Genomic DNA, 249,951 nt, shown 5'->3' on the forward strand with positions numbered 1-249,951 from the left:
GTTTCTACAGCACCAAGCAAAGGGGCCGGGAAGCCCGGGGCTGGCCCGGCTCCGAAGTCTCTGGACTCGGGGAGGATGGGGTGTCCCGACAAATTCACCTCCCAGATTTCGCTCTTTCGAACAAGACAGGCCCGTGCAACTTAGCTCTTGCTGTGTGGCCGCAGGCCGGCTACATCGCCACTCTGTGCCTTGGCTGCCTCCTGACGCCCCTGCACAGGTTGGTCGGGATGTTAGTGATGACGTGAGGGGCTGGGCCCGTGAGACCAGCCTGCTCCTCAGTCTCCTCAGGTCAGCTGGGCCTCCTGAGGCGGGGTGGCCCGAGGGGAGACTGGAAGAAGCTGAAAACTTCAGTCCTGACTTCATCTGCTTTCCTCCCAGATCCAGCTGTGGGATGGCAGAAGGGCTTGGGGGCCAGCTGGCCCAGTCCAGGCCCTTAAGGTGGGCTGACCTCAGTACCCAGAAGGACAGGAAGACCCAGAGAGTTCTAAGGATCCAACTTACCCAAAGTCACACAGCTACTCAGGCACAGCAACAGCTTGGGCCCCAGGGCTATCTGGCTCCAAACTTGGTGCTTGTCCCTGGGAGCAGCCAGGATGGGGCCATGAGAAAGAGGCAGACTGTGCATTAAACCTGAGCCAGGTTGCTCCGGATAACAGGCTGGGGCAGGGTCCCAGAAGGCAGCTTGGCTGGGGAGAGGGCTGGAGACAACCCTAGGCCCTGTGGATTGGAAAAGAGCTAAATGGCAGGGGAGGGATTCCAATGAAGTGGATTGAAATAAACCAGAACAGGTATCTGAAAATGAAAAAACAGTGAGCTCCCTGTCCCTGGAGGTATGCAAGCAGAGAAAGGTACCCTTGGTGGAGGGCAGCCAAGGAGACTTATGAGAGTTCTGGAACCCCAGTCCCTCTTTGCCCCTGACCTCAGTGAGTCATGTCATCCCAAATACTGTCTTGCTCAGATTCTAGATTTAGCCTGTCTGGCCACATCCTCTGATGGAGTAAAATTAGTGGCATACTTTAGAAGGGGGTGCCCCCGGCCAGGAGAGGCCTTGAAGACCCAAGTTTGTGAGGCTCAGCCTGGATACCCAGCTCTCTTTGTTCCCCTTCCGGAGGTGGCTACTGTGGAAAATTACCCTGAATGGGTGGCCAGGAGCCATGGGGGACTCCAAGCCACACCTCCCCTCCTGAAGTGGCCCTGCCCAGGAACCCACCCAGCGCCTGGCCCTCCAAGAGGCTTTTGCCATCTGGTGACTTCCCTGAAAATTCTAGCAGCCCTTCCCAGGGAGAGGAATGGGGAGAGGAAGTGCTGCCGAGTGAGCCTAAAGACCACTTTCTTCAAAGTCAGGAAGCTAGTGGTTTTTCACTTACTTACTTTGTGACCTGGAACCACTTCATCTTTCTGGATCTCAGCTAAAATGAGAATAATCCCTCCTACAGTCACTCTGCAGAGGCAGGTAGGGTGTGTTGTAGTCACTATCACAACAGACCTGCCTCACTGTTCTTTAAATGAGTTTACCACATATGTAAAGAGCACAGCTCGATAAATATGCATGCCCTAACTGCAAGAGTTAGGGGAAAGAGGGTAAGGCAAGGTCAACAGACCTGAAGCCAGACAAGAAACACCAGCTGAAACTGAAGCCTGGCGGAAGACTCTTTGCATATGTGGCATATTCAGGGGGTGGGCAGGGAAATGTTAAATCTTTGCCACCAAAAATACAAAACTTCACTCCACAGCCGGAGGTTACCAGGGCAGTCCTCAAGGTGAAAGCCAGGGCTGGGAGCTGCTGTTCTTGGGGGAAGCATGCTTCCCTTTGAGGTAGCTCCTCCCCTTCAAAGTTCCTGAGACGCCCCCAAGCAAGCGCCCCAGGCCCTTCTTGTCTGGGAAAGCTGAGCTCATACAAGTAATGGGTGCCAGGGCACTGAGTGGCACAAGCCATAGTGGTGGACCCCTGTCCTGGCGTGCCTCAAAGGGCTACCACTGTCTGCAGTGGCTACAGTCACTGAGTGCTTACCCATATTAACCCACTCAGTCCTCCCAGCAGTCATAGGAGGGCTGGGCTGTTATCCTTCCCAACTTCACAGCCCTGTTGCCCTTGAGCATGTCAGAGTCTGACTTGTCACCCAGTAGGCTGGGGCAGGGCAGCCACTGGAGACCCAGGGGGAGTTGGGGCACAGAGCCAGACAAGCCTCGCCCGGAAGGCCCTGGCACAGCCAATGGGCTCCCTGCCCGGAGTGGGGTGACATGGCGTCAGCAAGAAACTCCTAGGAGCCAGGCCCTGGGTCATGTGCCTTTCTTCTATTCCACCTGGGGGTTGGGGAGGGGCCATGGTGCTGGCTCACAGGGTCTGGGGCCAGTTGGGCCTGCTTTCTCAGCAGGGCCTCCAGGCTTGACACCTGGCGGGGATTGCCGCCAGCCAGGTGTGTCCAGGACACCAGAGCAGGACTCACCCAGGCAGCCCCAACCCCTGCCCCAAGGCCTCCAGCCCTCCAGACTGTAGTCAAAAAGCCTGGCCCCTCCCTGCATGACCTCGGTTTTGCTGTGAAATAGGGGGTCACATCTTCCCCCTTTCTTCCCCAGGCATCTCTGAGCATCTTAGAAACAGAGGCATCTTCTGTGGGTTTCAAACCATTTGGGGCAGGTGTCCAGAACAGAGCCTCTGCTAAGGCCACTCGTTCCAAGCCATGGCCACTATGGGTGGAGGGGCAGGCAGTGCACAAGAAGGCTTGGCTTGGCCACCCTGGGCATTACCCAAGAGGCTACTGAGACTCCTCTGTACTCCTGGAGGCCCCTGCCACCCTGCCTGCCCCTGTTTATACTTCACTTCTGCAGTAGCTAAGCAGGCCTGCCCAGGTTACAGCTGAGGGGACCATGCAGCACCGGGTCAGCACAGAGCCCTGGGTTTCCACGCCCATCCCTTTTCCATCTGAACAACGTGGCTGTTGACATGGCTGATTCTGGTCCTAGGTGACCCTATTCTCACTCCAGATTGGCCTTGTCGGGCACTGGGCAGGTTACTCCTAGCTCTCTCTGCCTTTTTTGGTCATTGTCAGGCAAATCATGAGTCACTCAATAGACCCTCCACAAAGAGCTGGTTGAACCCTGAAGTCTTCAGAGGAGCAAGGCTCACAGACATGATGAATGAAGGGAGACATCTGTCCCCGAGGGGGCTGACTACTTGGGGAGAGGCCAGCCTGTACACTGAGGGTGTCACAGAATGGGGTGGGTTGATTTGGTGGCAGGGAGAGTGAATGAGGACCCCAGGCATCATCGAACCCCTGCAGGCCAAATCCAACTGTACATGGGTCCTAATTTTGACTTAATTGTCCAATGTAGATTTCACCAGAAGGCTAGATTCTGGCTAGTCTTTAAAAATGGGACTGCTGAGCAACACTGGACTCCATAACTGGGTGCCCCTTTAGCCAACCAGGACTGTGAGCTTTCCCATAGCCCCTCAGTCCCTGTGTCTCACACCCAGCCACTTCTCTCATTATAAATAAGTGTAATAAAAAGGCCCCTGTAGGGCATGGATTTAGCACCCATGATCCCCTTTCACAGATCAGGAGAGTAAAGATCTGAGAGGGGCACTGACTTGTTCAGTGAAAGCTGCATCCCGGGCAGGGTGCTCGTAGAGTGGGCATGGGGGTGGAGAGGTGACGGCCACAGAAAGAGGAGTCCACTTACTTTCCAAAAACATCCACTGACTCCCTAGTGCAGAGAGCAGAGGTTTTCCTCCCTGGGATGCTGAGGACTGGGGCTTGGAGGGCCTGGCCAGAGCCCTCTAAGGACCACCCAGCAAGAACCGGCAGGAGCCCCTCTGAAATAAACTGGAATTACTGGGTCACTCATGCCTATTTAAGGCCTCTGGTTCCCCCACTCCACCCCCTCAGGATTCAGAGATCCTTACGTGTGCCACTCCTGGCCCTCTCCACCCACAGTGGGATGACCGTGTATTGTCAGTGCCTCCCCAGACTTCACCCTCTCTCTGCTCAGTCTGGGTTTCAGGCTGGGTTCTGGGACTTCTGCTGAAACTACTGGGAAAGTCACCCTCTCCTGACCAGTAGAAGATCAGGCTGGAACTGCAGCAGCCTCAGTCCACCATAGGGAAGAGCCCACCCGGAGGAAGCAGAGCCAAACACAGAGGCAGATTCCTGCCAAATCCCCAAGCACCCATATCCAGCTGTACCTGAAGCTGAACTACCTGACCTTTTCAGTTACATATGCCAGTAAATTCCTTTCTGATTAAATCAAACCTCTTTTTGCCACAAGCAAAAGAAGTTCCAATATGCGACATCTAAAGGGTTTGGGCTACAAATTACTCTTATCTTGGACAGAGAGGTCCTGACACTGCTTTAACTTTACTACAGCATTTCCTAAACTTTTTCTCCACAGAACCTCTCCTTTTAAGGAACAGCTGTTAATGTATTGGGAAAATGCATCTTGGCAAGTGCCCACTAGGGCTCTTGCAGTCATCCCAGGAACCTGGTCAGTTGGGTCAGAGTTGCATGATTTCCCTCCCTCACCCGTGGCTGGCTGCCTACTGCAACAGCAACAGCTGGGCTGCTTGCCCAGAGCCTCCCTTCCCGCAGGCCCCAGAGGGGCTCCAGGGCTTCCTGGCTGCAGTACCCTCGATTCTGGGAACTGAGCCAAGCTGCCAGCTCCCCAAGAGCCAGAGCCCAGCAGCCCCTTTCCTCCAGCACTGACCTGGCCCACAACAGGCTCTCAGGAACAGGGGCTGGAAGCACAAGTGGACCAGACGTCCTGGCAAGTCCATGGGGGTTTCTCAGGGCCACCCCCTCTCCATATGACAGAGACACAGCTCAGGCCTCTCTTGGCGTCTGCAGTATATCATGCAGGGCAGAGAATGGGCTCAGGGTCCACGCCTTCTGTTTGCAGGGACGGGATGGCTGGCCTCCACTTTTGAGTCCCGCTCCCATACTCCCCCGGCATGGGGGCCTCCGTCCCACTCTGACTGGCTAGAAATAGGTAGGGTCTCTGCAATCCCCTTGAGCCCAGGGAGGCAACTGGCTGAAGGGAGCTGGGTGCTGCCACTTCTGGCCTGGGATGTTGGCTGTCTCACTGTGGCCCCATCACAGCCCCCTCCTGCTGCCCTCCCAGAAGGGCTGGCATTCGGGGGAGGGGGGGAGGCCTCCCCTGCTGTTCATGAAGATGGTATCTTCCCTGGGAGGCCTAAAGCCTGGGCTTGAGTGTTGGTTCTGCTGATGATCCCTGTGTGGCCATAGGCAAGTGTATGGCTTTTTCCAGACATTTCTTTACCTGCACACGAGAGGTTGAGCAGATGTCTCTGCATTTATTCCAGGTTTACCTGGCTATTTGATGAGTCTACCCCATTTGAGGTCCATCTTTGAACCCCTGGAGGTGAAGGGATTAAAGGGCTCCCAGCTTCCCAAGGCCACTCAGAGAAGGGGCAGGCACCACACGGCTTCCATAGCCCACCCCTCAAGGGCCTGCTGAGAGACCTGCTTCCTGGAAGACCACCACCTGGTGCCCAGCTCCCAGCACAGGAGAGAAGCATTTTTAAAAGGGAGAGAGGGATGGAGGTGGGGGAGGTAGGAGTGACTGCTAGAGTAGGGAGTGATTAAAGTTGATTGTGGTGATGGTTGCGCAGCTCTGTGAACATACTGGAATGCACTGAACTGTGTCCCTTAAACGATTGAACTGTGCTGTAAATGACATCTCAGTGGAGCTACTGAAGGGGATGCTTGGAGCAGCAGCTCTCAAACTGCGCACCTGGCATGTAGAAGGTTTGAAGGCCCTGCCAAGTTTGGGAAGCCCAGCGGAGGGGCGCTGAGGTGGCTCTTGGGCCTGTTTGCTCAAGGTGTCGGATACTCTGGGTGGGAATGAGTGCCGCCCAACACTGGGACCCAGGGTGAGGCAGGACAACAGCCCCAGTATAGAGCTCTCAGGCAGGCTGTGGTGGGTGGCTTACAGCTGCCACCACCGGTGCTCCCGCCACCAGGGCCCTGTGGCAGCCCCTGCTTAAAGAACACAGGTGGTCAGATCCTGCCAGCCCTTGGGCAGTCACAGCCAACTTCACAGAGATCATATGGGAACCATTTACTTGTTTATTGTGGAATATTTTACATGCAAGAACCCGAAGTTGAGAGACACTATCTGGAAGGAGAGCCAGGGTGGGTGGATGCGCTGGTGACACCTGAGCCTTGAGAGCACTGCCCTGCCCTCCAGACCCGGCTCTGCTGCAGAAATGCACAACACTGACAGGACACCAGACTTCTGGGACGACTGGACAGCAAACTCAACACACTCCTTTTCTCAACAGTCTCCAGTAATCCTGAGAACCCTCACACATGAATTGCAAACTTTAGGAAATAAATATCCATTCCCCTTTCTCCAGGACAGCCTGACGGTATAGAGAGAAGCAGTGACATGCCGCCGCCTGAGTGTCAGAGCAGGCGTGGCACTCAGGGAAGACTGGCTTAGACCTCCATGGAAAGAAAGGCTGCAGACGGGCACAGGGAGAGGCAGGCACCAGAGGGAGTATCTTCTGGCTGTTCCCCATTTGGGTGGACAGGAGAGAAGCCAAGTTCTAACAGGAGGTGGTGGCAAGGCTCGCAGTGGGCAGGCTTGAGCCCAGACAGAGCACAGCCTCCTCCCCCACAGTGCTTTCCCCCAGCTGGCCCACAGCACCCTGGAATCATCCAGAAGGCTGGGCTGGACTGAGAAGCATTGTTTGTGTGGAGGCTAACTGGGGGATGTTGGCAGGAAGGAAGAGGAGGAACGGGAGTGTGGGTGCCTTAGTGATGCTGGAGGAGCCCGAGCGCCTGCCCCTATCGGGCCACCCAGAACCCTTGTGCAGCCTTTGGGGGTGGGGGTGTGGAGGTGAGTGATGGCACAGGCCCCCCACCTCCCAGGCCTCTTGCTTTGGACCCCTGGGTGAGGAAGGGAAGGGCGGTGAGCAGAGGCAGGTCCAGGACAGGCAGCACATCGCTGCCACAGAGGAAGGTGAAGGGCCGCCTTCCCTCTGGCCCAGGCATGCTGATAAGACCTGGCGTCTGCTCGGAGCCTGGGGAGCCCAGCAGGAACTGCTCTGGGGCAGGGCCCTGGCCACACTGCCACCCACTGCCAAGGAGGTAGGCAGGAGGGATGGTTCCTCTTCACATCTCAGCGCAATGAACACAGAAAAGGTTATACACACCCCCAAGAAAATGTTTTGACAAAATAAATATTTTAACCTATAATCAGGTATAATTAGTGCTTATAAGGACTCCCAGAAATAATTTAGTGTAATTAAGTACATACTGTCTGATTTCTAACACTTGTGATGAGGCTGGTGGCTCACCAGGGTCTCCCTCTCCAGGGGGCAGGCTCTGGGCAGCTCTCCTACCAGGGCTCTGCTGCCATGGAAGGGTGCCTGTGGCCTCAGGACAGGAAGGGCTGAGCTGCACCCCCTCAAGGGCACGGGACCTATACTTGCTTCCTGTGCAGGCCTCAAGCGTCACCTCAGCCTCAAGCTAGGGGCAGCTGCCTCTGCACGTGCTATGTGAACAGGAGGGTGGCTCCAGGTGGGAAGGCAGGTGATACTTCTCTCCATGGCCAATGCCTTCCTGCCAGCTGGCAGGATCCACCACCACCTGCTGCCTAGCTGGAGCTGGGGGCAGCTCTGGACCATGGGGATGAGAGGCGGCTTTGCTGGGGTCCCTGGGGCAGGTGCACTTCAGCTTCACTTGCCACCAGCAACCTGCTCTCCTTTCAGGCCCTCAGACCCCTGGTCTTGTGGGGACTTCCTCTCACAGGATGGGGAGGCTGGCTCTGCCCTCAGAGGATGCAGGACAGCAGCCGTGGTGCTCCTGCAGGGTTGGCCACCTGAGGCCAGCTGCCCACCACCACGGGCTGGCAAACTGGCAAATGAGAGCCCCTGGCTTTAACAGACAATCCTTTAGACTGCACCAAAGGGCAAGGGACACTAGCTGGGGCTGCTGGGTACAATGGCCACCCCAGCCACCTTCTCTGCAGCTCACGTCAATCCAGTAAACATCAGCTGTCTTAGCATCCAGGCTAGCCTTAAGGGCTCTGCCCTCAGGAAGTGTTGAGAGAGGTGAGTGCTGGCTGGGCTGTTCAGGGGGAGCAGAGGCGTTGCCTGTGCTGCCAGAGATGGCAGGGCAGGAATCAGTCTGGCCAAGCTCCGAGGAGCTTCCTGGGTGTCCTCTGAGGAACTGGAGTATGACATCTCCAGCTGGTCCTGCCAGATGGGCCCCCCCAGCCAGATCCCAAAGCCTCCTTTCTGGAGGAAGCTGAGGTGGTGCTAGACGGGGCATGGGCTCCAGGGTGCATGCCGTGCTCTCCACCAGAACTGTTCCTGCTGGTGCTCAGCGTGGCCCCTGGCTGGTTAGAGCCTGCAGCACAGTCTCCACCTGTGTCAGCCCAGCCTCTCCACTCAGTGCAGGTGGGAAAGGTGGACCCTAACACCTGGCAGTGCCTGCTGACACAGACCTCGCCCCAGGGATAAGGGATGGTACAAAGCCATTTTCTGGGTGACAGCAGCACAGGCGTGGGTGAGGCTGCACCTGGCTTGGGCTGAGCCCTGAGTACGTGCTCCACAGCCAGGAAGACACACAGAGAGGACTCAGGATGGGAGCAGGTGTTGCCCCTCCACCCCACACCCCTCTGCTGCTCAGCCCCAGGCTCTGTCAGCCTTCTTGGTTAGCTTGGAGAATACAAATCTGTGGCCTGGGGGTCTAGGGTGGGGGGAGGTCAGGATGTCGGAACAGTCTGTGAAGGTCAAGGCCTTGCCCAGGAGCAGTGCAGGGACCTCAGCGTTGCTCTGGCCATCAGGCATTGGGGTCTGGGAGACCAAAAAGCTGTCTGTGCTGGGCCCTGGGGTCAGAGGCACAGAGGCTGCCATAGGCCAGGCCATGGCCCCAAGCATAGCATGCTCCAAACCCGCAAGCTTGCCCAAGCAAGCCAGAGCAACACCTCCATGCAGGCCCCTCCACAGAGGGCCACTGTGTGAGGAAAAGTGAGGCACATGTGGGGGCTGCCACTTGGTTTCGGGTAGTGTCGTCTGCAGCAGCTGCCAGCATGCCCGTGGCCACTGTCCGTTGGCTGCGTGCTGCCCTCCCAGCACCCCTGGCTCTCTCCCCCCCAGTGTGTGGTTCCATGAGGGGCCCTTTGGTCCCAGGCTCCCCTGCTGAGTGATGAAGGTGACCAGAGAGACAACCCAAGTGTCTGCTCAGGAAACGGTCCCAAGGGGACTGCCTTGCCTGAGGCTGGGCCCTACTGCCCGATCCTCCTGAGAGGAAACATGGGCAGAGGGAGCCTGTGGTGGGCGGGGCGGGGTGAGGGTGAGGGTGAGGGGCCTCTGGCTGCAGCGACACTGTCCCACCACCCAGAGAGAAGGTGGCCAAAGCTGTCCTGACTAGTGGGAGGCCTGGGAACAGACACAGTGGCATTTCCATGGAGACACAGCAGCACAGGACTGAGGACTGAGGACTGAGGACTGAGTGGGGGCTGGGGATGGGAGGAGAGGCCACTGCCTGGTAGGGAGGGGGTGGAGTCTAGAAGTGACTTGCCATCTGGGGAGCCAAACCACATAACAGCTCACAGGGCGAAGAGGGCATCGTCTGAGCGCTCTGGCTTCTTCCGGCCGGAGGGGTTTGAGATTGGGGTGGGGGTCTCTGCTGGGGGTGAGGGGAGGCTGGGAACCATTTCAGCAGCTCTGGCTCTTTCTTCAAGGAATTTATCAAACTCTGCAATACAAAACCAGGGCAGAAGCCAGGATTGGTGGGGGGCCAGGCCCACATTAAGGCTCAAACAGCCATGTCCTACCTGCACCCCACTCACTTGTGCCCACAGGGTCACCCCAGCATGAGTTCTCACCCTGGCTACACTGGCCTGGGCCACCTGCCAGCGAAAGAGCAGAGTGACAAGGGGCACACAAGCCAGAGCCAGGGGTGCATCTGGTGTTCTGTTGCTTGGGGACCTGTCCTCAATCCCTCCTCTGCTGCCTCCAGGACAAGCAGGAAGCCTGGGGGGCGGGAGGGGTGATGTTGACAGTCGTAATTCTGTCCCATCCAACCTGCAGCTGCCCCCCTCCTGACCAGCACTGGAAGCAGGGCAGGGAGAGAGGAGGGGCAGTCCTGCTGAACCTTGGCAGTGAGCACCCCACCTCCCCAGAGCAAGGTTCTATGCCTGAGGGGGTCTGACCAGATGGTCTGGCTGAGGGAGGAGGCTGTGCAGAGTAAAGGCTGGTAGACCAGAGGGGAGGTCCAGGAGGCAGGATGGAAGGGGAAGGGGGGTGAGAGAGGGAGAGGGGTGAGGGGACCATGCTGGGAACTTCCCCATAGGACCTGTATAGCTAGTCCCCCAGAAGTGAGGTCACAGGGCACCAGGCCTGGAGAGGCCCCTGTGTACCCTGTAGACTGCATGCCCATGCCCTGCCTGTGCTGGACTGAGCATCTGAAGTGGGCAGACTGGTTAAGAGCACCAGCTTGGGCTCATGCTGACCTGAAAGGCAGTATGAACCTACCACTCATGAGCTCCGTGACCCTCTAATAGTCATGTGCTCTTTCTGAGGTCCCTCATCAGCATGAGGCCTAGGTGGAAGGGAGGCAAGGAGCCCCGGCCCAGGGGCCCAGCCTAGGCCAGGTACAGAAGGTGCTCCAGCAGCAGAGGCTCCAAGGTGGTAAGGGTGCCAGCCCCTGTGCACCCCCAGAGCCCGGGGAGAGAGCAGCAAACGGGGGCGGGGGATGCTGTAAAGCCACAGGCCAGGCCATACCTTCACTTGTGACGCCCTCCTCCAGGTCATCGCCCTTCTGTGGGAGGAGCAGAGAACAGCATTAGGGCTCTACCAGCCTTGCCACCTCACCCACCAGCAGCCACCCCGGGACATCACTGCCCATGACAGTCCAAGCAAAACTTCCCACTTCTCCTTCCCAGAGTTCTGCAATAGCAAAATACTGTTTATCTCAATTGTTTTTAAAAAGCAAAAATTAACCCGCTTGAATAGGTTCTAGGTTTTGACCCTCCAGGAGCGCCCAAAGGAAGAATCCAAAAACAGATGCAAGCTGGCTCTCTGGGCTGAGCCTGCCCATCTCTCCTGGAGGGGCCACAGGAGTGGGAGCCCGAGGCGCACCCAGGGACCCTTAGGAGCTCTTCCACTCAGCGTTCCTTCTTAGCCAGCTGCAGGTTGGTTCTGGGGAGTCGCTGTCCATGCCAACAGCTGGGAACCATCTGAGGCCTGGGACAGTCAGAGCCATGAAGCCCACGGCGCAGAGCCTGGCACCAGGCAGTACTTGGCAAGGGAGCCCTGTCCGGCTGGAGGCTGCCTAGGAGCTGCGCCAGCCTTCTCCTGTGGGCCGGATTCCATCACCTGCTGCCGGTCCTGAGGAGCCCTGGAGGCTGTGTGACCTCTTAATATGAGAGTGGATCAGACCTGCTTTTGTTTGGAGAACTCGGCAGTCACACGGAACTCACTACACAGACAGTGCCAAGGAGGAGAGTGGGATGGGAAGTGGAGGAGGCCCTGGGCTGAGCCAGGAGACCAGCTTCTTTCTTGGCTCTGCCTTGACCTGCTCTGCAGTCTCTTGCTCCCCTTTCTGGACCTTGGGGTCCCCTTTGTGAGGCATGGCACCTGGGTGGCCAGGGGTGTCTTTGGGAAGCCTGGCCTCCCAAGGAGGTGGCCCAGAGCAGTGGGAAGCCCTATTTCAGGTCTGCTATCCCCTTGTGGGAGGGGCCACATCGGTAGCCCACACCCAGCGAGGCTGACCCTGTTAAAGAACTTCCACACTCCACCAGCAAGGCCCCTGAGGAGGAGACAGCGAGGAGCAAGAGATGAGGTGTCTCCAGGTCTGGGGAAGAATCCAACCAGCCTCAGCCAATGACCTTGGCTAAGCCTCTTCCCCTCCCAGAGTCCATTTCTTCATCCATCTCTAGCCAACAACCTCCACCCTGCCTCTAGGACAGGCTACTGAGGTAAAGATGCTTTGTAAGGAATAGAGGGAGGGCTGGCCACTGACGCCTCCTTCCTCAGGACCTGCCGCCACTGGCAGATGCATAATGTCTCATCTTTCTGCCCTGTCTCTGGGATGGAGACAATGGTCTCTGGGGCAGGTGTTCTCTTGGATCCAAGATACCAGAAGATACTGGGGAAGGGAGGTATAGTGGATTTTTCCTTTTTTAAATCCTCACCCAAGATTATGTTTCACTGATTTTAGAGAAAGGGGAAGGGGGAGAGGGGGAGAGAGAAACATCAAGCAGTTGCCCCTCCTACATACCCCCTCCAGGGACTGAACCCACAACCAAGGTATGTGCCCTGACTGGGAATCGAACCAGCAATCTTTCGGTGCATGGGTCGATGCTCCAACCAGCCAAGCCACCTGGCCAGGGTGACAGTGGATTTAAAATAAAAATCAACTGGCCCTGGCTGGTGTGGCTCAGTGGTTAGAGTGTCGACCTACACACCGAAGGGTCGTGGGTTTGATTCCCAGTGAAGGGCACATGCCTGGGTTGCAGATTCGATCCCTGGCCCCTGAGGTCAGGGCACATGTGGGAGGCAACCAACGATGTGTCTCTCTCACATCAATGTTTCTCTCTCCCCCCCTCCCTCCCTCCTTTCCACTCTCTCTAAAAATCAATGGAAAAAATATCTTCAGGTGAGGTTTAAAAAAACAAACAAAAAACTACCCCAAACAAACAAACAGAAAAACCAAACACTCTATTAATCTCTGTGTATATGTCACAGTTAAAGAAAATGAAAACAAAAGAACAAAAACCCCTCAAAAACAGAAAACCCCACAAAGAAAAACCAAAAAAAAAACCCCAGAAAACAAACGAACCCAAGCACACACACACCTGAACTGAAACGTAACGGGGGTGGGGGTGGGGGGTGTGCTGGAGCCGGCTAGAGCTAGCTGAGTCCCAGCTCTGCCTCGGAGGCCAGGGCCGAGGGGCTGTGCTCAGCACTGGCGTCAGCACAGCCGGCTCCACAGCCTCCGTGTCAGAGGTGTCGCCAGCTGTGAGGATCTGGTGGCTGCAGGAGCCACATTTGCCCCTGCTTCCCTCCTCCACCCCCACCCCCCAGGGGCATCCTGTGGGTCGTCCCTGAAGCCTGTCCTTGCCACACCCCACACTTGAAAGAGAAAAGTCGAGTCTCACCAGGTCCGTCCTGAGCCACACCTCAATGTCGTCCATGACAGAGGGCTGCGCAACGGGGATCTATGGAGGGGCAAGCAGTGGGCCAGGCAGCCGCACAGCCAGGCAAGGGAAGACAGAACACCAAACAAAGTAAATCATCACAAGCAACCCCCAAATGAAACCAGAACGTACAGAGAGCAAAAAACAAACAAACAAACAAAAACCCCACGTGGGCACAGCAGGTGTGGGCAGCCACACGAATGACAGGCGCGGAAGCGATGCGGCGGCCAGTTCTAAGCAGCGGGACTGACCAGCGGGGCGGGGCGCCAGTACACATTCTTGAAATGGAGAACTTTTTGCCCGTGGTGTCAGTCCTCCCGTCATGGGTCTCAGCCTAAGCTGCAAAGCACCTTGCAGTCTCAGGAATGCGCTGCCCTGCAGGATGACCTTGAACACACTGGTGATGAGAACTGGAGGACTGCCTACTTGCTGTTGAGCCCAGTCTCTGGGGGGTGACTTGATGAGCCACTAGTCGTCCCTGATGCCACTGGGGAGGCCAAGTGGCAGTATGTCCAGAGCAGGAGTCCCGCGGTCAGGCAGGTTGCAGCCAGCCTTGGGAGCCCGCTGGGCTCTGTTGCTCACTGCAGGTATTTCCTGGTGTCCTGGTCCATCCCTAAGTGGGGGAGAGCACAGGCCAGTGTGGCCTGGCCTGCAGGCGGCGGGCACCTTTCGCCACCAACAGAAACAAAGGCTTTGAGGACCAAAGGGACTGTGAGGCTTCAGTCACCTCTGTGTCGCTTTAGGAGACTGAGTAGGTCTGAGTGCAATGGCTTCCTCTGTTACGTCCTTTCTTCCTAGCTCTCAGTAGTTGTCTGTGCTTTAGCAGACAAACAAGAAGTTCACTGAGATCTGGGGAGCAGTTTTCGGGGGTGACTGGGATCCCGAGTAAACGAAGATGCATCTCATGGGTGCCTGAGCAGTGCTCACTCAGGGATACCAGCCAAGGGCCTTGGGGGCACTGTTCTGAAAAATACATTTGGCTAGAACTATTTAAGTTGCTGTCAGATATAACATCCTAAGAAGTAAAGATAAACTTCAACCCTCTAGAAGTCACGTTAATGAAACGCTGGTTCCCAGCCTAGACAAATGAGATGACTGACCCAGTGGCTCACTCACAAGCCCATTTCTAGAAAAAATGCAGCACTGAGTCCATAGCTGGCTTCACCCCACTGTGACAAACTAGGTTAAGAATAAAGTTAAAACAAGCAGTAAGAGGCCTGTCTCAGTGTTTGCAAATCTATGAAATGACATGACCTTAACAAAGGAGAAAAAAGACTTCCTATCGCCAGCCCAGCCCCAACGTGACAGCCACGCCTCGCGGCAGCAGCCTGCCACCGGTGCAGTTTGGGCGCAGTAGAACGAGGGCGTTGCAGGCCCGGAGCACACTGAGCAGGCATCTGCTTGGCCGAGTCCCGCGCACTCTCATTGGCGAGGATCAGACCCCTCACTCTGGTGAACTGGAGCGCCTTACATGCGTGCGCCCAACCCCAGGCCCGGCATGGGCAGTCCACACACATTCCCACAGAGGCTCAAGCCAACTTTGTTCAGATTAGTGAGACTGTTTCCATTGTATTTCTTTGACTTACTAAGGATTTAAGAATGTTGGAATGAAAAGATATCAAGGAGTTCAAATCACCCTGAAATGGCTCCTAGGGGCAAAGAACATGTGTTTCTCACTCTGGAGGACCAATGCCCAGTGGATGTGCTGACAGCACTGAGGGCAGCGCCCACCTTCCCCACTGAGAAGCAAGCAGGGGGCACGCAGGTGTCACCTGCTGATCCCAGGCTTGCCGGCAGGACTTCCCTCCGACAGAACAGGGCAATGGTCATCGTCTTGGTGCTCCTAAGTCAGAACGCCAGGCCTCTGGGAAGGTGCGCCAGGTTCTCAGAACTAAAGCTTGAAGTCAGCCGCTTCTCTGAAAACACCCAGCGGCAGCTGCTGCAGCGAATGCTGGGCTCTTCTCTACCCTCCTCACCCCCTAAAAAAATTCCCCTAAAGCTGGATCACGGGAACACTTTTCTGCCTTCTCCTAGACTTCTCCAAATACGCAGTGTGCACGTGGAGGCAGCCTCCAGGCGGGACCCAGAGCCAAGCTGAGAAAGCCCTGGGCGAGCCCAATGGCCTAGCTGGGCTGGCGAGCTCTGCTGTGGCTGGGCCAGGCCCCTGACCCTGGAATCACTTTCTCACTCAGCAGCTTCAGATCCTCTGCTTTCCTAAGAAGCCTGAGCTTGCAGTGGGGGGCAGGGGCTTGGACAATTCTGGCCTCAGTTTCCTCAATCTGTGAAAGAGGGTAAGCTAGGTGGTATTTAGCTTTCACCATTCATGACTCCGAATCCCTTCACTTCCAGGTTGGCAAGTCTGTTTTCACGTTTAGAAACCCAGGGACGGCGCCGAGGAGGCAAGGGGCAGTGGCAGCGGAGCTCAGTCAGGAGGCTGCACTGCAGCCAGGCTGGTAAAAGGACAGGAAAGACACCCATGGAACCCAGAGGTGGTGATTCACCAAATCAGAATGACTTGAACCAGCGCAGCATGAAGTCCTGGAGAAGGCATGCTGATCTGACCAGAGATGCAAAGGGAAAGAATGTCAAGGCGAAAGCACCAGTCTGCACACCAGGCTGGGAATCACACAAGGAAACTCAGGGGCCAGGTGCTCCAAGGCTCGGATGGGCTTAGGGCGAGGATCCATGACTCACTGACGTGCACAGCCCTCTGAGGTTGTTAAGCAGTTTGCTTCCACCAGTATGGAGCTAGGAGCTGAGGCAAAGTCACCATTGCAGATGCGTAAATCAACTTTTAATAAATTAACTACCAGTTGTTAAAGACAGACAGAAAGAAAGAAACCCAAGGATGTCAGAAATGACTGGAACTGACCCCTCAGTGTGAGAGGCACTCGGCCTCAAGGCGTGAATGACTGTGGCACTAGGTGTGGGCTGACAGGAAAGTTTCTGTAGCTATGTCACTCCTGCCCTCCCAAATCAATGGAGTAAGGATCCCAGCAAGGTCAAGCCCCTTCCAATCCTGTAGGCGCTGCCAGGCAGGGCTGGAGAGACTGCGAGGGAGGAGCAGGGAGCTCCACCCAGGCTGACGGAGGACAGGAGGCGCCTGGACTAGCAAAGAGGGCCCTGGACCGTGTCACTGTCACAGGCCCCTGGGAGGCCTCGGTGTTATCCATCCAACGAGGGCTGGCCCAGCTTATCCCTGAGAGACTGGGGGCTCTGTCCCGTCATGGTTTAGCATCTCCTTAGGTAATTATCCATGCCGAAGGCTGGTCCAAGGGGTTTGAAGAAGAGTGTGAGTTGGGGAGGAAGAGAGAAAGGGAAAAGGAGATGTGGAGGAAGAGCGCCCTCCAATAAAGACCAGGGCCTCGGCCTAGCCCCTCTGAGGACAGGCCGGGTGGGGCTGGCATGGCAGAGGCAATGGTGAGATGAGCCCCTGCCCATCTTCAGAATCCAAAGAGAAACTGGCATCTCAGATGCCAGTGGCAGATTCGGAAGATAGTGGTGGGTGAGCTGTCTGCTGTCAGCTGATCCTTACTTGGCTGCAGGCAGGGCAGCTCTGCTTAGGGAGCAGCAGGGTCACCTGTCCAAAGGGAAGAGGTGCTGGTCCTCACTCAGTCACAGCCAGTGCTCTTTATGACTTTGAATTTGCTGTGTCTGGGGTCCTCCCCACCCCAAATCTGGGCTTTAGCAGCAGCAGACTCCTTCTTCTAACCTACTTCTGTTCTTGTGACAATATTCACTCACATCCAGATACTTCCTGGCTGTATCCAGCCATGGGTGACACTCCTCTCTGGTCAGAGCCAGAAAATGGCCCACAAGCTGGAGAGGTTGGGGAGGGTCAGCACACACGCCAGCAGTCTCTGGGCAGGCTTGTCCATGACAGTTCTCAGGGTTTTCTTCAACTGGCAATGAGCCTGGTGTTAACTCGGTGCTGAAGTCCCAGGAGAGCCAGGTCTGCTCCCCACAGCCCCGGCCCACAGGGAGCCTAACTGTCTGGTTTCCAATGCAACAGGAACAATTTCTGTAGCCCAGGCATGCTATTTCCAGAGAAGTGAGGAATCCTCCCTACTGGCTTCCACTACCACCCCAACGTAGGGAGTGGCCTAGGAGCCCTTTGGTCTCACTCAACAGTACAAAAAGTTTCCAAGTAAAGAATTTGTACCTGGGAGGCATGGAAAGACTCAGGGTGCTACACTGCAAGAAATAAGGCAAAGCAATTAATGTACGTCGTTTAAAAGAAAAACACTGCAGTCAGGCAGGTGAGAGACCAGGTTAGCTGTTAGTTGGGCTTGTTTCTGGGAAGTCAAAGACTAGAGCTCTAGGAGGAGACAGGGCAGCTGGGGGTGCCTGTGTGGGCAGAGGCAGGCACCACCACCAGCTGCCAAGGCCACACTCAGGGTAACTTTTGTGGGCAGTATCCTTTTTTTGCAGGATTAAAGGCACAAGGACACATGGCTGGATCCTTCCAATTTGGACAATGAAGGTGACATGGTCTCTAGGAGCCTGCTCGATAGCCACCCACATGTGTGGGACAGAGCCCCAGGCTATCTCTAAAGAAGCAAACAAGAGCTCAGGCAGCCCCTACCTCTAAGAATGGCTGTGGGTCTCATGCAGAAGCAGAGAGCCTGCTGGGCGGACAGGTGGAGGGAGCTGGGTTCCACCTGAGCATGGCAGTGCAAGGGTCACCAGCTCCAAGCCAGGTGGCAGGCAGACACCCTCTGCCCCCTGGTCTGAGGGTCCTGCTTGGCAGCCCACATCCTCGCATGCTGGTCCTGCCTGAACACCCTCCTTGGCCACAGCCTGGCATGGTCTCCGGGGCCAGTGTCCCCCAGCCTCAGTGGCAGGGCCTCTGCACCCCTCCTGCTCCAGCACACCACATGCACCCAAGGCCCTTGGTCTCTATACTAGAGGTGCTTGTTGAGGGCTGTGGCTTCACTGAGGTGAAAGGCTCACTCCGAGGCAAGCAGCCTTTCACTGAGGTGAAAGGCTCACTCTGAGGCCACCCTTTCTCTATGCACCAGGCTCAGGGCCACCTGATCAAGTGAGGCAGGAGAGGCCCACCCAGGTTTCTGGAGAAAAGCTTGACTTCCTAAGAACTAACTGCATGTATGATCTGAAACTCTGCTGGCTTTGTCTTCTTTTCATTCTGTTTGATTGTGTGTTTCTTTAAAAGGTCTCAGACCCTCTGGGGGACATGGTGGGCACAAATACAGATTAAACTGTAGTAGAGTATAGCCCAGCAACCCAGGACTGCCAAGTTCACAGGCTGGAGGGGCTTCACCAACTGGTCAGGTGCTTTGAGTCCATTGTCTTAGAAGCAAAAGCCACAGTAACTTGTGCTCATCCTGGAAAAGGGAATACTGCTGTGCGCTCCAGACGGGAGGAGGAGGGAAGGGCCCTCCCTCCTGAACACACTCCAAACCCCAAAGGCCCCGGGGCACAGACCTCAGCAGAAAACCAAAGGAGGTGTTTCCCGGGGCAAGGAGTCTGCAGCTCAAGGAGGTCGTACAGACAGGAGGAGACAATTTGGCACTGGGTCAGAAGGAGCAAATGGCCTTGTACTGTCTGACTCACAAGGGCTCAGCAGGTGACAGGTAAGCGCTGGGGTGGACAAGGAGCTCTGCTCAGCTAGTGACCTCTCACCATTCCTTGGGTTATGAGCCAGCTGTCTATGGGCTCCAGGCCAGAGTCCCCACCTTTAACTCTCTTCTGGGCGGAGGACAGGAAAGTCCCAGAAAGAAAAGTCACAGCAAGACCCATGATAAAGAAGCAATAGCATATGTCATGGAAACAGAGGAGCCCTGGTTCAGGGTCGGTCATTTGTCATGTGAGGACATGTGACCCAATGTGTGCTCCCCCACCCCCACCAGGCCCCCTTACCTACCTGGAAAAGAGGAGGTTAGTAACCCAGCGTCCCAACAGGGTAACGTGTACTCATACCAACCATTCCGGGACACCTGGAAAATCTCCATGAGCCACAGAGATCGTCCAGGGCCGCTTCTCCCAATTAGGGCTCCCAGGGTTGGCAAAGGGTCCACTTACCAAAGAACCAGCTTTTACAGACCATTTGTATTTTTTTCTAACTTACTTTTGTTTTTTCTTCCCTTTTTCCTCCTTCTCAGTTACCTGTGTGTTCTTTTTCCAAACTCTTAATTTAAACTCTAAATTTGGGTATATTACCTTTTTTTGAAAAGGTAAAAGTATTTAAAGTTAAGAAAATTGATTTGGTTGCACTGTGGATGGCTACCATCTTCCCCTCCCTTATTTCCCCTCCCTTACTGTACTCTTAATTTCTCCCTTGACCCAATTTTCATTTCCAGGCCAGTGTGATTTAGTATATGGAACAATATAACCTGAAGAATTGGCCTGAAGATGCACATGAGCGAGTGTGTGAGTGCAAAGATACAAAGACACACACACATACACACACAGATATACAAACACACAGAAACAGGCACACACACAGATACACACACACACAGATATACAAACACACAGAAACAGGCACACACACAGAGATACACACACACAGACACACAGATATACAAACACACAGAAACAGGCACACACACAGATACACACACACACAGATATACAAACACACAGAAATAGGCACACACACAGATACACACACACACACAGATATACAAACACACAGAAACAGACACACACACAGAAACAGGCACACACACAGAAACAGGCACACACACAGAGATACACACACACACACACACACAGATATACAAACACACTGAAACAGACACACACACAGAAACAGGCACACACACAGAAACAGGCACACACACAGAGATACACACACAGACACAGACAGACACACACAGAGATATACACACAGACCCCCAGAGCTAACAGAGCCCTGCTCCCCTGTACTGCCCCATCGAGCAGTGAACATGAAAAGCAATCTGCCTCCCATCATGTGGAAAACATGCTGGAGTCATCAAGACCTTTGGAAACCGAGACTGTCCAAGGCACACCCCCAAAGGGTGAAGGGCGGAGCTGGCCACATGTGCTAACCTCAGACACAGGCGTGGGCACTGATAATGGCACGGGTGTGGTAGGGCACAAGTTGGCATGGACACGGTGGGCCCTGGAGACAGAGTGGGCAGCCTGGTTGAGGGATGCGGCTGCAGGCCAGCAAGGGCCAGGAGGGGGGTATCCTCGCGTGGCAGTGTGCTGGTGGCCCTCAGCCCAGCTCCCAAGCGCCCTCCCTGAGTTAGGGAGGAGGACATTCTAAATAATGGGAGAAACAGAGCCGTGGCCGCTGCATAGAGGTGGGAGTCTGGTCTCGGGGCTTTGGGTAGCACTGCCGGCCCTGCTGTGGAAAGGCAGGGTGCTGAGAGACCCAGGCAGCTGGGCTGGCTCTTCCGTGCCCCCTGGCGGCCAGTGCCGAGTCCAGGAGGAACGGAGAGCCTTCCCCCGGGGCTAGCTTCACTAGGTGGCCAGGCTGCAGCACGGCTTCTTTCCTGGGTCCATCTGGACGGGGCTACAGGAGGCCAGAAACTGGCCTCCCCATCCGGTGGACAGATGAGCACTGCCCCTTTCTAGCCTAGCTGGGGGAGCTTCCCACCCTTACAAACAAACATTCACTAACACACTGCACACACATTTCTTAGGCAAAAGGGGAACAATCTCGCAAAAAGCATTAAGACATGAATCCTTTCCCCTGTGATGACCTGAAATCTTACAGAAACCAGGGTGCATTTGAGGCTCTGACGAACACCATCCTCCACTTCAAAGTATCTCTCTGCCTTTCACTCTGGTCCTTCCGGACAAGGAGCTTCCCAGAACACTTTCCTAGCCACCGCCCAACTGCTCTCCCACGCCTTCTGCCCCAGCTTCCCAAACAAATCCTGACCACTGGCTGCCTCCTAAGGAGGTTGGTGCTGCTCCTCTAGGCCTGCTACAAACGATCCCCAAACGTGTGACTCAGATCAGCATTTCCCTTCCTCAAGAAGGGTCATTATTCTGTCAGAGCACTGCTCACCCCCAGTGCATTGTAACATTTGGGGAGAGACCCACTCTGGCTACAGGAGACCGGTGCCCAGAGTGCTCAGGGACACCGAGGTGGAAGAGCAGGATCCTAGAGCTGGACCTCCTAGGAGTGGACCCCTGCTTGCTGTCTGCTGGCTGGGTGCCTCGAACATATGGCCACCGCTCTGGGCCTCTTTCCTATTGGGTGTCATGGGAAAGCTGCCCTGGGGATCACCCAAGGGGTGGGGTAAGGACTCAATGAGGTAATATAGCACTCTCGTCCAGGCTTCCCCAGCATGTCCTGCCCTCCACACAAGCCACCTTCTGCTTAGTTACCCAGCCAGCTTTACCAGACAAGCTGGCTTTCCCTCCAGAGGACTTCAGGCAGGAAAACAGGGTTAAAGACCTACCACTTCAGAGATGTGTTTACGACTGTCTAGGGCAGAAGCAAGTCCTCCGACAGCCTGGGGATCCTCGCAGGTTACCCTAGAGACAAGCAGCACAAGCGGAGTTAGTGCCCCCAGGAGTCTCAGGGGTGGTGTGGTGACTGTAGACACTCTCTACCCATGGCACCTCCCTCACATGTACATGGAGGAACGTTTCCCACAGCCTTGGCAACTGGGCAGAGGCCAGGGCTCACTGCTAGTCTGACTGCCACCGAAGAAAGGAGGCTGCCTGGCTTCTAGACTAGCTTGGCCACTCACTTCTTCTGGTGTCGGGACACTGCTCAACGTTACTTTCTTAAGCAACAACACTGGGGCATACCTAAGGCTGGATGACAGGATATGGGAAGTAACCTGAGACTGCTCAGAGGGGAGGGGAGATAATGGTGCAGCCTCAGTGGCATGTGACAAGGAAGGCGTGGGATAGGGGCCTGTCACTGACTCTAAGGGCTGTCTTTCTCTGCTCCCTGACCTCCTTCACTACATCCATTTTAAAAGCAGCTTTTGCTGGTGGGGAGTGCAGGGGGCCTTGGGTTTCTAGCCACCCTGTGGATTCTGGAGCACAGGACTCAGAAAACTGAATGCGTCAAGATGCTGAGCCCCTGGGAAAGGCTGGGAAAAGTGTTCCTCACCTGCCTACAAGCTGAACAGAGAGCTTAGAGCCTGTTCTGGTGCCCCCTGAGATGCAGGGGATTGTCTATTTTGGAATAAACTCCCCCAATCCCATATGGCTCATCCTGGCCAGAGCTGCTGCCAGGGAAGCCTCTGCCCACACGCCTGGGAATCTGTAGTCCCTGCCGGTGGCACCCTCCTGGCTCCCAGCTCCTCCCACAGTGAGGCTTCTGCAGCAGCAGCACCAGAAGCAAAGAGAACAGCAGGACACTCTCTCGACTGACAGGAGAACTCCAACTACAATCGACCCCAAGCAGGGGGGCTGGCATGCATTCAACATCTGTGTCTACTGCCAAGGCCTCACAGCCATATTTCAAAGTTCTTGGCAGTCCTAGACCTGGTGAATAAAAGGCCTCTTTGTGTTGGCCCGTGACCAGGCTTGGATCAATCCTCCCCCAATATCTTCCAAGAGCCACCGAAATGATCCCTACATACGCCTTGTGCTGCTCAGCCAAGGAGTTCCCTCTTGTCTGGGCGAATGTGCCACGAGGATCGCACTGCTGGAGTGAGCTGAGGGCGCCGCTGACACTCTCTGTCCCCAGGTCTGTGGGTCAAAGAAACAAGGGAGGATGAGAGCAAAATGTGGGTCATGGACGTAATGGCAGGGCCCAGAGTTAAGGTGCCAGGCAAGCAGATTAAAGCTCTGGGGTGGACACAGGCTTTCCTCAGCACTCCCAGGCCTCCGTGCGCAGGAGGAGCCACAGGTGCAGTCCAGGTGGAGAACAGCCACTGGGCCCCAGGCTGCGCAAGGCGGGGAAAGTCATCGTGAATGGAAGGGAGAGCGCTGGCAGTGAGGGGGGGCCTGGGCCCCTGCAGATTTCCCATGAAGCCCTTATCTGGGGGCTCCTCACTCAATCATAATGTCTAAGGACCTGGGCCATTTAGTTTTTTGACAAATATTTTGCAGGTACCCACCACATTCAGAACTAGATCCTGAGCAGACCAAACTGCATCTGATGTGGTCTTTGGTATCAAGGAGTGCAGAGTGGATGGGAGGCAGGCAGACAGCAGTACTTAGCTTGGGACATCGGGAAAAGCTCAACATTGACACAACAATGGGTCTTAAGAACAAGTGGGACTCTCCCTGGGGAGAAGGGGTGAAAGACAGGCAGGTACAAAAGCATAGGCCTGGAAGTCAGGGTATACGCAGTGAACAGTGCTTGTGGGGAGAGGAATGGGAGACAAGGCTGGAAAGGCAGGTGGGGGATAGTTGGTGAAAAGCCTCAAATGCCAGGCAAAGGTGTTGACGGCCAAATGCTGGTGGGCTGAAGGGGGAGAAACCTGTTCTGAAAGAGGAACAGGGGCTACAAATATGAGATACTGAAAAGCCAGAAATAAAAGCTCAATTGAAATAAAATGAAGTTATAAGGATAAATATTAAGAAATAAGAAAACAGAAAAGCAGGGTAGAAGAGAGAATTTTGAGCCTGGCTGAGGTGGCTCAGTTGGTTGAGCATCGACCCCATGCACCAGAAGGCTGCTGGTTTGATTCCCCGTCAGAGCACATGCCTGGGTTGAGGGCTCAATCCCCAGTAGGGGGCGTGCAGGAGGCAGCTAATGGATGGCTCTCTCTCACTGATGCCTCCATGTCTCTACCTCTCCCTTCCTCTCTCTCTAAAATCAATTTAAAGAAACGAATTTTGAGAGGCCCATGTTTATTATTTCAATACTATAATTTTGATAAACTGGCATCATACTGTGCATTTGTAGCACTACAGTCCTATTCACTCACACTTTTAAACTGAATGAAGTGGAAAAGTGGTGTTTCTCATTTCAGGCTGCAGACAATAGAATACTTTAGCTGATGTTAGTTCTAAGAGAGCAAATATGTCAGTGCCATCTCTTCCTATTTCCAAGCCAGTGGCAGACATCACCAATCAATCACAGACTCATCCTTCCAAGCCCTGAAGTGGCTTCAGCATCCCCCTAGACCTGTGTTCCAAGCAGCCAGTGAGCTGAAACCTCTTTGCCATCCTTGACCTACCTAGTTGATATTGAGAAGGAAATCGCTTCAACCATAAGGAATATTCCAGATCAAACACAGGCCCACCTTTCTTTCAAAAGCAAACAACTTCCCATTCCTTGGAACTCCCCCAACCCCTGCTTTCCAACGTATGTTAAAACTATAAGTTTAGGGCCCAGCCAGCACAGCTCAGCAGTTGAGCATCAACCTAGGATCCAGAAGATTGCGGTTCGATCCCCAGTCAGGGCACATGCCTGGGTTGCAGGCTCGATCCCTAGTGGGGGGCATGCAAGAGGCAGTTGATCAATGACTCTCTCATCATTGATGTTTCTATCTCTCCCTCTTCCTTCTGCTCTCTGAAATCAATAAAGATATATTTAAAAAAAAAAAAAAGACATATTTTAAATTAAAAAAAACACCTAAAAAAAGCGCCCACTTTTAAGTTTAGGGAAAGAAATTATGAACTGAAGGTGGTACAATTGGCCAGGGCTCAGGAATACACTTTTCCATGGACTACCCAAAAGGCTCTCTTCAGGCCTTCCAACAAAGAGAGAGAAGGTTGGCCTCAGCCCAGACTCACAGCCAGGAAGTGGCCTGCGAAGGAGGTCCTTCACACCCCCAGGGGATACTCACCCAAGCCAGCAAGCTGGGACGAGAGGGAAGATGGGGGTGCCGTGCCCCCCACCATTGGGCTCACCACGGCTGGAGAGCCTGGCCCCAGGTCTATTAAGTTGTCTTCAGTCACTTCATTCAGCACCTGTAGAGCAGGATATGGCAGTGAGCTCTGAACCCTGTGCCAGTATCCAAGATCAAAGCCAGCTGGCACAGTGCAGGTCTCAACGCTGCACCAATACAGGAGCAAGGCAGTTTCCCTCATGCTGATATCAGGGTCCACTGTGGGTCCTGCCCATTAGTGAGCCCCTATCCACTGACCCCCTTAAAGGATGCAGGGCAGAGATAGTCCCCAGGGACAGGATGGGTTTCTTTGCCACCCTTTGCCAGGGATGTGCCTGCTAGCTCTTCCTCAGTGTCCCATCAACCAGAGCTTGCTGTTCAGTTAACCAAATAGTTTAACCCCAGCTTAAAAAACAGGTAAGAACAAACTGAGGCAGCTCTTCCAGTCTTCAGAGTTGAGAGAATTCTGAAGGAATACTTACTCCATTACTGGCATTTGGAACCGATCGGCCTGACCTGTATCGCTCGAACCTAATGGGGGAAGGAGAGCAGAGTGAAGAAAGGGGTTCGTAGGGCACTGTGATGCTCACTGGCCCTGTGAAGAGAGTCTGGGGACCGAGATTCAAGGAAAGGAGACCAACCAAGCCCATTTTAGGGGCTAGGAGAGTGGACCACACATGCATTTCACCACACCTTCCTCTGTGTGGGGCTCCCCTGAGAAGGGTCAGCCTCCTGGCTTCACCCATGGGCACCCTGAGGTGAGGGAGGAGGGTGTGGGTTGGCACCTCCAGTCATCCCCTCATATCCTGGGCCCAGGTGCTTCTCTTGTCACTGGAGGGACAGGATAGACCATCCATTCTACCTGGGGGCAAAGCCAGGCAAAAAGCCCTATTTCACAGAGGGCAGGCACCTAGAGGAGGAGACAGGCCCAGGCCTCTGGCTAGTGAAACCCCTCGAGAGGGGCTGCCGGTCATCTCCACATCCAGCCTGTTGGCTGCATACTGGCCGAGGGTGGGACTTGGCTTAGAGCAGCTGCAGAAACCCTCATCTCTCTTACCTAGGTGGGAAACAGAAGAGCAATTGTGAGGGGTGTGAGGGGCTGCCGTGACATTGAAAAGTTCCCAAATGTCAAGGGCAAAGAGGTAGCTCGGAGACTTCCTCCAGCTGGACCCTGGAGAAATCAGACTTCACAGGGTCTCCCCCCGCCTGCTGGGGTCAGCGCCTGGTGAGCAGGGACCTCCACAGGGAACAATCTGGTTAGGACATGTGTGCTGCTGTTGCTTTAAGAAAGACTCGCTTTCCGAATCATGGCCTATGAAGAGGGCAAGTCCATCTGGAAAGCTTCCTCTCCCACGTTGTCTGTCAGCATGGCACTCAGGGCTAATGGCCTCAGGCTCTGACTGAGTTGTGGTGGCCCTGGGACTGGCAGGCTCAGGTCAAAGTGCCCACACTAGCTCCTGTCATTCTGCTCTATAAGGGGCTGGAATGGGTGTAACAGGTTAAAAGTCAGGCCCATTTAAAAGTCAGGACTACAAAGCAAGACCAAGAGGTCTTGGGCTGGGAGTCAAGACGCTTCAGATTTGCTCCTGTTCTCCAACTGACACATCCCTGGTGGCCTCTCATTCTTTCTGCAGAGGTTTCTTCACCTGTCAGGTGGTCACAGGGCCACCCTTCCCTACTGCCTCAGTTGAAGCAGAGACAAATCCCAGGGTTGTGACAACCACAGCAAAACCTCCCTCTAAGATCCCAGTGCAAATCCCTATCACACTGAACTTCACGGTGCCAGGCCGTCATGCCACGAGTCAGTGAGGGGCCAGGACCCCAGGCTCTAGGGGACTAGGGGCTTCAACTCAGAAGAAGGTTGGCCTGGTCAAGGTACCTTCTGGGGCTGACATTGGGGAGCTCAGGAAGTTCAGAAAGGTCACTCAGGAAAGCCTGAGGTGTACCCACCAGTGTGAAGGCAACTGCTTGCCTTCTATCTCCTATTGAAAACTGCTCCTTAACAAAAGGCTCTGCACTGTTTCTGGAGGGAAGGCTCTAGAAAGGGAAAAGAATCTGCAAGTCTGTTACCTCAAACCCCCAAACGATCTGGCGGCAGAAGAACTGGAATGAATGCCTTTCCCTGCGTGGCAGCATCCCAGCCCTCACACCCTGCCTCCTGCTGAACACGAGACACACTCACATTTGCAAAGGAAGGGAAAAAATCTCCTCTTTTCAAAGATGGGAAAGAGAAAAGTCTTTTTCCTTAGTAGACATTTTTTCCCTTTAATCCTTTTCAAATTCAAAGGATCTTCAAAGCAGCAGGTGCAGAAGCTCGAGGGCCTCCGGGTGCCCCAGCCCTTCCCTCCTGGGGCTGGGGATGGTGAGGAAGGCGAGCAGCCTGAGGCTTACAAAGGCAGAGCCCAGGAGAACAGGAGGCATTTTCCCTGCCATCTGGGGACAAATTAGCATCTCTGATGAGTACTTTCCAAATCTAATCCCTCTCCCTTTGGTCTATGAAAGAAATCCCTCTGTATGACAATAATCTTTCTAAGGGGAAAAGAAGGTGCCTGCTCCCACCTCTCGTATCTGAGGAAGACATTGTTGAGGGCGTCGTTGACGTGTAGCAGCTCCTCCGTGATCTCCTCATTGCACACGCGGGAGATGAGCTCCACGACGCGCTGCTGCATGGCCCGGCAAGTCCTGTTCAGCTCCTGGGGACACACACCTGGCTAGCCTGCTGGCTGTGCCTTTTGCCACATTCTAGTTCCTTTGGGAAAATGTGTACTGCTTCTTAAAGTCACAAAAGGAGTATGTTCTTGTCCATAACACCAGATGCACGTAGGATGTAAAGTAGAAGGCCCTCCCTCACTGCCTCCGCATACTCCAGAGGAAACCCATTCTTTTCAGCAGATAGACACATGTCCATACCTGTGTACTGTTGTGTGTACATAACTACATGTTTGTACAAATAAGTATAAGATATGATTCTCTGCAGCTGGCTTTTTCTCTTCAACAGAATATTCTAGACACTTCACACGGTTTCATCCCTTCGTGTATATGATAATGTACCGCACCACTCTTCTATTTTGGGGCATTTAGGTTGTGGTCTCTCTTTTTTTGGGCAACCCAATTAATGCAGCAACAAACATTTGTGTGCATACATGCTCATGCACTGTGCCAGCACCTCCACGGGGCAAATTCCCAGGTGTGGAATTTCTGGTTGAAAGGGCATGGTCATTTAGAAAATTTATTGGTAATAGTAAAAGACCCTTCAAAAAGATGAGATCGGTTTATTTACACTTCCAGCAACAGCATGAGTATATTTTATGACTCCATTAGGTATTCACTGCGAAGGGTGATGAGTGTCCAAGGCTTGATCCTGCAGGTAAGAGCAAGGTTGGGACCTCAACAGACCAGCTCATCACAGAGTAAGTAGACTGGCCAGCCAGACACAGGCCTGGACACTGTTTCTGTGGCCACTCTTCCAGGGCTGCTCAGCCCCGGGGGGGGGGGGGGGGGGGGATGAGGTCAGGGGAAGCTGAGGAAAGAAGCCTGGCCCATGGGGGTCAGCCCAGAATCACCCCAGTACAGCTGTATTTTTTAAGACAGAAGGTACTAGATTTAGGCAGCTGGGTATAAAAGAGTCTGGTGCTCACCCTAAAGAAGAGCTTCATTTGGAGATGCTCTGGCTTGCTGGGTCCTTGGGCCCTGTCTAGCTGGTTATGAAAACATGGCCCTGTGACTTGGTTCTACCCCGCTGCTAGCCCTCTGCACAGCCAGAATGTTGCTGTCAGTCTCTCTTGGTCAACAGGGACAGCAGCAAGTCTGGTGTCTGGACCTTCTGGGGTTTTCTATGAACAGATTCTCATTCTTGGTTCTCCTAAGACTACCATTCTAGGTTTTGGAGAAGGCAGGATCATCCCTGGAAAGAGGAGGGCTTCAAGCAAATCACTGGATACTCATAACCCCTTTCTCCCTACCAGGCCGTCAGCCCAGGTAGGTCGTCAATCCCAACAGCAGCAGAGGTGCGGAGGAGGGAAGGTCAGCACCAGGCTGGGCTGGAGGGGAAGGAGGAGAACCTTGATCTAAAGTGCTCTGACCCCTTGTTCTGCCCAGACCACCAGTTTCCCATCACTGTCCTCACCCCGTCATCCGCATTAGCTCTCCAAGGCCTCCAGCACTCTATGGGCTTGCTTCTCCCTGGGTATAACCAGGGGGTTGGAGAAATGGTGACCCTCTGCAGAAGGCCACTGAGGTGCCTTCACAGCATGGGGTTTGGGGCACCCCACCCTATGGCAGCCAAGGCAGCTCTGCTTTTATCTATTTTAAATATTCAGTTCTCTGTAAAATTTTATTTGTAGAGAAAAGAGTTCCAATCCTTTACAGAAGTGTTTAGAAAATGATAGATGACTTCTGAGACCTCTGCTAGCTCTAACACTGGAGGAAGAATGAGACCCAAGGACACGGAGTGCAGTGAGGTCATCCTGCTCCAGCCCTGCACTTGTAGCATCTCCCCCTCTGCCTTCTGCTGGGGTGATAGGGAAACACCCTGGCCCCACAGACAGAGAGCCACCCATACTCCGGTCCCAGAGGAGCACCCAGAGAGTCCGGCCTGGGGCTTCTGAGTCAGGGATCTCCAGAGAGGTCTCTGCAGAGAGAAAGTTTTACCATCTCCGTGATTCAACCTTTTGTCACTGTCTTAAAATAAAATTAAACAGGAAGAAAAGAACCAAAGAGATCGAAGGCAAGAGGAGGACTAGAATGTTAAGATTTTTGCCACCACAAACACCAGCTAGCCACCCCCATGGCCTCAAGTGGGGTCATCCACAGCCAGACCATGGCAGGCACAGTTGGGAGACCTTCCTCTGCCTCCCTCCACCTACAGGCCTCCAGACAGAGCAGACCCTGGTCTTTAGACACAGAGAGCTGCGGCTTGGCCAGACAGCCTTTCCCACTGCGACCGCTGGGGCAGGGACTTCTGAAACGTGGACAGTCTCGGCTTTGGCCTCCTTCTGTGGCTGGTTTTCAAAACCGAGGGAGAACAGCAAGTTACTGCTCTTTGTGCAAAAGCCCTTCACCTATCAGAACATCTTATTAATATATCCTTTCTTCTGTAATTACTCCCAATGCCTTTCTCTTTTCTTCAAGGACACTTGCAGCCCCACTTCACAAAGCCACCTTTTGCTCATTGTTAGGGTGCCCTCCAAACCTTCTCCAAGCCCTAAGGAGCATGGAATAAGGCCCAGACCTGCTTCCTAGAGCTGCAAAGGAGAGGGAAGGGAGAAATCCTCTGTGGAAGAGAAGGGTAAATAATGAAACTAAACATGTAGAATAAACTAGATTTCTCCAGAGAAGATGGCCCTGGCCACCCAGTCTTTTGTTGCAATGACATGCAAGAAGAAAGAAGCACGGGGGGACATGCCTGCCCTCTCCTACCTGAAGAAACAGCATGGAAGAAGGCTCCTTCGTTACCTGATGGGTGGCCATGCAGGAATGTCCACTTTTAGCACCACTCAATTAATTAAAAGTTATTATTACTTGAAGACAAAGTTCACGAAGCCAATTTGAAAAAGACAGACGGTACTGAATGACAGCATCAGGATTATTAGTGTCCAAAAAGTTGGACTCACGGCTACAGTTAAGGGCATGAACGTTCGCAGACACAGATGCAAAACCTCACCTTTTAGGCCCATACTCAAGTGCCCACAAACAGGATGGGGAAGATATGGCTTAACAGAAACATGAGAAAGAGGCAGAGGAGGATTTCCAGTTGATGGAAGCTCTCAATTTTTAATGTCTGTGTCCTGCTGATAACTGCCTGGTCATCTGCAAGGTGGGCTGCCAATAGCCACATCTGTAGCACACAGAGACTGGGCCAGGGCAGTCTTCAAGTATTTAGGACCCACCATGTGAAAGAGGAATGTGTTTCCTACTGTTGTTAAAGAAGATAGACCAGGGGAGCAGTCTCAGGGAGACAGGCTTGAGCTCCAGCCGGTGAGTGGCGTGCCTGTGTCTGGCCCTGAGCTGGCACTGTAAACAGATGACTTCCAATCCTTCTCTGGTGACAGGGATTACACCAAGCTTCTAGGGACCGGGGACTCGCCAAGAATCACCCAGCTCATCATTGGTCAGCAGTTGAACCCAGATGCTAATCCAGTGACTCCTGAGCCCTCGCTCTTCCTGCCCTGCTACGCTGCTTCCCGAAGCCTAACCGACATGTGCTCGGGAAACGGCGCTTCCCTGGCTGGCCTGAAGAGCCCGTTGTTGAGGGTGCTGGGAAGGAGGCAGGCAAACTGCTGTCTAGGGAGTTTGAGCACAGGTGTGGACCCGGATGAGCTGCCTAGGTCTCTCCAGACTCAGAGCAAACAGCTCCACACACTGAGGAGCTGCTGTGTGCCCTCAGGGTGTCCTGCCTTATGTTTCCGGGAGCTCCAGCCAGGCTGACAACGCAGGGGCGCAGGGTGACCACAGGTAACCACCCGAGTCCTCAGGCACATAGCACCCCAGAAAGCTGCTCTGCCACTCTGCAGGCCTGCAGCGAGGCTGCACGTGAAAGGGCCTGTGACTCAAAGGAAGGAATAGGGACATAACCCACCCATAATTATGGTCTGTCACACCAGTGCATCCCGGGACAGACACCTCCAATTTCCTCTCTTCCCATTTCTTCCACCTCCTACCCAGCAATTTACACTTGAGACGGGAGCAGTTTTTGTTGGCATGAACATTTGAGTTGGTGACGAAAGTGTTTATTTCCATGGCCCTGGCCAGCACTGTGAGCTCTAAACAGCTTCTACTCTAAGCAATCTGGCTGCCCTCCAACTCGACTGCGGGGTTCTCAGGGCACATTCTGATCCTGGCACTTTCTAAGCAGACTGCATTTTCCCATGTGGAAGGCCCACTGTTTGGTCTGACCCTGACTCTTGGGAGCCCCTGACAGGCTGGCTTCTGATAGATGGGGGAGGAAGAGAGGAAAGATGTCAGGAATGACGAAGAGTGAGGCCCACAGCCGGGGCAGCTGTGTCTGTTCACACAGAGCTGCTCGACTCCTGAAGCTTCCATGCTAAAAGGACAGCCTCCCCCTGGTACCCAGAACCATTCTTTCTCTGTTCGATTTATAAGATAGCAGTGAGGCTGGTAGGCTTAGAGTTGGAACAAAACAGAGGGAGGGAAAACGTCATGGGAAGCAACCTATTTTTGAAAACTGTGAGCTGATGCCAGGAGATTAGGTTCTGTTTGTCTTGGCTGATGGGCTTGTTTTAGAACACACACACACACACACACACACACACACACACACACAGAATAATCCTGCTGCCTGGTCTGCTTGGGCTGTCTGGAAGCAGGCTGGCTTTGCTCAGCTTCCCCCCGCTGCCAAGAGCTCAGTTCTGTCCACTGCAAACCACTTGTCAGCAGGAATTCTGATGCTGACACAGCACAGAGCTGTTTAAGAAGCCCTCTCAGCTTCTGTACTGCCTCCAGACTGACCTCAGATTCCAGCGCATCGGTAACGCCTGAAAAAACCCTCTGACCCAGGCTGGGAATGGAGGCCAGTGACACATTAATGGGATGCTGGGTCCCATGAAGTGTGACATGTGGACAGCTGGACCTGCTCAACTGAGGTAATCCTGGTCTGCTGCAGGTATAAGAAGAAGTCTGGGAACTAGGGAGGGGCCAGTCAGATCTCCTTGTTCAGGCTGGCAGAGGATACTCATTTTGGCTTCAAGAGCAGCCGGATATCATGGTTCTGTGCAGATGAGCTGTTCTCCTGTCTGTCCCTGCACTAAGCTGTGAGCTCCTGCAGAGCAGGGATCTTGGCCCATGCATCTCTGTGCCTCTAGGCTTTGCTCTGTGTTAGGCCCAGAGCAGGTTTCCACCATGCTCACCCCCCAGGAGCTGATGGCTTCGAAGGAGGAGGGGGTGCGACAAGAAACGGCTGTGTGCATTCCTGAAGGACAGGGCCACCCCACTGGGCCCTCACAGGCGGCAGGTGTGTGCCAACAGCATATGGGACATGTGGCACTCAGGGGTCAAGACTGACAACTTGAGCGCAGGCAAGAATAGCAACAGAGGCACGTCATGATGCACGCACGCTGGTTCACCAGGCCAGTCTGGCTCCTGGTTTGTTTACTCAAGCATCTTGCCTCCCACTGAACGATCTGGCACTTTGGAGCTTACAGCATACTCTCTCCACCCATTCAGAAGGTCACTAAAGCAGTGCCACTGCCATTTTCTACACATGTCAGAAGCAACTGGGATGGCAGTGCTGGAGATCTGGTTGCTAGTTCTGGGCCTGGCTGGCCTGGGAAACAGGCCTGAGGCAGGATCTCTGGCTCCAGTATGAGGGCCTCCCTGCAGGCCAGCCATGCCCCTGGACCCTTCCTGCCATGTTTCCAGATCTGCAAGGTGTCCAGGGGAGGAGAGGCCAGCGAACAACAGAGCCTCAGGAACCAGAGTGTGGGCAACCTCAGCCTGGGAATGCTCAGTGTTGGAAAAAGAAAGGGGCTTCCGCTTCACCTGACTCAGGGATATCTGGGGGGTAAGGTATGGCTAGAGGGCTCCTATGTACAGGAAAGGCTGAAGTCCCATTGCAAAGGTTTACGACATTTGATGATGTTGAGGGAGTAAAGCAATACACAAGATCATACACATAATATCATATCATCTCAACTACATTTGAAATAAACATAGAAAAACGTCTGAAAGAAAATATATCAAAGTGTCGACTGGTTATTTTGGATGCTGGCATTAAAGAAAATGACTATTTTCTCCTTTGAATGTCCTTGTTCTTTAGAGGGGTATGTATTCTGCATGTGGCATTTTATAGTCAGGAAAAACGTTATTAAGGAAAATAAAAAGGAGAAAGCCTGGTACTGGCCTCTGACCATTTCTAGGAAGTGTGAGGCTGGGTATGAGCCTACAAGGTCTCGGTCCTTCTATTACTGCTGCGTCCCCAGGCCCAGAGCCCCAGAAGACAAGGTCCCCCTCACCTGCAGCAACTCCAGATCGGATGAATCCTCCTGCCCGGGGACCAGTTCCGTTAACATCTCAGACATTACTTTTGTGTTCCCTCGGACAATATCCAGTTCGCTCCTCAGTCTGGCAATCTGTTGGGGCCGGGAAGAGGAAAGCAGGAAGTAGAGGTGAGTCACCTGTACCTGGCTGGTGACAGTCATATTCAGTGTGACAAGTAGGTCACACTTCTGAATGAGTGCAGCAGAAGCTGCCTAGTCTCACTCTGGTCTGAGAGACTACCCCAGAGTGCCTGGTTACCCAAGTTTGCCACTAGGAACTTTGCCCATGACTGAGGCAGCGCTGGGTAAAGAAAGCATGCTGGGTGCAGATAGACTGAGCTGGTCTGCGGTCTCCACATGCCCACACAGGCCGTGGAGCAGGGAATTACCCTCTCAGGCTGTCTCTGCTCCCCTGGGTGAAAGGTGGAGTGCATGACCTCAAGGTCCCTTCAGCACTGGGATCCTTGTTGAGGAGCCTAATAGTTACAGGTTCTGGCTCCTTGCAGTTTATACTTGAAATACGATGTTCTTCTGAGGGGCTGGCCAGTGTTAATTGCATTTTTCTGGTGTGGCAAGAGTGAGGGAGAGGGACTGAGAGAAGACCACTGGGGAGGCCCACTGCTTACCTAGCTCCCTACCAAGGGGTAACATGACCCCTTGCAAGCTACCAACCCACTCATCCAACAGAGCTCCCCAAAGCCTGGGCATCTCTCCTGCAGCAGGAACACCATAAGGATGGACCTTAAGCTCTCTGAGCCTATTTCCTCACCTGTGAAAAGGAAATAATAGTACCCACATTTTGCAGGGTTGCTGTGAGTAACTATTGTGAAAATGCCCACAGTGTCAGCATACACATACCAATACTGCTAGAATGTGCAGACAGTTATCACTCCTTTTTAAAAAAAAAAAAAAAAATATTTATTGATTTCAGAGAGAGGAAGGGAGAGGGAGAGATAGAAACATCAATGATGAGAGAGTCATTAATTGGCAGCCTCCTGCACGCCCCCGACCAGGGATCGAACCGGCAACCAGGGCATGTGCCCTGACTGAATCGAACCCTGACGGCCTGGATCCTAGGCTGACGCTCAACTGCTGAGCCACACCCAGCCAGGCTCTGCTATCACTTTTAACTGCACTTGACCCCTGTGCCTGGAGAAGCCTTCTCTGACTCTCCCCCACCTTTTCCTGCAGGCCCCTCCCTATCCTGTGCCCAGACCCTGGGGATAGGGCCTCTGCTGCACTGAGGTCTGTACCTCAGCACAGGGACAGGGACAGGAGCCCTCGATGAATGTTTACTGGGTGGACAGATGGGAGGAATGGTCAGCCAGGGTGACAGGCAAGGTCCTGACAGGCTCCCTTCTGCCTCTGGCTCTGCCTGAGGGGTAGACGGCCCATGTCTTGGCTGACAAGAGGTTTCTGGCCAGGGAGGCCCAAGACTGCGACAGGAACCATGTGGGCTCTGAAGCCCTGGGGTCTTCTAGGCCTGGCTGGTCTCCTATGTGTCTCTGCTTTCATTCCCCGTCCCCCAGGCAATTCTCATGCCCTCTCATCCATTCAAAACCCCTCTTGACTGTTCTGGCTGCTGGGAGGGCTCCTCCCCAGTTCCCGCACACTGACTACGGGTCAGCAAAAGGCCTCAGGGGCCATTCAACTTCAAACATGTTTGCCTTCCCTCTGAGAAGAAGGGGGCTACAGTTCTGCCCATGGAGGCAGAGCCTGGAGCCAGAGACCTTCTTTCCCAGGGCTCCCCTTTTGAGGCCAGGTCCTGGTCATCATAGGTAATGAAAAAGGGCAGAGTTCAGCAAGGTGAGGCCGCAGTTAATGTAAATGCCACGTTTGAGCTGTGAGTGTCAATGATCTCTCCTCAGCAGTGCACACAGAACTTGGGTAGGTATAGCCTTCAATGGCCCCTCAGGCCCGTGATTGCCCCGTAGGGTAAGAGGGAAGGATTACTGCCCCATTCCATGGACAGGAGACTGAGGCTAAGTGACGAGCCGAAGCCCAGGCCTGTCCGCTTCCTAGCTCACAGCTTCTTCCTGTCACACTCCCTCCTGGGAGCCAGCACAGCTGAGACATGAGGGCCCTGGACAACATTTCCGCTGAGCAGACTGAGTTGTCTAACCCTCTTTTTTTTTTTTTTAAACATATCTTTATTGATTTAAGAGAGAGGAAAGGAGAGGGAAAGAGATAGAAACATTGATGATGAGAGAGTCATTGATCAAGCCCTCAACTGGGCATGTGCCCTGACTGGGAATCGAACCCCAATCGCCTGGATCCTAGGTTGACGCTCAACCGCTGAGCCACGCCCAGCCGGGCCTGACCCTCTTTTTAAATGAGGTTCCATAATAATGACATTGTCACAGATATTAAATGAAGATTTAAAAAATATAAACATTGGATGGGTTCAAGTCTGACCAATTCTCAAATTTTAACTAATGGAAATTCTAGAGAGTCACCTAAAGACCAGTCTCCACATCTCACCTGAAAAAACAGTTTGGGGTTAAGAAGCTCTTAACTTCTCAGGAAATCTTCCAGGGAGGCAGGCAGTGCTTGGGGTGAAGGAGGAAGAGCACTTCCTAAAGGCCTTCACAGGCAGGTGCGTGCTGGCTGGGTCACTGCCTCTGACAGCCAACTCTTTCCACAGGACAAATCTAAACTCTGTATGACATACAGGCTGCTCACAATTCCACTCCATTCCTATGCTTTGGCCTCACCGTCTGCCAGTGTCCTCCCCACTGTCACTTTGCACCTGCACCAATAGTCCAAACCAGGCCCGCTGTGCCCTGGAGCACTTGGGTACAGCTCCCACCACAGCATGACTACCATCCTCACTGTCTTTGTACCTGTCTCCCCCACTCGACTATGAATCCTCGGGAGAGGGGCTGGGCCCTTCCCTCTGTGTGTCACTAACCCCCAGCACCATGCCTGGTCTAGGCAGTCTCTGTGTTCATCTCCTGGAAGGGTAAACGGGGTCAGCTGGCTGGCTTGCCTATGTCCTAGAAGTATGCAAGTACCTGTTCTGAGCTGGCTGTGATGGGGCCAGTCACATTCAGAGCCGGGGCCTGTGGAGCGGAGAAGGGAGCAGGAGGCGGCGAAGAATAGGAGCCGACACTTGTCCTCTGCTGCAACTGGGACCTGGGCGTGGTGGCAGCTGGATCCACCTCAGGAACACTCTGGCACAGCAACAACAAAGTCCTCTGTTCACTTGGGCTGCCTGTGCAGCTGGACCTGGCACCTACCCCACCCAGGGCAGTACTTCCCACCACAGCACCTGCGAGGAGGTGGGGGCCTAACTATCACAGCTCAAGAAGGTCCCTTGATCCCAGTGTTTCCATCTGAGATGGGGGCTCCCAAGGGCTCCTCCTGCCACTTACCTTCAACAAGCGGCAGCGAGAGCCCTCTGAGAGCTCTACTTGCGGTTCCATTATTAGGACCACCTAGGGATCCTTATTTGGTACCAGAAGATTACGTTTTGGCTTTAACAAGTAGACTAATATAAATAGTAATTATGCAATTTACTGAATGGTCTTCGTAATTACAGGAACAGCAACATAGCTCTGTGTCATTGTTAGAAGAATAAAACAGGTTATGTGCACACCACAAAGCATAGTGGTTTGGAGGGATCAAAGGAAAACACCATTTTAAAAAGTACAGTTCTTTGTGCTTTCCCTTTGGGCATCTCTGATAACCTCTTGGACATGAACCTTGTTCCCACGGCAGACCTGCAAGGGCATGCTGTCCTTGCCCCATCTCAGAGATGGGCTAAGAGGCCAATAAGGCAGAGTGTTCTGAGACAGGTGCCTGTACCAGACCCTGGCACTGATTCCCAGCGCAGAGGTGCGCACTGATTGCCCTGGGGAAGGATGAATTGCTTCACCTGCATGCTTTTAACTCTGAAAAAAGAGCTGCCCCATGTTGTAAGAGCTTCAGCGGGAGGCCTCTAAGTGGGTCTTCCATGGGCTTTGCATCCCAAGGGTGTCTAGGCTGATGCTGAATGCTCATAGCTCATAATAAATTTTAGGTCCATTTGACAATGGATCCATTTAGAGCCATCTGATTAACTTGTACAGATGGAGAAGCCAAAAGCTGCTCTCTGCCCCCTGTTCAGTGGTGCACACTCTGTATTGCTGACACCAAGGTGCTCTGGTGCTCTCAAGGTGGGTGCTGGCCCCACACCAGATTCCTGAGGCCTCTGAAAAGCAGGTGCTAATGACCCTCACAGAACAGCTTCCCCAAGCAGCTATTTCCATGAGAACATCTGGAATGATCCCTCTATCATGTTCTTCCACAGTCAGGAAGAAAACTGGGGAGACGCTGCAGCCACTTAATCACCAGGCAGCCAGCTGTCTCACTCTGTACTCCCTTGTTATTGAAGAGCAATGCCCTCGAGCTTCAGGAAAGCGTGATGACAAACTGAATAATCCAACAGAGCAGCAGCGGGCGGTGGCAGTGGCTCGTGTGTTCTGCAATAGGTCTTTCTAGAAAATGCCAGCTGGAAGCTTACCCGTTGTGGTGTGTGTATTGGAGACAGAGCGTCCAAATCTGCCATAGGAAACTCAACCCCTTTCCTCTTTAGCTCCTCATATATATGCACGACGCCGGTGAGGTCAGGGCTGCTCCGGAAGGCATCCGCCCATGCCTGGGGGAGAAAGCAGGCCTGTTAGGAAGGTCTTTCCAAGGGCTGTCACAGTGCCTGAAACCCAAAGCGGCCCAGCTGCTCTCTCAGTGGCCAATGCTCTCCTGCACCCAAATGCAAACTGCCCTGGCCAAACCTATTCTGCTCCTCTCCTCTTGCCAACGCAGCTACAAAGCAGGTGGCAAAATCTTGGTTTTTTTATGGTGCTGTTGAGCATGAACAAAAACACAAAACTTAATCCAGCATACATAGTATTTCCTTGGAGAAGAGACAGAGAAATAACACCCAAGCTTCATGGTGCATCCTAAAATGCAGACATTTCCTTAATTGCAAGGAAATCCATTCCTGGTGCTATTTAGCTGAAGGGTGTGAAGAGGCCACAGCCAGGCAGCCAGGCTGCTGCGGGCCAGGAGCACTGAGGGCTGAGACCATGCTCATCGACCTGCACTCTGCTCCGCAGCGCTCTCATCCGTGAGGCAGCACCATAGAAAAATTGAGCAGAAAGGAGAAAGTGAGTGGTGTGTGGCTGAAAAAAGGCTAACTCTCTCTAGGTTTCCTCAGCAGATGAGAGAAGCCTGAAGCGGAGACTGCCTCGCCCAGCCCATCCTCTGACAGGTGAGACAACTGGGGCTGGGGCGGGGGAGCCCCATGCTGCCCATTATCACGCACATGTGCCCACATTGAAAAATCCACAGGTTGCCCGGCCGGGCGTGGCTCAGCAGTTGAGCGTTGACCTAGGATCCAGGCGATAAGGGTTCGATTCCTGGTCAGGGCACATGCCCCGGTTGTGGGCTTAATCAATGACTCTCTCATCACTGATGTTTCTCTCTCCCTCTCCTTTCCTCTCTCTGAAATCAATAAAGATATATGAAAAAAAAAAATCCACAGGAAAGCATGAGCACTAGTTTCCCTTACATGAAAACACAACACAGAGAAGGAAGAACACATATTTAAACAGATTGCCACTTAATACCGATTCATGAAACTCTTAAAAATTAAAACAAAACAAAACACAGTTCTGTTCTTTGGAAGTTACAGAATACAATAATAATAATAATAATAATAAAATATGCCCATACAGCTTCCCCCAAATGGGGCCCAGCTCTTCAGAGTCACCTAGCATTTTATAAACCCCCAAGGGAAGGCACAGCCTCTAGGGCACAGGGTTCTGTTGCTAGTTCTGCTGCTGTTTCCAGCATTTAACTGCCTTCCTGGCTCCAGTAGTGTGTTCCAACCAATCCTGAGGAAGCCACAGAAACTCTAACCAGCAGACCCACTTGAAGTTAAAAGGTCAGCTTTCAAAAAGTCTTGTTAATTACAAGTGACGCATCTCACTTAATACAAACATACTGTCAGCCTGGCTTCCTTGATCGACTTATTTAATTTGCACACTCAGGGGTTTAACCCCTGCATCAGGACCACCCCTCTTGGATTGGCGGACACTTCTCTCTGAGCAGGGCTGAAGGTGCCTGCCGATGCCTGTCTGGAACACGTGCTGGGGAGCAGCAATAGCGAAGGTCTGCCCCTGGGGAGTGCCCCTGAGCCTCATCTTCACCAGCTGCTTTGGCCTCAGCCACCTGATTCAAACTCCAGCAGAGTCTTGTGCCTCTAGCTTCTAATGCACTAGCATCTGAGTTTAGGGCCTCAACTTGAGTGCCTAAGGCTGGTTTCACAGCCTACTGTGGAGGCTGGGGAGAAGGCAGCATGGCAGTTTTTCCTGGTGCTGCTTTAGGCCTCTATTTCTATGGGAGGACTAACGGCTCAGGGAGCCCCTTTTAACTTAACTTGCTCTCCATCCCAGCTAAATATGAGACGAGAAGGATGGAGATTAAAGAACCATCACTCCTCTCCAGTCAGTCGATAACTCTTGGGGCATCTGCCCAAACAGCGAGTCGACAGGCCCCTTTCCATGGTACCAAGAAGGGAGGGGAAAGACATCCCAAGTTGGCCAATCAGCTGCTCCTCCTCCCAGGAGTTTGGCCTTGGGCCTGGGGATTGCTGAGCTGCTCTCTGGGAGGTGAACTGTCCTCTGTGGGTGTAGGCCCTGGGGCAGCATGTGAGCCCTGACCTGTGTGCGCGAGGTGCGGCTGGTGTGCTGAGAGGTGAGACATACAAGTGAAGATCTGGAGGGTTTTTATGATCCCGTCTGTCCATTCCCCAGGCCTCATCATACCCCAGGGTTCTAGGCAGCCTTGCCTTTTTGTGACAAATTTTCCTCTTTGCCTAGGCAAGCTGGAGTTGGCACTTGCTGTTTGCAACCAAGCAGTCTTGGCTAATCCTCACCCTTCCCACCTGCTGCCACCGCAACCCTGCAGGGACCCTGAGCAGTTTAGGTGAGGTGGCTGCTAGCAACAGCCTTCTCTACTGAACAAGATGTGGATGTCAGCAGGGGAATGGGGCAGGCAGGGCTCCTTTAAAGGAACGGCCACCTGTGGAAACACAAAAGTGGGAGAAATCCAGAGATGTTCTGTGGCCTCTAGCTTCTTGCTGGGACAATGCCCAAATACCTGTGCTCCTGTGTCGTTCCCCACTAGGTCATGCCTTTGAAGGCACACACTGAGTCTTGCCCCTGTGGAGAAGGCAGTTGGTCCTCACATGTTAAGTTAGACTGAATTCCATCCTCATGGTTACTAAGTATCCTTATTGTCCTCCTTCAGGGAACAGAGGGAGGTGGCCGCTTAGGATGTCAACAGATTGAGGTGACAGTGATAAAGCAGGAGCCCCTCTAGACAGCCACCCAGAGAATGGAGAATCTGTCCTGGGTGGGTGGAAAACCTCAGGAAGTCTGGTTTGCTCTGGGTCCCCAAACTAAAGCCAGGGAACCACAGAGGTTGTGCAGGCAGGCTGCCCTATGAGAAAGCACAGCGACACAGTAGTGTTGGCACCCTCCAAGGGTCCCTGGCTGGTTAACGACCGAGTGGCCACCTCACGGCTCTTTGTAGTTCTTCCTTTTCCTGCCTGTGTGCCTACAGTGAAAGACCAGAGGAAGGTCTAATGAGGGGAAAAAAGAAAGTTATGCTTTTGTCTCCTTTGTTCCTTTGGATTATATGCCAAACTTCAGGCTAAAACTTCATACAAACAAGAGCCATATCCTATTCATTTCTGTATTCCTCAAGTTTTGACAAAGTTTTAAACCATCAAATTTCAGATCAATAAACAATTACTGATTTAAACTATAGGTTCTGTTCTTTGGACAATAGGAAGCTTCTAACTCTCCTATCTTCTGCTTCTGCCCCTGAACCAAACTTCTGTTCCCAGTGGCAGGGTCCTTGGAGAGCTGCCTGTCCACACAGAAATCCAGCCCAAGTCCTGGCCACCGGTTCTCTGACACCTTCCAAGAACACAACGCCTCCAGCTCCTCCTTCCTCCACCCCACCCTCATCAGCTCACTTTCATCAGTGGAAAGAAAACATTCAGTGCAAAGAGAGTACAGTCAAATTTTGGTTCTTGAACGTCTCCCGTCTTGAACAATTTAGTTCTCAACCAAGTTGTTCATGGAAAAAAATGTTGTGGTTGTTGAACAAAACTTCGGTTCTCCATCCAACAACCCTTTCATGCTGATTGATATCTATCTGATCAGTCACATGCCTCTGAGGTGACAAACAAGAGAATTCTTGCGTATGAATCAGTTTACTGCTAAACCTCGTCTTGTTAACATCTCAGGAAATTGTGCTGTGAATATCTTCGTGTTTTTTGCCGATTATTATTAAATATGTCCAGTAAGTCACCATGGGTCCTAACAAGGTTAGTGATAAGGAAGTGAAAAGGAAAGTTGTGAGAACAACAATAGAGCTTAAAAAAGAAATAACTGCAAAGTATGATAGAGGTGTTTGGTGTTTGATCATACGCCACGGAGTACGCCGTGGTAAAATCGACAATTAGGACGATTTTAAAACATAAAGAGGCATCAACATGCTGATGTTGCTAAGGGCGTGACAGTGCTCACGAAACAAGGATCAAGGCAACTGAAGAGGTGGGAAAACTGCTGCTGGTTTGGATAAATGAAAAGCAGTTAGCTGGTGACAGCATTTTGGAGGCAGTGATGTGTGAAAAAGAGAAGATGCCGCATGCTGACCTCCTGAGAGACACCCCTGGGAGGAGTACTCAAAGTGGTCCATTTAAGGCTAGTAGGGGATGGTTGGATAAATTTAAGAAAAGAAGTGGCATTCATAGTGTAGTGAGGCGTGGGGAGGCTGTCAGTTCTAACAAAGTAGCCGCTGGTAATTTCGTGACAGAATTTCAAGAATATGAAGAGGCTGAGGGATTTGTTCCCCAACAAATGTTCAATGTGATGAGACCTCTTCTGGAGGAAAATGCCAAAGGGGACCTACATCACACAGGAAAAGTCAGTGCCAGGACATGAGCCAATGAGGGACGGGCTGGCATTACTGCTGCGTGGGGATGTGAGTGGGGGCTTTAGGTTGCAGCCTCTACTGGTCTACCACTCTGAAAACCCACGTTTCCAGAAAAACAATGTCATGAAAACAAGTTGATTGTGATGTGGAGGCTAACAGCAAAGTTCGGATAACTTGGCAGGTTTTTACTGAGTGGATCCATGAAGTGTTTACCCCGAGTGTGAAGAAATACCTCTGGGAAAAGCAATTGCCACTCAGGGCACTTCTTATCATGGGCAAGGCTCCCGCCCCTCCTCCAGGGGTGGAGGAGCACAGCTCCATCCCTGTGAGATTCCTGCCACCTAACACCACTCCTCTCATCCAGCCCATGGACCAGCAGGTCATTCCTAACTTTAAGGAACTCTACACAAAGCACTGTTTCACAGATGTTTTGAAGTGACCTCTAAAATTACTTTAATCCTCAGGGGGTTCTGGAAGGAACATCTTAATATCCTCACTTCCTTGAGGCTCATAGACAGAGCATGGGGGGAAGTGTCTTTCAGGACCATGCAATCAGCCTGGAAGAAACTGTGGCCTGATCCTGTTGCTGAAAGAGACTTTGAAGGCTCTGAGGATGACCCTGTGTCTTCTCTGGAGGATGTTGTGTCCCTGGGAAAGTCCCTGGGCTTGGAGGTGGATGGTGATTGTGTGGAGGGGTTGGTGGGGGACCACAGCACTGAGCTGACCACCAAGGAACTCCAGGGCCTGCAGAGGGCGCAGCAGCAGACGGCAGCAGAGGAGCTCTCCTCAGAGGAGAGGGGCAGGGAGGATGCTCCTGCTTCACTGATCAAGGGAGTGCTTGGGAAATGGGGAGGAATGCAAAGTTTTTTTGAGAAATAACTGTATCACCCTGACAAAGAAGCAGCAAATGTGCTATAAACTTGTTCAATGACAATACAGTTTCACTTCAGGCAAGTGTTAAAACGCAGGGAAAACAAACACCATGGGATAGGTTTTTAGTGAGGCAGAGGCCCAGGCAGCCAGAAGCAAGTTCTAGTGGAGCAAAGAGACGAAAGAACCCCATCCCTCCTCCCCTCCTCTCCATATTGTCATCAAGAGCTCTCAGCATTAAAGGTAAGCTCTAGGGTGTACGTAAAATTTTCATTTTTAACTGTATGTTTAATTTCCTTTTTGTTAAATTTTCATTCACATTTCATGTCTTTTTCGTTTTTAAAGGGTTTATAGATTAAACAGTACATTAGACATGTACTGTATATAAGAAAGGTTAAAACGGAATCATTTGGGGGTCTGAAACAGGTCAATTCAATTTACAGTATTTCTAATGGGAAAAATGATTCCATTTTTGAACAAATTGCTTCTTGAACAGCCTTCCAGAACAAATTAAGTTTGAGAACCAAGATTCCACTATATTTGCAGACTCTATTGCTGAAGCAAGGTGGGGGCAGGGGGAGAAAAGCAGGAGAGGCATGCCCACAATGAGGCTACTCTACCAGGATGATAGCATTGCTGTTTCTGAAAACAATATCACAGGAAGGCTGAGGGATGGCACAGAGTGGAAGTATCTTTCTTGTCTTCTCAACAAATAGGACTTAATGTGAAACAGAAAGGAATGCAGCCAAAAAAGGCCAGCCATGGGATCATGAGTAGGTGAAAGCTCAAAGTTGCAGGAAGTTCAAAGGCTGGGAGTGACAGAGTCAGCAAGCTGCTCATAAGGGTGCTCTGCCCTCAACATCTTTCTTCCCATGCTCCCAGGGAGATCGGCTTCCTCCTGAAAGGGCAAACTCCCACAGCGGGAGGGTCCACTGAGCGTTCACACCAGGCACTGGTCCAGCTCCACTTCCCAACAGCTGGGCTCAGAGGGGCACCAAGAACTGTGCTGACGGACAGTCTGTCACAGCTCCGCACGCACATTCAGCTGAACCGCTCTTCCATCTACTGTGTTTACATGGTGGCCTGCTGCCACTCAGGCTGGCAAGAGAGCCCGGTCTGTCACCCCTACCCCATTCTTGTCTCACAGTGGGAGCAGCACTTGCTCTCCCAGGGGGAATTACCAGACTCTTTGGGGGGCTTTATTTATATTCAACATGTAAATAAAATCATCTTCTTTTTAGAGGGGTTAAAAATGGTTGACAGGAGCACCTCCGCATACTCATCACCCGAGCTGTAATGAGGAAGACTGCCCCCTGGGAAGGATGTGAAGCCCACAGAAACTTGTGCTGGAGAGGAGAACACGAGACTGCTGGTGGCGCCACAACGCCGGAGCGCGGCATTCCCTACACCCAGCAAGGGCACGCCAAGCTGTTAGGTTGAATCACATGAAATTGCTAATATCCCGCCATTTCGAACAACAAAGATGGCAGTTTTACCTATTCAACTTAATAGATACCCAACAAAAATGAATACGTATGTTCACCAAAAACATGCGCTAGACGCTCATAGCAGCATCTTTCACAACAGCCCCTGGAAACACCAAGTGCCCACAGCAGTGGGAGGGATCAAACACCACGGCACACTCCCAGCAGGCATCATGGCGCAGTGCTGGGCGCAGTGGGAACGGAAGGCCCCCGGTCACCTGGGACGAGGCGAGGCCTGCACATGCAGCACGGCCAGACACACGGACACAACAGACACTGGTGGAGTCTGCACAGGTGGAGCTCAGGAACAGGAATGCCCCACTGCTGTTGTGAGAAGTCAGGTAGGGGTCATCCCGGGGTGGGGCTTTGGGGTGCATCATATTCCACTTCATAGCCTAGGGGATGGTGACGGGTATGTTCAGTTTGTAAAAATGTATCAAGTTGTATATGCTTTTTAAATATGTGATTTCCTATATATATAATTCAGTAAAAAGTAAAAGAAAAGGCTGATCTTTTTTATTCTTCTGCCCACCCCATTGCAGAAGCCAAGCCATCCAGCAGCTCCGCATGCCGCTGGGGCCTCAGGTGCAGCTCCGTCCCTGGTGGCAGGGGCCTGTGCTGCTGCCATGCTAGCAGGGGGCATCCTCGGAACCTGGGCGTGGGCCACCGTGCTGCTCTGGGCTGGTCTCTCAGGCTCGGTCAGGGCTGGCGTGGAAAGGCAGGAATGCCGGCCCAGATTTTACACATAAGGAGGTATTAGCCCAAAGAAGTTAAAATACCTGCTGAGGTTAGACAGCAGAAAGAAGCAGTGCTGGGAGGAGGTGCTGACTCTGATGGGAAAGTTTTGGGGGGCAGGAAAGGGTGTGTTGGCCTGGTGTCTCCAGGGAGAGCCAGGGTCCACAGACAGTGCAGGTGTGCCCTCAACAGGGAATCCCAACACAGTAAACAGAGGAAGCGTGGATCATTACCCTTGTCACGGCCGTACTTGCCAGGGCGCAGCTGACAACCCACTGGGCCTAGTTGCAGGAAGTACTCCTTCTAGGTCTGACTCCAGAGGGACCTCACCTGTGGCCACTGTGGGCTTGCACAGTTTAGGCTGGGATGCCCCATCTTTTTAAAGCAAAAGTCACTATTCATTTTCCTGATATCAAATACTGGGGGTGCTGAGGCAAGGGAGTGTGCTGGGAACATCCCAGAATGAAAGGGTTTTGGGGGGCATAGGTGGGGGTGAGGAGGGTAAGGGGTGAAATGATTTGAGCCTCTATTTGTGTGTGTGTGTGTGTGAGAGAGAGAGAGAAAGAGAGAGAGAGAGATATCTGGTGGGTAGAATGAAGGGGTAGGGACACATAAGGACACGTGATAGGGCTCTGTCACCCACTCCTACCTTCCTTAGAGCTTTAGCAAACTACATTCATTCATTCATTAAAAAAAAATGATGGCCCTGGCCAGTGTGGCTCCGTGGTGAGAGCATCGGCTCAAGCATTGGATGGCCATTTGGTCAATTCCTGGTCAAGGGCACATACCTGGGCTGTAGGTTCGATCCCTGGCTCCAACTGGGGCACATGTGGGAGGAAACTGATCAATGTGTCTCTCACGTTGATGTTTCTCTCTCTCTCCCCGTCTCCCTTCCACTCTCTCTAAAAATCAATGGAAAAAAATCCTCAGTGATATTTTATTAGAAAGAAGGAAGAAATGAAGAAATGAAGGAGGGAGGGAGGGAGGGAGGGAGGGAGGGAGGGAGGGAGGGAAGGAAGGAAGGAAGGAAGGAAGGAAGGAAGGAAGGAAGGAAGGAAGGAAGGAAGGAAGGAAGGAAGGAAGGAAGGAAGGAAGGAAGGAAGGAAGGGAGGAAGGGAGGGAGGGAGGGAGACGTGCTGAACACCTGCTCAACAGAGCCAACTGCTCGAGACCCTGGGATACAGCGTCCCTGGGCCTGCAGGGAGCTGAGTGAGAGAGGTTGGAAAAGGTGGCACAGAAGGGCCTGAAGACCATAGAAAAGGGTGATGGGAGACAGCGTGCTACAAACCTGACAGCAGAGTCCTCTGAGGCCTGTCTGGACGACGGGGAGGAGTTACCTGCCCCAAGTGCGGGGAGATTTTCAGGCACAGGGTGCAGGTAAAAAGGACAGAGCCAGTAGACTCCTTGGTTTAGGCTCCTCTCTTTTTTCAGGTGCCACCACCATCTCCAAAGCCCATCCCCTAGTCACACTGTCCCCTGACTTCTTAGCCGTACTCGCACCCCCTAGGTTGGTACTCCTTTCCTCTTGGCTCCTGCAGGCTCTTATCTTTCCTGTACTATTACTATAGCACTAATCACCCCACATTGGATGTGCTTTTTGACGTATGTGCCTTTCACCCTGTCACCAGGGTGCTCTGTCTAAACTCCAGATCTGACTGTGTACAGCCAGCTCAGAAACATTCAATGGCTCCCCAGTGCCTACAGGATAAAGCATAAAGTCCTCAGCATATATGTGGCCCATTAGCCCTGACCGTCTTTCTGGTCTTATCTCCTGGCCCCACGCATTCTTCATTACCCTCTACTCTCTGTGTGATGGTTTTAAGACACCCTCCTCTCTTTAAGAGGCACAGCTTAATTCCCCAACTTTTGAGGCTGGTCCTGATGACTCCCTTCTAACAAACAGGCCGAACAAGAAGATGCTGTGTGACTTCTGAGACCCAGTCCTGTCAGGCACGACAGCTTCTCCATCATTTTCTCTCGGATCACTTGCTCTAGGGAAAACCAGCTGTCATGTCACAAGGACACTCAAGAGGTCCACATGGCAAGAAACTCAGGCCTCCTACCAACAGTCAGCAAGGTACTGAGGATTTCTGCCCATAGCCCTGTGGGTGAGCCACCACTGAGTCTCCAGATGAGGCAGTTCTGGTCATCATCTTCACTGCCACCTCCTGAGAGCTCTTGAGCCAGAATCCCCTAGCTAAGCTTCTCCTGAATTCCTGACCCATAGAAACTAGGAGATAATAAACATCTATTGTTTTAAGTTGCTAAATCTTGGGATAATCTGTTACAGAGCCATTTATAATGAATGCCTCCCAAATGTGTCAACTGTCCTCTTGGATAGATCCGGGTCTTTGCATATGCTATTCTCTTTGCCTGCGATGCTTCTTGCATTCTGATCTTTCCACCAAGCTCCTCACCATCCTTCAGGGTCAAAGAGAGATGTCATCTCCTCAGTGAATCACTCCAAACACCATTTGCCCCTACTCCCCTGCAGCCCCAGAGCTGGCTCAACCCTGGGACTCAGAAGGCCTGCAAACATCTCTGACACAGCCCTGCCTACTCCACGTTGTCCCTGATGGCTCAGAGTCCTGTCAAGGACCCCCACCTGCCCCTGTGGGCAGTAGAGGCCAAGGCACCCAGAAAACTTCAGTGAAGCCTCTGTCAGCTGGCTGGAGAGCCACCACTGAGGGTTTCATGCCAGTCGATGAGTGTAAAAGGAAGCATTATGCAGCAAATATCTAAACCCAGAAATCCCCACTCTTTCTTCCAAATGATGGGCAAGCATGAGGACCCACTGAGAGGCCTCATCTGACTCTGTACCAACAAACTAGACAAGAGGAGCTGACCTACCTGGATCAAGGCAAGCACCTTGTCCTGTACGATTGTAGGAGGGTTATTCTTGGGAGAGATGATTTTGACCAGAACGCTGTCGATGAAGTCCCGGTTGGCCACGAGGACGTGGAAGCGGTGGCCGCAGTTCTTCACACACGTCTCCAGCACCTGATGTGGAGGGAGAGACAGGTGACCGCCATGGAGCCTGAGGGGCCGCATAGGAAGAGGACAGAGGCTCAGTTTCCACCCCCCTTGCCTTCTCCCAGATCATCTTCCCAGCAATGTCCTTTAGAACCAAACCTAACTGGCCTGGGCATCCTCACACTCAAATCCAGGCTTTCCTCAGGGGTGAGGGCGGCCCCCTGCTGACTGTCCCTGCACAAAAATCAGGCAATTAGTTGTTAAGTTAGGCATCAGTTTCACATGAGAAGGATGATGGTGTTTCAGTGGGATCAAAATGACTGAGCAAACTCTGAAAATGAGCATTTTAAGTCCTCCTCTGGGCTCCTAGATATGAGGCATTAGCCAATGGGACACATGCTCTGTCACAGAGAAGGCTGCTGTGACAGCCTGAGTTGCCCAGTGAGTGACTGGCCCTTGTATGTGAGGAAGCAAACATACACACACACACACACCACAACCCTGCTTCTGCAATTAAAATTGAAAATGACAAAGGAATTTCCATCCTTAATAAATGCTTTGTGGGCCTCAGCTGCCAGTAGGTTTTAAGGTTCATGTACACTTCAAACCCTGTCCACTTCTCTCTCATCTGGAAAAATTAGTTACGCAGGCCTTAGCTATTCAGAAAAGCACAGGTGCACGTGGGCTCTGGCCAGATGGCCAGTGTGGGCTTGAATCTCAGCTCCACCACTTTCTCCCTCAATGGCCCAGGACAAGTCTGTCTTGGCCTCAGCTTCCTCATCTGTAAAGTGGGCACATAAGCACCTCCTTCCAGGACTGTAGTAAGGACCTAGCACGGTGCCCTGCATAGGGGAGGAGCCAGTTAATGGGAACTATGCCAATATGATTACCATTCCAAAGGCTGCAGTACATACTTGAGTAACGGGACAGCTTCTCAGTCCCCTCAGGACCAGGGAGAGGCCCTAGAACTCAGGAGGGTACCAACTGGAGGGTCTCTCCAGCCCTGAGCACAGCTTTCTGAATTAGCTCTCTGGAAATCAACCCGTACAATGGCCTGACCTTTCCCATGTCAGCATCCCCAGTGCCACAGTTGACTAGTGGGGAATGCCTTCTCGGAAGGACATCACCAGCAACAGGACACTTCTAACTGCCTCATTTGCCCAAACTAACCTGACCACTGGTTACCTTATGCAGCCACTCCACTGTGCTTGGTTCACGCAGCAAGGCCATAAAGGAAGTCATAACCCTGACACTACCTAAATGCAGGCCATGTGCCAGGTGCTGCAAAGGATTCTTCCACACACAGAATTTCACTCGATCCTCACAACTCATTCTCTGTAAATGGATGTTGTTATCCCATTTTCTTACTGTTAAGAGGCTTAGAAAGGTGAAGAGACTGGTTTAGGTAAAAGTCTCTGGTCAGTGCCAGACACAGGGTGGGAACTCCAACCAGCCTTCTCTGGAGCCCTCATCTCTGCACCCAAGAGACCACAGGCATCATGCGCCAGATTCCCCGTTCCCTCATTTGGTCCTCAAAATAGCCCTGTAAGCTAGGTACTACACCACTGAGGAGATGAGGAAGCCATGGTGTACAGGTGCCAGTCAGTTCACTGAGAAGGCCAGAGCTGGCAGGTGCCCTGAGCCTGGCAGCTCCGCACCAGTCATAGCTGTTCCTTCTCCACGACTGCCTGCCCCACAGGAGGCTCCCATTCCGCTCAGCCTACCGAGGAAGACCAAGGTCCTCGGCTGCTGAGGTTTTTCTCAGGCAAGGGGGTGTTCTCTTTTTTAGCCTCTGCTCATGCTGGACTCCAGGTGACCACAAGGTACCAGCTTTCTCTCTCACGGTGACCTGCCCTCAAGGAACTTAGTCGCCTTTCATTCTTGGATCCTCTAAAAGCCTCCTCCTAATTTTACTGCACAGGCTGGGCTGCTGGGCGAGGCAGGTGGCAGGAAGAATGGTTTATTTCATGAGGAGGCTGGGGAAGGGCAGGTGTGGTGGGAAGCACACGGAGAGAGAGAGGAGCAGGGTGGTGGAGGTAGCAGGGCTGCTGAGGCTCCGCCTCCACACTCAGGGCAGCAGAGGGCCAGAAGGCACTTTGTCTTCAGGGAGCACATCCTTATATTCTCCTGGACAGTGGACTTTAAAGTCAGATACTCCAGGGCTCTGATACTTAGACTTGGAAATGCCATGGACAGAGGTGGCATGTGCTACAGAGCAGCCCAAGCCTAGCAGAGCAGGAGATGTGGGAGGTTTTCCCTAGCTGGCAAGGACCACCCAGCTCAAGGAGGCCCAACGGCCCACTTCAAGATACTCCACCAAAAAGGCCCCTGGAAAACTCTGTCCCTGTGGGTTGTAGGGCATGAAATACACAGCTGAAATTTTATAGAATGTGCAGAAGGTGCCTCTAAGCAACCAGAAACGTTTCCAGTCCATACACTAACGCCCAAGCAGAGAGTCTCTCAGGACCTCCGACTAACTCCTATTTGGGGTAAATATTAAGTGTTTGTGTGTACATATGTGAAGCAAAGAAAGGTCCACAGAAGCAGGAGAACTGAGAGAGACTAATAGGGTAAGTAAAGACAAAGACAGAGAAGACACAAGAGCCAACATGGGACCATGCAACATGCACCAGGCGAGGGACTTGGTGCAGGGACAAGGGACTTGCACATTTCATCAGTCTCCCAAAGCCATCACCAGATTTACAGCAAAGACCTGATTGCTAAAATTAAAATATAAACAATTTTAAAAATACTTAGAAATAAATTTAATCAAGGAAGTAAAAGATCTATACCCTAAAAATTATAAAATATTGGTGAGAGAAACAGAAGACATCCATAAATGGAAACATGTCCAGTGTTCATGGATTGGAAGAATTAATATTGTTAAAATGTCCAGACTAGCCCTGGATGGTTTTGCTCAGTGGTTAGAGTGTTGGCCCATGGACTGAAGGGTCCTGGGTTTGACTCTGGTCAAGGGCATGTACCTCAGTTACAGGCTCGATCCCCGGCCCCAGTTGGGGTGCGTGCGGGAGGCAACCCATCGATGTGTCTCTCTCACATCCCCCCACTTTCAACTCTCTCTGAAAAGCAATGGAAAAAATATCCTCAGGTGAGAATTTGAAAAATAAATAAATAAAAGGTCCATACCACCCAAATCCATCTATAGATTTCACAGAAATAGAAAAAGCAGTCACAAAATGCGTACAGAACTACGAAAGGCTCTCAATAGCCAAAGCCAGGCTGAGGAGGAGGGAGAAGCTGGCAGCACCACACTGCCCCACTTCAAGCCACTCTGCCAGGCGACAGCCACAGGGACAGCGTGGCACTGGCGTAAAAATCAACATAAGCCAATGAACAGAATCCAGAGCCCGGAAGTAAACCTATACATAGTCAACCGATACCTGACAAGGGAGGCAAGGAGACTCAGTGGGGGAAAGGACAGTCTGATAAACTTGCCGAGAAACTGGACATCCACACACAGAGGAATGAACCCGAGCCCCTAACTCACACCACTCACAAAACTAACTCAAAATGAACTAAACACTTACATGTAAGACCCAAAATCATAAATCTACTAAAAGAAAACAGGGGAAAAGCTCCTGACATTGCTCTTGGCAAAGATTTTTTGGATATGACACTAAAAGCAAAGGCAACAAAACCAAAAATAAACAAGTGGTAGGTGCTACATCAAACTAAAAAGCTTCTTCATAACCAAAGAAACAGTCAGGAAAATCAAAAGGCAGCCCACAGGATGGGAAAGCATGCTTACAAGTGATTAGATGAGGGGTTCATACAAAACAGATGTAAGGAACTTATACAATATAATAGCAACCCCCAAAAAATTCTGTTTAAAAATGGACAAAGGACATAAATAGACATTTTCCCAAAGAAGACACATAAATGGCCAACAGGTACATGAAAAGATGCTTGACATCACTAATCATCAGGGAAATGCAAATCCAAGCCACAGTGAGGTACACAAGCTTGTGTGCACCAGGAGGCTTTGCTGCACCTGCAGCCCTCTAGACTGAACTTACGTCGCACGGTGGTAACATGGTAAACGCAGGGTTATTAAAGTAAGCGAACAGCAAGATACCACCTCACACCTGTTAGGGTGGCGATTATCAAAAAGACAAGGGTCAAGTGTTGTGAGGCTGTGCAGAAAAGGGAACCCTTGTGCACTCTTGGTGGGAACGTACATTGTTGTCACCATTATGGAAAACAATATAGAAATTCCTCAAAAAATTAAAACAGAACTACCATATAATCCAGAGATTCTACTTTTGGGTATTTATCTGAAGAAAACGAAAACATGAACTTGAAAAGTTCATGCACCCCCATGGTCACAGCAGTAGTATTCACAACAGCCAAGACGTGGAAACAACCCACGTGTCCATTGATGAATGAATGCATAAAGAAAACGCGGTGTGTACTATATACAATAAAATATTATTCAGCCATAAAAAGAAAGAAAATCCTGTCTTTTGCGACATGGATGGACATGGAGGTCATTATGCTAAGTGAAATAAGTCAGGTAGAGAAAGACAAATACTGTGTATTCTCACATATATCTACAGATATAAAAGAGCTGAACTTATAGAAAGGGAAAGTAGAACAGTGGTTGCCAGGGGCTGAGGGAAAATGAGAGACGTTCACCAAAGGGCACTAACTCTCAGTCATAACCTGAGTAAGTTCTGGAAATCTCATGTATAGCATGGTGACTAAAATTAATAATACTGTGGTATATATTTGCAAGTTAAGAAAGTAGATCTTAAATGCTATCACCACACACACACACAAAAGGTAATGACGTGAAGTAACGGAGGTATTAACTAACATTGTGGTGATCATTTTGCAATATATATGTGTGTCAAATCATCATACTATACACCTTAAACTTACATGTGTTATATGTCAATAGCATTTCAATAAAGCTGGGAAAAATAATAATTCTAAACGAGACCTGACCATCAGGAAAGGTCAAACGACGCTCAGCCTGCTCTACTATTAGAAAGGAAATACAGGCAGAGACCACTTTGGAAAGAGTTCCATCCAGTAGGTTTCCACAAAGTTGGGCATGTAAAGGACACATCTTGGATGACCGGGAAGTGCCCTGACATGTCAGAATTTATTCCTTGGTGATTTTAGTTACCGCAAACATTCACTTTGAGCAAGCCTGGATTTAACAAATGCCATGGCTCAAATTCCAAGAAAAAACAAACAGAAGTTTTCAACTTCCTGTTTCTCAATGGTCCTTTTCTCCTATGTCATTCAAATCCCAATTCCCTGGCAGAGAATGTTTCTGAAGTCTTGGGTTCTCAGTTGGGCAAAAAATCTAAACAGTTTCTCTGTTTTAGAAGGAAACATATTATAGCAGCTCTGGATAAGTAACAAACTATTCCTGCCCACAGAAAAGCCCAGCGCTGACCTGTTACAGCTTCCACAATAAGAATCCACCATAGACGACCTCCAGTCATGATGGCGGTGTAGGTAAATGCCATACCAGGAATCTCCACAACCACATCAAATTACAACTACAGCACCACCATCGTTCAGAACCACCTGAAACCCAGCGGAACAAAGTCCTATAACTAAGGATATAAAGAAGAAGCCACATTGAGACGCAGGGGGAGAGGAGATGCAGAATGGGAAGGTCTCACACTCTGTTTCAGAGGTGCCCCTGAGGAGCCAGGGGTCCCAGCCCCACACCAGGCCCCCAGCCCAGGGTTCCAGTGCTGGGAAGAGAACTCCCCAAAACTTCTGGCTGTACAAATCAGCAGAGATTGTGGCTGAGTGAGACGGAGGCCCTTACTCAGACTCACTCACTCAGAGCTCCAGTGCAGCGGCAGCAGCTCAAAAGACACCGGGGGCATATGAGTTGGAACTGAATTGTTGGCATCAGGGCAAGAGCTGAAGGGGCAGCTTTCTCCCAGACAGAAGTGCTGGCAGAGGCCATCACTCATGAGCCCTCCCCCCATAGAGATGGCAGATGGGTCCCAATATCTGAGTCTCCATCAACCTGGCTCACACTGTTCACCCCGTCCTGGTGATTCTGAGACCCCGCACCACCCAACTTTCAGGTTCCCCCCCAAATCTTTCCAGTGTACTTTCCATACCAACAGACTGTCTTGGCTCGTGCTGCCATCCTTCCTAAAATCTCTCAAACAAGCAGCATCTGGCCTCAGGAAGCCCCGTACCTCTTGCTAAGTGGCCCCAGGCCTGGCACTAGTGGCAGCCAGCCTTGGTTCACAGCTTGGCCTCTCCCGGGCACCTCTAGCCCAGCACAAGTAGCCGCCAAATGCGGATCACTTTGTAGCTCATGCCAGTGGTCTCGGGCAGGTCACAGGTGGCAGCTGACCTTGGCCTGCACCTCCTAGAAGGCCTCAGAGCCACCGCACCCAGTGGACACCTTCAGATCACATGGAAGCACCACCCAATCACCTCCATGAGCGACGCTCAAGAGGTGGACTTGGCAGGTACCTGAGCTTGCTGAGATGAGATCTACTCCAAGGGGTTGGCCCTTGCACTGCTGATTCTCCACTGTGGTTGAAGCCAGTCCTCATAGCCATAGGCCTGGAGGTCAATCTCTCCCAATGACATGCTAACAGCAATCAAGGCTCAACTACAACAGGAGGGTGCATACAGCCCTCACAGGAGTGCACGTGGAGCACCTTGCTCAGGTGAGTGGGGAGGCTGCCCCCACTGGGCCCTACAGAACACCCGCTATATCATAAGGCCACCCTACCAATTCCTGAGATGTAGCAGCTCTATCTAATATATGGAAACAAACACAGGGAGGCAGTCAAAAGGAGGAGAAAAAGAAACAAGTCCCAAGTGAAAGAACAGGACAAAACTCCAGAAAAGGAACAATAAAATGGAGACAAGCAATAAACCAGATACAGAGTTCAAAACACTTGTTATAAGGATACTCAATGAACTTAGGGAAAAAGTAGAGAAACTTAGTGAGAACTTCAACAAAGAGATAGAAAACTTAAAAATAGAAATAGGAAACAAAAAAGGTTCAGTCAGAAATGAAGAATTACATGACTGAAATGAAGAATATACTACAAGGAATCAACAGTAGATTAGATGAAGCAGAGGACTGAATCAGTGATTTGGAACATAAGGTAGCAGAAAACACCCAATTAGAACAGCAAAAATAAAAATGAATACAAAAAATTAGGATAGTTTAAGGTGCCTCTTGGACAGCATTAGATGTACCAATATTCACATCATGGGGATACCAGAAGGAGAAGAGAGACAAGAAGGAATTGAAAACCTATTTTAAAAAATGACAGAAAATTTTCCTAACATGGTGAAGGAAAAAGATACACAAATCCAGGAAGCACAGAAAGTCCCAAACAAGATGTACCCAAGGAGACCCACACCAAGACACATCATAATTAAAACGTCAAAGGTTACCATACACACAAAACAAACCTCAAAATGGATAAAAGACTTAAATGTAAGTTGAGAAACTATAAAAATCCTGGAAGAAATCATAGGCAGTAAAGTCACAGACATCTCGTGTAGTGAAATTTTCACTGATACATCTCCTAGGGTAAGAGAACCAAAAGAAAAAATAAACATATGGGACTACATCAAACTAAAAAGCTGCTGCACAGCAAAAGAAAACAGCCTCAAAATACAAAGGAACCCCAGGGTCTGGGAAAAAATATTTGCCAAGGATGTATCTGATAAGGGGCTAATTTCCAAAGTGTACAAAGAACTCATACTACTCAGCAAGAGGAAGACAAACAATCCAATTTAAAAATGGGCAAAGGATCTGAATAGACACTTCTCCAAAGAGGACATACAGATGGCCAAGAGACATATAAGAAAATGCTCAACACTGTTAATCAGCAGAGAGATGCAAATTAAAACCACAATGAGGTATCACTTCACATCTGTCAGAATGGCTCCATCAACAGATCAACAAATGACATGTGCTGGCGAGGGTGTGGAGAAAGGGGAACCCTACACTGCTGGTGGGAATGCAGACTGGTGCAACCACTATGGAAAACAGTATGGAGTTTCCTCAAAAAATTAAAAATGGAGCTGCCTTTTGACCCAGTGATTCCACTTCTAGGAAAATATCCTAAGAATCCTGAAACACTAATCAGAAAGAATATATGCACCCCTATGTTCATGGCAGTGCAATTTACAATAGCTAAGATCTGGATACAGCCCAAGCGGCCATCAGTAGATGAGTGGATAGAAAAGCTGTGGGACATTTACACCATGGAATACTATGCAGCTGTAAAGAAGAAGGATATTGTACTTTTTGGGACAGTATGGACGGACCAGGAGAATATTATGCTAAACGAAATAAGCCAGGCAGAGAAAGACAAACATCACATGTTCTTACTTATATGTGGAATCTAAAGACCTTAATAAACTGATAAACAGAAATGATTTAACGACATGGAAGCACGGATCAGACTGACGAATCTCAAAGGGATGGAGGAGGGCGGGTGGGTGGAGGGGGAGAGATTAACCAAAGAACTTATATGCATATATGCACAACCCAAGGTCACAGACAATAGTGTAGAGAGGGACTGGGGAGGGAGGTGGATGTGGAATGGAATGGGTCACTGGGGAGAAAAGGGGACATCTGTAATATTTTGAACAAAGATTTAAAAAATTAAAATTAATTTTTTTTTTTTTTAATGTCAAAGGTTAAAGACAAAGAGAGAATCTTAAAAGCAGTAAGAGAAAAGCGTTAGTAACCTACAAGGGAGTGTCCATACGACTGCCAACTGATTTCTCAACAGAAACCTTGCAGGCCAGAAGGGAGTGGCATGAAATATTCAAAGTGATGAAAAGCAAGAAGCTACAACTAAGATTTCTCTACCCAGCAAAGCTAACATTTAGAACTGAAGGTCAGATAAAAAGCTTCCCAGACAAGAAAAAGCTAAAGGAGTTCATTACCAATGAGCCAGTGTTACATGAAATGTTGAAGGGTCTTCTTTAAGAAGAAGAAGAAAAAAAAGATAAAAAATATGAATCATAAAATGGCAATAAATACATATCTATCAACAATTATTTTAAATGCTCCAATCAAAAGTCATAAGGTGACTGAATGGATAACAAAATAAGACCCTTACATATGCTGTCTCCAAGAGACTCACTTCAGATTGAAAGATGCACAAAACAAATTGAAAGTAAAGAGATGGAAAGAGATATTTCATGAAAATGGAAACAAACAAAAATAAGCTGGGGTAGCAATATTTATACCAGAAAAAATAGACTTTAAAACAAAGGCTACAACACGAGACAAAGAAAGACCCAGCAATTCCACTCCTGGGTATTTGTCTGAAGAAACACAAAACACTAACTCGAAAAGATATATGCATCCATATGTCTACTGCAGCATTATTTACAATAGCCAAGATACGGAAGCAACCTAAGTGTCTGTTAATAGATGAATTCATAAAGAAGATGTGCTGCATAAATATAATGAAGTATGACTCAGACATAAAGGGGAATAAAATCTTGCCATTTGCAGTAATGTGGATGGACCTAGAGGGTATTGTGCTGAGTGAAATAAGTCAGACAGAGAAAGACAAATGTCAGATGATTTCATTTATATGTGGAATCTAAAAAACAAAATAAATGAACAAGCAGAACAGAAACAGACTCATAGATACAGAGAACATTCTGATAGTTGCCAGATGGGAGGGGGTTGGGGAAAAAGGTGAAGAGATTGAGAAGTACAGACTGGTAGTTACAGCACAGTCATGGGGATGTAATGCACAAGCACAGGGAATATAGGTAATAATATTGTAGTAACTACATATGGTGTCAGATGGGTACTAGATTTATCAGGGTGATAACTTTGTAAGTTATATAAATGTCTAATTACAGGGTTGTACACCTGAAACTAAAATAATATTGTATGTCAACTGTAATTTAAAAATTAAAAAAATATTTAAAAAAAGAATTTATTCACTGTGGCCTAGATTTTGTCACATCTGAAAACTGTTAGCTTTTAAGACAGAAGTAACACCTGAAGTTGTCCCTCTGAATTTTCTGACATATTAAGGAAGGGCAAAAATCTGGTCTGCCCCTTCCTGACAGGAGTCCCTTGGCTGACTTTTTCAAGAACCTCCCAGTGATGATCACTTTTTACTCTGAAATCCACAGTTGGGTCCTCACTAGCTGTGAAGTCTGGGCAAACCCCTGGACCTGCCTGAGCCTCAGTTTTTTTAATCCTGGTGAGAGGGATGATGAAACATATTTGGGAAAGTTATTGTAAACATGTGAATTAACATCTGAAAAGCTCAGCAGAGGGCAGGTACTGGGGTGGAAGTTAGCATTTTACAGAGGAAACTGACACCTAGAGAAGAAACTAGCCCAGAGTCTCACAGCAGGCTGGTGGCCAGGAGAGACACCCAGGCTTCTCTGGCTTCTCTGCTTTGAGCTTCTGTACAGTCAGTGTTGCCCATGCCTTATCTTCTGCTGGTATACACCAGACTGAAGTTCATGCCCCATTTCAAAGGAGGTAGGAAAACCCAAGGGTGCTAAGGGAAGGCTCCACTGGACTCTAGTGGCACACACATTAAGCCATGCAATGCCACATGCTAGAGACTGCTGAGTGGACAGAGGGAAGGCCCTGTGAGTGGGCAAGGTCGGGGGCATGGATTTTCCCAGATGCTCTCCCACCCACTGGAGGGCAGCACTCACTGTTAATGCCAGCATCACTTCTCTGTAGTTCCGATTCCCGTTCAGCCGCTTCTTCAGGGCTCGAATGGCATCTTTTGGCCTGGAGAAAGGGACTTAAAAATTACACTTTGGGACACTACCCTACAGATTCACTGTCATTTTTGTGAACTAGCATATCTACAAAGTTGTTTGCTGTAGGATGTTTGTAAATATAAAAGACTGGAAACAAACTAAACGTCCATCAACATGGAACAGGTTAAATTAAGTCATGTTTATGCACATAATGGAATATTATGCAGCTTCAAAAAAGAACAGACACTTCTTACACACCAATATGGAGCAAACTATGTGAATAGTCATCTGCAGAGCAGAACATAAGGTATGCTACTGTTTGAGTTATCCAAGCACATACATATGCACATGCCAGCACAGGGAAGAGAATCTCTGGAAAGAGCCACAAGAAGCCGGTAACTTTGGCTGCCCCTTAGGAGGGAAACTGGGTGACAGAGGGGACAGGGAGGTTTTTCACTGGATTGTCTATTTGCAGTCCTTTTGAATTTTGTACCATGTGCAATTATTTGTCCCAAACAAAAACCAGCCCACTGGTGCATGGGCACACTGAGAAAACCACACACACACACACACACAGAGAGAGAGAGAGAGAGAGAGAGAGAGAGAGACAGAGAGAGAGAGAGACAGAGAGAGAGAATGCCCGGTCCTTGCTTAGGCCTGGGTGTTCAGCTCCTCCCCAGTTCCATGGAATTCCTTTTTCCCTGAGAAAACTTTAGTCTCCTCAAAACCCATAGAATTGTGTGCTTTTAGGTAATGGATCTGCTGTCGATTCCCAGAGAGAATCTCACAAAATCATAGGCAGTCCCAGTTTACAAATGGGCCATGCTCAAAAGCTCACTTATCAGCTGATTATTTGGAACTTGAAACACATTCTTCCTTAAGTCACTGTTAGACCTGGGAGTTAGAGTGCCCAACCAGCCCCTAAATTTACTCTAAGTCAGGATTAAACAAAGGTGTGGACCTAAGAGCCACCTCTGGCATGAAGCCCCTGCCCACTGATGCCCCATCACCTGAACTCTGGGGAGCCCTCAGTCCAGCTACAGGCTTGCCTTTTACTCTCACAAGTGGGCGCCAGCCTTCTACAGATTGACATGTCAACACATCTGGTCTTTCCAAAGTTGAAGGTTGGTAAGTGAGGAATCTCCCATTTCTCCTGCTCTGAAATATTTAGTTAGGATCCACTTGCCAGATGAGAATTCCTTTTAAATGTGTATGAGGAAGTTGTGGGTGGAAACTCTGCTAATCAGCCCAATTTAGACAAAAACACACAGCAGGGCAAGGCTTCAAGAAGAAAATTAAAAATGCCTGAGACCTATTTCCCCCTCCCAACTTGAAAAATGGTTGCCTGCAGGAATTCTTCGCTCTTGGGTCCAAGGGCTGATGGGACACAGCTCTCTGGGGAATGCATCCTTGCCAAGTGTGTTTGCAGTATGGCTGCAGTTTCCAAACAGGAATGCTGATTTCTACAAATATGGGACTTGACAAGCTCTCAGCTTTGAGGACTGTTTGTGGACTTGAGCTGGTGAAGGTCAGCAGCTCCTGGCCAGGAGCATGGATTGATTTCCTCTCAAGGGCTCTGCCAAGCCACTGTTAGCCCTGACCCATGGCTGCCATCCCTCTCAATCTAGACTCAGTCCTCTCCTCTTGAACTTCAGTGGAGCAGAGAAATGGGAACAACCGCCAGGGCTGCGGTCACTGTAACTCACAGAGCCTAGCACACCCAGAGAGCACGGAGTGTGGTGGAAGGAATCAGTCAGCAGGCTCCCGGCAGGAGTTAAAATGAAAATTCATCCTCAGAAAGTTGGGCCTGGGAGTGACTGGGTGAGCACAAAAGCAAGTGTTTATCTCTCCCTGGGGAAGAGATTCAGAGAGGAGATCAAAGGCTGTCGGAGGAACTGCAGCTTCCAGCAGCAGCACAGATTAGCTGGCGAGGAGCTGGACGAAGGAGAGAGGGGAAAGCCAGGAGGCAACAGTGGGCGTGAGATGCCCAGCACCATAGTGGCTTTGGAAGGAAAAGCAGGGCCCCTCGGGGCTGCCCCCAGGGCCTCAGGTCAGGCATCTGGGCCATTTTCAGCCTTCCCAAAGTCACCTTGGACCCAGACTCTTAAGAGATCTTTCCAGTCATGCTGAACTCGCCTTGTCCTTTGGCTCCAGAACTGCCTCCCTCCTTATTCCGGACGGAGGACGTGGCTGCCCCTCCCCCTCCCCCTGAACACTTCCCCTCCCTCCTTCCCAGCCTCACTCAGCTATCATCTGGCTCTACAGCATTCACCCAGCCAGGTTGCTCCTCTGCGCCCCTCCTGCTTAGAGGAACAAAGCATCAGTGAGCTGGGAAGATCCAGAAATGGTCAGGCGATCAGAAGCGGAGAGCACTTGCCAAATCCACGTGCCTATGGCCTAATTAGGTAGGACTGCGTGAGCCTGGCAAATAGGCTCTAAAACATTCCTGGGTAGGCTGCTGAGCCAGGCACTCCTAGCTAATGACCAAGGATTCAGGACACAAGGGGCTACCACACAGGGCCTCAGGCTGGAGGTGACCTCTACCCTGGCATTAGGGAAAACCTGGGGAGGGGCCTGTGGGGCACCCATCAGGACCTCTGCCTCCCAGAGGTAGAGCTCTGAATACATAAGTACAGGCATAGTGCTGATGGCTGGAGCCAGGTATTCCTGGGCTTGCGCCCTGCCCTTCATAACTGTGGTGGGAGACCTTTGGCAAGTGACCAAACCACTCTGGGTCCCAGGTTCCTCCACATTACTATGGACTGTCCCTACCACATAGAGCTGTTTGGGGGGGGGGGGGGCGGTTGCTGCATGAGCTGGTGCAATGGAGGGCTCGGCACGGGGGACGGGCACATGGCAAGTGCTCAGAGAATGGCTGACGAGGGAAGGGCAGTAAACCCACGAGTTAGGTACTACTGATACCCCCATTTGTTGATGAGGAAACTGAGACACAGAGAGATTAAGTAACTCACCCAGGGTCATATGACAAGTGAGTGGAGGACCGAGGATTCCAGCCTAGGCTGTTAGTTCCAGGCTTTATGCCCCTAATCCCACTACACTCCCCTTCCACTACACCGGCCTCCAGCCTGGGGGTCTGTCTACCTGCTTCCCCTGGCATCTACCCCCTCACTTGGCTGACCTAACACTCTACTTGGATGTCACTTCCTTCAAGAACTCTTTGCTGCAATGGCCCCAAGACTAGCTAGTTGCCACTGCTCCAGTCTCCCTTGTTAGCTCTGCAAGCTCCTTTCTCAGAGCACTGTCCCATTGTGTTAGGATTATATTCACATTCCTGCAATTCCTCACAGGGACTTCACTCATTTGTTCACATAGTTAACAAATATCTATCAGAGCCAACTGTGCACACACTACACTAGGTGCTGGGGATGAAACGGTGGTAAAACTGAGTTTCTGGCCCTGGTCAGTGTGGCTCAGTGGTTAGAGTGTCGGCCTGCACACTGAAGGGTCAAGAGTTTGATTCCTGGTCTAGGGCACGTACTTGGGTTGCAGTTTCCATCCCCAGCCCTGGTTGGGGCGTGTGCAGGAGGCAACCAGTTATGTGTCTCTCTCACATCGTTGTTTCTCTTCCCCTCTTCCCTCACTCCCTTCCACTTTCTCTAAAAATCAATGGAAAAAATAACCTCAGGTGAGGATTAACAAAATAAACAAAACCAAACAGTTTCTGCCCACATGGAGTGCACAGTTTGGGAGGCAGTGGGGATGAGACAGATACTCTAACAAACGTCCCACAGGTATGGAAGTGTGAACTGTGAGGAGAGTGAGTACAATGTAGGGCACTGTGAAATCACGTAACTGAGGGAGGGGTGTCAGGGAAACAAGATGCAGTGAATGAAAGAATCAGTCAGTGAAAGGGAGAGGCATGGGGAGGGCACAGAGGAACACTCGGACTGGAGCCCTGAAGCAGGAGGAAGGGGGCAGGGAACCGACCGTTAGCCAGACTTGTGGGGAGAGATCTTGGCAGTCACCTCACAGCAGATGCAAGGACAGGACATCCTGGGAAACACAGGGGGCTGTCTCTGAAACTGCAGGAACAGGAGTGTGGGTCACTTCAGAGGAAAGCACTGTGAGGACTGTAAGGAGCAGCTGACACGGCTGCCAGACCTTGGGAGGAAGTCTCAGTCCCTCTGGAATGAGTAGGCCCCATTCCAACATCTGTGTGTATGTCCCTCACATTTGTGAAATGCAAACAGGGTACAGGGCTATGGAAAGGTCAAGGGGCTGAAAGACCACTGGGGCTGAAAGGTGAGGCCAAGAGGAAAGGACCCCAAATGGAGTGGCAGCAGGGCCAGGTTATCCCACAGAGTCTGTGAAGGATTTTCCCCAGAGAGAAAGCTTGTTAGCAAGGGAGTAGCTCTGTGGGTTTTGCATTTCTAGGAGCCCCTCTGCCGCAGCATAGAGAATAGACAAAGGTAGATGGTCGGCTCACGGGGACAGCCCAACTCCAGAGGATGACACAGGAAGAGGCTCTTACAACCTGACCCACCTTCTCAGACTCTGTTCCAGACAACCCCTCCCCACTTCTTCCCTGCACACCCAGGCCACCTGTACACCCACCATTCTGCTCTTGCCATGCACCCTTAGCTACATGGAATGCTTCTCCTCTTCCTGACATCCCTCACCTTGGCATCTGGGCCTTCACTTGTGGGGCCAACAAATGTGGCTAAGCAGCTAGATAAACAAGTAAATGGGTGGCATCTGAGACAGACGTGAAGAAGAAAGGAGCCCACGTGGGTCTGCAGGAAGATGACCAGTGTGAGCCCAGTGACTATGGCCTTAGACACGTGGAGCCCCCAACAACTCTGATTCCCATCTGTATGCCAGACACCGAGCTGCTCGCCCACATTTAGACTGCAGAAATAGGTTATCTTCACCGAAGACTCCCCAATGCAATCTCCAACCCAGGTCACTGCCCCCAGCTCCAGACCCCTCTGTACCATCCTGTCAGCATCGCCCACTGGGGGCTTCACCAGCTGCTGCACCCCAGTCCGCTCCATCCCTGATATCCTTGACTCTCCTCTTCTCTCACTCCCGTCAGCAAATGTCATTAGTGCCCCCTGGTAATATACTCAGTATGGGATCACTTCTCACCTCCTCCTCTGATCCTAGTCAAAGCTGCCATCATCTCAGCAGGATGACTGTAAGAGCCTCCTGACTGGTGTTTGGTTTTCCCATTTCTGCCCTTGGTCTCTTCCCAGCCAGGCCATTCTGAACATGGTAGTCAGAGTGATTTCTTTAAAATGGAAGTCAGACCATGCCCTTTCTCTGCTCAAATCCTCCAAGGGATGCCCCTGCTGTGTGAAGTCAAGCCCAAAGCCCTGTGGTGCCTGTTACCTGGATCGTGGACATTTCTGACCTCACCTCCTGACATCTTCCTCGCTCACTCTGTTCCATTGGTTTTTAGAGAAAGTGGAAGGGAGGAAGAGAAAATGTGAGAGAAACATTGATGTGAGAGAGTCACATCAATTGGTTGCCTCCCAGACGTGCCCAACTGGGGCCAGGGATTGAACCTGCAACCTAGGTACTGCAACTCAGGTACAGAGAAGCGAATCTGAGACCCCTCGGTGCCCAGGCTGATGCTCTAACCACTGAATCACACCGGTCAGGGCCTCCTCACTATTCTTAAAACACATCAGACACCCCCTGTCCCAGGACTTCTGTGGCCGCTGTCCCCTCTGTTGGAAAGTCCTTCCCTGGTATAATCCTCATACTTCACTTCCTGGTTTCCTTCAAGTCTTAGTTCAATGCAACGTCTGTGAGGCTTTCCCTGATTATTCCATTTTAAATGGCTAATTACCAGCCTTCTCCTTCCCCAGCTTCACTTCTCTCAATAGTCTTACCACCAGCTGCCCATGCCATGAGTTCTAGTTATCTCTAGCTATCTAGTCTGTCTGCCCTGTTCACTGCTGTGTCCTCAGGAGTTACACGAGGGCCCAGCACAAGGTCGTCATTTAGTACATATTTGTTGAATGAAAGCAGGCCCAAACTTAAGAGGCTGGTCCCCAATTTATACATGACAAGGCTATAAGGGACAGCATCACAACACAAGCTCAGGGCTGCCTGAGTCCAGGCTGTTCTCCTATCACTATGGAGATGATTTAAGACGACATAGCGATGATAAATTCCTTTTTTTTGGTGTGGAGAGAGGGCCAAATACACACTACTTTGGAAGAAGTGTAACTAAAATGTAGCTGTGATATAGAAAAGAGGCTATATTGTGCATAAAACAAGAATGGACTCAGTAGCACTGGGATGCGAGAGGGGTGGCCTGTGGATTAAGTCTGTCCACTGCAGAAAAACCAGGCTGCTCTGTGGGCATGCTCTCTGACTTCTACGGCCCCAGCCCAGCAAAGCAGGGCTGAGACAGCCTCACATCTGTGAAGGGAAGGCAGAGGTCAGAAAGGAGAGGTGGGCAGAGGTGATGATCTGGCTATGGAGACCAATGAAGCACTAGGGACCAAGTAACCAAGCAACTTCATTTTCACTTGTGATTAAAAGCAGGTTATTAAAAGAGGTTGCCAGTGCTCTGACTCAGCACTGCCATCTCGGAAGGTGGGGGCGGAGTGGATAGGAAGAGGAAAGGTAATTAAGAGTGTCCGAGTGTTGCCTAGCCAGGGTGGCTCAGCTGGTTGGAGCACCGTCCCATGCACTAGAAGGCTGTGGGTTTGATTCCTGGTCAGGGCACATACCTAGGGTGTGGGTTTGATCCCTGGTTGGGGCACATAGGGAGGCAACCGATCGATGGATTGATGTATCTCTCACATTGATGCTTTTCTCTCTCTCTCCCCCACCCTTCTCTAAAATCAATTAAAAAAGAAAAAGTGTCAGCGTATTAAATGCCAAAGCAAACAGACTAAAAACAAATCAAAAAGTAAAACACCTAACACTCTTAAGCCTTCACAGGCTTTGAGTGACACTCAGGAGCTGATAAGCCTCATAGGAGGGGGTAGAGGGAACACACATACCCTTCCTCTGTCTCATTGATGATGTCACAGATCTCCATGTTCAGTGTCCAGTCCTCGCTTTGCAGAGAGCCATCTGTTGCCTTTTCTGTAAAGTCAGAGAGAAAACTGGTTTACATTTCTCCTGAACAAGGGGGCCCTGGCAGAAAATAGGAAGGGACCAGAGCCACCACATTCTCCCAAACAGATGGTCTGAGCCAACAGAGCAGTTCTGGGGTTCTGCTTTCACAAGAGAACGCCCAGTGAGAGAGACCTGGCCTGGAGGCCAGTGTCATAACACTGTTCTTCATTCACCAAACTCCAGAGTGAAAAGCTCTTGATAGGCCTAAGCTATTAAAAATCATCCAAAGCTCTCTGCTCCTCCTGTTCAACGGACAGCTGCATCTTCCTGTGCAGTGCCAGGTAAAAGCAGCCACAACCCTGAGACACAGTGGTGAAGGTCGGAGTGAACAGATTTGGCCATATTGGGCTCCTGGTCACCAGTGCGGCTTTTAACTCTGGCAAAGTAGATATTGTCTCCATCAATAACCCCTTCATTGATCTCAACTACATAGTCTACATGTTCCAGCATGATTCTACTCATGGCAAGTTCAAAGGCACAGTCAAGGTTGAGAAAAGGAAGCTTGTCATCAATGGAAAGCCCGTCTCCATCTTCCAGAAGTGAGATCCCGCCATCAATTGGGGTGATGCTAGTGCTGTGTATGTTGTGTAGTCTACCAGTGTCTTCACTATCAAGGAGAAAGCCAGGGCTCACTTGAACTGGGGAGCCAAGAGGGTCATCATCTCTGCCCCTTCTGTGGATGCCCCATGTTTGTGATGGGTGTGAACCATGACAAGTATGACAACTCCCTCAAGATTATCAGCAATACCTCCTGCACCACCAACTGCTTGGCTCCCCTAGCCAAGGTCATCCATAACAACTTTAGCATCAAGGAGGGATTCATGACCACAGTCCATGCCATCACTGCCACCCAGAAGACCGTGGATGGCCCCTCTGCGAAGCTGTGGCATGATGGCTGAGGGGCCATCCAGAACATCATCCCTGCTTCTGCTGGCGCTGCCAAGGCTGTGGGCAAGGTCATCCCTGAGCTGAATGGGAAGCTCACTGACATGGCCTTCCGCATCCTCACACCCAATGTGTTGGTTGTGGATTTGACAAAGCTGCCAAATATGATGACATCAAGAAGGCGGTGAAACAGGTGTCAAGAGGGCCCCTTCAAGGGCATCCTGGGCTATACTAAAGACCAGGCCATCTCCTGCGACTTTAACAGTGACACCCACTCTTCAAACTTCAATGCTAGGGCTGGTGTTGCTCAATGACCACTTTGTCAAGCTCATTTCCTGGTATGACAATGAATTTGACTACAACAAGAGGGACCTGGGCCTTATGGTCCACATGGCCTCCATGGAGCCCCCTGGATCACCAGCCATGGGGAGCGAAAGAGAAGTCCTCAGCTTCTGGGGATTCCTTGCCCTAAATCAATCCTCCAACACACTGAGAATCTCCTGACCTCCACAGTTTCCATCCAAGACCCCCTAAGGAGGGGAGGGGCTTAAGGAGCCCTACCTTGCTATGCACCATCAATAAAGTTCACTGCACCCAGCCAAATGAAAAAACCCCAAACAGGGAGATGCTAAGTTTATTAGCCCACAGATTCTGGAGCCAAACTACATGGGTTTGGATACAGGCTCCACCACTTACTAGTTGTGTGACTTGGGCAAATTACTTAACTTCTATGTACCCAATTTCCTCATTTGTACATTAGTGAAAACAACAATACTTACCCCATAGAGTTGTTAGGACAATTCAGTGGGTTAATAATGAAAAGCCCTTGGAATAGAGCCTAACACAGAGTCCGTACTATTAGGTAGTTGCTATTATAACTAATAAAAATCAACTTCAGTAGTTAAAAACTACATCTCAAACAAGGGGGAGAGAGTGGGGCCATTATTTTTTAAGGCACAGGTAGGTATGCTGTCAGGTGCTTCATGTACAGTATTTTATTTATCCACAAAATGACTTCCTGGCCACTCAGTGGGAAAGAATAGTCTTTTCAACAAGTGGTGCTGGGAAAACTATATACCCACATACAAAAGAATGAAATTAGACCCTTATCTTACACCATAGACAAAAATTAACTCCAAATGGATAAAAGATGTAAACCTACAAGCTAAAACTCTTAGCAGAAAACATAAAGGAAAGCTTTGTGACATGGTATTTAACAATGACTTCATGAATGTGACACCAAAAGCACTGGCAACAAAAGAAAAGTAAGTTGGACGACACAAAAATAAAAAACTCTGCATCGAAGGACACACTCCATAGAGTAAAAAGGCAACCCATGGAATGGGAGAAAATAATTGCCAATCACGTATCTGATATGTAGTTAATATCCAGGACATGTAAAGAACTCTTACAAATCAATAATAAAATAAAAAACAAGTTGAAAAATGGGAAAAGAACCAGAACAGACACTTCTCCAAAGAAGATATTTAAATGGCCAACAAGTAGACGAAAAAAAAGAAAAAGCTCAATATCATCAGGGATCAGGGACATGCAGATCAAAACCACAATGAGATACTACCTCACACCCATTAGGATGGTTGCTATAAAAAACAATGAGCCCAGCCAGTATGGCTCAGTGGTTGAGTGTCGACCTATGAACCAGGGGTCACAGTTCGATTTCTAATCAGGGCACATACCCAGGTTGCGGGGTTCCCAGTAGGGGGCGTGCAGGAGGCAGTTGATCAATGACTCTCTCTCATCATTGATGCTTCTCTCTCTCCCTCTCCTTCCTCTCTCTGAAATCAATAAATACATATTTTAAAAAACCACCCAGAATATAACAAGTGCCAGTGAGGATGTAGAGACATTAGAACCTTTGTGCACTGTTGGTGGAAATATAAAATGCAGTAGCTGCAATGGAAAGTAGTATGGCAGTTCCTCAAAAATTTTAAAAAGAATTACCATATGATCCAGCAACTCCAATTCTGGGTATATACCCAAGAGAACTGAAGACAAGGTCTCAAAGAGATATCTGTACATCCAGATTCATACATAGCAGCATCACTCACAATAGCCAAAAGGTGGAAGTAACCCAAGCGTCCATCAATGAACAAAACAATAAAAAAATGTGGTACACCCATACAATGGAATGTGACTCAGCCTTAACAAGGAAGGAAATTCTAACACATGCTACAGCAAGAATGAACCCTGAGGACATAACTCTGAGTGAGAGTAATCAGACAGAAAGAGACAAACACTGTATGGTTCAACTTATGTGAGGTACCTAGAATAGTCAAAATTCATGAGACAGAAAGTAGAATGGTGGTTGCCATGGGATAGGGAGAAGGCAATGGGGAGTTGTTAAATAGGTACAGTTTCAGTTTTGCAAGATGAAAAAGTCCTGGAGATTGAAACACTGAAAAAGGGTTAAGATGGCAGATTTTATGACCAAAAAAAATTAATTAAAAAAAAAAAAAGACCTTCTAGGGTAGGCACTATTCCCTCCACGTTCACTTTATTTATTTATTTATTTATTTATTTATTTATTTATTTGGGGGGGCATCCATCTGGTGTTCCACTCGTTTTGCATCATTGGTTGTTTCTTGCATGTGCCCTGACCGGGGACTGAACCTGCAGCCTGGGTGTACAGAAACGATGTTCTAACCAACTGAACTACTGGGCCAGGGTTGTCCCTCCCATATTTGAAAAGAAGGAAATGAGGTTCAGAAAGGTGGGGTACTTGGCCAGTGTCACATAACTGAATTGAAAACTCAGAATCCCAGTAATTGAATAGAAGGTGTTGATCCTGAGGGTAAGTTGTGGTACCAGTATTCCATCTCTGGTCTGTCTTTTTCTGGAGCCTAGGCATTTGCCTGATGCTGCCCCACCTGCTAGCAAAGGCAGGGTTCAGATACGAAGTTGATATTGTAAATGAATTCTAAGCCTGCCCCATCCTAACTGTACAATTCACGAGAGGGTTACCATCACCACCATTTTAACAAAAGCTTCATATGACCCACACTGATACTCAATAAAACAGATGCCCGCTGCACATGCTGGAAGTGTCCTTGTTTTACTAGATGCACCTATGGAGAAGTGACACTTGTTTTTCACATAACTTATCAGAATTCACACATCCAAACAAAGGCTGTACTTACAAGCAGCAACAGCACACTCCAAAAATATTGCTATTGCTCAAAACATCTGTGCAATAGCCTTCATTCTCCATTAAAAGGCCTCATTGTTTTAATTTTTGTTGTTGTTAATCCTTACTTGAGGATATTTTTTCCATTGATTTTTAGACAGAGTGAAACGGAGGAAGGGAGAGGGAGAGAGAGTGTGAGAGAAACATATCAATTGGTTGCCTCCTACACGCGTCCTGACCAGGGCCAGGGATCGAACCTGCAAACCCAGGTATGTGCCCTTGACCGGGATTTGAACCTATGACCCCTTGTGTGGGGTTGTACCCTCTAACCCAGAGGTGGGGAACCTTTTTTCTGCCAAGGTCCATTTGGGTATTTATAACATCATTAGAGAGCCATACAAAATTATCAATTTAAAAATTAGCTATGGAAAAAGCTCCCAGATTTATTTAATTTCAAGTCCACCTGCAGTTGCTTTGGCAAGGCCAGGCCAAATGATTTCGGCCTGAGTGCCAGCTGCTCCTCACCCCTGCTCTAACCACTGAAACACTGGCCAGGGCTCATTGTTTTAATTTTTACCAAGAAAGATAATCCCCAACTTTTTCACCTTCTTTATTCATTGTTGTTGGCTCCCAAGGACTCTTTACCCCCTGAAGAAGCAAACCCACCCCCAATAGTGAGATCTGCCTCAGAGAAATGCCATGCAAACAGCGGGCAGGGCAGGGTGCCCGGAAGGCCCCGAGACTTGCAGAACCCTTAATCAGAGTCCACAGATGGTGCCAGTCTGGCAGGAACAGAGGCAGTATTTGATGTCTGCCTACAAGAGGAGGAAAGTGCGTGTGCAGAGAGGGAGAGAAAGGATGAAAACCCACAGTAGAGACTATTCAGAGCCAGGCAGGCCCCGGAGATGCTGCTCACCTCTCACCTACTGCGTGCATGTGGGAAAGGCCACATCCCACAGCCCGTAAGTGGCACCCCTGACCTCTAGGGGAAATCAGAGCCAAAGACGTGGGGGCAGCCAGGGTGGGAAGGGGAAGGGGAGGCATAGACACTGAGGAAGAATGGTCCAGAGCACCAGTCTAGTCTAGAGAAAGACAGACTGAGGGCAGAGGCTAAAGGAAGCAGAAGGGTTGGCAGGAGGCAGCCTCTAGCACTGGGCAGCAGCATGCTGCCTAGTAAGTGCTTTGCCCAGAGGCAGGAGAGGCCCCGGCAATCTGGAGGCTACAGCAGGGTTCCTGAGCAGGCAGGTGTGTAGATGAAGTGATCTGTGCCTCCAGCCCCCTACTCTTCTTGCCACACTGGCTCTGAGCAGCCCTGTCCTTCAAGGTGTCCACTCCCAGGAGATGCGACCTGTTCCCACAGCCACATGCGGCAGAGGAGTGCCTGCAGTCCCACACCCAACAGCCTCCTCGAAGAAGGCCAATCCGAATGAAGCAGCTCTGCCTGCGGGCCTGGGCTTGCTGCCCTTAGCCAGCAAGGGGAGAGGCCCGCTGGCTAACGGGCCTCCTGCACTCATCTGTCCCTGTCGCAGCAAGGGCTACAGCACAGGTTCTCACAGAAAAGGCACCGAAGGTACACTTTGATAGGGCCACAGGGACATTGTCTTGGGAGGTTAATAGAGGAAATATTAAATCAACGAAATCTCATTTCCAAGTTCAGTTTGGCAGCAGAATCCACTAACCTTATATTCACCCTCTCTTCCTCTAAGAATAGCGGGAAGTGGTTCACCGGCACGGTAACTTATCCCAGGGCCAGTGCATTCTATTCAATTACTAGGATTTCCAGTATTCAAGCTAAAAGATTTATACTTGTTTTCATTATGAAGAACCAACCCCCAAATAATGCTTCTTTCTTTTCATTTTGCTTCAAATGCCACACAAACATAACTAAAACAGATGAGGGAAGCAAGGAGCGCAAATCAGTTATTTTACTCGCCTCATAAAGACAGTCCCAGCAATGGGGGCAGAGTTGTATCTGATGCCCCTGGAACTGCGGCCACTCAGCGTGGGCTCCCTCAGTCTGTCCGGCCCTAGGTCAGAGGAAGCAAAGTTCAATCTCATTTTTCTGGCCAGGTGAACCATTAAAACCTGAAATAAATCCTGCTGCCACCGCAGAAACACACACTCCAGGATGCAATGAGGCAAGTTATTCCTACCAGCCACCCCTCAGATTGGGTCAAGATCAAAACACCAGTGACCCTGGCTGCAGAGGGCTGACCTCTCAGAGGTCTTCGTGATAAGCTGATGGCCAGGGGCAAGACAAGGCTGAACAGGCTGAGCAGGGTAGGGCTGGGAAAGGCAGAACTGGGCAGCGCTAGGCAGGGCTGGATAGGGCAAGGCAGGGCTGGGCAGGATTGGGCAGAACTGGGCAGGGCTAGGCAGGGTTGGGCAGAACTGGGCAGGGCTAGGCAGGGTTGCACATGGCAGGGTAGGGCAAAGCTGGGCAGGGCTGAGCAGGACAGGGTTTGGTATGATAGGGTAGGGCAGGTCTGGGCAAGACTGGACTAGGCAGGGCAGAGTACGGCAGGGCTGAGCAGGACTGGGCAGGGCTAGACAGAGCTCTGTAGGACAGGACAAGACAGGATTAGGCAGGGCTAAGCAGGGCTAAGCAGGACTGGGCAGGACTGGACAGGGCAGGGTAAAGCAGAGCAGGGCTGAGCAGAGCACTGCTGAGTAGGGTTGGCAGGGCTGGGCAGGGCTGGGCAGGGAGACACACAACTCCCATTAAACATTCAGTGCAAAAGAATATGTCATCCTCATGCTACCTGACTGGCAGATGCCGACCTGACTCACTAGCATACAATAATCCAGAGGTTTGTCTCACAGTTTTGGTGCCCGGTATCAGATGAGCCTCCTGCCCATGCACATGCGGCACAAAGCACAAACATCAGCCATGACATTTTCTCTACTCAGAAAGGCTGCCTCCCGTCTGGAATAGGCTGAGGGCCGGGATGCCCTGAAGCCCTGGCCATGACGGCAATGATAGTGCCTTCTCGACCATGGTTTTCTGCCTCTCATCCCCACCCATCCCATGCAGTCTGAAATCCAAGGCAGTGATGGGAGGAGCCTCACAATACAGTGGCTGGGTTTCTTGGCTGCTGCTTTCTATACTTTGATGTTAAATATAGTGACTTCAGAGGCAGCCAGCACCAGAAGGCAAAAGAGGGCTTGTTTTAGCATTTTGCATTTAGCAACATCCTTTTGCTGAAAATGGAGAAAAATCAGCCAAATTATGTACCTGTCCAGCCATCAGGGATGAGGATAGGAGCCCAGAGGTGCCGGCACAAAGGAATGGCATTCAGCGTTGCTTTGTGCTGCGTGTGGATGGGCAGGAAGCTCATCTGATATCATGCACCAATACTGTGAGACAAACCTCTGGATTACTGTATGCTAGTGAGGCAGGTTGGCATCTACCAGTCAGGTAGAAAGAAAAATCGACCCCGACATTCTACAAAAACCCATTACTGCCTATTGCTTCATATTCCCAACATGCTTCATGAATGTTAACTGCAGCTGCTGTCCTTCCACTGGGGAGACGAGAGAATGAATTCCAAATACGCACCCCTGCTTTATAGGATGTCCTTTCCTATGACAGCTGTCCCTACTCCTCCCTCACCTCTTAAAAGGTCCAGAAGGAGGCACACAAATTACCATTTAACTAGCCTGCAGACAACTGTGAGGGAGTTTTCTCTGTAACTTGAAGGCAAAATAAAACCCTGAGGTCTCCATGCCGTTTGCTCAAGATTGGCAGGACCTGAGATGCGCTGTGTACTGTCCTTGGTGCTGAGGAGCGGGAGCCGGTTAGGACCCTGCCTTGAGAGGTCAGGATAATGGGGGAGGCAGCTAGGGAGGCAGTCCTGATACAGTGCAGCCTGGAACGGAGAACACACAGCACTCTGAGTGGCTTGGATACCTGGGCCCTGGTGCCAAGGAGCTGGGAGGAAACTGACAGCAACTCCACCACACACACTGTGACATGCCTCTTTAAGCAGAGCACACAGGACACAAGAAGCCAGAATAAACCAGCCAAAGACTATGAAGTTCGAGAGGAATCTACTGAGCCTCTGTCCCTCACTCCCAGCTAGACAGAGCACCAGGGAAGGCATGATACAGACCAGTGTTTCCCAAACTTGGCTGTAGTCTAGGATCACCAGAAGCCTTTAAAAAATATTCTCCAAGGAGGTGGGGTGGGGCGAGATTAATCTAAGAACTTACATGCACATATGCATGACCCATGGACACAGAGGAGGGGGGACTGGTGCAGAGTGGAGGGATCAATGGCGGAGGAAAGGGGACACCTGTAATACTTTCAACAATAAAGATAAATTTAAAAGAAAGTGGGGGGGGGGGAATTCTTGCCTGCCTGGCAGGGTGGCTCAATTGTTTGGAGTGTCGCCCCATACACCAAAAAGGTTGTGGGTTTGATTCCCGGTCCGGGCATATAACGGGGCTGCGGGTTCGATCCCCAGCCGAGTGTGCTCGAGGGGCAGCTGGTCAATGTTTCTCTCACACTGACTCTCTCTCTCAAGTCAATAAACGCACCCTCGGACGAGGATTTTAAAGTGAATTCTTGCCTGTGTCCACCCCGAGGCCTCGGCACCGACATGCTCTGCAGGCTCCCCAGGCCATTCAGTGCGCAGCGGGGCCGAGACTCACGCAGGGAGGGACCGCCACAGTCACCCGGCTAACACAAACGGACTACGTGCTACCAAGAGCTGAACTTGGGATGCAGCAGCAGGCAAGAGACCTGGCTCCACCCTCACGGAGCTCACAGGCCAGAGGGGGCTAGGGGTCCAGTGACCTTGGTTCCAGTCCTGGCTTTGCCACTGATGACCCTAAGCTCTTGGGCCTTAGGTTTCCTGTCAAATGAGGTAACAGCCCGAACAATCTCCAGCCCTCGCCCATCCTGTACAGCTCCCCCACTACACTCTGACGGGACATTGGCCTATGTACGCTTTTTCTTCTTTCTGGTGACTTTGGTGGTAACAAAAAATTTTCCATTTTAAGGAAGGGTCCAGCTTCATTCTTTCGCATGTGAATGTCCAGCTTTCCCAGCATCATTTTGTTGAAAAGGCTGTCCTTTCCCCTTGCCTGGTCTTGGCATCCTTGTGGAAAATCAACTGATTGCACATGGGAGGGTCTATTTCCAGGCTCTTTACTCTGTCCCATGCGTGTGTCCTTATGCCAGTGCCACACTGTCCTGGTTACCGAAAGCAGTGACACTGGGAAGCACGAGCCCTCCAAATTTGCCCTCCTTTTTCAAGGTTGTTTGGCTATTTGGAGTCTCTTGAGTTTCCGTATAAATTTCAGGATGGCTTTTTTTATTTCTGCAAAAAATGTTGGGATTTTGATTGGGACTGCACTGAGTCTACAGATCACTTTGTGTAGTAGTGTCATCTTAAAAATATTAAGTCTTCTAATCCATGAGCATGGACTGTCTTTCCATTTACTTATGTCTTCTTCACTTTCTTTCAGCAATGTTTTATAGTTTTCCCATGTACAAGGCTTTGCCTCCTTGATTAATTCCTAGGGATTTTATTCTTTTAGATGCTACTGTAAATGAAATTGTTTTCTTAACTTCCTTTATGGATTGTTCACTGTTAGTGTATAAAAACAGCTGTTTTTTAGTGAGTTTATATTCTTTCCTTTGCTGGATTTATTAGTTCTAACTGGTTTTCTTCGTGTAATGTTTAGGGTTTTCTACATATATGGTCATGTCACCTACAAACAGAGGCAATTTTACCTCTTCCTTTCCCATTTGGATGCCTTCTACTTATTTTTCCTCCCTACCTGCTCTGGCTAGAACTTCCAATACTGTGTCAAACAGAAGTGATAAGAGTGGGCATCCCTGGGCTTATATGCATACTTTTACAAACTCAATCACACACCGCAAAAACAAACAAAGCTGAAGAAAGGTCCAATCTGAGTCCTTGTTCCACAGAAAGCAGGACACCTGCTGGAGGGGAAAGAGGGAACTACATCGGTGTCTGGAAGATTCTGTACGCGGAGGGGCCTCGTGTCTGTTTCCAGTCCTGAGGAAATCAACTCAGACTTCTCTGGCTGGAAAGCCCTCCCTCCAGCCAGCTGCCCAAGCTTTGTTTCAGTCCCATCTCTTCTCCAGAGCCCCCTTCAATGCCTCCCCAAGGGATGCCTTATGGGAAGCTCCATACCTGGAAGCATAGCCCACGCAGGGCCTGAGCTTTCAAGACCCTGCTAATGCTGTTCGGACAGGTACTTCAGTCTTGTTGGCTTAATAAGCCACGAGTATATTCCATACCTAAAGCTGGAGCTGCAGGAAGGCAGGACATCTTCATTTCCTCACGTGGGCCTGACCTTCTGGTGACAAGAGTCTTTTATAAGTGAAATGATAAGTCTCAGTCCTTCTGAGGCCCTGGATGACAGTCACCGGGCAGTCTGGTGAGACAGAAACAGGCTCCTGGCTGCCACTCATTCTCCCTTTGGGCCAGAAGCAGGAAAAATGTGCACCACAATGCAGCATATGAGCAGGAGGTCTAAGCTCAGACTCTGTTAAGTCCTAGTTCTGCCGCTTATTGTGTGACCCCAGAGCAATAACTTGACCTCCCTAAGCCTTTCTGTCATCTACAAAATGTGCTAATAAGAGCACTTTTCTCACATAGTTGTGAGGAGTAAACTAAATAAGACATATAAAGCATCTGACAAAACCTCTAATAGAGTAACCTTCTCCCATGGCGGTCATCACTGTTAATTTATATAGATATATCTTTTTTGATTTCAGAGAGAGGAAGAGAGAGGGAGGGAGAGATAGAAACATTAATGATGAGAAAGTCACTGACTGGCTGCCTCCTGCGTGCCCCCTATTGGGGATCGAGCCCACAACCTGGACATGTGCCCTGACCAGAAATCAAACCGTGACCTCCTGGATCATAGGTCAAAGCTCAACTGCTGAGCCACACCAGCTGGGCTATCACTGTTACTTTTTTTTTAACTTTTCCTTAAGGAAATATTTATTGCATATTACTAGTGATCATATTTTAGGGCAAAATTAAATTAAATGTATATATTTTCACAAACATAAAATGGAAATCAAGGCATCTAGCAAATTTATATGCTGAAACAAAGTCCTGGTTTCCATAATTCAGCAGTCAGTCATGATTCTGGTCCAGGGCCACCAGTCCATGATTTCCAATAGTTGAGAACCTTTTCAGTAATTGGAACGAAATCTTTATATGTGATAATTATTTGCACACAGAACCCTTTCGGGGCTCAGTTCTGTCATCCTTTTGCTCTACTTCACCACGTTGCTCAGGGATTGCATTTGTTGAGACACCGTTTTGTTCTACTCCATCACCTAAATGACTGCTCTTTTTCCGGCCGAAGAAGACCAAGGAGCTCAGCAGGGTCCAGGTGCCCAGTGCATAGAGAGCAGACATGTGCCGGTACCAGGATGAGGCCTGTTACTTTTATTATCATTACAGCTCTTCTCAAAGGGGTTCAAGCAGCACTCCCATCGGGCCTGTGCCTTCAGCATTCCCGTGTCACCACTGCCATCTACAGGTAAACAGCCATCCACCAGCTATGCCCAGCAGATTCAATGCCCTTACATCTTGCAAATGTCTCCAGCCTGATTTCTGGATTTCTGAATCAGGAGAGCTCCATGCCCAGAGGAAGCAAGGAGCTCCCATTGCAGAAGGAAACCCCCAAACAGCTTGGCCCACCTATAAGGTGAAGAAACAGCCAGCGCACAATTTCCTGAAATCCAAAAGTTGAAACTCCAAGAAGTCTCTGAGACCATCTAGTAAAGAAGATTTCCCATGAGTTACTCAAAACAAATGTCACGTTTCCTGGATCTCTGGAAATGGGTATTTAGGGAGAGAGGGGGGCATAGTGTTGCTGCTGGCTCCCCACTGGCAGCTTCTTGACTTGCAAGCTACCACTGAACCACTGATCTCAAGTCTTCAAGGCAATAGCACTCATTTCTTTCACACGAAAGCGGGAAAGCAGAGGGAGAATGAAATCCAGCGTTGGCCAACCATCGCCCTCTGTCCGAGCTGAGTTCCTCACGTACACTATCTTATTTAACCCTCTCGCCCCTGCAGGCAGGTCATCCTCCTCCTAATAGGTGAAAAAAATGAAGTCCAGATTGTTGACCATTGTTGGTAGAAGCACTACCAACCACATGACCCAGGTCTTCCTGGGAGGCCTGGCCTTAGACCCCAAACAGAGGGCACTAGAGGCAAAGGAGACCCTGCCTCAGAGCAGACTGGCTCAGGGTTCCTAGATGCTGCCTCCCTTCTGACCTGGCAGGTGGAGGCTACAAACCCTGGGTAGGAAGTGTAAGGGGAGTGCTGATGAAGGGTCAAGTTAAATTAGCTCCTTGATCAGCCTTTTCACCTTGATCTTTTTTTAATCAATAAACTTTTAATATTAGAATAATTTTAGTTTTGCTGTAAAGTTGCAAAGATTATATAAAGGTTCCCCATGTGCCCTTCTCCCAGTTTCTGTTAATGCCGACATCTTATGTTACCATTGTTCACTTGTCAAAACTGAAAAATGAACACTGGCACAGTACTAACTAACCTCCAGACTTTATTCGGAATTTTCCAGTTTTTCTACTAATGTCCTTTTTTGTCCAGAATACCACACTGCATTTAGTTTTCCCCTCTTTTTAATCTCCTATTTTCTTTAAAGACCAACAAACCCCCAAAACCACTCCTAACTTCTTCTCCTGCCTATAGCACTCAGTTCCAAAGGGCAGCTCTGTGTGAGCCACAGTTCCACACCAGGCCTAATTAGGACACCACATCCTCCCACTCCCCAAACAAAGGAGCCTTTCAGGGGAGCAAACAACAGAGAAAATAGAAGCTTGTTGGCCACACAGGCCTGAGGCTGCCGATCCAAGTTCTTTTTTAACTGGAATTCCCTTGAGGAGGATCCAGATTTAAATGCACTTGGGGAGTGTTCTCCAGAAGCAAAGCCACCGGTTTAATATATTCCCATCTTTGTACTTAATGGAATATTTTACCGTGGAGTAAATGAGAGTGTGAGAGAGGAGTTGGGGGAAGACTCTGACTTAGGGCTGGGTTGACAAAGGCAATGGGGGGGGGGGGGCTGTAGGAGCCAGGCCCAGGCCAGGAGAATGGTGCCAGTCAGTGGGTTGTCTCAGCCCAGCAGTTGCTCTAACAGCCAGGTAGGTGGGCCAGTTGACTGGGAATATAAAAGGTCCCCTGGGAGCTGGTGCTCAGGTTAGAACTGCATTAAAGCACAGCAGATATGCTGCCAATTTCTCCTTTCCCCAGAGTGCCTCTTGGGGGCTGTTCACCTTGCTCTTGTGCAGAGAGGAGATGAGGTGTGCCTGCAAATTTCCTGTGCACTGCCTAGCACCAGCCCTGTTCCAGCTGCTCCTGATTACAGAGACATACATACTCAGAGAAGACCTGAATTTAAAAACTTGAACTGAGAGGTCTCTCCCTGCCAGGCACCGTGCTAGGGTGGGTCAGAAAAATAAGCAAGATGGATCACCTACCCATAAGGAAGTCACCAGACACAAGACCTGCAAACAAGCAGCCGGCACACAGTGGGATGAGTGCCTAATAGGAGTGCATGGAAAAAAGAAAGACTCATGGGCCAACAAATGACAGAAGAATAGTTATAAAAATAGTGAAGAGGGGGAGAGGAAGGGTCTGTGAAAGCTAAGGAAAGGACCTGGTAAAATGGAGGAGCAGGAATCTGGAGGAGGAGGGGAGCCTCCCAGGCAGCAGGAACTGGCTGAGCAGAGATCTGAAGGCCTGCCAGGGCCAGGATGGAAATGCTGGGCTGTGGTGAAGGGAAGCAGCAAGAGGAGGCCAGCTGGAGAGAGTCCTTGCATTTTCTATAAGGAGTCTGGGCTTTCTGCAGGAGCCAACGGAAGGGGCTTTCCAACAGAAATGACAGATCACTCTGGTAGTAGCAAGGGGCTGCACTGGAGTGCAGAGACTGCAGGCAGGAAGCAGGAGCACGCTACCAGAACTGCTCCGTGAGAAGGGGAACAGGATAGCTCTTGGTCAAACGCATGGTTTTGAATCGGATGCATTAGAGGTCAGTCTTGGGCAAATTTCTTCACCTCTCTGAACTTCAGTAGAGTCATCTATAAAATGGGTAAAATAGTTGTACCAATGAATTAGTGATATAAAACTGAAAACGGGAACCTTGCACTCGGTGGGTGTGCAATAAATATGACTTACAATTCTAACATGGGCATTATGTGGGCTGTACCTCAGGAAGGACTGAATTCGCATGGGCAAGGCAAAAGGGAAAGTGACTGCCTCCAAGGCTTTCACAGCAGCCTCCAGGCAGAGGTCCTTCTCGAGCAGGGGCAGACTGGACCACGACAGGGCTATGTTCTTCTGACCAGGCACCAATCGGCCCACGACACCAGCCAGGGACAGCAGGCATCACCATGAGCCAGTCTAAAAAGGAAGGTCTCCTTTTTGCCTCAAATCATGATTACAAAATTCCAAGCCTAGAGAAAAACTCCCAAAAGTTCCCCAGGGCTCACACCTGTTGTGCTCAGCAAAGCCACAGCACTCTAACTCTGGCAAAGAGCTGTCCTCCAGAACTAGGTAAAGAGAAACTCTCCTTGTTACCACCACAGCTTTTGCAGTGTTCAAAGGCATTTGTGGGGAGCAGTCAAAAGCAACCCATTAAAGGAAGGCTCAAATTTAGCTGGTTTTCCCATCTAGAGGTCTGGTCTTAAAAGGAATAGCAACTAATAATAAAAAATACCCATGTTAGAAAACTAGGTTTCTTTCATTCATTCATTCATTCATTCATTCATTCATTCATTCATTCATTCATTCTTTCACTTTTCCATCAGAGCTGTATTTCAGATCCTTTCTTTGGTCATGAAGCTGTGTGGCATGTCTAACACATGGCTTCATGAGCCAACGGACACTTTTACAACAGAGCAAAAGTCACTTGCCAAGACAGTCAGGTGCTTTGTTTCAAAGTCAGATGTCCCCTTCTCGGTGAATGAGACCGTCCCTGTCTGGTCACCCTCAGGCAATCAATCATTCAGTGCCTGCTCCCAGCCCTCCGAAAACATCCCCTGAAAGCTACTGAAGCTGTCTATCAGTTTGACCAGAACAAAGAGAGTGGAAAACATGTAAGGGAGCCCCAAATACTAACCAGTTCTCTTAAAACATATTTCTTTGTAAATTCTTACTTTTAAATTAACTCCTTTAAAATAATAATACCCCCTGCTGGGAAGGTTACAGTGAAACTGTTAGACAGGACAAGGGTCTCAAGGTCTCCCTGGTTCTTACTAAACGCTACTCTTGCTGAATGTTAAAATGTAGAACAGTACTTTGCAGATGCAGCTGTAACTGGATGAGCTTGACCAAAACCTAACCTGACAAGAAGAAATCAACAGTGTAATTGACCAAATAGTGTACATAAGCTAAGCCTCCCTTTATGGAGACAGAGCTTTGGATGTGAACTCTGTCTCCTTTGCTTGCTGCAAGTAAATAAAATTACCTTGTAACAATCAGGTCTCATTCTTGAATGGGATACCCCAAGTGGTGAACCCCCTAAGGTTGGTAATAAATCTGACAACTCAGGTGGAACTCTCCTAAATGGACTCCCTCTTGGCCTGGTGTGGATGCGTGGTGAATCAGTGGGCAGCGGTCGCTTGTCAGGAGATTACTAGACTGTGTCTCCACTGACTGGAGGATCTGCCCTACAGGGAACTCCTATTTGGTGCTAAACTTTAATTATACATGTATTTAAAATAGGTTGTATATTTTTGGTAAAGAAGATATGGGAAATAAAGATATACTGTTGTTGAAGGAAAACAAATAAAATGTGTTTTTAGATAAGGAATGACATAAACAACATGTGCTTTATTGGTAAATAAAGAAAAAGGAATATAATTGTCTTAGAATAAAATGATCATTTCAAAATAAGGAGAGAAATGATAGGACAAAAATGAAAATATATGTAAGTTACAAAAGATCTGTGTGTATTGCAAAAGGTGTGTACACATTGCAGAAGGCTCACAGAGGAAGGATCTTAAGATGCATGTATAATCCAGTCAGAGAAAGACAAGTGCCACATGTTCTCACTTATATGTGGAATCTAATGAACAAAATAAACTGACTAACAAAATAAACCACAGGCACAGATACATGGACAGAGGTCAGAGGAGATGGGGGTGGAGGAGAGACTGGATAAAAGAAGGTGAAGAGAGTAGTGAAAAACATATAATGCATAGTCCATGGACACAGACAACAGAGTGAAGGCCAGGGGAGGGGTGGAAGTGGGCAAAGTGGGGAGTAATAGGAGACAACTGTAATAGGGTCAACAATAAAATAAATAATAATAAAAATTAAAATTAAAAAGATGCATGTATACGAACTCTAACCATTTCTAAGTCTTTTGTCATTTATAGACAATTATTGTTTTACTGCTGCTTCTACAAAAATGTTTCTATAAAGATGTTCCATCTTCAGAGAGGTTCATGGAGAAGACTGACGCTCAGATACAAAATCCATGTGCAACTAAATTTACAGGTATTAACTCTTAGATGCTTAATGTCTTGTGATGTCAGTCCCAATAAAGGCACCAGATTTAGAAGAATACTTTTCCTCGTACAGGTATTACAATGACCACCATAGCAATATTAGACAATAAAATTGCTTTTGAAAACATTCTAGCAAAACAAGGTGGGGCTTGCTCCGTTGCTAATATCTCTTGTACTTGGGTAAAACACCTGATAAAAATATATATATGACGTATCTGTACAATGGAATAGTATTTGGCAATAAAAAGGAATGAAATTCTGATGTGTGCTACAATATGGATGAACTTTGAAAACATGTCGCCTGGCCAACATATGGCTGAGCATCGGCCAGGCGCTCAGTGGCTGAGCATAGACCCATGCATCAAGAGGTTCCTGGTTCGATTCCTGGTCAGGGCACATGCCTGGGTTTCAGGCTCGATCCTGGTGGGTGACATACAGGAGGCAGAAAATCTGATGTTTCTATCTCTCTCTCCCTCTCCCTTCCTCTCTCTCTAAAATCAATAAAAACATATTTAAATAAATAAATAAATAAAGCATTATGTCAAGTGAAAAAAGCCAAACACAAAGAACAAATACTTTATGATTGTACTTATGTTAGGTATATAGAGTAGTCAAATTCACAGTGACAGAAAATAGAGGGTATTAGCAGGGGCTGGGGGAGGGGAATGGGGAGTTTGTGCTGAATGGGTTCGGAGTTGCAGTTTGGGAAGATGAAAGTTTTGGAGGTGGATGGTGATGGTGGTTGCACAACATCTGAATGTACTTAATGCCACTGAGCTATACACTTAAAATGGCTAAAATGGTAAATTTTGTTATGTATATTTTATCACAATATATATTTTAAAATTTTACAATATTTTAAGTGGCAGAAAAAGACCACAGGTTGCATGATTCCATTTATAGGAAATGTCCAGAACAGGCACATCTTTAGGACAAGGTAGGTTAGAGGCTGCCTAGGGCAGGGGAAATGGGAAGTGCTTGCTAATAGGTACAGGGTGATAGAAAGGTTCTAACAAGGATTGTGGCGATGGTCACACAGCTCGGAATATACTAAAAACCATTGAACTGTACACTTTAAATGAGTGAATTGCATGGTATGTGAATTATATCTCAATAAAGCTGCGAAAAAAAGGAGAAAGCTACATACATTTCAATATAGTACTATAGGAACATGTTCAATATAGTATCATTTAAAATTCTTAAAACTTCCCAAACATATTAGAAATATTTTGTAATGGTACAGAAAACAAGACACAAAAGTGTTCTTAAAAAAAGGATGCAGCTGGCTGAGCATCATGCTGTGCACCAAAAGGTTGGGGTTTGATCTCCAATTGGGGCAGGTTTGGGAGGCAACTGATGGGTGTTTCTCACATGGATGTGTGTCTGTCTGTCTCTCTCTCTTCCTCCCTCCCTCCCTCTCTCTAAGCATGTCCTCAGGTAAGGGTTAAGAAATAATAATAATAAAATTTAAAAAGGATGCATATGGATAATGCCTAGAAGAGAAATGTAAAAAATGAAAATAATCAATGTGTTGAAGTATTTGGCTTAGAGGCAAATTTTTTAAAAATTTTGTTATTATTGTTTTATAAAGATGGAAAGGGGATATTGTGTTACAAAAGACTAAGACTAAAATGGCAAACTCAGAACCAACACTAAAATCCAGTTATTTAATTCTTCCATCAAAAACAGGCACAGGGAATAGGCTGTCCTGAACAGAAGGAAGCCTTTTTTACTATAAAGATGATTTTCCTTATGGATAAAAGCCCTCTAACCCCAGTATCTTTGAAAAGGCATTATCATCCTAACCAGGCATCCCTATTAACTACCCCTTGTCCTAGAGTGGGCTACCCATGATCTGTTGTTTTTTTTGCCACCTGGTAGGGTATCCAGCTAGTCAAGGAAGACCAAACTGAGAGCCAGTCTGGGCTGGCAGAGGGGGAGATGCAGACATAATATCCACATGTGATTTGCATTCCAAAGCAAAATACAACAGGTTCTGAACCACCTGGGAAATTGCTCCTATCCCTAAAAGAAAAATCAGGAATATCAACAGTAAGAACAAACAGGGAGATTACATTTAAATTCAAACATATTTAACTAGGAAGAAGAGACCCGACACAAGCATATATTCCTATTTGTACAGTATTCAGAGCTCACAGACATATCACACACAGGTTATATAACTTATTAATGACAATATGACTTTAAACAGTAGTTCTAGCTGGGTCACCTTGAACAATAGCAAACAGAGCTTGCCAAGGGAAACATGCAAATAAGATGATCAAAATCCAGTAGGAATAGGCATTTTTCTAGCATCTTGAAATTTTTATTGTAGAAAAATAAACATAGTATCTATCTAGTTTATTCAGCACCGAAGAAACAGCATCGTATTTCATTCTTCAATGAGGTACAGTCCAAAGGGAGGAGCCTGACGTTTTCCGCACATCGCACCAAGTCAAGCCAGTATGTGGATATAGTGACACAGCCAGGCTTACCAGAGAAAATCTGAGTAATGGATGGAAAATATTTACCACCCCATGCAGCACAAACCACACGGGACAGGTAGCAAGGCCCCAAAGGCCTCCTCTCTGAGACCAGGACTTGCAGACAGCACCCTTCTGGGTAAAGAATTCCTAACCTAGGGATGACGTGTTGAGTGAAACCTTCCCTAGAGAGCCCATGGGTGCAAACCACGAGCCTCCTGAGAATGGCCACAGAAAACATTGGGAAATCTTAAACTTTCAGTTAGATGACTATTTTGTCATATTAAGAATTATGGCTAATTTTTTTAGATGTGATAATGAAGCTGTGATTATACTTTTAAAAAGATTCTTTATCCTTGTAAACCCTGAAAAGGATACCTACTAAGAATGCTCCTGGTGACTGACGAGGCTCAATTTTTTTAAGAAACAGAGCCCAGCAGCCATTTCTGCACAAAGGCCTCTCATGCAAACTGCACTTCAGAGAGAGGCCTGCACTGAATTGTCTGCTTGCACCATGTTCCTGCCACCTGAGCCAGCCCTTATAAAGGAGCCCCTGGAACCCTATTTCAACCAGTAGGACTGAGGTTTTCCCCATCCAATAGGAGCTGTGCAGCTCCAACCAACCAGAGTAACTCTCTTCTGACCAATCAGGACAGTGCCTTTTGTACCAAACTGTGAGGATTTGGAGTCCTCATTTGCATGAGGACAGAACAATCAGGGACCAGGGGCAAGGACTTCTATTCATATAAACCAGCTCCACTCTGGCTAGAGGAGCACACTTTCCCTTTCCACCAAAGAGTGTGTTTCCTGGTCTAGAGCTGAAACACCTAAGATATCTCACCAGAGCAGAGTGGACAGGCACAGAACAGGGCACACAAAGCATAGTGGAACCAACCAGTGCGCACAAAGTAGACTGGCAAGGAGTAGAGCAGACCACTGAGGAGCAGAGCAGAGGGGAGCAGAGCTATGTAGCCTGAGGGGGGCTTGGCCCCCAGGGCTGCCTCACAGCAGACCTGCTATATCACAATGGAGCTGTTTTGCACTGAATAAAGTTTCCTTCTTCACCACACCCCAAATTGAATTGGTGCCAACAACCATCAGTGGACATCCGTTAGAAATACACACATGGGTCTAGATGAAATTACATGACCTCTGCGGTTTACTGAAAAATAACCCAGGATAGAAGAAGTACGTGGGGCTGTAGACGAGCTGAAACAGCCATGAGTTGATCATTGTTGAAATTTGCTGATAATTACATAGGAGTTCACCATAACAGTCTTTCTCTTTTTGTACATGTTTGAAATTTCCCAAAATAATAAAAAAAATCCATAGGAAAGGCACAAAGCCATTCATAACTTTGACCCAGCAATATACCTCTAAGGAAATAAGTCAGGAGGAGGGACAGAGCTGATTCTGCAGATGCCTAATCGAGAGAAACTCTGTTGCTCCCAACAAATGAGAGATGGCTAAGCAACGTGGGGACACCAATAAGGCAAAAAAATGCTACGTGGCTTTTAAAAAAGATAAATACTCTGGCCAAGTTGCTAAGTGGAAATCGGTATAGGAACGCTAAGTGAAAAACAGGCAGCATAGAACACTACGTGCTTACCAATCCCGAGGTAAAAACGCGCACTCACACAACGAAAGGGTCAAAAGAGGGCACAGGCGGGCGGCTCCACTGCCTCTTCTCAGCAAGCCCTGGCGCCCAGTGTGCGAGCACACCCCAGCTGAATTCCCTGAGCTCTCAGTAGCCATTCAGGAGAGAGAGTCCTCTGTGATTACCAGGGAACATGCTTCCATTTCTGATTCATCAAGTGCTTTTGCAACTGTGGGCTTGGGAAGAAAGAGAACAAGGCAAAACAAAATCAAGCGACTTCCAGTCCAGACTACAGAGAAAAATCTCATTTTGTTTTATGAGCTTGTCCTAAGTCTTATTGCTATGGTTCCTAATACCAAGCCTGAAGATATTGCCCACAACTAGCTTGAAGAACGGGCCTTTCCTCTGCCACTTGAGGGGAATGCTGGATGGCTGCTCTCAGTGGCTGGCACAGTGGTGAAGGGCAAGAGCACAGTCTGTAAACCTAAAAGCCTCACCACTCAGCAGCTCCCAGCTGGGAGGACAAGAACTGCCCATTAAGACTGGAGACTGCATTTGAGAATAAAGGGGTTCTGCAGGTGGCTGCACAGCCAGTGCCACTGTCCTCCAGTGCTGGTCTCCCACCCTAGAGTCTGGATATCTCTGCATCCCTTCTGCTTAGAGCTGTTTTGAGCAGCAGGCTTTGGGGGAAGTGGTTTGATATGGATATTCAAGAAGGTCCAGTCCTCGCTGGTTGGGCTTAGTGGTTAAAGCATCAGGCCCCCGGGCTGAAGGGTCCCGGGTTTGATTCTGGCCAAAGGCATGTACCTCAGCTGCAGGCTCAATCCTGGCCCTGGTCAGGGTGCATGCCGGAGGCAACCAATTGACGTACATCGATGTTTCTCTCTCCCTCTCTCCCCCTTCCTCTCTCTCTGAAAAGCAATGGAAAAAATATCCTTGGGTGAGGATTTTAAAAAAAAAGAATGTCCAGAAGAAAGCCACAGAAGGTCACTTTTTCAGGGTGGTGGTTCTTAAAGGCTTATTCGATAAAATGTTAGAGGAAGAAAATATTCCTTTTGAGAATCTGGTGAGTCCTTTCCAGAAAAGGGCACACACAATTGTGCACATACTTTCAATAGGTTCATGAATCCCTAACCCAAGTCAGATACCACTCTTGCCCTACAACCTTTCAGGTGCTTTAACTGTGCTGTTAATAAGAACACTTTAAAAAGCCAAATACACCATGAATTGTCACAGCAGCAAGTTGGTTATGATGTGTGAGGTACCTACAGGAAATGATGTGCAGCAGCTCTCTGAGGAAGGCCCTGGGACTTCATGAAGACCACCAGCAGATACACACAGAGCCCATGCCAGAGCATGCAGAGGGAGGCAAGAGCACCAAGCTAAATCATTCCACTCTGGATCTTCAGAAATGACACCCCCAAGCCTGACGTTCTCAGGCTATCAGACCATATGGGACAGCTCTTCATGTTGATTTGGGCCGCTGGCACTCTACTTGTTATGAACCATTTCACTGAGGGTTTCCTTAAATGCTCCAGGAAAATGGGGTAGAGAGAATTGCTGACACGCGAACTTTAGTCCATTCTCCTGGTAAGAGCCAAAAAACTGGTGGTCCTACGAGAATGGCCAAATCAGAGACTACTGTGCAAATGAAAAGAAAGGTGGTCTGGGCATGCGAAGGACATGACTTCAAACTTGGCAGGGCAAGGAGTACCGCAGAGAGCCCCCATGGCAGACACACACCAGCAGGCCCCTCTAGGTACTCTGCAACTCCAGGGGTTCCCAGAGACTAATTCCATCCTTTGTGCAAGAGAGAAAATGCCCTTCCCAACAGCCTCTTGCAAGCAGTTCATCAATATGTTCAGGAAGTTTTGATCACATCACTGCCCTGTTCCAGCCCCTTTCTGCTTCTCCCTATGACAGTGCAACAGACAGTCTAAACTTCTTCTTACCAAGCATTAAAACATACTTAAGGAACCAAAAAACACCCCGAATAGCCATGGCAATCTTGAGAAAGAAGAACAAAGTTGGAGGGATCACAATACCAGATATCAAATTATACTACAAAGCCGCTGTAATCAAACAGCCTGGTAATGGCACAGGAACAGGCATATAGATCAGTGGACAGAACAGAGAACCCAGAAATTGACCCAAGGAATTATACTCAATATTTGACAAAGGAGGCAAGAACATACAATAAAGACAGTCCCTTCAATAAATGGTGCTGGGAAAATTGGACAGGTACAAGCAAAAAAATGAAACTGGATCACCAACTTACACCATACACAAAAGTAAACTCAAAATGGATAAAAGATTTAAATGTAAGACGTGAGACCGGCCAGGCGTGGCTCAGCGGTTGAACGTCGACCTAGGATCCAGGCAATCGGGGTTCGATTCCCAGTCAGGGCACATGCCCGGGTTGCAGGCTCGAGGCAGCCGATCAATGACTCTCTCATCATTGATGTTTCTATCTCTCTCTTCCTCTCCTTTCCTCTTTCTGAAATTAATAAAGATATATTTTTTAAAAAAAGTAATACGTGAAACCATAAAAATCCTAGAGGAAAACATAGGCAGCAAAATCTCAGACATCTCTTGTAGCAACATGTTTGCTGATACACCTCCCAGGGCAAGAGAAAAGAAGGAGAAAATAAACAAGTGGGATGATATCAAAATAAAAAGCTTCTGCACAGCAAAAGAAACTATCAACAAAACAAATAGGGAGCCCACTGTATGGGAGAACATATTTGCCAATGACACATCTGATAAAGGGTTAATATCCAAAATAGATAAGGAACTCATACAATTTAACAAAAGACAAACAATCCAATTAAAAAATGGGCAAAAGACCTGAATAGACATTTCTCCAAAGAGGACATACGGATGGTCAAGAGACATGAAAAAATGTTCAACGTCGCTAATCATCAGAGAGGAGCAAATTAAAACCACAATGAGGTATCACCTCACACCTGTCAGAACGGCTCCATCAACAAATCAACAAACGACATGTGCTGGCGAGGATGTGGAGAAAGGGTAACCCTGGTACACTGCTGGTGGGAATGCAGACTGGTGCAGCCACTATGGAAAACAGTGTGGAGGTTCCTCAAAAGATTAAAAATTGACCTTCCATTTGACCCAGTGATCCCACTTCTAGGAATATATCCTAAGAAACCCGAAACACCAATCACAAAGATCTTATGCACCCCTATGTTCACAGCAGCACAATTTACAGTAGCTAAGATCTGGAAACAGCCCAAGTGCCCATCAGTAGATGAGTGGATAAAAAAGCTGTGGGACATTTACACCATGGAATACTATGCAGCTGTATAAAAGGATCTTTTATTCTTTGGGACACCATGGATGGACCTGGAGAGTATTATGCTAAGTGAAATAAGCCAGTCAGAGAAAGACAAGTACCACATGATCTCACTCATATGTGGAATATAATAAACAATATAAACTGATGAACAAAATGGATCTAGAGACATAGAAGCATGGAACAGACTGAGAGGTCTCAGAGGGAAGGTGGGGAGGGGGGGAGAGATTAATCAAAGAACTTACATGTTTATAAGCATAACCCATGGACACAGACACTGGTCTGGGGAAGGCCTGGGGGTGGGGTGGATGTGGGGTAGAGGGGATCAATGGGGGTAAAAAGGGGACATCTGTAATACTTTCAACAATAAAGATAAAGAAACTTAAAAAAAAGAGTTTACACAGATGAAAAAAAAATAAAGAGCGTACATAGTGTAAACAAAGATTGGTGGTTGTCACAAATAAGTGGTTCTTTTTTTATGATTGTTTTATTTTGTTTTCTCTCAATATGTTTGAGACGTTCTTGCATAATGTTATTTATAGATATCAGTCATTCACTGCAAAAAAATAAAATAAAATAAACTACAGATTATTTTTCATGACTATTTTTTAATTTGAAAATAATAGCGTCTATGAACTATTTTCAGTCCTAAAAATGAAATGTGGGTTTTTTTAGCTACACTTTGTACAAAGATTATTCTGAATAAACCAAGGTTTTTATTGATATTATTTCAAATTAAACACACACACACACAACAAAACCATACTTAAAATAGATCCTCTACTTTGAAAAGGAAGTTATAAAAGTTATCAATAATTTGTACCCAAGGCAGATAAAATAATAAAATAAAATAAAATAAAATAATAAAATAAAATACTAGAGACCACATGAAATAAAAGGTGAATTCTTTTACCAAGAACCAGGGAGATAAGACAGTACAATTAGTCATTAAATCAAGCCTGATCTTCCTGGTAGGCTTGGCAAAAAGGGAAAGACAATGAGTTCCACAGTCCTCACTTTGTGATTAAGGCAGAATAAAAGACTTTGCACCAGGAGAAGACATTTTTCTTGACACTAAGTTTTCAGGTTAATTTATTGCAGACATTCTTATATTCAGGAGTAATGAACAGCACAAAATATAACATCTTCAAAAACATTTTTACACGCCCAGCCAGGCGTGGCTCAGCAGTTGAGCGTCTACCTAGGATCCAGGTGATCGGGATTCGATTCCCGGTCAGGGCACACGCCAGGTTGCGCTCCCAATCCCCAGTCGGGGGCATGCAGGAGGCAGCCAATCAATGACTCTCTCATCATTGATGTTTCTATCTTTCTATTCCTCTCCTTTCCTTTCTCTGAAATCAATAAAGATATATTTTAAAAATAAAATAAAATAAAAACTTAAAAAAACACACAACAAAACATTTTTATAGAAATACGAAATGTTCTTTCTATGGCCCAGCATTGAGAACCTTTCACAATTTGTCTCAGTTACTTTCCCAGGTTCATTTCCTTCTTCCTCTCCTTCCCCATCCCCACAAGAAAATACACATTTTAATCAAACCAGACTCCTCCTTATTCCCAGAAAATACCCCAACCTTCTCAAATTTAGCTTTAATCACCCTAAACTCTTTCAGTGCTGCCTTTTCTACAAAGATTTCCCCAACTCTCCCAGTGGAAAGAGGTCTCCTTCCACCACACTCCCGGTACTCCTCCAGCACACCAGGGCAGAGCACCTCCGAGCTAAGGCATCAGAGGCACAGGATGTCTGGAGTCAGGCTGACCGGAGCTCAAATTCGATTCTGTTGTTTATTGGCTACATGACCCCAAGCAAGTAACTAAATCTCTCTGCGCCTCAGTTTCTAAATCTATAGAACAGGAATAATAATACCTACACCTCGCAAAGCTTTTGTAAGAATTAAATGAAAAGCCTGGCACAGGACTGGCATATAGCAGCCCTCAGAAGAAGGAGGGGGACAATAGGTGCTACTAAAGAGACTTGGATATCCGTTTCCTCTCCCCACCCGAAAAGAAGCTCCTTGAAAGCAACAGAGTAAAGTATTTCCCAGAAGGCTTGGCAGAGGGGGGCGTCAGTAACAGAGCCCTGTCTGAAAGGCCAACTATCTGGATTTAAGTAAGAGATCCTGAGAGGCAGTGGCTTTATGCCAGACCCAGGTCCGGACCAGGAAGCTCCTAACTCCCAGGCCACACTTTATCTACACAACGCTGCCAGCCCCTCAGGGATCTCAAGTACACCGACCCCGTTTCACACAGGAAAGGTCCTCTTGCCCATCAGAAAATCCTTCCTCCCACACAGGTCTCCAAATACCCATGCGAACCACATTATTATGACCTGAGGTGGCCATATTACCCAAAGAGCCTGTTCCAGGCCAGCCGGTGTGTCTGCTACGAACGCACGGCGCTGCCCGGCGCCTTGAGGAACTGCAGGTGCCATCTGTCCGCCCTTGATGGCTAAGTTGGCATACACGAATGCCGCGAGTTCTGGTAACTCACGGGAGACTGCGCTAGCAATACGTCTTCCACACTCACAAAACCACCATCATTACTTTCAGGGTGAGATGTTCTAGTAATCCTTAAGGGACTTAACCCTAGGAAGTCTATGGAAAAAACTAATTTCAAAGAACTTTTGTTTCAAAAGAAGACAAGACCAATAATTTATGTGGCAACTTTTTAACAAATGTGCCAGAAACCATACATCCCTTCATTTCCTGGGGATACACACATTGCAGTGATGCTGTCCTGGACAGCACTGTAAAACCGTGTCAGAAACAGTTTTGAATCTTCTATTTTAGAGTTCCCTTCAGAAGTACTGTGGCTATGTTATGGCAGGAAAAGCCAGCCCTCTCTGAGGGAAGAGGGTAAGGAGCACACTTTGAAACCAGACAGTACTGGATGCAAATCTCACTTAAAAATATTGGGGCCCAGCCGACATGGCTCAGCAGTTGAGCATCGACCTAGGATCCAGGAGATTGGGGTTCGATTCCCAGTCAGGGCACATGCCCGGGGACTGATCCCCAGCCGGGGGCATGCAGGAGGCAACCGATCAATGACTCTCATCATTGGTATTTCTGTCTCTCCCCCTCTCCCTTCCTCTCTCTGAAATCAATAAAGATTAAATATATATATATATATATATTGGGTAAAGTTCTTTAACCTCCTTGGGCCTCACTGTTCTCATATATACAATAGGGATATAGTATTAACACATATAGAAATGATTCGCATTTGGAGAGTTTATTAAAAATACAGAGACGTGAGTCTCATCCCCCAAAGATTACTTCAGGGAGTCTGATGTGGGGCACAGAAATCTGTGGGGATTTAAATTATTTTTCATTTTTAATTACACAACATGTAAAAACATTTCCCTTGCAAATTAATAAAACATTACCATATCAGTTGTGACTGCACTCAGCTACAAGCAATTTAAAAACTAACAGTCACTGAAACAGATGGGGGGTATTTTTCTCATGAACAAGAAGAAATCGAGGAGCAAGAAGTTTGGAGCTGGAGCAGCCACTCCAGGATCGCATGAAGGACCCAGGATCTCAGTGTCCTCTTCGCTCTGCTATCAGTGGCCTGTGGTTTCTACCCCTCTAACTGCAAGGCAGTGGCTGCTCCAGTAGGCAGGGTCTGTGAAACAGGCAGGCAGACGGCACAAGGGCCAAAGGGTTTTGCTATTCTATTTATGAAAGGGTGCTCTCCCTAGGGGCCTATGTATGCCTCCCTCTCATAGGCCAGAACTGTGTCCTATGGTCATTCCTAGCTGCAAGAGAGACTGCGTGTGAGAATTTCTTAGCTGGGCACACAGCCACGCCAAACAAAATTAAGGAGGAATGAGGCACAGGGATTGAATAGGAAATGAGCAGTCTCTACTACAATTACAAAAAAGATTCATGTCCCCTTGACACTCTCTCCCCTGTAGCCCTGTTAATTCGGACCTCATGGGTATTTTTACCAAGCTCCTCAGCAGATTCTGTTGCCCCCAGCCCCCAAGGTTTGAGGACCACTCCACACTTTCAGTGCTCATGCAGAGATTAAAGCTCTGGCTTTTAATCGTGGAGCAGTCATAGTTGTCCAATCAGTATTCACTCTCATCCTCTTTCCTCCCCCTACAAGTCACCCAGAAAAACCTAATCTCATTTGCTATAGCCACATCTCAAGTTCGGCCTTGCCCAGCATACGGCACTGGGTGGTGAAAAATAATTGGCTGGTTTTAAAAATCAAAGCCATCCTTCAAAAGATGACAATCTGTGACCTCTGACCATAAAGAATGTGATTGGGGCCCCAAACCTGAAGCCACGCTGCCCTGACTGATGACAGCAGCATCTCCCAGGCAGCCTGCTGCCTGGAATGGTTTGCTTGCGCTCTGCAGACACATTCGGCTATGGGTTAGGACAAAAAATGCGATAGTGAGCAAATGTTCCTCACACATTAAGTGGGGGGAAATCAAGATAAAAATAGCACACATAGTTTTATATTAAAAGTGTAAACCTGTGCAAAGAAGAAAGCTGGAAAAGCTAAGCCCAATGTGATAGCACCAGTAAACATCTTAGTGGTGAAAGTAATTCTTATTCTGCTTTGGTTTTGTTGGGAAGGGAAGGGAGCTTTCCAAATTTTTCTACAAGAAATATGTATTTCTTTTAGAATCAATTTATGATTTTTTAAAAACTGTCAACCTATACTATCATCAGGAATCATATAATAATTTTTGGGAGGCCTCTGGTGGGTCAGCCCATCCAACTCTATGCCACATCTCATCATCTTACCTGGTTTTTGTGTAAAACAGAATGGCAACTAAGGAGGACTTCAGCCAAAGCAAGGGCGTGGCCATGTGGGCAGGGCACCACGACGAGCTGCCAGCTACAATGGCAGCCCTTAACAGTCTGAAACCATCCAGATTTAACCGGGAAGAACAAGGTCCCGGTGATTTCCTAACTGAGGAGCTGCAAAAAGAAATGCGGGTTCACCACTCAGTCACCACGCTACACTCAGCTACCCTGCACACAGCAACTGGAGTGAAACTCAGGGTGCCACTTGTACTACACACAAAGCGAGCCACCCACTGGGAGGAGTCAAAATGACGCACAAGACCCTGCAGCACAGCAAGCAGCTAACTATTAAGAACACTTTTTCCAGCCAGGGTACATTTTTGGCAACCCCCCGACTACACTCTTCTGAGGAAGCCTCTGCAGCTATCAAACACGCAAGCTAATAAATACATAAATAGGCAAGATCTACACATTGGATGCTGTTAACTGTAGGGAGGCAGGTAAACTATGAGTCAGGCCTGGAGAGGTAACTTCATACCTAAGACTCTATTCTCTACTCATCTCTTCCTCTCTAGCAAATGCTATGGCCTGCTGGGATAAACAACCTTGGCTGGGCTTCTCCTAAAACAAAGCTTCCCCAGGTCAAGATAGCAGAGGAGGTAAATGCGGTCTATGCTCACCTCCTCCCATGACCACATCGAAACTGCAACTACATTACAGAACCACCATCCTTGAGAATCACCTGAAGACTAGATGAGCAGAACCCTATAACTAAGGGTATACAGAAGAAGCCACAACAAGACTCATAGGAGGGGTAGAGATGCACAGTGTGGCGATTAAGAACCAGAGGGATATCTCGGCTTTGGAGGTCTGAGAGAGAAGACCCAGCCCCACACCAGGCTCCCCCGCCCAGACACTAGTGCGAGGAGTGCCCACAACACCTGGCTGTGAAAATCGGCAGGGAATCAGTCCAGGTGAGACTGAGGGCTGCTGTAGACCCAGGCATCCTCTTGAATGGCCTGAGCCAGACTCACTCACCCACATACACTTGCCCTAAGCTCCAGAGAAGGGACAGCAGCTTGAAAAGTGCCAGGGACATATGGGGAGGAACTGAATTAGAGGGCTGGAGAGGCAGCTCTCTCCTGGGCTAAAGTGCCAGGAGGCACCATTGTTCCTTTGTTGAGCTCTACCGCCCCACAGCCTGACACCAAATCTTAAACTCCAACAACCTGGTTAACACCACTCTCATCCCACCATGATGATTGTCTGAGACTCTACCCTACAAAATTCACACACCCGACCTGAATTTCTTTCAGAGTCTAATCCATACAAGTGTCTGGCTTGGGCCTAAGCTGCAGACTTTCCTAAAATTCTCAAAGGTCCACAAACCCCAAACAAGAAGGGGTTGGCCTCGGTGTACCCTGTACCTCTTGCTAAATGGCCCATGCCTAGCACTAATGGCAGCTGACTTCGGTCACAGCATAACCACTCCCAGGTGCCTCCAAGCACAGGCAGCTACCAACCACAGATCACTTTGTAGCTCCTACCAAGTGACCGTGGGCTGAACACAGGCAGTGGCTGACCTTGGTCTGTACAAAGGACTCTTCCAAGAGGCCCAAACACACCTGTGCTCACAAGGCTACACCCAGTACCACCCAATTACTGCCACAAATAACACACCCAAAGGATGGACTCTGCAGGCATCAGAGTCCCACTAAAGCAAATCCCACTCCGTGGGGTCAGCCTCTGCACAACAGCTTCTCTGCTGTAGTCACAGCCAGTCCTCACAGCCAATCAGCTGAATATCAATCCCACCCACTGATGTGCCAACAGAGATCAAGGCTCAAATATAACAGGAAAGCAAACAAAACCCACACAAGGGACACTCCTGGACCACCTGGCTCAAGTGAACAGGGAGACTGCACCACTGGGCCCCACAGGATACCTACTGCATAAGGCCACTCTGCCAAGACTGGGAGAGGTAGCAGATCTACCCAATATGTAGAAACAAACACAGGGAGGCAGCCAAAGTGAGGAGACAAAAAACATGTCCCAAATGAAAGAACAAGACTCCAGAAAAAGAACTAAACAAATTGGAGACAAGCAGTCTACCAGACATAGAGTTCAAAACACTGATTCTAAGGATGCTCAATGAACTTAGGGGAAGTATAGATGATCTCGGTGAGAACTTCAACAGAGAGATAGGAAGCATAATAAAGAAAATGGGAACCATAAAAAAGAACCAGTCAGAAATGAAGAATACAATAACTGGAATGAAGAATACATTAGATGGAATCAACAGCAAATTAGATGATGCAGAGGATCAAGTCAGTGATTTGAAAGACAAGGTAGCAGAAAATACCCAATCAGAACAGCAAAAAGAAAAAAGAATTTTAAAAAATGAGGATAGTTTAGCCCTGGCCTGTGTAGCTCAGTGGTTGGAGCATTGGCCTGCACACCAAAGGGTCAAGGGTTCAATTCCTTGTCAAGGGCACATATCTGGATTGCAGGTTTGATCGCCAGCCCAAGTCAGAGAGTGTGTGGGAGGCAACCAATCAATATGTCTTTCTCACATTGATGTTTCTCTCTCTTTCCTACTCCCTCTCTCCCTTCCACTCTCTCTAAAAATCAGTAGAAAAAAATATCCTCGGATGCAGAATAACAACAACAAAAAAAGAGGATAAAGAACCTCTGGGACAACATCAAGCCTAACAATATTTGCATCTTAGGGGTATCATAAGGAGAAGAGAGGGAACAAGGGACTGAGAACCTATTTAAAGAAATACTGACAAAAAAATTCCCTAACCTGGTGAAGGAAATAGACATAATACAAGTCCAAGAAGCACAGAGTCCAAAACAAGAAGAACCCAAAGAGGCCCACACCAAGACACATCATAACTAAAATGCCAAAGGTTAAAGGCAAAGAGAGACTCTTAAAAGCAGCTAGTTCCCTACAAAAGTGGGCTCCCATAAGACTGTCAGCTGATTTCTCAATAGCAACTTTGCAGACCAGAAGAGACTGGCACAAAATATTTAAAGTGATGAAAAGCATATAACCCAGATTATTCTACCCAGCAAAGCTATCATTTAGAATCAAAGGAAAGATAAAGAGCCTCCCAGACAAGAAAAAGCTGACGTACTTCATCACTACCAAATGAGTGTTATAAGTTAAAAGGCAAAAGTAGGAAGATCATGTGTAATTATAACAGTAAATTAAGGGATACACACAAACACAGACACACACAAGAAGCAAAAAATAATGACAAAACCACAAACGTGGAGGGGTTAAGTAAAAATGGTAGTGATTTTAGAATGTGTTCAAACTTAAGCGACCACCAACTTAAAATACACTGCTATAAACATAGCTTGGTATATATGAAGCACATGGTAACACAAACCAAAAATTTACAAGAGATATACAAGAAATAAAGGGAAAGGAATCCAAACACAATCAGTTACCAACAATGTCTATGAAAGGCAAGAATTCATCAATTAGTACTAATTCTCACTGGAGTCTTTTTTGTGCCCAGCACTGATATAGGCATCATAAGGAACAGGTCTTCAAGGTAGTTAAAATTCAGTTTGGAAACCGTTCTGCAATCCCTGAAGAATCAATGGATCTAGGCACTGGCCATCAGTGGCTGCAAACATTATGAAGAGAAAGACAATTGGACATCATGTTCCTCTAAGACAGATACATCACCTCTACAGTAATCATGTCAAGAAATTAAATTTGCTGATCAGACCACAAATCCAACTTCCACTTTACATGAAATATGGAGAACAGAGGAACATGTGAACATGTAAACATGTTAATGGTATCACAGAAATACAGTCAGCAAAATCCAGACTATGGGAAACTCTATAGGACAAACCACCTGGTTTCTTCAACAAATAAATGGCAATGAAATAAATATAAAGGAAGAGCCTATAGATTAAAAGAAATAAGAGATATATCAACTGATTTGTAATGTCAGACCTTATTAGATTCTATTCAAACTTAAAAAATATATAACATTATGAGACAACTAGAAATTTGAATACTAACTAAATATACAGTATTAGAGAATTACTGATAATTTTTAAATGATAATAATGGTATTATGGTTGTTTTTTAAAGAGTTTATTTTCTTTTAGAGGTACACAATGAAATACATGGCTGAAATAATATGATTTGGGGAATTTACTTCAAAATAATATAAATCAGGAAAGGGAGTGGGTATAGACATATTGAAAAAATATAATAGGTCATGAGTTGATAATTGTTGAAGTTATATAAAAGGTAAGTAGAGGTTCCTTATAGTATTCTCTCTATTTTTTATATGTTTAAAATTTTCCATAACACAAAGTTTAAAAAATAATCCCAGATTTAAAGATTGATATTTTCAATATTCTCGGAGAAAAGTTAAAGTAAAAACTATAGGGCATGCAACAAACTGACGAATCTCAGAGGGAAGGGGTGGGAGGTTTCAGGAAGAGATTAACCAAATAACTTACATGCATATATGCATAACCCGTGGACACAGACAATAGTGCAGTGAAGGTCTGAGGAGAGGGCAGGAGTAGGGAGGAGAGGGTAAGTGGGGGAAAAAAGAGGACACATCTGTAATACTTTCGACAATAAAGATTAATTTAAAAAAACACACACACAAAAAAAACTAGTTTGTGGTGCTGGTGCTGAGACCTTGAAATCCACATGTCTGCTGTTATAACTGTTTCCTTTTAAAATTCAGCTCCTAGTGGGTGGTAAAGGATGGGAATGGAGATTGCCAAGGTGGAGTCATCCATGTCAGGGGAACTCAAATGCCAGGAGGCCAGGAAAGTGTCTTATGTGTTTCACACAGTACATCTGTCCCTGTGGACAAAAAAGGCAAAAGGGGCTGGATACTAAACCTGACAAGCTCAGGGGAGGCCTGCATGGCAGCCTTACAAACTCAGAGATCAAAAGTAACCACATAGGATGGTCTGAAATTAAAATGTCCTAACTAAAGGCAGGTCTCGGCAGGTAGCCAAGTCTTAGGCCAGTATATTCCCTGGCCTAAGACTGTAAAAGTTGACAAAGGTCAATCTTTACTGTAACAGAGTCTGTCTATTGTCTTTTTGCATCTAGGATAATATACCTTGGGAATGTCAGGATAATTTCCTTTTTTTTCCCTCCACCTCTCAGGGTACCAGAGCAGAGACCACAAATCCACTCATTGTTATCTTGTTAAATGATGACTGTTAACTATCCTATACCCACAAATGTGAATCAAGTCTGTATCTATTCTTTGTACTTCTTATCCAATTTCAGAGATTTCCCCCTGCTTTCTCCCACCTCCCTAACCTCTCACCGATGAACTGCACGTAACCCCCTTACATCTTCCCCTTAGATTCTGATGGATAAAATAAGTGGTAAAACTGCCATTTTCCTGAGCAAAATCTCAACTGTGGTGATTTTGCTTTCCAGCAATTGTGTCTAGTTTGGCTCAAATAAACTCATAAAAATTCTCAAAAAACCCCCAAAAAACACATACACAAAAAAACTGTAGGGCATAGATTATAAACGTAACAGATGTTCAGGTGAGGAAGGTATTCAGATTCAATAAACATTTACTGAATGCCTACTATGCACTAAAGCCTGTAGTAAGGCACTTTATTTACCAGCAGCGTGATCTCTGCACCTCAAGTTCCTCATCTATAAAATGGGGAAATCACCCAGCCCATGTGGCTCAGGGGTTGAATGTCGACCTATGATCCAGGAGATTGCAGTTCAATTCCTGGTCAGGGCACATGCCCGGGTTGCGGGCTCCATTCCCAGTAGGGGGCATGCAGGAGGCAGCCAGTCAATGACTCATCATTGATGTTTCTATCTCTCTCCCTCTCCATTCCTCTCTCTCAAATCAATAAAGACATATTTTTTAAAAAATTAAAAACAAAATGGGGACATTAAGAAGTCTGCTTTGCCCAGCCAATGTGGCTCAGTGGTTGAGCATCAACCTAAGACTCAGGAGATCACAGTTCAATTCCCGGTCAGGGCACAAGCCCGGGTTGCAGGCTCGATCCCCAGTGGGGGGCGTGCAGGAGGCAGCCAATCAATGACTCTCATCATTGATGTTTTTGTCTCTCTCTCCCTCTCCCTTCCTCTCTCTGAAATCAATAAAAACATATTAAAAAAAAAAAAAAAAGAAGTCTGCTTCATCTGGTTGTTACTAAGAGGAGATAAATTAATACATATCAAGCATTTAAAATAGTGTCGGAACAGCCTGGATAAAATCCCAGAGGCATGAAGTATGACATGACTGAGGAACTAGACTTTGAGTTCCTGCACCTGGCAGAGACAAGGTACCTCCAATTCACATCCGAGGCCACCAAAAGCTGCAGAATTAGTAAGGCCCAAGTTGGGGTGGGAACTTAATGGTTCTTCATGCTGGAAGGGAGAGAAGAGTTTGAGTCTGTGGGAAAGATGAAGAGACAAAAGGGTAGAAGAGAGAGGAACTGTCAGAAGAAAAGGTGTCCATGGTGACTGGACACCCAGGAATAGAGAGGCCAGTTAACAACAATAATAGATTGCAAGATGGTATCATCTCGGTGGGAGGCCACAGAGAGCAGTGGTTAAGAAAACAGACTCTGGGAAAGAGAGAACAAGATGGCGGTGCAGGGAACCACGGACCTGCCGCCTCCAGCAACCACATCAGAATCACAGCTAAAATATAGAACCACCATCACGCAGAACCTCCTGAAATCTGGCTGAACAGAAGCCCTACAACCAGGTAGCTGAAGAGGCACCGAGACTGGTAGGAGGGGCGGAAACGCAGGCCGATCGGGGCTGGATCATGGAGACGTGGCCGGGCCCACACCCGGTGCTGCGGGGTAAACCTGGCAGGGACATTTTGGCGGTGGGGGTTTCCCCGAGGAGGGAGGGGTCCCAGCCCCACAGCAGGCCCCAGCCTAGGGCTCCAGGGCGGGAAGAGATGTCTCCAGAACTTCAGGCTGTGAAACCGGGGACTGTCGCTGAGGGTCGTGGAGGCTGCGGGAGCCCCAGCAGCTCCTCTTAAAGGGCTGGCACACGGACTCACTCGCACCTTTGGCCCCACCCCGGTGATTCCCGGAGGCCCCGCCCCTCCCCACCTGCAGGCTCATCCAGGCCATTTCCAGTGGCTTTTCTGTGCAAGTGGCCTCTTGAGCCTCATGCTTAGGACTTTCCTAAAACCTCTCAAACAAGCAGCAGCGGGCACCACACGGCTTGATAAGTGGCCCCAGGCCTGGCACTAGCAGCAGCCTGCACTGGTTCATAGCTTGGCCTCTCCTGGACACCCCAAAGCCCAGCACAAGTAGCAGCCAACTAAGGTTTGCTAAGTAGCTCATGCTGGCTGGCCCTGGGCAAGGCACTGGCAGAGGCTGACTCTGCACCTCCTGGGAGGCCCCAGAGACAGTGCACCTGGTGGTCAGACTCGACCATGCTGGATTACACCCCTACCACATCCATGAGTGACACACTCAAGGGACACACTTGGTGAACACCAAAGCTCCCCTGAAGTAAATCCTGCTCCATAGGGTGTCTCCAGCACAGCAGCTCTTTGGCTGTGGTTGCAGCTGGTCCTCACAGCCAATTGGCCAGGGGATCAATTCTTCCCAGTGACACCGACAGCAACCAAGGCTCAACTACCACAGGACAGTGGACACAGCCCACACAGGGGAGCACCTAGAAGACCCAGCTCAGGTGACTGGGGAGGCTGAGCCACTGGACCCTACAGGACACCTACTACACAAAGCCACTCTACAAATTCCAGGAGACATAGCAGCTCTACCTAATACATAGAAACAAACACCAGGAAACAGCCAAAATGTGGAGGCAAAGAAACATGTCACAAAGGAAAGAACAGAAGAAATCTCCAGAAAAGGAACTAAATGAAATAGAACCAAGCAAGCTACTACGTACAGAGTTCAGAATTATGGTTATAAGGATGCTCAAGGATATTAGTAAGACTATTAAGAAAACAAGTGAGGCCCGGCTGAGCGTGACTCAGCGGTTGAGCATCAACCTAGGATCCAAGCAATCGGGGTTCAATTCCCGGTCAGGGCACATGCCTGGGTTGTGGGCTTGATCAATGACTCTCATCATTGATGTTTCTATCTCTCTCTCTCTCCCTCTCCTTTCCTCTCTCTGAAATCAATAAAGATATATTTTTAAAAAAGAGAAAAAGAAAACAAGTGAGACCACTGATGACATAATAAAGTGCCAATTAGAAATGAAGGCTACATGAACTGAAATGAAGAATAATTTACAGGGAATCAACAGTAGAGTAGAGGACACTGAGAATCAAATCAGCACTTTGGAGTATGAGGAAACAAAAAACACCCAACCAGAAGAGCAAAATGAAAAAAGAATTCAGAAATATGAAGATAGTATAAGGAATCTCTAGGACAACTTCAAGAGGCCCAACATTCATATTACTGGGGTGACAGAAGGGGAAGAAAGAGAGCAAGGAATTGAAAATCTATTTGAAAAAATAATTACAGAAAACTTCCCCTTCCTGGGGAAAGAAATAGACTTACAAGTCCAGGAAGCACAGACAGTCCCAAACAAGAGGAATCCAAAGAGGTCCACAACAAGACACATCATAATTAAAATGCCAAATGTTAAAGACAAAGAGAGAATCTTAAAAGCAGCAAGAGAAAAGCAGTTAGTTACCTACAAGGGAGCTCCCATACGACTGTCAGCTGATTTCTCAACAGCAACTTTGCAGGCCAGAAGGGGGTTTTCAAAGTGATGAAAAACATGGAACTACAACCAAGATTGCTCTACCTAGCAGAGCTATCATTTAGAATAGACGTCAGATAAAAACCTTCACAGATAAGAAAAAGCTAAAGGAGTTTATCACCACCAGACCAGCACTACAGGAAATGTTAAAGGGTCTTCTTTAAGAAGCAGCTAATGAACAAAAGAATCTGATAAACTAAATAGATCCAGAGACATTGATGCATGCAACAGACAATCATATTTCAGAGGGAAGAGTGAAGGGGGCTGGAGGGTGGGGAGAGATTAACCAAGGAAGTTATATGTATATAAGCATTACCCATGGACACAGACAATAACGGGGTGAAGGCCCAGGGAGGGGGTGGGAGCGAGGTGGAGGGGTCAATTGAGGGGGGAAATGGGACACCTGTAATACTCTCAACAATAAAGATAAATTAAAAAATAGTGTCTAACCATGCCAGGGTTGCTCAGTCGTTAGAGCGTTCTCCTGAACACCAAAGGATCATGGATTCGATTTCCAGTCAAGGGCACGTACCTCAGCTGCAGGTTCATCCCTGGCCCCGATTGGGTGCCTGCAGGAGGCAACCAATCAATGTGTCTTTCTCACATTGATGTTTCTGTTTCTCTCTCTCTCTCTCTCTCTTCCCCTCCCTCCCCCACCTCTCTCTTCCCTTCTCCCCCCTCCCTCTCTCCTCCTCCCTTGACTTCCAGTCTCTCTAAAAAATATATATATATATATATATATATAGCAATGGAAAAAATATCCTCAGATGAGGATTAACAACAAGAAAAAAACAGTGTCTGGCCTGAAGCAAAGGTACTCAATAAATGGTAGCTTTGAATAACTCTATGCAATAAATAGTAGACTCATTTTATAGTTGAGAAAACTGACGGTCAGAAAAGTACAATAGTTTGTCCAAAAGGTCATACCACCAGAAGAGGTAGAGCCTGAATTTCAGAAGCAGTCTGCCTACCCTCAGGCCGGGCTCCCCTGAGCATGCCACAGGCAGGAGAGCCCTGTGACTAGAGAGAGTATGAAGAATAAAGTCATTAGGGAAGAAATGAGCTATGACTCTGATTAAAGAAAAGAAATAAGGCAAGGCTGAAAGGAGTAAGGGAGAGCAGCGCCCTGGCCGGGTGGTGCGATTAGTTGGGGGTCATCCCGTGCACCACAGGCTGCCAGTCTGACTCCCAGTCAGGGCACATGCCCCGGTTGCAGTCTCAATCCCCTGCAGGGGGCGTGCAGGAGGCAGCCAATTAATGTTCTGCTCTTCCATGGATCTCTCTCTCTCTCTCTCTTTCTCCCTCTCCCTTTCTCTCTCTCTAAAAATCAATTAAAAACCTTTTTTTTAAAAAAAGGAAGAATAACATACAAGACCCTTAGAAGTGCCATTCTGATGAGGTTCAGGGCAAATTCTTCTTATTAAAGACTGGTCTCCACAGCTGTCACTGGGGTGACCTCGCTTATGCAAATAAATAGCCACAGGGTTTCAGAGGGAACAATTGTAACTGCTTTCCATAATAAGGGTTCTGGATCACAGCCGAAAGCTTTAGTTAGTTAAGTTTGTGGGTCAGTCTCATAAATTTGTTTTCTTGGCTGGACCCCAATGAGGTGATCAGTTCTGCATTCCTACCTAAGGCGGGGGCTTCTTCAGAGCTTGCAAATCATCCCTGTAAGGTCTATAACACTGGGTACTTGACCGTCCCCTAAAATCTGTTCTAGTGTTTTATTTAGGAAAACTACACTGTTGAAGATGGCTATCCAGACATGGCACTCAGAACACATCTATATCCACAGAGGAGACCATTTCTCCAGTAAACAGGTAGACAAAGGCCACCTCTAGATTTGCTGCCACTTCTCCCATCAGAGTGGAGCACCTTGTGGCAGGGGAGCTGTAAGCCCCCAAAATTCCTGTTCTGACCTGGCAGTTCTGCTCACGGATGAAGGCACACTGGTGAGCACCAGAAGCCTTTGTGGTGGTGGAAGAAGAGGACTGGGCGTGGCCTACACTTGCCATTCAAGTCCTCGCTCTGCCCTTTGATGGCCACAGACAATCATTTATCTACTTGGCGTCCTTGTTTACGAAGAAAGGTAACAGAGAACCTCACTGCACCATGAAAATGAAACACATGAAAAGCTAGACAAAAGGCTGACTACTTCATGATCATGTTGAGTCCCCTCAAGGCCGAACTCGATCATCTCTTTCAGAACAGGGATCGCAGAGTCTCCAACCTGTCTGTCCGCAGAGGCAGAATGGAACAAGGCGACACCTGGCAGTTGGTCAGGCCTGGGTTTGGTTTCTGGCTCTGCCACATTATCTTCAAAATTTCCATAGTCTTAGCAAAACAAGACATGCCCACCCCTCACTATGTGGCTACTGGAACACAAAACCCCACAGGTAACCAACGATACTCATTTTGCTTTAGTGTCAGCCTCTTCCCACTGCCATGAAGCACACAGGGGCTGATGTGAGCTTCCTTATTTGAACCTTCTTCCTCGCCCAGTCCTCTTGACCGCTCTCCTCGCGGGTGCTTATAACCACGAACAAGCCCCTGAAAGGAGAAGCAGGAGGAAGGCAGAAACAGGGACACATGAGCCTGGGAAGATCCGAAACCCGATCACCAGCTTCTACAGAAACAGTGCTGGCTTAAAACATCAGCCGAAGCAAAGGACTGCATGGCATGGTCTGCCTGACCCTCGAGGAGCACGTTCTTCTTCTCAAGGCCATAAAGTGAGGTTCAATCAAGAATTGTCACACCTGGCCAGTGTGGCTCAGGGGACTGAGCATCGTCTATGCACCAAACAGTTCTATTCCCGGTCAGGGCACATGCCAGGGTTGCGGGCTAGATCCCCTGTATGGGGCATATAGGAGGCAGCCGATCAATGACTCTCTCATCACTGATGTTTCTCTCTTTCCCTCTCCCTTCCTCTCTGAAATCAATAAAAACATATTTAAAAACAAAACAAAACACCACCCTGTGAGTGAACTATTACTGCCCCCATTTTTAAAGATGAGGACACTGAGGTTCAGACTAAGTAATGTGCCCCTAAAACATAGGTGGTGAGTATTGGCCCTGAGAATGGGGCCTGGGCTTGTCTGCTCCCGAGGTGGTGTTCTTAGTGCCATTATAGTGCTTGGTGCATGGCAGGTTGTAAAGAAAAGGTAGCTACTGGGACCCCGACAAAGGCCTTCAGGAGCCTGACTCACAGCAGCCCTGGGAAGAGGCATCACCATGCCCATTTTATTGGTAAAGAGGTGGGGCTCAGCTAGTTTAGACTCCTAAAGTTCAATAAAAAGCCCCTATCTTTTAGAGACATATACTTCAGTATATTTATGGATAAAATTATATGCTGTCTGGAATCTGCTTCAAAATAATGCAGGGCCGGGCAGGGTGGTGTGGTAATGAGATGAAACAAGCTGGACTGGCCAGATATTGAGAACTGTGGAGCTGAGTCACGGGTGCACAGAAGTTCACTATACTATTTTCCTTACTCTTATTTATGTTTGAAACTTGGCATAATAAAAAGCAAAAGCAAAAAATATCACCTCATCTCCTGGAGACTGTGTAAGGCAGAGGTGGGTCTCAAATTGAGGTGTGTCCTGTGCCCAAATTCTGAGTCCCCTCCAGTCCACTGTAATAGCTGCCTTAAAGCATTCCTCTTCCTTTCCATCCTCACCATATGGTCCAGCCCCACTAGGGGACTGGTATCATTTTAGTGCCCAAAGTTCTGCTAATCTAATCTAAGCAAGGTAGTCTCCACTGAGCATCACAGGGTGGCAGCCCACGCTACTATAGGGGTGCAGCGGACGGGTGAGCCCTGCTGCCTGGAGAGTCTAGGAAAGGCCTTAGAAAGGAAGCAGGACTTGGGTGTGACACGTATTTCAATGATGTGAAGGAAAATGAAGGGACAGAAAGAGAGGAGGAGGGAAGGAACAGTGCGTGCAGGTGCATGGACAGGGGCTGCAAGGCTGGGCTCTGCTTCCTGGGTTCCCTTTGGGTGCTACTGCAGCCCCCAACTGGTGTCCCTTCCAGCAGTCTCCCTTCCTATAAGCCACCCTCCACACTGCCCCAGGATGATATTCCCCTAAAAGAAATCTGATCACATCTTCCCCTGTGCATTAAAAACCTCCCTGAGCTCCCCAATTAACTCCAGATAATGTCTCCAGTCATCAACCTGACACTCAGGGTAACTGTCACTAACCAGCCTCACTGCCGCCTCCCCTCTTGCCAGGTCCCCACATAGATACCCAAAGCCTGCGGTCTAGCTGCCTCACACACCTGGGTACTTTTTCTCTAATGTTCTCTCTTCCTAGCATGCCCTGCCTCCTGATAAACTGTAGGACCAGCTCAGATGTCATCTCCTCACTCCACCCCAGCAAAGCACACCCCCACCCCCTCTGTTATCAGGACACCCTCATACTAAACTTGTTTGTGGGTCTGCCTCCTGATGAGATTGTGGGCTATACAACAGGTGATCAATACCAGGTCTAGATCACTACTGGTGACTTTAAAAATGCAGCCCCTAAGTAGACAGGCAGGGGGCCTGCATGGAGCAGCTACTGGGAGGCTGCCCCATGAGTGGTCAGGTGAGGGCGGCCAGATGCTGAGCAGAGGGTCAGTCCCGACCGTAGCTGAGGCCACCTCACTGCCATGCCCTTCAGGTGTCTGAAAAGCCCACAGCGTCAGGGGGCTTATTTAGTGCCTTAAAATGCTGTAATAGTTTCCTTCCAAAGGTTCCAGACAAATGGAAAATGATAACAACAGCTTGATGCTCCCCTCACCCCCATGGCTACAAACTTGAAGAATATTTATGATCCATGGGATCAGAGATTTGGTGTCTTAGAAGCAAAGACAGGTCACAAGATGAACTGATCCAGACCACCTGCTTTTGGGTGGAAAAGAGGTCCCATATTCAGTTATGCTCCCCAGTGCACCAGGCACCTGCTTCTCTTGCGAAAATCTGAAGCCAACACATGATTTTTCTTTAACTTAGAATAAAACCACCGTCTCCTATAAGGAGGGGCGAAAAGCTGAACACAAGCATGCTGACTCGCAGGGAACTGAGGAACCTTCTGGCAGGGTTACGAGAGACGGTGTACATGCCCGCAGCCCTCTCAGGAAAGGGGCACTTGTGCTCTCCATATTAAATTCTTAGCAACAAGGTAGCAGAGGAAAACAAATGCTCCCAAAGGTTTCCCAGCATTGCCAACAGAGAGCTAGCGCAAGAGGAGCTTCCCTCCTCCTACATTTTTCATGGGCCTGCTGCTCCTGCAACTCCCAGCACCACGCTCTGACATTACAGCAGATGCTGCCCTCCTTCGCTGCCACCGCCACACAATCAATCCTTCATCCTCCAGAGCCAATGGAAATGCAGGGTTTCCCATTAATCACGGCTGAGACACCAAAATAGCTCATCTGACCTTTGCAAATACCAAACAGTGGATTTAAAGCAGAAACTGACAAAAGGCAATGTAGAAGTCTTTAGCTTTCCTTTCAAAGATGATTTTGCCATTAGCCAAGAAACAGACTGCCTATAGGACCAATACTGTTAAAAATTGGGCAGAAACAGTCAAATTGGAAGTGAGGTAGCCACCAATGTTTCAACACACACGCATTCCCTGGTGAATTATTTAACATATATTAAAAATATACATGGCTCAGAAATCTCTTGGCACTGGATTGAAAACAATGTGAAACTGGGAACTACAAGTTTTCTGAGGGAACACACACACACCAACGTAATGCCTGACACCAGCTGGACTCCATCAGACAATAGCGATAAAACTGCCACAAACAACAGAGCTGCTACTGATGAAGGCAGACCCTTTCTTAGGGGCCAAACATTACAGCAGATCAAACTCATTAAGCTATATCACATACGTACCATTTTCTCTCTATTTATAGACCTGTGAATCTTAATCAGTGGTTGATATTTAGGAGCAGAAGGGACCCCTTAGTATTTCCCAGAGATTTTCTTTGCGTGGCTACAATTCAGCACCCCCCACACTGGATCCCAAGTGATCACCACGAAATGCAGGGCTCGGGACTTCTTCTACTTAAAAAAAGTAATTACAGAAAACTTGAGGAACAAAGAAAAAAAGAAAAGCCACTTATATAAGCCTGCCACCAACCTAATTCAATTTTTAATAACTTTATTGAGATATAATTCACATAAAAGTCACTATTTTGAGGTGTACAATTCAGTGGGTTTCAGTATATTCACAGAGTTGTGTAACCATCACTACTATCTAATTCCAGGATATTTAATCATCCCCCAAAGAAACCCTGCATCCAATAGCAGTCACTTCCCATCCCCCTCATCCCAGGCCCCCACAACCAGTAATCTGCTTTCTCAATACATAAATTGGCCCAGCCTGGATATTGCATATAAATGGAGTCATACAATATGTGGCCATTTGTGTTTGGCTTCTTTTACTTACCACAATGATTTCACCTAATTCAATTTTTATTTGCACTTTGTTAGTTTCCTTTCCATCTTGATTCTCACACATCTAGAGAATAATCCTTTGCTAACTTTATAAATTCAAGCCTGAGTTTTGCTGAACAATGAATTATTAACCCTTAGCTGGCATTGTGGGTCCAGGAGCTGAAGGAGGCCTGTTTTGTTCTCTAAATGTGAGCCTTCCACATTAGTATAATTTTAATAGAAAGTACCTGGCAGTTAGAAAGATACTGAACAGCAGCACTACCAGCCTTCAGGATAACCACACAAAGCACCAGACACAATCTGACACAGGAACAGTAAAGAACTCAAGATCACCAAGTTAAACAGGAAGAGGTAGCTGCCATCCATTGAGTTTGCTGTTTTGTAAATGTTATGAGCTAAATTATGTGTGTCCCCAAACCCCCACACCAGCCAAATTCATATGCTGAATGTGACTGTGTTTGGAGACAGACTCCTTAAAGGGGTGACTAAGTTAGAGTGGGCCCGAACCCAGTCTGACTGCTGTCCCTATAGGAGAGGAAATTTGGACAGAACGGAGAGACTCCAGGGAGGCACGTGAACAGTCAGGCCATGCAAGGGCGCAACAAGAAGGTGGCCGCCCGCAAGCCAAGGAGAGGCTCAAGAGACCCCCGGCCCAGCCTCCGGAAGTGTAAGAAAGTAAATCCTGTTGTTTCAGCCCCTAGTTTGTGGTAGTTTGTTATGGCAGCCCCAGCAAACATCTCGTTTAATGTCTCATTTTAGCCCATAAACACCTTTAAAAAGTAAGACTGATCCCCATTTACCATGAGGAAGCTGAGGCTTAAAAAGCTTAATGGAGCTGGGAGTGAAACTGAGGTGAGTGTGACTTCAAAGCTTTTGTTCTCACCTGGCCAGCGTGGCTCAGCCGCTGAGCATCGACCTAGGATCCAGGAGATCGGGGTTCGATTACCGGTCAGGGCACATGCCCGGGTCTCGGGCTCGATCCCCAGCAGGGGGCGTGCAGGAGGCAGCCGATCAATGAGTCTCATCACTGATGTTTCTGTCTCTCTCTCTCCTTCTCCCTTCATCTCTCTGAAATCAATAAACACATATTTAAACAGACCAAAAAAAAACTTTTGCTCTTTCCAGGAAGTACAGGTGTTGAAATTTATTTTTAACTTTTCTGTAGCAGGGGCAGGGGGAGCAGACTATTAAAATACACAAAAATTTTTGTTTTAATTTTAAAAAACCAGTATCTTCCCAGCCTACATCTTCCAAATATATAATTCATTCATTTCAGAAACATTTTTGAGGGAGGGAAAAACATTTAATCAAGTGCTTTACATGCATTATCCAATTTGAGCTAAGAGATATGTAATAGTCATGACTGAGGAAACTGAGGCTCAGAGACATTAAATGCCTTTATCACAGCACTGTATTTGTCTTTCACTAAGTTTCCCAGTCTAACAGTTTCATTTTGAAAGACCAACTGAACTAAATTCTATTCACTGAGCTTTCATGGAGTCCAGCAGTGTTGGGTACTCTGGGTTCCAGATGAATGCACCCCAGTCCCTACTGTGGGGGGATGTGCAGTCCAGCAAGGAAAGGTGACAGCTCTCCAGGAAGCTTCAAGCAAATCAGAAAGAGGTGCCCTTTTAGAGCAGAAGCAGCACCAGAGCACAGCCTGCTCGCAGCCCTGCAGCTCTCCCTCAGTCCACATCCCTTCTTGCTAAAGAGTGGGATCAGCAGAGTGGATGAGAGCAACGGGAGCCCCAGGGAGCATTTGGTTCTCTCACTGGACACCTTACCCTGCTCACACGATCTCCCTGCCATTTCCCCCTGGACCAAAGCCAGCCAGGGCATGAGGTGTGGGCATGCTGACTTGGGTGGGGGGTAGAATACAGACCCAGGCCAATTCACAGCAGGTAGTGGGCAAAGCCAGAAAGTGACATTGCCAAGTGGGGGTCAAAAAACTAGAAAGGGCCACATGAGTAGACTGTCCCAAAGACCAACTGAATGGGGAGTTCGAGCCAGAAAGCCAAAGCAGGTGGAAGCCAAGGGGCATCAGGGCCCTGGGGGAACCTGCAGAGGACTGGGCTTTAACTGTGTTGGGGACCCTCCACAGGGGTTTCATTCCATGCATTTTTTTAAATTGCACTCTTAGAAAGTTATTCTTGACATATAACAATACAGAAGATATTCTTTGCAAAGTTTGGTTAATAACAAAAGGGGGTTTGATCAAATAGCCTGGTGATTATATTACATCAAGCACATGGGATTTTGTGCAGCCATTTAAGTGGCAGTTGTGAAGATCATATAATATGGAAGAGTTTCCAAATAATCAAAGTTAAAAAAGCACAATAAAAAGTTGTATGTATGCATGCAAAAGTATCCAGCACGATGAAAACGGAGGATAACAGCACAGGGGAAATTTTGTGTGCTTTGTTTAAGGCTAGTATAACATTAATGCAATTTTAAATGTTTAATAGTCTAATATATTTTAATCCTAAATCAGTATCAGTCATTATTTCGAATTCATCAGTGATGTCACTTCATGCTCCAGATGAAGTTACCTCCAAGAGCATCTCCTCAGTCTGAGTACAACCGTGATTACAGAGGCTGACAAGTTCCAAGACCTGCAGTTGACAGACTGAAGAGAGACAATGTGTAGTTCTAGTCTGAGTCCAAAGGCCTGAAACCCAAAAAGAGCTGATGCTGCAGTTGCAGTATAATAGGTCATTCTGGCCCTGATGCCATCTCGTGCCGCAGCTGAGCATCCTGCACTTATCCCTCTCACACTCCCTGGATCCTTGGGTCCTGAGAAAAACATGGGAAAGTTCTGCTCTGTGATGAGGATTTTGGGAGCCATTTGGAAACGGATGCTGCCTGGTCTAGGTTGGGGGGGCTTTGCTTTGACACCTAGATATGGGAATGTTGAGATAGGTGATATCTCCAAAGTTTTAGAAACATCTTTGTTCATCATACTGGTGTTTCAGACACCTCAGGTGGCGGAAGGCAGGTTTATTTTCTTCCTGTTAAAACTCTCAACATTCAAAGCAAAAGTTTTTGGCCTGTGTGGTTGGTTCAGTTGTGTGGTAGGTGATAAGCAGGGGTGTCCGGGAGCCATGCCATGCATTTCTCACACAGGTGCCTTCCACCCAAACAGCTGCTCTTCTACCTGCCACTCAGAGACCCACAGCCACCTCTTCACAGTGCCCCATGCTGCTCTGGAGAGGGAAGTGGTAGTTGTCGAATGCCAGACAGGAAGACCCAGTTCCCCAGCAACAATGCCGAGCACCTAACGTGGCAGAACAGAGGGCCTGGTGCAGGAAACAGCACACCCCCAGGCTTCACATCTGATAAGAGTCGCCCCAGCCCCAGGGGCTCCTGACTGACATGAGAATAAACTCTGCAAAGCGCCCCTTGCCACAGCTGAGTCTCACAGGAAAAACATACACACCTACTCTGATCTATGCCAGGATGGATATATGCAAACAGTTCTCAAGCAATAACTGGGACACCTGGGGTGAGGACGACAGTGACTCTGTGACCCGAAGACATATCTCAGTGAGTGTGGCATTTGAGCCTGGCCTCGCAGGAGGAGCAGAATCTCACTACATGAGCAAGAGAAGCAGAGGACAGAGCCATCGTGGTGAAGGCAAGGGCAGAGCAAAGGCCCAGGGGCAGGTAGTATGCCCCAAAAAGGGGTACGACCCAGGGTAGCTAGAAGCTACACGAGCACTCCCCAAAGAGTGGGTCGGGTCCACCAGGGGTGGCTTCCAGTGGGCCAGGAAGTGGTGGTCAGTAACAGTGGGTCAGTTCTCTTGAGGTTCTCCTGTTTCTCCCCTAGCTTGTCCACTCCAACACTATGAGTTTCCCTGTTCTAATGAGGACAGAGGCCTCAGCTAGGGCCCTAGGGAAGGCAGCAGGATTCAGCTAGAATAACCTAGTATTTTTTTGTTGCTTATTTGTTTTTTTAAATATATCTTTATTGATTTCAGAGAGAGGAAGGGAGAGGGGGAGAGAGAGAAACATCAATGATGAGTGAATCATCATTGATCGGCTGCCTCCTGCACGCCCCCCACTGGGGATCGAGCCCACAACCCGGGCATGTGCCCTGACCGGGAATCAAATCATGATCTCCTGGATCCTAGGTCGATGCTCAACCGCTGAGCCATGCCCAGCTGGGCTAGAATAACCTAGTTTTGATTTCACTGCACTTATTATTTTTATGTTACTTTGGATGAATGCTAAGTGAAACTGGTTTTCACTTTACAATAGTGATAAATGTCCTTTCAAAGTAAATTTGCCCAAGTAAAAAAAGTGAATAAAAAAATATTTTATAAATAACAGCACAGGTGGCTCATGGATACTTCAAAACCATGAAGGTGGTGCCCCCATCCCATACCAGTGCAGCCCAGGCCAGGTCAGCCTTCACCATGCCAGTCAAGGGAGGCCTCAGGTGCATCAAATGCCTGCTCTTCAGCTTTAACGTCACCTAATGCTTTGCCAGGATTGCAGTCCTTGCCATTGGACTATGGCTCCGATTCGACTCCAGACCAAGGGCATGTCCAGCTTCTACACAGGAATTTATATTCTGACTGGAGCCGGCAACCCCATGATGCTGGTGGGTGTCCTGGGCTGCTGTGAGGCTGTGCAGGAGTCCAGTACATGCTGGGACTGTCCTCCTCTTGATATTTGCCTTTGAAATAGCTGTGGCCATCTGGGGGTATTCCCACGAAGATGAGGTGATTAAGGAACTCCAGGAATTTTACATGAATACCACCTCAAGCCGAAACCCAAGGATGAGTCCCAGGAGAAATGCTAAAAGCCATTCGCTCTATGTTGTATTGCTGTGGTGTGGCTGGGGGAGCGAAACAATTCATCTTGGGCATCTGCCCCCAAAAGGATATATTCTCAAGCATCACAGTGAAGCCCTGCCATGAGGCCATCAAAGAGGTCTTTCTGGACAAATTCCACATCCTTGCTGTGATGGGCCGCACGGTAGCCATGGCGATGATTTTGGCATGATCCTGTGCTGTGCTACCCGCAGGACCCAGGAGATGGTGCAGAGTCAGCTTGTACTCCTAAGCAGGAAAGTTTACCCCTGAAGACAGTTGGTTGTTTTCCTAGGGTTTTATTCTTTTCTGCCACTAACTTTAGTATTCATTCTGCATTTCTAAACCAAAAAAGTTTTCTGTGTTTGTCTTTTTAATGATTCATTCAATATAGACAGTTGAGAGGTTAGGGGATTTAGTTTATAATTTTTGGCTGTTTTTGCTCCTTATGTTATGTAGAAGTCCTGCAATGAAAGGTAGTATATTTGCTAGACTCTAGATAAAAGATATTGCACATAAGGAGAACTTTTTTGTCTTTAAATAGATTACAAAGGCTATCAAATTTAATCAGATTGTAACTTATGTTGAAGACAATTTGATACATAATAAAAGATTATTACAATTTTTAAAAAATCATGAAATTAGTCCCCAGGAGTGAATGGAAAGGGTGGTATCTGGGAACCCCAGGCCAGAACCTAGGTGTTCAGGGAAGGGAAGGAAGAGAAACTGCAGTTTCTTCTTGCAGGTGGCCAATGGGCCCAGGAGGCCCACCAGGTGTGGCTCTAGTTGAGCTTCATTCCAGGGGGAAGATCTCTGGGACAGCAGTTCAAGGATCAATCTGGAGCCCATCAATGAGCAGGGTGAAACCTGGGTTCAAGTCTTCACTCTGCCACTTACTCCCTGGGAGGTCTCTGGCATGTAACTAGTCTCACTATAAATCAGAGAAGAAACTACTACTACCTGGGGTAGCTGCAAGGGGAATGAGCAAAAACCCTCAATAAATGCAGTTTCCGCCTCACCTACTCTCTTTCTAGCTCTCTGGCAGAGAATGGAATTTAAAATCTAGTCTCTGACCATGTTCATCAGATTGTTCTGACCCTACTAAGAGGATGCACAAAACTCCTGATTTCTGTTTGTTTCACTGGGTTAGAGACAAGGAAGAAGACACTGTGGATTCTCAAGGCTAAGCAGTCACCCAGGAATATGCAGGGAGTGTGAACATGCAGAAAGGTGTGGTTCCCTCACAGCTGGCAGGCAAACGGGAAAAGGAAATGAGGCACTGGGATATTTCATATGAAAGTCAGCCGCGAAATGTGACCAAAAGAGTTCTTAGGGGAAAAGCCCTCAACAAGAAAAGTAAAGGTCCCAGAGGAGCTGGCTCAGGGCGGGTGGCCAGGATACAGGAGGGGCAGTGCATCTCTATGGCTCCACCAGTGGCCATGGTCCACTCTGTGTTTCTACCAGATGGTGCTCAGGAAGGAAGTTAGCCAAAGGCAGTGAGCTTTACTCCACAAGTCTCGGAGACGGTTTCCCATGAGGGAGCATGGACCACAGACAACCAAATGCCCTTTCCCTCCTCAGATGTGCAAAAATGCAAAGATCTCTAGCACTGATGGAGGTGTAGGGAAAACTGCTACTCTTGGGATCTGTGAGAGTCTACTGCAGGACCCCTTTAGAAGGCGATTCAGCAGGCTCTAGAAAAGTTTTAAATGTTCCTATAGTCTGACCCAGGTTTTAACTTCTAGGATTCTAAACTACAGAAATGTATGTGTACCAATATATGTTGCCACAGCATTGTTTATAAAAACAGACAAAACAAACACACACACACAAAACACTGCCTCCCAGCAAGAGAAAGGCTATATAATTGTATATCCACTCTATGAAATGCTTTGCACAATGACGTATATTGAAATATGCTGCCATGAAGGATCTCTAAAATATACAATGGTATGATAAAAGCAAGATATAAAATAAAACCTACAGTAGGATCCCATTATATAAAAGGAACTTCATGGAATAAGGACCACATACTAAACAGCTGCTGGAGATACCTCTGGGGAGTCCAAGGGTGATGGGAAAGTGGGGGCTGGCACTTAATACAAAATATACTTCTGTATTGTCTGTTTCAAACAATGTGTACATTTGTTACTTTCAATTTACATACTTCTTCTTGTCTAATTTTAAAATTAGACAAGGGTCTAATTCATGAGGGCCTGAATGCCGACCCTCTATGGGAAGACCCCTTAGCCACCCCAACCAAGCCAGGTCTAAATCAGGAGATTAACTTTCAAACAGTAAAAAATTATTTACCTTCCATGAATCTGACTCAAGAACTGTCCCTCCAATGAATGGCAGACTCACTACTACTTTGCTTGGCCTCCCTGCCCATATACAAATATCCAAATTACTAGCAAGGGCCCTGAGGTAAGTAGAAAAATGTGGGAGTCATAAACCGAGTCCTTTCCCCAGCTTTACCACTGGTCACTGTGGGACATAATAAGAAATAAAGAGAACATGTGAGATCGTGCTCCCCAGCATATATTGTCAACTTGGCTCAAATAAACTTTTATTAAATAAATAAACGAATAAATAAATAAATATTTGACCTTTGTCCTGGATTCCTGGCACTCAGCTCCAAAAACCCTTAGAATCTCCACAGTGATGAGTCTCTTTGGTGATACTGAGACAGCTGGGGGTGGGGGTTACATAGCTTCTGGGTGGGAGCTGGCTGGCAGAAAGAACGAGGCATTAGAGGGGTGGGAACTTCAGCCCACTGCCCACCCACCTCCTTGAGGGGAAGGGCTACCTGACGGGGTTCTGAGAAGGTCCCAGTTAGCGAACATGTTGAGGTGCTAGGAGAACAGCACCCGGAGAGACATGGAAGCTCAGCGCCCCTTCCTCTCATGTCTTGCCCCATGCATCTCTTCTACTTAGCTGTTTCTGATTTATATCCTTTAAAATAAACCAGTGAATGTAAGAAAAGTGTTTTCCTGTGTTTCCTGAGCCATTGTAGCAAATTGTTGAACCTGAGGAGGAGGTCATAGCAACCCCCAATTTATAGCCAGTTGGTCAGACGTAAAGGTGGCAACCTGGGACTTGCCACTGGTGTCTGGAGTGGAGGCAGTCTGTGAGACTGAGCCCTTAACCTGTGGGGGCTCTGTGATAACTCCAGGTAGTTAGGTAAGATTTGAATTATAGGATATCCAGTTAGTGTCAGAAACTCCCCCCCATTTGATATCAGAAATATTAGGGTAAAATATCCTCTCTGGACCTCAGTTTCTCATCTGTAGAATGAGGGGCTGGACCAAATCCTGCTAAGGACCTTTCAGCTAGAATTTGGTGATTCTTTGAATTGCCGGTTTTAAAATTTACACCAAAGTTAATATGAGGGATTCTCACTCTCTGGAAGCCACTAGCAAATTCCCCTTTCAAACACCAAGCAACATCATTTCTCAGACCTCAGAACTCTGTATGATTTCTCCTTTGAGGAGTGGCAAGAAACTCAACAGTGTCCAATTATAGGGCCCTGTCCTTGTCTCCAGCTCTCAAAGACTTGCAGCCCAATTCTCCAAGATGAAAGAATCAGTCTCTCTATATTACACTCAATTTTAAACCAAAACCCAAAACAGAATTTTTGACGTGCCTCTGAGACTACAAGGCTTGTGCTTCATTAACGATTAAAACAGCAGCTGGTAGGTAATGTCTTAAAAGCAAGGTGGTCAGCTAGAAACTTAGTATCTATTTAAATCCCGTCTTTTTCTCCCTCCAACACTGTACCGTAGTTCCAAAGCAAATTCAAAGAAAAATTAAAAGACATAGTCTTCCATTACCAAGAAGAGTTTCAAGGAGTTGTAAGAAATCAAAGCTTTTAACTGAACTCTCAGAAAACTTGCTGAGATGATGAGGATTCTTGTACCCTGAAGTACACTAGGAGGACTGAAACTGGGTGAATAATTTTTAATACTAAGGCAGATCTGAATTTGAGACAACTATTACCAGATTTTTAGCCACAAAGTTCATTCAGGTATTCATACACACAGTTCTACAAATAGTTACTGAGCTGTCTAGGTTGGTGTGAAGAGCACCAGTTCTGGAGCCCAGTCCCTGCTCTGCTACTTGTTACCCACACAAGCTGGGGAAGGTGCTCACTGAACTTCTAAGGCCCAGCTCCTACTCTGTAAAGCTGAGTGATAGTACCTGCCTCACAGGGCTGGTTGGGAATGAAAGGCAATGATGCATGTAAGATACTTGACCCAGTATCTGGTGAGGAGTAATGCTATTACTATTACCATCATTATTCTTGCTTTTAAGGCATGTATTAGACTCTTCTGAAAAATAAGGGCATGACATTAAAGGCACAGGAAACTAGAAAAGATAGGCAAACTGGATTTCATCAAATGAAAAACTTTTGTGCATCAAAGGACCCAATCAACAATGTAAAAAGACAACTCACAAAATGGCAGAAAATATTTGCAAATGACATATCTAAAAAGGGATTAATATCCAAAATATAGAGAGAACCCCTAAAACTCAACAACAATAGGAACAACCTGATTTAAAAATGGGAGAGAAAGCAACAAAACAAAACAAAAAAGAAAACAGAAAACAAAAAAAGGGCAAAAACAACAAAACAAAATGGGCAAAGAACTTGAACAGACATTTCTCGAAAGATGTACAAGTGGCCAATAAGCACATGAAAAAGATACTCAGTATCACTAGTGACTAGGGAAATGGCGAGGGTGTGGAGAAACTGGGACCCTACGCACTGCTGGTGGGAATGAAAAATGGTACAGCCACTGTGGAAAACAGTATGAAGGTTCTTCCTCAAAACATTACAGACAGAATTACCACACGATCCAGTGATTCTACCTCTGGGTCACAAACGGATATTTGTAGAACATGTTCATAGTGGCATTACTCACAATAGCCAAAAGGTGGAAGCTACCCAAGTGTCCACAGATGAATGAATGGATTAAAAAAATGTGATACATCCATACAATGGAATATTATTCAGGCTTAAAAAGGAAATTCTGACACATACTCCAACATGGGTAAATCCTGTAGACATTATGCCAAATAAAATAAGCCAGCGACAAAAGGACAAATACTATACAATACTGTACGAGGTACTTAGAGTAGTCAAATTCAGAGACAGAAAATAAAATGGTGGTTGTCAGGGGGCTGGGGTAGGGGAACAAGGCATTGTTATTTAATGGGTACAGAGTTTCAGTTTCGCAAGATGAAAAAAGTTCTGGTGATGGTCACAATAATGTGAATGTAGTCAATGTCACGGAACTTAAAAATTATCAGAATGGTAAATGTTGTGTCATGTATATTTTACCACAATTGTAAATAAATACAAATAAAAACAGGTGCCCTCATGGAACATTTAATCTAAATGATGCATGGAAAGAATATAACATAGTAATATATTTTGCTTTTACATACAGTATCCACTGATCATCGTAACAATCCTGTAAGATGTGACAAAACAAGTATTCTTGCACACACAGAGGTCTTCCCCTTTACAGATCAGGAAACTGAGTATTAGGACTGTTAATGGATTCACGCAAGGCAGTCACACACAGAGGCAGAGGCAGAACTGACTCAAATCCAAAACAAAAAGTGCCAAATTGGAAGAGAGCAAAGAGAAGGCAATGGGCATCCACATTGCTCTAGAATTCATTGATGGAACTATGCTATCTTCATGGGATTCCCATGTGGAATCAGTTAAAGTCCCTCTTGTCTAAATGGAAATAGACCATGCTTGCCACCTAAAAGGCAATATGAACAGAAGTTCTGAAACTAGACTCTCTGGGTGTGGAACGTGGCTCAGCCTACATGAGCCACCCGGGGCAATTTCTTAGCTCCTCTAAGCCTCCATTTCTTCATCTGTAAAATGGAGATAATACCACTGACATAATGGAGTTTTCAGAGAAAAAATTTCTTAACGAAATAATGTGTGTAAAGCACTTACAGGGGCCTTGGCACATGGTGAAGGATCAGTAAATAATGATTAATATTTTTAGCTTTGAAAGATGCTAAAAAAATAAGAGTGACAGGAAGGAGCCTTTGGAGTGAATAGCTGTGCAGAGTATACTCTACCCCAGCCGTGAGGGTCACAAGGAAATAGAAAGTATGAATCCTGCCCTGAGGAGCCTCCAGTCTTAATCCAAAGACACAAGATAAATGACGACAGGAAACGGCACAGGCAGGAGAAAAGGAATTAGCAAGTCTGAGCATATTAGTTCAGCACAGGACACTGTGCTAGGGACTTGACACTCATTCTCGCATTTGATTTTTACAAAAGCCTGGGGGGTAAGTAATATTCTATTTTATAAGTAAGAGAGAAGCCAAAGGAATGATACAGAACACACACTGTGAGTTCAGAGAAGAAATTCAGCACCATAAGCAGGGTGGTCTAAGAAAGCAGACTTGAGGAAGAGGCGAGTGCTGACAGACTCCAGGCTTGATGAGGAGGGAGGAAGGCATTCTTCTAGGGCGGGAGGACTACAGGGAACACTAACGCAGGTTCCAACTCTGAGTCTGGTTTTCTAAAGGCCTCTCTTCTAACCACCACAAGCTGGATCAGCAAAAACGCCTGCATGTTATTTATATCTTTTCAGACCACTAGGTTAGCCTAAAAAATCTGCTAGGTCAAGAGCAACATCCCTTAATTGATGCTCTTCTGGGCACTGTATTTATACCCCATTCCTCACTTTATATCTCCCTCTCCCTCCCCCACAAAAAGACAAAAACAAGGTGTCCCAAAAAATGTATACACACACTTTGCATAATTATAAAGGCAGTGTTTATTAAAATACATTTCATTTTCAAAATTAGCTGTCAGCTGTTAAAGTGTGTATACATTTTGGGGGCGCACCCTGCAGAAATATGCTAAGAGTGCTTCTACAATGTTGCACCTCCAAAGTATGAGAAAATGAAACATGAAATGCACAAGTATTCTACTTATTATATGTAATGAGAAGAATCTCAATGAGTGTATTAAAAAAGCACATTATGATTTTTTTCCTCCATTGCATTTTTGTACATTTTTCAAATTTGCTACATGGGTACACATTGTTTTTTAAAAAGCACAATTCTCTAAGAATTTCTAATATCCCCAAGAGCCCATTCCAAGCAGTGGCCTTGTGAGTGCCTCGGCTCCCGTTCCTGTTCGTGGATGTGGAAAGCAGGCCGGACAAGGAGCAGGCAAGCTCACCACGCGACGTCAGCGCCTGGGGCTTCATCACCTGTCCAGCTCTCAGAACTCGACTCCTCCCGAGCTCCATACCCTGCTCATCTCTGCTGCACCTCATCTCTGATGGGGGCTCACAGGAAGGCTCAGACCTCAGAGGAACTGGCACTGCCCACTACTGACTTCCTTGAAGCACCCCTGTTCTGCACAGATGAGAGAGCTTTGATGGTAAGAAAGAAGAATGACCTTTGGGTAGCTGTCAGGGGGAAATCTCCCTGCCTTTGTAATGACATTCATGCCACTCCTGTCCCTAGAAATCTTTCATGGCTCCCCAGTGCCACCAATGAAAGAGTCCAAAGTAGTTGCACTTGCCCAGCCTTTGCAGCCCTCCACAATCGGAATTTACCCTACCCTTTCCAGTCTTGTCTTCCATGACACTGTTCTTACCAGGCGAACAGAATGGGTTTCACTATCCCACCTACCCTAATGCCCCTTTCATCAAGCTGCGGTGTCTCCTGAGAGCCCTCCGGGCCTCCTTTTCCATTTCTACAGGACTCAAATCCCATCCATCGTCAAAGCCGGCTCCGCAGCCACCTGAGTCCAGAGTTCTTCCTCCCTCTTCCTGTGCTCTTCCTCACCCCTCCCACAACATAACACAACACCAGCTCTGGAGCAGAATCTGGGTTCCACCTCCAGCTCCCTCACTGCAAGCTGTGTTACTTCATTGCTTCAGTGTCCCATCTGCAAAATGGAAATAATAACAGTGCCTTACTCATACTGAGAGGTTTAAAGGACTGTAGATATATAAAGTACCTACCTCAGTCTCTGGCACATACTAATACAATACTGAACTTTAAAAAAAAAGTAAAAACCTTTATTATTATCATTACTGGAGGTGACCTCTTCCCTCTTCCATTCCCTTACTTCATTTATCTGTCCAGTCTTGTGCCACTATTTTTTTTTATCTTATCTGATTTAGGTACCTGTCTTAGCTCCCTTACTAGATTGAATATCCTGGCAAATGCTAAATTTGGTACCTACAGAGAGTCAATACAAGGCCACTGAATGAAGAATGAATGAATGAATGAATGAATGAATGAATGAATGAATTCTAAATGATCATACCTATCATCCATAAGAAGATGCACATTTAATGTTTAAAGAAAGATTTAAAAAAGAGATTAAAGAAGCAGAACTTTTCGCCTAGAGCAATAGTTCTCAAAGTGTGGTGCCTAGACCAGCAGGAGCAGCAGCAGCACCTGGGAACTTGTCAGAATGCTAGGCCCCAGCCCGTACCTACTGAATCAGAAACTCTGAGAGTTGGGTCCAGCAATCTGTTTTAACAAGCCCTCCAGGCGACTCTGATGACCCTGAGTCATGGGATCTGTAGGGCCAAAAGCAACATGGAAGCACAGGATAAGCACTAGATCAGGAGTGGATTCTGGGCTTAACTGTCATTGACCTTGCACAAGTCTCTTAATATTCAACTTCCTTATACACAATACAGAGATGACAACATTCAAATAATTAAATGTTGTAAGGATTAAATGAGATCCCATGTGCAGAGTTTGCATATAGTAGGTGCTTAGTAATTATAAGTTCCTTTCAGTTTTCTTCCTGTGTCTCTCAGAGGGTTGTAAAGACTAAAAAAAATTACTGACGCAAAAGGGTTTTGCTCACTACCAATGGACATAGCAACCTGAGCAGGGACTAGTCATTCTTGGTACAAACTGCCACGATAGCATCAAAGACAGCGTTCATGGGGCACTAGGAAGCGGTTTATGTCCAATACCATCCAATTTACAAGCACAACCCTGCAACACAGTATGTCCTTGCATGTTCATTAAAGCAGAACTATGAAGACAATAGATGGTCCTTTTCTCACCCCCTAACTATTCTGGTCAGAATCAACTAACTATTCACTGATCTTTTAATGTAAATGAATCCAAACTTGACTCTTGGAAAAGGATTCTCTAAAAACGTTTCCCAGCCACCACAAGGAAAACTGCCAACATTTGCAGAGCACATGGCCCTGACTCAGGGAACTCCTAATGTATCACATCCGACTCCCGGTGGTAGGTCACGGAGGGTTGAGATTAAGGCAGTCACGTTTTGAAACCTGTTTCAGTGGAGAAAATCTGGAAATAAGAGTAAGTATGTTTTCCTTCTCCATACTCGGTCTGTTATGCCACTGCTGGCCCCCTCTGAAGCACACATCCTACTCAGGAACCACCTTCCAGAATGAAGAGCAGGATGGATGCAAGAAGTGCGCAGACTGTGCAGGTCAGACTGTGGGCTTAGCTGCTGCTCGAGATGAGCAGGCTGTGGGTTCAACCAAATAGCACCAGGTTAGGATGTCCGTATGAGACCTAGGCATGAGACAGAGTAAGAATTACTCCACTAGCCTTCCTACCAAGAGCCTAACGCTTGCAGCTCCAGAACACCTTTGATGGGCATATTACCTCTACTGAAGGATCCCTAAGAGTAGCTTTTTAATATTTCTATCCCAGAGCTTGGGACCCAACAGGTACTCAAGAAGCCTGCTGAACTGGATGATGACATTATTTAGGCACAAGATCCATGGAGCCGTTGAGAGGTATTCTTTTATGAGTAAGGAAAATAAAGTGCAGAGACTAAAAGTTGAAGTTAGCTAAAGAATGTAGCCTTTGATGTTACACACCCAGAACAGGGCTTCATACTGGGCCCAAACCCTACTTGTCACTATTCCCTACAGCTACCTCTGTTCCACTCAGATTGGTGCTCTCAGATGTGCCCCCATTCCCCACCCCCACCTCATTTGCCTGTCTCCAGGCCCAGGTATCCTCTTCTCTGCCTCTGGAATTCCCACCCATTCTCATGAACAGCCCTCAGACTCAAAGAAACCAGTCCCATCGCCCCGCCTCTTCTGAATTCTCTAGGACTCCTAACAGCACCAACAAGCCCCACTACTCGACTGCCCACTTAGCTACGGAGTGGCCTTCTTTTAGTCACCATTGTTCCATGCACATCTGTCCTCTCTTCCGAAACCATAAATCCCCTGAGGACCAGGACAGCTATGAAATCCCAGTTCTCCCTCCTGCCAGCCTCGCCGTCACTTCACTCCTCTGAGCCTCAGTGTCCTCATCTCTAATGTGGAAAGACAATATACTCTCTTCACAAAGCAGCTGTAAAGAGCAAATAATGGCTGTAGAATTGCTTTTGTGTAAGTTATAGCTACTGCTTTTGATCATTAGGTTTGTTGTTGTTTTATTTCCAGATTCCCCTCCCTCCCATCAACCCCCTGGCGCATACTTTTGAAAGAATACTAACAATACCAAATGTCATGAAAATCACTTTTACACTTTGTCACAACAGTACAGAATACACATTAGAACTGAACTGAACTGTGAAATTACATAGGCATTGCCAGTTGACTAACTAGTAACCATGAGGCTTCATTCTCTTTACGGTCAAGTATCTTTTTTAAGGGATGGTGGATGCTGAGGCCTGCAACGGTATTTTCCTTCACAGGTCACAGATGGGCCAGCTGCCCCATATATCCTCCTAACTTAATTATCCTGTTATTAACAGTGACAGCTACAACTGATTGAACCTCTACTATGTTCCAGGCACTATACTGTTTTATATCCATCAGCTCACTTAAAACTCACTACGCTGTGTGTACAAATCTCTGTCTCTGTCTCTGAGCAAACTAAGGCTCAGAAGGGTTACGCAATCTTCTGGGGTCCCACAGCTAACAAACAGGCAAGGCAAAATTCAAAAGCCACGTCTTCCTGACAAAGCATCATGCCCTTTCCATTGGATATGTGCCCCTACATCCTCTTACTTATATCTGCATATTTTTAAATCCCCTTTAACTTCTACCCCTCAACTACCTTGGCATTTCAAAGGTGTAGAGCTTCCTACTGTAAAGGAAATAGAAAAGAAAAAAAAGCCCAAGCTTACTGGCTCCCTCCAGTAACTGGTTGGAATTCAACACCCAACTGAGAAATAAGCTTTTGGAATATGGTTGCAGTGAGAGAGCACCTGGGGAAGGAACTGAGGAACAAGGAGTGGTGAGAACCTGGAGACACAGTAGGTGTAAAGGTGAGAAAAGCCTTTCAGACACCCAGTGTCCTCACCCTCTATCAGAGATGTTCCCACACCAGGAGAAGAAAGGGTCCCGAACACCAGCCAGCAATGGGAGAGGCCTCCATCATTTCACAGGCCCCAGTAACAGCCGCCAGTAGCTAGAAGTTCTTACGTAGAGCAGGAAATAAACCGCTACGGCCTAAACCCAACAGGTCCATAAGGGCGCCAAAGGTAGAAAGACATTTTGCCAGTCCTTCCACCAACCAGGAGGAACCCAGTTTTAAAAGAAACTAATCAACACTCTTGACTGATCACTTGGCATAAGCTCCTGCCTTGGGTGAAAAGGCAAATGGCTTTTCCAATGAGGAAGTCCCAAAGGGTGGCCACTCTGGTATTCCTTCACCTAGCCTCCGGCTCTCCTTACCCAGGACAAGGGTCCCCCGTGGTGCCCCGACCCCCTCTATAGGATTAACACCTGCTGCCGAGTGCCCCTGTCTACACTGCCACCGAAAGACTTCAGCTTTGGCAACTTTAATATTGCAGGGAAGCCGCAGTCAATGTGCAGAGACTACCACAAGGAACATCAAAACTTTAGAATTTGAAAGAACCTACTAAATCTTACCTCCAAATACCTCATGACAGACGGGGCAAACGTCAAACAAGAAAGGGCAGTGACTTGCACAAGGTCACAGGGACGGTCCAGGGCTCTTATCATTAAATAACACGCCTCCCTTCCTTCCCCGGGGTATGTCCCGTCCCCCTGCCAGACACTCACCCTCTAGGACCCCCCCCCCCCCGCCAGGCTGAGCTGCAGTTCTAATCAGCAAGGCTTGGAACAGACAACATTCTCCGGGAGGGTGCCCAGCCTGAGCGCTGCTGGAACTGAAAAGGAGGGACAGGGATGAAGGGAGACGGTATGGAGGAACTGGGTCCTGCAGCGGGGTTCGGAGGAACTGGGTCCTGACAGCGGCAGCGAGCCGGGCGAGAGCGCGCGCAGTGGCATCGCCCAGCAGCGGACCAGCCGCCGGCACCACCTCCTAGGCCCTAGGAAGGGCTGGGCCCTGATGGGGAGGGACCGCGGACGACCTCCAAGTTCAAGTTGGGCCTCGGGGCGCCGCCTGGTAGAATGGCGCTGCCGTCCTGAGCAGGCCCACCAGCCGGTGGGCAGAGGCCCGACGACAAGGATGCCCGGCCCGCCCGAGAGGTGGCACCGGTGACCCGCAGAGCGCCGCCGTCGCGCACCCAGACGCCCGCCCGTCCTTCGCGCGGCCTTACCGAGGCACTGCCCCACCGGTGTGCTGAACGGGTTCCCCAGCAGGAACTCCATCTTGAGCGGACAACTCGGCAGCGGCCGGCAACCCTGTCAGCCGCCGGGTCCCCGCAGTGCCCCGTAGCGCTCCCGACCTGACTGACACTTGACCCCGCCCCGCCCCGCCCTCGGAGCGCTCGGCTTCTGAGCCCGCTCCCGTCGAGCCCCTATTGGGCCACGCCTGACCGGCGTTCCTCCGATTGGCCTCCCCTCTGCGAAGCCCCACCCACCCCGCGGCGTCCGATTGGGCGGAGCAGTAACGCTGAATCACAGGCACCTCCGTCTAGGTTAGCGGCCTGGCCCGCCTCCGAGCGAGTCTGAGTATTTTGATTCATCTATATATTGGTCAATCTAGAATCTCTACGATTATTGGAGAACAAACAAGTCGATCACTCAAATAGGGCGAGGGGGAAGAGGAGAGGTTAGAAAGATCCCCGCCCATGAAAAGTGCTGATTGGAGAAACATTTGTTTTCTCTGAGGCTGGTTGGTGGTAGGAGATTTTCCCCACCCAGAAACGTTGTCACGTGACTTGTCAACTTTCACCCAGGATGTCCACTTTCTGACTTCCCCTTAGCAACGGAGTGGCGTCTTCTGGTTCCCCTAGCAACTGGCGAAGCGAATTGCTGCGCTACCTGGCCGGCGGCTGCGCTTGAGAAGGTGAGCCTCAGGAGCGGAAGCTCTGGGAGATCCGGGCCGGACAGCGCCCGACTTGACCCTTGCCTCTGACCCTTTTCCCCGAGGAGTCCTGCGGGGCCTTTTCATCTGTAGAATGAGCACACAGGTCCTCTGCCAGGCACTTTGCAGCCGCGCTGAGACATGCAAAACACTAGTCCTGGGCTTTCAGGCCTGCGGGTGAGAAGGAAACGCTCAGAAAGCATTTCCTCGGGTGGCAGCGCCCCAAGAGATTTTAAGGGGTTCGATCCCCTAGGCTTCTGGCCTGATCCCCTTCGTAGAAAGAAAGGCACCTGAAAGAAAGGTCCACTGATAACTTCTTCAAGAATTTAATTCTTATATCCGACTTTATAACTGTCATTAAATTATTTCTCTTACTTTTATTCTTCATCTTGGTGCTATTTAAAGTGCTTTGGCTGGGAATATGAATACCCGAGTTCCATGTCTGTTTCTTGTCAGTAGCTACTCCTATGGCTGGACAATTTCCTTCCCCTGCTGAGTCTTAGTTTCCCTAACTCCTCTAATGGCCTCCAGAGCTGACATGTAATTAAATAACACATGAGTGGTACACAGTAAGCACTCAGTCAACTGTTGATTAGTAATTCATGGCCAACAGGGGCTATATTTTTTTCAGATCCAATTGATCCCAGATTGTTGTTTCCCAGGACAATTCTGGATCTGTTTCTCCATGAGGAGGCTACTCCATTGAGGTGCATTCCCCACCTCCTACCGGTGGGTGGTCTTCACCAACAAAACTATCAACAGGAACCCAGGCTGAGTGGTAAATTATGATAAAATTCCCTTAGGGGAGGAGTGTTTGGGCCTTGACCCGGACCCAGAACAGCTGTGAGAAACATCGTGAGTGGTGACGATGGTCTGCAGTGCCCTGGGTACAGCTGAGTCATGATTAATAACATGGCTCTGGAGTCATATTCTCCAGCTCTGCTATATACTAGATGTATAAACTTGGGCATGTTACTTAACCTAATTTTTAACAGCTTCCATTTCCTTATCTGAAAACTGCGAACAACTAGTCCTACATATAAAATAAGTTCCTCTCAAATTCACATCTCACCACCACCTTGGTCATCTCTCACCTCAGGACTCTTGCCATTCTCAGTAGTACAGCCAGAGTGAGCTTCTTAAAATTAAAATCTTATCATATCACTGCCCCTATTAAGCCCCAGGAGCTTCCCAGGGATCCTAGGATAATAATAGAGCTCCTGTAGGCCTCTCCACCCTTGCATCACGTCAGCCAAAGTGGAACATGTCTTGTTCTCTCCCACATCAGGGCCCTCTCCGTGCAGTTCCTTCCCTCTTCCTTCTTTCCTGCTCATCCTTCAGATCTCAGCCCTGTCTCCCCTGGCCAGCCAGGTGCCCCTGGTGCATGCTGTCATAGTTCCCTACACCTACAAATTTGTCATAGTTTCTAATTAAATATTTGTATGACTGATTCATTCTGAAACAGAGGTAAGGAGATCTGTCTGTTGTAGTCATAACATGTAGCTATTCATTACATGTGTGTAGATTAAATAAATGATCTTAAACAAATGTGGAAGGGAGGGATTATTCATCTTTTAAAGATGGGAAATTCAAGGCTTAGACAGGTGAGGATGCAAAGTCAGGGTCCAAATCCTGTCCCTGTGTGCGTGGTAGCTTTTCCACATTGCCACTGTTGGGCTTGACTGAAAGCAAGCTTGATCTGCCACAGGTGCCAGGCCTTGATGTGGGAGCGATGATAAGTCAGAATTGAAATCAGAATTAAGAATCATTTCCCCGACTACAGCACCTTTCTTTGAAAAAGCACAAATACTTTGCAGGTAATATCTGCCAAATACAGCACATTAAAATTTCCCCCAAGTCAACTTGCTGTCAAGTTATGAGAAATTTTAGAAAAATTTGTTTCCAAAGAGTGGGGAGATAGAGAGAGGTAGAGGACTGAAAGCATCTTTTGAGGGAAGGAATGAATCAATCATCCAAAGAAGATGTAGCCAAGGTTGACAAGGAGGAATGGGAAGATGGAAGGTGCAGGTAGATTGGGCAGGGGGAAGGGCCAAAGGGAAAAGGGTTGGGGTTAGGGAAGGCTGTGCCACCTCTGGCTGTAGTGGGAAGGGACGGGAGAGTTAAAAGCACGGGACATTTGATCATGCACAGTCCAGAAATGGAAGATGCATATTTACATAAGCTACCTTCCTTCAAATGGATGGTGGGGGAGGAGGGAGGAAGGGCAGCTGGGCAGTGGCAGCCTCTAAGAATTGCCAGGCCCACCTGGGTTTGTGGTGGACACCATCAGCCCACCTGTCAGGAGTCTCTCCAAGCAGCATTCAGTGGATAAAGGGCAGAGTCCAGGGGCTGCCCAATGTCAAGGACTAGCAGAGCAAGAGGACAGGAGGTCCAGGGGGTCCAGATGTTGAGGACACATGCAGACAAAAGTAGAAGATTAAGTCAGAGGTGAGAAGTAGGGATGGAAAGTAGAAGGAAGAACTGAGTTTCCAGAGGGTTCAGGAGGCAGAATCTGGGAGTTTCCGGTAGACTGACAGTTTTCCTTCCTGCAGGTCCAGTCCTTCTCAATGTTCTCACTAAGAGCGTTAGTGATGAGAGTGAGGTTGGGTGCCCTGGCTTCCCAGGTTTGTGGCTGTGCCCAGCCAGGAATAGCAGCCCGGTCAGCTTCACCGTGTGACTGACCAAATCCTCAGCTCCCTGCTTTGCCTGCTGTATCTCAGCCAAATTCCTTTGGGACATTAACAACAGAAACCTACTGGAGTTGGTTTAAGTAAAAGAAGGAGTTTAAGTAGACGTCAGGAAACTCTCCCAGAAAGGGGCTACAGACACCATCATAGGGCCCGAAATTAGGGGCATTGGGGGCTGGAAAGCCAGCGAGAAGAAGGCAACTTCTGTCTGTGTCAGTCTGTCCTTTTGTTTATTTTTTCCCCTGGATCGCCCAGATTCCCATCTCTGCTTCTCTGTTCATCTGCCCCCAGTTCCTCCCCAGCTCAAGCAACCACCTCTGATGGGCACTCTTTTTTTACCCTCACCCAAGGGTGAGGATATTTTTTCCATTGATTTTAGAGAGAGTGGAAGGGAAGGGAGAGGGGGGGACATCGCTGTGACAGAGACACACCAATTGGTTGCTTCTCACATGCTCCCGGACCAGGGGGCAGGGAGCAGACCTGCAACCCAGGTATGTGCCCTTGACCTGAAATTGAACCCTCGACTCTCTGTGTGCAGTCCCACGCTCCAACCACTGAACCACGCTGGCCAGGGTTCTGATGGGCACTCTTATCCTGAGGCTTCATGCTCACATTTCTCAGGGGCAGAACATGAATGAGCAGCTGGGGCAGGTATCCACCTACACACTGGGCAACTTGCTGGGGGGACAGTGTGGGGAGGGATATAGACATGACTGTCAGGAGGGATGAGGCCCTCCGAGAAGGCCGCAGTGGGCTGCTGTGCCTGGCTGGGGCTGCTGAGGATCATGTTGAGTGGTTGGCACCAAGAAACCTGAACAAGAGTGGGCACAGAAAGCCAAAGACCCAAGATGGCCGTGGCTATAGGTCCAGAAGACCAGTGTGGACACCAGTCCACTTGTCTGGGGTAGGGTCACAGCTGTGGTTGTGGGGCCAAGAGGAATACCCCTGAGGAAGGGCACCAGGCAGGATGGGCACACATGGTTGCCAGTGGAAGCCCTGGAGCAGCCTTGGTGCAAAGGTACTAACCCCTAGGTGTAGTGGGCCAAGCAGTGGGAGGAGGGCAGCGTTTGGCATGTCCTTACCCACCACAGTGCTCCCCAACACCTTAAAAGGATGCTCCTCAGCCTCTGCCTTCAGGCAAAGGGAGAAGTGGGTTGTGGAACAGGAACGTGATGTGTGTTTTTTTAGGGAAGATGAACCGGCTGTGCAACTCACTGGAGCCTAGAGTGATGGACGATGACATGCTTAAGCTGGCTGTCGGGGAGCAGGGCCCACAGGAGGAGGCCGGGCAGCTGGCCAAGCAGGAGGGCATCCTCTTTAAGGACGTCCTCTCCCTCCAGCTGGACTTCCAGAGTGCGTATCCCGGGGTGGGCAGGCTACCAGGCAGGGCCCCCTGGCTTTCTCCAGTCCACATCCCATGCCAAGTCTGTATAAAAAGATAAAATTCTCCCACTCCAAATCTAAGTGAACCATAAAGGCTTTAGTGTCCTTGGAGTGGGGCCCCTGGCAGGAGGAACCTAGGAAGGTGGCCCCAAGCAGCCAGGCAGGAGCCGGGGGGAGAGGGAGAGCAGCTTGGGGGGAGGAGCAGGAAACAGGAGTGGCCCAGGACCACGAGGCGGGGGGGCACGTCAAGAGTGGCAGGTAGCCTAGTGGGAAGATGTGGTTGGGGACCAGGTAGAACCTCAGTGCCTCAGCATCCCCATCTGTGAAATGGGATGATTGCAGTCCATGGTCAGATGTTGGTTAGGAAGACAAGGTAAGGCAACATGTGTGCAGTTTGGGGTTCACTGAAAAAGGCCAGTGAGGGCTGCAAGAGGAAGCAGGAGCGGTGGGCAGGGGTCCTGCAACCCCTCAGGTATTGTGCAGGTGGCCACAGGAATTCTTTCCTTTTCTTTGTTTTTTGGCTGGTGGGGGGTTTTGTTTTGGTAGGCGGTTTCTTCTCTTTTTTTAAAAATTAAATTTGTTGGAGTAACATTGGTTTAAATTTCAGGTGTACAACTTTGTAATACAACATTTGTATACTCTAGTGTGTGCTCCCCACCTGAAGTCTCGTCTCCTTCCGTCATCACATATTTAATCCCCTTTACCCTCTTCTTCCTCCCTGAGGCCCTGCCTCAGGACCCTGGGACCCAGCAGTGGGCAAGGCCCTGGCCCCAGCCTCAGAGCCCACAGGTCTCACCAGAGCAAGGCCACCAGGGCTGATCACACCTCTGCAGAAGCCAGCTGACCGTCCAAAGCAGTGAGGGCCCCTAGCCACAGTGGGGAAAGGGGGAGAGGGGCTGCAGAGTGGCTGTCGGGAGAGGGAGCTTTTCATTGACCACCTTCCTTTGTTTTTTTTAAATGAAAGGCTGAAAGTAATTCTGTGGCTTACCACCTTCCTTTTGCTTCCCCTCCCCAAGCTAGGTTCATTCAGCCAGTATTTATCAGGTGCCTGTCATATGCCAGGTGCTTTTCTAGGAATTAGGGGTTCAACTGTGAACAAAACAACAACAACAACAACAAAGAAGCCTATCCTCATGGAGCTTGACATTCAAGGGAGGGACACCCATAAAATGAAAGGAAGGAGAAGAATAGTGTATGCTACAGGTAATATGTGCTGTGGAGAAAAGGAAAGAAAGGAGAGGAGAAAGGGAACCGGGGTGGGGCGCAGTGTTTTATCTGGTGGTTAGAGGCCTCACCAAGAAGGTGACAGATGAGCAAAGACTAGAAGGAGGTAAGGGGAGGGACCCCGTGGAGATCCAGGGAAAGTGTCGAGGGCAGAGGGACTGGCCAGAGCAACAGCCCTGAGGTAGCAGACGTGTGGAGACAGGTCAGAGAGGTTGTGGGGCCAGCTAACATCAGCCTCAGGGGCTAGGGGAGGGTGTTTGGTTTATATAGTGGGTGATGGGGCAACCTTGGGAGGGCCCTGGGCAGAGGACAGGCAGGATGGGATGTGGGTTTTACAGGGTCCCACTGGCTGCAGGAGGCTGGACTGGGGGGCCCAGGACCAGAGCAGGGGGCCTAGTGAGGGGGCCTCTGCCGTGGTGCAGCGAGCAATGACAGCAGGCTGAGACCAAGATGGTGCAGTAGAGGAGGGCTCTGGGTCTATGTCGAAGATTAAACCGGCTTTGTGGGCAGTCCTATCATGCTGGTAACTAATTTAGAGCTAACTGCCAAATACATCCTGACTTTGTTGTGTTGTTTTGGCTTTTCCACACAAACTGCCGATGTAGAGGGAAAGCCAGCAAGCCGGTGTGCCAGGCAGAGCACCCAGGAGTGTGGGAGCCAACCAGGAGTGGTGTCTGCAGGAAGTCAGCTGCACCCAAGGCTGTCAGCCTAAGGCCAGGGTCAGATAAGGTGCTTGGAAAACCCAGACCAGGATGGGAGGTAGCTGAGATCTGGAGGTGGAACTAGGTCCTACCCCAGAAGCACAAGTAGGGATGGTAGCTGGAATCACCATGGGAAATCTGGTTGCAGAGAGCCAGGGAGCAGACCTAAGAGAAATGCTGTCTGCCCACCCCTGGGAGGCCTGGCTTGAAGAGGGCAGCTGGGAGGGGTGCTGTGCCTTTCCCAGGCCTTCACATGAATCTTGTCCCTCTGAATGAACACTGAAGCTGCTACCCAATGTGTGCTTATTAAGGGCACCTGCTTTTCCCCTTTCACTTCTGTATCATCTCAGTTCTTTAGTGAGCATATGTTAAGTTTCTAAAACTTATAAAAGCAAATATAGAAAAAGGGGGCATGTAAACAACAGAGCTATTTGTAGCTTCTAGAAAAAACTGGGGACAAGTTTAGGCCTCTAGAATTTTGCATACACAGAATATACTTATTTATACGTAAGTATTTTCAGAACTCTGGCTGCCAGTGGCAGAAACCACAGTGCCTGGTGTAAGGAGCAAAGGGAATGAGTTGGCTGTGTGGCTTTGAAGGTGGTCCTCAGAGACACAGGGTGCAGTGCTTCAGGGACATGAGCAACCTGCCTCTCATATGGGCAGTTTATCCCACTCCCTGCATATGGACACGGGGGGTGGGGGGGAGGCTATCCTTCTGCCCCCATGTACCTAGAGGTATTTCTTTGGGCACATACACAGTGTGTCTTTGCAGACAGATTTCAGTTAGAGAAATTGCACAGTCAAAGGGCACAGATGTTAAATATTTCAGTAAATGTGGCCAGATTGCCCTCCAAAATGTCGGGACTAGTTGACTGACCCACTAACAGTGCACAAGGCGACACTCACCCTGCAGCCTTGATTCTATTTGTCATACTGCACAGGGAAAGAAGGAGGACCCCTACCTGTGTCTTGTGCCCCAAGTTGTTCTGGCTTCTTGGGCAGCTTCCCAGCCTGGCCCTAGATGTTACATGAGTGAGTCCCATGCCAGAGCAGGTCCAGCCTCCTTCCCACTGATGCCCCCATGCCCCCCATGAACCTATTAGGTCCTGCTGTGGCCCTGGGCACGGATCAGTACCACTGCACACTGCTAGGGTCTCAGAGCTCCTTAGTGCTCAGCCCACATCTCCAGGGCACCCTCATACTCCAGGGCCGGGCAGCAGAACTGTGGAGCCTTGTGCATGTTTAGCATTGGTTGTCTCATTCCTCCAGTACACTGGTTCTAAACCCTAACCTTAAGCCCAGGCTGGAACCAGAAGAGGCATCTCCTCTGGTCATTTCAGACATCCTCCGCATCGACAACCTCTGGCAGTTTGAGAGCCTGAGGAAGCTGCAGCTGGACAATAACATCATTGAGAGGATTGAGGGCCTGGAGAGCCTCACACAGCTGGTCTGGCTAGGTAAGGCCCCTTTCTGTGTGTGACTGCCCTGATTAAAGGTGACGCCCTGCCAAGATCATACTTGCTAAGGTAATTGTTTCCCCAGGCAATATTCTGCAAGCCCACTTACAGCAGAAGCTCTGTCTGCAGGGAGCAAGAAAACTGCTCCTTTTAAAAGCCCGGGTCCTGTGCTGGGTAAACACAGGGAAAATGTGCTTAGGCACGCCAGGACAGAGTATTCTGCTCCCACCTGCCAAACCTCCCAATTTGGAAGTAGGGGTGGTCAAGGAGCAGCCTTGGATTCCTTCTAGTCATCCTAGGCTCAGGTTGACAGATAATTATGGGTCCCACCACTCATGGGGACTCAGATCAGACCCAAAATAATCATATAGCTGGTACTTGCACTGAGCACTTACTACCTGTTAAGCATGGGCCCGTATGTTTTCCACGTGAGGTATTTTAATCCACACAGCATCCCCATTGTAGAGGTGAGAAAGCTGAGGTCACAGCAAGTAGTGGGGGCATCAGGATCCCAACCCAGCTCTGACTCTAGAGCTCTGGCTCTCACTGCTAAGACTGCAGGGATCTTGATGAACGGTGTCCATCTGCTGGACTTAGGAGGCAGCCTCATATCTGGGGAGGGGCAGGTGGGCACCTAACGGGGAGAGGGGGTTGGCTGGAGAGCCCTTTACAACTTTGTCTTGTTTAGCCCTCACAGCAAAAAGATCTGTTACAATCCCAATCTACAGAAGAGAAACTGGGGCTCTGAGAGGCCAAGGCACTTGCCCAAAGCTCCACAACCAAGAAGCAGCAGAGCTGGAATACAAACCCACGCCTGTCTGACCCCAAAGTCCTCATTTCCTTCATCCTGCCAGGCTGTTTTCTCAAACAGGCAGCCTGGAGCATCCGTGAACCTCCGAATTTGCAAAACAGTCTCAGCTCCCATTGTGCTGACAGTTGCCAGCCCCCAGCAGCCCGCAGGCGGGATTGCACTGCAGCTTCTCAGAGGCAGAGCTAAGGCTGAGAGGCAGTGGGCTTGAGGGAGTCATGCTGCAGGTGGCAGAGGCACGACAGCCAGGGCCCCCGTCCACCAGGCCCAGGCCCCTCACCCCAGGCACCCGCTCCCAGCACTAGTTCTCCATGCTGAGGGGCCCAGGCGCCCCGCCAGAAGTCACCCATCTCCCTAGGACACGGTTAGGGAATGTCTGGCTGGAGAAATCATTTGGCCTGGCCCTGCCAAGGCAACTACAGGCGGGACTCGAAATTCAATAAATCTAGGAGCTTTTTTCATAGCTAATTTTTAAGTTCATAATTTTGTATGGCCCGCAAATGATGTTATAAATATCCAAACGGCCCTTGGCAGAAAAACGGTTCCCCACCCCTGAGCTAGGAGATGAAGGAGGAGAAGAGGGTGCTGGATCAGCCAGACTCTGAGCCATACCCCCCACTGGAGGGCCTACCAGGCACCGGCCGTCTGAATGCTGTGCTTTTAGGCCAGAGCTGCCAGGCCCAGCTGTCTCTCAGATATAAAACAAGTGCCACAAGCCCCTATGAGATGCTCCTGTGGAGCCCAGCATGCATGGTGCAGGAGTGAGAAAGCAGAAGAGGAAATTGCTGGCAAAAGGTCAGCCTGCATCCCTGAGAGAGTCGGAAAGCAGCCTTTGTCCAGCCACAGCACTAGTAGTCCAGGAACCCAACCACAGCCAGGAAGAGCTGGTCCCTGGGATGCAGGGGCTTGTGCCCTGATGGCTCAACACAGCCCCCACCTATATACAGCCCACGGCTGCCCACCAGCCAGCTCCTGGGCCGAGCACGCTGGCTCCCGCGAGCATGAGCTCATCTCACCCACTTCTGCTTTCAGGATTGTCTTGTTGGAAGCTTGAAATTGGCCATGGTGGGAATATTATTCCACAGATATCAGCAAGTGCAACAAATCAGCGCGGCCCTCACTGCACCGGGTATCGTTAAACATTTACCTGCAGCACTGGTTCTCGTGGGTGTGGCTGGGCCTCCAAAAAGCAGAGGTGGAGGAGGGAGCGGGTGGGCTTGGCATTTAGCAGACTTGGTTTGCATCCCAGCTCTGCCAGCGTAGTAATCGATTCTGCACAAGTTACTTCAGCCCTCTGAACCTCGGTCTCTTTATGTGCTATGTGATCTTATTGCCACCAGGCCCCTTTGAATCTTGGTTTCCTTGTCCATAAAATATAGGTGGTGATACCTGTGCTGTGAGGGTTAAATGAGGTAATGTGCTTAAGGTCCTAGCATAGAGAAAGAGACAATGAATTCTCATTCGCCTCAGTGTCAGCAGGTAAGCATGCCCTCACATGCCAATGAGGCTAAATTAAGATGTGGATAAACTTACTTTCCAAATCACCTTTTTAACGTGATGGCTTGCAGCTACCATGATTGTATTTCCAAGCTCATGAAAAATTCCCAGTTTGGGCCTCTGGACCATTGGTATTCTAGGAAAGGTTGCAGCTCCAACCCCAGCCAAAAACCTGTGGTGGAGAAAAATCAGTTTTAGTCCCAAAGATGTGAAACTTGAGCTAGAAAAGATCATGACATCTCAGCTGGGCTTGGGCTTGGGCTTGGGCTTGGGCTTGGGCTTGGGCTTGGGCTTGGGCTTGGGCTTGGGCTTGGGCTTGGGGGAAGCTTGAGTTGGCTGTGCTGTACCTGGAAGAACCTGGCCTGCAGTTGGTCCAGGGAGGAGCCTTGGATGCACTCTGGCACCACCCTAGTTAGCTGTGTGGCTTTGGGTGAGTCACTGAGCCTTTCTGGGCTTCAGCTTCCCAGTTGAGCAAATAGGGAGAGAAGTTCCAAACTGCCACTCAGAACTGTTGTCTGGGGTGTACACACAGCACTTATAAACTGGTGAATGCTGAGCAGACGGGAGGTATTACTACTAAAACTCCCATAGGAGTGGGTGAAAGGGACACTCTACAACTGTCTCCACCACCCCAACATGCACTGTTTCAGACCTGCCAGTAAGCATTTCCAGCTCAGAACAATGACAGAGCACAGCCCCGAGCATTTGCCCATGTGTCCGGAGCCAGGAAGATGAGAGGCAGAACTGCAGGGGGCGATGAAAGTTTGACTCCATGCACAGCTTCTAGAGAACCGTGAGCTGTCAGACAGCTTGGCGCTGGCTCAGAGAGCATAAGTAGCTCGGACAGGTTTGTTTCAGGATGGTCCCCCCCAACCCATCATTCAATCCTCATGGCCTCTTCCTTCCAGACCTGTCCTTCAACAACATCGAGGCCATCGAGGGGCTGGACACGCTGGTAAACCTTGAGGACCTGAGCTTGTTTAACAACCGGATCTCCAAGATTGACTCTCTGGATGCCCTGGTCAAACTGCAGGTGCTGTCCCTGGGCAACAACCACATTGGCAACATGATGAACGTGAGTGAGCTCAGGCCCCAGGCAGAGGGGGATGGGGCCTGTGGCGAGGGGACATGCAGGCTCAGCCTTTTAGATAGCCCCCTTTTCCTAGAAAGGCCAGAAATGCAGATTATTTCGCAAGAGGTTTGATAATGTTTAAACAACATGCTCCACCCATGAAAGCCCTGCCTTGGTGGGGCCTCTTTCTTTCCCTGAGCCCTACACCACACTCGCTTAACAAACCATGGCTGAGGCAAGAACCTGCTCAGTGGGGGCCTTTGGCCTGTGCTCAGTGGACTCAGAGACCCACAAGGTACAGTCCTTCTGGGGGTGCCCAGCGTACATCCACAGAATCAAGACACAAAATGACAAGAAGCTGGTATCCACCCTGGGGTGCCAGGGATGTGTATGTGTGAGGGGCAGAGATCATTGATCATTTGGGGAAAGGCGGGCTGCCCCCCTGCCCACCCCCACAACAGGTTTTCAGCAGCAAGCTGGGACCAAGATCCCAGCAGCTGGGTATGTGGCAGCATTCATAAGGGTCCTGTGTCAGAGGTGACATTACTAAACTGCTCCAGGGACGGGGCTGTGGCTGGGAATTGCTTCTCCAGCCTACCAGTTAACCTGGAGCTGTCCAATACCCTTTCAAGATTCCTGTTCTGCTTAGGTCAGTCAGATGGCCTGGGTCTAAATCCCAGCCACATGCCCTAAGGCTCGAGACTTCTCCGCCTCAGTTTCTTCATCTGTAAAATGGACATAATAGCCATAACCCACCTGCCAGGAACCACGTGAGGTGGTGAGCACGAGGCAACTCCCTTGTGTCCAGCTGGAACACGTTCTTAACAAAGGGGGACTGTTGCCGCTGAGATCCTTCCTGAGAGTCAGGAGAGCTGAGGTGACTTTTGAATCAGGCTCATTAAAAGATTATTAGAGCCCGGCAGTTGTTGCTCAGTGGTCGAGTGCCGACCTATGAACCAGAAGGTCACGGTTGGATTCCCTGTCAGGGCACATGCCTGGGTTGCGGACTCAATCTCCAGTAGGGGGCGTGCAGAAGGCAGCCGATCAATGACTCTCACATCATTGATGTTTCACTCGCTCTCTCCCTCTTCCTTTCTCTGAAATCAATAAAAACATTTTTTTAAAAAGATTATTAGAATTTCTCCATTGAGCAGAAGGAAAAGGTTTCCAGGAAGGGGAATGGCATGAGCAAAGACCAGGAGGGGCGCCTTGAGGAGCCACAGGTCACTGGCGAGATCAGGAGGGTGTGCAGGGCAGTGGAAGGGAGCTGTAGAGGCTTTTGTGCCACTGTGTGTCCAGGTAAGTCTATGTTCTGGAAGGAAGCCTACCATCATGAGGGGGCCTTAGGGGATGGTGCGAGTGGGTGAAACAAGGATGGCACCATCAGAGAGGCACTTTGCCTGCAGAGCAGGAGGGCTCAAGCTTTGCTGAGGCAAGCACTTGGGTGCTGTGGTGTGCTGGGCAGCTGAGCTCAGGAAGCTGCAGTGAGCCAGGGGGCAGGAAGACCAATGTGCAGGTGTGTTCCTGAGATTGCGGCTGTAGGTGACAGGGCTCCATCCTGCTGGGCCCTCAGGAGTGTCCAGAATGCCTTCCAGAATGTCTTCCAAAGGACCAGAGCCTAAGGCCTCTCCCCCAGTCCTGACCCCCAGCAGCTGAGCGACGCCTGGGATTAACTCCCTCTTGTCCTCGCTTCTGTGTGGGCTTTGGAGAGCTGAGGTGGAGAGCAGCAATGAGACGGGCACTATGAGCAGGAGTCTACCACAGACCAGCTGAAGCACAGGTATGGCAAGTGCCCACCACAAACAATGGCGACATTTAGCACCATGATTATTGCTGCTTTGAGGAAGGGCAGGCTTGTCACCAGGGCTTCTGCCTCTCAGCTCTGCTGTCCTCAGCGTCTCATTGGGCTGATCTCTTCACGATTGTAGTCAGCAGTCACGGCCACTGGCTCCTTCATCCACCTGTAGCAGGACCAAGAGCACAGGAAATCTCCCCCAACAGTGACCTTAAGTCTGATCAGGATCCACAACCACCCTGAACCAATATCAGAGCTGGAGGAAGACCGGGCTGGGGGGCTTAGGTGAATGGCCTGGAGTGAGTAAAAAACCTGTGTTTAAGTCTGTCTAGTAGGGCCGAACCCCAAAGGCTGTGTAGTTTAGGAAGTTTGCCCTGCACACCAGACAGGAGGGTGCAAATCCAACCAGTGCTCTTCTCAGGGTTCAAGTCCTGATTACTCAGCCTGCCCTCTGCCTTGTGGGGGCAGGGCAACCCAATGCTGGCCAACAGGACAGCCACACACAGAGTCCACCGTGCAACTGAGTAGAGAGCTCCCGACTGTGTGAGCTCGGGCCAGGGACTTGGCATTCAGGCTCCCATTTTTCCATCTGTAAAATGAGACTAACAATAGTCCCCCTAGGTTGTTGTAAGGGTTGAATCAGTCAGAGTGCTAAGTGGCTAATGCAGGACCTGGCACGTAGGAGGTACATGGAAAGTGATGGTTATTCAGGAATTTTCAGGTTAACGGCTATCCATAAACAGCCCTAAATCTTGCTGTTTGAGTACCTTTCTGAACATTTAGCAGCTGTTCCTGCCTAGGTAGGTCCAATACCCCCAGGCCTACAGGTAAATGATCTCTGACTTGTTACCCCTTGAACTTTAGAGACTTCAATGAACCCAGGACCCTGTCCCTTTACAAAGGTCCAGGCCTGGGCACCCCTCTCCTTCCCCTCACCTTGAGCGTTCTCCCAATCCCACCCTGTAGGGACTGGGCAGGAAGAAACCCCATTCCCCTATCCCAGTGGGGTGCTGGGTGCCACATGGCCCGTCGTGAGTACAGGAGAGACGCAGGTAAAGCTAGTCCCCAGAAAGAAGGAGGGAAGAAGAAGGCACCCGGGGGAAGCTGCAGGGAGCCCTGAGCTATCTGGGCCTGGGCCTCATTATTCTGGAGGCCTGGCCACACCCCAGAGACTCTGGGGTCCCCGCATCCTCTTTACCTAATACGGAGCCAGCCCCTTTGGAGATTTGACCCAGAGAGTCCTGAATTCTAACCTGCATCCCCTGAGCATCTACGATTTTAGCCCCTATCTATATACTATGCATCTGACATCTAATTATACACTTTCTTGTTATTTATTTATTTACTAGGCTAATTTTTTTTTTAAATATATCTTTATTGATTTCGGAGAAAGGAAAGGAGGGGGGGAGAGAGAGATAGAAACATCAATGATGAGAGAGTCATTGATCGGCTGCCCAGCCTGCAACCCGGGCATGTGCCCTGACCGGGAATCGAACCCCTGTCTCCTGGATCCTAGGTCAATGCTCAACCACTGAGCCACGCCCGGCCGGGCTCTAGGCTAATTTTAATACTGCTTATTGCATTAAAAACAAGCAGATGTTTCAGCAGGATTCAGGGCACACAGGGAAGATCCCCTTTCCCTCCCGGCCTCAGTCCATGCTTTCCTTTCTAGAGGCCACAGCTACTTCAAGTTGCAAGTGTCTTTCCAGGCGTCTTGTTTAAACGTTCTTCTACATGACTGTCACATCTCCAAGCCCCTGCCTCCAGTCATCTCTCCTGCCGAGTCATCAGCTCCCCCGCTGCTGGACCATTCCATCACTTGGACACAGCATGATATACTTTGCAGTCCCCCATCCGTGGACACTGCCGTTGTGTCCAACCTTGTGCCATTGCACACAGGCTGTCATGATGTTCTTGATCAGGGCTTACTTTGCACCTGGATGAGTCCAGTGCGAGACGAATTCCCGGAAGCGAAATTGCTGGGTCTGGGGCATGCTCATTTTTTATGTTGATGCATCTTTCCAAAATGTTATCTAGAGAAATGAAACTATTTACAAACCCAGCAGCAATCATGAGAAGGCCTGTTTCCTCCCACAATACCCCTTGTTATCAAACCATTCTCTCTCTAACCATCTAAAAGATGAAAAACGGAATTTCACTGGGAGATCTCTTAAAAATTAAGTCACATCCTGTCTCCCCACCCCACAGACACTTAAAACTTCAAAGTCTTCCATTGTTCTTAGAACAAAATCCGAATTCTTGACTGCAATTTTGACCCAAGCCTTACATGAATCAGCCCTGACCTTGTTTCCAGTCTCGCCTCAGGTCCCGCCCCAGGGCCTCCCCTGCGGAGCTGCAGCAGCCTTGGCCCTGCCTCCTCCTGGTCCAGGCCAGGTCCCCCCCCCCCCCCCCCCCCCCCCCCCCCCCGTCCTGCCGCGTTGCTCTTGCTGCCAGCAAGCTGCTCTGCTCTGCTCTTGTGTGACCAGCTTCCGTAGGTCTCAGAGACCTCTCAGTTCCCTAACAGAAAAAGGACTCCCTATAATTTCCTTCATGGCCCATCTTTATGTTTTTATAGTACTTAGCCAAAAATGTAATTATCTTATTTACTTTAAAAAACACTCTTGTCCCCGGCCTGTAGAATATAAGCTCCTACTGTAAGGGCGGGATCATGAGAGCTTTGTTCCCCCTGACTCCACAATGCTTGGCATGTGCCTGAGGCCTGGTCGGTGCGTTTGTTGAATGAATACATAAATGACTGAAAGAAATTCCTTCAGAAAAACATATCCTAGATTTCTTTTCTATCTTTTGCGCAGTACAGTGTCTAGGTATTCAGAAGATGCTATCAAATGAAATACAGGCACCCCTTGGAGATAGTGTGGGCTCAGTTCCAGACTACCCCAATAAAGGCAGCATCAAATAAGTGAGCCATGCGAACTTTGGTTTCCCAGTACATGTAAAAGTTATGTTCACGATAAGTAATCTTAATAGTCCATTAAGTGTGCAATAGCATTATGTCTAAAAGCAGTGTACATACCTTAATTAAAAATACTTTACTCAACAAACTCATAGATACAGACAATAAACAGAATGGTAGTTACCAGCGGAGAAGGAGAGTGGGGGAAGAGTGAAAGGGTAAAGCGAGTCAAATATATATTTAGTGACAGGAGACTAGTCTTCTGGTGGTGAGCATACAATAGACTATACAGATATTGTATTATAAAGTTGTACACCTGAAATTTATAGATTATTAACCAAAGTTACCCCAATATACTTAATTTTAAAAGTTTCACTATAGCCCAACTGGCTTGGCTCAGCGGTTGAGCATCGACCTATGATCCAGGAAATCTGAGTTCGATTCCCGGTCAGGGCACATGCCCAGGTTTTGGGCTCGATCCCCAGGGTGGGGCGTGCAGGAGGCAGCCGATCAATGACTCTCTCATCATTGATGTTTCTATCTCTCTCTCCCTCTCCCTTCCTCTCTCTGAAATCAGTAAAGACATTTAAAAAAAAAAAAAGTTTCACAATAAAAGACTACTTTATTGCTAAAAAATGCTAACCATCACCTGAGCCTTCAGTGAGTCGTAATCTTTCCGCTGGTGGAGGGTGTTGCCTCAATGTTGATGGCTGTGACTGAAGGTTGGGGTGGCTGTGGCACTTTCTTAAAATAAGACAACAATGAAGTTTGCTGCATTGACTGACTCTTCCCTTCACAAAGAATTTCTCTGTAGCATGAAATGCTATCTGATAGCATTTTGCCCACAGCAGAACTTCTTTCAAAACTGGAGTCAGTCCTCTCAAACCCTGATACTGCTATCAGCCAAGTTTATGTGATGTTCTAAATCCTTTGTTATCATTTGTACAATCTCCACAGCATCTTCACCAAGAGTAGATTCCATCTCAAGAAACCATCTTCTTTGCTCATCCACAAGAAGCAACTCCTTTAAATAAGTCCGTTAAAGTTTTATCATGAGATGGCAGCAATTCAGCCACGTCTTCAGGCTCCACTTCTAATTCTCGTCCTCTTGCTGTTTCCACCACATGTGCAGTTACTTCCTCCACTGAAGTCTTGAACCCCTCAGAGTCATCCATGAGGGCTGGGATCACCTCCCAAACTCCTGCTAAGTTGATAATTTTGGCGTCTTCCCATGCATCACAAATGTTCTTAATGCATCTAGAATGGTGAGTCCTTTCCAAAGGTCTCCAAAGGTTTTCACTTTGTCCAGGTTTATCAGAGGAATCACCATCTATGGCAGCTATAGCTTTACAAAATGTATTTCTTAAATAATAAGGCTTGAAAGTCAAAATTACTTCCTGATCCAAGGGCTGAGTGCTGTGTTAGCAGTCATGGAAACAACACTAATCTCATGGTACATCTCCATGAGAGCTCTTGGGGGACCAGGTGCCTTGTCAGTGAGCAATAATATTTTGAAAGGAGTCTTTTTTTCTGAGCAGTAGGTCTCAACAGTGGGCTTAAAAGATTCAGTAAACCATGTTGTAAACAGATGTGCTGTCATCTAGGCTTTGTTGTTCCATTACAGGCAGAGTAGGTTTAGCATAATTCTTAAGGGCCCTAGGATTTTTGGAATGGAAAACGAGCACTGGCTTCAACTTAAAGTCACCAGCTGCATTAGCCCCTAACTAGAGAGTCAGCCTGTCCCTTGAAGCCAGGCACTGACTTCTCTCTGGTTATGAAAGTCCTAGATGGCATCTTCTTCCAATATAAGGCTTCTTTGTCTACATTGGAATATGTTGTTGAGTGCAGCCACCTTCATTAATCATCTTAGCTAGATCTTCTGGATAACCTGGCACATCTTCTACATGAGCACTTGCTGCTCAGCTTGCCCTTCTATGTTATGGAGATGGCTTCTTTCTTCAAACCTCGTGAACTGACCTCTGCTAGCTTCCAACTTTCCTTCTGCAGCTTCCTCACCTCTCAGCCTTAATAGGATTGAAGAGAGTAAAAACTTTGCTCTGGATTAGGCTTTGGCTTAAGGGAATGTTGCGGCTGGTTTGATCTTCTATTCAGACCACCAAAACTTTCTCCGTATCAGCAATAAGGCTGTTTCGCTTTCATATCATTCATGTGTTCACTGGAGCAGCACTTTTAATTTCCCTCAAGAACGTTTCCTTTGCCTTCCTCACTAAGCTAATCATTTCTAACTTTTGATTTAAAGTGAGACTTTCTGCCCAGCCAGGCGTGGCTCAGCAGTTGAGAGTCTACCTTGGATCCAGGCAATCAGGGGTTTGATTCCCAGTCAGGGCACATGCCCGGGTTGTGGGCTAGACAGCTGATCAATAACTCTCTCATCATTGATGTTTCTCTCTCTCTCTCCCTCTCCTTTCCTCTCTCTGAAATCAATAAAGATATATTTAAAAAAAAATAAAGTGAGACTTTCTTTCACTTGAACACTAAGAGGTGATTACAGGGTTATTAATTGGCCTAATTTCAGTATTGTTGTGTCTCAGGGAATAGGGAGGCCCTAGGAGAGGGAGAGAGATGGGGAATGGCCAGTTGGTGGAACAGTGAGAACAGACACCTCCTTCATCTATTAAGGTCACTGTATTATGTGTGTGGTTTGTGGCACCCCAGAGCAATTACAATAGTAACAGTAAAGATCACTGGTTATAGACCATCATAGCAAATATAACAACAACAACAACAATAATAGTAATAAAATTTGAAATATTGTGAGAATTACCAAAATGTGACACAGAGACACAAAGTGAGCAAATGCTGCTGGGAAAATGGTGCCAATAGACTTGCAGGGTTGCCACAAACTTTCAATTTGTGAAAAATGCAATATCTGCAAAGTACAATAAAGCATAGCGCAATGAAATGAGGTGCCTGTACTATGTGGTTGACTTTTCCCCATTTTAATAAAAATAGAGTATAGGAAAAATAAACAGCAGTGGAATGTTCCACCAGCTGTTACCCAGTTAATTCAAGTTTAACTATAAATTGGGTTCCATGTAATTTAAGAGATTTGGGTCTTTCCCACAGGGCTTTACAATCTAAGAAGGCACACCTCTTCTGAGTGACCAATAATAATGATAACACTATTACCCTTTGTTGAGTAGGTGTCAGACACTCTTCTACATGCATTTCATAGCTTATATTTCATTTCATCCTTACAACACATATAACACATAACATCCTCACACCCATTTTACAGATGAGGAAATTGTGGCTCACAGATATTAGGTAACTTTTCCCATAACTAGCATTTGGACCCAGGTCTGCTGATTTTTTGGAAAGCCCAGGCCTGGCCGAAGGCCTCGGTTCTGCTGTTCAGCCTGGAGCCCTAGCGTCTCCTCGTCTGTCACCACGCAGTGCCAGAGTGTGTGGCCAGGCTGCAGACTGTGGCGGAGTGCCACAGAGAGAGACCGCCGGGGGTGTTTCAGCTCTGCGGCAGCCAAGAAAATGGATCTTCTCCTCCCTTCTCCCCAGATCGTCTACCTGCGGCAGTTCAAGGACCTGCGAGCACTCAGCCTCTCTGGGAACCCCATTGCCGAGGCAGAGGATTACAAGATGTTCGTCTGGGCCTACCTTCCTGACCTCGTGTACCTGGACTCCCGGCGTATCGATGACAACATGGCAAGTGTCTCCCTCCCGGTCTCCCAGCTCCGCGAGACCGTCTTCAGGGCCCCTGGTTTCATGGAAAGGGACACTGATGCAGAGAGAAAGGGCAGCTCCTCGTCCCCACTCCTTTTACCTGGCTGCCGAGCGATTCCAGCAGTACCCTCTTGGTCAGCGTAGTGCTTGCTCAGGTGGCCAGGTTCTTTCCACGCACTGCCCCCCGGCCCCGCACAGCCATTCGGGGGTTTCTCCTGAGCTTTCACTTGGGGCCTGTTTTTTTGTTTCCTCATGTTGGCTGCCTCTCTGTAGTTGCTTCTGTGTGTTAGGCAGATCTGCTGTGCCTCTCAGTCTTGGTGTGGGGGCCTTATGTAGTAGGTGTCCTGTGGGACTCAGTGCCCCAGTCTCCCTGGCCACCTGAGCTGGCTGCTCCAGGAATGTTTCTTTGGTGGGTTATGTGAGCTTTCCTTTTGTAGTTGAGTCTTGATTGCTGTTGGCTTGTCCCTTGGTGGGGTTGACTCTTGGGCTGGCTGACTATGAGGGTTAACCCCGACCTCAGCGTACGGGCTGCTATGGGGGGCTGACCCCATGAAGTCGAATTCTTCCCAGCAGGGTATGGTGCCTGCCAAGATCTCTCTTTGGGTGTGCCACTTATGAAGCTAATTGAGTTGTGCTTTGATGTGGTCCGAATCCTACCACCAGGGTTGTTGGTTTTGGGGCCTCTTGGAGGGACTCTGGTGCAGATCAATGTCAGGTGCTGCCTGTGATTGGTTCTGAGCTACCTGTTTGGAGCTACAAAGGAATCCACAGTTTGTGGCTCCTCTACTGGATCCTGGTGTATGTGGGAGGATCCAAGCTTTGCACCAAGGTCAGCTTCCACCAGCACCAAGCCCGGGAGCTGGTCAGCAAAAGATCCAAGGCACCTCGAGATCCACCTCTGCTTGTTGGCTGCCTGTGAGGCTCAGTCGCAGGAAGAGCCTTGGGCCATACATGAGATGTGTGAGGTAGGTTCTCGGTGAGTCACTAGGTAGGGGAGAGTGGTGTTGTCTAGATTCAAACAGATTCAAACTTGGAACCAGTGCTGGAACTAAGGGCACTCAGCAAAAGTCTCTGGGTGTACCAAGGCTAGCTGCCACCCGCCAGGTGCCCGCTGACCTTTGTGGTAGGGCGGGGCCTCGGAGTCATCAGGGTGGGGCCAGCAGAGTTCATCAGGCCCGAAGAGACCAAGATTTGGCCATGTGAAGGGAGGGCTCTGCACAGAAACAGTGGTGCTGGTGGTGCCTGCGAGGGAAAGGTCACCCCTCCCTAGAGCCACACAGCTCAGTCTCTCCCTCCTCGAGAGCCTGCACCGAGTGTCTGCAAGCACCGAGGGCCCAAGCTGGCCACAGCCAGCTGACTCCTCTGCAGGACGCACGCTCTGCAGTGCGGGGCCACTGGCAGTCAAGGGGATGCGGCTAGTGGATCTCCTGTGGGGAGCAGCACCTGTCCAGTGTGGCAGGGGTGGTTGAGGGGGTGTCTTTGGTTAGGGGCCATGGGTTTAGGCCACCTGCTCTCAGGTGTCTTTGGTTGAGGGGGGTTAGGCCACCTGCTCTCAGGTGTCTTTGGTTAGGGGGGTGGGTTTAGACCATCTGCTCTCAAGTGTCTTTGGTTGGGGGGGTGGGTTTAGACCACCTGCTCCTAGGTACCTTAGGTTTGGGAGGGGTAGGGTCTTGTGACTTATCAGCTAGCTGTTAATTGCTCAGCTCTTCTGGCCGTTTGTTCATACATTCGCCTCAGTTTCCTCATTCCACTTGCCAGAGAATTTTCCTAGGTTCTTACTAACCTGTCTCAGGGCCATGAGGCAATAAACCATTCTCATTCACACCCCTGCGCACACTTGGGACACCTCAGGATGGCAGAGGCCAAGGTCGCTCTGGTAACAGTGCCGCTCTGTTCCCCGTCAGAAAGGGCTGGCGGAGATTAAGCACCAGTACAGCATCGACGAGCTGAAGCACCGGGAGCACCTGATTCAGGCCCGGCTGGAGGAGGAGCGGGCCCGACGCGAGGAGCTGGAGGAACACAAGGTACACTCGGCCCGGGAGCCCCCTCCTCGCCCCCGCCCTGGCTCCAGGATGCTGGCCACAGGACATCAGTCAGGTTCAACAAAGGCCAGTGGGGCCCAGGCCCCCAAAAACCTGCCCTCTGATTGGAAACAGATGTTGTGCAGCAACGGCCTAGCTCTGATGAAGTGTGTGAAGCGTGCTCCATCACAGGCCTGTGCCCTGTCCCTGCCTTGCTCTGCCCACCACCTGCCCCCGGCCCAGCACCACCTCAATGCAAACCCCACCCTCCTCCACGAGGCTGGGAGATGGTGCCAGGACCGTCTGCTGAGCAGGGCCTTTTCTTGAAACCCCTAGGCAGTTCCTCCGGGCAGTCAGGGAAGTTCACAACTGAGCCCCTCCCTCATTCTTCCCCACTGTCGCCACCCTCCCTCCAGCCAGAGCAAGCCATGTGCAGCTGGCAGTGTTTTGCCTCTGAACCTCCACAGGTGCCAGGCCCCAGCATGCCCTTTCCCCCTCAGAAGGCCCAGGGTCCAGCAACCCAGAGCCCGGGTGCAGGCCTGGGCAGCAAGTCAGGCCCTGATCCCGGCTGTGCTTCTGACCACAGGCTGCGTTCGTGGAGTACCTGAACGGCTCCTTCCTGTTTGACAGCATGTATGCCGAGGACGTGGAGGGCAACAAGCTGGCCTACCTGCACGGTGTCGGCGAGCTCCTCGATGCATATCCTCTCAAGTTCACAGCTGCCTCCGCTGGCAGAGCCTGGGCCCTGTGACACCAGCCTACCTGGGGCAAGTCCCTTCCCACTCTGGGCTCCATTTCCCAAGCTCTCTTTGAGACCCTGGGAGGTAAAACATCCACTTCAGAGCAATGCACCCAAGAGGCAATGCAGAGCCAGGCCAGCTGAGCAGCCCGGGAATGCTGTCTGGGTTTTGGGGACACTGAAGGTCTGCTCAGCATGGCCCAGGCCTGTGTGCCTGACAGGCTAGGTGGTCAGATGAAAATTGGACTGAAGTGTGCTTCAGGGCACCAGTCCTCCATAGCCGTGTTCACTGGTCCCTGCTGTGTGCTTTGCACACAGTATTTATAATTTTCTCAACCACCCCACTAAATGGGTGCCGCTATATAATCACACTTTATAGCTGGGGAGGCTCACCTTGGAGAGGCTGGCTTGTCCAGGGTCACACAGTTATGCTGGGATTCAAACCCTGCTCTGTGGAACTAAAAGCCTGAACTCTTTCCCCAGTTGGCCGGAGCCCACAGGTTGTGGCCAGCACTTGTCATTAAAGCCATGACTGGGATGGTCAATCAGTCAGCTTACACTCTAAGCTGAGGGACTCCAGATGGAATTGAGGGGTTCCTGCCTGAGAGTGCTGAGACAAAGCACCGGGTCACAGTGTGGGTTGTGGAACTACCACATCTGAATAGGAAAAAGCTCACTTTTAAAAACCCAACATTCTGAAAAGAGTGGGGCGGGGGACAGTCAGGTGTGGGGCTGAGCAGGTGGGAAGAGTAGGGCTCTGGGTGGAACAGACAGGCTCCCTCCGGGCTCTGCCACCTGCCTGCTGGATGACCTGGGCTTGCATCCAGGCTGTAGCACCTGCCAGACCTCAGGTCCTCCCAAGGACTCCATACAGTGAACTCTGCTGTGCCCTCATATGCTGGTGAGGAACCCAAGGCCCAGAGACGGAAAGGAGCTTGCCAGGGTGAAGCACAGCAGAACCTGGACTTGAACCTGGATCTCCCTGCTTCCAGCCCGTGGTCCCCCTACCTCCGCAATTTCCCTCAGTGCACCTGCAGCACCTGAAGACAGGCCCTCAACAAAGGTGCCCTCTAGACAACACAAGAGAGACAAAAACACACGTCAAGTCGGGCTGGCTCCCCTGGACACCCAGCCCCCCTCTGGCCCCTCCAGGTCCCCCAGGAGTCTGTTCTGGGGGCCTGTCTTAGCAGGTCTCCCCTCTGCTCTGTAGTCTCCTCCTGTGGCCCCTGCCTCCTTCCCTCACATAGGTCGTGTCCCTGGATCCCTCAGGCTGAGGGTGTAGGTGCCTCTTATCCTCTAGAGTTCAATTGCCTGCTCTGCGAGGAACCCATCACTACCACCCAGGGCACCCGAGAGCCTCAAGCTTCCTTAACAGCCACTAACCTACAAGGACAAATTTGTCATCATCTGCCTGAACATTTTCGAGTATGGACTGAAGCAGCAGGAAAAGCGGAAAGCGGAGCTTCACACCTTCAAGGAATGTGTCCACGAGGCTATCCAGGAAAACCAGGAGCAGGGCAAACAGAGGATTGCCAAGTTTGAGGAGAAGCACTTGCTGGTAGGCCCTGCCCTCCTCAGCCCTCTCTGCCTCCTGCCCCACCAGAGGGGCTGCAGCCCTGTCCCTTTGTCTACTCCTGAGGCCCATGGTGAGGCCTGTGGTCCTTGTCCCTGTTGGCCAGAGCTCACACAGCTCAGGGGCTGAACCAAGGTTCTGCCCTCCACAGGCACCACCAGCCACAGCTCCTCCACCTAACACAGCTGAGCTGAGCGTGGAGCCTGTGGGTCTCCTCCACCTAACACATCCCTGGGGGTCAAGGCAATGTCCTCATCACTATTGAATGGTGTCACTATTACCATTACGGTGGTGACTACTACTTCTCTTTCATTCACTCATTCATCTAGCAGACATGCCTGGGCCCCGCTCTGCCCAGTGCTGGGAGCCAGAGCCATGCTGGATGTGGCTCCTGCCCTCAGAGAGCTCCCATCTGCTGAGGGGTGCAGACCCAGGCCCTCCCTCCTCCAGAAAGGTCAGCTCTAGTCTGGAGGGAAGCCGGGAAGCCTTGGGGGTTTCCAGGGGCACCTTGACTCAGACTGAGGCTTATGGGACAAAGAAGAGGTATCCAGGGATGGTGGAGGAAGAAAAGTGTTTCACCCAGGGAGGGACCCCAAGCAGAGACCCGGGCATGCAGGACCAGCCCGCCCCGGGCCACTCAGCCAAGCCAAGCAGAGGCCACGTGTCCTTGGTGGGGATTGTTTCTTCAGTTAGCATTACTTTTAAAGACCAATTCCTAGCCTGCTTTAAGTCATAGACCTGCTGAGACTCTAGGAAGGCCTGGGCCTTCATTCCCTCGAACACCTGTTCGCACACACCAAGTATGTGAGCACTCGCCGCTCCGGGGGCCCGAGGAGCCACGCGACCACTCCCGCTCGAGGACTGTCCCAGTAGAGCAGACTCGCCCGGCCAGGCCAGGCGCGCTGAGGTGATGGGGCTGGCCACAGGCTCCAGTGCGCTTCGCGCCCTCCCACGCCCGCCGCTCCCACCCCTGCCTCAGCCTCGCCAGCGGACCGCGAGGCAGGGCGGGGGCCGCCAGAGGGGCACAATCGGCTCACATCAGTATTTTGTTTGGTCTGCAGAGGGTTTTAAAACATTTTGAATATCCTGCTGACATTAAAAATAGGAGGATTTCACAGAAAGGCTGTGATTGCCCGCTTCCCTGGAGGCAGTTGTCATCAGGACCAGAGCGGCAGTTGTCCCCTCTGGACAGGCTGAATCTCCCGGTCCCCAGGCCCTGCCCGGAACATGCTCCCTGACATTTCTTATCTGATCCCTGTAGCCATCCTCCCACCCCCCCATTAGACTGTGGTACCCAGTGGGGGGCTGCTCAGGTGGAGCCCTCCTGAAGCCCCAGGCCGGGGCCCGGCCCCCTTGTCAACAGATCCCCCTGGAGAAGCAGACCTTGAGCCAGGCTGTGCCGATGCCACCCTCCCGCTGCACCAAGTCCCACTTCCTAGCGTGCTGTTCCTCAGCTCAGCCCTCAGAGCAGGCTAGCTCCCTCTGCTCCAGGCACTGGTCTGAGTGGTGGCACCCTCACTGGCTGCCTCAGATAAGCTAACCTGAGCACTCCTTTCCTAGAGCCTGGAGCAGAGCTGCTCGTCCAGCCTACACGGCAAAGTTCACGGGGACCTGACAACACACAGTGCCTCCCAGGGATGCACCTGGCACTGGTGTTTTTCAGCACTCCCGGGTGCCTCCAGTGCTTGGCCAAGTTGAGCCCACTGTCTTGGAAGCTCACAGACTCCACAGGCCTAAGGCCCCAGTTCACTCCCTTCAGAGGCCACTCCTGTGAGCTTGTCCTGCACTCCTCCCCCTGCCCGCACTAGACAGGGCTGCCCAGCAGAGGGGCTACTCAGGTGGATCCCTCACTGGTGACCCTCTCCTGGCCTCCATTTCCTCATTAGCGAAACGGAGACAACCACCCCACAGAACCTCAATGGGGACCAGTGAGGTGGAACAGAGCCGTACATGACAGACAGTCTATGTGTAGCCATAGTCTCTCTATAGTGGCTAGGCGGTGACTGGCAATGGATAGGTAACGCAAGCATAGCACAGGCACCGGATGAAAAATGTGCAGGGAAGTACAGTCAGCCTGTTTTCAACCTGCGTGTGTACGTGTGTGCCATTTGTGTGTGTGCCATGTGCACGCCTGTGCTTGCTACGTGCATGTGTGTGCATGTGTGTGCACGTCATTTGTTTGTGCCATGCGCACGTCTGTGTGTATGTGTTCATGTGTGTGCTCTCTGTGTGCGTGTGCATGCATGTGTGTGCATGTACATATGTGTGTGATGAAAATGTAGCATGCACTGTTCTACACTTTGCTATTTTATCTGTGCAGCTTAGAGAGCCTTCTAAAACTTGAGTTGCTTTATGTTTTTAATAGTTATAAAATATTTCATTGCGTGCATGAGCCACAATTTATTAAGCCAGTCCCTGTTGATGTACAATTAGGTTTTTCCTAATCTCTTGCTCTTTCAAACAGTATTGTCATGAATAACTTGGTGGAAGTGTGATCTTTAGGATGAAGTCCTGGAGATGGCCTATGCATTGCTCCTCTTACTAGTTATTGCCCAGCTGCACCCTACAAAGGCTGCACCTTCTGCAGCCCGCCTACTCCCGTGCCAGGCCGGAGTTGGCAAGCGCATCGTTGCTAATCTGTTCCCCTTGGATTGTATGTTTATTTTCTTTTAAGTGGAAGTGAACATCACATCTTCTGCAAACATTTGTATTTCTTATTTGTGAACTATTCTCATAATACTATGCCCAGTTTTCTATACGGTGTCTCTCTCAATTTCTACCTTTCCTTTTTAAAAAGTATTACTTTGTAGGAGCACTCTATAGATTAAGAAATTAGCCCTGTGTCAGTGAAATAAGTTACCAGCGTTTTCCTAGCTTGTCTATCTTATCATTTTTGTATATGGTGCATTTACATTCAGAATATTTAAATCTTTTATGTGATAGACTTTACCAATCTTTTCTCCTGTTTATACTTAGAAAGGACTTCTCCACTCTGAGATTACTTATTTAAAATCCTCCATTTTTTCTAGTACATTTAAATCTTTGCTCTGTCAGGAATTTCTTTTCATGGAAGGCTCGAGATAGGAATTGAACCTGATTAATTTCTCCAGATGGAGTAGCCATTATTATAAAGGTCATTCACCCCCAAATCACCGGTTACTCTTCCTTCACAACTAATACTAAATATCAACAGAAACAAGTTGACATAGTTCCTGGTGGCCAAGTTTCCAGGCCTTTTGTTAGTGAGCGGCTGGTGTTCAGTACTGTGCTCGGACCCAGGGTGCCCTCCGGCCCACGAGCACCTCCCTTTCCCATGGTCTACTCAGTTTGCTACATACTAGCCTCTACTTGCTCGCTGGAGTTCTGTGTGGGTCTGACTGGTTTCCTCAGACTGGACCTGTCTTTATGTTTCCCAAGTCTCTCCCTACCTGTCTGCTGTAGCCTTTTACTGGAGTCTTCATTAGCCGAGCCCCCAATGTGAGCCAAGACCTCACGTACCCTGCCTGACCCCCGGGACTTGTGAAGCACAGGTTCTCTCCCCCTTTACGTGAGGAAACTGAAGCTTAGAGAATGGAAAGGACTCATTCAAGGTCATACTGCTAATAAGTGACTGGAGAGGACTCAAATTCAGTCCACCTGGCTCTGAAGCCATTGCTCCTACCAGCCAGCCCAGCCACCTGTGACAAGAACCCGAGCTGGTGAGGGTGAAGCACTTGCCAGCCAGTGCTAGCATCTGCTCCAACCGCCTCGAGGCCTGGAGAGGGCAACCAGCTTCTACACGGGCACAGAGCTGGCAGGCGGCACAGCTGCCTCCTGAGCTTGAGCAGCCCAAACCCAGAGCCCAGCTCTTACCCACAATACCCAACTGCTGTCTGTCATTAATTACACGTGGCTGTAGCTCCTAAAGCACAGGCTCCTGTTTCCAGAGCCTGAGCGCCATCCGAGAGGAGTCCGACCTGGCCAGCATGGAGGTGAAGATAGTGGAATACAGTGAGGACATCACTGAGCTGTCCAATGTGCTCATGACACTGGAGATGCAGCTGGTAGAGCAGCTGGAGGTGAGGCTGGGCCCTGCCACAGACGCGGGGGGGGGGGGCACCGACAGGCTCATCTGAAAGAACCTGGTGACGCAGCTGCAAACCCCCCTCCAGCTGGAGCCCCCCTGGCGCTCCGCCCCTAGAAGGTCGGCACAGCTGCATCAGACCTACGCTTCCTGCGCATCAGTCCTGTGTTTGCTTTTAATACATTTCAGTCACTTACATTGCAAGCGACTCTCCTGCAGCATAAGAGGCGAGCTCATTCCTTTGGAATGCCCCCCACCCACCCTGGAAGGGCCCAGAGCCTCGGCGGGGAGAGGGTTTTCATTAGACCCAAGGAGCTGACCGTGTGCTCCAAAAACAAGCTGGTCCCCCTTTCAGGGATGAAACAAAGGCTCCTCTGCATCTCAGCCTGCAATGCTGGTGATGCAAGGAGCCTGAAATTCAGCAGAAGTCATGGAAATGAAAAGTGCTGCTATGGAAAATTCCTTGGTGGCCTGCTGGTGTGTCCCCATGGCAGCTTGGGAGTCCGAAGGGCCATGATGAATCGAACCACATGCATGCTGCCATGGCTGGGCCAAGAGGTAGCCTCCGACCAATTCCTCACCTGTCAGGTGGCACATCAGACCCAGGAGATGTCCCCTCACATCGCAGAGTGGACGCTGCCGGCTGTGGGCTGCTCCAGCAGAAGGCAGCCCCTGAGCCTCAGGGAAGCTTAGGCAGCAGCTCCCAACATACCAGCACTCCCCGGACCTACGCACAGTCCAGCCAGCAGTATTATCATACTTGTGCACAGTGGTCAAAGGGCTGTAACTGCTGTCATGCTTTTTAGTGACCCTATTTTTATTCATTGCAACAGTGTTTACACACAGTTGGGGTATGTACCCTTGGCTCGGCCTGCAGACGGTCCCCAGGCTCACGTTAGACTCCCTGCACCCACTCCCTGCACCCCCAGCCCACTGTGCAGCCCTGGAGGCTGTGGTGGATTGGGGGCTTCCAGAGTCCCCTCAATCAACATGAAGTCCTGTGTGGGCCTGGGGTGCCTTGCTGAGCACTGGGTGCAGCAGTGCAGGGGTTCCCTCAGGGCATTGGTGGTCGGGGTACAGCCAGGATTACTGAGGGTTTCCTCTCTGCCAGGCACCTTGCAAAGCATTTTGTGTGAAGTGACCTATTTAAGCTTCACTACAACTCCATGAGACAGGTACCACAAAAGAAACCCATTTCATAGTTGAGGAAGTTGAGGCCCAGGGAGGTAAAATGATATTTCCAGAGTTACACACAGTGGTGGAGCCCGGATGCTGACCCAGGCAGTCTGGCTCTTACTCCCTGCCTATTTTCTGGAGGTGCTAGACTGGAGGATGCCACTGAGAGGCCCAAAGGAAGGAGAGTAGCTCTGTGTATGTGTGTGTGTGTGTGTTGGGGGGGGCTTAAGACCAGGACAGATGTTCCTGGCAGAGGGACTAGGCAAAGGCCTGGAGAAGGCATCACATTAAACATTCAAGGGTGGTGAGTGAATTGAAATGGCCAAGAGTGATGCTGTGGGATGGGACAGAGATCAGGAGGGAGAAGTAGAGTCAGTTCATCACCAAGAAGGCCAAGGTGGCTTGTCTTTATCCTGAAGGCCTGTGCTTAGAGGCAGTGCCAGCTAAGGCTGAGTTCTAAGGAGTGCCTTTTGCTCTGAGGCTTGGCCAGTCAAGTTCATGATAACTGTGCTCTTTACCATTTCTAGGAGACTATAAACATGTTTGAAAGGAACATCATCGACTTGGTAGGGCTCTTTATTGAAAACGTCCAAAGCCTATATCCTTTCCCCTGTGAACTTCCCTGGGGAGGCGCTACTGGGCCATAGTGTTATCCTGCAACAACACCGCTCCCCCTGCCTCCAGGGCCTCGGGACAAGGTGCCTGCATGTTTAACAAAAGGCAGGGAAGGGTGAAGCTCCATCACAAGCTGGACAGGATGCAAGGATCCCTTCCAGGTGACCACTCGTGGAGTCAAATGCCCGCCCCCTACTGCCCCCAGGGCCTAAACATGTCAGAGAGTAAAAAGCCAACACTTCCCTTTCTACCAGAAAGATCTGTCCCTCCATCAAGAGGAGCCTATTGAGTGGGAATCTCCACCTTTGAAATTAGAGGAATGCGAAACCTCCAGATTTTCACCAAGGAAAAAAGCTCACCTTCAAAGGATGGAGATTGGGCAACCACTTGGGGTGTTCAAAGAATGTCCCCTGGGTCTGAGGGAGTTTTCCCACCCTCAGAATAGTGGCAGCCTTGTCCCAGTAACCCCTGTAGGGTTGCTCGGGGGGGGGGGGGGCTTTGTTTGCAGTAGAAATCCTGGAAGGTTTGTTCTCAAATGAGTGACACTCAAAGGCAGACCACACCCCAGAGTCCCCCCACCTGCTCTCTGTGTTGCAGGTAGACAAGCCCAGGGGGTGGGATAGCCTCCAAGTTGAAGACTCACACATTATTCATAATAAGCTGGGCAGGTTAAATCTGTGGGTCAGAAGACAACATTTGGGGCATGACCAACCCTCTGCCACCTGAACTCAGAGCCCTGTCATGTGTGAGGCAAACTGCTGTGCTCCACCCCAGAAGTAATCCCTGGTCCTCCCTCCTGGACCCGTAGTCCCACAGGAAACACAAGTTACAGAGGCAGAAAGTGAGTGGCAGCTAACCTGAGACCAGGGCGGCAGCTTCCCTGAGGGAGGGCCCACCAGCGGGACCAGGTGGAGATGCGAGGAGAACATAGCAAGCAGAGGAGGCAGCCTATGCGAAGGTCCTGAGGAAGAGTCAGAGTTCTGGGTCCAAGAGGAGACGAGGCCACACCAGAGAGTGGGAAGCTCCTGGAGAGCTGTGAGCACAGGAGGGATGGGTCCTGTCCACCTGCACCTTTGCAGCCACTCCTGCTGCTGTGGGAAGAAAGGGCTGGAGCAGGAGACCAGGTCTCAGTCTACTGACAAGTCAAGAGGTGGTGGGATGGAGAGAAGCAGACAAAGGAGGGACACTTGGGGAGCCCGGGACCAAGGGTCAGTGATAACCAGGTCTGTGTATGGGGCTGGGAGCATCAGGATGGCCCGGGGGTGAGGCGCACGTGGGTGTCGCAGTGGAGGCAGCGGTGCACTGGCCCCTCGGAGTGTGCCCTTCGGCCCTTAAGAGTCTGTTCTTATCTAGTGAAAATGACCAGCCCATGGGTCAGGGGCTTGGCACCCGCTCCACCCCTGGCCTTTGCTTAACTCTCGCACAATGGCTCAGTGCCGGGACCTGGAGAACCACCACCACGAGAAGCTCCTGGAGATCTCCATCAACACCCTTGAGAAGATGGTCAAGGGCGAGCTTGATGAGGACCTACCTGACGACGTTCGCGCGGTGAGTGAGGGGTGGCGCTGCTGTGTGGCGGAGGGTGGTGGGCTCGGTGGGTGCTGGGGCCAGCAGAGTCCAGCCCAGCTCTCTGGCTCCAATAAGCCTGAAAACCTCAGTTTCCTCATCTGCAAAAGGGAACAATAAGCCCCTTTGCAGGGTGGTGGGCAGATGAAACAGGCTAACGAATCACCGGGGTGGGGCTGAGTGCTGCTCAACGACAGAGGAGCTCATGATAATTGGGTGGTTTCAATTACCCCCAAACAGGTTGGTTTCTACAAGCTCATTTCTGTGGGGCTCCTGGCACTTTCTAGGAGAGGTGGCTACAAATAGAAGCTAAGGTGTGAAGCCAAAGGTCTTTTAACCCTGAGTCTCTCTGATGAGGAGCACTGCTGAGATGCAGGAACCAGCCCCAGCACCATTTCTGATCCAGCAGGACCCGGCTCCCTTTCCACCAGAGCAGCCAATGATGGATGGGCACAGACCACAGGGTCGGCCTGAGCCCTGGGCTCCAGGTCCCTCCCTTGGTTTCCCACGCTGAGACCACAGGGTCAGCCTGGCCCCCGGGTCACCCACGCTGGGGTTTGTACAAATGTGTGTTGTTTCTGTGGGAGGAGCCACAGACAATGCTGGAGGGGCCCAGGCCAGATACTTCCCTGTCCGGAGCCTTTCATTTGCTCACCACTCGTTCCAGTCCATTTCTCCGCTTCTCTCCACCTCCGTGTCATCACCAGGTTAAGCCCATGACCTCTGCAGACCCCTGGGCTCCTTGCTCTCCTGCAGGCTGCTCTCCACACAGAAGCAGAGATCCTCCAAACAGCCAAACCTCCGCATTCTGTGCTTCTGCACATCCTCTAAGAGCCTCCCTGACTCAGAGTGAGCTCTTCATCCTGGCCCTCCAGCCCCTATGCCTGCCTGCAGCCCAGCCACCTCCTCCCCTGCCCCAGCCCCTGAGCCCCTCCCGGGTCTCCAGGGCTTGCTCCTCTCAGGTGACATCCCACCTGGCAGACATGCTCTTCCCATGGGTTTCCATGTGTCTGGCTCATTCTTGTCATTCAGATCTCAGCTCAAATGTCAGCTCCTTGGAGAGGCCTTACCCCATCACCTTCCTGAAAAACCGTAGGCCATCGCAGACCTCATTTATCAACGTCAGAGTCGTCATCACAGCTCAAGCTAGCTCGCTTATGTTGCTTTGTTTATGTGACTACTCACGCTACATATAGGAAGGCGGAATGGCCTCTTCACCACTGTGCCCAGCCCCAGCTCTGGCAAGGTGCATGGCACAGCCAGGTGCCAGCAATTCCTCTCTCAGGTGCGGGCTAGGTCCTACAGACACCACGCCAGCTGCCCCTGGCTCCCTCAGTCTCTGTCTTGACCGAGACAGATGCCAGCACAGCAGCACAGAGGCAAGGCCACTGTGCCACCAGCCTCTCTTCCCTAAACACACATAAATGCTGCTGTTGTCCAGACACAGGGAGATGCCATCTTCCTTCAGCCCTGAAGTAAGGCTACCCCCAAGGGTCCCCTCTGGAACCCCCCAGACAGATGGACCATCAAGAGGTGGGTACAGCCCTGGCCAGTGGCTCAGTTAGTTGGAATGTCGTTCTATACACCCAAAGGTGAAAGGTTCGATTCCTGGTCAGGGCCACATCCCCAGGTTGTGGGTTCGATCCCCAGTCTGGGTGCACACAGTCACGATGTGTACGGGAGGCAACCAATCAATGTTTCTCTCTTTTTTATGTTGAAAATGTAATTTTACTAGATAATTCTTCATCTTACATAGGAGCAAATTCTGAAGAAACTCCAAAAGTTACGAGATTAAAAGTGGGGAAGTTCAGATGGGCTATAGGATCCATTACCTTGAAACTGCAAGAGACAGGGTTCCAACCCATAGGTTAACATGTACGTGTTAGGGCTGGCTCTCTCTCTCCTTCTCCCTTCCTCTCCCTAAAATCAATAAAAAACATATCCTCGGGTGAGGGTTAAAAAAACCCATAAGAAGTGAGTAGAGTCCCCTCATGACATGGCTCCCCCGTCTGTGATAGCCAGTGGGCACAGGGCTGAAACACGCTCCCTCTCTAATGACTGGGACACAGAGAAAGAAGCCCACAGGTCGCTGGCGGACAAGCAGGCGGCTGGCACTTCAGTGGCCAGCCCTCTCTCCTGCCTGGCTCTGCCTGGGGCTGTCTCACACCTGTCTCTGTGGTTCTAGGAGCACATGGCCCCTGCCCCTGGGCGGGCTGTGGGCAGTGGGCCGGCAACCAGAGCTCTGCGCACTGAGGCCTCACCCGGTCCAGGCTCTGCAGCTTATGCTCACACCCGTCTCCTTTCATCAGACGCCCCGCAGAGGCAGTGCCCGTATCATCCAGGGAACAGGTGGGAAAGCTGGACGACGGTCTCAGTGACATTCAGTAAACTGCCCAAGGTGATACCACTTGTGAGGACCAGAGTCTGGCTTCAGACTAGTCTGAGAGATGCAGAACCCAGCCCTGGACTGAGAGCTGGCACTGTGCCCCACTGCAGACTACAGGTGTCTGGGTTTGACTGTGGCCCTGGCACTAGGGCAACGGGGCTCTGCTCTGAGCTAAGGGACTCCCTGGGCTCCCTTGTAAAGCCCAGCAGTGGGCAGCCAGCTGGGCCACTGGACGCCTGTCCTCTGCAGGCAGTGGGAGCCCCTGTCCTTGTGGGCATGTGTGCACTTGCAGCTAAAGACATCGCCAGGACCTTACACTGTTGTTGTGTCTCTTTAGTGTCAAGCCATGCAGTGTGGCACATTGTTCTCAAGAGAAAAGCATGCCCTCACTGTAACTGTAGTAACAGCACAAGCAGCTGCCAGTTCCTGCGGCCCACAGGGCCTGCTGTCTTTCAATCTCCACATCAACCCAGGAATATCAGTACCACGACGATTCCCTTTTACAGATGAGGAAACTGAGGCACAGGGAGGAGAATAACCCACCTAAGACACGCAGTGTATAAGTGGTAGAGTTGGAATTGGAACACAGGCAGTTTGACTCAAAGCGTTTTAACAAAACGTCTACTGAGCCTGTAGCAAGATGGGGTTCAGATGAGGGAGCAGGGCCTTCGGTTGGAAAAATCTGGCCTCTAGTATGTAATTATCAAAGAGCATCTCATGATCAAAAGTTACACTGATGAGGTTCTCTCTTTAAAACTCTCATCCAGCCGAGTGACTGCGACCAGCTCATTCCATACTTAGAGCCAAATGTATATTTTAAAGTCCTTCACCACTTTGCAAGGAAAAGCAGACGACACATGTTGAAAGACAGAGCCTGGCGCTGGTGGTAAGGGGCCCTGAGTGGCACTTGGAAGGCACAGCTGCCCACACAACAGTCAGTGGGCAGTGAGCATGCTACTGCTTCCTGCCACCAGGGCTGAGGGCTCAGAGCCAGCCTGTGCTGCAACGAGCCACTGCCATTCTCGGAGGCAGCAGGAGGTCAGACAGGCTCCCTGGGCACTTATCCAGCTGCAAGGGCAGGCCTCAGAGAGGCTGCTAATTGAGTGGGTGTGACACAGGTGAGCAGTCCCTGGATAGGGTGGCTGTGACAAGATCCTGGCTCCCCCTTGGAAGAGGGGCTGGCAGTGTAGGTCGCTGCACCTTTGGCCAAGCAGGGACTGGTGGGGAGGATGTCTGCTCATTTCTCTGTGGCTAAGGGGGCTGCAGCATCGGTGAGTCCCCAAAATGGGTATGGCAGAATGATCTGATCCCAGGTGGACATGGGGCAACAAATCCTCAAGCCACTAGCATCTCGGTGGTCCTGGGGAGGGAACCAGCTGTGCCCTTCTCAAAAGTCATCCCCCCAAGAAGTCACTTTAAAAGAAATGGGTCTTTACAGCCACAAGGCCCACAGGACAGGGTGGGGCCACTCAGGAGCCAAGACGGCTGCTCCTCAAGGGTTCTGCACACCCTACCTCTACCTTAGGGCTTTTGACCAGCAGAAACGGGAGGGGAAGCTAGAATGTTCTACCCATAGAACTATTTTAAAGGCACACTAATGTAGCCACCATTCTAGGCAACCTGGAGTCCAGAAACAACTTGAAACTTACATTTTAAAATCATTTCTTTAAACCAGATTCCTTTCCTTTGTATTTTACAGTCACAGTTTTTCATAACCAATTCAAGCAGACTTCACTCCCACAGCTGCCTTCTATATATTCAAACTCTGGGGGGAACCATTTCTCTGCTTGGCCTCAGAGATCACTGTAACCCACTCTTTAAAATGGAGAATGAGGACCTGTCTGTGATGTGTCGACATGGCTGTGGCTGCTCTGAAGCGGCTGTACAACCCTGTGGCACACACTGCCTGAGGTCACAGGCAGGCAGGGTGGATGTATCTTTGAGCCTCCCCAAGAGCCTGGCCTGGGCCCTTCTATGCACAGAGGAAGGACTTAGTGACCTCTTGTCATCTCTCCTGTGTGACAGTGCCAGGTGCTCCCCAGAGGCCCCATGTCCCACACCAGCTAGTTTGGCTTTTCCATCTGGGATTCTGTGAAAAACCAGTATCCCATAAGATAGTAAGAGGTATTACTCTGAAAAGAATTCTGTGGCCAAATAAGTTGCAAAACTGAGAAAAAGTTAAAAAAATCCACAGGATTTTCCAGAGCTGTCCCTGGAAGAGGGCTCTTGGCACTGTGAAATTCAGAGGGACCTAGGGTGTGCAGACTTCCCAAAGGCATTTGACCGAAGAATGCTATTTTTTTATTTTTTTATTTTTTAGAAACATTAACATCTCAAGATTCCACAGAACATATTTTGGAGACTATTAACAGTTACTATACAAAAGAACAAACATGTCCACACCCATATGCAGGCCTCTCCTCAGTGCAGAGCACTCAGGCCAGGCGCTGTCCTGGCATCTCAAAGTGCCCCCTCCACGGGGGAAGCAGCCGCCTCTGAGGACTTCAGCTGCCGTCCCGCCCTGGGAAATGATTCCACTTGAGGGTCAACAGTGCCAGGCACACAGCAGCCACAGTGTGAACACATAGAGCCAGCCAGGTCTAATAGAGGGTGGCTGTTTTCAACAACTTTTTACAAGGTCAAGAATGCAAGCAAGCAGGAGACCCCACGTGTAGTATAAGGTTTGACCTGGTTAGCGTGGGCAGCAGTGGGGAAACAGTGTGGTGTGAGCGCCCATCTATTGGCAGGGCCTTCTGTCCTCAGAGCAGCCTCGAGCCCTCGGCCAGCCTCACACTTCCCACCTGGTCTGCAAGGGTCCAGGCAAGTCATACTTGAGGGTAACCAAGAGGGAACCATTCTGAAAGCCAAAGTCCTGAGTGAGGTTGCCTCCATCTAATCTGCCTTCTCCCTCGGATTGTAGTCAATGCCCTGGTTGACCCTTTCCCCATAGCACTCACCCCCTGCTCAGGGCTGGGAGGGCTGTCACCAGATGAGCTGTGAGAAAATTGCCCTGATACAAAGGTGAGCTCCCCACCGGGCACTGGCAGCCACCACTGGCACTGCCTCCACCAGCCAGGGGTGCTTGGGGCTCCTTTCCCTCCGCTCGCTGCTTTGTGTGCAGGGAATAAGGAGGTACAGTTACTCACTTGATATTTCGCTCACCAGCTTTTTGTGGACAAAGACACACTTGTGAATGCTGTGGGGGCCTCCCATGACGTCCACCTCCTCAAGATTGACAACCGAGAAGATGAGCTGGTGACCAGGGTCAACTCTTGGTGCACACATTTAGTGGACAAGGTGAGTAGATATAACCAGCAGGCTGCACCAACACCTCTAGCTACCAGCCAGGAAGAAACAAGGCCTCTCCCCTAGTACATACGTTTGCAAGAAGAAATGAAGAAAGTAGTAAAGTTAAGGACTGTAGAACTCTACACTAAAGATTTCCTGTTGGCCACTTAGATTCTAAAGCCCATATGCTTCATCATTTTTTTAACTCTCACCTCAAATACAGGGTGTCCCCCAAAATGCATCCACACTTTAACAGCTGATAGTGCAATTGATGCTTCTTTCTTTTCAGATTTAACTCATTGGAATTAATAATTATTCAAAGCGTGTTTACATTTTGGGGGGACACCCTGTACATAGATAGATGAGGCAGAACACAGGACACTGTGAAGTAAGTGAAAGACGTAACTATGCAAAGTTCAAAGAACTACTTTTCTTTCCCCCAAACAACTCAGTGAAAGACATTAACCAATTATCTGACCCAAGGAAACTGGGCTCTGGTCTCGTCCCTCAGATTCACAAGGATGAGATCATGAGAAACCGCAAGCGTGTGAAGGAGATCAATCAGTACGTCGACCACATGCAGAATGAGCTGGACAACCTTGACTATGGCGACATTACAGACTAGGGCTGTCGGCCCCAAGGCTTCCTTTAGAAAGCACAGCACTGGCCCTGGCAGGAGAGTGTCCACTTCCAACCTCGCAGGGGAGACTGACAGGATTTCTCAGCCCACAGCCCCTTTAATGCCATCCTTCCACCACCCTGCAAAAACTCCCAAATATAGAGAGAAATAAAGGACTTATATTGCCTTTCCTCCCTTCTTTAGAGAAGTAATCAGAATTTCACATTCACGTGTAAGCAGGAGCAGTTAGCCAGTCTACTGAGAGCAACTCCCGAGGGGCTGCCAGTGGGGTGGACTCTGGCCGTGCCCGGTGTCAGCTGTGTGGCATTTTCTCCACATGCCCAGGGCAGGCTACTGGCTGTGGGCTGAGGCAGCCAGTGTGGACTGAGCCTTGCTCTCTTTGGGTGCTGGGGAGGGAAGCCAGGGAGGCCACTAGGCGGTGGCACCAAGGCAGAGGCTGCGGCTCTGTGTCTGAGCCTGGCCACCAGGACGAGAGACCCTCTGGGAAGGTGAAGAGCACAGCCGGGACACCCCACGCCACCTCTGCAGCCCAGCTGCTGTGTGGTGGGAATGTGACAGTGCCTTCTCTGACCACGGTCACGGGTTCAGGGAACATGCCTGGAAAGTGTGGTGAAGCACCTGGCAAGCAGCCAGTGCCCCATGAATGGGAGTTATGCCATTTTGCTACTCAGGTGGGCAAGGTCAGGCAGCTCAGAAAGCCATTGTTGCCTGAAACCAGACTCTCCAGTTTCCTTCCCCTGGGCCCTGGCACCATGACACCACCTGCCTCCCAGGACTGTGCAAGTGGCCAGTCAGGAAGACGCCGGGGCTCCCTGCATGGGACACATGCCGCCGGGGTGCCTTGCCCAGGCCTACCAGGGCTTTTAGCCCAGAAATAATGGACATTTCTATTTCTAAGAGTAAATTATATTTTTTCCCCCTGAAATAGTAGGAACAAGTAGAAACAATCAGCTTAGACCAAAGGAGTTACTTTCTAAATATCGTTTGATTTAAAACAAGGAAAAAAAGCCCAGCTGGTGTGGCTCAGCAGTTGAGCATTGACCTAGGATCCAGGAGATGGAGGTTGGATTCTCAGTCTGGGCACGTGCCTGGGTTGCACACTCGATCCCCAGCAGGGGGCATGCAGGCATCAGCTGATCAATGACTCTCTCATTGATGTTTCTATCTCTCCCTCTCCCTTCCTCTCTCTGAAATCAATAAAGACATATAAAAAATAAAAATAAATTTTAAAATGAGGGAGAGCCTGGCCAGGCGTGGCTCAGCGGTTGAGCATCGACATAGGATCCAGGTGATTGGGGCTCAATTCCCGGTTGGGAAACATGCCTGGGTTGCGGCTGCAGCCGATCAATGACTCTCTCATCATTAATGTTTCTATCTCTCTCTCCCTCTCCTTTCCTCTCTCTGAAATCGATAAAGATATATTAAAAAAATTAAAAATTTTTAAAAATGAGGGAGAAAAGCCTTTGGGCTTCAGGTCCAGGGCCACACCTGGACACACAGAGTCCATAGGGCCGTCTGCTGAAGACATGATGGCAGGACAGTGAGGCTCCTGGCCACAGGCAGCAGATACCAGCTTGTGCTGTGGGAGCTAAGCTGTCCCTGGTGAAACCCAGATATGACAAGGGGAGTGAAGATATGTGGAGGCACAAGTGAAAACAGGGCTCAACATCTTTCCAGGGTGGAGAAATATTTAATAAAATCAGGATTGAGAGAAAGCCACTTGTACACCTTGACCCCGCCCTCATGCTGGTTGGGCAAGGGCACCGTGGTGGACTCAAGGTGACCTCCAGAATGCTGCACTGCCTCAGACATCTCAGGCAACACTGAGTGAAGGCTAGGCCCTGGTGTCTGCAGGTTCAGGGTGCCAGTGGCTGTGCAGCCTCTGTCCTGCGGGTGTGCAGGCGCACCACCAGGCCTCACTCTTGCAGGAGCTTGTGCTTGACCGTGGTGCTCTCCGAGCAGAGATGGATGAAGAGGGCGCCCGCGGCTGTGCGCGCCCGCAGCTCCTGCAGCTCGTAGTCATGGGCCCATTCAACATTGCCCCACTTTTGGATCTGAGGACAGGATAAGAAGTAATGTTGAGTGAGCAGCTTAGTGTCCAGCTGCTGCCAGCTGGAGCCACATACCATCCCTAGAGCTGGCCTGAGGGCCACAGGCTCCAATCTTGCCAAAACATGCAAGACACACATAGTGGGGAGGCAGCAAGTAAGAACACAGAGGTGGCCAGAGCAGGCACTGGTGTCTAGAAGGTGTGGATGGTCTAGGATAGGTGCAGTCCAGGCCCAGGGCCAGCAGGTACCCACCACTACTAGGGATGCCAGGCACTGAAACCATGCATGTCTTCCCTGAGGCCGACCTGTGCACCATCCTTTCTCTCACACTTCTTCCTACAAGGAGGCTGGCGTAGGCAACCTGTAAAACATCATCCCACCCAGCTGGCATGGCTCAGCGATTGAGCATCAACCTATGAACCAGGAGGTCATGGTTCCATTCCCAGTCAGGGCACATGCCTGGTTTACAGGCTCGACCCCCAGCAGGTGGCGTGCAGAGGCAGCCAATCAATGACTCTCTAATCATTGATGTTTCTATCTCTCTCCTTCCCCCTTCCTCTCTGAAATCAATAAAAAAATATATTTATTTTTTAAAAATGTGATCCCCTTGTGAGATACCTGACCAGGCAGGGCTGCAAGTGGCCCCCGAGTGGGATAAAAAAATCAACCAGGCCACAGGGTCACTTTACCTGACTCCAGGGGGTGCTACAGCACTGCAAAGGCCTCTCCACTCTACACATGGGACAGGGCTGCAGACTTCTCTCCAGACTTTAAACTACAGGGGAAACCCTGGACATTCAGTGTGGCTGTCCAGATGTCAGTATCCCTCCCATCTGCCCCTGTTGGCTCCTCCCTGGGCGGGGGCCCAGAAGGCCTGGCCTGCCTGCCCCACCCATCCAGGAACTGGGAATCAGCTGCCACAGAAGCTATCTGCAGTGCTGGGTGGCCTAGTCTCAATCTGGACAACTGTGATTAACCATCTGGAGAGCATTTTATACTTTGAGAGAAATCACGTACTTCCCGTTTTGTGACAGATCAAACCTGAAGTTCAGAAAGCAATGGCCTGGCTTGGGTCAAAAGCAAAGCCCAGACCAGAAACCAGGTTTCCTGGCCTTCTATCTCTCAGAATCGTCACAGCCTCACATCCCCACAGGTCACCCCTTTCCCCATTTAATTGTTTCTAACATCCAGAGAATAGCTAGCCTCTTTTACGATACAGAAAGAGTTTCCCCCAGGCATTTTTCTGAGCAGGTGACTAGATGGACCTGGGCCATTATGAAAGGGCTTCATCATGCTAGGAGCCAATTTGTAATAGCAACCTTATGAGGCAGGAGTAAAAACGGCAGCAAAGACTGCCTTAATTCTGTTAAAAAATTTGAGCCCTGGCCAGGTTGTTCAGTGGTTAGAAAGTCATCCCGTGCACTGAAGGGCCACAGGTTTGATTCCCAATCAGGGCACATACCTGGGTTGTGGTTTTGATTCCCAGTCAGGGCCCGTACAGAAGGTGACCAACTGATGTTCTCTCTCACATCAATGTCACATCTCTCTCCCCTCCTTCTCTAAAATCAGTGTACATGCCCTCGGGTGAGGGTTAAAAAAAACAGTTTGGCCCTGGCTAATGTGGCTCAGTTGGTTGGGAGTCGTCTCGTGCACCAAAAGGTTGCCGGTTCGATTCCCAGTCGGGGCACAAGCCCAAGTTGCAGGCTTGACCCCGAGCAGGGGTGTGCAGGATGCAACCAACTGATGCTTCGCTTTCTCATCGATGTTTCTCTCTCCCTCTTCCTTCCTTTCTAAAAAGCAATTTTTTTTTTTAAAAGCAAATGACAGCAGAGCAAACCCTAATTCTGTGTCCACTACATCAGCACCTGTGCACAGCAGCAGCTCCCTCTGTGCCCCCTGCCGCTCAGATGACCTGTGTGAATGTCAGGGCACAGAGCTCAGCCTAGAGCACCCACGTGGCTCCCAGCCATTTTAACAGGCCCATTCTGCAGATGTGCCAGGCCAAATGATCTTGATTTGCCTGCAGGGTGGGGGGGTGAAGGCCTTGATCCGGAGTCACCTGGCTCCAGCATTTCCTGAGGGTGTGGCCTGTGCCTCGGTGTCCTCCTGTGTTACATGGGGATAACAACAGCCCTCACCTGACCAGGTTGTTTAGAAGAGGAGGTGAGGCAATGAGGGGAGAGCTGAGCACAATGTTGGAAAGTAGTGGTAGTACACAGTTATTTTTTATTATTTGTTGCAGTTTCTGTTCTGTACACAAAAGTAATAAAACAGAGGGGTTAGCTCTCCCCCCACCCCCAGGTAGTCTGAAGCTGGGAGGGATGAGGTGGGCACTGGAGGTACCCGCCTCTGGGCCACTGGCCGAGCCTCACCTGGTACTCCTCCTCCAGGCGTGACAGCAGCACGGCCTGCTCCACTGTCAGGCGCAGGTCAATCAGGCCCAAGGTCAGCATCATGGACTTGAGCTGGGCCACTACAAACTCAATTCCTGCAGGGACACAGGCCAAGTCAGGACCCAGGGCACCTCCGCCCTGAAACAGACAGAGCAGTTGCTATACCTATTCCTTGTGAGTCCCTCCATCCCTAGAAAGGTGCAAAGGTACCAGGCAGTGGAAACAAATTACAGGGCACATGGCTTCTTGACCAACTTTGTAGCCATTCCTCACTCTCTGCCACGAGCACTCTGGTTTTCCTTGGGGGAGATGCCTCCTCTGGTCCTACCTGTGGTGGGCGCATGACCTGAACCACTTCACCTCCTGCCCCAGTGACTGGTTCACAGATGGGCATAGGTCCTAGTCCAGGTTGATAAGACTTGAAGTTCTGAAGAAGAGAAAGTCAACTTTCTCCTAGAAGGATGTGAGCCTGCTGTCCCCTCAGACTGAACAAAAAAGTGAAAATCAGAGCCACGCCCTGAGCCTTCCTGTGACTCTCTGGGCTGTGGATACCTGGGCCTGGGTGTCCCTCCACAGTCTGAGGCCCAGGAAATGCCAAGCATACCTTGTAGGGCCCACATGTTGTAAGATGCCAGGTGGCTGGCGAGTACCTCTCGGGTTCTGGCTGGAATGCTGGGCCCCAGTATGCTGGTTGAAGAGCCGATCTCCACGCCATATCTGAAAGGAAAAGGCTTTGGTGTGCTGTGCATCTCAGCTTTTGTCCAGGAACAAAGCCCTAAACTGCTGAGCAGGTGAGCACCCCCTTCAGGGAAAGTGGTCAAGAAGTCAGTCCTGGGGATTCTGGGAACGACTGCCACTGTAGTCAGTGGCCTCCTGACCTAATAATTTCCATCCTGAGTAAAGCCAGAGGATTAAGAAACCGCCCTGAGTGGAGGCACAGTCAGTGAGTCGTGCAAGCAGGGGCCTCACTCACGTGAGGCTGCCAGAGATTATCTGCCTGGAATCTCTGTCAAAAGCATGGATTACTGCTTTTTAAACTTTTTAAGAAACATTTTCACATTGAGGTCATAAAAGATTTAAGTATCATTTTCCTTCAATAATATTTGTGTGTGTCCTGTACCATTCAATCACTTTATTAAATATTTATTAAGCCTCTATATACACAAGGGGACATGAGCTAGCTTCAGGAATGATACATTTTCAAGAACAATCATAACTCCATAAAATACAGGAAAAACATAATAGAATAAAAGCAAATTTTAAATTTTTCTATTTTTTTGCTTAAATTTTTATTTTCCAATTGCAGTTGATGTACAATATTATGTTAGTTTCAGGTGTAGAACCTAGTGATTAGACATTTATATAACTTACAAAGTAATCACTCTAATAAATCTAGTACCCACCTGGCACTATACATAGTTATTACAATATTATTGACTATATTCCCTATGCTCTATTTTACATCCCATGACTATTTTGTAACTGCCAATTTGTGCTTTTTTTTTAATCCTCACCTGAGGATATTTTTTTCCCCATTGTTTTTTTTTAAATCCTCACCCAAGGATATTTTTTCTATAGCTTTTCAGAGAGAGTGGGAGAAACATCGATGTGAGAAAGACACACTGATTGGTTGCCCCCTACATGTACCCTGACCAGGGCCAGGAATGGAGCCTGCAATGGAGGTACGTGTCCTTGGCCGGAAACGAAGCCAGGACCCTTCAGTCCAAGGGCTCACAGTAACCACTGAGCCAAACCGGCTAGGGTCCCATTGCTTTTTAGAGAAAGTAGAAGGGAGGGAAGGAGGGGGAGAAAAGAAAAAGAGAAACACTGATGTGAGAAAGACACACAAATTGGTTGCCTCCCACACAAGCCCCAGCCAGGGCTAGGGACTGAACCTGCAACCCAGGTACATGCCCTTGACCAGGAATCGAACCCATGACCCTGAGGGGCATGGGCCGACACTCTAACCACTGAGACACACCGGCTAGAATCCCTTTACCCTTTTTCACCCAGCCTCCCAACCCCCATTGCCTCTGGTAACCATCAAAATTTTTTCTGCATCTATAAGTCTGTTTCAGTTTTGTTTGTTTTGTTGTTTAGATTCCACATATAAGTGAAATCATATGGTATTTGTCTTTCTCTGTCTTATTTCCCTCAGTACAATATCCTCTAGGTCCATCCATGTTGTCGCAAATGGTAAGATTTCATTCTTTTCCATGGCTAATATTCCATTGTACACATGCACCACCTCTTCTTTATCTATTCGTCTATTGACAGGCACTGAGGTTGCTTCCATATCTTGGCTATTGTAAATAATGCTGCAATAGATATACAGATGCATATGTCTTTGGGTTTCTTCAGACAAACAAATGCCCAGGGTGGAATTGCTGGGTCCTCTGTCTCTTGTTACAGCCTTATTTTAAAGTCTATTTTGTCTGGTACAAGTATTGCTATTCTAGCTTTTCTGTTTCCATTTTCATGAAATAACTTTTTCCATTCCTTTATTGCAGTCTGTGTGTATCTTTCGATCTGAAGTGAGCCTCTTATAGACAGCATATGTATGGGTTTCTTTTTATATCTATTCAGTGACTCTATGTCTTTTGATTGGACAATTTAATCCATTTGCATTTAAAGTGATTGTTGATAAATATGTATTTATTACCATTTTATTATTCATATTCTTGACCTCTTTTCGTCTTAAAGAAGACCCTTTAACATTACTTTTAATACTGGTTAAGGGGTGATGAACTCCTTTAGCTTTTTCCTTGTCTGGGAAGCTCTTTATCTGACCTTCAATTCTGAATGATAGCTTTGCTGGGTAGAGTAATCTTGGTTGTAGGTCCTTACCTTTCATCACTTTGAATAATTTGTACTACTCCCTTCTGTCCTGCAAAGTTTCTGTTGAGAAATCTTCTGTTGACAGTCTTATGGGAGCTCCCTTGTAGGTAACTAAGTGCTTTTCTCTTGCTGCTTTTAAGATTCCCTCTTTGTCATTAAACTTTGGCATTTTAATTATGATGTGTCTTGGTGTGGGCCTCTTTGGGTTCATCTTGTTTGGGACTCTCTGTGCTTCCTGGGTTCATGTATCTTTTTCCTTCACTCAGACAATTTTTCTGTCATTTTTTTAAACAGGTGTTCAATTCCTTGCGCTCTCTCTTCTCTCTTCTCTTACCCCCATGATGTGAATGTTGGTACATTTGATGTTGTCTCATCATTCTGTCCCTTATTCTTTTTGGGATTTTTCTTTTTGCTGTTCTAATTGGGTGTTTTCCGCTACCTTACGTTCCAAATAGCTGATTCAGTCCTCTGTTTCGTCTAATCTGTTGATTCCTTCTAGTGTGTTCTTCATTTCAGTCATGTAATTCTTCATTTCTGACTGGTCCTGTTTTGTGTTTCCTCTCTCTCTCTGTTGAAGTTCTCACTGAGTTGATCTACTCTTTCCCTAAGTTCACTGAGCATCCTTATAACCAGTGTTTTGAACTCTATATCTAGTAGATTGCTTAACTCCATTTAATTTAGTTCTTTTTCTGGAGTTTTGTTCTATTCCTTCATTTGGGACATGTTTGTCTCATTTTGGCTGTCTCCCTGTGTTTGTTTCTATGTATTAGGTAGAGCTGCTACATCTCCCAGTCTTCGTATAGTGGCCTTACGTGGTAGGTGTCCTGTGGGGCTGCCTCCCCCGGTCACCCAAGCAGGGTGCTCCAGGTGCACCCCCATTGTAGTTGAGCCTTGACTGCTGTTGGCACATTAATGGGAGGGACTGACCCCCAGGCCAACTGGCTGCAAAGACTGGGTGAGATTATAGCAGAAGAGCTCCTGTACAGAGGCCAACCCCACAAAGCAGGTCTCACTTCAGTGGGACTCAGGTACTCACCAAGTCCACCCCTTGTGTGTGTTACAAGTGGAAGTGGTTGGGTGGTGCTCCAATGTGGTCTGAAGCTATTCACTGGGTGCACTGGCTCTGGGGCCTCCTGGGAGGTGCAGGTCAAAGTCAGTCCTTGCCTGTGCCCTCTCTGGGGTCACCCAGTATGAGCTACAAAGTGATCTGCAGATGGCTGCCACTTGTTCTGGGCTTGGAGAGGCCAAGCTGCAAACCAAGGCCAGCTGCCACTAGTGCCAGGCTTGGGGCTGCTTAGCAAGAGGTATGGGGCTTGCTGAGGCCAAATGCTGCTTGTTTGGGGTTTGTGGACCTTTGGGAGATTTTAGGAAAGTTCTGTAGCATGAGCCAACACAGACTGTTTCTATGGAAACACCACTGGAAGCAGCTTGGGCTGGCCCAAAAGTTCGATGAGGCAGGGTCTCAGGGAATCACCAGGTCTGGGTGAACAATGATAGCCAGGTTGACGAAGTCTCAGATATGGCACCTGCCTACTGGGGGAGGGCTCAGCAAGGGAACAATGGCCTCTGCCAGCACTTCTGTCTGGGAGAAAGCTGCCCCGCCAGCCTTTCCCTTGAAGCCATGCCATTCAACTCCTCCCATATGTCCCTGGTGCCTTTCAGAGCTGCTCCCCTTGCTGGAGCTCAGAGGGAGTGAGTCCATGCGTGGGCTCTTTAAGTGGAACACCTGGGACTCCAGCAGCCCTCCATCTCACTCACCCACAATCCCTACTGATTTTCACAGCCAGAAGTTATGGGGACTTCTTTTCCAGGCACTGGAACCCTGGGCAGGGAAATATGGTGTAGGGTTGGGAACCCTCGCTCCTCGGGGGGTACCTCCACAGCTGAGATTTCCCTCCTGACTTTTAACCACCACACATGGGTGTGGAACCTGCCTGTTCTGCATCTCTGCCTCTCCTACTAGTCTTAATGTGGCTTCTTCTGTATATTCTTAGTTATGGGACTTCTGTTCAGCTAGATTTCAAGTGGTTTTCAATGATGGCTGTTCTTTAGTTTAGTTGTAATTTTGATGTGGTCGTGAAAGGATATGAGTACCACATTTACCTACTCCACCATTTCACCGGAAGTTGTAATTTTCTTTCCTGTATCACTGACTTTTCCCATTTGTTTAGAAATATTCTTGCTGAAAATTTTAATAGTACAAATGGAACACAGCAAATGGCCCAGTTTTTCTGTAAATTATTAACAACAAGAAATCTCAACTGCCACAAAAAGCTGACAATTTGGGGGTTTTTTGTTTGTTTTTGTTTTTTGTTTTTAAAAGCTTACAATTTTGTATCATAGCAGAGATCTCCAGGCACCTAAATATTGTTTTATTTCATTAGACACCAAAGTGAAATTATGTCCTTATAGTTCTTACATAGTACTACAGTTGTAACATTTCACTTGATCCTTTAATACACTGGCTATAGCTTTTACTATAGATTACAAGGATGCCTGGCACATTGTGGCTACTCAGAAAATGTGTACAAATGAGACAGGCCGAATGACAGACATCACTTTTGTGAAAAATTCTATGCCAAAAACTACTCCACATAAGCTTACAAAATACTGTGGGGTCAAGACAGTACCGAGGTACTAGCCCTTCCTGAATTTTGCCACCACATCAATAGTCTATTCAGTCTGCACGAAAGAGTCTTCCTGCTAAGGAAGAATACTGGGCAGCATCAATTCCTGGGCACCTTATATCCACAGGATAAATGTTACATATAATTTTGTAGGATGCTGTCCAGAGTTTTCTCCATATGTGTATGTATCATACACACTGTTTTATGATTTATTTTAATAGTGTAGCAACTGTGACATCGGTAAAGATGACAACTGCCAGAATGTGTGCATTTACTGTGTGCCAAGCAGGATGCTAACCATCACTTCATTTACTCCTCACAATATCCTAAGAGGTCGGGACTATAAGCCCCACTCACAGACAAAGAAGCTAACCCTTAGGGAGATCAAGTCACTAGCTCAAGGCCACACAGCCAATCACGGCACTGCTGGGGCCCCGCATCTACACTCGGCACTATGCCTACTAATAACAGGTGCTTGGTGCATGATGGCTGAAACAAATTTGAGGAACATCTTTTCCAAAGTGGCCCCATTACTGAACATCTGGACAGTGTGAAATCCCAAGGGTGCTCTGGACTCAGAAGTCTACTAGCTAAGGGCTCTGCTTTGTCCAGCATGGCCCCCTGACCCTAAGAGTCTGCCCAGCACCACAGGGTTGCATATCTTACCTCTTCTCGGCCCATTCTAGGATTGGGTCCCACTCGTTCTTTTGAAGTTCCACTAATGTCTCTGGCTCTTCCACCCTGTAGCTAATTCATTGCAAAAATCACCTTCATTAATAAAAAAGTACAATTCCTTCATTCCGTGACAGACAACAGAAAACCACAAAAGGCAACAGCAAAAAGCACATCACTACTGTCCCAGCCCCACAGAGCACCATCTGGGAACTTGTTTAAGAGCAAGTTCTCAAGCCCCACCCCATAACTATGGAAAGCACCTCTGGGATTGTTTTAACAAGCCCTCCAGGGGATTCTAATGTGAGCCTGAGTTTGAGAACCATTGTCCTACATGTCCCTAATTATTTGAAGGGTCAAGGCCGGCAGCACTATGTTAGTACCATTATGAACACTAATACTGGATGCTCAAATCCACACCCACTCGGCCCTAGGATGCTGAATGTGAATGCTGTATAGAACTGTCACTGCATCCCTACCTACCTGCACCCCTTCCAAGAGGGCATGTTCCTGGCCACAGACCAAGTTGCCTGTTTGGACTTCATGAGCCCACCTGCCTCCTGACTACAGATGCAGATGCTGCCACGAGGCCTGACGCCACCGATGCCAGGCCATACCAGTTGTTTTGACTAAGAGACATAGAGATGGAGTCAGCTGAGGGGAGCTTAGCTGCAAGGCCTCATGGGACAGGAACCCAAGTGGGCACTGTGGAAAACCAGTCCAATGTGAACAGAGGGGAGAAGAGAGATTACATGTGTGTAAGAAAAGCTGGGCTGCTGAGGAGCAGACAAGTGTGTGGACTCTCCCCCCAGGGCAGAAGGAGGAACTCTGGTTTCCAACCTTCCAGCTCCCACATCGCATGGCCAACTGTCAATTTCCTATTAGAGTCCCTGTATGGCTTTCAAGAAAACCCTTTTACCAGAGCTAGGGTTTCTGTTCCCTGCAATTAAATGGCCTCTAACACATATGGAGTGGACTTTCTGACTAGCAACTCAAAACTGGCACTGCAGGCCACCTCTCCAGGAGTGCCATTCCCTCCTCACCCCACTGCTGACTTCACATGCCAGCTGTGAGATAACTGAGGCTGCTAGAGCACTCAGCCAACAGACACGGGCGGCTCAGCCAACTCAGCACTTCGTCAACTTTCCTTCAACGTCACTAACCAATTAGCTAGAGAACACAGAGAAGGGAACTCCTTCAGCCTGAATGCCTTAAGCTGGGACATCAGTTCTTTTCCTGCCTCTGGGCTCCGAATGAAACACTGGCTCATTCCAGTTCTCAAGCCTGCTGGAGTGGTACACGTCAACTCTCATGGGTATCCAGTTCACCACTGAGACCTTGGGATTCCGTCTCCAAAATCCTGTGAGTCACTGTTTATAATAAATATGTGTGTATGTGTGTATGCATGCGTGTGCATGTGTATGTACAAGCGTGTGTACATGTATATGTGTGTGCGCATGTGTGTGTACGTGTATGTGCGTGTATGTGTGTATACACACACATATATCTTTTAAGCCTTCAGACCCGGACTGAGCTATGCCCCTGGCCTTCATTATCTAGCTTGCAGATGGCAAGTTGTGAGACTGATTGGCCTCTGAAATTGAGTGAGCCAATTCCTATAATACGTACATATGTATATTTAAAAAAAGGAAAATAAAGAACATAGGCACGATGGGAATATTTAGAAATGAGGAAGCCAACTCCCGAACATCAGCGCCTGCCCACCCCTGTCCAGCTGACAAGCAGCGGGAAGGGTGCCTACATGAGACTGTCTAGTAGGCAGAAGCAGAGGGTCAGAGGCCCTGCTGGGGGTTGGCAAGTGACCCCCTTGGTTCTAGAGCCTGCAAGAGCTGCTTACACCCCACTCCACCCCAGGCCAAGGGACAGCTGCCAGGCTGCAGAAGAGCTGTGCCCAGTGCTCTGACACCACTGCAGCCCGAGGAGTTCTCTGTCCTGGGGGTCTGCAGAGCAGCTGAATGCTAGTATCAGCTAGACTGTTTTCCCTGCCCTGGGACATAAAGGAAAGGGGCTGCCTCTTCTACCTATAACTGGGTAAATGAGGCAAAACAGCCCAAGGAACTCACTAGGTCCAAGGGGAATGCTCATCTAAACGTCAATTACCAGATGGTGTCGGTGTCCAGGAACTTCACAGCTGCCCGGATCAGCTGGTCCTTGTTTCGTTGCGTCGGGTTGTCTAAAGACGTGTTGCACAATGTGGTCTGAATCAAAAGGCAGAGAACCCTATCACCACCTACTGGGCCCGGGCAAAAGCACTGCGTTCCTGAGGACCCCGTTTCCAACCCACAGAGGCAGGGAGAGCCAGCCAGCCAGCGACACCCAGCAAGTAGCAGCGCCAAGCCCAAGCCTTTGACCCATGGTGTCTCCACAGCCTCCGCTGCAACACATCTGAGAGCTGACTACAGCCAGAGTCTGTGCCAACAGTGCACTGTGTGTGACAGCTCGTGGGACTCACAGAATATTCAGAGGCCCTAGGATTGATGTACTTCCTAAGGTTTCACACTCTTTACTACCGGGCTCTGCTGTACCACTTTGGATAGGTACTATTATACCCATTTCAGAGATGTGGAAACTGAATCCCACAGAGGTCAAATTCAGTTAAATAAGACACATAAGCATTACTGGAAACCAAATATGACTGAAAAGCTTACCAGCTGGCTCCCTTAACACCTCAGAAAGCAGGAGAACAAATCAGCCGAACCAGAAACAGGATTACTTTCCAGATTGGCCTTGTCAAGAGTAGGTTGCTAGGTACTCTATGATTAGTTTGTAGCCCTGTCAGCCTATGTCATAGACAAAGGAGCAGGCCAGGCCAGCATTGCAGCAGGGTGTGAAGATGTTGAGGAACATGCCGAGGTCCGGTATGTCAAGGCTGAGCTCGGCGGTGGCCAGGCTGATAGCACTAACTCCAGTGTTGACTGAATGCTCTCTGTATGTACCAGGAACCACACTCAGGCCTTTCTATGCATCAGCTCATTCCATCCTGATCACCACTCTATGAGTGGGCACTGTTATCACCCACCGCTCACAGATGGGGAACATGGGGCTGACATGGGGCAGTAACTTCCCCAAGGTTATAGTTTGGAAGCTACAGGGCCTAAAGCCAGGGTCTAGCTGGCCCTTCCTCAGGCTGCTCTAGTGCCTCAGTGAGTCATACTGTGTGGATGGGCACTGGCTCCATGGGGTCCTCACCTGCCCCACCTGCCCTGCCTGCCCCTTTGGTTCTTGCACTCAACCAAAACTGAGTGCCAACTAAACTTCATACTAGGAGTTGGCCATGCACTGGTAAGACAGACATGGTTCTTCCATCTGTGCTTACAAGGCAGTGCAAACATAAAACAGACAATTACAAACCATGGTGCTGATGAAACAAAAGAATAGCTGCCATGATAGAAAATAAGACAGCAGGGCAGTTAGGGAGGGTGACATCTGCCCAAGACCAGAGACCCAGCCAGCCAACCAGCAGCACAGCGCTCTGAGCAGGGGACCTGCAGGTGGCCAGGCCACAGGGGGAGCATTTGGCACATAGGAGGAGGCAAGTGTGGCTGTAGCCCATGCCCAAAGGCTTTATTGCAATTTGGATAGGAGTCTCAATTTTTGCCAGGTGCCCTAGAAAGCCACCAGCAGGCATCGGAGGATAGGTTTGTGAACTTGTTACCAGATGCATGGTGTAGAACTTGATGGTGTCCCGCTGGGAGTCCCATTCAGTGGCCACTGCGATGGCCAGGGCTTCGCTGGGGACAGTGAAGAGCTTGGCTTGGGGAGTTTTCAGCTTCCTGTGGTCCAGGTTTATCTCAAAGCCACCTTGAAAGATCAAATGAAAACCTCTCAGGGATTGTTAAGTGGGATTGAGTGACCATTCCTATATTTAGCTACTTGAACTGGTGCAGACAAGGACAACCCTGAGTCGTTCCATGGAGGGCTTACGGAAACATCCGACAAAAGCGCGAAGGGTCATCTCACCACCCAACTGGCTGGAGGTGAAAATGTTTCTGCCCATTCACAGGAAAAAGAGGCGGAGCTTCTGACACTCACCTTCCCCCTGTGTGACGCTGACGTCCCGATAAAACCTCTTCCTTTCTGTGGGAAAGAGTTTCAGAGGCAGTGAAATCACGTTGAGACAGCTCCGGGAGCGACGAGACCAGTCTGCATCGTTACTGCTAACTGCTGACTGACTCGATTTTCATATCGCTATTCAAGGTCTGCCCTACTCTCTGTGGCATGATCAACAGCTTCTGATCAAAGCCCGTGGCAGGAGGGCACTCGCCCTCCAGCAATAAGGGAGGAACAGGACAACTGGTCAAGCCCCCGCCAGCCCAGGGACAGTCTGATCACACAGCATCGTGAGCCAACAGACCGTCTGGCCCAACGGACTTTTCCAGTGCCTTCTGCTTTAACTTCTAAGCATGCTCCTCCCTCAGCACCCCCACTAGTGCTGCCCCCATGCCAGCACAATGTGCCCATTTCAGGCAAGAGGCCGATTCCTCTAAGGCAGGAGTGGGAGCCAGGGTGGACGTGATGTGCGTGTACATGCGTGTGGTGCCCAGGCAGTAAGCAGAGATCCCAAGAGCATTCCCATCCCCTATACTAATTAATTAACCTAATTAACCAGCTTGCCTGTGTGTTTAACAGGAACTCCAAACATTTCCTTTAGGAAGGGAAAAACCTGTGTCCTGTGTTTCCTTCTGAAAATAACTTGAATAAAATCTTATATGAAAATATAAACACATTCCTCCTCTTTCACCTGGGGGGATTAAAAACCAAGAGTACTGCATAAAGAATTATGCAGATTCCTTCAATTAACAAAGAACAAATAAGTCACATTTTGGAAGCTATAAACCATAACCCAGTCCTTACCATCTGTGATAAACAAAATCTTCATTCATTCATTCATTCGTTTGTTCTTTCACATATTCATCAGATACCTAAAGCCTTCAGAGTCTGACTAAAGTTACTTATTGGAAATAACGATGTAGCATGTGAAGGAAAAGGAGATTCATTAGTTTTTAATGCTTTTTAACTTCTTTTAATGTTATTTTTAACTAAGCTTCAGTTGAAGTTTTATTAATTCAAACTGACTATGGAAATCAGAACTTTGTTTAGTGTGGGAAGAGGGAGTAATGGAAAGAGAGTATCTGGTCTTACTCCAAACATTATATTTTTATGTTTTGCACATCATATGGGGGGTTTTTTCATGAATCTCATTTGCTATCCTTAATGCTTACAGATGGAAATTGCACTCCCGTGGTTGCACTTACTAAACTAAGACCTAAACTGTTTTTCCACAAAAAATATTTGTACCAACCTTGTACCAGGTTCTTGGGATAAAACAGTGAATAAAACAGACAAAAATCCGTGTTTTCAGAGTTAAAATTTTTTTTAAGTGATCAGATCTGACAACTGATGATACTACATTATTAGAGCATGATCTACCACCTTCGTCTGAAATAATAATACTGATTCTCTCACACATCTGACACCAAAACTTCACCTCGCTGCTTTTAAGTTTCCCTGCTGTACAGGTTGTCAGTCATACTCAGAGGGCAGGTGCGACACATCTGGAGGCTCCTTGTGTGTCTGAAGGCCTGGATCAATGCATCCAGATGGCGGCCAGGATGCTCTCCAATGCCCTGGCTGGGCAGCATGTCTACAGCCAGGCCAGGCAGGAAGTGGGAAGAGCTGAAAGCTCTGACTCATCACAGGGGTGTGGGTGGGGATCCCCTGAGCAGGAAGTGTCAATGGAGAGCATTCTAGCACACTGCCCCACACAGCCCTGGGAAATGGGTCCAGGAGACCTGGGGGCCAAGGAATGGACTCTGACAGCACAGGCCAAGACAGCAGGGTTTCCCACGAGGGAAGTCTTTTTTTTTCTTTCTGCTTTGCTGGCCAGGCCTACTTCTTTATCTGTTAGGAGGACAACTGGAAGAAGGTGGGATGGGTGCAGGCGCAAGGAAGGGGCAACCAAAATTGCTCAAAACAGGAGAAAACCATGTAGAAAAAGATAACAGCTGGGCAAAAGGAGCACGAAAGCTGTGAAGCAGCGGTCGACGGTGGGCCCACGTGAGGGTATGTTTTAAACAAGTATCTGAATGGAGCAGTGACAGGTGGAGGGCAAACTTCAGTCTTGGAAGTTTTAAAACAAACTTTGGTGAATATTAATCCCTTTCCAGGAAGTATGATAAGTCCTGGCAATAGGACTCAAAGCTCACCCCTACCCTAGAGGCACTAACTATCCAGCAGGGAGATGGACACTAAACTGGCCAAACAATAAAGTATAAGGAACACTGAGATACACGCTGGGGAAGCTCACTCCCCTGTGGGCTAAAGGAATAGCTCCCAGCAGTCAGATTCCATCTGAGACTAAAGGGGAAGGAGTTAGTCAACCTGCACTGATAGGTTCATTTCTAGAGGGGGTACATGTGAGAGTTTCCAGCAGAGGAAACAGCTTACACAAAAGTCTGGGGCCTCAAGAGAGCACAGTTTTGAAGAACTAGAAAGGCAGTCAGGAGAAGACTGTAGCTATCCAGCAGAGAATGGTTAGAGATGCCCAGAGAGTGGTGGGGGCTAGATCTGGAGAGAGGGGTCAGTTGGTTACAGTGAGGAGGGCAGAGGGAGCCAAGTAAGGAGTTCCCATAGGCAAATATGATCTGGAAAATTCAGTTGGTGGGAGTTGTGCTCCCCAACAATGACAGAAGATAAAGGTTCTTCACCTGGGCCCTCAAAGGTCTTGGGCTACACAGGACAAAACATGAGGCCACTAGAAGCCTACAAAACTTCCATTGTGTCCATGAATACAGGGCTAGCTGACAGCAACAGGAACACCATCTTTATTTTTTCCATTATTTTTCAGAGGGAGGGAGGGAGGGAGGGAGATCAAACCAGCTAGGGCAGGAACACCATCTTTAAAGATGAAAGAAACAGCCTAGCCTTGTAGGAGCACGCAGAACTCGGGTCTATTTTGAGTATGAATCACTCCCTTTACAGAACATCTGTTTCTGTGGCAAAAACACACCCAGTGCCTTTTAAGAGACAATTTTGTGGACTATGTAGATACAAAGAAATGGGTATGTAAAAAAGTGCTGAATTTAAAAAGCTGACCACAAGAAAACAGGCTATGTAAGCAGAGACAAGTTACAAAAAACCTGCTTATGTGAAGGGTACTGAATTGGAAATTAATGTCCATTGGGTCCCATTTCCTGTGATGTTGCTTCAATCCATTTAAAGAAACAGGCTATTTTCTGTGTCATTTCCCCAACACTGCTCCTCCTGTCCCAGGCTTCATGGACCAGTGAGTGATCTTTCTATCAGCCCCCAATTACCAGGCTCTCTTTGCTCTATAAGGACTTTGCCTTGGTCTTTGCTCTTTATGCTCTTTGCCTCAGAACGAGGACTCCCACTGTGCACCAAGAGCTGGAGAAGCGCCCTCCTGTAGCTGCCTCACACTTATCTTTCTAACAGTGCCATCTGGCGGCCCTTAAGCTTTAAAGCTGAAATTCTCTCTCGGGCTATCCCTGCCATCCATAATGGAAGGAGAGGGGTCTCACACCAACCGTTGCTGGTATCAAAATTCTTCAGGCCAACTATATAAAGAACACTTACAACTCAATAATAAAAAGACAAATAACCCAATTAAAAATGGTATATGGATCTGAATAGACATTTCTCCAAAGAAAATATACAAATATACAATGAGCACATAAAAACATGCTCAACATCACTCATCATCAGTGAAATGCAAATCAAAACCAGGAGATACTGCCCAGCTGGGCATGGCTCAGCAGTTGAGCATGGACCTAGGATCCAGGAGATAGAGGTTCAATTCCTGGTCCAGGCACATGCCCTGGTTGCGGGCTCGATCCCCAGCAGGGGGCATGCAGGAGGCAGCCGATCAATGACGACTTTCTCATCATTGATGTTTCTATCTCTCTCTCCCTCTTCCTTCCTCTCTGAAATCAATACAGACATATTAAAACAAAAACAACCAGGAGATACTAGTTCACATTCACTAGGATGGCTATAATAAAAAAGACAGATAATAACAAGTGTTGACGAGGATGTGGAGAAACTGGGACTTGCATACACTGCTGGTGGAAATGTAAAATGGTGCAGCTACCTTGGAAAGCAGTGTGGCAGTTCCTCAAAATGTTAAACAGTTACTGTTTGACCCAGAAGTTCTACTTTAAGATATATGAGAAATGAAAACATATTCCCATATAAAAACTTGTGCATGAATGTTTATAGCAACATTATGCAGAATAGTCAAAAGATGGAAACAACCCAAATGTTCACCAATAGGTGAACAGATGAATAAGATGGAATATTATTCAGCAATGAAAAAGAACAGAGAACTAATACATGCTATAACTTAGATAAACCTTGAAAACATTCTAAGTGAAAAAAAGCCAGTCAAAATAGACCACATTCCATTTATATAAACTGTTCAAAATAGGGAAATGTATAGAAACAGAAAGTAGTGGTTGCCTAGGCTGGAGGGGACAATGGGAGGGTGACAGCTAAAGGGCACAAGGTTTCTTTTTTGGGATAATAAAAATGTTTTAGAATTGACTATGGGTGGTGGTTGCATAACTCTGTGAATATACTAAAAACCATGTAATTGTACACTTTAAATAAATGAAAGATAAGTGAATTATACCTCAGTAAATCTGTTACAAAATTCTTCAGGCCAAATGTATCTGTCATAGCAATTAATGTAAATGGGCTAAATAATTAAACACACTTTTTCCAAATTGCTGTAGCATCCAGAGCAGAGGTTGGCAATTTTATTCTTTAACGAGCCAAATGGTAAATATTTTAGTCTTTGCAGGCCATTCAGTCTCTGTTGCAACTACTTAACTCTGCCACTGTAGTGAAAGCAGCCCTAGACAATATGCAAATGAATGAGTGTGGCTGTGTGCCAATAAAACTTTACTTACAAAAACAGGTGGCAGGCTGGATGCCTTATCTACAGATTCTCCCTCAGCCTGCCACAACCATGAGAAAGATGCCTCTGAGGTGGTAGACTCTGAGAAGCTAAATGACTTGTCCAGGTGTCAGAGAAGCTACAAATGAAGTAGACAAGACTTCTGCCCTTGACTTCACTGGGCATTCACACTCAGCCACACATGCTGCCTCTTCAGAACACTTTCCCCTCCAAGCAGCTGGTACCCAGCTGGACTGCCACACAGCCTCACACGGGTCTCCTTGCTGCCACATCTCCTCTAACACCCAAGTGACCCTTCCCTAACCCCCTTTTCTCCTCCTGACCAACTTCAATGTCATGGCCATTTCTATGGGGCCAAGATCAACCTACCTGCCAATCGAAGTCTTCATCAAGGCCCCACTTGGATTTAATCTTCCACCACTCCAGAGACTCTCAGAATCTCACAACTGGCAAAGTCGCTAGATCACCCATAGGCCTGATTCACATACCTCCCTCCCACTGTGCTTTATTCTTTCATTCCTTCATATTTTCTTTCACGACTGATGACCTACCATGTGCCAAGTACTTCCAAGAACCCAAGCTAGTAAGTGTGCAGTAGACAGGAATAGGAGGCCCAGCCTGGTAGCTCAGTTGGTTAGAGCATCGTCCAGATATGCCAACATTGTGGGTTCAGTCCCCGGTCAGGGCACATGCAAGAATCAACCAATGATGCATCAATAAGTGGAACAACAAATGGATGTTTCTCTCTCTCACACAAATCAATTTTTTTAAAAAAAGATTCTTTAAAAGAAAAGGAAAAGGAGATGGCAGATGAAAAGCCCCCATAATGGGAGTGGCATCCACTAGCCTAAACCAACCCTCTGCTTTTGCCAACTTAAGTGAACGCCACCTCTCGTGTTCCTTTACACACCAACACAGGCACTCCAAATAGGGGGAGGGGTTCCCAATCAACTCTGCAACACTAGCGGGGAGTCCTACAGTTCCATTAAGTTCTGACACTATCCACTTGGAGCTGGTATCGGATCCCACAGGATAAGGGTTGAGTCCCACAAGACTGCCCACCCCACCCCACCCCACCTCCCCCCTTCAGACTCCAATAGAAAGTCTAGGTTGTCACAGGTGCTTCTGACCAACCCAATTGGATATAAATCGGAGGTTCCAATGTTGCCTCCTCAGGTTTGACTAATTTGCTAGAGCACTTCACAAAATTCAGGAAAACATTTCACTTACCAGATTACTGCTTTATTATAAAAAGATACAACTCAGGAACGACCAGATGGAAGAACGCATAAGGGAAGGTATCTGGGAAGGGGCGAGGAGCTTCCATGCCCTTTCTGAACATGCTACTCTCAAGCATCTCTGCATGTTCACCAACCAGAAGCTCTCTGAACTTCTCAGAACTCATAGTTCAGGGATTTTAGGGAATCATTATGTGGGCATATAGGCCATTAATGATCAAGTCAATCTCTAGCCCCTCTCTCTTCCCCGGAGGTCAGGGAGTAGGGCTGAAAGTTCAACCCTCTAATCACATGGTTGGTTCCCATGGCAACCAGTCCCAATTCTTAGGGATTTTCTAAATCACCTCACTGACATAAACTCAGGTGTGGCTGAAAGACACTCCTTTCATTTTTCTCACTCTGGAGCTACTTGAGGATAAAAGGCCAACTATTTTAACAAAAGATTCTCTTATGGCTTTTAGGAGCTGTGTGCCAGGAAGAGGAGAAAGACCAAATATATATATATTTGTTATTATAAATCACAATTATCATAGATGCTCTTCCTTCTTCCTCTTTACTGGCTCTTCATGGCCTGCCTCCAGACCCTCCATCTGTGCCCTCAAAGGTGAAACTGCAGTTCCCAGCTACGTACAACATTTGTATAAAATTATGGAACTTAACAGAAGGACCCTCAGAGGCAACCTAGTCCTTCAACTCACACAGGAAAAAGAGGCCCAAGATCACACAGTACCTCAGGGGTCCGGCCAGCATCAGGCCCCCAGACTTGTACCCCTGCCATAATGCCCAAATGCCTGTCGAGTTCTAGATTTTCCAAGTAGGCGGTATTTCAGCAGGCCCCTCGCACACCGTCACCTCCAGACGTGTTCTAGCTGCCCCGCACTCTTCCTCCTCCTCTACACCGAACTCCTATTCATCTAGCAACGCTCAGTCTAAATGTCCTTTCAAAAACCCAGGGCCCTTTCTGGACACCCCGAGACGGGAGTGGGTGGTTCTTCGTGTTCTCACAGCTTCTTTGTACTTCCCTTACCACAGGGCATTATTAGCTACTGTTTAACCAGAATATGACAACTGCACTGGACAATGAACATCATCCAGGCGGGGACCAAGCCCTACCGGTCTTGAAGATCACCGGTGCGAGCTCCTAAGGCACAGAATGCAGGCCGACGGGCTGAGCTTTGCCCTCCACTAGCCTCTGGGTCTGTTCTGTGACCTTGGAGTGATCAACATACAGAACCCTAATTTCCCTGTCTGAAAACATGGAAAACATCCGCTTTCCTTATTAAAGAGAAGCAAGCTGCAAACTTTGAGAAAAACCGCGCATGTCAAATGTCAATTACTGTCTCCTGCCTTGAAGACCTGCGTGAGACGTGCGCGACGCGCGCCCTGTGGGGGTCCTTGCCCGAGTCTGGGGTTCTTTCCCAGTCTGTAACGGGACCTGGCTGGCCGGGTCACCCCGTCAGCCTGAGCCCCGCCTCGGTTACCCAGCCCCGCACGTAAGAACCTCTCAGCCCACCGTAGCCCGGCTGGCCTCTGGCCAAAGGGGGACGTGCCCTGGCCTACCTTACCTGCCGGGGGAGTGTAGGCCCGGAACGGGGACGGGATGTTCGCCCCCGTCCCCACGGAGGCCGTGGGACCACCTGAGGGTCGGTTCAGGAGACCGCGCCACCCGACCCGCAGGCAGAGGTAGTTCCTCCACATCGCGCCCGAGGGCCTGGGCGCACAGCCGGTGCGAAACCTGAGAGCAGGAAACACGGCAAACACGGACCCCAAAGCCGCACGCTCTGTCTGTACGGAAACCTCTCACCGCCGCCCCGGCGCCTCAGACTCCTGTGGGCGCCGCCATCTTCCTCAGGACGCCGACCGCGCACCGTCACCCGGCGCGCCGCCTGCGCATACCCCAGTCAATCGCCACACGGGAGCACCTTGCCCCGCCCCCCCAGCCGCGCTCTGGAAGGAGACTACAAGTCCCAGGGGCGCGCCGCACGCCGCGTCACGTGCTCCCCCTGCCCGCCAATGGGTGGAAGCTCCGCCTCAGCCGGCTCGCGGCCCCGGGAGCTCGGGGCCAATTGGAAGGGCGGTGGGGGCGGTGCGCGCGGGTGGGGGGGCGCGCGCTTGGGGCGCGCGCTCGCGGGCACGCGCGCGAGGGCAAGTGGGGAGGGGGACTCAGCTCTGGACCGGCGGGCCCAGCTAGCGGGTCCCGGGTCCCGGTGGCGGCCGGAGCGGTTGGTCCGCAGGCCGCGGGCGGGGGGTGCCCCCCCCTCCCGCCCCAGCCCAGCGCGTGCGCGCCCCGGCCCCTCCCTCCCTGCCACCCTTCTCGGCTCCCGCGCGGCGGCGGCGGCGGTTCCTCTCCCCCTCCCCCCAACCCTGGCTCCGGGGGACCCCGCGATGCCGGTCCGCACTGAGTGTCCCCCACCGGCCGGTGCCTCGGTCGCGTCCGCGGCCTCGCTCATCCCGCCGCCGCCCATCAACACCCAGCAGCCCGGCGTGGCCACCAGCCTGCTCTACAGCGGCTCCAAGTTCCGCGGCCACCAGAAGAGCAAGGGGAACTCGTACGACGTAGAGGTGGTGCTGCAGGTGAGCGCCGGCCGGGCCGGCCGCGGCCCGAGGGCCTCCTCGCGGCGCCCACAGGCCGTGCCTCCCGCTCTCGAGCCGCCGCCGCGGACCAGGCCCTCGCCGCCGGGCCTCCCGCGCCCGGCGCCGCGCCGCCGGGACTTGCCCAGCTGGTGTCTCACACTGTCCGAGCCCGACCCCGACCTGCCCCTCACACCCGGAGCCTGTCGCGAGCCGCTCCCGGCCGACCCCTGACACTGCCCCGACTTGACGCCGGGACCTGCCCTCCTCGGATGCGGAAGCCCCCGGGACTGCACCCTCACGCTTGGGTCCTCCCCCCAGCACCCGGCGGCCCTCCGGCGGCCCCCCGCGGCCCTCAGGCGTTGAACAACTCTCCACGTTTCTCCTGACGGGACCCGCCCCGTGGCAGGTTTCCCCAGACCTGAGACGTGCCTCCTGTCCCTCCTCTCCTCGGACCCCGGGGCCCACCTCCGCCTCCTGGGGTCTCCTTCCTGGGAGAGCTCATCAGCCTCTTCAGACCTGGGGGCACCGCCCCCCCCTTAGTCCCCGAGCCTGAGGCGACTGATTCCTGGCCCTTGACCCCCACCCCAAACCAGGGGCGCTGCTGGGCGGGCCTCCCACAGCCCACCAGGGTCTTGCCTCCCGCCCCCCTTCCCCCTCACTGCCCCAGCCTCTCTCTGGTCTCCATACCCAGCTCCTCACAGCTGCCCCACCCCAGGCCTCTTGCCCCAGGCATCTCCTACTCTGAGCCCTGTTCTCTGGCCACTTGCCCTGGCCTCTCTACCCAGGCTTTCCCACCTCGTCCCTCCACCTTCCTCCTTTCTGGCTCCAGGGGACCCTCTTTGCGGCTTCTTAACTTCTGTCTGCACAGCCAAGGCTTCCTCCCAGTGCCTGATAGCCCTGTGCTGGGAAACCTAACCAACCCACGTGGACATTTCCTCCCCTTGCCATTCCACCTCCCCACCCCCCATCTGACCTGGATTTGTGAGTACCTCCTGTCAGCCCCTGATAGCTTTTCAGCTACAGCTTGGCCTGCCCTGGCCCCTTCCTACCTCTCACCCCTCTCACGCAAATGGGAGTACACTTGACATTTTTTCCCAGCCGGAGGAGATGGTCAGTGGCTGACACTCCCTTTGCTCTCTCTTCCCTCACAGTGTCCCTCCTGTAGCCACGTTGCTTGCCTCGGGACCCACTTTAGCCCTCACTGTGCCCCTTTGTCCTTAACCTGGCACCCCACCTCCTAAGCTGTTTCCAGAAGCCCCTCCAAACGTCTGTATCCTTGAAAGGCTTGCAGAAGCTTTGAGGTCCTAATGTGCTGCCTCACTGCAGCCACCTCTGAGGACAGATGTAGAATGTCCTGGCCATATACTCGCCCTTTGCCCTTTTAAATTTTAAATCTTAAACAGCCTCTCTTCTGAGCAAATAGGTCTCCCACCCAAAAGACGATGGGAGTATGTTTTCTTTCTGCTAGCTATAAGAGCATTCATCTGCCTCTTTTCTTAGTTTTGTGGGAATAAATCATTTCCCCCTGTTTTGGATTGGGAAAGCTGCATCTTCATGTTAATCTTTGGGCCATAAACTTAAAATTCTATTATGAACCATGATATTTATTGTAATTTCAGTCTTCATAATTATGTACGTCATGGTGATTGAAATGTAAGAATTTAGTATAAAGGTTTTGCAACTACTCATAAAATTCTGAAAGATCCCTGGTGTGGGTCATTTTTGGAATGATCTTGAATTTGTGTCCATTGTCTAATTTAATAGTTTCTGGTGTGACAGGGTAGCTGAGTGTCAAAGAGAAGTCTGCTTTGGTTACTGCAACAACTACTATTCTGTCATTAGTGTGTTGTTTCTGGGCTTCTGTCAGGTGCCAGTTTCCTTGTGAACCAGTGGAAGTGGCGGCTGAGCTGGGACAGGACTGACAGGTCCCAGGGAGGCCCAGAGCGGGAGTCTGGCTGGTGGCTGGAAGCTGCCGAGTAGGGTGTGTGGTGGTGGGCTTGGTGGGCTCCCGGGGCTGCTGCCTTGCGTCTAGGGGTGAGCTGCCTGTCTACCGTGGAGGGTCAGTGGCTCTTGTGTCAGCAGGGCTAGTTCTTAGGTCATGTTCGTGGTTCATCCTCATGCCTGCCTCCTGCATAGCAGCTTTGTTTAGACAGAACGCACGTGCCAGGAGTCACCCGCTGAAGGTGCACAATTCAGCAGTCGCTAGGACGTTCACAGAGCTGTATACCATCACCGCAGTCTACCCCTCATCACCTTGAAGAGAAACCTCAAACCCCTCCAACCCTAGGCAACCACTAGCTTTTTTTCTAAGATTTGCTTGTTCTGAACATTTCATGTAAATGGAATTATACAGTATGTGACCTTCTGTGTCTAGCTTTTTCCACGGAGCGTAATGTTTTCAGGATTCACCCATATCATGGCATGTGTCTGCTTCATTCCTTTTTATTGTTGCATAGTAGTCCATTGTATGGGTGTGCGGCATTTTGTTTATCCATTAACCAGCTGAGGGGCATTTGGGTTGTTTCTACTTTTTGGCTGTTGTGAATAATGCTGCTGTCTTCACAGCATGTACAAGTTTTTTGTGGACATACGTTTTCATTTCTCTTGGAACTCTATGTTTAACATTTTAAGAAACTGCCAGACTGATTTCCAGTGTCTACACCATTTTACATTCCCACCAGCAGTGTGTGAGGGTTGTGGGTGTCCACATCCTCACCAGCACTTGCTATTGTCTATCTTTTTTATTGCAGCCAACCTAGTGGGTGTGAAGTGGTATCTCATTGTGGTTTTGATTTGCATTTTCCTGATGACTAATGATGTTGCACATCTCTTCTGTGCTCGTCAAAGTACTATTTCTTTTTGAGATTCTTACTGGGCCTTTTGTTGTTGTTGTTTATCACTGTGACTATTCTGTTTCTCTTCTGCCATATAAGAAGCCAAAGTAAAGTGAGGGCCAGGGTCAGTGTAAAAGGAATATTGAAAAGAGCAGCTGTTGCATACAGCTGTGCTGTGAGGTCTTCCTGCTGAACATTCGCCTTGCTCGTCTCATTGAGATGCTGGCCTGTCGTTTGGTTAAAGCTCTCTACACTGTGGTGCATTCGAGTTCACCAACTGTCATCAAGATCAATTTGGGCAAAATGGGAGAGACACATGGTTGAATGGAAGCCAAATTGAAATTCTGATTCTTGTGATAATCCAAGCAAAATGTTAGCCAATTTACAGTTCAAGTTTTAATCTTATTAGCAACTATCTTTGCCACCTGATACCCTTCCAGTGGCTGTGAAATCCCAAACTGTATTGAATTCAGTGAGAACTGCATACATAAAACTCAAGACCTTGGGTTAGAGCTGTGTACCCTTTAATAAAAGTTCTTTGCTGAACCATGTTAGTACGGATCAGCTGCTTTAAATAACGTCCAGTGCCAGGGTCAGCAGATGGGGATATTTAAAATGCTTTGGCACTTTTCACATGGAATACTTTTGTCACCAGCACCAAACTGAGAGCACTTTAGCTTCATTGAAGCCCATTTGCTTCAGTGCTGACCTCATCTGGCTGAGTGAGCTCATTACAGTTTTTAAGGATTGCCTTTGTAATTGGAAGTAGTTGAGTCTCCAAATCTGATAAATCCCACAAAACTTTTCTAGTGTCTTAAAATGATACCTCACTTCACATTAAAATATCAGTGTGCTACAGCACCATTGTACTTTTTTTGCTTTAATTCCAGGGGTTCACTTTGTAAATAAATCCAATTGTCATGAAATCTGAAAATCTGCCTATTGAGGATGAGTCTGCATAGGTTGGGGTAAAGTACACTAGTTAGTATGCATCCAGCTGCAAGCACCATTTCAAACTAGCTTAGAGAAAAGGGGACCCGTGATCTCACATTACAAGAAGTTTAGAGGTGGCTTGGTTCCCAATTTGCTCATTCAGGGGCCCATTTCTTTCCATCTTTCTGTGCTGCCATCCTTGGCATTTCCCAGCCTGTTTCTCCTCATGATTTCTAGATGGCTGCCACAGGACTGGGCACTGGTACAGATACTGCCACCACGAGGGGAAGAAAAAGAGGCTCTCCAAAAGCCAGAATCTTTCCCATTAGCACCCAGAAGACTTATACACACATCTAACTGGCCAGAACTGGGTCACTCACCCCTAAATAGACAACTCACAAGGGGATGGGGCCACACGTTTGCCTTGGATCCATCAGGGTTGAGCATGTCTTGCGAAGCCAGGGTTGGTGCCAGGACAAAAATCTAGGCCCTGCCAGTGTAGAAAAGTAGGAAATTGGTTGTTGGGTGGCTGCTAAACCTCAAAATCTACACCTGTTACTCCTGTTTATTTTAGGCTCCTCTCTTCATCAAGAAATACAAGCATCCATGCATAAAATTAGCAGAGCAGGCATTCACAGTATAGTCTGATTTGTGGTCAGCACTTCGGTTTGTAACAAATTTGTACCACATAAGTCTTTGAAAGATGCCTTCCCTGAATATTCTGCCCATTTCATACATAATACAAGATGGTGCTTAGTGTAAATACAGGAACAGAAATAGGCCAGAAAGACATTAGAAAGCAAATGCAGCCCAGGTTAGGAATGACACGTGTACAGGTAGAAATGGAGGCCTACAGGCTAGTGATGCACAAATCCTGCAGACAAAAGGGAAACTGGTATTGAAGACAGTATAGAAGTGAGGCTGGAGCGAGCTTGCTGGTGCAGAGAGGGACTTCAGTCTCATGATATTCAGCTGAGTGAAATTGAGCTTCACCTGAACAGGCATGTGGATGGAGAAGACTCACAAAGGTGTCAGGCTGGTGGACTCTAGGTGTGTTGGGTGTACACTGACCTCCAGCCTTCCTTATGTTCCTTGGGCTCAAGCATGACCACTGGAAAGTGATTGCAGCTTGTCTTCTGGTGGTTCCTCCATTTGTAACAAGGCTATGTGTCCTTTCTTTCCAGCATGTGGACACGGGGAACTCTTACCTTTGTGGGTACCTGAAGATTAAAGGCCTTACTGAGGTAAGCACGCATTTAAATGAGGTAGAACTAGAACTAAAACGTGGACTGCACTCAGCAGTCTGAGTGTGAAGGGCACGCAGTTTCAGCTGAGGCTTGATTAAAGTTTCCCACTTCTGAGTGTTGTTATTGTCTGGGGAACATAAAGCATGCAGTTTCCATGTGTCTTGTTGGAAGGGATACAGACTGGCAAATCTTTACAGTTTATAAATAAGTCACAATGTGACTAATGCTATTAATTTCATTTTAATCTTTTTTGAGAAAATAATATGTAGTAAGAATATAGCTATCACCCTAAGTTTGAAAATTTCCGAAATAAGCATCAACCCTTTGAGAAGTTCTTTCCACTGGAACAATGAGAAGTGATCATCCATTTCCTAACAGAATTAGCTTCTATATAAATGTGCGCTGCTGTGGGGGTTTTTTTTAACCAACTTTGTAAAGCTTGAAACTCCTGGAAATGTAGGAAGCAAGAAAGAGCACCCTTTCTTTTCCCACTAGTGAGTAAACAGGAAGAGCACGAAGGTAACTGAACTGGCCACCTAACTCCACGGCGAGAGCCTGGGCTTGCCCTGGCTGCAGGGTGCCAGGGACCTGCCTGCTCTCGCCATCTTGGTGGCCCAGGGAGTTTGGAGATGCTGTGCGGAGCTGTGGAAAGAGGCTGGGTGACGTTCCCACTGTGTCCCTTACTGGTTCTATGACCTTGAATTTCCCTTCAGTTTCCTCACGTAGGAAATGAGAATTAAATGCCTGCTCTGTCTACTCCAGGGGCTCATCCTGGTGGGGAGGACACAATGTAACGTAAGGTAGGCTGTTGTGCAGTACAGTGCACAAGGCACTGATGACCCCTCACACTGGAAACAATTGTTTCTGTCTCCTCCGTTCCATCTGGTTCTCCTACTTCTTAGAAGTTTGGTTGGGCCCGGGCCAGTGTGGCCCAGTAGTTAGAGCCTTGGCCTGTGCACTGGAAGCGTCACGGGTTTGACTCCCGGTCAAGGGCACGTACCTCGGTTGCAGGTTCACACCTCACCCCTGGTTGGGGTCTGTCACATCCCTGTTTCTCTCCCTCCCTCCCTCCCTTCAGCTCTCGAAAAATCAATGGAAAAAAATATCCTCAGGTGAGGATTAACAAAAAAAACAAAAAAAGAAAACAAAACAAAAAAAAGAAAGAAAAGAAAAAAGAACTGTGGCTGAGAATTTTCTGTGAAGTTTGTTGCTGAGATGAAAAGGTAATCTCTTCATCGCCTCTGGACACGTATCCAGTCCAGTAGGGATAGGAAATGATAGCAAAATGAAGGGTGCTAACCTTTGAATTGTGGTAACATAGTAAACAGAGTATGTTCAACTCTTAGCCAAATTAATTGACCACAGAACATAAACATTTAACTTCATAAGGAAACCAGGAACATTTGTAATGTAGAATGTTTATTGCTGACTCTAAAAATCAGTCATTCTAGTCATAGGAAGCTGCATAGAAATGCTATGAACTTTCGCCCGGCCGGGCGTGACTCAGCGGTTGAGCATCGACCTGGGATCCAGGAGATCCGGGTTCGATTCCTGGTCAGGGCACATGCCCGGGTTGCAGGCTTGATCAATGACTCTCTCATCATTGATGTTTCTATCTCTCTCTCTCCCTCTCCTTTCCTCTCTCTGAAATCAATAAAGATATATTTTTAAAAAAAAGAAATGCTATGAACTTCCCAGCAGGAACGAGTAACCCTAGTGAAGGGGGGGGGCACCTCTGAGGCGTGAGCAGCCAGGCTCCGCTGAGGAGGGGTGCAGGCGTGGCCCTTCCTTGGGGCTAGCCCAGGGCAACCAGGGTTCATGGCCGGAACTCTGAGACCACCGTCCTGGCCAGTCCTTCCCACCTGTACCTGGAGTGGCCTCGTGAGGACAGGCCTCCCCAGCGCGTCTGCCCCAGGCATGGTGGGTCCGTGATGGCGCTGAGCTGGCGTTCAGCAGAGGTTTCTAAGTCGTGCTCCACTTCAGGGTCCTGTGAATTCACCTTTTTTAATAAAATTTTGTAGTAACTTTGCTGAGATACTGTTCACATACCATACAGTTTACCCATTTAAAGTGTACTGTTTATTGGCTTTTAGTGTAGGCCTGGTGGTGTGTGATGTCTAAAATCTAATACACATGGTCACTAGGTAATTTGTAAAATGCAGGACAGGTGATGATTCTTAGAATGATTTTATACTTGTATTATAAAATGCAGTTTCCATTTTTGTTTGCTTTTCCATTTATAGCTAGTTTTTGTTTTTGTTTTTGTTTTAATATATTTTTAGTGATTTCATAGAGAGGAAAGGAGAGGGAGAGAGAGATAGAAACGTCAATGATGAGAGAGTCATTGATTGGCTGCCTCCTGCACGCCCCCAACTGGAGATTGAGCCCGCAACCTGGGTATGTGCCCTGACCGGGAATAGAACCCTGATCGCCTGGATCCTAGGTCGATGCTCAATGGCTGAGCCACACCCACCCAGGCTCGCTGTTTAAGACTCAACTATATAGTTTATTTTAATAAAACTATTGAAATGGTTTGGTTTTTAGTTAGAATCTTCCTTGAGTTTACATTATAGAGTTAACTAGTAAATTGGTGATAACTGCCTCTTTGCTACCTCACACGAACAGTACAGCTTTAATGTTTGTATGCCTTCTGGACAGAAGTCCCAGGACTGTGACAAATGGGTGTCAGCTAGCATTCTCTTTGCAAATCTGACTCAGCAGTCGGAAGAGGGATCGTCCTGGGGAGGCTGGGGGGCCCTGACTGGGGCAGCCACTTCAGCACTCACTACTTCACTAGACCAGGCTGGAAGAGTTAGGAAGCTCTCACTGAGGTGGTGCTAAACTTGCTGGGAACAGGGGAGGCAGGTCATACCGACTGCACTCGCAGAGACCGCTGGGACAGAGTGCCAGTTCGCACACTTACAAATCAGGGGCATGCATATTCTGGACTTTCCCTTCATGTTACTGGGGAGCTGCATGTGGATCCCCTGGAAGGCAGGTCTGCATGGAAAGCCAGACCTTCCCCAGGCTGTCTTTGGTGAGCCTGGAATCAGAGAGCAGGGCCAGTGTGGGACTTACATGTCTGGGACAGCCCATCCACCCTAGGGAGCCCACACCTGCCTGGAGGAGGGGGTTGCTAGCTCTGCCGCGACCCCTTTCTTTGGTAGCCTCACCCCTCCTGCTGAGCTCTCTGGCTCTGAGTTGCCTCCGGTTTGGCTTTATTCAGGTACTCGCGTTTCCCCTTCCTGCACTAAGAGGTATTTTGGTAACTTCTGTGCATATGAATTGTAATTCATCAAGTATCTTACTGAATCCTCTGAGTTTGGGGTGACCATGCAGTCACCCTGATACACTGCCTAAAGAGTTTTTAGGGAGAAGTCAGTGCAGAATCATTCATTAGGAAAATGTGATTTCAACCATAAGTATTTTTTTGCATTAGAACAGGGCCAGTTTATCATTTTCTTCTGTCTCCTTTATGGAAGTTTTGAAAAAAAATTAAAGTTTGAAAATCAGAAAATTACAGTATGAGTATGCAAAACGCAGTTTATTCTTTTTTTAAAATGTTTTTATTGATTTTTAGGGGGAAAGGGGGGGAGGGAGAGAGAAACATGAATTGGCTGCCTCCAGTACACACCCCAACCAGGGATCGAACCTGCAACCCAGGCATGTGCCCTGACTGGGAATGGAACCAATGACCTTTCAGTGCACAGGACAACACTCAACCAACTAAGCCACCCAAGCAGGGCTCAGAGTTTATTCTTGTATTATTATTTACTATATAGCTTTAAATTTAAAACCTCAGGTCAGGTGCTAACTTATATAGAACTTTTTTCCTTAGTATTCTTTCCTAAAACAGGTTAAATTTAGTTTATATCTTTAAAAATAGGTTTCCATTTATCCCATTTTATTTCTTCACCCTGTTTATATAAGTATCCGCGTGGAGAACCCAGCAGCATAGTTGGGCGAGGGGTTGTGGTTTGGAAGTTGGCTGCTGAGAGAAGAGAAGGGGGGCTCAGCAGGCTCAGCCAGGCTGCCGCCGTGGCGGTGCTGCCTCCTGCCCTGCCGGCAGCCTCTGGAAGGTCCTGAGCCACGCGGCTGCTCGGGCTGGAAAAAGAGGCAAAGCCATTGGAACAGGTTTATTCTAAACCTGTACAGGTGTTCGCTGCAGGATAAGAGGGTCTCACACGGGGTATGAAGAAGAGGGACCTCTGTGGTCTGGGAAGTGCGGATGGTGACTGTGTCTGCAAGCTGGGCAGAGGGGCCGGGGCGGGTGGGCTTCTTGTTTGTTTGTTTTTGTTTTTTTTAATCCTCACCTGAGGATATGTTTTTTATTGCTTTTCAGAGAGAGAGAGAGAGACACTGATGGGAGAGAGACACATCAACTGGTTGCCTCCGGGCACAAGCCCGGACCAGGCTGAGGATCGAGCCTGCAACCCAGGTATGTGCCCTTGGCTGAAATCGAACCCGGGATCCTTCAGTCCACGGGCAGATGCTCTAACCACTGAGGCACACCGGCCAGGGCGTGGGCAGGTTTTTTACAAATGCAGAGAAATGGTAGCTTTTTTACTGTGTTAATTTTTCTTCTGTTAATTTGGTGCCTCCTTATTAGCAGATGAACAAATAGCAAATAAAATGTAACAGTATTCTAAACACGCAAGTAGGAATACAGCTTATTTATTTTTCCTAGCAGAACTTTTTTGTGGTTGTGATTTTCCATTGCAGACCTGACTTGCATATGTTTTCCTAGTATAAATCATCTCTGTTTTTATGATGATATAATTAAATGTATCTAGTATATCAAGGTATTCTACCAAAAAGTCCACCCCTAGAAACTTGAAGAATTGGCATAAAAGGGACAAAGGACTGAACCAGTGTGAGAACCAGTGGGCAAGGTCTTGGCTTGAGGGAGACTTAGCTATGAGGACTCTAATTTTGGAGGCTCTTTGGGTGTTTTCCTTGGAAGGTGCAGTCCACTTAGTTACCATCTTCTTTGTATGGAGTATTCAGAATTGACTTGTGGGAATCATCCAAATTCTTTTTTGAGCAATTAACACATAGCAAGTGAAGTCAAAGAAGGGCTCTCTGCTTCTGGCAAAGCCCTTGGAGTCCAGGAGACCCCTGCTTTCTGCACCTTTGATTTAGGCTCCCCCCACAGCCATCAGCACGCTGCAGCCTGACTGGTTCAGATTGTTGGCTAGCAGTGCGATCACTTTTTGAGAGTATGGGAAAGAGGTTAGAGTGGGGTTGATTTTTCCTCTGTAAAAGGTTAAAACTCCTGGTAAACATCTTGTTTTGATATTTGGGTTTTGACCATAGGAATATCCAACCCTTACGACCTTCTTTGAAGGAGAAATAATCAGCAAAAAACACCCTTTCTTAACTCGGAAGTGGGATGCCGATGAAGACGTGGATCGGAAACACTGGGTGAGTACATCTCTGCTTGCCCTGGGCCTCCAGGAGAGCCACAGAGCCAGCTCTCAGGGTCTTACCACATCCCCTTGTCCTTTCCATTTGCCCTTCCCCTGTCCACGGGTCCTTCCTCATCTGCTGCACTTGGGGAAATCCCATGAAACACAGCAATGGCCTCTGACTTTAGGGGATGTGATGGAGATGCAGTTCCTGGAAAGCTGCCCCTCCTCTTGGCCAACCACAGGAGGCTTCTCCTCACCCCAGCTCCTGATAGACAGGCACAGTCTGAGGCCCAGCAGGTGCTGTGGGGGAAGCCAGCCCCCCCTCACTGTCGCTGTGGGACATGTTCTTGTCCGTCAGTAGTGAGCAGCGTAGAGCTCCTGTCCTCCAGTCTTTTCTTCAGTTGTCACACAAATCCGCTTCTCAGCCTGTTGTAACAACGTCTGGCTTAGCTGACCATGGCAATGATGAATTTTGGTTTAACACTGAGGAAGTCCGTGGCATTCACCCTCTAAGCCAACCAGAAGTGGTTAGTTGTGTCATAATGACTCTAAACCTGTCTCCTGAATCTGGCCCAGCAGTCCTCGCGGAGACTCCGACTCCAGACCCTCATTTGAGGTAACTCCATTTCAGAGGGGCTGCTTTGCTTATTAACATTTTTCTTGAGTTAGGAAAGCAACATCTGTCAGATGCTGAATTTTGATTAAATTTAAATTTAGACTTTAGCTTTTTAAAACATTTTTTGAAAGTTACATGTTTTGACTATTGTAGCAAAGAGACACTAAAAGTCAGATTCATTTCTCGATCACATGAGAGAACGAACAAGATTTAAGTACTCAGAAGGTTGGGGGAGCACTCATGGTGGCCGATGGTGTCAGTGTCACACAGCAGTACTGGAGAGCTCCTTGGTGCCCTCTGGTCCCACCCTGCCCAGTGCTGGCTCTTTTTGCACAGTGGCCACCTTGTGAGATGGCGCCTTCCTCTCCTGGACAGTCCCGTGAAAAAGGTCTTCCTTCTAACAAACCACAGCTTGTCTCCCATTCAACTTTGTTTTCCATCTCAAATTGGTCCTGCAAAAAGCAAGGTCTTTGGGGCCCAAGGAAACCTTAGTTTTAGGCTGACTTCACTGCACATTCAGTACCTGGAAAGCAGCTCTTATTTTCCACTGACTTCCCATTGGAACCCTGGAGAACATCTGGGACTCCAGCCTTTGTTAGGCTAGATTGAAATATTCTGAGTGAAAGAGGGCAGAGAAGGCCCTTGACACTGGCGTGCTAGGCATGGTGAGCGGAGAAGCTGGGCCTGCGGACTGCCTCTTAGCCTTTCCCATACTTTCCAGCCAGGAGATCGCCCAGATCCCTGCAGAGGACTCTTGGAAGTCTACGCTGTGCCTTTGTTTGACAGGGATTCACAGTGTCTAATATGCTTCACACATGAGACCACTTTTCCATTGTAAACTGGAATCTGAAACGTTGTATTTCACCCTCAGGTTTTCCTGAGTGAACTTTAAGTTGGTGTCACAGTGGGACTATGAAGCCAAGGTTCCACATACGCCTCTACTTAGAATAAGAATGTCTGTGTAACGAGCTCTGACTTAATATCCCTGTATCCTCATTTTTTATTTAAGATGTTTTCTTATAAAATTAATACAGTCTTGTTAAAAATATTTGAAAAAAACAGAAATGCAAAAGGAAAAAAAATCATCTATACTGGCAATACCTAAAGCTAATATAGGTATTAAAGTTTCCCTGAATCTCGTTTGAATATGTATATATTTTTTAAACAAAAATGGGATCATAAGGTATAGTTTTGTAACCTATTTCTAGTCTCTTTTTTTTCTTTTTAAATTTAACCATATACTTCCCGTTTCCAGTTTCTACTTACCCAGCTGGCCCCACGCCCTCTCTCCTCAGCCCAGCAGGCTGGCTCTCATTCTGCCCGCCTCTTTGGTGGCTGCGATGCTCACAGGGACCTTTTCACTGACCCTGGCTGTCTGGTAAAGTGCTCTGTGAACAGGCTCCTGGAGTTGCGTCTGTTTCCACCTGCCGCCCTTCCTCAGGCCGATCCCTGGGCAGGGCTGAGCCCAGATGTCTGCACAGAGTCCAGGTCTGCGTTCGGGGAAGGGGTGGCCACAGGCTGTTTCCAGGGCTTGACGTTCGCTGCTCCTGCCTGTGCCACTGCCAGCCGCTGTCCTGCCTTCAAGGAGCGCTCACACCTAGGCACGAAGGGTAGCCCTGACACCAGCCTCTCCTATGGACCTATTCTCTTACTCTCTTGTTTGCTTTTAGGGCAAGTTTCTGGCTTTCTATCAGTATGCAAAATCATTTAATTCAGATGACTTTGATTATGAAGAGCTGAAGAATGGGGATTATGTCTTCATGAGGTGGAAGGTAAGCCCCCAGGCGGCTCCCTGACAGTACCAGCTCCCGCAGTGTATCCCCCATCTGTTCCCCATGTCCAGTGCTTATTACAGTGTTGTCTTCTTGGCAGGGTCTCTACACACTCATGAAAGGCAGGCACAGCTCCAAGGCACACTGGCTTACTGCGGACATCCCTGCCGAATCTCTGGTTAAGCTGTTTAGTGTTAGCAGATGAATCCACCCTTGACACTGTTGCTCATTTCTCCCACCCGAGGATCCCTTTGGCCTCCAGGTTGAATCAGCCCTAGTCTTCGGTGGATTCAGGGGAGAGCCCAATGCTCTCTAAATTCAGTCATCCTCTGTCCCTGTCCTCAGCTTTGGCTTAAATGCCATTTCAGTGACTGCTGCCTCACCATGTCCTTGCCCAGGGCTCACTCAGTGTAGTTACAGCTCCTCTGGTTCCCTCCAGCTCAGGAAATGAGGGACCAGGAATGGAATTCAGGTTTTCCACTCACCAGCCCTGAGAACTCCGCCTGGCTGGACTCGGGGGGTTGGCTTTGGGCTGAGAAGTTCTTTGTGCTCCCTGCTTTGGTAGCATGACAGTTGCCCTGTTGTGGCCATAGGACAGCAAAATCACGAAGCAAATTTGTTAAGTCACTTTGTAAACATATACCTGCCTCCAAGCCCTGCTCCCCAGTCTGTAAGAAACAGCTAGCTGTTTTATCCTGAAATCTGCTAGTGTCACTTAGACAAATCATTCAGGGTAGTCATTCCCAGCCTTCACTTTGTGTAGTTAATAATTTTGGGGGATGGGGAATGTTACCATTTCAGGAGAGTTGCCAGGTACTGAGGCTGCCCTGGCAAGCTTGCCACCTGCTGGAAATAAGCCATCTAAATAACATGTTAAAGGAAGTATCTTGTAAGGTTCTAATTTAAAATTTAATTTTAAAAACTACAATTTCAGAGGTTGAAAAGGAAAGAAGAGTGTCTTAAGATCAAAAAAGCACTGATTAAAATTCTTTTGTCTTCAAAGCATTTCTGAGGTGACTCACCTTTGGTCTTTGAGAGACCTCTGCCTCTACTTCTTTGGGCCCTGGGGCCTCTGGCCTTGTCTCCCTGGGAGAGTAGGATGCTGCCTATCAACTCTTGGCTCCAACCAGAGATAACATGCTTGCCTTTCGTAGGTGTCTGATCAAGAATAGGAGAGTTCTGGTTGCTTTTGATGAGGCATAGAGCTTTTTTTTTAATTTATTGATTGATTTTTAGAGAGAGAGAGGAAGGGGAGAGAGAAAGAGAAACATCGATTTGTTGTTCTGCTTACTTCTGCATCATTGGTTGTTTCTTGTATGTGCCCTGACCGGGGACCCAACCTGCAAGCTTGGCTTATTGGGATGACACTCTAACCCACTGAGGTACCCGGCCAGGGCAAGGTATAGAGCTCTTTAAGGGGTATTACAAGGGCTACTGATGACTGAGCTGCCCTCAGAATGATCGCAGGCCAACAGAAGTGACCTGCTGTTCTAGAGGTGATCGGGAGCCTAGCAATGGTTCCTGGAGTGGAGCACAAACCTCCTCCTCCCAGGTCATTCTGTCTGTGCACCCTGAAAGGCAGGCAAGCAGGTAGGCATTGATTCACTTATGAGAAGTGTGGACCATGCACCTTCTCTCAGTTGCTGATCCTGGTGAGCTCAAGTCACAGTTTTCTGCATTAGTATGTAGGATTCTCGAATGGCGCATGAATGCTGTTCATGGCCAGGGTACAATGCAGAGGCTTTCCGTCACCCAGCACGCGGGGTAGACCATGTGATGGTGGCACCTGAGAGCCACCTCATCATGAAGGAGGAGGCCCCAGAGGTGGTGGTGGGCGCTGTTACTGACCTCCCCATCTGTGTGCAGGAGCAGTTCCTGGTCCCAGACCACACAATCAAAGACATCAGCGGTGCTTCCTTTGCCGGGTTCTACTACATCTGCTTCCAGAAGTCGGCAGCCTCCATAGAGGGCTACTATTACCATAGGAGTTCAGAATGGTAAGGAGCCCGCGGCTGAGCAGGCGCTCGCCGCCCTTGCTGCCTGCTATCCCTTGGCTCACCAAGTCCAAAAGGAAACCTCTCTGCTGGGCTCCGCATGGATTTCATGCTCTGTTTAGATGCTGAGGCCTCTCTCAGTGATCTCGCTGCTTACACTAGGAGCCCATCCCCATCCATAGAGAAGAGCACACGAGGGAGAGCGAGGGCTGGAAACAGAGCTCACTGCTAAAGGCTTCCAGCGGCGCTGAGTTTTCACAGTGTCTATCTCAGTCTTGCTGGTTTTGTATTTATTCCTCCCAAATTTAATCAGTGACTAAAATGTCAGCTCCAGCTGCAGACTGTGAATTTTGCTGTCAGCAGCCTTTTTAATTCTGTGGACATATTCCTGGTCCCAGGAATTTGCAGGTCCCTGTGCACTTGGTTTTCGCTTGGTGACCGAGGGGTCATGGGAGTTGACAGTCCTGCCCTGGGTTTGGTTCCAGGTGAAGGACCCAATGCCACTGCAAGTACTTGTTTTGTCACCTTTTTGAGGACTCTCCTGTCTCCTTGCTGCTTTTTAAGTACCTTATTACACCTGAAGGGTGAACCATATCATAAAATACCCAATTTCTTCTCTGTGGAGACACCTGCTTCCTTTCAGAGTTTTCACACTTTGGTGACTTGTGAGTGACTCTACCCTGGGCTGAGTCAAATTTCTTGTTCAGGGCCTGTGGGCTCAGGGCAGCCCCAGCTCCTCTGAGATGCCAAATTAGCAGGGTTTCAGTAAATTATTTTCAGAGGAGTTTTTAAAACTTTTCATTCTTTTTTAGCTGACAGCTTTATCGATATAAATCATAAAGCGTGCAATTCCGTGGTCTTTAGTATAGTATCAGTTGTGCCACCGTCACCACAACAGTTTTAGAGCATTTTATCACCACAGGAAGAAACCCTGCACTCCCTCAGCTGTCACCCCCAGCTTCCCACCCCAGTCCAACCCAAGGCAGCCACTGGCCTTCTTTCTATTTGCACAGATTTGCCTACCCCTGATATCTCATATAAAGGGAACCAGTCACCAGGTGGCCTTTGTGTCTAGCTTCTCTCACTCAGCACATGAGGGAAGGGTCTGGCCACTCAGTAGCACATGTAGTGCTTCATGTTCATTGCCGAGTAGTTTTCCACTCTGAGGCCGTAGGCCACATACGTGTGTCCATCCATCACTGCGTGGACACCAGACTTGTTGTACCTTTGACTGTTGTGAATATTCTGCTCTGAACATGGTTGTACAAGTGTTTGTCTGAGTTCTTGCTTTCAATTCCTTTGGGCATAAACTTAGGAGTAGAATTGCTGGGTCCTATGGTGACTGTATGTTTAACTTTCTGAGGAACCACCAAAAAGCAGCTATGCCAGTTTCCACAGCAGCTATACCATTTTGCGTTTCCCACCAGCAACGCATGAGGGCGACAGTTTTTCTGCTCTCTCCACATCCTCGGTAACACTTGTCATGACATCTTCACGATCATAGTGCCCTCATGGGTTTGAAGTGGCACCTTGTGGCTTTGACTTGTATATTCTGGTAGCCAATGCATAAGCCTTTCTTGGTGATTTTTTGGGTAAGAAAGAAATTGCTTTTTGCTATGATCCTCCTCGCTCCTGTGTGAAACAAGCCAGGGGAGAGCTAGCTCCCACACCAGCGCCTCTCGCTGCCACTGAGGGCCATCACCCCGGTGTGCACTGTCCTGCCTCTGCTTCTCCTTCACCTGCTGGACTCCTGGGAGCACCTGCCACAGGGAAACACAGACACCACCTCAGAGTTCTCTCTGTTCTCAAAGTCCGGCAGCCCTTCCTGGGGAAGTGAGAAATGAAGATAAGTGGTACAGTCAGGGTTAGCTGTAAGGGGTCTCTCCCATGCTCTCTGGACTCCGGAGAACTGGGGTGTTTTCATGGAGCTCTGAGCAGTGCTGCCTCGCAGTCCAAGAAGGGCTGAGACGCTGGGCATCAGACAGGGCAGGACTTCCACTCTCATTTTATAAGACACACTAGGATTGCTTCATGATTGGAGCAGGAGGCCAAAAGACAGCTTATTTGATGCATAACTCGGGGGATCAACCAAAGAAATAGAGATAAAACCAAAGGTTTCACATGAAGAACATGAACTTGTATCCATGTAAGTGTGTGGGTTGTTGGGGGCTCTGGTTGGGTTTTTTAGAACATCCTCCGTTCAGTGTCCAGGATGCCGAGACGACTGCCTTCCGTTTCTGTCTTTCCCCCACTGCAGGTATCAGTCGCTCAATCTAACCCACGTTCCTGAGCACAGCGCACCCATCTATGAATTCCGGTGACAGTGGTTCAGACAGCAACCAAATAAAACTGAACTTGGCAAAAAAGAACTTTGCCAAGAAAATTGTGTGCCTGCCGGAGCCAGGAGAACACGTGTTCCTGTTTCCTCATGAGCAGACGCGCATCAGAAAGCGTGGATGTGGCCCCAAGTCCTGGCGGCCACAGGCAGGGGAGGGCTGTACCCATTCTCCCTCCCTTTCTGTGGCAATTTGCTCTTAGCCCGTTTTCAAGCTACCTTATGTGCACTTTTCCTTCTGCACAGCTGACTTCCGCATCACTGAAATGCCCATCTTCCCTCCGTCCCTGCCCCCGGCCACCCTCAGCCTTGGTGCTCAGTGGTTCCCATCCGAGACCCTCGCCCCTAGTTGCTTAGTCTGGTAGCTCAAGAAAAGGCAGAGCCCCAGCACATGTGTGCCCCCCAGAGCTGCTGTGCAGGGAGTTGGCGAGCTGTAGCAGCATCCGCCAAAGAAACAAGGCGGAGGCTGATTGTTTAACAGTCACTTGGCACTGCCCAGCCCTGTAATGTTCACCAGCTCCAATGGCTGGCAGAGCCTGCCGTCGGGTCAGTAAATGTAAGGCTTCCAGATCCCTGGCGGGAATGGATTCCAGGCTGCTTAGCACATTCGCTCCGAACTTTTGAACTTGAGGGCAATACTAAACTTTTAAAAAAAAGGGTTTTTTATTGCAAAATTATTTTTATGATCCCTTGAACAAGGACCCTATGGCAAATGCACAATTATTCAGAATTACATTTTATCGTTTTCACATTGAAAACAACAAATGTTGACTTAGTAATTTTTATACTTATATCTATATATAAATGTATATTTAATCAACCAGCAGTTTGAAACTGGTCGTCCTGGTACAAAAGTTTTGCAGCATTGCATAAATTATAGTGCTAAATGTGAGAACTGTTTTGGGGGCCAGTTTAGCATTTGTACCTCCTCCTCTTGCTGCTCAGAACAGCAGTGCTTCATGGTGATCTCTTTCATCCCGCAGAAGGGCCGCCATTCTCCTAAAAGAGCGACTGAAATGTTGGGACAGGGGAGGGGCAGGGACATGAACATGCTCAAGTAACTCGAGGCTCACGTGCCAAAGTAAGTGTGTGTGTGTGTGTGTGTGTGTGTGTGTGTGTGTGTTTCGTTTTGTTTTTGTTTCGTGTTTTAAAAGCTTAATAGGTTGGCATCAGTTGCGGCCACAGCTATGGGCAGGGCTTTGGGGGGATTGGCATCTTCTGGTGGTTTACGAGATTTACTCAGAGCTCAAGAGGGCAGACTCCACCAAGGGACGGCATTGTAATGGAGCAGAGCTCGCCACCAGCTGCGTATCCTGGGCCGTGTGAGGACACAGCCCTCCGTCTACCTGAGTGCTGGGGCGTCTTATTAAAGAGCGACTTTCCTTTTAATGACATGTGCACTGTTTGTTCCTGAGAGTGAATGTCAGGGGCAGCCCTGAAGGAGAAGTATGTGGGAAGGCAGTCAGTCAGCTGGGACACCTGGGCTGTATAGTCCTAAGGCTTTGTGCAGAGGTGTGACCAACCCATCCAGTCCGGCCAGGGCCGTGGAGCCCTAAAAGGTTGCCTTGGTGACTTCAGTGAAAAAATTATTTACATCTATTCTCAGAGATGAGTCAGAAATGTTTTCTTGATTTTAAAACTCCAGAAACAAATGGATGGGTCTGGTCAAACCCAGCTGAAGGTGCAGTGATGAGGCGAGGACACATGCTGTAGCTTCGGTATAACGGACCAGTGTTCCCTAAGAGGGAGGGGGAGCAGGAGCCTTGCCCTCGCCTCCGCTCCCCCACAACATGCATGATCATAAGCTTCATCTGCATTTTGCAAGCTCCTTGAAGGATGCAGGCCTCCCTCAGAACCCTGGGAGGTGAGGTTAGACCCTGAAGTTTATCAGGGCTTCAGTGTGGCTCCAAGAGGTCAGTGGGTTGGTGGGGTTGGTTGAATGGCCAAGGAAGGACATGTGCAAACATTGATGTGTTCAGCTAGCCAGATGGGTTCTATGTAGGATTTCTTTCTTCCTTTTTTAGCCACATAACGACGTGCACCGGTTGTACTGGGAAAAATGAAGAAGTGGTACCTTCTTAGATCTTTGGGACACATCTGTGGCGAAGATTTGTCCGCGTAAAACCTGCCCGTTGAGGACAAGGAAGGGATTGTTTTCCGCTCCTCACAGTAACTCCCACGCCATCCACATCGACTCCTTTTCTCACTCAGCTCCTGAAGGCATTTTGGGGATCGTCTCCATCAGCAGTTGTGCTTTCAGGAGCCTCTCAGTGGTTTTTATGCCTCTGGTGTTATGTGCAGTGTTTTTGATGACACTTGTATTCATCGTTCAGAAACTAGTATAGATGGCAGATTTCCTACCGTCTTCCTCTGCCACAAACCAGCCTGCCGGGAGGTTCTTACTGCTCAGAAAGCTTCCACCCCGCGGCCCGGCCTCCCTTCCACTCACCCCTCCTTTACACTTCACAGCTCTTCAGTTGCTGTCCAAAAGCACCTGAGCCATGCCTGACACGAAGCAGAAAGCTCATCTGTGAGCCGGTTTTGCTGGTGATGTGGAAATTACAAACTCCAGGGGCTTTTCAATGCCACTTGCTTTCAGAAACAGGGAATTTCTATTGTCTCTAAGGCCTTGAATTGATTTTTTTCCTCATAAAATAGTCTGATAAGCTAATTTTTAAAAAGAAATGCCATTAAATGTGTTGCATTGTGGTTTAAAATTACTAATGAGTTCTGGGGGAAAAATATTTGATTTTGAGTCTTATATGTTTTTTAAAGTTAGATGTGAATGGGCACAGAGTACGAATATTTTTGTTTCTTTAGGCAGGACGTGTGGAAGGGTTGAGGGTGGGGATGGGAGAAGTATTTTGCAGAGCTATCAATGTCCAAATAATTTTTTAAAAAATAATAAAGCTATTTAAGCAGTGAGTCTGTCCTATTTCTAAATCAAAACCGTTTTGTTAGAAGATGCCATTCCTCTCTCTGGCCCTGTGGCTTTGGAGGTTTCTGGGCTGTGACCAGCTGCGGCTGCCTGTCTCTGATCAGTGTTGTGCCCTTGCTCCCTCCTCCCCCGGGGGTCAGACGCTCAGCACTCCTATTGGAGCTCTGTTCTGTTCATTTCTATATGCTTTCTTGCATGTGTGCAGGACTTATACTTTCATTTAACATAGAAAATAGGCAAACAGTGTCCCATCATCTGCTCCGCAGCCTGGTGCTGGCACCGGCAGTGTGGATGGGGAATGCTGTGGCCCACCTCCCTGGCGCTGCTCCTCAGAGGAAATGCCCAGAGTGCCTGGGCTCCAAAAGGCTGCCCCAGCAAGTGTCCAGAAATCAGATGTAGGTGGCAAGCTCTGGCCCTTGATTTCTCTGCACCCTGTGGCCTGGGGCCTAACGCAGCCTATTACACTTGACTGTGACTTTGACAAACCATGCTGACTCATGGCAGAACACCTTGGCCTCCTGTTCCAGCGTAGGTTTCGGGTACCACTTCCTTAGGCAGCATCAAGGAATATGGCTGGAAACACCATTTGAGTTTTTGAGGAAATGTTTATAGTGTTAAAAAGGTTTAAATTTTAAGCACGGTGAAATCCTAAGAGAATTTACATTAATATCAGGGAAAAGTTCCCCTGTGTGTTTAAAGTACCATCTGACCTCATGTTGTTTGGACAATAATAATAAATTTTCTCCCAAGGTGTTGTGTCAGGAAAGGGATAGACTTCACGATGCTGGACTCTTAGTTGAAGACACCATTTATTGGTGGTTTTAGAGTGTAAAAACCATGGGGTCCCTGAGTTCTCCTGGACCTGCCTCTAAGTTCTAACATGACTTGTGCATCATCAGCTAAATTCTGCACCCAAATTTGGGAAGTGGAGGGAACCACCACCCCTTGGATCAGTTCTTGACGATTCAGTGCTTTTCTTAAAAGCACTTTATAAACTATAAAAATGCTCCACGTACATAAAATGTAGTCGTTGCTCAATAATAATGCTATAAAATACTTACCGAGGCTTGCTGCATGCAGTGTGCTGCTCTAGGTATTGGGGATGATGCAGAAATAAGCCATGCTCCCTGCCTTCCTATAGTCTGAAATAGAATGGAAATTGGCATTTTCTGATCCCCAAAGCTACACCCCACTTTCATATCTCAGTTCTTAGATCCCCAATTTTTAACCTTTGGCTTGCTTTTCTTTTAAGCTATCTAGAGGAACAGTAGAAAATGTGTAGAGTATGTTAGTTGTGAAACCAATGCAAGACAGGACAAAGGGAGAATGATAAATATCAGTACTGCCCCGACGGTTCGAGCTGCGCCAGAGGAAGGCATTTGAGTTGCTCATCATGAAACAGACAGCTGGCTTTGACACAGAAAAAGTGCCTGGAAATTGTATTGCAACTGAGCAGTTTTTCCTCCAGATTTTCCCTCCAAAACATCTAAAGATTGAAGCTTCCTGTTTGTGCACAGCAGGAAAAACATGTAAGGCTTTTCATTTGCAGGGAAGCATATGCTGAAGTTCAGGTTTATTTTTCCTTCTGATTGTTGGGCTCACCTCATCACTCACTGCATTAATCACTGTTTCTCCGAATAATTGCTCAGTAGCCTCCACCCCCCACACCTTCTCTAACTGCCACTGACTGGAATGGAGCTTCTCAAACTCTGCTGCACATTGGAGTCACTTGGGAATTTATTTAAACTTCTTAAGTTTGGCAGCTCCCATACCAGTTCTATCTCCACCTCCTGAGTGCCTTAAAGCTCCCAGGTGATAGCAGTGTGCAGGGACCTTGGAGTGATTAGGGAAGCCTCCCCCCCTGTGTGAGAAAGGTCTTCAGGCTTGCAATGTTGGTTCACTGAGTTGGTTCCCACAGGGTAGAGGCAATGCAGGTTTTCAGTCGCGTGACATCAAAACAGCAAAACGCCAGTCTGGTATTCTTGGTTAGTGTGCAGATGGAGCCAGTAAAAACTCACCCCATCCGGAACTTCAAGCCCTTGGAAAACAAGGGACAATGCTGTCCTTTCACATGTCAGCGCCTGTGTTCACCAGGACTTTTATTTGGCAAATACTTGTGAGCACTTACCGTGTGCTGGGGTTACAAATGTGCGCACCAGATAAGAGATCCCAAGAACGGCCTGTGTCCTCGCTGGGGTGGGCCTGGGAGTAATAATGATAGCATAACGAATGCATGCAGTGTTAGATGCGGTGTTAAGTGGTAAGCACTGCGGGAAAAGAAAAGCAGAGCCAGGGGTTTGAGTTCCAGATTGTGCCAGGCTCCAGGTTGCAATTGTTAAAAAGGTGGTCACGCTGAGCCTCATGGAGCAGGTGACATTTGAGCAAAGACCTGGAGGTAGTGGAGTGAGCCAGCTGTGCTGGAGAGAGAGCAAGGAGGTGAACAGCAGGAAGTGAGCGTAAAGGCGACAACATTGGGGGGCGGGGTATGGGGGTGAGAGAGAGTCAGACCCTCAGGGACCCTGTGGTCCTTGTCATCATAAGGACTTTGGCTTTAACTCAGAAAGAGATGAGTCATTGGAGGATGTGAGCAGAGGAGGGACATCATATCATCATTTTAGCTTTCTAAGGGACCTGAAAGGGATCAAGCAAGCAGGAAGACCAGTGAGGAGGCCGCTGCAGAACCCAAGGAGAGGCAGTGTAGTAAGAGAAGAGAGGGGTGGTGTGTCTACATGTTTTGAAGGTAGAGCCGGAATGATCTGCTTGCAGCCTGGCTGTTTTGGCTCAGTGGTTGGAGTGTCAGCCCAAGGACTGAAGGATTCCGGGTTTGATTGTGGCCAAGGGCACGTACCTGGGTTGCAGGCTCCATCCCCGGCCCTGGATGGGGCGCATGCGGGAGGCAACCAATCGATGTGCCTCTCTCACATCCATGTTTCTCTCTCTCTCTCTCTCTCCCACTCCCCCCCCTCCCCCCGAAAAGCAATGGAAAATATCTTCAGGTGAGGATTAAAAAAAAAGGCTCTGCTGGCAGACTGGATGTGAGGTGTAACAGCACAACATTCTGGGCGGTTCTAACCAAGGCTTTGGCCTCAGCATCTACAACAATGGAGTGGCTGCTGTGTTCGTTAAGGTTACTATCTCATTTTAATTTATGGAGGTGACTAAGCGAAGACACGGATGGCCAATGCCACTGCAAGCAGCTTTTTGTATTTACCAGGGAAGGGGCATGCCATGCCATGCAGGGCCACAGGGGGGCACCAGGTTTTGGCCAGGAGGCAAAAGGAGCACAGGGAAAACAGAGGCCAGTCCTTGGGATTTCAGGGAGAAAGGCAGCACAGGGCAGGGCAATCAGTTCAGGATTGACTGGTTTAAATAATTCCAGTGGGCCTTGGAGCATGAGGCTGTCCCTAATTTTCTGGTACCTGGGCAGGGAAAACATTGATTTAGCATGTAAGAGTTTGATTAGGAGGTGGCAGGGGTATGGACTCAGGACTAGTTGTTTGCATGTGAAAGGCATACTGGAGAGTGGGGAGCTATGCTCTAAGAGTTTGTGAGACCTGGGAGGGGTGGTGTCTCCCCATTCAGCAAGGCCACAAATGCCAGAGTATCAAGAATACAGAAAAGAAGAAAATGCAGTTAAAATAATTGGCCTTATGATGAATGGACGCTGAATAGACAAGAAATCTAAGAAAACACAGAATAGTTGCATATACCAGCTGCTAGAAAGATACAACCTTAACCCCCCAGTGGCTTGACCTATAGAAGTTTTTTGCTCATTCACATCAAGTCTGGTTGGCACAACGTGGAGTGGGGACTCTGCTCCATTAGTCATCAGGGACTTACTCGGCTGACGAAGTTGTGTCATCTTTAACCTATGCCTTCCCAGATCACCCTGGGCAGGTGGAGGGTCAAGTGGTGGGTTTCTGAAGGCCAGGTGTGGAAGGGGTGACATTGCTTCTGCCCATTCACATGTCCACACCCAACTGCGGGGGAGGGGGGGCGGCTACCAGGTGCCCAGAGGACAGGGAATTAGATTTGGTGAACCACATGTCAGTTCTGATAGGCAACAGCTGTGGACAGCACAGGTTTGAGGGAAGAGCGTGACCTGCTAAGTCTGAGATAAATACACAGTAGACTTCCAGTGGTGATGGGTATATGGATCTGAAATTCAGGGAAAAGTCTAGACTGGAGATACAAATTTGCAACTGTCAGCATCTAGATGGGGTATTTAAAAACCACCAGACAGGATGAAATCACCAAAAGGCTGAGGGTAGATGGAGGGGCCTGGCCCTCCAACATAAACAGCTCATGGACAAGAGGAGGAATCAGTGATGGAGACAGAAGGAACAACCAATGAGGTTGGAGGTGGGCTAGCGAGCTGGTGTCCTGAAAGCCACATGATGGCAGTGACTTCAGAAGAAAGAAGAATATGTCAGTGATGCTGAGGTTGACCATGGGGTTCAGCTATGTGAAGGTCACTTCTGACCTTGACAAGAGCAGTTTCCATGGAACAGAAGGCGCAAAACAGCAGTTTTGCACAGTTTTGCCAGAACTTTTGTTTTTTAAAGTTATAGCCATCCTAGATTCCAAGATGGTGGCAGATTAGTGGAAGCCACACTGACACTCTCCCAGGACCAAGCTGGAATTACAACTAAAATATAGAAAAAAAAATCCTGTCAAATCAACTGAAGAATAGCTGGAGAGAACCCTCATAACCAAGGGGGAAAAGTGAAGACTGCATAGGGACTGCCTACAGGCAAAGGCAGATCTGTGGATGCTTTGAGTCTTTGCTTTATCTGCTTCTAGACTCAGGGCTAGGAAAAGCAGACCTTGGTGCAAACACACTCAGCTCCAGTAGAGGGAGCCACTGCTGTGGATCACTGAGAGCTCAAAACAGGGTACTCAAGGCCACTCACAAACAGTGTCTGATATTGGCCTGCACCAGAGACCATCCAAAAGGTCTGGGAGTCCTAGCAGATCTACCTAATACATAGAAACAAACCCAAATAGGCAGCCAAAAGGGGAGACAAAAAAAAAAACAAGCCTCAAATGAAAGAACAAGAGAATTCTCCAGAAGAAGAGCTAAATGAAATGGAGATAAGCAATCTATCAGATATAAAGTTCAGAATAATGATTGTAAGGATGTTCAACAACATGAGAAAAGATATGAAAACTATGAAGAAAATTAAGAATGACATAGCAGAAATAAAAAATACATTAGCAGGGATAAACAGCAGATTACAGGAAGCTGAGGATTGGATCAGTGAATTAGAAGACAGGGTAGAAGAAAATCACTCAATCAGAGAACCGAAAAGAAAAGACAATTAAAAAACAGGAGGACAGTCTAAGGGAGCTGTGGGACAACATGAAATGTAACAATATTCACATCATATGAGTATCAGAGGGTAAAAAAAGTGAACAAGGGATAATCTGTTTGAAGAAATAATGGCATAAAGCTTCCCTAACCTGGTCAAGGAAAAAGTCACACAAGTTCAAGAAGCACAGAGAGTCCCAAGCAAGAAGAACCCAAAGAGGCCCACACCCAGACACATCACAATTAAAATGCCAAAAATCCAAGACAAAGAGAGGATCTTAAAGGCAGCAAGAGAAAAGCAATTTGTTACCTACAAAGGCGCTCCCATAAGGCTGATAGCTGACTTCTCATCAGAAACTCTACAGGCCAGAAGGGAATGGCATGAAGTATTCAAGATAATGCAAAGCAAGGATCTGAAACCAAGACTACTCTATCCAGCAAGGCTATCATTTGAAATAGATGGTGAAATAAAGAGCTTCCTGGACCAAAAAAAGGCTAAAGGAGTTTATCACCACCAAACCAGCATTGCAGGAAATGTAAAAGAGACTGCTGTTATAAGAAGTTGAAATAGAGAGAGAGAAACATAGGCAAAAAGAATGAAAATGGCAATAGATAAGTGCCTATCAATAATAACCTTTAATGTAAATAGATTAAATGATCCAATCAAAAGACATAGAGGTAGCTGAATGGATAAGAAAATATGGCCCTTCAATTATATGCTGTCTACAAGAGACCCACCTCAGAACAAAAGACTCACACAGGATGAGAGTGAAGGAATGGAAAAAATTTTTCCATGAAAATGGAAACCAAAAAAATGCTGAGGTAGCAATACTTATTTCTGACAAAATAGACTTCAAAATGAAGACCATAACGAGAAACAAGAAAGGTCACTACATACTACTGAAGGGATCAATCCAACAGAGGATATAAGCCTGGTAAATATATATGCACCTAATATAGGAGCACCTAAATATATATTTTTTAAAAGCTTCTGGAGGACTTTAAGGGAGAGATCGACAGCAATACAGTCACAGTAGGGGACTTTAACACCCCACTGACTTTACTGGATAGATCTTCCAGACAAAAGTCAAAAAGGAAACAATGACCCTAAATGACACACTAGATCAGATGGATTTAATTGACATTTACAGAACATTCTACCCCAAAGCTGCAGAATATGCATTCTCCTCAAGTGCACATGGGACATTCTCAAAGATAGACCACATGTTAGGACACAAAACAAGTCTCTATATGTTATATGGAGAAAAGGGAATCCTAGTACACTGCTGGTGGGAATGCAGACTAGTGCAGCCACTATGGAAAACAGAATGGAGTTAAACACCAATCAAAAAGAATATATGCACCCCTATGTTAATACTGCAATTTACAATAGCTAAGATCTGCAAATAGCCCATCAGTAGATGAGTGGATAAAAAAAGCTGTGGGACATTTACACCATGGAATACTATGCAGCTGTAAAGAAGGATCTCATACCCTTTGAGACAGCATGGTGGGACCTGGAGAGTATTATGCTAAATGAAATAAGCCAGTCAGAGAAAGACAAGTGTCACATGATCTCACTCATATGTGGAATCTAAAGAACAAAATTAACTGATGAACAAAATAGATACAGAGTCATAGAAGCATGGAACAGACTGAGGGATCTCAGAGGAAAAGTTGGGGTGGGTGGGTGGGAAAAGATTAACCAAAGAACTTATACGCATAGCCCATGGACACAGACAATAGTGTGGTGAAGGCCTGGGGTGTTGGGGTGGGTACAAGGTAGGGGGTCAATGAGGGAAAAAGGGGTCATTGGTAATACTTTCAACAATAAAGATAAAAAATTATTTTAAAAGTAAAAAAATAAAATAATAGCCTCCTAATGGATGTAGAGTGACATCTCACTGTGGTTTTGATTCGAATGACCCTAATCATTAGTGGTGTCGAGCACCTTTTCATGTGCTTATTGTCCACTTGCATGTCTTCTTGGGGGAAATGTCTATTCAAGTCCTTCACACATTTTAAAAATTGTATTGTTTTGCCTGGCTGGCATGGCTCAGTGTTTGAGTATTGACCCATGAACCAGGAGATCGGGGTTCAATTCCCAGTTGGTTGGGACACATGCCTGGGTTTTGGGCTCGATCCCCATTGGGGGCAGGGGAGTGTGGGAAGCAGCCGATCAATGACTCTCATCACTGATGTTTCTCTCCCTCTCCGTTACTGTCTCTGAAATCAATAAAAACTTTGTTTTTTAATGTGTTGTTTTATTTTTGACTTTTAGGTCTTCTTTATGTATTGCGGATATTAACCCCTTAATCAGATATGTGATTTACAAATATTTTCTCCCATTCCATGGGTTGCCTTTTCACTGTGTTGATAATACAGTAGTCCACACTCCCTTATCCATGGGGATACATTCCAAGACCTCCAGTGGATGCCTGAAACCTCTGATGGCACTTTGCATATATACTGCTCTTTCCTATACATACACACATTTTCATCTAGGACTTTCCGGCTTCTCTGTGGTAGATCTCTGTGGCCAGCATCGCTACTCTTGCACTTTGGGGCCATTATTAAGTAAAATAAGGGTGACTTGAGCACATGCACTGCGACGCCACAACAGTCCATCTGGTAACTGAGGCGGCCACCAAGTGACTAACAGGCAGGTGTACATCGTGGAGATGCCGGACAAAGGGGTGATTCATGTCCCAAAGGGATGGTGCGATATTTCATCACTCTACTCAGAATGGTGCACAATTTAGAACTCATGAGTTGTTTATTTCTGGAATTTTCATTTAATATGTATTTTTGGACTGAGATTATCCAAGGTAACTGAACCAGCGGGCTCGGCGGTGCCACTGCATCTTTTGATGCACAGATCAAGTGCAGCCTCTCCAGAAGTCTACAAACTCTATTTTCCTCAGGCAGCATGCACAAGCAAGGTTTATAGTTGGCCTCCCAAGTTTGGGATTGGAGGACCCAGGTCCTCCAAGCAGGAAAGGCCAGTTGACTAGAGAACGCCTGATATCCTGGTTATCTCCCTTAACTCTTGAAGTAGGCATGATTCCTGTTACTTGTGAAGCTCCTGGGGATTGCTACTGAATCAGACAGAATAGCAGAGAGACCAGAACTCTGGGAAGGTGAATCATGTACCTCACGCAAAAACTGGAAGTGGACACACTTCCATGGGCACAAGTGTGGCAGTAAATGAAGCTAAATCATGTAGAATTTGGTGGCAGAGGAGTTAGAGGCCTGCTTCTGGGCCAGGGCTCTTGCAGGCTTCCACATTTGCATGGACCTCCCTAGTTCCCAAAGGGCTTTCATATTATCTTTCAACCTTACAGAAACCTTATATGTAGACATTCCTATCCACACTCTACCAAGTTACCTTAGGGTCTACTGGACTTGGCATTGAAAACTGCTTTTAAATCTCAGCCCTCTGATTGAACAGCTTAGCCACCAGGCCAGGCACATTTGCAAGGCTTGTAACCTCCGTTTGTGAAGTGTGGATGAGACTGGCAAGCTCATAGATGACAGAAGCTCCTCCTTAGCCCAGACCCTGGTTCATAACAGGTGTTCAATAAATGCGGGTTGAATCTGAGGGCGGATGAGAGGACCAAAAAGCAGAAATGACTTACAATGGCTCTGACATTTGAGGAGAGCCGTGAGCAAGCAAACTATGTGTCAAGTTTTCTACCCCTATTATCTTATTTCATTTTCATAGCAACCACATTACCCCATTTCTAGGATGTACAAACAGGCTCAGAGAGGTTAAGAAACTTAACCAAGCTCAAGCAGTTATGAACCTCAGATTTGAACACAGTCTAATTTCCAAAGACCCACTTCCACCCCAATTTTTTATTAAAAACATAGGAAAAGTTGAAAGAGTATTTTGATACACACCCACATACCCTTACCCGAAGTTAAACAACTGTTGCCATATTGCTACATTTACTTAGCTCTTTCTTTAAATGTATACATACTACTTTCAACTACTGGAAAGTAATATACAGATATCATGAACTTTCACAGCTGTTATGGACCAAATGTTTGTGCCCTCTCCCCCCAATCTATATGTTAAAGCTCTAATTCCCAATGTGATGATATTTGGAGATGGAGATGGGACTTTGGGAGGTTATTAAAGTCAGATGACGTCATGGGGTAAGAGGATCAGTACCTTATAAAAATGCCAGAGCGCCCCCCACCCCCAAAGCACTAAGAAGGCAGCAGTCTTCAAGCCAGCAAGAGGGCTCCTCCAGAACCCAACCACACCAAGCACCCCATCTTGGACTTCCAGCCTCCAGAACTGAGAAAATTTCTGTTGTTTAAGCCACGTAATGTGTGGTATTTTGTTACGTTAGCCTGAGCAGACTAAGACAACCCCTAATACCACAGCATGCTTCTGCTAATAAAAACATTCTACATCCTCACACCAGGAAAATTAGCAATTACTCCATAATATCCAATATCCTATCCAAAGTCAAAGTTTCCCCAATTGTCCCAAGAATGTCTTTTTATAGCTGCTTTACAGTTTTTCACCCAGAATCTAGGCAAGGCCCACACATTATATTTACATCTTTTAATCTACAACAGTCCCCCTGCCCTTTCCCCCAGCATTTACAATTTTGAAGAGCTCAGGCCACTTGTCTTATAAGACGTATCACTTTTTAGATTTGTCTTATGTTTCCTTGTGTCTGAACTCAAATACAGCTTTTGTTCGTTCGTTTGTTCGGCAAGAATTCCACATAGGAGATGCCTGCTTCGCACGCATCCCACCGGGAGGGATCCGCGGCAGGCAGAGGGCGCGGGGCTGGAGGCTGGCCGAGGGCATCGCGCAGACCCGCTTCTAACCCGGGCACAAAAAGGAGCCGCTTCTAACCCGGGCCTTCAGCTCAGCTCCTTTTCTTCACACCCGCAAAGTCAGCCACGCTCGCACCGCAGCTCGGGGCTCGTCACCGAAGCTCCGCGGGCGTCCCAGGCGGGCTCCTGCCCTCTCAGCTCCGGTTCGGAATAGCCCGCCCCGGCCCTGCCGGCCTAGCCCGGCCCCGGCCCCCAGCCCAGAGGCGGAACCAATTGTGTCGGGCACTCCGCTCGACGTCGCCCGCCCGGACTCTGAATCCCGGCGCGCCGGGCGCCGGGGACGCTGTGGTCGGTGGGCTTCCGGGCGCACGCTGCTGGGCCGCCGCCGCCAGGCCAGAGTTCCCCGAGCGCCCGCCGAGCTGTCGGTGCGCCCCGCTTAGCCGCGGCCATGGGGATCCTGGAGAAGATATCCGAGATCGAGAAGGAGATCGCTCGGACGCAAAAGAACAAGGGTGAGCGTCGGCGCGACGGGGTCTTCCTTTCCGCCCGCCTCAGTTTTCCTGTCCGTTAAATGGGAAACAACTCCCGCCGTGGAGCTGGAGCCTGCTGAAGGCCGCGGAGAAGTGCCGATTAGTGCGGGCCAGGCGGGATCCCGGTCCCGTGCCCCCGCCTGAGCGCAGACGAGCCCTGAGAGATGTGATCAGTGCCGCCCAGGTGATGACAGTAGGGCCCGAGTAGAGAACTCCCAGCACACTGCGCAAGCATCTCACCCAGGGACAGGCAGGGACAGGGCTGGAGCCCGGGCTTCCCCGCGGCAGGAATTGGGGTTGGTGCTCTCCCCTTTTCTGCTGGAAGTTTGGGAGGAGACCTCTCACCCAGCAGCCGGGAGACCCCAGGTGGAGTCCGAATCCCGGCAGCCAGGACTCTGGAATCCGGAGGACCTGGCTTTGAGCCCGGGCTCCCCACTTACCCGCTGTGAAACCTTGGAAAGGCACTTCACCTCTTTGAGCCTCAGTGTCCTCATCTACGAATGGGGATAATAATCCTGTGCCCCACCTTAGCTCACAGCGAAGGTAAACTAGATAGCGTATGCAGAGCACTAGGCACATGGTGAGCACTCGGTATTTAAAGTAAACCTCCCAGCATGATGAAGCATCAGGTCTGGGCTTCCCATTGTAAGGGCTGGAGGAGCTCAGAGAGGTGAGGAGACGAAAATGGTGACGCCCAAGATGGCTTCCAGGAGGAGGTGGGACTTGAGTGGGTGGAGGGAAGGCTATTCCAGGGGGCGGCAAAAGCAGGGATGGGACTCTGGGTGAGCATGCTGTGTTCATGGGACAGTGAGGAGAACAATCTAGATCAGAAGGAGAGTCTGGAGTAATGGGGGATGCAGTTGGCCAAGGTGGATAAGGCCCAGTGCCTGGCCAGACCTGCTGTGGGGTTGCAGGAGCAAGAAGCGAGGAATGCTAGGTGGTGATCTCTGTCCTCTCTTGGCTCCATTTAGTTCTGAAGGCTGAGGAGTTGACTGGTATCATTCATTCATTCTGTAAATCTTGACTGAGCCCCTGCTATGTGTGGTTAAAGCAGTGAACACAGCAGGCACATCCCTGCCCTCATGGAGCTGACCTTCCAGTGGACAGTCTGTAAATTAGTAACTAAATAAACAAGATACCCCGGCTGGCATGGCTTAGCGGTTGAGCATCGACCCATGAACCAGGAGATCACAGTTTGATTCCCAGTCAGGGCACATGTCCGGGTTGCACGTTTGATGCCCATTGGGGGGCGTGCAGGAGGCAGCCAATTGATGACTCTGTCATCATTGATGTTTCTCTCTCCTCCCTTCCTCTGTCTGAAATCAATAAAAATATATTTAAAATAAAATAAATAAACAAGATAATTTCAGAGAACAATTAATTCTGTGAAGACAAACCAGAGTGTTGGGGGGAGGGACTCGGCCTACTAAGGTGGAATGATCAGAGAAGATCACCATGAGGAGGGGACATGTGAGCTGAGACCAGAATCTGTACATGCAAAAACCTGGGGGAAGACTGTTCCTGGCAGAGGGAGTAGTTGGTGCAAAGGCCTCAAGGCAGGAACAAACTTGGTGTGTTTAAGGATCAAAAGATCTGGGCCTGGAGTGCAGTGATGGGAAAGGAGAGAGCCAATCTTGTAGGACCTTGTAGGTCCTGGGGAAAGTCTGAGTTATGTTCTGAGGACAGTGGGAGCTAGTGGAGGGTGTTAAACAGGAGAGATGTAGTTAGATTTCTGTTTTGAAAGTTCCTTCTCTGGCTCCCCTGTGGAGTATTATCTACAGGCTGCAAGGAAAGTATCAGGGAGGCTTAGGGGAGGCTAGAGATGCTGCCACTTTAGCAGTGGTAGAGGAGGGTAATGTAAAGGTGACTAAGACCTAGTCCTTTCCTCAGAGATGCTCAGAATCTTATGAGCTGGGATGACAGGAAGGACCATGTGAACCTGACTGTTGCTGAACCCATTCTTGATCATTTCTTACTGCCACCAATTCATTCATTCACTTGTTAAAACATTTCCTGAGCACTTGCCCTATACCGTACTCTGTGCAGGAAGCTGGGGATACAACTATGACAGTCCCAATTCCTGCCCTATTAAAGGGAAGGACCTAAAGAAACAAGATAGTTGCCGTATCCGATTTGGCTCAGTGGTTAGAGCCTCAGCCCATGGACTAAGGGTCCCGGGTTTGATTCCAGCCAAGGGCACGCACCTTGGTTGCAGGCTCAATCCCTGGCCCTGGTCGGGGCATGTTTAGGAGGCAACCAATCAATATATTTCTCACATCGATGTTTCTCTCCCCCCCACTTCCACTCTCTCAAAAGCAATGGAAAAAATGTCCTCGGTTGAGGATTTTATTTAAGAAAAGAGAGAAGAAACAAGATAGTTTCAAATAGTGATAAGAGCCATGCAGACAATAATCAGTACCAGGAGACAGAGAGGGATCTAGGGAGAGGTGGGGTTACTGTAGATAGTAATATCCCCAACTTTTATTGGGTGCTTACTATGTGCTTGTCATTGTTCTTAGTGCTTTCTTTAAGCCTTATAGAAATCCAGTGAAGTAGTTATTGTTAACATCCCTATTTTGCAAGTTAAGAAACTAATGCACAAGAAGATTAAGTAACTTATCCAAAGTAAAATGGCCAGCGACAGCAGGGTGGAATTCCAACAGGGGCTCTTAACTTCTGTATGACACTGTCCCCAAGGCTGGGTAAGGGAGACCTCCCTGATGAGGTCACATTTGAGTTGAGCCTTGAATGTTGAGAGGAGCAAGCCCTGGGAAGATAAAGTTGAAATGGAAGGAAAAGCAAATGCTAAGCTTCAGAGTCAGGAATGGGGTCAGCATATTCTGGAGGAGCAGTGAAAGCCACTGTAGCTGGAGTGTAGTAAACAAAAGTGGGAGTGGTCCAAGGTGTTGGAGAAGTAGCCAGGGACTCGGGTACATAGGGCCCTGCTTCTGTCTCAGCCACAGCCCCCTCTTATAGCAAAGACTGTAGTGCCCTCTTTACTGTTCTGAAATGTGGTTCCACATCAATAGTATAACTTTAGTACACAAAGAATTTGAAAAATAATCTAATGCCCTAATAGTAATATAAAGGAGGAAAAAAGGGCAAGTAATTTATAATAAAAATACTGTGTATTTCTATATGTAAATGTTGAGCCACGGCCAAGATATAATGAAGTGATAATGAAGCAGTGTGAGGTGCTTGCACCTCTGGATAGAATGTGGGGGTGTGGCCTCCACTTTGCAGACAGTGCAGGTGTTGTGTTGGTGCCCCGTGTACCCTGCAAGAGGCATCACTGTTGGTGGCCTGGGATCCTAAGACGGTGAGCAGCTCTAGGTAAAGTTTCAAACAAAACATGCTATAGTTTCCCTTGAACATACACATTTGCATTCCTGGAAATGTCAGTGTTTATTCACACTGCAAAAAATGCCCTGTGTTTACACGTGAAACAGATTTCAGGCCCCTGTGATCCTGACCCAGGTTTTCTCTGTGGATGTCTTTGGGACATGAAAAGTCATGTGGGACACAGGACAATTCTTGACTGTGCTGGACTGACTCACACCTGGTACAGCAGTTGGCTTCAGCATCAGAGTGACAATGGAAAACATCCCTGGGAATTTCTAGAATGCCCCAGGGAATGATGCTGGACCCGCTGAGAACCACTGACATGGCCTTTCAAGGGTTCAATAAAGAGACTCACTTTTATTCTATATGAAGTGAGAAGCCAAAAGAGCATTTTAAGCAGAGGGACAGTTTTTCTCCCTGATCGTGACAGTGATTGCCATTTGGTTCTGATATTCCTGGCCCCACTCGGTGGCATGTGAGGCCCCACCTGGCTCACAGGGCCTGGCTACTTTGGACACTTACCTTCCATCCTGCTTCTCGCCCTTCAGCCACCGAGTATCACCTGGGCTTGCTGAAAGCAAAACTCGCCAAGTATCGGGCCCAGCTCCTGGAACCATCCAAATCTGCCTCATCCAAAGGAGAGGGCTTCGATGTCATGAAGTCGGGTGATGCCCGTGTGGCACTGATTGGATTTCCCTCTGTGGGTAAGGTCAGTGATGGTCATTGTGGGTCTTGGGGAGGAAGGCAGGTTGTCTCCTTTCAAACATGACTGTGACTCTTCTCACTGTCCCTCTGGATTAGCTCCAGGGACAGAAGACCCAGCCTCCTCTAGGATCAGGTCCCACCCCTGTATCATCCTAACATGGAGAACATTCTTTCCGTTCCAGCAGAAGTAACTCCATTCAGTCTCTGACTCATCCATTATTCATATTTATTGAGGGTGGCCTGGCCGGGCGTGGCTCAGCGGTTGAGCATCGACCTAGGATCCAGGTGATCAGGGTTCGATTCCCAGTCAGGGCACATGCCCGGGTTGCGGGCTCGATCCCCAGTCTGGGGCGTGCAGGAGGCAGCCAATCAATGACTCTCATCATTGATGTTTCTATCTCTCCCTCTTCCTCTCCTTCCCTCTCTCTGAAATCAATAAAGATATATTTAAAAAATATATATATATTGAGGGTGTACCATGTGCCAGCTGCTGGAGGTACAGTGGGGAATGAGATAGTCTGTCCCTGCCCACACAGAATTCCCATTCTTGGGGGAGAAAAGACAATCAGCTCTGGGGGTGGGGACCGAGGTCCCGCCATTTTATGCTGGGGATATGAGAAAATGTTCTGGTGAGCAGATATTTGAGCAGAGGCCTGAATGAAGTGCAGAAGCTTGCAGGGCCCTGGGGAAGGAACATCCCAGGCAGAGGGAGTAGTGAGTACAGAAGCCCATAGGTGGGAGCTTGCTTGGTGTATTTAAGGGGGCCAGGGAGCCAGGTCTGAGTGAGCAGCAGTGGGAGATGAATTATAGAGGGTGGATGACCTTGGGGGCCGTCATATAACTTTGGCCTTGAGTAAAAAAGAGTGAAGCGGGAACCACTGCAGAGTTTTTTAGAAGTTTTCTTCTATAAGCTTAATTTAGTGTAAAATTCATATTTAATTTTTGTGTGGGGAGTAAGATAAACCTCATGGAAAGGTTTTGAGCAGAAAAGGGGCTGAGTGGCCCAGCTGTTTAAAAGGGTCATGGGTTTACAAAGAAACTGCAAAGCCAGCACCCTGCTCGTGCAGAGTCCTTCATTTTCCTGCCCTGGAGGCTGCATTGCCCTCAGCTGCCCTGTCTGCTGGGTCTCTCCTTAGACTGGCCTCGATTGGATGACTTGGACAGTTTTAAGGAGTGCTAGTGGGTGTTGTAGAAAGTCGCTCCACTGGGGTCTGTCTGATGTTTTCTCATGCTTAGATTGGGGCTCTGGGTTCTGGGAGGAATGCCACAGAGGTGAAGTGCCATTTTTACCACTTTATATCAAGGGTCCATGCTGTCACCGTGACTAGTCACAGTTGATGTTGACCGTGGCCACCTGGTGAGGGAGAGTTTGCCAGGTGGACCACTGTTTTTCTCTTGTGTTCACATTTCCTCTTAGAAGGGAAGTCGCTGTGTGCAGCCCACAGGAGTTAACACCACCTCCTGGCGGGGCCCACAAATTATTCAGAATTCATAATGAGGTTTGTCTCCTCTCCCATTTTATTTAATCATTTATTTACATCAGTATGGACTCATGGGAATTTATTATATACTTGGGTTCCAATCTCACACTGTATATTTTGCTGCTCAGATTGTTCTTGCTTTGGAGCTATTTCAGGTAGCTTTTTGACAAACTCCTGTCCTGTTTTTTCAGCACTTCTGTACTTTCCGTTACTGCAGGATGCTTCAAGCTCATCTTGTATATCCCCTCATCTTACTAGCTGCCTGGACCGCCGCACTGGGTCACATGATCAGCAGCAGTCTGTGACTGCCCTCCCCTGCAGTTTGGCCACACCGTGCTGTAGTGAACCGGCTTGTGCTTGAAGCCTTGCGGGCTGGAGCTGTGTTTCTGGAGGCAGTGTTCCTAGACATAGGCACAGTGGCTCAGGCTTCGGGGGTTTAAAGCAGCCATCAACCTTGCCAGTTACCCACCAAAGAAACTTTAGCTGCCTCCACCTGGGGACGGTTTTCTAGTGTACTCACTACACAGTGCTGTGTCCAGGCTGGGTTGTGTGCTGGGGCGGCTGCAGATTGGACTAAGACCAGGCTCTGCTTCAGAATCTGCAGAAGGATCCCTTCCTGATGGTATTTAAATGCTTTTTAATCTTCAGGAACATACTTGCCCTGGTTGGATTTTATTGTCATTTTCTCCATGTCCTCCAACGGTGTGGGCTCAGGAGATACAGTGCCATTTTAGTAATCACCTGAACCAGGTAGAATAGACTGGGAAATTCTATCTGTTGCTATAGATGAAAGTTATAAAATACTCTGGAAACCAGCTGCTGAGCCCCTAGAGCTCCTACTTCTCAAACCTTTTGCAATTCATCTATGTACCCTTTCAACTCTGCCATCAAGTCTGAGCACCCCTTTTACATGCAGATTGCCGGCCTGTGCACCAGTTCCTTTAGTGGTGGGGTGCTCATGACTCCCCAGCTTCACAAAAGCCAGGCACAGCTGCTGAGGGACCTCTTGGCTCAGCCCCTCAAAAGGAGCAGACCCCTGAAGGAGCCCCTCCTGCAAAGGGGGGTGGGACTTCCCCCAAGTGTGCCCTCTGCTGGCCGAATGCCCTCACAGTCTTCAATCCTGGCATGGTTTCCAGATCCCTTTTTTATTCTTGTTCTTCCCAGTTTTACATAATAAAAATTTTCAAGCATGTGTAAGAGGTGAAAGAACAAGTACAGTGTGCCCTCTGTCCAGAAGCACCTCTATTTGTGTGTGGTGGGGATGGGGGGTGTTTCTGTTTTGATTGAACCATTTGACAGTAAATTACAGGTATCATGCTTTATGACTCTCCACCCCTAAATATTTAAGCTTGTATCCCCAATGAATAAGAAAATTTTTCTACTTAGCTGCAAACTGGTACAGCATAGCAAACAGAATTACCAGCAATCCAATGATCATCTAATGCCCAGACTATATTCTAATTTCAGTAGTTACCCCCCAGTGACCTTTGCAACTGGTCTTTCTAAACGAGGGTCCATTCTGGAGCACACGTAGCCCTGTGTGTTGTCAGTACAGCTGCTTTAATCTAGAACAGTCCTGTTTGTCATGACCCTGACTCGCTGAAGAGACCGGACCAGTTGTCCAAGAGGAAGTGTGTGCTCCTGAGAGGTCTGCTTGCTTCCTCGGTGGGCTGCAGCTTGAGTCTGTGTGCTGTGATTCCTGGGAGCTGGGGCGGCATTGGCCAGGTTCACAAGTGGATGGTGGACATGCCAGAAAACCCCCAAGGGCTGGCTGCACTTCCAGGGCCACTGGGCTGGGGGACACACCCTGTGTCCCCTTGCATATAGTTACGTTCCCTCTACACCAAACACTAGAAAGTCACCTTTGGGGTGCTACGGTGTTGGCTCCCAGAAGCAGGCTCTGCCCACTTCCTGTTGGTGCCTTACCCTTGCCCGGGGTTTTCACCAGTGGCTGTGAATGGCAGTTTTCTAGTCCTTAGGCCTTCCTTGCTCAGTAGCTGATGTGCCGTGTACAGTGGCACCTCTTTCACCCGTGAGGGCAGTTTGAGTCCTGCGAAAGTTCCACCTGGAAAGGCAGGACAGACGCTCCCATGTTGCCCTTCATGATCAAGCCAGATATTGAGCTCAGGGCTGTCCCGCAGGTTACCAGGGAGGGTTTCCAGCTTTAACTCTTCAGGTGTTATGGGCTCATTAGTTTTAGTCTTTTCTTTCGATTTTACTTTCTATCCTGCCAAGACTTCCTTCCCAGGTGAGAATCTCAGGCTGAGAGAAGCCACTCTAGTTTCCAGGGTCTGGGCCCTGTCGCCAGATCCCACTGCCCTGTTGGGAATCCAGATTCTCTGGCCATGGGAGGCCCAGGCCTCTCCTACAGAGGCCAAACAGGATTGGGGGTATCCTCCAGCAGCCATTGCTCAGTGTCTCAGCAGCCAATGCTCTATCCCCTGACCCCTATCCTCAGGAGCTCCCCAGGGCAGAGTTTCTGGATTTGAGGCCTGTTTCCTTCACTTGCCCCGTTCTGGGTTTTAGTATGAGGGTGTGTGAGTGAGGTGTGCCCCCAGCCTTCCTGCCTGCCAGTGAGGGGCAGAGTCCAGGGGGTACTAGCCCCAGACCTAGGTGACACTGTCCCAGTGCCCAGTGAAACTGCACCTCAGGCTTCCTGTTTCAGGTGCCCTGCTGATTAGGTGGGTGCCTGAGGCCAGGGCTGGCTTCTCCCACTGGCACTGCCCACTGCTTTGCTTGCTCTCTGGGCCGCAGTGTCTAGCACTGTGGTCTTGCCATGGCCCTGACTCAGTGCACCACGTGCCTTGCCATCTTCATTGATCCCGATGCAGCCCCTCTAGAAAGGAACAGCTGGGTGCTCACCCTTCCTGTGAGGACCCTGAAGCTTAGAGGACGCAGTTTCTTGCCCAGGGTCCCCTAGCAGAGGGGGGATCCAAGGTGAGGTCTCTCTGCCTCCTAGCCAAGCCGTAGCCCCACTCCCACGGTGGACTATGGCATAAGTGTTCCCATCCAGGTTCTTCCCAGCTCACCCTCCCTTCCTCCCAGCACCTTCTCTCGCCCATCTGGCTTTGTCTCAGACCAGAAGTCAGGATCTCCTTTCACATCTCGCCTCTCCCTGTGTGAGCAGCAGCTTTGAGTGCCATGGGGCTGTCACCTGCTTGAAGTTCTCTGGACCCCGGGAAGGTTGAGGGTTTTGTGGAACTAGGGATTTAAGTGGGGAACCCACTTAGAAACCAGGTCCCCGTGTCCACCTGTGATAGGCTTGGACTCTCTGGGACCTGAGGCAACTTTTCCAGCTATTCTCTTCATCCCCCCATTCACCAAGAGGAGGGTGAGGAGGGGATCTACTGCCTGCAGCCTGTGGGGATCTCCAGGGAGATTGGGACAAGACTCAGTGCAGTGACTTTCTTTTTCTCCTAGTCCACCTTCTTGAGTCTAATGACCTCCACAGCCAGTGAGGCTGCGTCCTATGAATTCACAACCCTGACGTGCATCCCCGGGGTCATTGAAGTAAGTTGGAGGCTGCTGGACTCCAGCAGGGGCAAGGGCGTGTGCTTGTGTTTTCGATGGTGTGTGTGTATGTCCTGAGCATGTGTGCCCTGTCTCACTGTGCCTCTGGGGATTCTGGCTGCCGAGATCCCAGAGATGCCTGGCCCATCCTGCAATACTGACTGGTTCCAGGAACCAGGCCAGTGTACAGCAGATCCTCAGTGCCCTTTGTGCTCTGCTCCCCCACACCACCCCAGCTCAGGTCACGCATTCCTGTGTGGCTGGATCCTGTATCCCATGAAACTTCGGAGCCATGTGCAACTGGGGTCCTATTGCCTTGAGCCTCTCGTGGGGAAGCACTTTATTTGTGACTAGCTGTTACCATCAACGATGAGTGTTGTGGGATTGTAAATCTCTAGAGCCCTCCCCAGGTAGGCCCCTCAGCTCACAGGAGGGACGAGGCTCAGACATGGCCATGGAGGCTGATCCTGGGGTCTAGCTGCCTCTCGCTGCAGGGTGCTGTAGGCGTCCTCACTTCACCTCCTTCTCTTCTGCCTCCTAGTACAAAGGAGCCAACATTCAGCTCTTGGACCTTCCTGGAATCATCGAAGGTGCAGCACAAGGTACGAGCTGGGTACCCAAGGCCTGCCTTCTCTCTCAGGATGCAGGAAGTTGAAATTGGTTGTGGCTGTTGAGGGTTGATGGGTGGATCTCATAATCCCTCACATTGCTCAGTGCTCTGTACTTAATGGACTCTGGCTGATTATAGTCCTGAGAAACCCATCTTAAAGCCGAGGAAACTGAGGCGCAGCGAAATGACTTGCCCAAGGTCACACAGCCCACCAGACAGGCTTGAACCCCTCTCCCCTCCATGTGCTCCCCTGTGCCCTGCGAGGAATGGATGCTTGTTAGCTGGTGATCTCAGACTGTGCTTCTAGTACTGTCCTTTGCTGTTTGGGGGTTGTTTCTGGTGGGTTTTCTGCTTTTGTTTTTTGAGATGGGAATGTGCCTGTGGCTTCTGGTGGCAGGTGCTGGGTCCAGCATTTGCAGCAGTGGTTACCAATTGCTGGTTATTCAGCACTTGCTAAGCTCTGGGCTCTGTGCTCACCATTACCCCACTTAATCCTTGGATAGCCCTGTGACTCAGGGATCCCTGGAGACAGAGAGGTAAAGGGTCTGCCCTGACTGACTGTTCAGCTGCTAAGTGGCAAAGCTGGGGTGGAGCTGCCTATCTGGCTCTGCACCCTGCTGTGACTGGGCAATGAGGCCTCTCCAGGTATCCAGTGCCATCTCTGCCAGGCACCTTCCCACGTCCTGCTGCTGCCATTGCGTCGAGGTCCTGTCTATTTGAATTGGGTAGTGGTGGTGGTGACTGTTCCCCATGCCATCCCAGCCAGCACATTAGGATGGGGAAGTACACAGACTGGAGGCAAGAGGCAGCTGGGGAGTGGATGTCACCTTGTCAACCCCTCATTCTCAGAAGAGGGAAGCAGGGCATAGTTGAAACTCACACTTCACAGATCCTGTGCTGCAGTTCTGGTCCCCAACTTTGACATCGGCAAGGTGCCTGACTTCCTCTGGTTGCTAGGACTAACAGGCTGTGGCCTCTCTGCAGTGGTCCCTGGAGTACCTCCTCCTGATTGTCTCCTGTGATCCTGCCGCCCAGGGGCCTCCTGTCACCCTGTTTCCTAGACAGGGCAGACAGGTTCAGATCCTGGCACCACACTGGCTTTGTGTTCTTTGGCAATTCATTGAGTATCTTTAAGCCAAGCCTTAGTTTTCTTGTCGGTAAAACAGGCAATACACCAATCATATGGGATAGTTCTGAGGATCAAGTGAAGAGATGTTCATGATGCATCTAATACGGGGCCTGGGGGAGGATGTCACCCCTCCTAAGGCGGTAACGTTGAATTTCCATCTAAAACAAGTCTCCACAAGTAATATAGCATCTCAATTAAAGAAAAATGCCAAAGAAATAATAGCCTGGGAGGTGGCACGTGGCAGACACCATGACAGGTCTGTAAAGGACAGAAGTCTGGAGTGCCCTGGGCTGGGTGGGGTTCACATGGGTCCTGCCTATGTCACTGTGTAACCATGACCCTTCTACCTGTCCAGGGAAAGGCCGCGGCCGACAGGTGATTGCTGTGGCACGCACAGCCGACGTCGTCATCATGATGCTGGACGCCACCAAGGGAGAGGTGCAGAGGTCCGCGGGGTGGGGCAGGGGGGCAGGCTGACATGTCTGGGAAGGCCCTGGAGCTCATGTGTCCTGGAGCTTATGGTGGACGGTCTGAGTGGTGCTGGACCCTGTGGCGTGGCAGTAGCGGCAAGACCGTCCACAGACTAGACCAGTGCACTCAGTCTGGTATGTCCTCTCCAAGAGGCTTACCTCCAGCATAGAGAGTGGCTGAAGCTTGCAGCAGGAGTCCTCTGGCAGCATTGGCTGTCTAAGGCCAGAAGAACATGGCCTGGCTCTGGCTCCTGCTTGCAGAGGCCCAGTGCCCCAGCAGCTGCCCCAAACCTGCCAGGAGCCCAGCCCCAAGCAACAGAATCCTCATTCATGTCCTGGCCTGTCTCTGCCCATTGACTGATGACCTGGCCAATCTACCCTGGACTAGACAGGGCCCCCAGGCCCCTCCTTGGCAGCTCAGGGTTGTTGGGAAGGAATGTTCCACGTTGCTGGGGGCAGATAGAGGAGGGTGCTGGTGTGGGTGGGCAGGGGTTTCCTGTGTAGTGTGGAAGCTGTGCAGCCTGCCTCTGGACACCTGTGAAGGCTTGTGGGGGCTCTGTCCAGGTCTCTGCTGGAGAAGGAACTGGAGTCTGTGGGCATCCGCCTCAACAAGCACAAACCTAACATCTACTTCAAGGTGAGGCCCGTCCCCTGTGGGCTGCGATGCGGGGGCCGTGGGGCTGTATCAGCCAGGAGCTGAGGCATGTGGGGCAGTTGCAACTGAGACTTTGTCAGCAGTCCTCCCTCCCCCTCTCCTCCTCCAGCCCAAGAAAGGTGGTGGCATCTCCTTTAATTCAACAGTCACGCTGACCCAGTGCTCAGAAAAGCTGGTGCAACTCATCTTGCACGAGTACAGTATCCTTCCTAAAGGAGTGGTGAGGGAGGGCCCACAGCCTTCAGGGCAGGGGAGGGGCAACTGGAGGCGGGAGGCCCTGTGGCCCAAGGTAACAATGACTATCCCAAACCTCCCTGGGTCCACCTGAGCAGGCTCTAAGAAAGCTGCAGCGGCTGACACACGGTGCTTCCTGTCTGCATGCCTCTGTGCTCACTAAGATCCAGGCCTGCCAGACAACAGCCATGCACTCAACAGTGGTTCCCTGGCTCCTTGGCGACCACTGGGAGCTGTGGCAGCCAGCCACATCTGGAATGACGAGATGGCAAGGGAAACAGCCCCTGGGGACCAAGGCTTCCTGGTCTGGAGAAGCCTTGGGGAGATCCAGGGATTCTGGGGCTCTAGAGGACAGAGTGGGTCCCCAGAGGCAGAGTTGAGCTTGGCATAGGGAGAACTCATGGTGGAACAGGACATCCATTGAGGTGGTGAGGCCCTCGCCACTAGAAGTGTACAGGTAGAGGCAGGGTGATACCCAGAGGAGAGTTTTGCATGGGGGAAGGTGAGTTAGACCCTAGCTTTCGGACTGCTCCTGGAACGGAAGCCCAGGGTTCCCCTGACGAACTCTGGGGTTCTGGCAAGTGGATTTTCTTGCCTAACAGCAAAGATTTGAACTGGTGATTGAAACTTTTACATATTGTGGCTTCTTTTGAAAAGACTTTAAAATTTCGCAAAACCTTGTGAGCAGATGACCTGCAAGGTCCCTTACTGCTGGCATACTTCCGGATGAGCTGTTTCAGGCCCTCATCTGATTGGGCACTAGGGGCTACTAGTACCCAGTTTGCCCTTAATCTGAGTCCCTCAGAGATCTTCAATGCAGAAGTGCTCTTCCGAGAGGACTGCTCCCCGGACGAGTTCATCGACGTGATCGTGGGCAACCGGGTGTACATGCCCTGCTTGTATGTAAGTGGTACAAGTTCCTGCCCCATGCCCAGGCCACACATCCTGAGCCCCCTTGACTCAGATGGGAGGCAGGCTTCTGCGAGGAGCGGAGGAGCCAGGGCCCTCTCCACCCTCTCTCCTCCACTCCCATGGCCCCTTAAGTCTTGCACATCTCTCACTGGACACTGGGATTCTGGCCCAGCCTCTCCTTTAAGGAGCGCTGGTGGCCCAGGCCCTTTGGCTTCCACATCATTGCGATAACAAGGGAAGGGAAAACACTGCATCATCCCAGCGCCATGTGTGCAGGGAGGAACCACGGGCAGGGCTGTGACTGCGTTGGGGCCCTTGTCCTCTGCTCCTTTGATTCTTTCCCTTCTCATCACCCACCTCCACCTTTCAATCCGAGGTTTATAACAAAATTGACCAGATCTCAATGGAAGAAGTGGATCGCCTGGCCCGGAAACCCAACAGTGTGGTCATCAGGTGAGGCTCTGCCGCCCTTTCTGTGTGCGAGCCCATCATCGAGCCTCCCCGCCACTCAACTGAGCGAAGCCTCCACGCAAGGCCCGGCAGAGGAGACCTTCCCAGTTGCTGGTGAACTTGGCTCAGTTCCACCCTGAGTTGATGCGGGCAGTGTGGGTGATGTGGGGTGGGCTCTGGTTAAGAAAACGGATTTTGTCCATCAAGGTAAATGATTAAGAATAGTTGAGAGGCTTCATAACTTAGCAGTTAAACTCAGTCCTCCAGAAAGCCCTCAGGTGTGAGCCAGTGCTCTTGGTACTCTAGATGATGTGGCTCTGCCACCACAGAGCAGGGGAAGGGAGCTGAAGTTGGTAGGTGGTCAGAGCTGTCCTTGACCATCCCCTCCCTGTCCTTGAGGCCCTGGTGGGTTCCAGGGCCGCCTCCACTCTGGCTGATGCCTGTTTATCACTTCCCATCACCACTGGGTTCCTCTTTGGAGGCTTGCTGACTTGTGTGTTCTACTTGGCTGGTTTCCCAGATCAAACAAGGTGCTCTGTAGCTTCACAGTGCAGCTTGGCTTACGGGGAGGAAGATGCTCAGGGACCAAGTGGGGGTGACTAGTGCAGATGATGGATGAGGTTCTGGACACAAGCACGAGGACCATTTCCTGGGCATTGCCAGCTGCTACAAAGAGCCACAGAGCCAACGTCCCTCCCACAGGACAGCCTCAGCTCCTCTCCACCTCCTGCTACACCCAGGCACCCTTCAGGGACCGCCTGAGGACATGCCCATCTGTGGGGTGTGAGAGCATCTTTACCTGCTCATCATGCTCAAAACAGCTCTGCAGAGGGCAGGACACCCGCACGGGGAAAGACAGCTGAAATAACCCACAGCCAGCACCACCCCGACTCATGGCCCTAAAATCCCTGATAGGCTGCCCTGGGCCACTTGGGAGCCCCTCCCTCCTCTTAGGAGGGGGCAGGCTCTGGATTGTCATCCTCTGCCCTCAATCCCATTACAGCCCCCACCAGTCTTCACACAGCAGGCACTAGGAGGAAAGCCCAACCTCTAGGCTCCTGTGTCAATTGCAGAGAGCAACTGTGAGGCTCAGGGAGATGGCTGAGCCCTTTTGGCATGGTCATGATTGTGGACTAGAGGCGCTGGCAGCTGAAGTGTCAGGCTGCCACCAGAACTCTAGGCTTGGCTCCCCACAGGCTCCAGCTGGGCTACACTGGCCCTGGTGCTTGTGCCTGGCTAGATGGAGGTTGTCCTCTGCTCTGACTGGCCACCTTCCTCCCTGGCAGCTGTGGCATGAAGCTGAACCTGGACTACTTGCTTGAAATGCTTTGGGAGTACTTGGCCCTGACCTGCATCTACACCAAGAAGAGAGGACGTGAGTCAAGCAATATGCAGCCCATGACACAGCTGAGCCTCACCCTCCCTTACAGCCTGCTATGCTCTGCCTGTGGTACCCAGAGGGTCCAGTGCCCCTGGACAGCCTGTCTTGTGGCCATCTCTGCTTTTCTCCCATCTCAGAACTGGCACTGTCCTCTCCCCCACTGACACTGTCTTCTCCCCCAGGCTGGTAGAGACCCCAGCCTGAGCCCTTAGGGCAAAGTGCCAAGTTATGGGGCTTTTGGTCTTGAGGGTGCCCCGGTGGGGCAGGGGTTGGGGGGGCAATGGGATAGAGGCTGCTCTGGATTCCCCACCAGCTATAGCAGTAACCCTCTCCCGACTTCCCCCAACAGTGGCAGGCCCCACATCAGGACTTTAGGTGACTGAATGCACTAGAACTTTTGCCGTGTCCCCACCCCCTGTATACACACCTCACACACTCAGAGACCTAGTTGCTGCATTGTGGCAATTTCCTTTATTTTTTCTTTTTTAAATATGTTTTTATTGATTTCAGAGAGAGGAACGGAGCGGGAAAGAGATAGAAACATCAATGATGAGTCATTATTATTATTTTTAAAAATATATCTTTATTGATTTCAGAGAGAGGAAAGGAGAGGGAGAGAGAGAGATAGAAACACCAATGATGAGAGAGTCATTGATCGGCTGGCCTGCAACCCTAGCATGTGCCCTGACCGGGAATCGAACCCCGATCGCCTGGATCCTAGGTCGATGCTCAACCGCTGAGCCACACCCGGCCGGGCGAGAGAGTCATTATTGATCAGCTGTCTCCTGCATGCCCCTTACTGGCAATTGAACTGTGACCTCCTGGTTCATGGGTCGATGCTCAACCACTGAGCCATGCTGGCCAGGCGAGTTCTGGCAATTTTCATTGGCCTTGACCTTGTAAGCTAGGGGAGTGGTTTGCTGTCCCTGACTGGATGCCAGCAGCTGTCACATCTTGCCAATACTTTCCAGATGCTCCATATGGCTCGTCTCAGCCGGGGCTCTTGTGGCTGACTGGGTTGCAGGCAGTTTGAATCCTGGACTTGGATTTATTTGGATTTTCTGTGTTAAGGTCAGGTTGTAGAAGATTGTATGGGGATCTACAATGAGCATGTGCTAAATAAGGGGGAAGCCTAGCCCAAAGCTGGAGACTGGAAGAGCCTCTGTTCCCTGTGGAAGGAACCACATAGCATGGAGCCATGCCTGGCTCACACCCACCCCTTTCTCTCCCTGTGCAGAGAGGCCGGACTTTACAGACGCCATCATCCTACGGAAAGGGGCCTCCGTGGAGCATGTGGTGAGTTACGAGACCTGCCCGGAGGAGGGGCCCAGGGAGCTCTCTTTCCCCTTGAGGGGTAGGGGTCCTGCCTGAAGTTCTGGGCCTCAGCTGGCTCTTGGATGACACATGCTGTAGCCGCAGAGGTGCCAAGGTCAGGCCGTGGCATTGGACCAGGGGTGCTCCCCGACTTCCCTTCCTAGCTGTGCATCAAGCCCCTGTTCTCCTGTGAGACAGGATGGTGCCCCCACCATGGTAGTTAGGGGGTTGCTGAGTGAGTAAAGCGAGTACAGAACTTGGCATACTACCTGGTACATGGTAGACGTCCAGGAAGCCGTGGACCTCGCTGTCTGGTGCTGCAGGCTTCTCAGAGCCACTGGGGTATTCTGTCAAGGAGAGCTACTGCCCAGGGTATACCTGTGTCCACTTCAAGTCGTGTCTCCCTATGCACACCTAGGACTAGGAGTTGCCACCTCCTATGCCCTTGGCCCCTGCTGCCTTCCAGGTCCCCATTCACCCCTTGCCTGGCCTGCTCCTCCCTGCTCCTATATCCTGCCCTCAACCCACGGGTGGCTTTGAATGTTTTCTGCACTCAACACAATTTATTGAACATCAACAAAATAGGCACAGTTCCTGCCAGAACTAGGGTCCTTTGGGGTAAGCAGATGCCGAAACCCAAGCTCAGAGCTAAGCTGTCACACATAAAGGAGGACTGCGAGGAGGAGGGGTGGCCCCAAGTCTACCCAGAGGCCAGGAGGTCTGTAGGAGGTGACCTGAGTGGGCCTGTGCACCAAGCAGGACTGACTGAAGAGGAATAGGAGAAGCCCCCCAGGCAGGGGAGCAGGGTGTGCAAAGACCCTGAGGAAGGGCCTCTGGGCCCAGTCTATGGGTCAGGGAGAGGAGGGGTGCATTTCTGTGTCTGGAGCTCTGTCGGAGGCACAGGATCACCCTCTACCCTAGATGTGTCTTTGTACCATCTCTTGGGGACGGTACCTTGGGACCTACACTAGCAGGTGTTGGCCCCGAGAGCCTAGGATGATGCTCCAGGTCACATAGCCATCTTCTTGGGCTTTTGTTTTCCCCTAGCTCAGTGACTGTCAACCGTTTTCATCTTATGGCACATAAACTAGTTACTAAAATTCTGTGCACACCAAAAAGTATATTTTTTGCCAATTTGGGGAAAGGAAAAAAAAGTATAATTTTGATTCATTCACACCAGGTGGCAGCTGTGTTGGCTGTATCATTTTCTTATTTGACAGTCTAAGGGAAAACAGGTCAGCGCCCCTGACTGCGTAGGTGCTGCATGTTTGTTTGTTTAATTTTTAAAAATTTTTATTTTTAATATATCTTTATTGATTTCAGAGAAAGGAAGGGATGGGGAGAGAGAGAGAGAAACATCAGTGAAGAGAGAGTCATTGGTCAGCTGCCTCCTGCATGTCCTACACAGGGGATTGAGCCCGCAACCTGAGCATGTGCCCTGACCAGGAATCGAACTGCGATCTGGATCCTAGGTCGATGCTCAACCACTGAGCCACACCAGCTGGGCAGTAGTGCGAGTTTTAAAAATGCTTGCCGCACATGGGTTGAAAATTGCTGTTCTAGCTCATTTCTTCTCAGTACCTGAACTGTTGACTGTGGGTGGGCCTGCAGTCTGGCCTCATTGTTTCATTCATTTGGCAAGCTCAGCCTCAGGCCATTGCCAGCCTGGAGATGCTGATATAAACAGGGCAGGGTGTGGCCTTGGAAGCTTGCTCACCAGGCAGAAGGAAGCCGAGGAAACTCAAGATCACTCTTCCAGCCTGGCCAGGAGTGGCTCAGCGGTGGAGCGTCAGTCTAGGATCCAGGCAATTCTCGGTCGGGGCACATGCCCAGGTTGCGGGCTCGATCCCCAGTCGGGGGCGTGCAGGAGGCAGCCAGTCAGTGACTCTCATCATTGATGTTTCTATCTCTCTCTCCCCCTCTCCTTTCCTCTCTCTGAAATCAATAAAGATATATTAAAAAAAAAAAAAAAAAAATCACTCTCCTGGATCCCTTAGATCACTCCAAAGAGCTCTGTGTGGGAATCCCTGTCCCCCAGGCCTGTTTGGGAACCCGTGACTGCAGTGTCTCCTGCTGGGGTCCAGCGAGCCACACGAACTGGACTTCCCTAGGGTTACCCTGTACCTTTTGGGAGAAGTTTCCTCAACCCTCTCAGACCCTCAGTTGCTTGTCCAAGAGGATGTGGGGTTTTAGCCACACCTGGGAAGAAAAGCAGGAAATAAGCAAAAGCAGAAGGGTGTTCCAGGCAGTAGGAATGATAGGTGCAAAGGCCCAGAGGCAGGAGTGAATGGGGACTGCTGGCTGTTTGCCATCATCTGTCATGGACTCGAAAGCAGCAGGTGAGGAGAGGCTAGTGGGGTGGGGAGGGCTTTGGAGGCCTTGCTCCAGAGCCTAGACTTTGTCCCAGAGAGGCTGCTCTTCAGTGGTTAGCCCCTCCTCACTATTCTGCCCTCCTAGGACACCTGCCTGTCCCAGGTGCCAAGAAAGTACATAAAGTCTGTATGCTGACAACAGAGATCCAAAGTAGAACCAGGTAGATGCTGGAGCCAGGCAGACCTGGGGTTATACCCTAGCTCCCTATACTGTCAACCTCCCTGTGCCTCAGTGTTCTCATCTGGGGGCAACTGATCCCCTCCCCAGGGCCTCTGTAATCCATCCAGCCCAAGCCCTGGTATGTCTTCACTGAGCTGAGGAAAGCCTGGCCTGCAAAGGAACCATGGGCCGTAACGCAGGGCTCTCAGAAGTGAGGCACAGTGCACTCAGGAGCAATAGTCCCCCATCCCTTCAAAAGAGTGTGCTCGCTCCCACACCGACAAGATGACCTTGGGTGACCTTTATTCCCCATTGCAAGAGATGAGCACAGCTCCTACTGATAACTTGCCCTTAGTGCCAGTGGCACTGGCTCTGGTGAGGCCTGTGGCACACTGGAGAGCACGTGCCCATCTCCTCAGGGTCCTGGGAGAATCCCTGTGACTGTCACCCTGCTTTGCAAACTTTGCCAGTGGGTTTAATTTTGTTGTTGGGCAAGCTGAATAAAATTTAAAACCCACTTGCAGGCCAGAGCTGACCTCTGGGCCATCAGATTTCATTCTCTGATCTAGAAAACAGCGAGGTTGGAACTGATTGTGTGGTCACTGCAGCAGCCCCCTCTCTGCCATGGCTGTGGCATCCTTGGCCACCTAGAGGTGACCCCGATCAGGTTGGCTCCTTGGGAAATGTTCTTGCAGGCCCCACGTCTACCTTTGTCCCCACAGAAGCTGGGCTGAGGCATTTGGTCTCTAACTAGGGCCTGAAAGGCTGTGGCCATGTGAGAGGAGAGGCACCACTGCACCGTGTTCTCCCTACCCCACCTCCACGGCGCCCATCCAGCGCCAGGGGTCCATATTCTCCAGGGAAGATCTGGCTGCTCTCCAAGGCCACCTCCTGACCTGACAGTGCTGGGATTCCCGTGACCTTCATTTCTACCTGGGATTGCTGAAGCACATAGGCTGTCCTGGGGTGGGGGTGGGGTGGATAATGTGATGTGTAGAAGGCTCCAGGTCACAGCTGTGGACAGAAGGCATTAGAGACAGTGGCCAAGTGGGGTGTCCTGAAATCCTCTCCCACCTGAAAGCATCTGTCAGGGCTGTTACTCAGGCAGGGTGGGCAGAGGACCACTGACAGATGGCCAGGTCCTAGACCTTCGTCCAGTGGCCGTGAGAATATTCCTTATCGGGCACTACAGCCCTTGGGCAGACTGGAAGTATGGCTGTGAGTGAGGCCGTGTGCAGATGGAGCGTGTGGCGCTCCCTGACGAGGCCAGTGCTGCTGGGTACCCACCTTGGGAATTGCTATTTCTTGGCATGTGCCCATAACTTGGTGGGGTTGGATGGAGCCTCATCTCACTGTCTGACTCTCCTGTCCTCCCACTAGTGCCACCGCATCCACCGGTCGCTGGCCAGCCAGTTCAAGTACGCGCTGGTGTGGGTGAGTCTGGGCAGGAGGTGGGCTGGGGTCATACCCCACATCGCCCCTGGGTTAGGCGGGAGCAAGGTGGGGTATGGGCGGTGTCCTTGTCCTTCCGTATGGGACCAAATGTCTGTGTCTGCCCCTCTCCACAACGTGTGTACTGCCCCAAACTGAATACAGGCCCCTCCATCTTTAGGAACAGAGAGGATCAGACCACTGGGGAGTCCTGTCTGAGGCCTGTGGTTTTGCTGGTGCCGGGATCCCTCACTTTAGGCTCCAGCTTTCACACCCCCTTCCTCTAGTAATAGCTCCACCAGATGTCGCCTTGGTCAGTTCTGAAACTGATGTAGCCCCTCTGCCCTGTTCCCCACCCAGGGCACCAGCACCAAGTACAGCCCGCAGCGCGTGGGCCTGACCCACACCATGGAGCATGAAGATGTCATTCAGATCGTCAAGAAGTAGTGGCCTGGGGCCAGGCCCCTGGCCACCCACCTCGTCTCCCTGGGCCATCAGACCCAGTGGCACACTCTGAAGTCCAAACAGGAAGAATACAAATACACGTATTCCAGGAAGGGGTCTCTCAGGTCTGGTTTTTCCAGAAGTTTCTTCAATAGACAAATGAAGAGTGTGTGGGAGTGAGGGACCAGGTGGGGGTCTTATGTTGGGCTGGGGCATTTCACATAAGACTAGCCCCTTGGATGGGGGTTCTGAATTTGGAGCCATGGGCCTATGCCCTACCCCTTGCCCTATTTGGGCATCGAGTGAGCAAGCTGCCCCCTTACTTCCCAGCAGGGCCTAATGTACATAGTGGCTCGATGCTGGGGTGGGGAGCTGGGCCTGCCTGGGTCCCCAAAAGGATAGTTACTGTAGGGGTGCCTTGGCTTTCTGCTCCCATAGTTTCTCTGGTACTCAGGAAGGGAGCCTCCCAGGACAAAACCCCTAACCCCTTTTTGGCCCCACCTCTGCCCCGGGCTGCCCAGTGGTGGAAACTTTAGGTCAGTGGTTTTAAAAGACCTAGTTCATGCCCTCCACAGCCTGATGAGTCCTGAGGTGCCACCCCCTCCCAGGGCAGCCCCGGGTACTGTGCAGACACCTGGGCAGGATCTCAGAGCCTGGGTGTTTCTCTCTGAGCCCTCTGATCTCGGCACCCTCTGAAATAAAGGACAAGGACAGCCTGTTGTTCAGAGTGACATCAGTTCTGTAAGTGTTCTGAACTCTTGCCAGATTTGGGCAGTGGGCAGCAATGAGCCTGATGACCAGACCAGGCTTGAGCCTGGGGTGCTGGGGGCAATGTGGGGACCTCCAGGATAAGTTTTGCCCTGGATGGTTGGCCAGGGGCTGAAGATCCCAGATGTGGTACCTCCTGAGACCAGGCCTAGCTGCCAAGGTGGGCAGCATCCCCAGAAGGCCCTTGTAATTTGTGGGGTGGCAGGGAAGTTCCCCTGGGAGAGCAAGATAGCCAGTACATTCTTGGGGTGGAGGGGTCTTGGCATGGTGTCAAGGAGTGGCAGGTGTTCCCTGAGCCCCTGGCATGTGCCAGGGGCTGTGCAGGGCCATCTCCACAACAGCCTGTTTGTGGGCGGGGGCTTGCCTTGCACTACACAGCTTGTAAGTGTAAAGCTGGGATTTGAACCACAGCCTGAGATGCTTAAAGCTATACAGAAGGCTTCCTGGAGGAAGCGTGCTTTTTGGAAGCAAATGGTGACAGGCTTTGTGAGGCTGCCAGGCACTGGGCCTGCAGGAGGGGTAGAGGGCTCCTCTGGAGGTCTTTGGACCAGGCTGGAGTGTGGAGCAGACCTGCTGCTCAGCTCTCCAGGCTGTTCTTGGCTCCTCTGTCAGCTGCTTGGCCCCCTTTCCAGAGACAAAACAGGAATAATAGACATCATTAAATATACATGGGGCCCAGGCGGTAGACGCGGTGGGCTGGGCCTCTTTCCCCTCCCCTGCAACACTGAGCTGCTCCTCTGGGCTGGCCATGCTTCTGGGGCCAGCCACAGGACCCCCATTATGTGGCATGCAGGCAGGGAGCAGGCCACGGGACCCAGGTAAGGAAACCCTGATCCGGGACCCTTGGGGTCTGCCCCAACCCCCACCCCCAAGTTTGCAGGTGGGAAGAGGGAAGGGGGCTGTGAGGTCCTTCTGGGCCTCAGTTTCTTCATCTATAAGATGGGCATGATGATGTCCATGTAGTCCTCCTGTTGGCATTGCCAAGACAGCTCAGTGGCTTAGCTCTTCCCTCTCCCGACTGCCTAGCAAGGCCTAGCCATGAGGTCCTAAGTGAGGGTGTCTGTCTGGGTGATAGTCACTGCTACTTCCTGCCTTACAGGGAGGGGAGGGCCCTGGTTTCGCAAGGCATCCGATCCAAACTGATTCTGTCCCCCAAGCTGGCTGAGAAGGAGACGTGAGGCCAGAGGTCTGGGTGTCCTCGGGCTGTGCAGGCTTGGACCACTGGGCCACCGTGTCCTCACTGCATGGTCTTGTGTCCTGGGCCCAGTCTGTGTGTTTGTGCATCAGGGCTGTCCATGCGTCTCTGTCAGAACTTGGCCTTGGGTCTGTGGCTGGCTCGGTTATACTGTCTTAGCCTGAGTGAGAGCCAGAGGCACTGCATGGTGTGCTCACCCAGATTGGTGCGAACTGGCAGCTCACAGTGCCCTTGCCCTGGGGGAGGTGTCCTCACGGCTGAAGAAGCCCCCACTGACACCTCCCAAAGGCCCCTGACCTACCCCCACCAGGGTGCACTCCGAGGATTCGGCCCTACCTGAGGCTGCCACCCTGTTCCCATCCCTCACCTACCCTGGGCCTTCTGTGTGGGGAGGTTCTGGCTAGGGCGACCTGAAGCCCCTTCCTGCTCAGATGGCTTGGTTGTCTTGTGAAGGTCAACAGTGCTCCCACCCCACTCAGGCCTGCGCCTGGCTACAGGGCTGCATGCCCAGGGGTGGCCCTCCTGTAGCTTTAGAAGATTTGGGTGCAAAGGAACCCAGGGTATAAATGACCATCCACCTGTCCATGTGTTCATCTCCATATCCCTTCCTCTCCACGTAGATTCCACAGGTCCTCATTTCATAAACCACTTTGGGCAGGAAACCCAAAGTTCACCTGTCCTCAAGATCCCACTCAGCCCCAGGAGTGCTGCTGGGGGGACTTACACCCCCAGTAGCCAGGCATCGGTCCACAGCACTGCCTGCCTCAGGCTCCCCCTCAGCAGCTCTTCCAAACCTGCTCTGTTCCCCTTGAACCCTGGCTAGAAAACTCGTCTCCAAACACCCCACACTTACCTGCTCCCTTTCCCCTCCATGATGGAGGCATCTCCTCAGGGCCTCCACATGCCGCACCATGGAAGACAGATGGTTTAGCCGCCTCCTGCTCCCTCTCTCTCCCAGGTCTGTTCCCTTGATTTGCCAATTACAGTTGACCTTTGAACAACACAGGCTTGAACTTCATGGGTCCACTTATACACAAGTTTTTTTCCAGTAAGTATATTAGAAATTTTTTTGGAGATCTGCAACAATTTGAAAAACAAATGAACCTAATTTTCTTAATAAAATTTTCCCTTCTCTAGCCTACTTCATTATAAGAATACAGTATATAATACACATAACATACAAAATATGTGTTGACAGTTATTAGTAAATCTTCCAGTCAATAGTAGGCTATTAGTAAAGTTTTTGGGAAGTCAAAAGTTGCACGTGGATTTTCTACTGCACCCCAACCCCTGCTTTGTCCCAGGGTCAGCTGTCATCATTCATGTGCTCGGGCTGCTGTAACAGCACCACACCGGGCAGCTTAAACAACAGAAACTTGCTTCCTCACAGTTCTGGAGACTGGAAGTCCAGGATCAAGGTGTCAGCAGGGTTGGTTTCTCTGGTGACGGCTCCCTTCTCTGTCAACTTCTCCCTCCTGTACAGTCTTTCAGGACTGGAATCTGAGGCCCCCTTCTTGTTCTGTCCCTCTCAGGCAGCCTCACCCCCACCACCCCCAGCCTCCATCTCACCCAATCTGTGTGTCCAAACTGCCTCCTTAACTCAGCACCTGGACGTCCCAGTCACCCCAAACCCTCCTTGTCCCAGACCTAGCCTGTCATTTCCATACCACCCATCTTGCCTCAGAACAATTCCCCTGTCCATTCAGCTACACTAAGCCAACCCCGAGGTCCCCCAGGTTCCACACCAGCCCCCATGCAGCCCCTCACTGAATGTGTCCACTGCACTGTCACAGCTGCCCCAGACCAAGCCACTGTCCTCCCTGCCCCCACTGTGCCTCCCCTGCCCATCCTCCCACACACAGTAGCTCAAGAGCTTTTTCCAGAACACCTTCCAAAAGCAATGTGAGGCAACGGTTGAGAGCATGGACCAAATTCTGTTTCAAGCTGCATGGCCTCGGACAACTTTCTAGACCTCTCTTGGCCTGTTTCATGACCTGTAAAGCGGGAAGGATAGTAGTCACTACTTCCTGAGGTCGTAGTGGGGGTTGAATAAGCAATGTGTGGCCTGGTCGTTCTCAGCACAGGCCCCACTGCTTTCTCACTGGACTCCGCTGCGTGACCTACCCTCTTTAAGACCAAGCCCTTCGTTTGTAAAATGCGAGTAGCCCTTCCACATACTGAGAGGATCTAGTGAGTTATATAGGAAAGCATTCTGAGCCTGGCACATAGTAAAACTTGGCAGTGTTGATTACTTTTGTTATCTTCAAAATGCAGATCCCGGCATAACACTGCTGACAGTGGTAAACCTTGCCACGGCCCCCCACTACTTTAGGGATGGAGACGAAAGTTCTGCCCCAGCCTCCGAGGCCTCGTGGGGTCAGTCCTTCCTGCCAGCCTAGCTGCTTCTCGCTGCACATGCCCAGTCACTCCACACCTCTCACATTGGCCTCTGCACATCCTGTCCCATCTGCCTGGAACATGTCCCTCTCCCATTTGATCAGCTCCCTCTCATCCTTCAGATTGTGGCTCAGGGTCCTCAACGCAGGAACCTCCTTGGCCTTCCATGTGGTGTTCACCCCCCTGCACGTGGCCTGGCCTTCATAGCTCTTCTCACAGCTGCAGCTTCCCCCTTGTTGGCGTGGCTCTTTACTTAAAGCCTGTGTCCCCCCTCGTGACATTGGGAGCTCCATGAGGACAGAGACCACACCTGGTTCCACTTGACTCTGTGACCCTCTGGTAGTCAGCACAGTGCCTGGCACATAAGTGCACAACCAATATTTGAGGGATGACTGAGGCTTGTAACCCCCTCTGTGCTTGCTGCAGAGGCTAGGGGCCTGAGAGAGAGGGAGGAAGGAAGGACCCTGAATCCACCAGAGAAGAGGTAGCCCCAGTTTACTGGGGGCACTGTCCCCACAGCCTGGGAGCTATCCTAGGCCCCGGAGACCAGAATGGGTCCGGCAGGCAGGCCCTGCTGCCAGCAGTCATCCAGACCACTTTCCCAGAGCAGATGGGAGTACAGCCTGTAATACTGCGATCAGCAACGACTGCACTTTATTCACGCCAGGCACTGAGCCCAGCACCATTTCTTACTGGTTCCATCAGCTCTGGGAGTAGGATGCACTGTCAGCAGTACCCACACTTACAGGTGAGGAGAACAAAGGGCTGCATGACTTGCTGTGGTCAGATCCAGGACAGAAGCCAGACCTGACCTGAGCTGCCCGGGTCCACATCCCCCAGGCCCCTCTGAGCACTGTGGGCCCTCCTGCAGCTTGGCTCTCCTCTGAGTCTGTCACTTCATCTGCACAGTGGGGCCCTGGAGCCCAAAGATGTCTACCTCAGGTGTGCTGTACCCCCCAGGTTCACTGTACATCTCAGGTTCGCTATATACCCCAAGTTTGCCGGACATCCAGGTATGCTGTACACCCAAGTGTGTGCACCCCAGGCTCGCTGTATACCCAGGTTCGCTGTACTCACAGGCAAGCTGGTTGGCCACTTGCAGATGCTGGCCTCTCAGTTGTTCTCCTGGATAAACTCCAGGAGGCCAAGGACCTCCCACTTGGGGCAGGTAGGGAGCGTGGCTGGGGCAGGTAGGGAGCGTGGCTGTGGAAGGTGTCCTTGAGCCCAAAATAGCCTGGCCTCCTCTCCCCTCCTGTTGCCTCAAATGTTGCATAGATCTGGAGGCTGGGGTTGGACCCTGCAGCCCTGACAGTCTTCTGGGAGCGCCTCTAAAGGACTTTCTAGTCCTGTTTCCTCATTCTCGCTTTTATATGTTACTTTTTTGTTCGTTTGAATCAGAAATGCACTCACATTTCAAAAATCAAACCACAGAAAGGTTTGCAAGATAACCATTTTCATCAATTTCTTGAATATCTTTTCTAGGATTTCTACATGTAAATAAGAGCAAATGTGAATTTATATTCTTACACACAAGCACGCACATTTCTTGTAAAAAGGCAGGCCTAGGTCTATATTACAGACAGCACACGTTGGCAGGTCCTGGGGCTCTCCCCTATCAGTACAGAGCTGGCCTTTAATAAAGTGCATGTTCTTTATGATAGCTGCGTAGCGCCCCACTGCGGAATGCAGCATGGCACAGCACATCAACAAGAGGTTTGGTGTGTAGGCCATTCCCTTTGTGCACAGGCTCTTAGGGTACATTTCCAGCAATGGGCTCCTCCCTCCCTCCCTCCTTTTTGTAACAACTTTATTGAGAAATAAACCACACAGCATACAATTCACCCACTCAGGTGTGTAGGGTACAGTGGGTTTTGGTATGTTCACAGGCACACACGTACCTTGTGACTACTACAGTCCTTTCTTCTTTGAACCCTCTCCTGTCAGGCTATAACCCCCTTACTCCCACCAGTCCCCTGGGACCACCCTGGTCACTCTATATAGCTGCTTCCAGTGGTCAGCTCTCTGTCCTCAGTTAACCTGACCCATGTGCCCATTTGCTGCAGCTCCCCTGCCCTCCTCTTCAGCTACTCACCATCTCCTTGAGCCAAACAGTGCAGCCCCAGGGTTCATTCCTTGGGTCTGTCCTCCATTGGCACCTTTTCACTGGTGTCATCCTCCAGAACTGTGGCTTCACCACCACCTAGGTGCCACTGACTCTCTAATGGATATCAGCCCTGATCTCTGTGGTGCCCACCCAACTCCCTGGCAGTGCCTAACAGACATCTGAAACCAACACGTCCAAAGCTGACATGAGTCTTTCCTCCTGTACTGGCTCTGCCCACTGCCTTCCTCACCTCAGGTATGGCCCCTCCAACCTCACCTTTGTTGATTACAGAAATCTTGGAGGTATTTGTGACTCCCCTGTAGATCCTGTGGGCTCTGCCTACAAGACCTACCAGCATCCCCCCACTTCTCCCCACCTCCACTTCCTCCAGCCTGATCCAGCTCCCCATAGCAGCCAGAAGGATCCTGTGAAGACTGAGGTCCAATTGCATCCCTTCTCTGCCAAAAGGCTCCCATGGCTCCAGCCTCACAGTCAAAACCAAGTCCTTACCATGGCCCACAGTGCCCTGTACATCTGCCCCCAACCTCTGACTTTACCTCCCACCTTCGACCCTGACTGCACTCCCATTCCCCTAGCCTCGCTGATCCTCCATCACATCAGGACCATTGTGCTTCCCCCAGGGCCCCTCCCTCTCCTCCTGCAGCTCTTAACTCCACAGTGTCACTTCCCAGCGGGCCATCCCCAACACCTGTTCAATGTTGCCCCTCCGCACTTGATTTCAATCCCAGCACTTATTACCACCTGACAAGTTACATCTCTTACTTTCCTTGTTTGTTGATGGCCTCCCACCCACATGTCAACTCCACAAGGGTTGTGTGTTTACCTGTTTTGTTCTTAGCTGTATCCCTGGGAAGATAGAGCCCTGTGTACAGCAGGCTTTCAACTTCTGAATGAATTGACGAATAAGACAGCCAAGCAAATGTATGCTGGTTACAGGACCCTGAGGGTCAGGGGCCAGGCTAACTGAGGAATCCAGCTCCCCTCCCACATGATGGCCCAAGGACCCAGGAGCCTAGCCGGCAGGAGGGCCTAGCAAGGAAGGTGGCTTTGGAAGGCCTGGGTCCAAGCCCGGTTCTACCATCCCAAGCTGGCTGACCTTGAACAAGTCACTTAACTTCTCTGAGAGTTTCCTTATCTAGAGAATGGAGGTGATAGTTCCCATCCCAGGGGCCTGTTGAGAGAATCTCATGAGATAATAGTGGCCAAGGCTCAAATTGAAAACTGGCCCCAGCCCGGCCGGGCGTGGCTCAGCGGTTGAGCGTCAACCTAGGATCCAGGCGATCAGGGTCAATTCCCGGTCAGGACACATGCCCCGGTTGTGGGCTTGATCAATGACTCTCTCATCATTGATGTTTCTATCTCTCTCCTTCTCCTTTCCTCTCTCTGAAATCAATAAAGGTATATTTTTAAAAAAGGAAAAAAAAGAAAACTGGCCCCAGAGGGGCAGGGGTGACTGCTGGCATCTCTGAGCTCAGATAGAATGAACCCATACCCTCTGTTTTCCCTCAAGTGGGCAGCAGCCACAGAGTCGTACGAGGCAGAATGGGCAACACAGGAGGCGGCGACGGGGAGAGCGGGTGTCCCTCAAAACCTCACACTGCAGCAGGCCGAGTTTTTCTGCATGACTCCTGCCCTGGAAGCCACCTGATTACTCTAGTTCCTCCTGTCAACTTACCTTCGGCTCCCTGGGGGCTGCCTGCAGCAAGTGCCAGCAGCTCCTGACAGGACCCTCCTCACCCCACCCACCCCATGAATTGCTGGGCACTGACTGACTCTTGGTGAATCTTGGGGGAGGAAGAACAGAGGAGAGAAAAGCAGAGAGGCAAAGGAAGTGAGGAGACGGGAGAGACCTGCTCGCTCACTTATCCACCTCTCAGTCCCCGCTCGCTGGCCGGTTCATAGTTGAGCAAGCTGGGGCTCCAAAGCCGCCTCAAGGCATGGGGTCAGCAAGGGGCAGAACCAGGGCCAGAACCTTTCTGTGCCAGACTCGTCCATGCAGAACCTTAGTGGACCAAAGAATTCGCTTTGGACCTGAAGACTAAACAAGCTCAGTGAGTGGAGAGCTAGACCTTAGCTGGAGGTCTGTCTTTAGCCACCCTGAGCCCTGTATGTCCTGTTCGTTCACCCGTGGGCAGAGAGGAGGGGGAGGGGGAATGGTTCTGAGGCCTCAGGTCCCAGGGCTGCGACCCCCAAGCTCTCCCTGCACCCCCTTCATCTGACAGGCCCCAGCCTCCGCCTCTTACAGTGCAGGTTCTTGGAGGTGGACTGGTTATCGGCCAGACAGTGGGCATACGGCCTTGGGTCGAGTCCCCCCTGGATGGACCAGCTGCGCCAGAGCGTCAGGGTGGCACGGCCAGGGGCTGGCGGCCTTCAGGGCGGAGCGCAGGGGCCCGCCCAGCGCCAGCAGCGGCCTCGCGGGTCCTGTTGCAGCTCTGAGGTCACAGGACGCGGCCCATCGCTCCGTCCCACAGACAAGCAAGGTGCGGCCGCGGGGCACGGGCTTTCCAGAGGCCACGGGGCCGAGCGGGACCCGGCCAGGCCGCCGGCCCTCGGTTCCGCCTCGCGGCCGGAGCTGGGAGCGGCCATGCATTATTCACGCCCGCCGCGGCTCAGGTTGCAGGCCAGGGCCCCGGCACCTGCCGGCCTCCTCCCTCCTCCCTCCCCAGCGCCCCCGAGGCCCC

The 249,951-nt window shown here is 49.4% G+C and overlaps 5 protein-coding genes and 3 pseudogenes across 10 annotated transcripts; 5 read left to right on the top strand and 3 right to left on the bottom strand.

Moving 5' to 3' along the window:
- Positions 1–9,324: 9,324 nt before the first annotated feature.
- Positions 9,325–128,232, bottom strand: TOM1L2 (target of myb1 like 2 membrane trafficking protein). Of its 3 annotated transcripts, XM_016196498.2 has the most exons (16): positions 128,096–128,232; positions 66,681–66,765; positions 59,647–59,725; positions 48,838–48,987; positions 38,412–38,546; positions 36,922–37,080; positions 33,884–34,000; positions 27,474–27,607; positions 25,397–25,445; positions 24,873–24,996; positions 22,713–22,821; positions 21,573–21,648; positions 18,814–18,879; positions 13,132–13,191; positions 10,754–10,790; positions 9,325–9,725 (listed from the first exon to the last, which is right to left on the bottom strand). In XM_016196498.2, the coding sequence occupies exons 1-16, from the start codon at positions 128,145–128,147 to the stop codon at positions 9,577–9,579; spliced, it is 1,581 nt and encodes a 526-aa protein (XP_016051984.2). In that variant the 5' UTR covers positions 128,148–128,232; the 3' UTR covers positions 9,325–9,576. The 3 variants fall into 3 exon arrangements, with proteins under 3 accessions (XP_016051984.2, XP_016051981.2, XP_087681905.1); XM_016196495.2 differs by lacking the exon at positions 18,814–18,879; XM_087825779.1 differs by lacking the exons at positions 13,132–13,191; positions 18,814–18,879.
- On the top strand, positions 67,114–68,187 carry LOC107524545 (glyceraldehyde-3-phosphate dehydrogenase pseudogene; annotated as a pseudogene).
- LOC148091174 (small integral membrane protein 26 pseudogene) lies at positions 77,755–78,355 on the bottom strand (annotated as a pseudogene).
- On the top strand, positions 115,150–115,821 carry LOC107524540 (CD9 antigen pseudogene; annotated as a pseudogene).
- A 4,453-nt stretch (positions 128,233–132,685) lies between the features above and the next one.
- DRC3 (dynein regulatory complex subunit 3) lies at positions 132,686–166,097 on the top strand. Of its 2 annotated transcripts, none has more exons than XM_087825780.1 (12): positions 132,686–132,845; positions 136,144–136,260; positions 139,474–139,640; positions 147,881–148,031; positions 149,954–150,069; positions 150,653–150,765; positions 152,189–152,363; positions 156,305–156,436; positions 158,145–158,215; positions 159,657–159,780; positions 165,350–165,481; positions 165,984–166,097. In XM_087825780.1, the coding sequence occupies exons 1-12, from the start codon at positions 132,686–132,688 to the stop codon at positions 166,095–166,097; spliced, it is 1,572 nt and encodes a 523-aa protein (XP_087681906.1). The 2 variants fall into 2 exon arrangements, with proteins under 2 accessions (XP_087681906.1, XP_016051980.2); XM_016196494.2 differs by having other exon boundaries at positions 150,653–150,761; positions 152,185–152,363.
- A 427-nt stretch (positions 166,098–166,524) lies between these two features.
- Positions 166,525–188,734, bottom strand: ATPAF2 (ATP synthase mitochondrial F1 complex assembly factor 2). Of its 2 annotated transcripts, XM_087825781.1 has the most exons (8): positions 188,456–188,734; positions 180,747–180,791; positions 180,370–180,515; positions 178,815–178,912; positions 176,688–176,768; positions 171,161–171,273; positions 170,536–170,651; positions 167,945–168,166 (listed from the first exon to the last, which is right to left on the bottom strand). In XM_087825781.1, exons 1-8 carry the CDS (start codon positions 188,586–188,588, stop codon positions 168,029–168,031), a joined length of 870 nt encoding a protein of 289 aa, XP_087681907.1. In that variant the 5' UTR covers positions 188,589–188,734; the 3' UTR covers positions 167,945–168,028. The 2 variants fall into 2 exon arrangements, with proteins under 2 accessions (XP_087681908.1, XP_087681907.1); XM_087825782.1 differs by lacking the exons at positions 170,536–170,651; positions 171,161–171,273 and having other exon boundaries at positions 166,525–168,166.
- A 507-nt stretch (positions 188,735–189,241) lies between these two features.
- Positions 189,242–207,426, top strand: GID4 (GID complex subunit 4 homolog). Of its 2 annotated transcripts, XM_016196492.2 has the most exons (6): positions 189,261–189,464; positions 194,416–194,475; positions 199,795–199,902; positions 202,176–202,277; positions 204,144–204,274; positions 206,529–207,426. In XM_016196492.2, exons 1-6 carry the CDS (start codon positions 189,276–189,278, stop codon positions 206,590–206,592), a joined length of 654 nt encoding a protein of 217 aa, XP_016051978.1. In that variant the 5' UTR covers positions 189,261–189,275; the 3' UTR covers positions 206,593–207,426. The 2 variants fall into 2 exon arrangements, with proteins under 2 accessions (XP_087681909.1, XP_016051978.1); XM_087825783.1 differs by lacking the exons at positions 202,176–202,277; positions 204,144–204,274; positions 206,529–207,426 and having other exon boundaries at positions 189,242–189,464; positions 199,795–202,169.
- A 12,632-nt stretch (positions 207,427–220,058) lies between these two features.
- On the top strand, positions 220,059–241,505 carry DRG2 (developmentally regulated GTP binding protein 2). Its single transcript, XM_016196491.2, has 13 exons — positions 220,059–220,167; positions 224,076–224,236; positions 229,134–229,223; positions 229,765–229,825; positions 231,318–231,408; positions 231,997–232,069; positions 232,197–232,287; positions 233,127–233,224; positions 233,610–233,686; positions 234,970–235,058; positions 236,302–236,360; positions 240,291–240,344; positions 240,702–241,505. The coding sequence occupies exons 1-13, from the start codon at positions 220,104–220,106 to the stop codon at positions 240,786–240,788; spliced, it is 1,095 nt and encodes a 364-aa protein (XP_016051977.1). The 5' UTR covers positions 220,059–220,103; the 3' UTR covers positions 240,789–241,505.
- The last annotated feature ends 8,446 nt before the right edge of the window (positions 241,506–249,951 follow it).

Source organism: Miniopterus natalensis, chromosome 17 (assembly GCF_054644295.1).
Source record: "Miniopterus natalensis isolate mMinNat1 chromosome 17, mMinNat1.hap1, whole genome shotgun sequence".
In the NCBI taxonomy this organism is placed as follows: domain Eukaryota; kingdom Metazoa; phylum Chordata; class Mammalia; order Chiroptera; family Miniopteridae; genus Miniopterus; species Miniopterus natalensis.

What these genes read in the sequence shown, in the direction of transcription:
- TOM1L2 (XM_016196498.2), bottom strand. Translation starts at nt 128,147, where the DNA reads ATGGAGTTCCTGCTGGGGAACCCGTTCAGCACACCGGTGGGGCAGTGC. An exon ending in TTGGCTGAGCAGCACAAGGC is followed by an intron (nt 21,649 to 22,712) that starts GTATGTAGGGAT and finishes GCTTGTCTCTAG; the next exon opens with GGTAACCTGCGAGGATCCCC. An exon ending in GTAAACACATCTCTGAAGTG is followed by an intron (nt 18,880 to 21,572) that starts GTAGGTCTTTAA and finishes TCCTCCGCCCAG; the next exon opens with AAGAGAGTTAAAGGTGGGGA.
- DRC3 (XM_087825780.1), top strand. Translation starts at nt 132,686, where the DNA reads ATGAACCGGCTGTGCAACTCACTGGAGCCTAGAGTGATGGACGATGAC. An exon ending in CCTCCAGCTGGACTTCCAGA is followed by an intron (nt 132,846 to 136,143) that starts GTGCGTATCCCG and finishes TGGTCATTTCAG; the next exon opens with ACATCCTCCGCATCGACAAC. An exon ending in GCACACATTTAGTGGACAAG is followed by an intron (nt 165,482 to 165,983) that starts GTGAGTAGATAT and finishes CTCGTCCCTCAG; the next exon opens with ATTCACAAGGATGAGATCAT.
- ATPAF2 (XM_087825781.1), bottom strand. Translation starts at nt 188,588, where the DNA reads ATGTGGAGGAACTACCTCTGCCTGCGGGTCGGGTGGCGCGGTCTCCTG. An exon ending in GGCCTACACTCCCCCGGCAG is followed by an intron (nt 180,792 to 188,455) that starts GTAAGGTAGGCC and finishes TCTTTCCCACAG; the next exon opens with AAAGGAAGAGGTTTTATCGG. An exon ending in CAACATGTGGGCCCTACAAG is followed by an intron (nt 170,652 to 171,160) that starts GTATGCTTGGCA and finishes GTGTCCCTGCAG; the next exon opens with GAATTGAGTTTGTAGTGGCC.
- GID4 (XM_087825783.1), top strand. Translation starts at nt 189,276, where the DNA reads ATGCCGGTCCGCACTGAGTGTCCCCCACCGGCCGGTGCCTCGGTCGCG. An exon ending in ACGTAGAGGTGGTGCTGCAG is followed by an intron (nt 189,465 to 194,415) that starts GTGAGCGCCGGC and finishes CTTTCTTTCCAG; the next exon opens with CATGTGGACACGGGGAACTC. An exon ending in AGATTAAAGGCCTTACTGAG is followed by an intron (nt 194,476 to 199,794) that starts GTAAGCACGCAT and finishes TTTTGACCATAG; the next exon opens with GAATATCCAACCCTTACGAC.
- DRG2 (XM_016196491.2), top strand. Translation starts at nt 220,104, where the DNA reads ATGGGGATCCTGGAGAAGATATCCGAGATCGAGAAGGAGATCGCTCGG. An exon ending in ACCAAGGGAGAGGTGCAGAG is followed by an intron (nt 231,409 to 231,996) that starts GTCCGCGGGGTG and finishes GGCTCTGTCCAG; the next exon opens with GTCTCTGCTGGAGAAGGAAC. An exon ending in TGTACATGCCCTGCTTGTAT is followed by an intron (nt 233,225 to 233,609) that starts GTAAGTGGTACA and finishes TTTCAATCCGAG; the next exon opens with GTTTATAACAAAATTGACCA.